The sequence below is a fragment of the Panthera onca genome, chromosome B4 (genome assembly GCF_046562875.1).
Source record: "Panthera onca isolate mPanOnc1 chromosome B4, mPanOnc1 haplotype 2, whole genome shotgun sequence".
Classification (NCBI taxonomy): Eukaryota; Metazoa; Chordata; class Mammalia; order Carnivora; family Felidae; genus Panthera; species Panthera onca.
Window position 1 is genome coordinate 36,831,998 of NC_138345.1, and position 247,921 is coordinate 37,079,918.

Below are 247,921 nucleotides of genomic sequence, written 5' to 3' on the forward strand. Positions count from 1 at the left end.
TTTCAGTGGGTGAAAACAACCAACCTCTATTTCTCAATCATGCCTCATGTTCACTGTGGGTTGTTTGGGAACCCTTACGCATTGTCCTCACTCCAGGACCCAGGCTGATGAAGTAGCCTGAAACAACGAAATCTGAAACGTCGCTGATCACTATAGCAAAAGGAAAAAGAACAAAGCAAATTCTACATTTGGTTCTTAAATCTTCCACCTACAAGTAACACTGTATTCACAATCTATTATAGGCTATACCTAACTTCAAAGCATGTAAGGAAGTACATCCTACCACGTGCATAGTAGGAAAGCCAGAACATTCATGAATAGACACAATGACTATTGTAGTCCCCTATGCTTCTCTCCCCAGCCTTATTTCCTCTCTACTTAGAAGTGGCCACTATCAGGAATTTGGTACATACCTAGAGCCTACTTTGTATTTTTGCTACAAAATAAGCACTTATAAATAATATATATTATATATAGTATTTGTTTATTTTATAAAATATTTGTTAATGAAATTATACCTTTATAATATACATTTTTTAGAGATAGAGAGAGAGAGAGAGGAGAAAGAGTGTGAGTGGGGGAGAGGGGCAGAGGGAGGGAGAGAGAATCTTAAGGAAGCTCCATGCTGAGTGTGGAGCCAGATGTAGGGCTCAATGTGAGGCTTGATCCCACAACCCTGGGATCATGACCTGAGCCAAAATCATGAGTCAGACACTCAACCAACTCAGCCACCCAGGTGCCCCTATAATGTCCTACAATTTTCTTAAATTTTTGTTTCCAAGATTTATCTATGCGAACTATATACACCTGGTTCATTTATCTGAACTGCTGCATAGAGCTCCATACTGTTAAGTATGCTGTTATTTATTTACCATCCCTTTACACATGAACAAGCCATTTCCAATCTTTCATTATTACTGGTAGTGTGGTACTATAAATATGTCTGAGAGATTCCCTGGCAATCTTTCTCAGTTGGATTTAACAAGGCAACTTCCGATGTCATAATGCAACCACTGCATGTAACTATTTACTTCTCTCCTTGCATCCCGAATGATACTACCTACTGTTCTTGGGAGAGTTGATAAAATTGTTACTCAAGTAATTATCTGTGTTCTGTGGTTCAGATGAAGGCTCTCGTTTAAGAAAGGATGGTTGGAGTGTAACCTAGAAGTAGAACGCAAGGTTTTAAAATGTCCACATTTTCAACTTTTCAACTTTTCTAGATATTGCCAGATTATTTTCCAAAACATACCTTGTAATTTCCATCAGGTGTGTATGAGAGTTCTCTTTTTCCTACATCTTTTACTAGCACTTGCTATTGTCAAACATTTTACTTTTGGCCAATCCAGTGTGTGTGAAATAGTATCTCATTTTTGTTTTCAGTTGCATGGTCCTGATTATCATGAAGTGGACTGTTTTTTCCATAGATAGCAACTGACTTTCTTTTTTCTATGCGTCATCTGTTGAAATTCTTTGCCCATTTACTTTCTGGGTTGTTTGCATTCTTCCTGTTGATTTATAGTAGTTCTTTATACCTTTTGAATCTAATGATCTGTATGTTACACATGTAGCCTATCTCCAGGCGATTCTGATATAACTTCCACCTACATATTCCCCTTCCCACCACTAAAGTCATTTCTGTCTCTAACATTTTACATATCCATGTCATGACTCAACACAAATATAAATATATATCCAAGCCCAGGAAATTTTAAACCAAGCTACAAAGAGTTCTACTAAATATATAGATGGATTTTATGTATTTATCCCTAAGTAACCTCCTCCCTGAACAAAGGACATAATTCTGAATTTGTCTAAATTGCAAAGAACTTTTGAAAGGTGAGATCTGGAAAGGCTGTATTTGGGTAAACACAGTTATTGTTATCCAAAGATCAGCCAGTCCAAATAGTTTCCTCATAGAGGCCTTCTTGGACCTAGTGGGCAACAGAACTGTTTAAAATAAGCAGGCCAGTTCTTTCAATGAAACTGATTTGAGGTTACTCTCTGACAGACTATGGCAGAGCAGTCAATGGTGCTCTGTGCTCATGCATTAGCAGCAGTGTCCTGAAAAGGGAACATTAGCTTAAAAGACATTCTAAGTGCAAAAAGAGTGTAGTATTTATACGAGTAAATGGAAAGTCAAAGATGTCCTAAAACATCATCATTATTAAAATAGCCTACATGCAGGAGTGTGTTAAGATCATGAAGTTATTGATGGTATTTCCTCCCTTGTCTCTAGTTTCTAAATACTCTACAATAAAATTATACTGTGTTAATAATTCAAAAATCATATTGAGAACCAAAACTGAAATGTAACCCACTGTGATTACAAGGATTCTCAGTTTCTCAAGTAGGCATTCACCTCAAATAGGGGGAGAAATCAAAAGCAGAAAAGTATAAGGGTCTTTCCTATTTGCAAGCTTTTCAGAGTAAATTTGAAAGTGCTAGAAAACTGCAGGCTTACCTAGGATGGGGGAGGAAGTGGCCAAATGCTTTGACTGAGAAATGTAGAGAAATAGTACTGGTGATGGAGTGGGGAATGGAATGGAGTGAGGAAGGAAAATGGTGGCTCAGCCAAGTTCAGGGGGGCGGCTGCACATGGTCTTCCTCTTAACCACAGTTCACCTGAAACAAAAAAGTGACATGTAGGAGGAAGTGTGGACGGTGATAGCCCTTACTCCTTCCCCAGTTCCTGATCCCAGGGACCACACACCTTTGAAGTTTTCATTGAGGAATCAAGGCCTCCAAAGAAATCTAATTTGCAGTGACCTAAAGTTGGCTCTTGGCTTAGAAATTCCTGGCTCTGAGAAAGACCTACCTATTAGGCCCTTTCCTCATTACACTGTTTGAAGTAGCTCTTGAGCTCCATGTTACAGATGTGGTGACTGAGGCTTAGTGAGATTAAGTAAATTTCCCAGAATATGGAGTGGTATATAAGTAAGGTTGTTAAGATTAAGTTCAGAACTGGCTCTTTTTACGTGTAGCTCAGTGATTGTCAAGGGGGAGAGGGTGAATACACACTCCCTATAGGGATATTTGAGTGTGTGTGTGTGTGTGTGTGTGTGTGAGGTTGTATGTGTCTAAGGGGAAGGCTGAAATTATATTCTATATAATAATATTTGTGCTTGGAAAACAAACTCTATTGTTTTCATTTGGCAAATTGTAGAAAGTAAAATTTGACAACAGTCTTCTTGGCTGTTGGGGATATGCAAAGATATCTTCTTTAAAGTGGAGGACAGTCAGAGCAGAGAAAGTGAGGGGTTTATAGTCTATTTATCAGATGGAAGATATAAGTTAAGTATGGCCACATGTTCCTGCTTTGGCTCAGTAGTGCTTTATATTTAATATAATCTTGCAATGGAATTATTCTCAGCGCTTTGTCATCTGGAACTTCACTATTTCTCACAAATAACCACTATTTTTATTCTATATTTAATAACACAGTCTATGATTTGCATGTTTATGTCCCCCACCAAATTCATATGTTGAAACCCTAATCCCCAAAAGTGATGGTATTAGTAGATGGAGCCTTTGGGAGGTGATTGGTTCATGAGGACGGAGCCCTTATGAATGGCATTAGTGCTCTTATAAAAGCACAAAGGCCCCTAGCCCCTTCTGCCATGTGAGGATACAAAGAGAAGTCTGTGACCCAGAAGAAAGGCCATCACCCAACCCTGATGGCATCCTGATCTCAGACTTCCTGCCTCTAGAACTGTGAGCAATAAATTTCTGTTGTTCATAAGCTACCCAGTCTGTGGTTTTTTCTTATAGCAGCCCAAATAGACTAACATGTAGGGAAAAAAGCACTCATGACATAAAATGGAAAATAATGCAGTATAAGATTTTATATATATTATAATCTCAATGTTATTAAATTTCTTTTATGAATTTATAAGTTCGTATGAGAGCCATGCACTGTAGTTGGAGAAAGCATGGGCTTGTGATCAAAAAGACTAAGGTGTGGGTATGGTCTCTGCTACTTACTAGCTGTATAAACTCAGGAAGTTACTCAACTCTCTGATCCCCAGTTGTCTTACCTACAAAATGGAGGGGGTGGGGAAAGAATTACATTTATTTTAGGCAAGCTGAATTAAATTAGAAGTAATTCAAGTAAAATACCTGATAGAAAGCACTCAATAAATGACTTAATTACTATTTTGAGGAGGGAGTATAAAGAGCCAGCTTCATGGCTATATGACTGTGTAGTCACACAGAGCCTTGGAAGGGCTCTGTACTTGGTTTAATGCTCTGCTGTTGCCACCTTAAAATTTGTAATAATTTTTGAACGAAGGGATCTACATTTTCATTTTGCAACGGGCCCTGCAAATTATGTAGCTGGTTCTGAGAAAACACACACACACACACACACACACACACATGCATGTGCTCACACACACACACACATACACACACACAAGGGATTGAAAATCAATCAGCAAAATGGTAACAAGTGTTTATCTTTGGGTGGTTTTACAGGTTCTTTTTATTTTATCCCTTATTCTTCTGTATATTCTACACGTTTCATAGTGAACATACATTATTTCTTCAATGAGAAAAAAATGAATACATGTTCCTTTATAAAAATTGTTCTCCCCATTTTACAGATGAGGGAAACCAAGCTTACAGATAGGAAATGAGTCACTGAAGATCACAAAACAGTCGATGTCGCATTATGACAAGTGCCCAGGAAATTGCACTTCCAGTTGTGCGCCCCACTGACTTGAGTCTGAGTTACCCACTGTTTTTCTAACAAGAATCTCTTCGGGCATCTGGTTTGGGGAACCCAGCACTACACTATGCAGAAAGGGCCCCCTCAGAAGCCTGGGGTCATGCACTCTGTGCTCACCTGCATGGGCTGACAGCTATGGGAGGTTCAGAAGTACAAGCCATCATCCGTGTTCTCAAAGGGCTTGCAGACTAGTTGTATATGAAATAGTGATACCAATACTGTTGTGCAGACTCCAAATGTAAGCAGTGGGAGGGGGTAGGAACTGGTTGTCAGAGGAGCTACTGAGAGCATTTAGCCCCAGATCTTTTCAGTAAGGCCGTTTGTGTACAAAGAAACAATGAGGGATGCTGGAGTTCTGCTCCTTTTAATTGACCCTGTTACCCTCTGTGGAGGCGTCCAAAGGTAAGCAGTGTGAAGAAAAGGACTTTAATGCACAGGATAATTCAGTTTGCATATTTCAGAGTTCACAGTATTAAAGGTCTCTTTGACAAACACCCACTGAAAAGGTTTCTTTATATCATATTCACAGTAGCTCAAGCGACAGCTTGCCTTACACTTTGATTTTTCCCTTCTGCACTTTCTCTTCCTCTATTGTTTCTCCAAATCAGAACCTTTTTGTTCTGTGGCCCACCTTGAGACTTCTGTGAATATCCATGCATTTAATCCCTGTTTCACCTAACCCTTCCTCCTCTAAGAACCATACTTATAATTTGAGTTCCTCTCAGTGGCACAGAAAATCTTCACAGATGAATACCTTTTACCAACCTCTAGAACTTATCTCTGGCAGAATTATGAAGGCCCAGACTAGAGTCTCTGAGCTGAAAGCACAAGAGAAAGACTTAAAAAGTTTATACATCCAGGCTTTTAATGATATTCAAATGAAATTTAATATTATCTCCATTTTCAAAAGATTTTTATTTTTAAGTAATCGCTACATCCAACATAGGGCTCGAACTCACAACTCCAAGATGAACAGTTACATGCTCTACTGACAGAGCCAGCCAGGCACTCCAATATTAGTTTCATTTAATGAAATCTTCTCACTCTGCCAGGCAGGCAATTTGCTTTACATCTGTAATCTGGTTTAGTTTAATCCTTATAATGATCTTTATAAATTAGATACCATGATCCCCATTTTTACAGGGGAAAAGGAGGCCAAGTGACTTGCTCAAAAACACAGCTCATCAAAACCCATAGAATGTACAACACCAAGGGTGAATTCTAATGTATACTACAGAGTTTGGCTGATCATGATGTATCAATGTGAATTCATTGACTGTAACAAATGTATCATTCTGGGGCTTCAAGTTGATAGTGGGGGAAGCTGTGCATGTGTAGGGCCTGGGGTATATGGGAACTCTCTGTATAGTGTGCTCAATTTTGCTATGAACCTAAAACTCCTCCATAAAATAAAGTCTGTATTTTAAAACATACACAACTAGTATAGCAGGGCTGGGGTGAAATCCAGGTCTCTCTACTTGGGTGATGGTGAGTTACTGTCATCAACCACCTATTCGGCTCTATTGCACTGGCAGCAATAAAGATAAGGTGTGTGTGAGGGGCGCCTGGGTGGCTCAAGTCCGTTAAGCGTCAGATTTCAGCTTAAGTTACCATCTCATGAGTTCAAGCCCTACATCAGGCTTGCTGCTCTCGGCGCAGAGCCTGCTTCAGATCCTCTGTCCCCTTCTCTCTCTGCCCCTCCCCCACTTGCGCTCTCCTTCTCTCTCTCTCTCTCTCAAAAATAAACATTAAAAATGTATTTCAAAAATAAATAAAAGCGTGTGTGTGTGTGACATCTATTGTAGATTGCACTGATGTGTCTGTGTGTGTGGCAGGGGTTGCGGTGTATGTTAAGAAGTAGCATGAGGAGGAAAAAGAAAGAATTGGAAAGAAGAAATCTTGATTTGAGTCTTAGCTCCATCACCTGCATGATCTTGGGCAAGTCACTTTGGTTTTGGTTTCCTCAACTGTAAATTGCAACTGGGTCATTGTGAGGGTTAAATGAAATAAAATATGTACAGAGTACTTTGAAATTATAAGCAACTATTCCCATATTAGTTGTCACACACACATGCACGTACTCACACGTACCCACTGTTGTGATTAAAGGGGTGACCAGGAAACTCAGTTTCTATTTCTCTAGTTTCACCTAAGCTGCTTCTGTCATCTGTAAGCTGAAGTGGTTTGACTGATACCATCTCAGAGGGTTTTTTCCCTCTCTGAGCTCTGATTTTCACACTACTCAGAACCCACCACTGTGCTGTCAGAGCCTCCTGCCCCCACCCCCTCTCCTAGTCTTAAAAGAGATGTGTGTTGTCCTCATGCCCCATCCCCTATGGCACCTTCCAGCTTTCATCCTCCCCACCCACCCTAACCCCAAAGTCCTTCATGCCGTTTGGGAAATGGTGCAGCAGTGACTCTCAGACGTCACTGAGGAAGCTTTGTCCACTGAAAAGGCCCTGTGGCCAGCATCCCATCTGCCAGTGGGACAAGTGGCTGTGATTTTGACTGTGTTTTTTTTAAATCTTTGACCTCCTATTCTTTTATTTTTTTTAACATGTCATTTCAAGACTTGAAAATCTCCACGCAATTTCGTGTGGCTTGTGATCACCTAGCCCTAACACACCCAAACGCCTTTAGAGGCTTATAAACTATGCCACGCGCCCCAGAATACTGGTGGTTCCCAAGAGGTCCCTTAAGGGATAACTTGAGGAACAGCAGGTGGGACAGAAGTGGATTGGACTCCAGGATCCAAGCAGCTTCACTTTAACCTGCTTTATATTAACTTCTGCATAAGAGTTTATTTTAAAAAGGGGTTCCTTTGCTTTAAAAAGTTTGAAAACCACTGATGTCTGTCTCCTACTACTAAGAAGAGATCAGCTGGTACCCTCCCTCAAGCCACCGAGAGAGTGCCAGGCACCTTTTAACTTCATCGCAGAGGTGAGAGGTGGCAAGTGTTCAGATCAACATGAAGAGGCTCTGTTATTAATCATTCATTGGACAGTGAGTCACAGTTAAAATCCCCCTACCCTGAATGCAAAAGAACGAAGGGGAATTTTACTCACCACAACCAAGAGCATCCCCAGGCCTCATGGGGGCATTCCCACGAGAGCTATGTGCCCCGAGTTCCTATTTATGTCAAATTAGGCTTTTACCTAATGAACAGCTAGCAAGAGATGAGTGGCCAGAATAGGAATGTTAAAATATGATGGCCATTGCTAAGCAATGTTCTAAATGTACTGAATTTTGGTCTAGAGCTCCATTGTCCAATACGGTAGCTGCTAGCTATTTAAATGTAAATCTACTAAAATCAAATGAAAATTAAAATTTATTTATTTTTAAGTTTATTTATTTTGAGAGAGACAGAGTCAGCATGAGTGGGGGAGGGACAGTGAGAGAGAGAGAGAGAGAGCGCGAGAATCCCAAGCAGTCTCTGCACTGCCAGCACAGAGCCCAATGCGGGGCTCGAACCCATGAAACCACGACATCATGACCTGAGCCGAAACCGAGTCGGACGCTTAACCAACTGAGCCACCCCAGGCACCCCTAAATGAAAGTTAAAATTTAGATCTTCAGTCACACTACCACATTTTATGTGCTACAGACCTACAAACGGTTAAGCACTGCTATGCTGAACAGTGAAAATGAAAATGTTCTTTAACACTTCCATCATTGCAGAGAGTTCTAGTAGACAAGGCTAAAGTCACCTGATCTAATTCTTAATTACCATTTGGCCAACTTGGGCCCCTCCATAGACGCTCCAAAAGTTTCCCTTTCCATCCATCCTGGCCCTAGGATTCCTGGAGCAGTGAGTCTAGAAGTGTGTAAATGGATGTGTAAATGAGCATAAATGAGTTGGTAAGCCTGTTCTGAAGTGTGCCTTTATTCTCACTTGTGTATCCTGTTTGTTTTGTGTCTGCCCTTCCCCGTCTCACAAGCAGAGGTAACACATAGGGATGATTTTTCCTAAAAATTTTCTAATTACATAAATACTCCATCAGGGATCCTTAGCTTTTACATACTAAAATTCAGACCTGATTCTGAGATGTTATTCTGTTATACACATGAAGTATTTAATATAAACACACATTACCAAACAGACTTTAAGAGCTGAAGTCATCTTAGGAATCTTCTTTTATGACGCTTCACTTTTCACAAAGGAGAATATAAGACCCAGAGAAGTTAAGTGACTTGCCTAAGAACACACAGTGACTCAGCACACACAGAGAAACCTAGGTCACCTGGTTTACACTCTAGGCTTTTCCTTACGATTAACCATTAAGGGATCTTCTTAGGCTGGCACAACTCTTTGTTTCTCCTACCTAGCAAGACATCCCTAGGATCTCATTGTCAGCCACCCATTCCATGTGTACTTTCTGAGTCGCTCTGAGTGTTTATGTATCTATAAGTTCAAGCATATTCTAAAAAGTCTACTTCCCAAGAGGCAATTTCCCTAAAAATGCCCCTTGGGCTTCACACTGCAAAAGTCACCCTAGAGGTAAAGAGAAATAGAAACCTTTCCCATCTAGATTGGATAGCCTCCGTGTAGGTATAGTTTCAGTATCACAGCCAAATGTCAGAGCACACTTCACTAAAGCTTAACTTTCCATCCCTGTGTCTCGCAAGGGCATGTGTTTTGTGATTTTATATCCCCATAGAGTTTAACATATTATTCTTACAGCATCAGTCTAGCTGTTACCTCTCAAGTGGGAATTATGTTTAAAAGATGTGGTCTGGAAGACTGGACATGGTTGTGGTAATTAGAACACCAGATTCTCTTTCTATTTATATTCTAGAACAGAAGTCAGCAGACTATGACCTGTGGGGCCAAATCTGCTCCACTATCTGTTTTTGTAAATAAAGTTTTATTGGAACACAGCCATACTCATTTGTTTATAGACAGTGTCTATGGCTGCTTTCATGCTACAATACCAGAGTTGAGTAATTGCAACAGAAACCATTTGGTCTCCAAGGCTAAAATATATTTGCTCTCTGGCCCTTTACAGAAAAAGTTTACTCACCCCTGGTCCAGAGTCACAGTAGATAAACCACTTTCCAAATGCAAATATACTTCCAAATGATGCTTATGAGGTTGTCCAAATTTGGAAAGGTCTTACCAAACCAAAAGCGTTATTATAGCTAACTATAGCTGTTTCCTTTTAAAATCAATAGGAAATTGGGGGGTGGGGAGTAGGAATATATTCAGGTGCTTTTCTGTTTGGCATTTTCTCATTCTGATTATTTTCTCTATTTAGCCAGATGTATCCATATTATGTAAAGGATGATTAGAATCGTCACACAGGAATGCAAAGAGAAATAGTTGATATTTTGATTTTGACATCCAAAATAAGGTTTTCCAGCAAGATGATCAATTTGTTGTGTTTTGTTGAGAATGAGAATTTTGTTGGGTTTTGCTGAGAATGGGAATTTTCTCACTTTCTTTATTTCCTCTTAGAATTATTATCATTGAGTTCCACATAAGGCACATCCCAACCAAACAGAAAGAGAAAGAGGACAAAGCCAACCTTTTTGGATCCTAGATTATGGGAATTGTGGGAAGAACTGAAGCAGAGAAAGAGAAAGCAGGTATTCGGACATATTTCAATTTCTCTTCCCTGAGCCAAAATCACAGATAAAAACACGGACCCGGAACGCTAATTAGGATTTGAGTCTCGGGTTTGAATCTTGGTTCAACCTTAGGCAAATTCTTTGTGCTTCTGTTTCCTCACCTGTGACACACGGATAATGTGTTACAATTCAACCTTGCGGAATTGTTATTGGAAGTAAGTGAGGGTGTGTTAAAGTGCTCGGAATAGCAGTGGTCACATTGTGTACTTAAGGGGGATGGGAGTGATGGATATCACAGCAGATCTTTGAAGGAATGCTTAGGAGTTGGCTCCATTTCTCACTCCTGGTTTGGAGTCTAGAAAGAGATTACCTTAAAAGCTATTCCAGCACCAGCTGGAACAGCCACATCAAAACAAAGTCTTTACCAGAAGGGGGCTGAGCTTGCCTCTCTCCAGTGACAGACAGCAGCTCTCAGTTCCCATGTACCCAAGGGAGAAGTGGAGTGGTAGCCAAGTGTCTGGTAGGAGGAGCGTTTGGAGATCATCTTGGAGGGGTGGACCACTGAGCTGGTACCACTGGGATGGGAGCACATGTGAGTCATAGCAGGTCTCAGGATGGTCCACGTCACCACGAGAGCTGAGAGAGGGCAAAGTCAACAAGGGAGCCCACTGGGTCTTTAAGAGCAGAGAGAGGATGGACCATGAGTTATCCTCGTCACAGACATTAGCCACCAACACCAGCAGGAGGCCCAGAAATAGGCCGTCTCTCTTCTGTAGTCACCAACTCAGAGGGCAGCCCAGCCCCACCATAGCAGAAAGTAGCAGAGGCTCCAGGGTACGTCGAAGAACCATCACTCTTCTACTTCCAAGTATTTATAAACTGTGCCCCAGGGCGCCTGGATGGCTCAGTTGTGAGTGTCTGACTTCGGCTCAGGTCATTCAGGTCATGATCTCGCAGTTTGTGAGTTCGAGCCCCACATTTGGCTCACTGCTATCAGCGCAGAGCCCACTTGGGACCCTCTGTCTCCCTCTCTCTCTTCCCCTCCCCTGCTTGCACTCTCTCAGAAATAAATAAGGCATCTTATAAAATTAAATAAATAAATAAATAATAAACCATGCCCCTCTCCCACGCACCTAGATGTCATCTCTGGGGGACAGGGGTGGAAATTGGAAAGGCTAAACATTCTATCTAAACTGGACCATTTACCATTTAAATTAAATCCCACTGCATTTATCAGATTAGATGGATATATGATCCTCATCCCATTGACCACTCACCTCATGTCTAGCAGGATGGGGACTTATAAAGACATTACATCATTAATAGAAATAAAGAGGGGCGCCTAGGTGGCTCAGTCGGTTGAGCGTCCAACTTCAGCTCAGGTCATGATGTCACAGTCTGTGAGTTCGAGCCCCGCGTCGGGCTCTGTGCTGACAGCAGCTCAGAGCCTGGAGCCTGCTTCAGACTCTGTCTCCCTCTCTTTCTGCCCCTCCCCCATTCATGCTCTGTCTCTGTCTCAAAAATAAATAAACATTAAAAAAAAATAGAAATAAAGAATTGCCCCCTTCCACCCCTTTGGCAGCACATTTAAGTGTGGTGAGAGTAAATTTCTGACTCTGCTACTCTCCTCACTCCTTTTAAACTTGAACTGGATTACTCCAATTTAACACTGCCCCTACCATGCACACTCACAGACATACCCACACCCACACATACACAAGCTGGTGTCTAAAACTAGCTTCAGGAACAAACCAGAAGAGTTTTAGTCTCTAAGGTAAACAAGAGAAAGAAAGCTTTTCCAAAAAAAGACTCACTCCTGGTAGCTTTATTTTAAAAGTAGGGAAAAAGCAACCACTTGCGTAAACAGAATTTGAAGGTATAACTTTTTCCTGCTCTCTTTCTGTCTAATCAAGGGAGAAAATGAGGACATCAAACAACCTGTCAATAAAAGTTTATTGTTAATCACTTTATAGAGTAAGGCTTATGCTTCGGGGCCTATTAAGTAAACTACATTTTTTTTTTTTTAACTTTTAGCGCTACAGGGAACAAGAGAAAGAAGTCTCTAAGCCTCAGTCTTAGGAATATGCTAGAGTCCACCCACCCTTGATGACTGAGGACCCTATTCAGCTCCACCAATGTGAAGTCAGACAGCACGCTGAGGCTGTTTTTCCATTTCCTTGATAAATCCACAGGGTTTCTATGCCGGTAGAAAAGCTACTAACTCAAAGCAGGCTGAGTTTGACCTCGGATGGCCCCTCTGGTTCTGGAGGGGCACTGGCGCCATGAAAGAAAATGATGCTGTCACTACTAACTCAAAAGGCCACTTATCAATGTGTCACATGCCACCCCCTGGAGTGCACATGCGTGTGCACGCACACACGCACGCACGCAAGTGTATGCATGTGTACACTTCCCCCCGGGGCTGAGCCCAGGACAGGCATCCCACATCAGATGGATGAATAGCAGGTCTGTCCTGCCAGCTGTGTGCTCTCTCCCACCCAAAGAAAGCAGTAGAGACTCAGACAGCAAAGCCTGGAGTTGCCCACGCAGTCTGTTACCAGCACCAGAGTGTGTGAAGGCACTTGAGGGCAGCAAGATGGAATCAGAGAGAGAAATCATCGACCTCCAAGTAAGTTCTCTCCGGGAGAGAGGAAGGAGGGTGGAGATGGGGGGAGCAGAGGTAAAGCTGGGGGAAGGAAGGATTAATATTCTGGTCACTTGATATTCTCCCTCTCACCCCCCTTTCTCTCTTACCCCCTTCTCCAAATGTTCCCTAGGCTTTATCTCTTTTTTTTCTCTTTCTGTTTCCCTGTCTGGTTCTTCGCTTGTTTTGAAATATGTGAGAAAGGGATTGTTTAAATCCCTCTTGGCCTCTGCTTCTTCTTGTCAGTCAAAGAGCTAATTAGATTCGTGTTACCAGAAGATGATTTCACATTCTGCACAGCGCTTTCCTCCAAACCCCAGGACAGTAGAGACTTATTTGAGAGCTGCTGGCAGTTCTCTGGAGGCAAGGAAAGATATGGGTTTTAGAGTTAAGAAGAGAGGCAGCTGGCCAACTTTGCATTTTACAGGTTGGAAAAAACTGGAGCCACTCCGTGGCTTTCTCCACAAAGCTCTCCTGTGGAGGACAGAGTGTCTTATTCGGACAGGGCAAGAAAAGGAAGCCAGTAAAATCTGCTAGCAGGAGGCAGAGACTGGTGTCCCTCCCTACCTGGGACAGGCTTGGAGGGCATCAGAGGCTCTAATCCACCATTGCAAGGAAAGGGAATGGGATGTTCTGGTAAGAGGAGAGCCAGGTCGCTGGAACTGGCACTCTCCAACTTTATTGAATAAAGCCAGCCTTTCTGTAGGGATCACAGAGGTTGGATGATAAATTTTCCTAGAGCTGGACAATTACAGGGTGGAGAAGGACTTTTGAGACCAAGGATTTTTGATCATGGTATCTGTTCTTCAAGCAAATCTTCAACACCCCAGTGTATGCTTCAGATGAAAAAGGAGCTGCTATGTGTGTTGGGCAGCATGATGGGGGCCTGGCAGAACTTCTGCCCTCTGTCCCTCCACCCCTGAGACACAACCAAAGAAGTTGTAGAATCACTTGGGGTAGTGTGTCAAAACCATTGGTCTACTAGAACTGCAAAATAGTGTCGTTTTCCTTGATTGTCATACAGCCCCAAACATGGTCCCAACTCAGGGCTTGATGGTCCTTCTGCCTGGAATATTCTTTCCCTGGGCTTGCTCCTTCTAGTACATTCAGATCTCACCTCAAATGTTACTGACTCAGGGAGACCTTTGCCCTCTGTAGAGGAACCCTCCTTTCATTTTGTCTTCATCATTTGTTTTCTTTCTTCCATAGCACTGCTCACTATTTGAAGTTACATTGTTCATTTGATTACTTATCCAATTTAATCAATCTCATTAGAACATAAACTCCATTAGAGTCTGTTTCTTTCATTGCTCTATCCCTAGTGCCCAGGGCGGTGCTTGATAAACAGTAATTGCATGGAAAATAGTTGTAAGTGAATAACTTAAGGGAGCCATGAATTAAAGGGGATCACTAATAGGCAGAGGGTCACTCTACCAGACCATGGCAGAGTCAGGACTTCTGGACAACCCAGGTCTTCTGACCCTACAGTGTATTTTCTTTTTTTCTTCCTCTAGTTCTTGCCTCCATTGGATATTTAGTAGCTAAGGAAATGGTACTGCTCATTTCCAGTCCCTGAAGAACAAGTTTCTTATGTGCTGATGAGTTAAATAATCCTGACTTATAGGCTAAGGACATTACATTTGGAAGAAAGGTTCAGAAAGAAAGAGGTAGGCAGAACTATGGACTAAAGTGTTAGAGTACCCTTCTCTTCTTTATTAGAGTTATTCTCTCTCTCTCCCAATATAGTCTTTTATTCTGGCATCTTATTCACACTTTCCTTTGGTAGTTTATTTATTTGGTTGGCCAGAAGGTCATCCATTGAGTTTCTACATCTTCCTGTCTAGCCCTCTGGATCCAATGAGGAAATAGTCACTGTGGTCTTCTGAGAAGTCAAGTCTTGGTTCATGACAGGTGGAAATGTCTGTCCCCTAGTAGCATGATTTTACCCTCTCCTCACATGGTGTTGCCACATGAAATCCAGAGGAAAGACATATATAAAGACCCTAGAATATTATGTACTGAATAATATTAGTTCCTCTGTTTCTGAGAATGGTTTTCCAGGGGTGGTAAAGACATATTGACTATAGCTAAGACATTTCATCTCTTCATTTAACAAATATTTACTGATCAATAACTATATATTTCACTCTGTGCTTGCTAGGTATGGAAAAGTTTTCTTATTTCATGAGGTTATTATAGTGTGTTGAATTCCTGCATGAGCTAAATAGTGCTATTCTGTTTTATAGCTCCAAGACTAATTCTTAAACTTGCAAATGTATTATTTACCCCTGGAAAGACAGCTAGATAGTATGTGTATGATGTACTGTGTTCTACCCTGAACACGTTAAAGCCCAAGTCCAAATAATAATGCCACAGTATTCAAACCAGGGCAACTCTCTTTACCATATAAATATTGATCTCCCCTTTATAATCCTGATCTTGGAGACTTCATTTGTGCTAAGTATATAAATTAATTCCTATTCATCACTATCCCATTACCAAAACAAACCAAAGGAAGAACAAATATTTATTGAGCTTCAACACTGTATGAAGCACCAAAAACAAAAACAAAAACAAAAACAAAAACAGAAATATGATACCTGACCTTAGAAAGCTTAAGTGGAAGAAAAGCAGATGACTATAATATAAAGAAAATGTTCAATTAAAATAGTATGTCCCCAAAATGTGGTACAGTTACCACCAATGGTTAGTAAAGGGAATACCAATGGCTAACAGTTTTTTATTGTAATGGCTATCTTTATAGTTATAGTGTGTATTACAAAAAAAGGGTAACTAATCCATCAAATCTGTGATTTCTAAATTTTTATTGCTCAGGATGAGGCTAAAGTAAGTGGCATGATATGTTTTAAGTTCTTATTCAGACTTTATGAGTGTCATGGGCACACCCTGAATATTTTAATAATTGTACCTGTCTTCACTGTTCAGAAGTGTGGCTGGTCTGGATGAAATGAAACACAGGTGTGTGTGTGTCTGTGCATATTGCTTCTTTCTTGTCACTAAAAGATTGAGATAGGGGCGCCTGGGTGGCGCAGTCGGTTAAGCGTCCGACTTCAGCCAGGTCACGATCTCGCGGTCCGTGAGTTCGAGCCCCGCGTCAGGCTCTGGGCTGATGGCTCGGAGCCTGGAGCCTGTTTCCGATTCTGTGTCTCCCTCTCTCTCTGCCCCTCCCCCGTTCATGCTCTGTCTCTCTCTGTCCCAAAAAAAATAAATAAAAAACGTTGAAAAAAAAATTAAAAAAAAAAAAATAATAAAAAAATAAAAAAAAATAAAAGATTGAGATAGCAAACAAGGTACAACTGAAATTTGGGAAACTCCAATCTAAAAAACATTAAGCCTCTATCATCAGTGTTGCAGGTGTGTCCCCAAGGTCAACACCTTGACAGTGGGATGCCTGGTACTGGTGCCTCTCCTTCCACAACCTGAAGCTGTGGCCTCCAAGCTTCTGCCCTTCTCCCAGCCCTTAGTAGCAGCCCTGCCAGACAGCTAAGGTGACTCCTTTTCCAGGCGCTAGACTGGACTAATTTCCCATCTTTTACCCCCTCCTCTGAGATCTGGATGAATAAAGGGTGGAAGACAATCCCTTTTCTTCTCCTTCAACCAGTGTTGCAACCCCACCGCTGAGTATGGAGTTCAAGCCACTCTCCTTGCTCCTTCCTAAAATGGAGCTCTTCTTCTGCTTATAGATTCACCTAAGGAGATTCAGTCCTCTGGCCTCTTTCTTCCACCTGTGCGGGATGTTGAGGGAGATACAAAGGTGGTCAAAGATGGTCTCTTCGTAAGGGAATGAAGACTGGTACACACTGAATGCAAATTCAGTGTAGTAAGGGTTAAGTACAACAAGGGATAGAATGCACTGGGAGTGGAGGTAAAAATTACTTATGAATAGAAGGGGGGACTATAGGTAAAGTATTCTGGAGTATTTTCAAATTGAAATTCCAGACAACAGTTTGGTAGTATATATCAAGAGACTTAAAAATGACCCAGTATGGGGCACCTGGCTGGCTCAGTGGGTGGAGTGTGTGGCTCTTGATTTCCGGGTTGTGAGTTCGAGCCCCACGTTGGGTGTAGAGATTACTTAAAAAAATAAAATCTTAAAAAAAAAAAAATGACCCAGTAATCCCACTTCTAGAATCAGCCTAAGAAAATAATCAGATATGTAAGGATGTTCACTGAAATACTGTTTATAGCAAAAAGGAGTATCCAACAATGAAAGAATGGTTAAATAAATTTTGGTACATCTGTTAGTGGATATCATGAAATAATTTTTTTCAATGTTAGGGAAGAATATTTAAAGGAATACCAAAGTGCTATCATATAAATCAAAAAAGTAGGATACAGAAGAGTATAAACATTTTATCCCAACTTCCTTTAAAAATCATATAGAGTAAATATGTGCAAGAAAACCATTCCCAAGAAATACATCAAAATGTTAATACCGGTTATTTATGGGTTATGAATGACTTACTTTCTTCTTTTACTTTATTTTTACTTTTTATTTCCTTTAAACATTTTTACCGACGCATATATTATATTTAGAATAGAAAAAAAAAAACCCTGTAGTTTAAAAAAGAAAATTAGAGAAGCAGATGTGGCTATATGCAAATGAGTAGATCTGTGAATATGAACCACAGCAGATATATACACACATATATATTTATTCCCGACTCTGATTGCCATAGAAAATAAACAGCTGACTTATCTTTGTGTAAGTAGGCATCTCCTCTTAAGTGGCCGTTCCACTTTTTAAAAGTTCTACATAGTAGCAACTCTGGTTTTTTATATCTCAGTATGCTCCAAGAACAGACTTCAGGAATGTGAAATCCAAGGACACACCCACAGACCTCTGAGTTTCTACACAGACCCTTCGGAGGAAAAACATCAGAGGCAAGTAGGAAGGGGTGAGGTAGTTGCATCCTGATTTAGTCAGATCTTGTACCTGACAACTTCAGTAACTTGTCCTCTATCACCTAAAGAAAAATATAAAATCATTTGTATTAAGTAGAGAGACAGATATATAGATGATAGCTAAAGAGACAGACAGACAGACGGTGGAAGGATTTGGGACAACTTGTTGGAGGAGGTAGTCATTGGGTAAACTTTGAAGGAGGAATAGGACTCTGACCAATGGAGGATATTCTAGTGTGAACAGAAGCTGCAAACAGGATATCACAGGGTGTATCTGGGGAAGGATGAGTAGTCCAATTTGTCTAGGCTATAAAGTGAATAGAAGAATAACAGTGGGGAATATGATTATAAAAGTGGGTTGGAACCAGATCATGATGGACAGTGAAGACCACGTTATTCCCCTCGAGGAGGAACTGACCAGTGACTCTAGTGATCGATGTTCTTTGCAGAAGCACCTGAGCTCTCAAGTGGATGTCCTGGAAAGGGGTGAGCAAGGAAAAGAAACGTGGCTGTGCCTCCCAAGACCTAAGGCCCCTCCCAGAGCTGAACTTCCAAATGGGACTTGGAGGGGCCTTTAGTCTAGCAGACCACAGGCCTTGTTTCATAGAAGAGAAAACGGAGTCACAGAGTTGTGTGATGTTTAAGTAGGTCTTAGAATCCTCACGTATGATCTGCCCAAAGTCAGCCATGACATTGGGCAGAGTATCCAATGGACAACACAATACTCAAAATGTATTTGTTGACTAATTCATAATTCAATTTGCCATCACAGTGAAAGGCCCTTCCAAATGTTCTAATCCTCCCAACCATGCTGTGGTCCTTACTCCACCTTCATTGGGACAGGAAATGAAGCTCAGAAAGGTCAAGTACACCATCACAGAGCACGAAAGTGGCAGGGCTAGGACTCAGACGTAGGTTTTCTTTTTGCTATACTCTAGCTCAGTGGTTTTCAAATGTGGCCGCTGGAGCAACAGTATCCTGTCACTTGGGAACCTTTTAGAAATGCAAATTCTCAGTTCCTACTCCAGACATACTAAATCAGAAACCCTGGGGAGGGGCCCAGCCATCTGTATTTTAACCAGTCCCTTGATAATTTTGATGTACTCTGAAGTTTCAAAACCACTGCCCACTGCCCAGGTACATTGCTGACTGACGTCGGGGGTTGGTATGGAGGCTCCAAGCCTGACCTCCTTTCTCCCACATGATCCTAGAGAAGCCAAGGAGTAGCACTCAAGCTGGACCTGGAGTAAGGCAGGAATGCTGGCAAAGCAAGAGACCCCAGCTGGATCAGATGTCGTGGACGAGGAGCTGCCAGTCACTTTGTGAGAGCACAAAGAACCTAAGTCTCACAAGTCCAAACTTCCTGTTTCAGTACGGGCACCACCAACCACACTGTCACTGCTGCTACTTGCCTGCCACATACCTGTAGGGATTTATACCCACTCTGATGAGAGATGGTTTGGGATTACCCCAGCCTGGGAAAGAGGGTGTTAGACAAGCCTAGGGAGGTTAAGCATAATGAAGGGCACAGGTGAAGATGGATGTCTCCGTCCTGTCACCCAGCCCTGCTTCACGAGAAGAGCAATCGTAGGCAAGGGTGGGACTTTCTCACAGGGCACAGATACCTGGGGTGGGGGGAGGGAGGTACTCTGTGTCTATAGGGGTGGAGGGAAAAGAGCACAGGAATACAGCACTCCTGAATAGTCTGTCCGGGACCTTAGGGATGGGAGTAAGGAGGGCAGGGAGCACCAGCCAGGTGGGAGTTGCATCCTGCAATCCAGAGCATCTCTACACAAAGCCTAACCAGTGTCCTAAAGCAGTGAGCCTCGGAGCTGGAAGTCCACCAGGCTCCACGCCAAGAGAATGGAAAACCCTCGGCCTCTCCAGAGGTGAATTCTGTTTCCAAAGCCCCATCCAGGGAACTGGGACTGTTTACCCCCAGGTCCAAGAATCAGGCTTTGCTCTTTGGTTTTGTGTGCTTGCCTTGTGCCCTAGGCACAGAGTCCAGGGACCCATCTTCTGCCTGAATACACATTTTCAGTCCATATCTGTACACAGTGGGGCCGGTGTCATTCAGGCAGCTGGGACTTTCCCTGCCACACCCCCCCACCTTCACCCGCAGTTTCCTAGAAATGCGACCGCCCAATGTTAGGATTCAAGCATGGCTCAGTCCCCAGGGATAGCTGGGCAGGGTGGGGCTGGCAGTGTTGGATCTTTAATGCCTCGCCCTGTCTCGCCCTGTCTCTATCTCTCCGGTTTTCACAGCAATCTATGTCATTTAATGTTCATCCACCTCCCTTGTTGTGAACTGCCTCTGACAGAGTTTGGGTTGGGAGTGGGGAGCAGAAATCTCACAAGGCCTGGGACTTGTCCTGGTTGCAGCAGAATCTCTGTGAACCAGATCCTGGGCTACTCCCAGCAACCACGGCAAAGCCAGTGCCATCCCAGTCCCGCGGAACCTCCAAACTGCAGAGCTCTGTGCTTTCAGGCCCTTGAGGAGCCAGAATTGGACAGAAGTTCCAAATCCTCTGTCAAAGCTGAGCCATCTCCTCTCCATACCCCGGTGGTTGTGGGGTAGCTTCAAGAGGAGGCAGGGTGGGATGGAGGGGAACCAAGGGGAGACCGCCTTCTGCTCACTGCAATTTCCAGTGGCCTCCCAAACCCCAAGAGTTCAGTATGGCCTGCAGGGTCTCCACATGCTTTTCACAGTAATAGCGGCCAGCAGGGGGCTGCCACTGAGATTGTGAGATAGAATCAGAGAGACAGAGGAGCCCTGTTATTTTGTTTTCCATTCTCCATGTGATCTGCAGTATTTTTCCTCCTTCCCATTAGAAGTACGCCTCCTCCCCTACCATCCTGATGTGACCTACTTATCTACTCCCTTTAAAGGGAGGTACTCTGGAAGGCATCCCAGTCTAGGGCGGTTCTGTCTGTGATTCTCAGAGAGACAAGCTGTCTCTTTAATAAGGGAAATCCAGAAGCTGTAAAATTGGGGGTGGGGTGGCACGAGGGGGTAGGGGGAGGTAGTAAGGAGGTTAGGTAAGGTTGGGGAAGAAGGGAAATGGAGGTTGGTGGAGCCCGAGAAGAGTGTTCAGTGGTGTGGCTTTGGCCAGCATGACAGATTCATGCCATGACTAAGGGAAACAGGTTCTGGACTGGTCAAAGGGCGGTGGAAGCAGCAGATGTTGACTGCTGGAGAGACTGTATGAAACGAGGTAAAAATAAAACAACATTCCAGCTCTAGCACTTTCCCACTTTCTGCCCCTAGTTCACTGAGCTATCTAATCTCTGAACCCCTGTTGCCTTATCTGCAAAATGGGAATAATAAATTCTACCTCAGAAAATGGATGAAAAGATTAAATTATTTACCCCACCCTCTGTTCCCTCCTGAAGAAAACCCAGCGAGGTCTCAGAATAATGGCACATATGTGATAACAGCTACCATTTGTTTATAAGTACCTATCCTGTGGGAGGTACTGTACATGTAGTTTAAATTCCATGAGGAATGAAGTATGCCCAATAAGGAATCTGAGGCTCTGAGAAGTTAAATCACTTATGCAAAGTCACAAAGCTAGCAAGTAGCAGGGCTGAGGTTCCCACTCACAGCTATCTGACTTGAGCGTGTGCTCTTAAACATACCTCCCCTAGACTATAACATCACCAGCCTTAATGAGAAAGGATTTGGCAAAACCCTTGTCCCCACGTCTTAAGTAAATCTGGAATGCTGAGTCAGATAGGGGCTGGAGAAATCAAACAATAATTGGGTTGTATAATGCTATCATTTTACGCTAATCTTGGCACTGAGGAGAGATTGTCTTGCAGACTGGAAGTCTATAAACGCCTATCTGGTCTCCAGCCACTGGGCCTCCAGTCTGGCCTCCCTCCAATCCATTCTCTTCACTGTAGCCACAGAGAACATTTTCCTCCTTCTATCAGAGTGGTTCCCAGCTGCCCTCAGCATTACATCCAAACCCAATGTGGCCAGCGCTCATCTTGTCCCTAGCAGGCCCCAGGCTTGGGAGGCCCTACTCCATTTTTATCAAATGTATTAAAATACACCCGTATCCTTCACTAAACATGACTTTTTTTAATGTAAAAATTTTGAAAGGCTTTTTAATGATTTGAATGTTGAAATGATTAATTTAAGCATTCAGTTTTCGTATGTAGGTGCCAATACGGTTTTTGCGGGTCTCAAACATTTGGGGCCTTTGGAAAGCTCCTAAGTACTATGCACACACACGGTGCCTAATGGGTGACACAGCTGTTGCTGCAGCCCCCGTCCACGTTCCCTGCATGCCAGGCTTTTGTAAAACGGTTTCCTGGGCCTAGAATTGTGTTTCTTCTGTAAGTGCACCTGCTCGTACCATTCCCCCCTCCCTCATTGCCCTGCAGTTTCTTTCTTTGACCTTCATAGGTGCTTAGCCTCTCAGCTTCCTTGTGTGTAAAACAGAAATAGTGATACCTACTTCATAACGCTTTAGAGAGGATAAAATAAGTTAATATACCAAAGCATTTCTATACAAAGTATGATTCATGCACCATCACAGGGGAGCTTGTTAGAAATGCAGAGTTTCAGGCCCCACCCCAGATGACTGATCAGAATCTCCCAGAAATCACATTTGAGTTTTGAGGAGTCCTGCACTACAGCACCCAGAACAATGTCTGCTACATTGTAGTAGTAAATGAAGGCCATCGCTATTGTTATTGTTGTGATTACTAAAAGCCAATTTTTTATAGTTGTCTCCAGTTTCCCTTCTTACCTTTTAACTTCTGAACTCCAGTGCTTTTCTTCCTCTTTTTTTAATGTTTACTTGTTTTTGAAAGAGAGAGAGAGAGAGAGAGAGAGAGACATAGAGACAGAGAGAGACAGAGTGAGAGCAGGGAAGGGACAGAGAGAGAGAGAGAGGGAGACACAGAATCCAAAGCAGGCTCTAAGCTCTGAGCTGTCAGCACAGAGCCAGATGCGGGGCTCGGACTCACAAACTGCGAGATCATGACGGGAGCCCAAGTCTGACGCTTAACCGACTGAGCCACCCAGGCGCCCCTAGTTCAGTGCTTTTCAAATGTTGTTCCCGCAGCACACTTGCATCCTGGGAGCTGGACCATGCATGGCAATTCCAGCTAAATGCTGGGCTTACAGTCAAGACACTCAGGTAGCTTCCCTCCATCTACGGAGAGAGCTAGCTGAGGACATTGCAACAGGTGGTCATAAGGACCACCAAAAGAGGGATAGAGAGGTGCTAGAAGTGGCAGCTGACCCAGGCTTGTGGGGTCGAGGAAGGTGCTCTCCAATCTAAGACCTGAAAGGGGAGTTGGCAGGTCATCTCTACAGCGGACTGACTGCTCCTACAGGGTAAAAGGGCCTGTTAAGGCTTTGCTCTACGGAATATCTACGGCCCTTGCCGTTTGCTCTCCCAAGCAAACAAGGGAACCCAAGGGGGCGTGAGTCTAGACACAAATTGGTGTCCTGGTATGAAGCCCAGTCACTTAGAAAAAAATTTTGGCCTCGTTGCAAACTGGGCCTTCGGTAGTTTTACAATTCTTAATCTCTCAGAAACTTGGGTTTCCTCGTTTCTAGAACCAGGATAACTATACTCCCTCTACAGGGGGTCGGATCGCGAGGCTTAAAGGACAGGACAAGTCAGGTTCCAGGCACCTAGTAGGGGCGGGATCAAGTGTTCCTTTTCTGTGAAAAGGAACTGGGTGGATTTAGGCCCGAGGGCCGGAGCTTCGGAAACGGTAAACACTTCTGAGTACTTGCAAATACTGCCTTCCCTTCCCCTCCTCCCACCTGGGTCGGGACGCTGAAGTACGGGGCGGGTGTGTGCAGTCCGCGAGCAGCTGGAGGGGACGGGGTCGCCTAGGGTCGCAGGTGGGCTGGTTTTGGAGGGAAGAAAAGGCGCACTGTTTTCCCGGCGCCCGGGGCAGCCTTGCTGGATGCTCTGAAAACTCCAGAACAGAGCCGGCACAGTGTGGCCACGGCGAGCCTCGGGCAGCCGGCCTGTCTTTAAGAGGTGCGCTCCCTGGCAGAGGCCGCGCTGGAAATGTGAATATTCCTTTCACAAGGGGCACACCGCGTGCGCGAAGGCCGCCTCGGGAGAGCTCCCCGCCCCGCTGCCCAAACCCTCCGGGGGAGGCCGAGCGGAAGAGGCCGCTGATTGGCTGCGGGGGAGGCTTGTGCCGCGCGGACCCTCACACCCCCAGCCCCGGGCAAGCTGCGCGCGGGGTCGCAGGGGTGCTGGGTCGGCCGGGCTGGGGCGGGGAGGGCGCGCGGCCGCGACCGCAGGTCAGCTGACTCCCGCGGAGCCGGCCGAAGGGCTCACTTCCCCGTCCGGCCCCGGGGCCTACTGGGGGTTGGCCTTGAGCTTTTGTTACGTGGCTGTCCCTCTTCCTTCCCCTGCTGAAGGCCGAGGGCAGTCCTCACCCTTTGCTGAAGCAAAACAACCCCCTCCCCACCTCAGCTCGGCCCAGTCTCCGGCTCTGGTACTGACAGTCCCACTGGCTTCGGGTCCGGGGAGGGCAGGGTGGCCCCTTCCTGCTTCTCCAGCTCTGGCACGGCGCGCTCTGGCTGATCCTGATCGCGGTGGGTGGAGCCGGGTCGGGGCTATTTCGGTTCCTTCTTGGCCTGGAGTGCTTGGTTTCCTGCTGAGTTTCCCCTAGGCTTCCCTTAGGTTATTAATAATAATAGCTACCATTTTTCTGAGCACTTACTTTATATCAAGGAGGCACTTGACATATTTTTATTTTTATATTTCAGAGCAACTGTGTAGATATCAACCCCAGCTTATAGATGAAAACACGTGAAGCTCAGGGGAGTTAATTTGCTGAATGTCACAGCTAGCAAGTAGTTCAACGGGGATTCACATACTAGGCTGTCTGACTACAACGCTGTGCACTCTCCCCCCTGCCATGCTTTCCCGGTGAGGCCTTTGCCAGGGCCATGTTGAAGACTGATGATGGTCAGCTAAATTTTACCCTAAAGCTACACTGTCGTTAAGACTTTTTGGGGGCCAGACTAGGAAATAACCTAGCTCTGGGGCAATATTAGAAAAGATTCCCCTAGAACCTGTTTGTTTGGCACAGAGAGCTAATCAAAGCTAGTATCTGGAATTCTTTCATGACTTCCGTGAGAGGCATCCTGGCTTGAGGCACATTCCTCCTCCCTTGCGCATACCCCTTCCTCTCCCCTTCATCCTCCCAAGAAAGAACAAACCATTGCATTTGTCCAAAACCTCTCCAATTGGAACTAGGCCTGTAAATCAAGCATAAACAAAACCAGTCTTGAGAAGGGGAAAGTGAGGCACGGGGGGGGGGGGGGGGGGGGCGGGGAGGGCAACTCAATTGGATCATTTTCTGGTGCTCAGAGTGCTTGAGAAGGACAATCTCCCAGGTCCTATCCTACTTGTCCCCGCAGAGTAGACATATCCTATGACCTCTTCTCAGTGAGAGGGTAGGACTGTTTGAGAAGGTGGAGGAGGTAGCTGTGAAAACCAGAAAGCATTATGCATAGAAGACAGGATTTTTGTTCTGATGAGACATCAGTAAAGCAATGGCTGGTGTTTATTATTCTAAGATAGTACAAGCAGGGGTGCCTGGGTGGCTCAGTCAATTAAGCATCAGACTTCAGCTAAGGTCATGATCTCCAGGTTCAGGAGTTAAGAGCCCAAGCTTCAGGCTCTGTGCTGATAGCTGGAAGCTGGAGCCTGCTTCCTGTGTCTCCCTCTCTCTCTGCGCCCCTCCCCCACTCATACATTTTCTCTCTCTCTTTCTCTCTCTCCCTGTCTCTCTGTCTCAAAAATAAGTAAAACATTTAAAAGTAATAACAAAAAATTAAAATAAATAGTACAAGCAAATTGTCAAATGATTCCACCTCGTAAACATAATTACATAAGACAGAAGCCTGAAAACCACCTGGAGGGCCTATACCTGAAGATGCCCAGACAAAGGGCATGATAACAATTTATGAAGATCACTTCTTACCCCATTTCCAACCTACAGCCTTCCATTTCTCTGGTAATGAAATTAGAACAAGTCTGCAGCATTGGAATCACAGGGGGATGGGTGAGGATGATTGCTTTTTTTTACATATGAGTAAACATAATACCAACAGGTCATTTAAAAATAAGGAATACCTTTAAAAGGGGAGGATGAGTTAAAGACTGAAGCTGACCACAGAAGATCCTGGAGCCCTTAAAAGGGAGGTCTGAGCAGCCAGCAGTGCTGTTTCCTCTGGGGTGTCGTGTATTAGAAATACACTCTAACTTTTGTCAGGCCAGAAGCCCTTATCTACCCTTTTATAAAGCTTTAGTTTCCACATTTGTAAAATTAGGAGTTTGGATGTGAGGGTTCCCAAGCTGCCCCCCAAGTCTGGAAACTCCTGCTTATGCAATACCCAGATATTTTCATTAAGTGATGCTCAACTCCTCCATCTCCGTAACAGGTTAATCATCTGACTAACTGCTCAGCTTTCCTGCTTTATGAGATCATCACTGCCAGTTCCAAGTGCATTTGGCTGCCAGAGAGCAAACATTCCATGTGTGAACTGGGGATACATATTGCCGTGATAACAAGTCTGGCAAATTTGAAACATGCTGATTTAATCTGAAACAGCACTAAACTCCAACACACTGTTGGGGACCTGGGCCTGGGGCAAAGCCTCCTAATTTGCTTTCAGGTGGCATCAGTTGTAATGCCTCAGGGCTTTGAGAAGGTAAAACATGCCTACCTACATTCCTCAAAAAGTCATCCAGTCCATGCCCCACCTTCCATCAGGTGAGAGTCAGTACACCTGGACCATCGTCAGCCTTGCCTATTAAGCTGAGGTTCCACTTGATATGATCCATAGTTGAGGTTACCACTGCCCTCAGGGGGAAATCTATGTATATCGTGTGACTAAATACAGTCACGGCAAATGGCCATGGTCTCGAAGTAACAACCCACACATAGTTTCCAGAAGGCATCAGTAGCTCCTTATAGGTACCTCAAAACTTCAAATCCATGGATTTGGCCATAGGTTAAGGTGGGGAACGGGATTTTTTTTTTCTTTCCACTTAATTCTCACACAGTGTTATGAGTGCAATCGTTGAGGCATACAAAAAGATGTAGAAACACCAAGAAGGTAGGAAAGGGATGGGGAAAGGGGCACATTTATTAAATAGTGGTTAGCATAGTGGTTAAGAATACAGGCTCTGAAGCTGGACTGCTTTGGTTTGAATCCTGGGTCTTCCATTTCCTTGGTGTGCTGTCTAACGTAGGGCAAATTACTTAACCTCTTTGTGCCTCAGTTTCTTATAGGACTATTAATTTGTGTAGAACACTAAGAACAATGCCTGCTCCATATGAGTGCCACATAAATATGACATTACTGCAGCAAGTCCTATGTTAACTGCCTTATTACTTAACAACAATTTTTTTGAAAAGGAAATTACTGAGTTCTGCTATGCTAGCTATAACAATGTCTGTGACCAGGGGTATATATCAGGAAGGAAATAAACAGATATGTGGACCAAACGCTTGTTTCTTCTACTAGTCTCTTCTAGCATAAAGGATTTCATACTGTACCTGATAGCTTTTTTTTTGACGCATTAATATGAATTGGAAATCTCTCCATGTCAGAATATGTAGATCCACACCATTGTTTTTAACTGCTGTATAGTATTACATAATATGGAAATATAATAGATTATTGGCACATTCTCTTATATTTATTGTGTATCTAACATTTACTGTGTACAGTACAAGATGTGGGGAGGACACATAGCTGGTAAAGTAGCGTCGAACATGGTTCTCCAAGAAGCTGATGGGGAAATTTGGGACTTAAATGAAATAATCATAGACCAGCGCAAGAAGGTATGTAATAAAATATTAAATGGAATTCAAAACTAAGTGTCAGTGCTTGTGATTTAATAGGAAATAGCAATACATTGTGTAAAACCATGGAGCCAAAGGCCTGCCTCCTAGAAGCTCTGGCTGGGCTAGAGAGGAAATTTACCCATTAGTTCTTCCAGCCTCACTGAAAAATTACTCAAGACAAGAAAGACAAGTCTACACTCCCTTAACAAGCTACAACACAGCAGCACACTGGTGTCTTACGTAGAGTTGGAATGCAGCAGGCCTACGTGTTCTCTTGCAACTTGTTGGGCACATGGGCAGTACCTTCCTAAAGCAGTGCAGGGATTTGTTCTCACCTCCAGCCTCTGACAGAGGTTTGTGTTGTTCTCCTTGAATCCCAAGTGGCACAGATAAGTCCTTTAAAAGGCACAGCGAATCTGCTCAAGGACCCCAAATGAGAACTCCCTTTCTTGAGATCTGCGGTCCTTTGTTTGGCTCTGCTTCCTTGGGAAGAATTCGCAGGGTTGTGAGAGCAGTTGCCCCATAGGGCCTATTTAGGGACATTCTGTGCTTAGGTATTCATAAATTTCTGCCAAGACCAGATTTCTTTTACCCCACCCTTATGTGCTAATCGCTACCTAAATCAGTAACACCTGGTTGCCAAAGAATTAGATTGTGTCAAAGCCCACACTTGGTATTCCTTCTGCAAGGCCCTACCCAGCATCGTTCTAATACCTGGGTTAGGATAAACCTTTTGATTCTATCCTTGACCGCATGTATTTTCATGTATGCCTTTCTGTTTGTATTGATGGGAGAGTCAATAGTCAATGAAAAGAAAAATATTATAGGCACTCACTATATATTTAGCTCTGTACAAAGCATGGGGTTGGGGATGCTGGCAGAGGGAGGGTTATAAGAAAAGTGAGACATAGCCCTGCTTTGGGGGCCTTAAAACCCTGACAGACACAAGAGCACAACACATTAGATCCTGAAGCGGTCAAGGTAGACAGCATAGACCATATGTGCTGTGGGAGAGCAGAGAAGTGCCCCTAGAAGGGGATGAAGTCCCTGTAAAGGGCGACTGTTGTAAGGAACATCTATTCTCACCTCCCAAATACTCCATGTCAGCCTCTTCTGGCAACCGCGGGGAGTGAGTTCAGTAAAACAGGATGATCCAATGTGGCAAATAGACCGACATTTTGCTCACAGATTCAGAGAAAGTCAGTGTTTCCCTGATCATTTGGGAACCAAAATGACTAGACTGTATTTTTCCTGGAACATTTTATTTTCCAATAAAGAAAAGTAGAAAGACCACAACAATGAATATTTGTAAACTCTTCCCTACATTCATCAATTTTGCTATATTTACTTTATCTCTTTCTATAGAATGCATCCCCTCCCCCCTTAGAAAGAAAGTACCAGACATCATCGGTGAAGACTTCAGCATATATCTTCCAAGAAGGGTACTCTCCTACCTAACCACAATATAATTATCATTCATATACAGTTTATATTCACTTTTCCCAATTGCCATACAACAATGCCCTCCATAGCTCTTATTTAATATAATCACGGATTAGTCATTGCATTGGGTGTCTTGTCTCTAAATCCCCTTTAATCTGTAACCCTATTCCCTTTTTTTGGCCTGTCATCATCTTGACATTTTTGAAGAGTGCAGCTGAGTTGTTCTGGAGAATGACCCATGATTTGGATTCGCCTGATTATTCCCTCATGGTTGAATTCAGCTGTTATTTCCTTTTAAAGATTATTGTGGTAAAATATCTGTACCACGAAAGTTACCATGCTAACCATGTTTAAGTGTACAATCCAGTGGCATTGTGTACATTCATAATATTGTACAACCATCACTGCTGTTTCCAGAATGTTTTCGTCATCCCAAACAGAAATTCCATACCCATTAAACAATAACTCCCCATCTCCCCTACCCCCGGCTCCTGGCAATCCTCATTCTACTTCCTGTCTCTATGAATTTCCCTATTCTAGGTACCTTATGTAAGTAGAATCATACAATATTTCTCCTTTGGCCACTGGCTTATTTCACTTAATATAATGTCTTCAAGTTCATCCATTTTGTAGCATGTGTCAGAATTTCCTTCCTTATTAGGGCTGTATGATATTCCTTTGTATGGGTATACCACATTTTGTTTATCCATTCATCCATTGACAGACACATGGGTTGTCTCTAACCTTTGGTTATCATGAATATGGTTGCTATGAACATTGGTATACAGTTACTTTTCAAGTCCCTGCTTTCAATTATTTTGGGTATAGGGGTGCCTGAGTGGCTCGGTTAGTTTAGCATCTTATTTCAGCTCAGGTTGGTGAGTTTGAGCACCACATTGGGCTGGCTGCTGTCAGCGTGGAGCTCGCTTCAGATCCTTTGTCCCGCTCTCTCTCTCTGCCCCTCCCCCACTTGCTCACGCACGCTCTCTCTCTCTCTCAAAAATAAATAAACATTAAAAAACATTATTTTGGGTATATACCTATATGCCAGATCATATGGTAACTCTATTTTTAACTTTTTGAAGAACCACCATACTGTTTTCTATAGTGGTTGCATCATTGTATGTTCTTACAAGCCTCCAGTTTTCACAGTTCTCTGTAGTCTCTCCACATCCTCACCAATGTTTTTTTCTTTTTTTTTAATAATAGTCATCCTAATGGGTGAGAAGTAGTATCTCAATGTGATTTTGATTTGCATTTTGTTAATGACTAATAATGTTGAGTATTTATGTGCTTCTTGGCCATTTGTACATCTTATTTGGAGAAATGTCAAGTTGTCTACTTTTTGTTTTTGTTTTTGTTTTTGTTTTTTGCATGCTTTTGGTTTTTTTGTTTTTTTTTTTAAGTTTATTTATTTGTTTTGGGAGAGAGAGTAAGTGCGGGCCCACGCATGTGTGCACACACAAGCAGGGTCAGGGCAGAGAGAGAGAGAGAGGGAAAGAGAGAATCGTAAGCAGGAGCCCGAGGTGTGGATGGAGCTCATGAATGTGAGGTCATCACCTGAGCTGAAATCAAGAGCCCGATACTTAACCAACTGAACCACCCAGGCACCCCCCACTTTAAAAAAAAAATGTCCACTTTTGAATTTTTTGTTGTTGTTGTTCTTCTTCTTTAAGTTACAGAAGTTCTTTTCATATTTTGGACATTAATTTCTTATTAGATGTATGATTTGCAAATAGTTTCTCCCAGTCTGTGGGCTGTTTTTTCACTCTCTTGATAGTGTCCTTTGCACAGAATTTTAATTTTGATGATGTCCAAATTGCATATTTTTCTTTTATTGCCTGTATTTTGTGTGTCATATCCTAGAAGTCACTGCCAAGTTCAATGTCATGAAGATTTTCCCTTATGTTTTCTTCTAAGATGTAAATAGTTTTAGCTCTTAAGTTTAGGTCTTTGATCCATTCTGAGCTAATTAAAAAAAATTTTTTTAATGTTTATTTATTATTGAGAGACAGAGAGACACAGAGCATGAGCAGGGGAGGGGCAGAGACAGGGGGAGACACAGAATCTGAAGTAGGCTTCAGGCCCCAAGCTGTCAGCACAGAGCCCGACGCAGGGCTCGAACTCACCAACGATGAGACCATGACCTGAGCTGGACTCGGTCACCCAATCGATTAAGTCACCCAGGCGCCCCTTTTCTGAGTTAATTTTTGTGTATGATGTAGATAACAGTCCAATTTCATTCTTTTGCATGTGGTAATATCCTATTTTTCTAGCACCATTTGTTGAAAAGACTGGGCATTTCCCATTGAATAGTCTTGGTACCCTTGTCAAAAATCAGTTATTTCTGGCTTATTATTTCTGGCTTTCTAGTCCATTGGTCTGTATATCTGTTCTATTCCATTTTAAGAAGTATATGATTTCTTCCAAAGTCTTTCTCATCCTTGCACCCACTCCCTGAAGGAGGGAATAAGGAGGAAAAGTCTTAAATGCAAAAGAATTAATTAATTAATGTTATGGTGCCCTGGATTTGAATGCTAGGGAGAGTGCAACATTCTGGAGGTGCCCAATTTTCAGACTAGCACTCAAATTGTCAGTGGTGAGCAAGCACTTTATTCTATTTTGAATCCCCTTACTATCTTAGGCACAACCATTCTTTACATGTTTTTCCCTGTGTTACCAAACTTAGAGGACCCAAATGTGCTTGCAAGTTATGCTGTCTTGAAATCCCACGTGATGGAAATGAGACTGATTCCTGTGTGTGTGTTTAGCCTTTAATTCATGGAAGAATTGCTATTAATCAACAGTTATTTACTGACCATGCTTTATGTGTGGCACTGTAACATAAAATTTATATTCATGGTGGCTTCCACTGTAATTGGGGAGGCAAAGTGTATATATAAATGGATAATTGCCTAGAGAAGGGAGAAATGAGAATTGAAATAGTTGGCAAAATCTCCAAATGTGGGGTCTTTTGGGGATTGCTAAAGAGGAAGAATAAACTCGGATTCAGGGTTGAAGGGGAAGAATAGTGGGTATTAAAACAAAGGCAGGAATGAATAAGCTATCTGGGGACAGTGAGAAGGCCAGCCTGAATAGATGGAACGGTGTGTGGGGGAGAACACTAATGGATAGGTGGGGTGGGGCTAAATTATGTAGGCTTTTTAAATAACCAGGCAGAGGGGTGTGCACTTGATTTTTAGTAGGACAGTAGGAAACCCTTAAAAGTTCTTAAGTGGCATGGTAAATAAAGGATGGTGGTACTGGTTTAGGTAGATTTGTTCCGGGAGGAGATATGGGATAGGCTTTCAGAGAAGAGGAATTGATTCAGTTATCAGAGGACTTCCCAGAAAAGGAAAGTAGTAGGTCTTTGCCCCAAGTCCAAGGTCAGATTGAGGTGTGTTTCAGAACCCTTGCTAATTGAAACCCACTGTTAGAAAAATGCACTGGATCTAAAATCTTATAAGATCTTGCCCAAATTCAACCAGACCCACTAATCTTTTGTGTTAATGGCATAAAATTTCCACTCTTGGTTCTGGCTTGGTTTGGCACTCTCCCCAGATTGCCTCACTGTGGTGCCGAGCTTCCAAAGCTACCAAGCTACAGGCAGGGCTGTAAGTTTAGTTTCCTCATTTTTACAAAAGGTCAAGTTTTCTAAATTGGTGGATCAACTTGAATTTGTGTTGAGAAAGTGCACAAAATTCTTGCAGCTGACCTCAGGGGGTCGTTGCAGCTGACCTTCAGAGCTTTCTCCCCATTTCTCCCTGCGTCCTCCCCACCTCCATTCCCCTAGATGCTCAGCCTCATCAGGACCTAACACTTTCTCTTCACTCGGTGCTCTCCCAAAACAGCTGAACATTGCCTAGGATGCACACAAGCCATTCAAGCTGCTCAGTCCCAGACAGGGATGTCGAACCTTGCCAGTTGACATTTTGGGGGTCACAGGAAAAGAGAGGATAAGCAGGAAGTGTTTCGTGGGCTCGAATCAGGGAATATGCAAGGACACCCCATGAACATTCCAGAGCTCAGTGCTAGACAATGGCATGTGCGGAACCATTAGGCTGATTTCCCCTGTGGTTGGAGGTTGGCTGCGTTTTTACCCTCCCTTCTCTGCCTGAACACTCCCGACACTGGAATTTCTTCAGATGGCTACCGTGTTTGGTTTTCAACCAGGACAAACAAAAAAAAAAAAAAGGGAGATTTGTTTTCCCGTCAGCTTTTGCTCAATGGAATCTCTGATTCTACTTACTGGTCGTGCCTTGGACACCCCTGGGGCTGTTTAGGGCTTTAAACCCTGAACACACAGGACTCCTAGCTTTGCTGACCCCCCTTCCACATCCTGAGCCTGAATACAAACTTCGTCTTCCTCACCCCCAGTGTCCCTTCAATCTGAGTAATTCTGCAGCCAATTCTCAGCCAATATTCCACCCACAAATTGCTAATTTCAGCTGAACTTCCTCAAACTAGAGCACCCCTCACTAAGTATTTTGGGCTATCTCACAATCTATCTCAGCTGCACGTCTTGCTGGTATTTCCAAGTGGTGAAAAATCTCCCCTCATCTTAAAGGCTTCATAGTAAGCTCAGCCCCCTAAGGGCTGATGAAGAAATCTGGAGTTCTACCCTATTCATACCTAATTCCAGCCTTCCAGGAGTTTCAATACAGGATCTCTCAAAACCTTTGGTGTTTTGTTTCTCACCTTCTTTTTTCCCCTAACTGAAAATGGGACGAGGGGCAGGAGAAGGCATTGTGAATCAGTGTGATTAAAAAAACAAAACATGTGGACAACCAAGGAGCGTCTTTGCACTTCCCATTTCTAATCTCAGGGATCATCAGGACGTAGAGGCAACTCTCAGGTGAGTAAATTTGCAGATGCCCATGCATGTCCGGAACATTCCTCAAGGGTCATTAGAGACTGTCCAGCGGGGGCGTGGGGGCTAGTCTTCCGTTTTGGTTTTCTTTCAAAACTTCTGTCCAGAGAGCATCCTGTTCTGTTACATACATACCCACTGCCGTCTCCAAATTGCTAGGTTGAGTACAACAAGGCTCAAGTGCCTGGCATTGGGTTATACACAGACAATGAGCTACAAGACCAACCCAATGAGCTGATGCCAACCCTAAGATGGGTTGTTGCTGAGTTCTTCCCGACCAGCCCTCTGTCCATTTGCCTTTCTGTCTTCCCCTCCAGATCCCAAGAGCACAACCTCTTCCTCACTCAGCAGTTGAAGGCACTTTACAATATTTTCTTTAAAAAAAAAAGTGTTTATTTTGAGAGAGAGAGAGCATAGGGGAGGGGCAGAGAGAGAGAGGGAGAGAGGCAACCTCAAGCAGGCTTGGGGCTGTCAGCACAGAGGCTAACTTGGGGCTTGAACTCATGAACTGTGAGATCCCGACCTGAGCCAAAATCAAGAATGGGATGCTTAACTGACTAAGCCACCCAGGTGCTCCCATTTTATAAAGTTTTCAAATACACCCTTGATCCTTGCACATATTTAAGAAAAAGCTGTTCCCCCTCCAGAACATTTGGCAGAAAGCTGACCCTCTTCCTTCTCACTCACTCACTTGGGTCAGTGATATGGTTGCCCTGTCTTCCCTGGGAGGGGATATGGGTGAGCTGGGGCCTCTCAGAAGGGAGCCTGTGGCCCAAGGTGCACACACCAGCCTTTGAGCGAGGAAAGGGAATGGGGCAGGAGGGCCGTGCCCCTTGGGGATCTGCATTTTACAGGCTTTTAATTTTATTTTTAAGTAAACGCTACCCCCACTGTGGGGCTCGAACGCACAACCCTGAGATCAAGAGTCACTTTGCAGGCTATATTTAGAAGCAGTTTTCCTGCTTGTAGAAAGCAGTGGCCAGCTCTGGCTATAAGTATGACTGAAGAGTCACTTTCTTTCAAAAGCTCGATTTATAGGTGTTTACTGTTTTCTGTAAAATGGAAAAAAAAAAAAATGTTGCCTTACAGGCATGTAGCCCCCAGTGCATTCTCAAGTCTCCAGAGGAAGGAGTGGGCAGCAGTTTGGTAAAATTCCACTCTATCTTAGAGTTACCTGAAGATAGGAACCAAGGTGAGGCTTTCAGGACAGCAGAGACTGAAGTTTCCCGTTTTCATCACCTAGACGTTGGTGGACGGATTTAGAAGACAGGATTCTGAGGGTGTGTTCCTCCCTTCCCCTTCAGCAGACCTATCCTACCTCCATCCAGCATAGTGGCCAATGAGGTTCAAATCCCACGTTACTAGTTGTGTGACCTGTTTACTCGTTATGTGAACCTGGGCAAGTTCCTCAATAACACTATTTCCCTCACAGGATTATTGTGAGGATTACATGGGAAGTGTGTAGGATAGGGACTGGCATACATCGAATAAGCATTACTGTGATTATGAGTTTTTTCCTCTCCTTGGCTGTAAAATGAGGAAATGCTCATAACTGCTGTGTTGGTCATTCTGCCCTCTGGACAGGAAGATGTCCACTGTGTGTGAACACTCACCGTAAATGCCGTTATGAGGAGATGTAAAGGAAAGGAAAGACCTGCTCTGGGAGGGGAAGAGACTTCTCAGTCGGTTTCTCAGAGAATGCGTGACAAGGGAAAAAACTTGTACCCTGCTTTCCCTTGTGGAAGATGCCTTCAGCTTGAGGCCTGTCAGAGGCTCGGGGACCGGAGTCATTTCTCCACACAGAGCAGTTTATCAGCTAAGCCTGGGGATGGAAGAAAGCTGTGGAGGGATCGTGCAGGCATCTGACACGCTCAGCTTCGATCTTTGGACTGCAGCTCCCTTAGTGACTGGCCTGTCTCTGTAGACATCTTCACGCCCTGAGTCCTTCTGTCTGGCACAGAGTGTGAAAGAGGCGCCTCAAGGGCAGACAGGACTTGTCTTTTGGCCAGGGTCCCTCGAGCAGTGACGAGCTGCAGCCACTGGGCTCCAAGTCTGCCCTAGCAGATTCTGGCTCCACCTCAGGGCCTAGCCCCACACTCGGGGCCCAGACTCTAGGCACACGGTGCCACTCTTAGCATGCATGTCATGCTAAGGGCCATGCCGTCCAAGTCTTCCCATGCCTCTCTTGAACCCCTGGCCCTTTCTAGGATTTTATAATCAGAGTCATCTTTGCTCTGCTTTGTCCAGCCAAAGCCCACCCCATCTGTGAAGGTCCACTTCAATCTCACCTCCTCCATGAAGCCTTCCCTCACCTCCCAGCTCGCACCAGCAGTCTCACTGTCCTGTTTCCTCGTTACCTATTCCATCCATTTGGAGAGTAGACATGTTAATTATATTCCCCCCAAATGTTTGAGTGCAAGGCACTGGGGTGGGTATTGGGGGAATCTATAAAAGTAAAGGACAGGACCTTCTATCAAGAAGCTTGAGGGTGCCTGGGTGGCTCAGTTGGTTGAGCATCTGACTCTTGATTTCAGCTCAGGTCATGATCCCAGGGTCGTAGGATGGAGCCCTGCTTTGTGCTCTGCACTTGGCATGGAGCCTGCTTGGGATTCTCTCTCTCTCTCTCTCTCTCTCTCTCTCTCTCTCTCTTTCCCCCCGTCTTTCCCCCTCTGCCCCTCCCATATGCATGCCCTCTCTCTCTTAAAAAATTTTTTTTTAATTTAAAAAAATATCAAGAAGTTTAAACTCTAAGAGAATGGCCTGGAAAATCCCCTATTGCCATCTTGCTCTTCAGGTCTGGTATTATTTAACATAATAATAATAAACCATTTTGGGAATACTTGCTATATGCCAATACTGTGCCAAGAAGTTTACACAAACCATTTGAGCCTTAATAGTACTCCTATAAGGTAAATGCTATTGTTATTCCTACATTACAGACAAGGAAACCAAGATGCAGAAAGGTTAAGTAATTGCCCCATGTCAGCTGATAAGAAAGCCAGTATTTCAACCAGGCAGCCTGACTCCATTATTATACTCCTAACTACCGCGTCATATTTTTCCTGTGTTTTACCTTTTCTGCTCAGCTAGAGTGAGACTCTTCGAAGCGAGGCACCTGCCTCATCCTTCCTCACAGCCCTTGCAACACTTAGTGCATTGTTGCCTTTGTGGGTAGGCAGCATACGTGCCCAGGTAGTGAGTACTCAGTCGGGATTCAGGGATGCCTTGGTTAACAGGTCCTATTGCAGAGGGGAGAAGGGGTTGCTCAAGGTTTCTTACTTCTGGGTAAAAAAGCCGGGAAAAGAAAGGGGAGTACAGGGTCCACATACTGTTATGTACTAACTCTTTGCTTGCACTGCCTCCAGGACTGGACCAAGGCTACCAAGGACGCATGCAGCTAGGTACTAGGAGGGCCTTTTTTTTTTTTTCCAATGTTTATTTGTTTTTGAGAGAGAGAGGGAGGGAGACAGAGTGTGAGTTGGGGAGGGACAGAGAGACTGGGGAGACACAGAATCTGAAGCAGGTCTCAGGTTCTGAACTGTCAGCACAGAGCCCAATGCAGGGTTTAAATTCACAAACCACGAGATCATGACCTGAGCTGAAGTCAGACACTTAACTGACTGAGCCACCCAGGCGCCCCTGGGAGAGCTTTTACAGTGTGGGTGTAGGCCCATTAGGAACAGGCCCAGAAAGTTAGTGCTTACCAAGACCAGGGAATCCCACACATTGACTAAAACTAAGAATGTCCTGCCTTGAGAACGGACTCTTCTCATCTTCCAACCTACAAGCCTTCGGCATACCTTAGGATTTCTTACCACATCTGCTGAGTTAGAGTAATCGTATGTCTGAGAGCAGGAGCGCTTGGAGCAAGAAAAATGTCCATCCCCATACAAGAGGACAGATTCTCTGAAGTTTTGTTTTGTTTTTAATATTTATCCATTTTTGAGAGACAGACCACAAGCATGGGAAGGGCAAAGAGAGAGGGAGACACAGAATCTGAAGCAGGCTCCAGGCTCCCAGCTGTCAGTACAGAGCCCGATGCAGGGCTCAAACCCACGAACCGTGAAATCATGACCCAAGCCGAAGTCAGATGCTTAACTGACTGAGCCACCCGGGCGCCCCTATCCTAGTACTTCTTTATGTACATGGAACATCTTTATGTTCCCCCGTATCCTTTATGTCCTAACCTAATTAGAGGTCCGTAAATACTGGATAACTTAATATTTTAAATCAAAGCGTAAAATAATTAAGTGGAGGGATTTGATTGTGTAGAGCCTTGCCCTGCTGATCTTCCTTCAAAGTGCTCATACACTTATATGAGCTGTAAAGACATTTAGACAGCTATAGTCCTAGAACACTGAGATTGAATTGAATCCAGCAGGGTAAGACTATAGAGAACAATGGATCATTTGCATAGTACGTTGTAGAGGGAAAGGACAGGACACAGAGTTCAGGGTGGTGGGTAGAGGAAGGGCTGTAATAGCAATGAATTTCATTCTTTGAAATATTGCCCAACATCCTGGTATTTGGGAAATTTACCTCCCTTGGTTAGTGCAAATTATGGTATCCTAGTCAAGCCTGCCAGCCTAGACTCTCACTGGTGGACCTGTTGCTTTTCCCCTGAGGCCCTCCAGACCTATTGCCCTCTCAGTCAACCCAGAGCAAGTGATGGATGCAAACGAAGTCTAAGGATGGATGTTCTTGGGCCAACTGAGCTTGGACTCAAGTTGGTTAAAAACCACTGGACTTTCGGAATCAGAATGGCATTTTACGTGGGTGGAAAAATCTTCCTTGATTTTGGCTTGTTCGTTTAGGGACTCACAGGACTGCACAGGCTGGGCAGGCTGCCTCAGCAGGAGGATGAGCCTTCAGACGAGGCAGGTGAGGTGTCTGCACACAGAATTTGAAGGTGGAAAGAGAGCCACACGGGGGTGGGGAGTGGGGCAGGAGGAGTAGAAACTGGGAAATCCTTCCCAGAGTTGAGAGCAGCTTTCCGTTTCCAGGACTACAGATCTGCGGGTCCAGAGTTCCTAGGATAGAAACTTGTAAAATGGTAGTGTCAGGAGGGATTCTTGACTCTTAGGTGGTCTCTGTTCCTAAGCCCCTTTTGTGGTTCCATTCACTTTATCCCAGATCCCTAGGGAAGCTAGCATTGAGATGAGGTCTACTTGTGTGATGTGCCTTAGAGCATGCAGCCCTTTTCTGAGCCAGTCTTCCCAAATCCAAGAGAACCTGTAATAGCAGCTGGGAAAGGAAACATGGAGAGGTCCCATTAAAAGTCCTGTGAGACTCTTAGAGCTTAGATCTATAGAAAACTAAGAGAAGGTAAAATTAAACTTATTGAAAGTCACCCACAGAAAAGCAGGATTTCCTAACCTGAAGCCTATAAATCCCCAAGGCGGTCTGTGGTGAATTCAGGGGGTAGTGAACCTGCTGAAATTGTGTGTAAAAATTAGATATGCTTGTGTAGGTGTGGCTACATTTTTTTTCTGGAATGAGGGTCCGTAACCTTTATCAGATTCTTAAAGGGTCTGTGACCTCCTGAAGTTAAACAAAACAAAACAACGCATTTTTCTAGAGGATAAAGGTGGGAACTGGGTGTCAGGGGAATTTGGAGGACATTCCAACTCCTCCCACTTCCCATGTGCTGCAAACATATGTGCAGTGGGAAACAATGACAAATACAGGGAAGTGACAGGTCAGTTTTTTTAAAAAAGACCTTCGAACCGATAGAATTTGATAGAACCAACAGAATAAAATCTGAGGACTTCCCAGATTTTCTTATAAAGGTTGTCTTTCTCTTCTTAAGTGACACGACTTTCTTACCTATCCCTCTTTCTTCCCTTTTGTCTTCACTGCCACAGGAGCACCTGTTCAAGTACCTGCTATTTGTTCCAGAAGGGGATTAAGGCTAGTAGGGGAGGTCTTGTGTGTCAGGCTGGAAAGAAGAGCCACAGTCAGGAGAGGTTCAGTGTGTCCATCTGATCCAGTAGGAGCCAAACTTCTTGACCTTGTACATCTTTAAAACCTCTAAAACACTTTTGGATTACTGCAAGTATTTGTAATTGTACTTTTCGTATCCATAAATGAAAAACTCCATGCTGATAAAAAGCAACCGTGTGGGGCACCTGGGTGGCTCAGTCGGTTGGGCGGCCGACTTCGGCTCAGGTCATGATCTCGCGGTCCGTGAGTTCGAGCCCCGCTTCGGGCTCTGTGCTGACAGCTCAGAGCCTGGAGCCTGTTTCAGATTCTGTGTCTCCCTCTTTCTCTGACCTTCCCCCATTCATGCTCTGTCTCTCTCTGTCTCAAAAGTGAATAAACGTTAAAAAAAAATTTAAAAAGCAACCGTGTATTCACTAATCCTTTAAATACCCATTTTTAAAAATTACAGCAGCATCCCTGTGTGTTTGAAAACCAGCTCCACACCTACGTGTGAGATCAATTATTTATTGTGTCTATATGCAATGACTGTTGTGCCACTGATTCAAGGACCCTTTCCTGTAACTGAGGACCTTCTCCTCTTTCCACAAAGTGGGAATCACTGTCTAATTTAAGCTCTCCACTCTATAGATGAGGAAACTGTGGTCTAGAGAAACCAATCTCCTAGTGAGGTGGTGTTGAGCCCATTCCAGAACCCAGGCCTCCCTACTATCTTCCGGCTTCTTTGCAGGATGCCTGTGTAGCCATAGAATGCTCTTAGAGCATCCCATCTCCCACTGGCCTCCGGAACTGCCTCCCTTCGACAGCCACACTGCCACACCCTCCCCTCATTGAGAGGTCTCCAAAGGGCACTCGAGGGGAGAAAGGACTCTGGATCTTTGACAGGACAGTGTGCTGCCATCCAGCACCCTAGAAAGCTGCAGAATGGGCCAGAGAGGCCTTTTATGCAGTTTGGTTTTAAATCAATAAATCAGATTCCCCCCCACTTACCTTTGGAAAACACTTTGTCCCTTTCATATGACCAGACCTGGGAAACAATCAGACGAGGGTGTGGGCTATGCGGCACCCAGCCTTGGTAACAAACGAACCCAATGGCTGCCGTGGGCTAAGGGTGCTGGCCATGGGTTCAGCCCCGCCTCATTTAGTCCTTACAAAACCCCTGTGAGTTAAGTAGTGTTATTCTCATCTTCATTTTACAGATGAGGAGACTGAAGCTTAGAGAGGTTAGTGGCAATGCCACAGAGTTATTAAAGGCTTCAGAGATGGGATTCAAAGCCAAGCCTGAATCCAGAGCCTGCAGTGACGACCATGATGCAATACTATGTTATGCGAGGCTGACTGGGCTCTGGATCCTTGGGTCCTCCTTGGGACTGAATTATTTTGTTACTCCTTTACTCAAGGAATCATTCTAAACCCAGCCATAGTTAAGCAGTAATGTGGAAGCCCTTCTCTTCCAAGAGACTGGAAACCTCTTTGCCAAATCTTTCAGGGACGCAGATGGACTCCACAAACAATACGCATCCCATGAAGGCAGAGACAGTTATTTTTTGCTATTTATTTATTTATTTATTTATTTAGAGATAGAGACTGTGTGAGTGGGGGAGGGGCAGGGAGAGAGGGAGATGAAGAATTCAAGCATTGACAGTGTAGAGACCGATGTGGGGCTTGAATCCATGCAACTGTGAGATCATGACCTAAGCCAAAACCAAGAGTCTGAGGCTTAACCAACTGAGCCACCCAGGTGCCCCTATTCTTTGCAATTCCGATTCTAGCTCAGAGCTCATGTTCAGAGGAGGTTATTCCTATGCTCATTCCCACGTCTGCCCCCACTGTCCTCCAATCCTAAAATGCTCCCTCCCCAGTCCACTCAGCAGCAAAAGAATATATAGGCTTATGCAAAGGTTTCCCTACTCCAGGAAGTCCTTTAGAACCACATAAACCCACACTGATTTTTTCCTTTCTTCTGGATCATTTTCTCTCTGGCCTAAACACAGCTTCTGCCTTTTGTCTTTTTTGACTCATGTGAGAGCCTTATTCCCCCAGCAGTTTTTTTGTAACGTTTATTTATTTTTGAGAGACAGAACGTGAGCAAGAGAGAGAGAGGGAGGCACAGAGAGAGAGAGGGAGACACAGAATCCGAAGCAGGCTCCAGGCTCCGAGCTGTCAGCACACGGGGCTTGAACTCACATACTGGGAGATCATGACCTGAGCCGAAGTCGGACGCTTAACCAACTGAGCCACCCAGGCACCCTAGCCCAGCAAGCTTCTTGAAAGCAGAGGCCAAATGTATTCTGCATCCCCTAGCCCATGCATCCAGCACACCAAAGACTGCTAAGTGGTACTTACAGGACTGGATTGAGAACAAGGTCCTCCCTCTTGGACCATTCATTCTAGCCAATGCTCCCCTCCAAAGAAATTGTTGGTCCCCCACCCCCTACCTAATTCCCTGAGGTTCATGATCTTTGAAAGTGCTGGGATTTGTTTTTGTTGCCTCGTCAGAAAGAAGCCCGACCTTTCTGAGAATCTTTTGTCTGTGGGGCCCACATGGCTCTGCCTGGAAATCTTGAGACCAATTTTTCTGCACCTGAGCAGGGCTCTCCTAGAGCTCTGAGACGCCATTCACGGCTTTGGCAGCTTTCACTTTTAAAACCACCTGAGTCCAGACAGTGGGTTAAATGCAAGATTTGGAGAAAGGTGTGTGAGTTTTCTTCTCCACTCTTGTGTCTCACTCAAGGGTTCTTCTTAACCAAGTGTGTTTGTCTTTTGCTATTCCAGGAGGCCGAGAGCCTCTTTCTCTCTGCAGACTGAGACAGAATGTCTGGAGCTAGAGGCACTTCAGCTCCTGACCCAACACCACCATCTCCCTGGAGCCCAGTGCTCTGGTGTGGACCTTCACTGGGTCAACCAGGACTGCTCACTGAAGCCTGCTGGGAGTCTTGAGCAAGCTATACACTTCTCTGAACCTCAGTTTTTTCATCTGTAAAATGGAGGGGCTGGGCATTGATCACTAAATTCTTTCCTGCACTAATGTTAAAGAGTTCTAAAATAGCATGGGCTTCTCATCATTTTCACCACGTCTAGCCCCACCTCACCACTGACTTCCCACAGAATTTTATCCACACTGTGGTCAGGGATGAACCTCGGCCTGTCCAGCTAGGAGATCCTATAGGTTAGGATAGTCTTATCGACAAAACAGGAGTGCTACCACCCAGCACCCTAGAAAACTGCAGAAGGGGACAGAAGGGTCTTTTATGCAGTTTGACATTAAATCAATAAACCATATCTTCTCCTACTTTCCTTTGGAAATGCTTTATCCCTTTTGGAATACCAGGATACTTTTTTTCACTGAATGACTTTAATAACAATAATAATATCTGAAATTTGTTCCTGTTCTTTACAGTTTATGAAATGGTTTTACATCGACAATCTCATTTTTTTAAGATTTTATTTTTAAGCAATCTTTACACCCAACGTAGGGCTTGAATTCCCAACCCCGAGATCGAGAGTTTCATGCTCCATGGACTGAGCCAGCCAGGAGCCCCCCTACAATCTCATTGTTAAATCCTCATAACAACCCCATGCAAAAGGCAGGGATTATTCTTCCCTTTTTGCAGACAACGTAAATGGAATGATTTGCATAAATTATCCAACCAGAATGATAAAGCTAAGAATGAATGTACCGTGTCCTAAATAGAAACTGCAGGGACATAGAAGCCAGGAGCAAATGCTTATCTGTTTAAGGATGTTTACCTTACCATGATAGGACTCAGTGTGAACATTTGAAGGAGCGCTCTCTATAATGTATAAATTATATGCAAATAATATGTAAATCTGCCTCTGAAGTTTTTGAACTAAGAGCTTGCTTGGTGTTTTGCAAAAGAACACAACAGCCCACATTCGGTTCCTTTCCACAAGCCAGAGCCAGAGAAAACAGAGCAGAGTGTGAGGGCAGAGGATATTGGGCTATTACCAGCCTGCTTTGTACTTTCTCCTGACAATTTTTGTGGGAGCCAGAGCAGGTGGAGAAGGAGGTAGGGAAAGGAGAAAAGAGCTCCCTGTGGTTCACCCCATTCCCTTCCCTTTTCACACCACTGCTCTTGCTCAGAGCCTCTTGAGACCCAAGCTTCCTTCACGAAGCCTTAGGGCCTACTGCTTGGGAACGGCAGCTATGAAAGACTCAGGCTGTAATCTCTCCCACACGTCCCAGGTCTCTGATTCATGTAGGTCATGCACTGCCATGGTCTGAGGCTCCTCATACAAAGTGGCGGAGTGTAATTCTTCATTCTAGAAAGAAAGACACTTGGCAAATGGTACCAAGTCCAACTGTATAATCACCCTTCCACTGGGCAAAGGAAAACTAGCTAATCTTTGAGGAGGAGAAGGAAGAGGTTCATACCGTACAGCATGGTCCTATCTGGATAGTTTAGTCAGGTGAACCTCAGGCACCACTTCTGTAACTTTATATACTGTCCCCTAGTCCCGGTCAGAAAATGCAGCTACTCTGAGGCAGGAAAGGCAGTGGGTTAGGCAGGAAAAGCCACTCATTTTTGGCTATTCAAGGAAGACTTACAGACCAGAATCCATACCAGACCATAGTCAACATGAAACCACTCTGTCTGTACTTACCAAAGCCGAGGCACTTTATAAATGTTTTTCTTTCTTTCTTTCTTCTTTATTTCTTTCTTTCTCCCTTTCTTTCTTTTTTTTTTTTAATTTTTTTTTTAACGTTTATTTATTTTTGAGACAGAGAGAGACAGAGCATGAACAGGGGAGGGGCAGAGAGAGAGGGAGACAGAATCTGAAACAAGCTCCAGGCTCTGAGCGGTCAGCACAGAGCCCGACGTGGGGCTCGAACTCACGGACCGTGAGATCATGACCTGAGCCGAAGTCAGACGCTTAACCGACCGAGCCACCCAGGCGCCCCACCCTTTCTTTCTTTCTTTTGAGAGAGAGTGAGCAGGGGAGGGGCAGAGAGAGAGGGAGAGAGAGAGAATCCCAAGCAGTCTCTGTGCCATCAGCACAGAGCCCGACGCGGGGCTCAAACCCACAAACTGTGATATCATGACCTGAGCTGAAACCAGGAGTCAGATGCTTCACCAACTGAGCCACCCAGGTGTCCCAAAGCCAAAGTAGTTTAAACAAATTATCTCATTTGATCCTCACAATGTCTCTGTAGGAGAGAAACTATTCTGAACCTCATTCGGGGGGAAATAAAGGTCAAGGCCACACAGCTAGCAGGTGGCCACACAGATAGCAGATTCACGGACAGGGAGGGTGACCCCAGAGACTGCACTCCTGACCAGAGCACAACACTGTCTTTATATGGGAGCTGGAGGTGGACGGGGGTACGTGAGACCTTTGAACAAGGTCTCGTGAGAAAGAGTGACCAGAGTCTCAGAGAAGTGAAGGCCCAGGCTTCAGGGTGACCAAGGCCTCTGGAGAACAGGTGACCCCAGATCAACTTGTGAAGGAGAAGCCTTTTCCTGGGAAGCTGGGCCCTGGCCCGGCTCCCCCACAGTCATTGCCTAACCTCTGTGGCTGAACAAAGAGGGCTGAGGTGAGGAAATCAGAACATCCTGGGGAACGAGCAGAGAACGGAAAACACGCTATTGCCACGGGGCCTGGGGCCCAGAGGCAAGGGCACCCTGTAAGCCTGGCTGAGGGCCCTGATGGGAGCCGCCTCCCTTGGCTATGTGAGCCTCCACTGGCAATAACCACCTCGGAGAGCTCAGGGAACCGTGAGAAAAAGCACAGGGGCCAGACTGGTCCTTTTATCCTAAAGCGCTTGACAGCTTCACAGATACCCCTTAATTACAAGCCCAGGAATAAAGGGAGGTAAACTGTGCTTTGGCCAGGACACTTGCCTCATCAGCTATTGTGAAGACAGGTCTGGGAGCAGAAAGAATGCTGGGGAGAAGGATACAGAGAGGTAGGCATTAGCAGGAGTGTTTCTCAACACAGGGCCAGGGCTTTAATTGTGAGGGAAGAAGCCTGCTCTGGGACACTGTGCCAGAGACACTGTGCTCTGACTGCTACGTGCTCTTCCCCAGTATCTTTCTGCTGAGGTCCTCTTAGTATGTACCAGCCTCCACTACAACAACCTTGCTTGTGTCAGGGCAGGGGACCCAGGACAACAACAGTGGGTGACTCCACTCTTTTTTTTTTTTAGGTTTATCTATTTTGAGAGAGACAGAGACAGCGTGAGCAGAGAGAGAGGGGGAGAGAGAGAGAGAATCCCAAGCAAGCTCTGCACCATCAGCACACAGCCTGATGTGGGGCTCAAACTCATGAAACCCTGAGATCACGATCTGAGCAGAAACTGAGAGTAGGCGCTTAACCGACTGAGCCATCCAGGTGCCCCTAGGCTTTCATTCCTCCACTCTTTTAATGAAATGCGGGCAATTTTAGCATCATATGTGCCAGAGACTTGCAGCGTTAATTTTGGAAGGTAAAGTAAGGGATTTGTAATCTTTTACTGGCATAACTAAGGACTCTAGCCCCAGAATCAGGTCACATAAGGGCTGATGTATGGAAGGGTGTTCCATTTTGGACAAAGCTGAAAGGTATGAGAAATGAGATCACTATGCAGTTTCCTTATACCACTCAGAAGTCTGGCTTCTAATTTAGAAGTTGGTAGATAGCCCCATTTCATAGTCAAGAAATCCCTGTTCTTGGCATCTTGGCCTCCTTCCTATTGGGAGAGGGGGTGGGGTGGGTTTCTTGGTGACACCTGTAACGCTGTCCTTGTCATTGCCCTGTCACTTTCTCCACTGTAATGAAAAGAGCACCACACAGATGATTTTCTGGCATTCCATCCCTTGAACACTTTGTGCTTCTATCACCCAAGGATCCAGACATTTGTCCTCCCAAGATCAAGCCCCTGAGCCCACATACATTCTTTTTCTCCTTAATGCAATCAGTAACCGGCCAGCACAACGCTAAGTCTTGAGGTATAAACCATAGAGAGATTAGTAACTTATAAGCACACAGTCTGATTACTCAGTGCATGTTGACACAGTTAATTCCAATGACCAGGTTATTACATTTCCTTTGTTTCCTTTCTTCTTCACTTCCATTCCTGGTGAAGGCCAGTCTGCTCTTGCAGTCTTTCCGTCTGTAAGACTTTGTCTTCAGTCTAGGCCAGGTAACCAATCAGAATATCAGCGAGGTCCTGGTTTTCCACACTCAGAAATTTCCTTGAAACTGTCCTTCCTGGGAACCTCCTCTGCTCCCAGCAAATTCTCATTAGCTTTTCTAACCAACTGGCCATTAGTTCATTAAAAGTACTCCTTTCTGAAGCCCTTCACAGTAGATAAAATCCCCTGTAATGTACATCCTATCTCCTGGGGACTATTCCTCACTTTTTACTTCCGTCCTTTCTTCCCACACACTTCCTCCATCAACACCACCTCTCTGTCAATCAACAGGATCTTCTTTTGCCTGTCAGTCGACCCTGAAATGGTTACAGGAAGTCATGTGAGACACATTTCCTGTGCTCTGGGAGCAGGCAGCCATGAGGTGACAGTCTCTCACGTAGCCCATGGTACATGCTGTACTAGAGGGATGAACCAAATGCTTTGGGAGAACTGAGAAAGAGGGATAAATTTAGACTATGGGGATGAGCAAGGCTTCCCAGTTGAGTTGGGCTTTAAAGGGTAAGTAGAGGGGCACTTGGGTGGCTCAGTCAGTTAGCCTCCGATTCTTGACAGCTCTGGTCATGATTTCACGGTTCATGGGTTCAAGCCCTGTGTCAGGCTCTGCGCTGAGAGAGTGGAACCTGCTTGAGATTCTCTGTCTCCCTCTCTCTCTGCCCCTCCCCTGCTCACTCTCTGTCTCTCTCAAAAATAAATAAAGATTTAAAAAATGTAAAAAAGAGTAAGTAGAATTTCTCCAAGTAGAGAAAAGAATGGGAAGCAGTACATCTTTTGTATGGGCAGAGTCTGTCCTTTCAAAACATCATGCTCCTTTGGATAAATATAAAATGTTCCCATTTATTCCTCTGGTCCCCGAAATCTGATGAAACTTCCTAGTGGGGCTTGCACTTCTCCTTTGAGAATCACTCATGTCTCAGAAGTGAGAGATAACTATAGACTATTGTTTCTATAACCCACAGTAAATTAGAGTAGGGTTCCCTACACACACCCTTTTATGCATTCACATAACTGCTCACCCTTGATTCTTCAGAGAGATCATGGAAGTGTGGAATCTTCCTGGAGTCCCTGCATGGCTTCTGTGGGTAGTGTCAGGGACGTGAGCTTGTGTGCTAAATGGAAGAGGTCAAGACCTTAGGCGTATGTCTTCCACAGCCTCCCCAAGCCTGGCAGCTTCCTTGTCTTTACATGACAGCTGTTTGTTTTTCATTGGGTGCTGACAATGCATGCAACCCGGCATGTGAAGACATAGCCTGCCCTCAGGCCTCTGGGAACCTGAGCTATATACTCAGCTCTGGGTGCAAACACAGCTTGAAAAGCAGGCAGGCTGAGCTCTAAGGTGTGAGGCCTTTGTTTCCTTCTCTGAGGGAAAAATGAGCTAGCTAGATGAATTCTCTGAAGAAGATAGCAAGTAGGAGTAACCAAGACCTCCTTTGTTGAGAATAGGAGGGAGGTTGGAATCATGTCAGTGCCCAGGCACTGAAGAATGCCTGGGGATGAAGGAGGGAAACACAGCCTGAGGCAAGTGGGAAACAGATGGAGGCCAAAAATGAGGGAGGAGAGGCCCTAGAGGGAAATGAGAGAGCACACTGTGAGAGCAGTACCACCTGCAGAGCCTCCCACGGCCCCCCATGGGCCTCACCTGGCACACTGCCCCTCCCCGACTGGGTCCTGGGGCTCACAGCCCAGCACCAACTGACCGAAATCAAGCCTTGCTGAGCAGGTGCCCATGGAGAAAGCTGGAAAGTTACGGTCAAAAGGATAGAAAACGATGGAACTTCAGGAGGCAGTATGATATCGCGTAAAAGACACAGGGTTTCAAGCCAGATCAGCCAAGCTTCCTTTCCCATTACCATTCCTACTAGCTGTGTGTCATGGGCAACTTGACTGTTCTTTCTCAACCTCACTCTCCTCTCCTGGAAAATGGGTTCTTGTAGGGTTTAAATGAAATAGCAGCTGGAAAGTGCCACCTCGTACACGGTAGAGGTATACTCGTTACTCCTTTCATGGAAGAAAAGTGGTTTATTCCTTAAAATCCACAATGAGATTCAGAATTAGAATGAATGACCCAGAAAAAAGGAGAAAAGGATGATTTCCCATTTTTCCTCTTAGGACCCACAGAAAAAACAGGTTTGACATAGGTGTCCTGAGGAGTTTGGTCATCAGCAGGTGGGAGCTATTCCTGGTGTGTCACACCAGCCTGATGGCCTGGGAGGTGGCCACACTTTGCTTGATGGTTTTGGCCCCTTTTACCCCTAATTCTGTGATTCCATGAGGCCTACATAGCATCCCTTGGAAAATCCATGGATTGACCTGCTAGCCAGTCAACCAGTCAATCAGTCTATCCATCCATTTACTTCACCTTAGATCTTTCTATTGTAATGATGAAAGGATCCAGTGTGCCAGGGGGTGGGCCCAGAGGCATGGGCCCCCTGGCTTGCGAGGATACACAGGTCTTTACAAGATTCAGAAGACACTTACTTTTGGCTAGAGGTAACAGAAATCAGCCTAAAGTATCTAAGACCAAAAGGGAGAATTTATTGTAAGATGCCAGGGACTCTTCTAGGAACCATGGGAAGAATAATCAGGGAGGCCCTACAAAGGCCTGGAATCAGAAACCAGGAAACCAGTATCAATCCAGGCAGCTCTGCCTCTCCAGAGATGACTGGCCTTTCATTTCTTTTTCTCCCTGTGTATCTTGGTTCATGTAATCATTGGTGGTTGGATAGCAATAGTGAATCTCATTTGCAGATTTATGGGAGAGAGAATCTGATTGGCCCTGCTTTGATGGGATACCTACCCCTGGTCCACTCAGCCACAGCCAGATGAGCCACGCATTCATAGACCACCACGATAATCTCTCATAAATAAAACTCACTAGGCTACTCCTAAGTAAATAAAGTTGGGGAATCTCAGCACCCAACGGGGGTTGCACCCCAACGGGGGTTGTGTTAGTTAAAATACAAGTTTGGTAGCTCTGTCAAGACCCAAAGTAATAAGGGCTTAGACAAGAGGGAAGTTTATTTCTGTCCTTTGGGTAACAGTCTGAGTGCATACAGTACAGGCATACTATGGTGGCTCCCCAATATTAGAGGCCCAGGCCCCTCTAGCTTGTTACTATACTCTTAGAATATTTGTTCTATGCACATGGTTAAAGATGGCTCACTGCAGCGTCCACAGTCCAACTAGGGAAAAAGAGAATAGGGAAGGCATGGGCCTTCCTTTTAAGTGCATTATTATTCCTTCTAACTTCTTATTATCCAGAACTTGATCATGTGGACATACTGTAAGAGAGACTGAGAAATATTGACTTTAGTTAGGTGGTCATGTACCCAGTCAAAAATCCTACCACTCTGGGGGTGCCTGGGTGGCTCAGTCAGTTAAGCATCCAATTCTTGATTTTGGCCCAGATCATGATCTCACGGTTCATGGAATCGAGCCCCACATGGGGCTCTGTGCTGACAGCACAGAGCCTACTTGGGATTCTCTCTTTCCCTCACTCTCTGCCCCTCCCCTACCCTCTCTCTCTCTTTCTCTCTGTCTCTCTCTCTCTCTCTCTCTCTCTCTCTCTCACACACACACACACACACACACACACTCACACACACACTCTCTCTATAAGTAAATAAATAAATAAATAAACAAACATTAAAAAAAAAAAAAACAACAACCCTACCACTGTGGTGCCTGGGTGGCTCAGTCGATTAAAGGTCCAACTTGGCTCAGATCACGATTTCATGGTTCATGACTTCAAGCCCCACATTGGGCTCTGTGCTGACAGCTCAGAGCCTGGAGCCTGCTTTGGATTCTGTGTCTCCCTCTCTCTCTGCCCCTCCCCAGTGTGTGCTGTCTCTCTTTCTGTCTCTCAAAAGTAAACAAACATTAAAAAAATAAAACAAAAAAAATCCTACCACTCTGTGAGAAGGTCAAACAGTTATTGGGGGATGACCTCCTATAGCAGTCAATAGGGACATTGGTTGCTGGAAGCTCACAGAAGTTTTCATCTCTCTGACTCTAGCCTTGGGAAGAGGTTATTGTTAAAGAAATGATATGGCAAGCGTGGAAACATGGATGTGGAAATGCTAAGGAAGATGAGACCAGAACAAGTTTAGCCTAAGTAATGTCTAAAGTTCTCTACGCTCTTACACCACTTCGAGAAAGCATGGGGATGATGTGCCTCTTCCCCTATCCTAACTTAGGGGATAGAAAAGGAAGTTCTTGGGACAGATTGCAGAAGTGAATTGTATAACACAGAGTTCTTTAAAGAATACACATCTTCAGAGCTGTGGTTCTCCTGGGCATAACTCAACTCTGCTAAACGAGAGGGAGTTGAAATCATTTCCTTTAGGCACTAGACCCACATATTATGTTCCTGCCTAGCAACCTCATCCTGCAGCTGTGCTGGGTGGAGTAGTTCAGAGCAGCTAATCCACCAAGAAAGCTGTGTTGGGCACCTACTGTTTGAAAGGCACCATTCTGGCTGCTATAGAAGAGCCCATGGCAGTAGAGAACGTGTCTAACAGAAGGTTGTGCTCACTGACCCCTTCCTTTCAGCCACCAGACTGACCTTATCTCTAGCTGAGGACTTCCTGTGCACCCGTAATTACTTGACGGGGCAAGAGGTTTCAGTTCCAAGTCAGCGGATAGGATAATGAGTCACGATGCATATGGTAGCTGTGGCTTTGCTGACTGTGCATTCACCCTCTCAGCACTGCACTTTGGGCTCCAGAAGAGAAAGAAGGGCTGCCAGAGGGGGCTGATGTTTAGCTGCTCAACAGTATTGATCTTGCGTTTTTCAAGGATCCAGCACTGAGTGTGCGTGTGTGTGTGTGTGTGTGTACACTTGTCAGGACGGGGAAGGCAGGAAGGAGGTGCAAAAATGACTGTGGGAAGTTAGGAACTCAAAGTGGACTTTGTAGCTTTTAGTCACAGTGATGTCAAGATGAAGTGGGAGGGTTGGGAGCAGAAAGAGCCCCGAGCTAAGAATCAACCTAGGGTCACATTCTGTCTACAACTGAACTGAGTGTTTAAATATGACTTTCCCCATTTTAATTTTTTTTTAAAGTTTATTTATTTATCTGGAGAGAGAGAGAGCATGCACATGCAAGCAGGGGAGGGGCAGAGAGAGGGAGAGAGGAAATCCCAAGCAGGTTCCACGCTGTCAGTGCAGAGCCCCACGTGGGCCTCGATCCCATGAACCAAGAGATCATGACCTGAACTGAGATCAGGAGTCGGATGCTTAACCCACTGAGCCACCCAGGTGCCCCTCCCCCATTTTAAAAACAGGGGTAATGGCCTTGCTCAACTCCAAAGGATTTATTAAATGAAAGAGAATTGGACCGTGAGCCTTGCAAAGGCCAGGTCTCTACTTCATTCGTCTCTGTGCCTTTCAGCGTCTGGCATAGCGCTTTGTGTGCGTAGTAACTCTTCAGTGAATATTGTCTAGACCGAGTCACTGAAACCACCTGTTCCACCTTACATGTAAGGAAACGCAGTGAGGGACAGTGATGGAAAGAGCAAACACGGAAGGCGCCAGTTACGTGTTGTGTTGTACATTCAATCAACCAAAGTATACTTCCTTTTGAAGTGGCAGCACCGGGAGTAGAATCCAGATCTTTGAACTCTGACACCTCTGCTCTTGCCCCCTACCATATTGCCTCTGAGTTATTTGGCTAAAATCAGAGAGCTTGTTTATGGCTGAGATGGGATTCCTTTGCAGGAGAGCTATTACAGACCCCCTGTGCCTGGAGTTTAAATATAATGAATGGTTAAAAAACAGGGTCTCTGGAGCCAGGATGCCTGGGTTTGAATCCCAATTCTGCTATTGACTATGTGATCTCATTTAATCTCTTTATCCCTCAGCTTTCTCATCTGTACAAAGGGGACTGAAATTGCATTTCACCTCCCAAGGTTGTTGTGAGGATTAAATGAGTTAAAATATGTAAGGAAGGGTGCCTGGGTGGCTCAGTCAGTTAAGCGGTTGACTCTTCATTTCTGCTCAGATAAAGCCCCACTTCGGGCTGGGATCTGTGCTGAGTGTGGAGCCTGCTTGGGATTCTCTCTCTTCCTTTCTCTTTGTCCCTCCCCTGCTCGTGCATGCTCGCTCTCTCTCTCTCTCTCTCTCTCTCAAAATAAATAAGTAGACTTAAAAAAAATACATGAAGAGCTTAGAAAAGTGACTGGCACATAATAAGTACATTATTGTTTGCTGCTCTTCTCAAGTAAGTTAGGCTTTTACTGCTATGGTGGTGGCTACAATCAGCCTTCACAAAGACAGCCATTTGATGATGGTGGAGTTTTTTTCTTCCTGAATAGGTAAGATTCCCATAGATGTTTTAAAGGACTGGAGACTCTACTGTATAAGTTCTTTGAGGGCTGAGGTGCTTCTCTGGTAAAGACTCTCCAGGGCTGAGTTCAGTGCCATACAATTGGTGGGCAATTGGAAAGCGATGACCAATAACTCCTGGGGCAGTCTGGGCCTGGGATAATTATCTCCTATGCACAGCACATTGACAGCTGAGATGGGACACTGGCTTTCTACATGCACATCTCCTTCCCTTAAAATCTTCCAAAGCCCAGCCTTTATTCAGATTTGCTCAGCATTAGAAAGTCACTGGAACCCCCAGCACAAAGATGGTGGCTGAATGCCAAAGGACCAGAGCCAGGAAAACCGTGTGAGAGGCAATCTCGCTCCTGCCAAGAATGGGATGCGATTTCCTACCCCTACCCCCGCAGTGGGCCCCAACCTCCTGTCCTTCCCATTCCCCATCCGCCCCCAGTCCTATGGGCCACGGATTTCTGCCTGAAAAAGCAATTCAGCGCTGTACACTGGGGATGTTTCCTTCTGACCTACTTCAGGCAGAACACTTGCCCTGCTGAGAAAGGGCAGCGGCCGGCCGCTCAGCATTCCCCCACCCCCACCCCCCACCGCAGCCTCCAGATGCTGAGTCGTCTGTCACTCACTCACAGCCAACTGCCACACCTGAGAAGGAGCTTTTCTTCATGGTTTCCCCACATCGACACCTGGACTGACTAACCTGACAGGTTCCTGGGGTAGAGTTGAAACCTGTTTCCTGGTATAAATGTGCTTTGCCTTTTCTGTTATGTGCCTGTTTTTGTAATTTGGTTCAGAACCACCATTTACCATGGACCCGGGAACTCAGATTGCCATTTTCAAGTGTTCCTAGTTCCTCCTTCTTCCTCTTCTCCTTCTCCCTCTTCTTCATAATCAGTACCTTCCAGAGTACCTACTATACATATTCCCTTTAATATACCCAGTAATCAACTTTGCGAGGTAGATATACTAGGACAGTGCTTCTCAGACTTTAATGTGCATAGGGAATCCTGTTCAAAGGCGATTCTGTTGAGTAGGTCTGGGAGATACCTGAGATTCTGCATTTCTCACAAGCTCCCATGCAATATTGATGCTGCTGGTTCTAATTCCTTGAGTGGCAAAGATATCAGGAAGAGTCTTTTGGTTGCAGGTGACTGAAATCCAATGTGAACTAGTTAAGCAAGAGGAATTTATTACAAGGATATTGGTGTCTCACAAAGCCAAGTACAGGATTAAAAACGCACCCCAAGAGGAGTGGGAGCCAAAGAGGACCCTCTTGGGTTCTTGACTCTTCTTTCTCCTTGCATGCATTTCATTGCTCCATTCTTCCTCCACCCTTCCTTCCTTCCTTTCTCCTCCGTTCTGGTTAGGACCAAGGTAACTCTACCCATAGTCCTGTGGATTCCATGTCCTCTACTTCCTTGATTTACTACTTTGGTTTGGTGGAGCATATCTTCCAGTAACTTCCTATGAAAGTGAGCAACAGAAATAAAATTTTAGTTACTAACATAACTGAGGGGAGCCTGGGTGGCTCAGTCGGCTCAGTGTCCAACTTCAGCTCAGGTCATGATCTCATGGTTCATGACTTTGAGCCCCACATCGGACTCTGTGCTGACAGCTCAGAGCCTGGAGCCTGCTTCAGATTCCGTGTCTTCCTCTCTCTCTCTTCCCCTCCCCTCCTCTCACTCTCTCCCTCTCTCTCAAAAATAAACTTTTAAAAAATTTTTTTAAAAAACCTGAAAATGTCTCTATACTCAATAGTATAAAGTATAGAATTGTAGCTTCCAGAGTGGCTGTTATAATATCCAATACCATTTCAATTTTCTATCCTTTGTATCTCATTCTGAAAGTTAAAAATTTTTGTTTATTAAAAATAGTTTTTTTGTTCATTTATTTTTGAGAGAGAGAGAGAGACATGGAGTGCAAGTGGGGGAAGGGCAGAGAGAGAGGGACACACAGAATCCGAAGCAGGATCTGAGCTGACTAGCCTGAGGAGGGGCTCGAACCCACAAGCCATGAGATCATGACCTGAGCTGAAGTCGGATGCTTAACTGACTGAGCCACCCAGAAGCCCCTCATTCTGAAAGGTTTTAGATTCTTCTCTCTGACCCCTAGCATTCTGAAAGTTCACAATGATGTGCCTTGGGATGGTTCTTTCCTCATTCATTATACTGGGCACTTAATGAGTCTTTTTGACCTGGAAACTTACATCCTTCTGTTGTAGAAAAAAAAAATTTCTTCTGGTTATTCACTTAATTATTTCTTCCCCTCTCTTTTTTTGTTGAGTCCATCTGGAGCTCCTGTTATTAGGATGTTGGATCTTCTGACCTGATCTCTTGATCTTCTTATCTTCTGTATCTAATTTTCCGTCTCTTTATCTCTTTGCTTTACTTTCTGTAAGATTTTATAAACTACTTTTTCTAACTTTGCTAGTTGAATTTTAAAGATTTCTATTTTTAATTTCTCAGAGTTCTCTTTTGCTGTTCTCTGAATATTCCTTTTTCTAATAGGCTACTATTCTTATTTCATGGGTGTAGTAGCCTCTCTTCTGTCTCCAGGAACATTATTCTTGTCCTTTTTTGAACTTTTCTTCTCTCTACATTCTTTTCTCTTTTCTCTTTTCTTATTTCTTTATTTTGGTCTCTGTCTTTCATGTCGACTTTCCGTTTCTATTAAAGAGTGAGGCAGGGGCGCCTGGATGGCTCAGTCAGTTGACCCTTGATTTCAATTCAGGTCATGTGTCCGGGATCATGGAAGTGAGCCCTGTGTCAGGCTCCACACTGAGCATGGAGACTGCTTGAGATTCTCTCTCTTCCTCTGCCTCTCTCCCCTGCTCACGCTCTCTCTCTCTCTAAAAAAAAAAAAAAAACAAAAACAAAAACAAACAAACAAACAAAAAAAACTTTAAAGAGGGAGGCACTAAACAGTTTACCGGAAGAGGAACTAAGAAGAAACTAATGAAGACCTCTTCATTGTACCTTTTGAGTCTTTTAAATTCTGAGCCACATTAGTATAAAGCCTATTCAAAAAAACCAAAACAAACCTTTTAGAATTTATTTTAAGCTTTATGTGCACAGGAATGGCTTGTCCATTGAGGAATTTTACTGTAGAGATATTGAGATAAGGTGTCAAGCAGCTTTTTCTCTGAGGGGACTTCTAAATGTCAGTGTTTAAAAGTCTCTCTGGGCCATTAAGTCTTTTCTGATAAGAATCTTCTAGACTCCTGTCTGAGGATAGGTGTTGGGGGAGGGTATAAGCCTAGCTGCCAATTTTGTTGAATGAGTGTGGGAGGAAGGCCGGATATTCCACTGTTGAGAATGTAGCTTTTTAAACAGGTACCTCAACCCTCTCCTAACTATACATACAACTGAGTCTGTCAGCCTCTGGAGTAAGCTTCTCAAGCTGTCTGTGGTGAAGGACCAGTTTTTAAATTTCTTATCTGTCAGGGACCCACATGTAGTTCTAACGCACATGGCTAGTACATATCTCTTACCACACATGACTCACAATAGGAGCTCAAACATCCAAACTGGTCTACATCCTGTTCAGAAAGAAGAATCCACTGAGAACACACTTGAATATTGAGGCAATTTCAAATTTCTATAAAAATTCTAAACACTCTTACTTTCTGTACTTATCATATTAGGGCCAGTAACAAAGTTTATGGGCCTAAACCAGTTCATGAACCAAATTTAACAGCACTGCTCTAGAAAAAAACAGTCTAATCTCTTGCCTTGAGGAGGAGCTGTCACTAGGCTTTGAGAGGGTGTTGGGGAAAATCTGGAGGGCTGGACTACTCTGCAAATAGACTTTCAGCTCATTCCCCATCTCAGCTCTGCCCTTCATTCCCGCATTCCTTGGTACCCTGGGTTTCCAAACCCAGTGCTTTCCTGAATTGCTCATGTCCCATGATTGGTTCCTTTCTGCAGGCATCAGGCCACAGCTTCTACTACTTGGCCAAATCATTTACCCCTCCTTATTCTACTTTCTTATCCCATTCTCTTTGTCCTTGCAGTTTATACTTTAAAAAATCCCTTTCAAAATCCTGACTTCTTCACAGAATTGATTCAAAAAGTATGGAATTTCAAGGCACCCAGAATAGCCAAAACAATCTTGAAAAAGAACAAGTTTAGAGGACTTATATATCCCAATTTTAAAACTTACTGACAAGCTACAGTAACATGTTATCAAGTGTGATTTTGGCATAAGGACAGACATACAGATCAATGAAATAGAATTGAGAGTCCATAAATAAACCTTCTGATGTGTGATCAATTGATCTTTGGTAAGAATGCCAAGACAATTCAGTGGGGGAAAGAATAGTCATTTCAGCAGGTGGTGCCAAGACATGTGGAGATCCACACACAAAGAATGAAGTTAAACCCCTACCTCACATCTCACACACAAATTAACACAAAATGGATCATAGACCTACACGTAAGAGCTAAAAATTTTACACTTTAGAAGAAAATATAAGAGTGAATCTTCATGAGGCAAAGACTTCTTATATATAACATCAAAAGCACAAGTAACAAAGGAAAAAATAAATTGGACTCATGAAAATTAAAAACTTTTGTGTTCCAAATGACACCATCAAGAAAATGCAAAGAAAACCTACATAAGAGAGAAAATATTTTCAAATCATATATCTGATAAGGGACTTATATCCAGAATATACAAAGAACTTTTACAATCTATAGTAATAAAGCAAATAATCCAATTTTGAAATGGGCAAAGGACCTAAATAACATTTTTCCAAAGAAGATTTACAAATGACCAATAAGCACATGAAGAGATTTTCAATATCATTAGCCATCAGGGAAATGCAATTTCAAAACTACAATGAGATACCACTTGATACTCTCTAGGAGGCTATTACCACAAAGACAGATGATAACAAATGTTACTAAGGATGTAGAGAAATTGGAACCTCACGTTGTACTGATGGGAATGTAAAATGGTGCAGCCACTTTGGAAAACAGTTTCTAGTTCCTCAAAAAGTTAAATGTAGGGGAGCCTGGGTGACTCAGTTGATTGGTGATGGACTCTTAATTTTGGCTCAGGTTGTGATCTTGAGGTAAAGGGATTGAGCCCTACATGGGACTTTGCAACTGGACATGGAGCCTGCTTGAGATTCTCTCTGTCTCAATCTCTTTCTCTCCACCTCCCTCCCCTGCTCGCATTACCTCTCTCTCTCAAAAATAAAAAACAAAAATTTTTAATAATTAAAAAAAAATCTAAACATAGACCACATGATCCAGCAATTCCACTCTTAAGTGTATATATTCATATAATGAATGAATGTTCAAAAGCAACATCATTCATGATAGCCAAAAAGCAGAAACAATTCAAATGGTCATCTGCTGAAGATGGATAAATAAAATGTGGTATATCCATACAATGGAATTTTATTTAATGATAAAAATAAATGAAGTACTGATACATGCTACAACATGAATGAATTTTGAAAACGTTATGCTTAGCAAAAGTCACAACGTCACAAAGTCACAAATGCTTCCATTGACATAAAATGTCAAGAATAAGGAAATCTACACAGAGAGAAAATAGATCAGTGGTTGCCTAGGATGGAGCCCAGGGGATAGGGAGGAAATGGGGAAGGAGGTTTTTTTCAGGGTGATAAAACAATTCTAAAATTGATTGTGATGATGGGGCACCTGGGTGGCTCAGTCGGTTAAGCGTCCGACTTCAGCTCAGGTCATGATCTCATGGTCCGTGGATTTGAGCCCCGCGTTGGGCTCTGTGCTGACAGCTCAGAGCCTGGAGCCCATTTCAGATTCTGTGTCTCCCTCTCTCTCTGCCCCTCCCCTGTTCATGCTCTGTCTCTCTCTGTCTCAAAAATAAATGTTAAAAAAAAATTTTTTTTTAATAAAATTGATTGTGATGGGACACCCAGGTGGCTCATTTGGTTAAGCCTATGAGTCTTGATTTCAGCTCAGGTCACGATCCCATGGTCCGTGAGATCTCATGGTTCATGAGATCAAGCCTTGCATTGGGCTCTGTGCTGACAGTGCAGAGCCTGCTTTGGATTCTCTCTTTCCCTCTCTCTCTCTGCCCCTCCCCTGCTTGCATGCACGCATGTGGTCTCTCTGTCTCAAAACAAATAAATAAACATTAAAAAAATAAAATAAAATTGATTATGGTGATGGCTGCACAACTCTGTGAATATACTAAAAGCCCCTGAATTAGACACTTCAGATAGGTGAATTGTATGGTATGTGAGTTATTTCTCAATAAAGCTGTTATAAAGGAATTTCTGGGGTCAACCCACCTGGTCTAACTGCAAGTCCCAGTGCCACCACTCTTGAATGTGGAGGGTCTTCAGCTTATCTTATGCACAGTGCTCCTCAATTATTAACACATGAGCTCAAATCTGAGGTGACACATTTGTTCTCAAAATAATGGTGATTTAAGGGCTTGCTATTGGCTTCCTTAGGGGATGTACCTAAAAATGGTGTTTATTGAGTCAGACAAATTAATCAGCTGTGCTTAACTTGACACTCTTACTCCACAGAAAAGTTTCTTTTATTTTTAAAAAGCTATCTCCTTTTATTAATAGCAAATAATACAAAAAGCTCCTCCCTTTTTGAAAGCCTCAGCATGTGTTCTGAATGAGGATATAAACCCAGTTGGTTCATTTATTCAACAAATATTTCCAGAGTACTCACTACGTGCTACTCTGCCAGATTCTGCAAATGCAATCAATGGTGAACAAATAGCAGAGAGGAGAGAGCTGAATAAACAAGCCTTTAGGTCAGTGTGGACTCAAACTAGTCCGTCCTAAATCTCCAATGACAGAGGAATTGGGGGTGTTTCACTGTTGAGGGATTCAGGGAAATGTCTACGTTATCTTTTTTCTTCTTTGAGCAGTCGCGGTTGGGTTTCTTGAATTACATAAATAGTAGAACAACACTAGCAGAAATGGGGGAAAAAAAAAAAAGACGCCAAACAACAGTGCTGCTGCATCAATCCAATTTCAAACCGTTTCTCCACTCGACCCATTTTTGAAGATTCTAGCTCCATTTCCCCCTAGCTTTGGCGACCTCCATTGCATGTCTCTTAGAGGACCCAGTTCAAAAGGACCTCCCAAGACTCACTCTGAGAAATTCAGATCTGAGGTGTTGGAGCTCGGTGGCAGCCAAGATCCCCACCCCCCTCCCAGCTGCTCAGGAGGTTGGGGGAGCAAAGAAGTGGATGTAAATCCCAGGACCAGTTTGCTTCTGGGCACATTCCCCCAGATTCAGAAGCCAGGCAGAGGAGGACTGCTGAACATCAGAGCAGAAGAGGGAGGCCAATGCCTGAGGTGTGCAAACCTTGGCATTGGAGGTATCCTGTGTTCAGAGACCGGCAATGCAATCACTGTCACCAGCAAGTCAGTGGGGGACATCTAGGGAGGAATGTGAGTCCCCACTCAGGTGTGCTGGGGTGCAAGTCTGACCCTGTTGACCTCGCTGACGAGAGGCAGCAGGCAAGCCCACGGGCAGGGCCATGAGGGCCTCTGAGTTTCCACTCTCTGAGGGTACTGAGCACTCCTAGTGCCCAACCCTGCTGAGGCAAGTCCGGCCCAAATGCCAGCAAAGTGAAGAACATGCTGTAGGATCTTGATGTGTCTCTTCACCTCTCTGAGCCTGTTTATTCATCTGTAAATGGGGCTAATAATCCTCACTTTGTGGAACTGAACCTTGTGAGGGTTAGAGATCTCAAGAAGCCTAGCCCTGCTTCTCAGTGAATAGTTTGCCATTATGTCTGGGACACCTACTTATTCTTGTGGGCTATGAGCCCCCTAAATTTCTAGGATTCAGCTTTGTTATTCTCATCTCTCACTGAATAGAATTGTGTGTGTGTGAGTGTGTGTGTGTGTGTGTGTGTGTGTGTGTGCAAAAAAGGTGATCTTATTACAGCACGGGGACAGGACCTGTGAGCAGGAAGAGCTGCCAGAATTTTTTAAATATTAAAACATTTATTTTACCAGGTGCCCAGGCAGCTCAGTTGGTTAAACTTGCAACTCTTGATTTCAGCTCAGGTCATGATTTCACAATTTGTAAGATCAAGCCCCACATCTCTCTCTTTCTGCCTCTCTCTCTCTCAAAATAAATAAACTTAAAAAAAAAAGTTTTATTTAACAATATGACTACAATGTAATATATGTTTATTATAGCATCTTTGAACATATCATAAAGGCAACACAAAATCAAAATAAGCCTGTAATCTGACCCTTCAGAAATAACCACAGTTAACATTTTCATGTAGAGTCTCCCAGTCTTTTGTTTTATGTATGTAGTTGTCATGGAATATACACATTTAGTTCCTACTTTGTATTCTATTCTAAGTATCTGTCATCATAACACTTTTATAATAGCACTTAAATTAACTAGCATTTATTTTTTATCTTTTGTAAAGTACCTAGTGTTTAAAATATTGGGGTACCTGGCTGGCTCAGTCAGAGGGAGCATGTGACTCTTGATCTCAGGGTCATAAGTTCGAGCACCCCATTGGGTGTAGAGATTACTTAAAAACAAATAAATAAGGGGCACCTAGGCGGCTCAGTCGATTAAACATCCAACTCTTGATTTCAGTTCAGGTCATGATCTCATGGCTTGTGGGATCAAGCCCTGAGTTAAGCTCTTGCACTGACAGTGTAGATCCTGCTTGGGATTCTCTCTTTTCCCCTGTTTGTTCCTCAACTGCTCATGCTCTCTCTCTCTCTCAAAAATAAACATTAAAAAAATTAATTAATTAATTAAACTAAACTAAACTAAAATAACATCCCACAGTATGATTATACCATAAGTCTTCAACCAACCCTCTATTGTTAGTTGTATCTGGTTCTCACTATTATAAATAGTACCGTGGTGAATATTCTTTTTTTATTTTTTAATTATCAAGTGAATATCATCATGAATACTATTTTTTAAGCCAATTCTTTTTTTTTTTTTCAGTTTATTTATTTTGAGAGTGAGAGAAAGAGAGCTTGCATGCGCATGTGAGCAGGGGAGGGGCAGAGAGAGAGAGGAGAGAGACAGTATCCCAAATAGGTTCTGTGCTGTCAGCATGGAGTCCGATTCAGGGCTTGATCCACAAACAGATCATGACCGAGCCCAAATCAAGAGTCAGGCGCTTAATCAATTGAGCCACCTAGGCGCCCCCATGAATATTCTTTTATTTTTAGTGTTTTTATTTTCTTTGAGAGAGAGTACATGAGTAGAGGAGGGGCAAAGAGAGAGGGAGAGAGAGACTCCCAAGCAGGCTCTGTGTGTGTCAGCACAGAGCCTGATGCGGGGCTCAAACTCACAAACTGTGAGATTGTGACCTGAGCTGAAATCAAAAGTTGGTGTCTTAATTGACTGAGCCACCCAGGCACCTCACCCCCATCAATAGTATTAAAGCTAAATCTTTGCACACATTTCTGATTATTTTCCTAAAATAAATTTCTAAAATGGAAACACTACTTCAAATAGTAAGCAAATTTTTAAGGTTTTTGAGACCTGCTGACAAATTACCTAGAAAGGAAATAATCTTTAAATTTGGGTTTTATCTATTTATTTTAATATTTCTCTTTTTCTACTTATAAAAGGAATACATTCTTGTCAAAACAAACATTGTAGAAATATATATTTAAAAAGATTTAAAAAAAAATTTTTTTTACGTTTATTTATTTTTGAGACAGAGAGAGACAAAGCATGAACAGGGGAGGGTCAGAGAGAGGGAGACACAGAATCCGAAACAGGCTCCAGGCTCTGAGCTGTCAGCACAGAGCCCGACGCGGGGCTCAAACTCACGGACCGCGAGATCATGACCTGAGCCGAAGTCGGCTGCCTAACCAACTGAGCCACCCAGGCGCCCCAATATTTAAAAAGATTTTAAATTTCCCTTAATTTTATTGTCCAGAGATAATTGCTAATAACAATTTGGTGTACATTAGGAGTACCTTGAATGTCTCCAATTAGATACTTAGGTTTAGTTGATTACCAGATTTTATTTTTTATTTTTTTTTCAATTTTATTTAAATCCAAGTTACTTAGCATACAGTGTAATAATGGTTTCAGGAATAGAATTTAGTGATTCATCACTTACATATAACACCTAGCAAGTGCCCTCCTAATGCCCATCACCCATTAAGCCCATCCCCCCACCCAATACCCCTCCAGGAATCCTCAGTTTGTTCTCTGTATTGAGTTTCTTATGGTTTTCCTCCCTATCTTTTTTTATCTTATTTTTCTTTCCCTTTCCCTACATTCATCTGTTGAGTTTCTCAAATTCCACATATGAGTGAAATTATGATATCTGTCTTTCTCTGACTGACTTATTTCGCTTAGCATAATACCCTCCAGTTTCATCCATGTTGCTGCAAATGGCAAGATTTCGTTCTTTTACCTTGCCAAGTAGTATTCCATTGTGTATGTAAACCACATCTTCTTTATCCATTCATCAGTTGATGGACATTTGGGCTCTTGCCATAATTTGGCTATTGTCAATAGCACTGCTATAAACATTGGGGTGCATGTGCCCCTTTAAATCAGCATTTTTTTTATCCTTTGGATAAATTCCTAGTAGTGCAATTGCTAGGTCATAGGGTAGTTCTATTTTTAATTTTTTGAGGAACCTCCATACTGTTTTCCAGAGTGGCTATATCATTTTGCATCCCACCATCAATGCAAAAGTGTTCTCCTTTCTCTGATCCTCACCAACATCTGTTAATTTTAGCCATTCTGACAGGTATGAGATAGTATCTCATTGTGGTTTTGAATTTGTATTTCCCTGCTGATGAGTGATATTAAGCATCTTTTCATTTTTTCATGGTTAACACCATCAGGATGTCTTCTTTTGAAAAGTGTCTGTTCATGTCTTCTGCCCATTTCTTCACTGGAGTACTTGTTTTTTGGGTGTTGAGTTTGATAAGTTCTTTATAGATTTTGGATACTAACCCTTTACCTGGTATGTCATTTGCAAATATCTTTTCCCATTCTGTCAGTTGCCTTTTAGATTTGTTAAGATTACCATATTTTAAACATCTTCCTCCCTTTTTCTTCATTTCTTACAAGCCCAGACTGAGTCATTAGTGAGCTCCTTCTTTGAAGGTGGCCTGTGGCCAGGTCTACACCATTCACACTCTCAGTACAGCCTTGTCTGGTTATCACGGGCAAGCTCAGGCAGCCATCTCAGCCTCTCTCTGGAATCCACTACTGGTTTCCTCTCCGTGGAGAGGAAGAGTAGGAAGGGGGCACCAGAATGCAGTTGTAAATGTAGGTTCTGGCACTCACCCCCTGGATGCCTGGGGGAAAATGAGTGAAAGCACTGTAATGTAGCCAAGTCTGGAATCATCCCTGGGCATTCTAGAAACAGGTCATATGTACTACCTGTACATAACTACACACACCCAGAACAAACAGCTATGGGCTCATACATAATGTCAGTGCCTAGATTCTATATGCCAGCAGCTATCTCCACATCCTTTAACAAGCTCAGTTCTCTGTGGAAAGCTTACCTGCAGACGTTTGTGAAATGTGTTTATATGCATAAACACACACACACACACACACACACACGCACACGTATATATATATAATTTGTCTCTGGAGGGGACCTCTCACCTACACAAGAGCCCAGAGTTACAAAGAAAAACCCTATTGGTGATAACAGAAGGTCCCTTATACTAGAAAGGCTCAACGGTATACTAGAGGGGTATAACAAGGCAAAGGCCTTTGGGCACTATGGCCCTTAACAGTCCAACATTCCTCCCAAACTGATGACACCCCAACCCATCCATACCTTCCATTCAGAGTTAGCTCTACTTTCAGAGATACAGGTTCCCATGACATTTCTTAATGCTGTTAATGGTAATTATAACTAATAAATTCTCTTCTATGGCTGCTAAGATCCTATCTCCTCCATGAAATCTTTTGGTCAATGGCAAGAGAAGTAAGAACTTTACTTGGTCTATTTTGTCTCAAGGTACATTCTTTTTGCGACTTCTTCATCACATGTGTGTAATATCTCCTTGGCTTTATGTAATGTGAATAATATGCATTATCTCTATTTAAAAAAAATTTAATTTATTTTTGAGAGAGAGAGAGAGACAGAGTATGAGTGGGGGAGGGGCAGAGAGAGAGGGAGACACAGAATCTGAAGAAAGCTCCAGGCTCTGAGCTGTCAGTACAGAGCCCAACTTGGGACTCAAACCTGTGAACCATGAGATTATGACTTGAGCTGAAGTCAGACGTTTAACCAACCAAGCCACCCTGGTGCCCCTGCATTATCTTTATTCTTTGAGTTGTTGGACCTATTTTCACTTGTCTATTCCTTATAACCTTTAAGTCTGTCAGTGGCAGACAATGTGTTACAATCCTTAACATCCTGGATCAACAAAATGGAAGCTCCAAAAACCCAACTGTATGTAAGAAAGCATATGATAATAAGAGCAATACTAACATTTATTGAGTGCTGGCTGCGCGCCAGTCCCTGTCGTAAGCACTTTGCACGTATCAACTCATTCTGTCCTCACAACAACACTGTCAGGAAGACACTATTGTTATTTCCATTTTACGTGTGAGGGACTTGAGGCACAGAGAGATTAACTGACTTGCCCAAAGTCACACAAGGAGTAGAACCAAACAGGACTCATAAGCTGACAACCTGTAACACTAACATTTTGGTGTTTAGCATTCTGGTTTTTCCCATGTGTATTTAAAGGCATTTTGTTTTACTTTAGAAAACTGAGGTCATAAATATACTTAATAGGCGTTAAGTGTGTGTCTTTGCTCAGGATATAAGTTTGTAATTTCTGTGATGTACCTTTTAATTTTAAGAAGTTTTTCACATGGCTGAAGTTTAACATTGTGATTTCTGTTAATCTTTTCCTTTGTAATTTCTGTCACTGTTTTTATGTTTGGAAAATCCTTCCCCATTACAGGATCACTATCTTGTCTTCTGGCTTTATTGTTTTTTTTTTTATCTTTAATTATTTATGTTATTTGAAATTTATTTGATAAATAATGTTTCCTTTTCCCTGACAAATTTGTGATATTTCCTTAATATTCCTTAACATTACATTCTTAATTATTCTAAGGTCTGTTTCAAAGTTGACTGATCTGTTTATTTAATAGATGTTGTTTTGTAGGGTAAGTCTTCCCAATTTGTTCTTGTTTTATTAGCAATCGTGCCTTAACATTTTGTCAAATAAACGATAGAATTATTGCATCAAGTTGGTTAACCTAACAAGTTAATTCAAGAAGAGTTGATATATTTAAGATGTTCAGATTTCTAATTTTTTCCATTTTAAAAATCTCCTCCCCTGCTACTTTTTGTTTTTTTCTGGATTACATTTACAGAGAGTGGTTTATTATACTTTCCTTTTTAAAAAAATTGGGGCTCCTGATTCTTGATTTCGGCTCGGGTCATGATATGATGGTTCATGAGATCAAACCCAGAGTCAGGCTCTGTGCTGACAGAATGGAACCTGCTTGGGATTCTCTCTCTCCCTCTCTCTCTTCCAGTCCCTTTTTCAATCTCAATCTCTCTCAAAATAAATAAATAAACTTTTTTTTTTAATTTTAAAAATTAAAAAAAAAAATCCCAGAGACTTATTTACTAAGTCTACTGCTATTTGGCTTTGTGACTCACAAATTTCTGGAATCATCTTAATTTTGTTTTTCCTATTTTCCTTAGAAGTGTTTTATTGTTCTTTTCATAACTTTTCTGAGATAAATCTGAGTTTGTTTATTTTCATCATGTTTTATAGTGACAGCATTTACCTTTAACACAGCTTTGACTACCTTCTATAATATGTTTTGATTCCCATCATGAACTATGAAATCTGTAAATGATTTTTTAAAAAACAGCTTTTTTGGAATATATACCTACCATCATATTCACCTGTTTAAAGTGTATAGTTCAATAAGACCTTCTGTAATCCCCAGATATTCATACTTATGGATGCTTGTTTTATGTTCTTAGGAATTTTCTGAAAATAGCCACTTATTAAACCAGAATTCATTATAAGAAGAAAAGAAAGAAAGAAAGAAAGAAAAAGAGAGAAAGGGAGAGAGAGAAAGAGAGAGAAAGGGAGAGAGAAAGAAAGAAAAAAGTGTACAGTTCAGTTAAATTTTAATATATTTAGAGAATTGTACAAGCATCACCACCATCTGACTTCAGAACATTTTCATCACTTTTCGAAGAAACCCTGGGGGCAACTGATTGGCTCAAATGAAAGAGCATGTGACTCTTGATCTCAAGGTCATGATTCCAGCCCCACTTGGGTGTAGAGATTACTTAAATAAACAAACAAACTTAAAAAAAGAGAAAGAAAAAGAAACCCTGTACCTATTAACAGTATGTCTCATTTCTCCCTTCTCCTAGTCCCTGGCAACTACTACTCAACTTTCTACTGCCATAGATTTACTTATTCTAGACACTTCATATAAATGGAATTATATAATAGGTGGCCTTTTGTATCTGGCTTCTTCCACGTAGCAAATGTTTTCAAGGTTCGCCATGTTACCCATGTATCAGTACTCCATTCCTTTTAATGGCTGAATAACATTCCATTGTATGGACATACTACAGTTGATTTATATGTTCCTTGACTGATGGACATTTGGGTTATTTCTGCCATGGTTATTATGAATACAATGCTGCTATGAACATTCATGTACAACTTTTTGTGTGGACATATGTTTTCCTTTCTCTTGGGTAGTATTTGGGAATGGAATTGTTAGATCATATGGTAACTCTATGTATAACCTTTTGAAGAACGGCCAAGCTGTTTTCTAAAGTGGCTGCACCATTTTACATCCCCACCAGCAATGAGAGTTCTAGTTTCTTCATATCCTCATCAATAGTTGCTTTTTTATTTGTTTTTGATGTAGCCATTCTAGCAGATGTGAAATCATATGTCATTTATTTGCAATGATAACTAATGATGACGATTATGTTGAGCGCGTTCTCATGTGTACTTTGGCCATTCATGTAGCTCTTTCAGAAAATGGCCATTTTTAATTGGATTAGTTGGCCTTATTGACTTGTATGAGTCCTTTATATGTTCTAGATACTAACTGCTTATGAGATACATGATTTGCAAATCATGTTCTCCCATTCTGTGAGTTTTGTTTTTCTCACTTTCTTGATGGTGTTATTTGAAACACAAAAGTTTTTTTTTTTCTCTAAATGTTTATTTTTGAGAGAGAGACAGAGCACAAGCAGGAAGGGGCAGAGAGAGAGACACACACACACAGAATCCAAAGCAGACTCCAGGCTCTGAGCTGTTGTCACAGAGCTTGACACGGGGCTCAAACTCATGAACTCAAGATCAAACTCATGAACTTAAGCTCATGACCTAAGACAAAGTCGGATGCTTAACTGACTGAACCACCCAGATATCCTGAAACACAAAAGTTTTTAATGTTGATGAAGTTAATTTATTTTTTCTTTTATCACTTATGTTTTTGGTGTTGTATCTAAAAATCCATTGCCTAACCCAAGGTCATGAAGATTTACTCCTATACTTTCTTCTAAGTGTTTTACAGTTTTAGTTTCTTAGTTTAGGTGTATGATACATTTTGAGGCATTTGTTTGTTTTTGTTTAAATTTATTTATTTATTTAACATTTATTTATTATGTTTTTATTTATTTTAGTAATCTCTATACCAATGTGAGACTCAAACTCATGACCCCAAGATCAAGAGTTGCACACTCTAAAAAAAAAAAAAAATGTGTTGCACACTCTACCTACTGAGCCAGCCAGGATCCCCTTTGTTTCCCATTTTGAGTTAATTTTTGTATATGATGTAAAATCAGGGTCCAACTTCATCCTTTTACATATAAATATCCAGCTGTCCCTGTGTTATTTGCTGAAAAGATTATTCTCTCCTCATTGAATTATCTTGGCATCCTTGTTAAAAATCTATTGATCATACATATGAGCATTTATTTCTGGATTCTCAACTCTTTTCTATTGATATATATGTCTATCCTTATGCAAGTACTATGTAATCTTGATTATTGTATACTTGAATTAAAAAAAATTTTTTTTTACATTTATTTATTTTTGAGAGACAGAAAGAGACAGAACAAAAGCAGGGGAGGGGCAGAGAGAGGAGACATAGAATTTGAAGCAGGTTCCAGGCTCTGAGCTGTCAGCACAGAGCCTGAAGTGGGGCTTGAACTCACAAACCATGAGATCATGACCTGAGCCAAAGTCGGATGCTTAACCAACTGAGCCATCCAGGCACCCCTACTTGAATTTTTAATTTATTCTTTGGAATATAAAAATGTATTTGGGGGGGGGGTACCTGGATGACTCAGTCAGTAGGGTGTCTGACTCTTGATTTCAGCCTAAGTCATGATCTCATGGTTCATGGGATTGAGCCTTGTGTCAGGCTCTGTGCTGGTGGTGCATAGCCTACTTAGGATTCTCTCTTTTCTTCTCCCTGCCCCCCCCCCCCCATGCCTTCTCTCTCTTTTTCTCAAAATAAACTTTTAAAAAAAAAAGTGTATTGAAAGTATATTTTTAAACATTCAAGTTTTTAGACATTTAAGCTTTAATATTCAGTTTTAGGGGTGCCTTGCTGGCTCAATCAGTTAAGCATCTGACTTTGGCTCAGGTCATGATCTCACAGTCCATGTGTTTGAGCCCTGCACTGGCCTCTGTGCTGACAGGTCAGAGCTTGGAGCCTGCTTTGGATTCTGTGTCTTCCTCTCTCCTCTCTCTCTCTCTCTCTCTCTCAAAAGTAAAAAAAAAAAAAAAAAACACAATAAAATTTTAAAAAATTCAGTTTTATTGCACTTTGATTAAAAAATAAAGATAGGGGCGCCTGGGTGGCGCAGTCGGTTAAGCGTCCGACTTCAGCCAGGTCACGATCTCGCGGTCCGTGAGTTCGAGCCCCGCGTCAAGCTCTGGGCTGATGGCTCGGAGCCTGGAGCCTGTTTCCGATTCTGTGTCTCCCTCTCTCTCTGCCCCTCCCCCGTTCATGCTCTGTCTCTCTCTGTCCCAAAAATAAATAAAAAACGTTGAAAAAAAAAATTTAAAAAAAAAATAAAAAATAAAGATAAGAGTTTCATAAGGTACAGAGCTCAGTATGTAATCATTAGGCTTATGAATTATAATATTTAGAACTGCCTTATCTAATATGGTAACCACTAGCCACATGTGACTGTTAAGCAACTCAGAATGTGGCTAATGTAACTGAGGAACTGAATTTTAAAATTTTATTTAACATTTTCATCACCCTCAAGAATTTCCTCATGCCCAATTGCAATCAATTTCCATTCCCACCCATGTCAGGCAATCTTTCTGTCTTAATAGATTTGCCTATTCTGAACATTTCATATAAATAGAATCACACAACCTACAGTCTTTTGTATCTGGTTTCTTTCACTTAACATAACGTTTTTGAGGTTCATTCACGCTGTAGTGTGTCAATACTTCACTCCTTTTTATTTTTGAGTGGTATTTCATTGAAAGGATACACCACATTGTATTTATCCATTTACCAGTTGATGGACAGTGGATTGTTTCAATTTTACATAATTTTTTTTATTTTTTAATTTTTTAAATGTTTTTATTGTATTTTTGAGAAAGAGACAGAGCGCTAGCAGGGGAGGGGCAGAGAGAGAGGACAACACAGAATCTGGAGCCAGCTCCAGGCTCTGAGCTGTCAGCACAGAACACGACGCAGGACTCGAACTCACATACTGTGAGATTATAACCTGAGCCAAAATCGGACGCTCAACCGACTAAGCCACCCAGGCGCCCCTAATTTTACGTGATTTTAATGAATTTAAGTTTAAATACTAAAGCAGGTAGGAGCGCCTGGGTAGCTCAGTTGGTTAAGTGTCTGACTTGGTTTCGGCTCAGGTCATGATCTCACAGTTCGTGTTTCAAGCCCCACATCAGGATCTGTGCTGATGGTGCAGAGCCTGCTTGGGATTCTCTCTCTCTGTCTTTCTCTGCCCCTCCCATACTCTCTCTCTAAAAATAAATAAATAAACTTAAAAAAATTTTAAATACTAAAGCAGGTAAGATAGTTCTCCTTCAAGCACGACTTTATTGCATTGGGGAGACTACATTTCTCTTTAACCTTTGAAAATTTAATACATGAATTGAGATGTGCAGTAAGAGTAAAATATACTCTGAATTCCAAAGACTTAGAATTCTTGATGTGCTTAAAAGATCAAAAGAATGAAAAAGGAACAGAGACTATCAAAGTAAAGTTGAAAGATGAACAAAATAACAAGATAGGGTTTCTAGAAATGTGGAAGGGGGAAACATTAAAAACTCACCTCTGAATACCTCCAGGGGTGATAGTATCCCCTTGTGTTATTTACAGGCACTGCGTTATTTCATATGTATGACCTCTTTTCATCTTCCCAGTGACACAGTGAGGTAAGGACTATCTATTCTGTGCTTGAGGAAACCAAGGCTCAGAGAACTTAGTTTGTCCGAGGTCCCCCGGCTAGCATGTACGAAAACCAGATTTGACCCCTCTCTGATTTCAAAGTCCACATTTGTATCCGTTGCAGATGAATGGAAAGTTCACCAAGAATGTAGACAAGACACATGTTTGACTATGGCCTGGCCTTTAGATTTAAGCAACAGTCGGAGCGATGGCAGAGCAGGAGGGGCAAGGGGAAGACTTGACAAGAAAGAGGGTCTCTTTGCTCTAAATTGACAAGTTATTTCACATACTACACCTGCCGCCAGCCATTTCAGTCTTTTGGAAGGCTCTTCTGTTATCATGAGGCCCAGACCCTGCCCTCTCATCCCAGAGAAATACCTCGGGAGAAATAGCCTTGGCCTCCAGAGGCGGCTCTCACAAAGCCCGGCAGCGCCCCCAGCCCTGCTGCTCGATGATAAGATAAGACGCCCGAGGGACTGGGGAAAGAAGCCAGCCTGGTGACGCCCAGCTGCTCCCTTGGTGACGTCTGTCCACAGCAGACACCATCCCTCCAAGGACTCCAGGCTCAGCCAAGAGGCCTCTGGTTTAAGAAGACCAGCTCTATGGAGCTCCAATAACGCTGCCTTTCCAGAGCCTTCTGCAATCAGAATTGCCCCCAGCCTTCTGACCAAGTGTGGAGGGGGGTCTTCCTCAGCAGTGATGACTGACAGCAAGAAAGGTTCTTGCCTCCCCAGAGTCAGCAGCCCCAGACTGCTGACGCGTGCGGGGCTGGGCACTGTGAGTGTGACAGGACTATTTTTGCCCTAGGACAGTGCTGTCAGCAGGTAGGAGGTGAGGGGTCACGTTGCCGCTGCTGGGGTTGAGAGCTGGGCACAGTGCCGCTGGAGCCTTGCTGAGAACTGGGGTTCCACCAGCCTGCAGAACCTGAAACCACCTTCACTGTTGGGTCACAAAAACCCGGGAAGGTGAAGGACCCTAATGACTGGAGCCCATCACACTATGTTGAAAAGAGGCATCACTCGTGATGACCTTTTTTTCTCACCGCTTCCCTGTAATCTTGATCCTAATGCACTATTCGCCACCTGCTTGGAAGAGGTATTGTCCCGGGTTATGCTCAGCAGTGAGCATCAGTCAGAGAGGACTGTGGCCCCTGACAGGCTTCCAAATGCCCTGTTGCAGTGGCCCCGGTAGACTTTTGTAATGGGCAAATAGATCCGTGTAGCAGATTGCCAATGGTGCCCTCACTTTACACAGGAGTCGGGTTCCTGGAAAGTTGTCCTCAGACTGAATCCTATTGGGGCAGCTCTACTGAGGGCAAGATATTCCACACTATGAATGCACAGGGGTTGCTACTCCACCAAAAACAGAGAATGCCTCCTTTAATTAATTTTATCTTTTTATAACTAAATATTTTTGTGAAATTTTATTTTTAAGTAATCTCTACACCCAACGTGGTGCTCAAACTCACAACCCTGAGTTGTGCACTCTACCAACTGAGCCAGTCAGGTGCCCCTATGTATCTAAATATATTATCTATATTTAATTTTATCTTTAATTATGTTTTTTTATTATGAAAAAATGACATTTTGCTTGCCAAAAATCCAAATTGAGGGGGTTGCCTGGCTGGCTCAGTCGGTAGAGCATCTGACCCTTGATCTTGGGCTTGTGAGTTTGAGCCTCACGTTGGGTGTAGAGACTACTTTAAAAAAGTTTTATTTTTTTTAATTCAAACTGGGAAAATAGATAACTTAGAAAGGAAAAGTCCTTATCATATAAATTCCTTCCATATATTTTTTCCTATGCTTATACAAATGTGTAGTAATCTAAAATAGACCTCTGAATTTTTTTAATTTTTATCAATATAGGATCATAATCATACTCATAATGACTTTTTCCTCCACTAAGTCTTGCCATATCTATGCATAAAGATCTAACTCATTCCTTTTCAAGACATACATAGTATTTCATTGTGTGGATGAAATGTACTCTGGAGAACATTTTCTGTGAGAGAAATCCTCAGAAGTGCACTTATTAGGTAAATGGATGACGATATTTTAACTCTTAATAAATAATTGCCAAATTGTCCTTCAGAAAAGATTGCAGTGATTTTGGTACATTTGGTAGTAACTTACATTTACATTCCTACCAAGTGTATCAAAATGCTTGTTTATCCACATTGTCACCGACATTGGATATTATCAGTCAATCAAATTTTTGGCGCCAGTGTAATAGGGGACGCACACGCACTCTACAGCCTTGCTTCTTCAGTGTCTTGTTTGTTCTTATTCTCTATTTTTCTATTGGGTTCACTTCAAAGACCTCTATGTATATCAGAGAAATCAGTCCTTTGTCCTATGTGTTGCAATCTTTTTTCTCATTTGTCTTCCTCTTCTGACATTTATGGTGTGATGAGAGCACAGGGTTTGAAGGCAGACTCTGGCTTTGTCTCCAATTCACCACCTGAATGACCATAGTTTCATTACTTAGCTTCTGGCTCCCCATCTGTAAACTGAGGAATCAGAACAGTGCTTAGCTCAGGAGAGTGTAATGGGAATGAAATGAGTGGAGGCATATCAAGTACTCGGTGTAGTCCTTGTATGAAATAAGCACTATGGGGTATATGCTATTAATTATTATTATTATTATTATTATTATTATGCATTCAAATAGTTTTAATTTTATACAGTCAAATTTATTGATCATCTATGGCTTCTGGATTTCTTGTCATGCTTAGAAAGGCGTTCTTCCATCTAAGACTAGAAAAATATTCACCAAGGGTGCTATGGAAAGGGGTCTGTGGGAATCCATGTTAATATGAATCCCCCACCCCCTCTCCCCCATAATTTGGCTGTTCGCATACCAGAATTTTTTTTCTTCCAGGAAGATTACTTAATTTAATTTAATTTAAGTTTGCTTAAAATAAGAGAAATTTATTCTCTTACAGTTCTGGAGGCTAAAAGTCCAAAATCAAGGTGTCAGTAGGGCCTGCTCCTGCCCAAGAGCTCTAGAGAAGAATCCTTCCTTATGTCTTCTACCGTCTAGTGGACACCAGCAATCTTTGGCATTTTTGGTCTGTGATGGCATAAGTTCAGTCTCTGCTTCTGTCTTTGCATGGTCATCCTCCCTCTGTGTGTCTAAGCCCCTGTTTTTTCTTCTCCCCCCCCCCCCACCCAGTTTTATTGAGAAATAAACCACTTTTATTGAGACATACACCACTGTATAAGTTTAAGGCGTGCGGCATGACGGTTTGATTTACGTATGTTGTGAGACGATTACCACAATAGGGTCAGCTAACATCCATCCTACTAATGCAGTCTGTCTTGGTCTCTGTGGTATAGCAGGGTGCTTCCGTCTTACCCCATGTTCTAGAATTCTCTCAGTGGTGTCTTGTTCTTGAATAGTTGTTAGCTGTTTTTCTTGTGAGGGGGAGTGAAATCAGGAACAACCTATATCGCCATCTTGGTGACATCACTCCTCAGGAATTATTTTAATTTTTTTTTTTAACGTTTATTTATTTTTGAGACAGAGACAGAACATGAACGGGGGAGGGGCAGAGAGAGAGGGACACACAGAATCAGAAGCAGGCTCCAGGCTCCGAGCTGTCAGCACAGAGCCTGATGCGGGGCTCGAACTCACGGACCGCGAGATCGTGACCTGAGCTGAAGTAGGATGCTTAACCGACTGAGCCACCCAGGTGCCCCTCAGGAATTATTTTAAAGGGGAAACCTACTGCATTTAGAGTGTGTGCAGGGGGCACCCGGGTGGCTCAGTTGGTTAAACGTCTGACTTTTGGTTTCAGCTCAGGTCATGATGTCACAACTCGTGACTTCGAGCCCCGCATCAGGCTCTGTGCTGACAGTGTGAAGCCTGTTTGGCATTCTTTCTCCTTCTCTCTTTTTTCCTCTACCCTGCTCTCTCTCTCACTCTCCCTATTTCAAAATAAATAAATAAACTTTTAAAAATCAATAAAATAGAGTGTGTACAATGAATAGGTCAGGTTGCCTTTATGGTGTCTTGGTTTGGGGAACAGACTGTGTTAGCTTGCAGCTTTATGTCTAAAGAGTGGGCCTGGCAGGTCATACCCTGCCCCCTTCATAAACTAAATAACTTCCACTTGTCAGAAGTGCCAGCTTCATGCCGAGGTCCCTACCCTGGAGGAGTTCACAGTCCAATGAGAGAACAGACTAGTCATCAGATGGAAGGTGTCATTAAAGGCCTCCTGGTAGAAATAACATCCCCGATGGATGTTACTGGGTGGATAGCAAGGAGGGGAACCGAGAACATTCCAAACAGTGGGGACAAGACATTCAGTCACTGCTACAAATATGTACCCATCTCCAATGCATCAGATCGTCTTGCTACCTCTGTACAAAGGCACAGAGGCAGGGAGGACATCCTCTAGCATTGGAAAGAGGTGGTGAGATGGAGAGTAGCCAGAGACTGGATCACAGAGCATCAGACTAAGATTTCCTGTCCCAGTTCTAGAACTTTCCTAATCAGATAGCCTTAAGAAAGTGGCTTTACTCCTCTGGGGCTCATTTTCCTTGTCCTTAATGTACAGCCTCAGCTTATGCCCTTAGGCAGCTATGGAAATTCTATAAGATCACACATGTGTAAACATTCTGTCCTGTACAATGTACATATTTGATACCCTCAGGGTACTTTGTGCTGCTAATTAATAATGGGAGTTGTTCCTGCCTTAGGGGTTTCACTGTGGGTTCAGCCTGTCTGTGTTCCCTGGGGCTCTTGCGCCTGCTTCCTGCAGAGGGGACAGCTTCCAGCTGGATCCCAACCTCCATGTTCACAGCCTGCCCTGGTTTCCTGAGTCTTGATTCCTGCCTCTCCTAGTCTTTGTGTTGACCCAGATCAAGACTCTACTTTAATGCCCTTTAACCCTGGCAAAGATACTCCACAGGCAGGTCTGAGCCTCCTCCCCTGACAGGTTGTTTGTAGCAGGATTAGAATTTGCCCCCTGGGTACCTACTGTGTCCCTTTCGCCTTGTTTTCCCCAGGCATGAGTATAGGCCCCTCTCCATCTCTGGCAATTCTCCCATCTGCCCATGGGTAAGAGTTAATGGCTTAGAGATGGGGCAGGTGAGCATCTTCCAGCCAGACCTCAGCTCCTCTGCACACCACTAGAGCCCATTTGGAAACCACTGGAAACTGTGTCTTCCCCTGGGTGGTAGTGGTTCTCTCAAGACAGCAGGGTCCTGGAAGTCTGAAGACCACTGCAGAGGGCAGCACCCTGCAATCTTACAGTCCTGTGCACAGGGCACTGAAAGGCACCTGTTAGGCAAAGAGCACTTGGTGGGAGTTTTGGAAACCTGCGTTCTGCTTTCAGCACTGTCTCGTTGTGTGGCCTTGGACAGATCCCTGGCCTGCTCCGGTCCTCGGTTTCCCCATTTGTAAAATGAGAGGGCTGGCCATAGGGCTGAACTGATGTCCTGTTGGCAGACAGACATGTACATGGTTTGAAGGTGAAGGCCTTTAGGTGGGGCTGCCACTTCCCAGTGAGAAGCCTTTCCCACCACTTCTACCACTGAAGGCATCTGAATTTGTGTTCTTTGCTGCTCCCCAGTCCTGGCCCTTGGGAAAGGAGCCAACAGTCCTTGGCCTTTTTGGCACCATTATTTAAGAGGCCACCAAAGGGAAGAGGTAAGTACAGAACCAGATCAGGCTAGGTTCTCTCACTTTCTAGAAGCCAACCTTGACCTAAGATGCAAATAGTGAAGAAGTCACTGGGTTTCCCAAGGCCTGTGGTCCTCATGGCAACAAGAAATCTCTCATCCTTTTCTCCTATGCTTACTAGGAGATTGGTCTGGCTTCACAGGACCTGCTCAGAGGACCCAGCACCATGGAGGGTCTCCACTTGACTTAATGCTCTGCTATCGCCATCTTGAAATTCTCAATAATTTTGAACTGGGGACTCCACATGTCCATTCTGTACTGGGTGGGCCCTGCAAATTACTGGAGGTTACATTATACCTGTTTGGAAACCTTTTATCATGTGTTCTAGCAGTCTGTCCCCTTAGAGTACTGGTTCCTAAGACAGGCTCTGTGATTACCAGAGAAAGAACATTCTGAAGGATTCTTCTTGTCCTTCAATGTCCAGATGAGATGACACGGAAGCCATGAAGTCTCCTCTGACCTCCACAATGGATGCTCTCCTATTTTCCCACTTTATCACATGGCACCCATCCCTTTCTATAATTCATCACAAATTCCCTGTCTGAAGGATTCATCTCCACACTATGCCCTCTGTGCTTTGACTTGCCCAAGATAGATAGATGCTCAATAAATGTTTGTTGACTGACTGGAAAGCAAATAGAACTATCTTCTCCGTTCAGAGTACAGGACAGTGCACACAGTGGGTGTTCAATCAATGCTGCTGACTCATTCAGGGAGCAGGCTAGGCAGTTGCACCATATGGGCCTTCCCTTGCCCCAGCTAAGGAGTCACATGGACGATCACAGTCTCCTTTTCCTACTCAGTGAGGGTACAACCATAGAACCAACGAGGTCCAGCATGGTACTGCTCAGTTACAGGGTTTCCTGGCGTGAAGGTGGAAAGGAATTACTCCTTACCCACCATCCTCGCAGTTTCAAATGCCCTCAGGTGCAATTATATTAAGAACCCCTGACACTTGCAAAGCACCTCAAAGTTTGCAAGCCACTTTTACACACATTATTCTCAAACTGTCCTGTAAGTCAGGAAAAATACTTAAATACCAATTATGTATTTGTTTTAACATTTTTCCTTTTACTGTGTTATGTTCATTGAGGAAAAATAAGAAAATACAGATAGAGCAAAAAGGAAAAGAATACCTCAGATTCTAGTACCTAGAGATGATACCGTTAATATTTTAGTCCATAGCCCCTCAGATGTATCTACACGTATAAACATATATTTTTTAAAATAAGATAATTCCAGGGGTGCCTGGGTGGCTCAGTCGGTTGGGCGTCCGACTTCAGCTCAGGTCACGATCTCGTGGTCTGTGAGTTTGTCGGGCTCTGGGCTGATGGCTCAAAGCCTGGAGCCTGCTTCCGATTCTGTGTCTCCCTCTCTCTCTGCCCCTCCCCGTTCATGCTCTGTCTCTCTCTGTCTCAAAAATAAATAAATTAAAAAAAAAATAGGATAATTCCAGCACTGTTTCATAATCATGTGATTCCCATTTTTAATAGGTGGCTAACAGAGGTCCCAGGTCACAGTGGGTAGTGCTAAAGCTTGACTCCAGGTGTCCTCTTAGGCCAGTGTCTATATCTGGAACCAGGCTGCTGCTTAAACTCCTCAGGGGCCAGAGAGATTGGTTGCTTCTATTTGATGGCAGTAGGAATTGTTTGCTCGGATTGGGCTTAGGGGAAAAGACCCCAAAATTCTCCTGGGTGCCCCGTAGTCCAACATGGGTGAGGCCAGGCCGGGTTGGGCCTGGCTGCTGCTCCAGAGCTCCTACCTCTGCAAAATTGGACTTTGCCTTGCAGTAAACAGTCACAGGGATGCCAGGGGTCGGCTGTCAGGCAGGAGGGCCCAGAGGGAGCAGGTGCCAGGTGGTGGGACTGAGCTGTATACGACTGACCCCAGAGAGCAACTAGATATCTGTTGAGTAGCCTTGAAGGGCTGCGTTTTTTGTATTTTTAGAAAGGGAGTGAGGACACAGCAGTGACCCAGCAACTGCCTCGCTGCCCTGGGGCATTGTCCCAGGCTGTAGAAAGGGTCCTTCCAGCCAGGCTCAGGGCAGGACTACCTGGCCTTCCTGCCTTCTTTCCTCCTTCAGTCCCTCCCTCCCTCCTCCCTCTCTCCTTTCTTTCCTGAGCACACACTACTGGTCAGATACTGTGTCAGGCACTAGAAGAAAGATGTCCTCAGAGATCTGGCCTTCAAAAGCTAAACAGAGGCTTACAGAACAACACAGTTGTTAAGAGTTTGAGCTCTGGCCTCAGACAAAGCTGGATTCAAATTTTGACTCACCCATCTCTAGCTGTGTGACCTCACACGTGTTACTTAACCCCTCTGAACCTGTGCTTCTCCTGGAAGGTATCTATAAGAAGTGAGAAAATTCATGAAAACACTTAGAAGAGTGCCCAGAACAGGGCGAGTTCTGAATAAATGCAGCTACTAAAAGAGAAGCTGTACATGTGGAAGAATTTAGAGTTTGGGCTGTTTAACATGTTCAGCACCCACGGTGGATCTAGTTCTAGAGAAAACCTGGGGGCTGGGTGAGAACTGGCCTGCACCCACTGGACATTTTTGCCAACGGTTTGGCAGAGTTTGGCAGACGGTCATCCTTTTCATGTATGTGGCCTGGACCATACACTAGTTCCCCACTGTGAGGGGGAGGGGTGGTACCCTCTCCTTTTACAAAGGAGGAAGCTGAGAAGCAGTGAGGTTGCACGACCTGCCTGAGAGAAGAAATGGCAGCCAGGCTCAGTTCAGATCCCAGCACAATGCCGACCATTCGCTCAACCTTCATCTCCCTAGACCCTGGCCCATGGCATCAGATCTGTTGCTCAGAGTGCAGGAGCTGGCCTGGGAGAATGTGTGATTGTGCACCTTACTTCCACATTTGAATCCTGAAGAAGGAAGAGAGAGCAGGTGTGAGAAGCCAGGCGGGGACTGCTGGGCAGAGAGGGACTCTTAGGGCTCGGCTTGCAGCTATCCTGGCAGGCTGGCTGGCAGAAGGCTGAGACCTCTTTGGATTGGCTGAAGCCACTGGGGCAAGGACTCAGGGCTGGCCGACCCTTGATGGCAGTTTCCACCCTGGCTGTGGTCCCTGAGACTCTGCTCCGGGAACTCCTCTCTATCTCCATTCTACATGCCTCTGGAGCTGCAGTGAGCATAACAGCATTGCTTCCTCACCTGCAGCCTGTTTCATGTATGCCAGGACCCAGACACTGCGACCACAGGGACAATACACACACACACACACACATGTGCACACTAAATCTGTAGGGAGGACTGAGGGGGTCAGAAGTCACATGCCCATGTAAGGAGCTCTATATAAGAGACCTGTGGAGCACAGCTCACCATGGTTCTGCCTCTTAAGCCCCACCCAAATGAATATAGGGTGACAAATGCATCATTAGTTCATTCAGCGTGCCGGGCTAGGTGCCAGGCTCTGGGACACAGCAGTGAACAAGACAGATAAAGTCCTTGTTCCCATGACGTTTATCTGCTGGGGTGGGATTGAAAAAGTCTTTTTATCTCCTGGCTTCCCCCTTGATACACTGTATTCTCTGCTAAGCCTTGTCATTTCAGGGGATTAGGAGAACAGGGCTATGGGGAAGGCAGGGATCTCTGTTGTATCCTAGATGCCTAGCACAGGGTAGGGGCTGAAAACATGTTTGTTGAACTGAATCAAGTAGGAATCTTGGCAGGCTCCCTCCATAGGCCTGGGTGGGGTGGGAAATGCACCAGCTTCCCTTTTCCCACCTCACTGTCAGATATGATCTGCTTCATGAGGTCTTTTCACCTGGACTGTCGCCAGACACTGTGGGCACAGCTCTCACTGCTTCTTAGTCTAATTGCCTGAAATCCCAAGGAAACCATCCCCGCCTTTTGGAAGCGTGCGATCTAGTGGGGACATACAAAACTCATATGCACCGTCATGTGGAATGTTGATATTTTACCTTATGATTAATTGTTCTGAAAGTCATTTTCACCTACCTGTGTGCAGGCCTCCTATCTGGATTTAGTTTCCACCACAAAATCGAAGGTTCTACAAGACCAAGAAAGGCTCAGTAAAGGTTCCTGAGTCAAGCCATAAAGAGAATCTAAGGGTAAATGTATCAGAGCCCTGTAAACAGGCACGTGATCGGTAGCGCGAGGCAGCACTGGACACTGGGCGGGAAGGAACTGGTGGAGTATGCTGGCTGCTGGTGTGAAATACAGATTTTGATTTATTCATATTCAGAGGAAAGATTTAAATGTGCTACTTATACATACTTTAGACTAGTGTCCACTTTTGAGAGGGTTGCAATGCCCTATGCTTCTAGGGACTGTGTGGTGTAGTGGTCAAGGGCACAGGCTCCAGAGCCTGCCTGGGTTCAAATCCCAGCTCTGATATTTAACAGCTGGGTGGTCCTGGGCAAAATTACTGAATTGTCCTGAATCCCAATGTTCTCATCTATAAAACAAGTGTTGTTAAAAGAATTCAGCGACAAAATCAACATGAAAATGTCGGGCCCTGAGCCTAGAAGACAGTAAACACTAGCCGTTGCCATTCGGCAGCATGGTGTAGACCAACGGGCCGCACACTTGAGCTCGCATGAGAATCACTTGAAAACAAAGATCGCTAGTTTCTACCATGCGTTTCTGATTCAGTAGGTGTGGGGTGGACTCTGACAACTTGCATTTCTAACAAGTTTTATTGCTGCTACAGCTTCCTCAGGGACCACCTTTTGAGAACCACCAGTATAGAAGGAAGAATATAGTTTAGGATTCTGACATTGAGACCATCCCGTGGTATCAGGTGGCTTTGGGCAGATGGTCTCTTTGAGCCTCAATGACTTCACTTGTAAAATGAATGTCGGTAGCCACTTCGTGGGGGTTGTGTCTGGCATACAGTATTACCATTAAGTGTTATTGTTCCAATTTTAGCCAAATCTGTTGGCCTTTGCAAGATGAGGAGGATCACAATGAGTGGAGATGGGTGGGATGAGCCTGGGGAATGCTGCTGAGAACCCCAAGGTCAAAGTGGGGCCTGGAGCAAATGCCAGATGGGTCTGGGAGCCTCAGAGCAAAGTGCCCATTTAGAAAGTACTCTTGCTTAGGGTATTGGGAGACAGCAGAAAAATTCTTTGGAAATTTCTATGTAGCCAATCCATGATTAACTTTGGACCTGAGATGACAGTGTTTCCTGAAAGCCATTGACAAGGTGACCTCTTGCAGGGGAGGTGGAAAATGCTTCCTAAGAAAAAGCAAACAGGCCCCATGGGGTTCCTATTGCAACCCCTATATCTTCCTGTCCCTCCCTGCACACTCTCTTCCTTTTTTATATAGCCCCCTTTTGTTAGAAAGCAACCCTGTCACCTCCTGCCTCACAATGGGATCAAAAGCACTTGGGTTCCTGACCCCTGGCAGGTGGAGCTAAGGCGGGCTTGCTTTGCTGTTTCCCGGAGCGGCCCCCTGGTGGAGAACAGTGACATTGCAGACCTTCCCAGGGGGAGGTTTCTCCCCACGTGTCCAGTGTTCCAGCTCTAAAGCCCGGGTCTGCAGCCTGGGCCAAGGGCTGGAGCTTCTCAGCAAGACTGCGCCCAAGGCTTGGAGAAGATTTCTGGGTCAGTTGGGTATTACTATTACCGGAATAGCACGCAAAATACACCCCACCCGAGGTGGTTTAGAGACTGTTGATTTTTAAGAGATCCACTGCTCTTGGCACCGGGGAAGCAGGCAGTCAGAGCGCTAGCCCCAGACCGGGCCTCAGGGGTCTGGGCCTTTGCAGGTTTTGGCCTGAATATCAGTGGCAGTTTCCAATCTGAGTCATTCACTCCCTGAGGCGGGATACCAGTGGGGAAAGGGCTATCCTTGGATAAGGGGCTTTTTTTTTTTTTTTTAAAGTTTATTTATTTTGAGCCAGGCGAGGGGGGGCAGTGCGCAGAGAGATAGGGAGAGAGAATCCCAAGCAGGCTCTGTGCTATCAGCCCAACACAGGGCTCGATCTCACAAACCACAAGATTATGACCTGAGCCAAGATCAAGGGTCGGACCCTTAACCGACTGAGCCACCCAGGTGTCCCCAGGGACTTTTATTTTAAAGGCAGATTCACTGTCCAAACACTACTCCCCTCACCCAGAAGTCATTGTGTATGAATCCCACCCTCAAAGATGCTTTGTTTTGCCTTTTTGGAAAAAAACACAAATAAAAAATTCAATGTTATCATCACTTATTGCGCATGTAACATGGGCAAGTCACCAAGCTAGGCACCCAGGGGACCCAGGTACCGAGGGGACCCAGGTATACTGAAGATGCAATCCTTGCCTTAAAACGGGCAGCTAGAGGAGCCGTCTAGAGAGGTCTAAGCAAAGCCTGAGGCCAGTATGGAGCACAGCAGCCTTTGCACAGAGCCTGGGCAGAGCGTGCCTAGGGACAGGTTCTAGAAGGGATGAAAGGCTTGGGAGGGTGGGGAGGGCATGGGAAAGAAAGGCCTTAAGTCCTGGAGCTGAGCAGAAGCAGGCCGAGAAGGGTGGGGTGTGTTCAGGGAACAGTGAGTAATCTGGTGTGGCCCAGGGCTGCTGAGCATCACTGTGCCTGGCACAGGCCGAGCGGTAATAAGTAAGGGTTAGCTCTCTGCCCCCTCCCAGGGGTGAAAGGAGGAGCAGTGCACCAGGCTAGAGAGAGGGGTACATGCAGGCCAGCTGAGCACCTGTAGCACCGAGGCCTGGCAGAGACCCCAGGCCCGGTGTAGGGGGGCTTGTCTGAGAATTTCCCTTCCTTTCTTTTTTTTTTTTTTTAATGTTTATTTATTTTTGAGAGAGAGAGCAAGAGAGCGTGCGCACAAGTGGAGGAGGGGCAGAGAGAGAGGGAGACACAGAATCCTAAGCAGGCCCCAGGCTCTGAGCTGACAGAGCCACCCAGGTGCCCCAAGAATGTCTCTTCCTGGCAGATGGGCCTGGTGCAGCTGGAAGGTGAGACTCGCAGGGGTGAGAACAGGTGTTGTCGAAATGGACAGAGAAGTATTTCGATGACCACAGGGTTTGCTGGAAAGACTAATGGTGCCTTTGAAATCTGGGCTGGGACAGGCCCTGAGTCACAGCATATTATTTAAAACATGCCCTAGGCCCACAGGTGCCAAGTCTAATCCTGAGTGGGAGAGATGCTTCTCTCATACCTGTTTGAATACTTTATAGTTTTCAAAGCCCATTCACCTGCTTTATCTCATCGATCTGTTTAATAGCAGCTTTGTGCTAACCAGGGCAGGTACTCCTCCCATTCCACAGATGGAGAAGCTAAGGCCTGGGTATGATGAAGTTATATATTCTACTTTGTTTTAGCCATTGGCCTTGTTATAGTGAGTGTTTGCTTTTGTTTTAAATTTAGTATTATTATTATTTAGATAGTTCAAACATTCAAATGGTTCAAAATTCAAAAGGTATGGATAAAAGTCTCTGTCAACCTTATCTTCACAGCCTCCTGGGTCACCTCTTGCCAGTTGGAACCCAAGCCTTTTGACTTTAGGACTAGTGCCCTTTCTGCCACCTGGTGCAGGGGCTCAGGGACACTGTAGATTCAGGAAAGCTTGAGGCAAGTTTCACTGCTACAGGTGTTTTACCTCCTCTTAGCAGTTGTGCATATGTATCCTTGGGGACTAATTGTCTTCTTTAATCTTAGTCCACATACGTTTATCTTTCCATCCTAAACTCCTTGGAGGCAGGGAGTATGCCTTCAATTTCTGGGAGGTGGTAGAGTAGGGATTAACCTTGTAGGCTCAGGCATATAGAAAATTGGGATGGGGCGCCTGGGTGGCTCAGTAGGTTAAGTGTCTGACTTCGGCTCAGGTCATGATCTCACGGTTTGTGGGTTTGAGCCCCACATCGGGCTCCGTGCTAACAGCTCAGAGCCTGGATCCTGCTTCAGATTCTGTGTCTCCTCCTCGCTCTGCCCCTCCCATGCTCATGCTCATGTTCTGTCTTTCAATAATAAATAAACGTTAAAAAAATTTTTTTAATAAAACAGAGAAAGAAAATTGGGATAAAAACCTGTGCTGTGTGAGCTTGTACAAGTTACTTAGGTTCTCTGAGCCTCCACTTTTCCAACTACAATGATCATGCCCTTACCAATTTCACAGGGTTCTTGTGAAGACTCACTGAGATGACTCAGGTCCCATGTTTAACCCTGGGCCAGGCACAAAGTATGAACTCTGTAAGTGGGACCTATGATTCCCAGGGTACTGAGTTTGTGCACAGTAAGTCAGACCCAGGCATCCGTTCAAACTTAATTCTGACGGGATTGGGGATCTCAGGCACCTAATTAAGAGCAAATTGGCATAGTAGGTCACCCAAATCCATATGTTTGAGCAAATCATTCTTCCTGAGCTGGGATCCACCCTTTTTCCCAAAGGAGTCTCCCAACAACCTGGCTCATCCCCATTTTCTTTTTGGGAGAGGCCTGGATTTTCTGGATAGTCAGTCATTTTGAGACCAACAGAAAGGCCAACAAGGCACGGGCCTATTTTGTCTGTAACCTTGAGCCTGAGTTTATACACGGGGAGACTGCCATATGGCTTTTCTCAGGGCTGACAGTAATGACTCACTGCAGGGTCACCAATGCCCTTGAACTGTCTTGGGCAAAGTGGCTCACTGGATCTGCTTCTGGGCCTTGCTCCACAGCTGCCTGACCTCTGCTTCTCTCAGACGAATGTCCTCAACTCCTGAGACTCTCTATTTAGACACAGGGGCTTCCCCACACCTGTATCACTCTGTGTTCAGAGGGACCCAAGAAATCATTTTTTCTAACCCTCCTCATCTCACAGATAAGAAAAGCAGCCCAGTGGTGGCTACAGGCTTGCTCATACCTCTAGAGCTTGTAGCAGACCCAGGATTTGAACCCAGGTCCAGGGTGCCTTCTGTGATCCTGTCCTGGCTGCCACAAACCCCTACCCCTCAGCCTGCTCCCTCTCCACAGGGTACTCCCTGCCTCAGGCTCCAGGTCCTAAACATTCTGAGTGGCAGATTCCATGGCTTTGTGGTAGGACAGTTACTTACCCCTTTGAAATCTGGTTTCCATGAAAGGACAGAATGATCTCTTGGAGCCTTGTGGTCCCCACTGACCATAATATCAATTAGCAACGTAAAAATGTGTTTACTTTTCTGTTAAAAGAGGCATTCCTTTCCTATCCAACTCAAGTTTTGTAAAGAAACAAAAATATACGCCAACAAGGATGAAGGGATACATAATTGCCTGGCAGAACAATGGAGCAATCCATGACTTCCAGGGATGGAATCCACAGAGCCTGGGGAGCTGGGACCTGGCAAGACAAACAGGGTGACAGGGAAGTCTGAGTTGGAACAAGGGGAAAGGACAAGGAAGAGAGAGGAAATTATTGTACTGGGGCAGGCCCAGGAGTGGGGCAAGCTGGGGAAACAAGGAACGGATCTCCAACCCACTGCATCACCCCACCCCAGCCAACACAATCATGTCCCTCTTGTTGTCCAGAACCCCCATGACACCCCATAATGGGACTCTGGATGTATTCCCATCTGCCCTGATGCCCCCCTGCTCCAACTTCATAACAGTCAAATTCCCCTTCTGGGTTTCAGGGGCCATTGGCTGGCATGATTTTGACGGGTTACCTTTCCCATGGGTATATGCATTTTAACAAACTGAGCCACCCAGGCGCTCAGGGTATATGCATTTTAAATAGGGATTCTGGAATCTCTGGTTCGGCTTCCTGCTTTCTTCAAGTAAAAGTGGAGGGGTTGAGGGGGGTAGGATGGAATAAGACAGATGCCACTGGGAGAGAGCGTCACCGAAAGATCTGACTGAGGGGAAACAGGGGAAGAGCTTGGAGTAGTTCTCTTTCTCTGGGGAGAAACAAAGTCTCATTCTGTTTCTCCATAGCCTCCACCCCTCCAGAGATGGGATTTTCCTTCTCTTTCATAGATTTGGAAACTGAGGCCTAAAGTGCCAAGCCCAGAGACAGAGGTGGGCCCAAAGGCTGAGAGTCCTAACCCTGCAGCCCCTGCTCTGAGGAGCCAGATGAAAGGGGCCAGGAGCTGGAGTGAGAGCATGTGGGTTTGAGGAGAGGGGAGGCTCTGGCAGACTGGCCTTGCAGGCTGCAGCAGGGGGGCAGGGGCAGCCCTGGGAGGGGGCTAGTGCCAAGGCCAGCGGAGGGAGCCGACCAGATCCAGTGATTCCCAAGTCCCAAGAAATATAAATGACTCATGCTGGGTGGCTCTGCACGCCAGCCCAGCCCACATTCCCGGGCCTTTGTTCCCAGCCAGCCTGGGCCTGGCCTTAAAGGGCCAGCTCCTAGGGCCTGAGCATGGGCCGCTCCACCCCACCCCCACCCTCCTCTTTAATCCTGGCCCTTCCTTGGGTTGCTCCTAGTCTCTGGGCTGTGGGTAAAAAGGGTGGCATCCTGCGGGATTTAGGGGTCCATCCGATTGAATCTTCAAGCTGTAAGGGAGGGCTCTCAGGTCGTTTCATCCATCCCTCTGCCTCTGCACCTAAACTGTCCAAGAAGGATTAAGAAAATCTTTGCCCTGCTTTTTAAAGATGCTTCCGTGAGGGGACCCCTTTCAAAGCAACTTCTTGCAGAGTCTCAAACCATCTCCCTTCTAACACCATCCCCCAGGCTGCAGGCTGGGCTGGAGGCCCCTCTCCCAGGGCCCCTCCCTCTATTTTCTCCCCACCCCACCCTGGGCCCTGCCAGCATTGTTTCTTTCTTGGCTCTCACTTGACACGTGTTTGGTGGGTTTTAGGTTGGCTTGTGAACCCGGCTCCCTGTGCTGGGCCTCTGAGGGGTCCAGGTTTCAGGCCAGTCCTAATCCTGTCCTGCCCATGGATCCCTCGGGGGAGAAACACCATCCTGGCGCCCGTGCAGCCGGGCTGCCCCAGTCATTTCTTTGGACCTTGTGTGCCACCATGTGGACATTCTGGAGATCTGGAGCCTTCTGGGGCTCAGAGGGGGCACTCTGCAGACATTCCCACAGCCACCAAACCAAACACTGAAAAAACATCCTTAGCTAGAAAGTAGCCCTGAATCAGCACAAACCAAAATAGAAGCAGGCCCTAAATCAAAGAGGGAAAGATAGGACTGTACCCTCTGTGAAACAATGGCTTTTTTCTTCCTTTTTTTGTAAATATATATTTTTTAATGTTTATTTTTGAGAAAGAAAAAGAGAGACAGAGACAGAGCGTGAGCAGGGGAAGGGCAGAGAGAGAAGGAGACACAGAATCTGAAGCAGGCTCCAGGCTCTGAGCTGTCATTACGGAGCCCAGTGTAGGGGCTCAAACCCACGAACTTTGAGATTATGACCAAGACAAAGTCGGACACTTAACCAGCTGAGCCACCCAGGTGCCCCAACAATGACTTTCTTAGAGCCATTGAACAACAGAAGCCAGCTGGCTCTATTAAAACTTATAGATAGCAATATTTTTTGTTAAAGCTTGGGAAGATCTTTGTGTCCCCAAGCAAACAGCCCCTTCTGTCCCCCAGCCCCAGTATTTGGGCAATGCTCTGAACACAACACTAGAGCTTTGGGTTTAAGGTTTTGTCCACTGTTAATATACAAATTTTAAGAGAGGGGTCTCCTTAGATGCTTTCACAGTAATTTCAGGGTTTATCAGATCTTGAACTGAGAGCTGGGTTTGGAGGGAGTAGAAAGTGTCAAGCTATGGGGGAAACTGGAGGGAGGGACAAGGACAGGAGGAGTGGGGATGACCAACAGGAAACTCCATGGGCAGGGAAGCCCTGCTCACAGTTGTTCCCTAGTCAGAGCCCTTCCAACCGTGGAGAGGCCTGGGGGCTGCTCCATAGACTCTGTCATTTAATAAGTGTCCATTGTACCCAGGACAAACCTTTATCAAATGGGCTAGAACCATGGGCTGTTGCTTTGAGGCCTTTGTGGGGCACTGGCCTTGGCATCCCTAGCCCCAACCAACCAGGCCAGCTGGCTCTGGATAAGCCCAACATCCAGAAGGAGCATCCAGAGCCCTCTGAGACCTGCCCCATCCATCCTTCCATCTGCCCACCCACCCACTCAATAGAAAACCTCTGTGGTCATCTGCAGGGTTAGGTCCACCCTCCTTCCAGGCTGTCACATCTTTCAAAGTTCTGCCTTCCTCTCCTTTCTCACTTACTCTCCTACAGTTCCTTGTCACCCTGATCCTAAATCATACCATAGTCTTTCAGTGGATCTCCCTGCTTCTGGACCCGCCTGGGCCCATGCATTCCAAACACCGCTCCTAAATTTATCTCCCTAAAACACACCCAAGTTGTCCTGAGTGATTGCGGACTCTGCCTGCAGCATCCAGTCTGAATTTCTGGGCCCAAACCAGAGGCCTGCTCCCTAAGCCCTATGTTGTCACTCCATCTTTCGGAGTTAGTGACTTCCTGAGAATAAGAGCTTTGTTTTATATTTCAAAATCAAATCAAATGTAAATTATGTCAATAAATCCTAGCCAAAAAACCCAAAACACTAGCATGCATCACTGTGTGCATACAGACATGCATTCTGATGTGCATGGCTGTGGCCTCAGGGCTCTTGGCCACTCTGTTGAGTGGGATCCAAATACAGCTCCTGACCCATTTGCTAAGCTGTGCACCCCGCCTCAGGGCCACATCATTCTGGGAGATGAGGTGCCCTTCCTATTCCCCCCAAGTCTCAGAGCTCCTCCTATTGTGTTCTGAGATGCTTTCCTTTCAGAGGAAAAGAGAGCGGCCCAAGGCCAGGCTGGGCCCAGGCAACACAGAGAATGAAATGAGGTTGGTGCATCTCACAAGGGGCTGAGGCCCTCCCCTCCCCCTGCCGTGTGAGGGAACGTGACCCTGGGGAAACATAAATGACAACATTCCATCATTTCCAAGTTCAAAGGTCCGTAAGGGCTTTCTAGTCCAACTCTTTATTCTTTCAGGCCATAAAACTGAGAAGGGTGCTGCTTGCTCTCGGTTTACCACCAGGTTACAGGAGAGCTTTAAAACCTCTTTCCAGTCTCTCAACTGCTTCCCTTTCGGGAGCCTTCAAGGTAAGCCTGTGCTTTCTCCCTTACAGCCTGGGAACCCCAACCCCAGGGGCAGCCAGCCCATCAACCTGAACCACTACGCCACCAAGAAGAGCGTGGCCGAGAGCATGCTGGACGTGGCCCTCTTCGTGTCCAACGCCACGCGGCTGAAAGCGGTGCTGGAGCAGGGGCCGTCCGCCCACTACTACACCACCCTCGTCACCCTCATCAGCATCTCTCTGCTCCTGCTCGTGGTCATTGGCATCCTGCTTGTGGTCATCGGTGAGGAGCCCAGGCCTGAACTCGGCCTTGGCGCCCCCTAGTGGAAAGAAAAGCCCCACCGGCTTCCCGGTGCCACCCCGCATTTGCACACGCCAGTTTCTCAGCCTTACATGGCGGTAGTCCTCCGCTTGACAACCGCCCAAGTAACAACTCCTCCACAGTGAGAGCAGGCTCCCTATCCTACCTCCTGGTATCACACATAGGGGTCACTCCACAATACCTTCACTTACTTGTAGCAGAGGTCCCTACTGCCTTTTGTGTGAGCACCCATCCCCACTCTTATGACCCAGGATAATTTCCCAAATCCCTATTCCATTAAGTACCGTGTGGATGCCCCATGCACTGGGCAGTGAGGGAGAAGGCAGCTTAATGCAATGACTACCACCTCCCTTGCTTTCTGCCATGCAAGTCTCTGAGGTGCCAGACTTTCTCTGACCTCTAGTGGATGCGGTGAGGGAAGTTTGGGGCTGTGGCCCCACCCTGACCCTCCCTTCCCACTCCCCCCACCCTTGTCCACAGCGCGGCTGAACCTCAATGAAGTAGAAAAGCAATGGCAGCTCAACCAGCTCAACAACGCCGCCACCACTCTGGTCTTCATCACTGTCATCATCAACGTCTTCATTACAGCCTTCGGGGCACAGAAGACAGGCTTCCTGGCCGCCAGGACCTCAAGGAATCCCCTCTGAACACAGCCTGGGACCCAGGTGAGGGAGGATGGAAGGTCGCCAAATGACCCTTTTCTCAGCTCTGGGCGTTTGGGGTAAAGTGACATCTTTGCAAGCAAAAGGGGAAAGAGATCTGAGGCAAGGAGGGGATCTTAGAGAAGAGCTTGGATCTGGGCCCAGAAAGTCCCCACGTGCTGTTAACAGGTGACTCTTCCTCGGCAATTAAGCTTGAGCTTTTCTATAGCCTGGGATGGGTTTTTCTATAGCCAGTGTGGTTAGTGCTTGGCTCTGCCCCTCTGGCAAGAGGGAAGATGCAGTAGGGATTCCTCCTTGGCGCTGCCCAGCAGTCCTTGCTACTCAAACTGTAGTCCCTGGACCAGCAGCAAAAACACCGAAGCTTGCAGGAAATGTAGACTGTCCGGCCCCACTCCAGATCTACTGAATGGGCATCTGCATTTTCAAAAGGCTGCCAGGGGAATTGTGTGTGCATTAAAGTCTGAGGGCCATTGGTCTGGCCTGCCCTCCTCACTGCCTCTTCTCTGCTTCCCCTACAGGTCCTGGGTCTGGAACTGCTTCTGCCTTTCCTCCCTGATCTGTTAGGCTGATGGGCACTTTCCACAGCCTCTGGGAGAGCTTCAAAAAGGGCTGTGTAGATGCCCTGGATCCCTACCCACAGCATCTGAAATAAGATGTACTATTTTACTGGTCTAAGTGAATCCCATCTTGGTCTGGAGTCCTGAACTCAGACTGGGGTACTGCCAGTCTTTCTAGTAGCATCTCCAGAATCTAAGACATGTCTATCTAAGGTCAAGCCCGCCTAGCTTCAGGACTCTGGTTCTTAACTCCACCTCATTCCTTCCCCTCTGCCCCATCCATTTCCTCTGCTCCAGGCCTCAGTTTTCCCTTTCTGTAAAATGGAATGATTTATATCTATAAATTTTTCTGCAAATCCACTATGAGTCAGTCTTTATGCATTGGGCTGGTCTCTGGATGCCCTCTCCAGCATCTGGAAAGAGCTTGAAGGAGCAAACCTAAGTTCGGAGGGAGAAAAATCTTTTAAATCACTCCCTCTTCTCTGGGTTCTGCTGAGTCAAATTTCCTGGCCCCGCCTGCCTTGGGCTAATTACCATCTGCTACATCAGTGGCAGATTAGTCAATTCTGGATTGATCCATGTATGCGCAATCCTTTTTGAGAACTTGTTATAAACCTATCATAGCTTTCAAATTAGCACTTTCTCTTAGGCATGTACTTAAGGCATACAAACTCATTTTGATCTTTGCCTATGCAAAACAGAACTAGAAAGGTAAATTTGCACCCATAAAATGTCAACAGGGCATCCGTAGCTCAAACAGAAATGATTTTTAGATTGTCTGCTACTTTAAAATAAGTCACATCTTGGCTTCTCTCTGCTGCTGACCAAACCATTCTGGCCCTATGTCTAGCCTTCTTCACCCAGGGTGTCCATCAGCGTTTCCCCACTGAAACCACAATCTCCACAAATCTGCTGAGCAGAAAATGCCCAGTCTGCTATCAGACCGTGAACTCTGCAGGCAGGAAGAGTGCTGGCCCCTTCCAGAGTAAACCATGCAGTTCCCCACACAGCAGGCACCCAACTAATGGTAAAGGATGGAGGGTGGTGTGGAGGGTCCTTGGCACATCCATCAGAGGCCTGACTACTAAGGGACAGAGACGTGAACCCCGGGCCTCTTAGCCCACCCCTCTCCCATCTTGATGGGCAAGGGGAAAAACACACGAGCCACTTTGTTTTCTAAGAAGATGCTGTATTTAACAATTTCCTTCCCCCCATCCCACTCCCTCCCCCCACCCGACACATTTCCCTACAGAACAGGGGCCTACCAGGCCCTCCCCCTTAAGGCAGATGGTGTGGAGGTAACAAAGTCAAACACAAGGCACTGGCCAGGGTCAGAGAGGTGTGCGAGCAGGGCCTAGGAGGCTAGGCTCGCTCCCGTCATCAAAAGAATGGAAGTTGGAGAGCTCTTTGGGTTGGCTCAGGCCTTCCAGTGCCATGCCCAGGGTGACCCTGGCCCCAGAGAGAAAGCTGGCACCCCAGCCAGCCAACCATAGCTCTCACTGACTCCCTGAAGTCCTTTCCCAAAGGCAGTAAGCCTGAGCAGACTCTGAGAAAAGCCATAGCCCAGGGGGCAGCTATGGCATCCAACAGCCACAGCCTATTAATTGGAAACTCTTTGTCCTTCCTGATTTCTTAGAGAGGGGCAGGGAATTCTCTTCAACCTCCAGAAGGTTCTCAACGGGCCCCAATCTCCTAGATGCCAAGCATGTGCCCTTGGTGAATGCAAGGCCCACCGGGTAGACCCTGCAACTCCAAATGCTGTGACTTGGATTCTATCACAGCACAGCTCTGTGGGGCTCCGCTGACTGGCATCCTGGGCCCTGTTGCACCAGCTAGGAGTGCTTCCTCCCAGCAGCGGCGAGCTCTGCGTTCCCCTCCCTAAGCAGACGCTGAAGTTCCACAGCAAGTGTCCGACACACCCACACACCGTTCGTCAATTCAGCAGCAGCGGCAGAGGCAGCAGCGGCGGCGGCAAAAAAAAAAAAAAAAAAAAAAAACAAAAAAACAAACCAGCCCCAAAGGCCCCAGGGGATTTTTAGTGCAAGAGAAGTGTGTGATCATCAGGTGCCAGAAAGGGTCGCTTCACTTTTCGGTTCCTCTGGGCCCCACTCCCCTCCAACTCGGGAAGAGATCACAGGGCAATGCCCTTACCTCCCCCAACCCCTTGCCCCTTACTACCCTGATCCCTGTTCCTCTGTCTTGCCCACACCCCTTCCTCTTCTTCCAAGCAAGGCTGGGGCTGGGGATCCCCCTGCAGGAGGGCAAGGCTATGGGGGAGCAGAGCTGTGGGGACTCAGGATTTCCACTTCCTTTTCCTCCCGTCCTGCTGGATGCCCACCTCCTCTTCGCATCTGAGTCCACGGCTTACATTCCCATCCTCTTTCCTCTCTGCTTCATGGTCTCCCCAAGGCTTATGCTTACAGGCGGGTCGGGAAAGGGGCTTCTCTTCCTGCCTTCTCCACCCACCTTGCCCGTCCTGCACGGCCTATATGCCAGATGCTGAGGAATAAAAACCCGCTGTCCACTGGTTCTCAGTCTCCCAACCCCGCTGGGGCACCGCGAGGATGATGCCACTTCTGTGTTCTTGTCAGTCTGAAGTTAGCACCGCCTGGGGGGTAAGGTTAATGCCCTAATCGGTGGCCAGCTGTTCAGTGGCTACCTGGGAGAGATGTGCGTGTCTCTGGAAGGCACGAGCCTGGGGTAGAGCTGAGAACTCCTCTGGTTATAAATCAGCTGCCAGGTCAAGGACCAAGGGACACATCGCTACACAGGAGTGGGTCTGAGGTATGCAAGTGGGGAATGTACCCTAAATGCACGACTCCATCCCTCTCTCACAGTCAGTGCTGGGTCTGGACAGTTAGTTTTGGTTTTCTGTTAGAAAAATAAAAACCCCAATGAAGTATGTCCAAGAGAAGAGTTTCCAGGGCACGGTCACTACTCCCTGGGAGGAGCATGGGTGGATGCTGGAATGCACCTCACAGATAGGTTGGCATTGCTCCAACAGGTCTTTCCTTCCTTAACTGTGCTGCCTTCCCCGGGAGCCGGTCCATCTCTGTCAACTGAGTGCACGGCCCCTCCTGGTCCCTCTCTCAAGGTCCTCCCTTCAGAGGCCCCGAGGGTAGAGAGACAGGCCTCAGCAGCTGTCTGTGTGAGGCGACAGCTCTCGGGGGAGTGAGGGTGTTAGCTCTGAGGCCTCTTGGGGCCCGGCCATGGCTTCCGCTCCCTTTCCCTCTCCTTCTCAACAGTGAGTAGGGGCATTGGGGAGCGAGCACAAGTCAAGGAGCAGGAAGCAGTCAGTCCAGTGGGCCACCCTTCGGGATCATGGCATCTTCATCTGGCGGCGGTTCCACATGCCTCGCTTGGAATGGAAGTGATGGAAGAAATTCCTGAGGGAGAGACGTTCCACTTCCAGGCCTGCTTGGAGGATCCTGAGTAGGGGAGGGGCAGGATGAGCAACAGAAGCGCAAGAGGCAGCTGGGGAGAGGCCCAGGCCCCTGAAGATCCCGCCCTCCCGCATCTATACATCTATGTCAGACCCTGTCTCTGTCTCCCTCTGTTTACTCCCCACAGGGCATGCACACAGCACAGGCTTTGGAGCCAGGCAGCCTGGGTTTGAATTCCAGCTCCTTACTATGGAAAGCCCGTGAACCCGTCACCTTCCAGAGTCCCAGTTTGCCAATCTCTAGAAAGAGGAGGATGATGAGGCACCTGGGTGGCTCAATCCGTTAGTGTCCGACCTTGGCTCAGGTCATGATCTCATGGTTTGTGAGTTCGAGCCCCACGTCGGGCTCTGAGCTGACAACTCAGAGCCTGGAGCCTGCTTTGGATTCTGTCTCCCTCTCTCTCTCTCTCTCTACCCCTCCCCTGCTTGCGCTCTTTCTCTCTCTCAAAAATAAATTAATAAACATTAGAGAAAAAGAGGAGAATATACACTCAACTCTTGAACAACACAATTTCATATTGTGCAAGTTTTTTTCTGATAAATACAATACATATATACACACATACACACACACACACACACACACGCACACATATTGGAGGCTGGTGGTAAAGGCTAGAGCTGATGGGAAGAAGGGCTCAGTACAGCTCCTGGCACATACCCCGTGCCCACCACCAGGAGCTCAGCCTACAGGGGACACATTATGTATGTGATGGAGGCAGAGGGAGCAGATTCCCCCATTGCTTTTCTATATGCTTAGCCCATGGGGTCCCTCTCACAGAGAGACTGGCCTTCCTGCAAGGCTGTACTGAAGTCTGCATCTGCCCAGCCCGGCAGGGAGATCAAGGGTGGAGGTAACCGCTAGACTAGGCTTCCATCCACTTTGGGATCTGCTTTGGCCTAGTTTTGTGAGAGCTGGGTTATCTAATATGAGCTCCCTCAAACTACCTCCTTTGCAACTTCTGTATATACAGCATATGTCCCTTTTCTTCTCTCCCTCGAGGGAAAAAAAACATACACAGACCCAGTTTTAAGCCTCAGACACTCCCTAGCTGTGGGATTTGGGACAGGTACTAACTTCTCCTCAAGCTGTTTTCTTGTTTGGAAAATGGAGATAACCACACCCCCTCACAGAAGCTTGGGGTCAAACAAACAAGGGACTGATGTAAATCACCTGCCAAATACAGGCCTCCAGTGATGGCTGGCTGTCTCTTAGAAGTGTCCCCACCCTTCCAGGGCTCCTGACTTTGTCTGTGACATCCTCTAGACACTGGTCCCTTCTTTCTTTGCTGTCTCCCCTTTACCTCCTCTGCCCCTTCAGCCCAAACCTCAAGGTATCATCCTCTTTTCCTCCCCTTCCCTTGGCAACAAATTTCTTTCCTTCCTTTTTAAACTTTTACTGATTAAATAATCTCTACCCCCAACATGGGGACTGAACTCACAACCCTGAGATCGAGAGCCGCATGCTCTACTAAGCTACTGGGCTAGTAGCCTCTCTTGGCAACAAATTTCTTTCTTTCTTTCTCTTTCTTTCTTTCTTTTTAAAGCAAATTTCTTGACAGAGGAATCTCATACTGATACAGCCTCCACTCCCTCACCACCAGCACGCTCCACGATCCCCTGCAACTTGGGGTCCCCGCCTGCCTGCTCCTGCTTCAGCACCCTCTTCTCGCCCGCTTGCCAAGGCTGCAGCTTGTCTGGGGTTCTTCTTTCTCCTTCTTTCCACTCTTTCCTCCTCCCTGAAACTCCCTTCTCCCAGGGCTTCCAGGGACCAGGACCTCCTGGATATCTTGCTGCCCTTTAATGATCCACACTGCCTCTTTTGTCGGCCCCAAAGTCTTTCCTGCCCCTTCACCTGTTCTCTCTTATCGATTCCCACAGCCTCAGCCTTCCCAGCCAGCCAATGGCAGAGGGGAAGAGAGCTCCAATTCGGGAGAATGCAGCCATATTCTCCCACAGCACCTTGCTGTGCTTTACCCTGACAGCATACCATGTGCTTTAATTTCCATGCCAACCCTGTGACACAGGCAGAGGCGGTATCATCCCCCTTCTAATACATACAGAACTGAGTCTCGGCCAGGCAGGTAATGTGACCCCCAGTAAGTGGTGGGGCTTCCTTTGAGTACAGTGCTCTTTACCTGCATATCAGGAGTCTGCAGCCCAGGGGGCCGGGACACCATCCGTCTAGCCCTATTCCCTCCCCAAAGCACCTGATGGGATGGGATCCAAGCACGTCCCTCAGATGCCCTCCTTTCCCAGTCACCTGTCCAGCAGCTCCCAGTCTTCCCCACCCCAGCGATCTCGGAACTCCTTGGTGTTCATGCCCCCGATTCTGTCCAGGTCTGACTTGTAGATGCCGAGCAGTCCAAACCCATTCACCTCCCAGTAGCCTGTGAACAGACAAGAATCCCCCGGTGAGATGAGCCAGGGGCCAGGAGGAAGCAATGAAGGCCTCTAGGCTGCATTCCCAGAGCCTTCTCTGAAAGACAGAGGATGGGGTGCCTGAGGCTGAAAGCTGTCTCGTTTGAACAAGTCCCTTGCCTGTTCTGGGGGGAAGCCCCCCGACGCTAACGTTCAGGGGCCAATGGAAGCAGCGGTCCTAAAAGGGAAGGACCATGGGCTCTACAACAGGATCTGATAGCAGCAGTCACTAGAGGCACAGCCCAGTGCACCTTCCTTATTTGTTTCCCTCTCCAGAGGCAGGGAGCCTGTCTTTCCATTTTTTTTCCATCTGCACAGGGCATAGAGTCCGGCACACAGTAAACGTCTGGTGAAGGGAGAAAGGAAGATGGGGAGGAAATGTTCATCGTTGCCGCTGCTGTGGCCATGAGCACAGCCCTCAGGCACCTCTCTGGTGGACCATCCAATGGGCAGAAGCAGCAGGCAGGGGGTGGGGATGCTGTCATGGCATGGTTGACATGGTTGTTTCCAGCTCTGGGATGAAGAACCAAGGCCAGAGAGGACTTTCCTACCCTCCCCAGCCCAGGGCAGAGCTCACCCTCAGGCCACTGGGGGGTGGCCCCGCAGTGCAGCCTCATCACCATGGGGGCAAAGGCCATCTTGCCCTCTACACAGTGCTTCCGGATGGTATCGATGATTCCAGCTGGGAAGTGGATGTGGAGGTCACATAGGAAGATGATGCTGTGTGGGTCCTGGGGACAAATTGGGGAGGGTCAGTAGACCCTACGGACCAGGGCTCAGAGGTCAGGCCACTCCCTAAAACGATCCTTGGGTCCTTCCCATTTGAATAATGGACAAATTTCCATAATACAAACTGTTGGGCAGATTTCCATAGTACTGGGTACCAGAGTGCAGTTCTCAGAGTCAGAGAATGAGTTCTGATGCCTTCCCTCCACAATGTACGAACTGCAAGGACTCAGGACAAATGCTCCAGTGTCATTTGTTCAGTCCCACCCTGGCACTGGCCCTGCCCCATAGCAGAGTGGAACGTCCGTGTCCTCATTCCCTCCCGCTGTGAGGAGCTGACTACCGCACGTATCCCAAATGTCTCCTCCTCTTAACCAATCTGTAACCACGTCTCCAGAGCCCCTCCCAGGTTATTACCTTCACCAGGTCTATGCCAGCCTGAAGCCCAGCTGAACGCTCAAAGTTTCCACTTAGCTTCATGTACTGGTAGCTGCAGGGAGAAGAGAGGAGGGAAGGGCAGAGTATCAGGGCTCAGCAGCGATGGTCCCTGGAGGAAGCCAGCAGGCATGGAGGAGGGATGATGCCTGCTCCTGGGATGGGATTATGGGCAGGTGAGTCCTCTGGAGAAAGCCAGAGACTGGGACTCAGGAAAGCCAGGTGGGACTTCGGGCTCTGCCTAGGACCCAGCAGTCCTGAGACTTCAGAAAGCAGGTGGCTAAGGCCGTGTGCTGGCCAGGGAACCTCCTCACCTCCGCAGCTTGGACCTCTTTAGGGCCATCTCAACGTCCATGTCCCCACTGCTATAGTCCGTGATGATGATATTGAAGTGTGGGTCACCGGTGACCTGGAACAGCTTTTCCATGTCTCCAATGAATTGCTGTACCCAACGCGCCTGGTTCTTTACTGCCATGGTGGGCAACAGAGAGAAAGAAGCGATAATGCAAAGAAAGGCATCCCCACTGCCAGCTCCTACATGAGTCAGGACCCTATCAGACCTCCGCTTAGGGGTAATACAACTATGGAACCCACCCGCAATGCAGCAGGGAGGCGGAAGGTGGAGGGAGAGCTCACTGGTGAAAGGGGGCTCTATACCCTGCTGCCTACAGAGCCTCCAGGCAGGGCCCCATGGGAAAGCCTTGGACGGGGCTTGTCCTCAGCTCTCCTAGTCACCCGATCATGCTGTCTCACTGTTATCTGCCCATCCTATTATCACCCTAGCCCACAGTTACACATGTCTGTTACGTGCTCCCCTTTTCCACTATAAAAACCAGGTAACCCCCTCTATGTCTTATTCCCCAGAGTAGTTGCAAACCCCAGTACAACAATCTGGCCATGATTGCACCCAACCCCAAAACCTGTTATAATAGGAGAGCAACTGGCCCGAGAGTCAGCATCTTTTCCAACGCCAACACTCAGTCACGTGATCTTGGGTCCTCAACTGTAAGGTGGCCTCTCCCACAGGTTCTTATGAGATCAAATCAGTGAGCAGAGACCTGGGTGCTCACGGTTACTTTTAGGATCCCCACTCTGCTGATAATGGCCGGGCTCTGCTTGAGGCTGCTTGAGGCTCACCAGGCACAACGAAGTGGACCACGGCTCGGTGATTCCAGGAGAAGCCCTGGGGCCAACACAGCTTGGGCTCTGGGGCCCGGACATTCAAGACATGTCTCCGGCGGTTGTGTGAGCCCCAAACCAGGCCCTGCAGGTTCCGGGCCTCGACCTCTTCCCCACCAGCTGGATCGATGCCCTGCCAGCCTCGTGTAGACACATACTCGGAGAGCCGCACTGGGCGCTGGCCTTGTTCCAGCAGCTCAAGCTCCAGGAGGTAGCGACCTCCACGTAGCTGGTCCTGGCGCTTCTCCACGTTCACAATTCGCTGCAGTTGGTACTTCCTGTGGCAGAAAGGGCGGGCAGCTTGAGTAATTCCTTCCCCTACTGTGGGGGTAACATGGTGTGGTAGAAGCCTGTAAGGCCAGTGGTCAGGAGACCCTGGTTTTTGTCCTGGCGATGCCTTTGGCTAAGATGCTTATACCAGGGGGTGCTAGTAGAGCATGCAACTCGATCTCAGGGTCATGAGTTCAAGGCCCAGGTTGGGTGTAGAACTTAAGAAATAAGTAAAGAAAGAAAGAGAGGGACAGAGAGAAAGAAAGAACAAACTTACACCAGATGCTTAATCTCTAGTGTTCACTGCCTCCATCTTTAAAAATGTACCTAATTGACCTTGGATGATCTCTAAAGTCTGTTATAGCTCTAAGATCCTAAGTATGTAAGGTGAATGTGTGTCCTTCAGAAACTGACCCTCATTAATAAAATACTCTGCTCAGAGTACATAAGACACATGGATTATCAGATAAATGTTGATTGGTTGGCTCAATATCATTAGTCACTAGGGAAATGCAAATCCAAACCATAAAGCGATACCATTTCACACACTTTAGGATGGTTAATGAATTAATTTCTTAATTAAAATGTTTATTTTTGAAAGAGAGTGAGAGAGACAGAGAGCGAGCAGGGGAGGGGCAGAGAGAGACAGAGACACAGAATCCAAATCAGGCTACAGGCTCTGAGCTGTCAGCATAGAGCCTGAGGCGGGGCTCAAACTCACAAGCTGTGAGATTATGACCTGGGCCAAAGTTGGATACTTAACCGACTGAGCCACACAGTCGCCCCTATTTATTTATTTTGAGAGAGACAGAGCACACAAGCAGGGGAGGGACAGAGAGAGAGGGAGAGAGAGAGAGAGAGAGAGAGAGAGAATGGCAAAGCCTAATGCGTGGCTCAATCCCACAAACCGTGAGACCAACACATGAGCCAAGATCAAGAGTCGGTGACTCAACCGACTGAGCTACCCAGGCGCCCCCCACCTCAATGGCTATTTTAAAGAAAGGAAGATAACAAGCGTTGACAAAGATGTAGAGAAATTGAAACCACTGATGGGAATGAAAAATGGTGCAGCTGATTTGGAAAAGAGATTGGCAGTTTCTCAAAATGTTAAACAGAGTTACTGTAAAAGTCAGCAGTTCTACTCCTAGGTATATCCCCAAGAGAACTGAAAACATGCTGACACAAAAATTTGCCCATCAATGTATTCATAATAGTCCCACAGTGGAAGCAACCCAAATGTCAATCAACTGACAAATGGACACACAATCCATGGCATAGTCACGCAGCGGAATCTTATGCAGCTGTACAAAAGAATAAAGTACTCAATACATTCTACAATATGAATAAGCTAAGTGCAAGAAACCAGAAAAAAAAGGCCACATATTACACAGTTCCATTTACATGAAATGACTATTATAGGTAAATCTGTAGCAGAAGAGAGTCGAGTATGGTTGCCAGGGACTGAGAGGAGGGAGAAACGGAAGTCATGCTAACAGGTACAGAGTGTCTTTTACAAGGGATGAAAATGATAGGAATCATAGTGGTGATGGTTGCATAGCATTATGAATATACCTAAAAACCACCAAATTGTACACTCTAAAACTACACTGTAAAACGGTACATTAAATAGTACGTGAATTCTATCTCAATTAAAAGAATGCTGATTGGTTAAATGAACGAATGAACAAACAAAGAAGTAAGGCCATGCTTGCTGCCCTAGCCCTTGTAGCCCATACCTGGGGTCTTGTCTCTTTTAGCCTCAGTTTTGCCTGATGGTGGGACAAAGACCTGACGGGTACACCTCATTCTCAGGGACGGGGGGGTCCCAGGTGCTTGATCTTCCACGGAGCCTGCCGCAGGGGACCGTGCTACAGCCCCCAGGTCCCTGCCCCCAGGCCAGCTGGCTGCGCGAGCCCCAGCCCCGGTCCCAGAAGAGCCCTTTACCTTACCCCCGGCTCCTCTGGTTGAGCTTCTTCAGGAAGACGCGTGTGACCTCGAGAGCCTCCTGCTCTGGAAGCAGCAGGTTGCCAGACGTGTTACAGTTCAGATCGATCCAGTCAGTCCGCAGGGCTTGGAAGTCCAGGTTCCGAGCACTGAAGGTCTGGTCCCAGCTGACCACAGGGTCAAACATGGGCATGTATTCGAACACCTCACTCACATCCTCCTCCTCTTCCTCTTCCTCCCCCTCTTCTTCTCCTTCTGCCTGTCCTTCTTGGCCTGCAGCTACCACCACCTCTCCCTCCCCGGGCCAACCCCTCCGGGGGGCTGGAAGCTCCATCCTGTCCCCCCTTCTCTGCTCTGCAATGTATGTCTCAACTTGATTCAGCCACTGGGATTGCCCTAGCGTCTTCCTGGGGCTGTCACCAGTGGGCCTGGGCCCCTTGACTTGAGGCGGGTTCCCTGCCAGATGCCCCGGAGGCCACTTCTCAGAGGGAGGGGGATCTTGGCTGAGCCCAGGGCTGGGTCTTCTGCCCTGCTTCTCTGGGGGCTGGACTGGGACATCACTGGTCCTCACAGGGAAGGGAGCTGTGGAGTTCCTCTTGGAAAAGGGTACCAGTGGACCCTCCCAGGGCTGAGCCAGGAGTTTCCGCAGGCTTCGGAGGTGGTAGTCAGTGACATCCTGCCCAGGGGTGAAGGTGGGCACTGGTTTTCCCTCTGGCATCCTGGCATTCTGGTCATTGGAGTCAAGGGTCTCCTCCACTGCTTCTCCATATTGGGATTCTTCTAGAAGGCCTTCCTTGAAACCTGTCGTTAATAACAACCATTCCTCACATTGGAGTTGCTAACCTTTCCCAAACGAGATATACAAGATAGCTATTGATCATCTGTATAACACACCAAGGAGTTTCAGATGGGGACAGCATCTGGGCTCTGCTATTCACTCACTTATTTATTGTGTGACCTGGGGTGAGTTACCAACCTCAACTAACTCATTTCTTCCTTCGTGTAAAGGGAATAATAGCCCATCTTCCATAGGGTTGTTGTGAAGATGGAGTGACATAAAATACACAAGGTGCCTAGCAGGTGCCTGACACTTGTAGGACCCAACAAATGGTCCTGGACGTGCCCTAATCCCTCAGGAAGGAGGGCCACAGGGAGACAGTGCTTCTTTATAGCAGACTTCTCCAGTGAGGTGCCAGGGACAGTGATGCCCTCAAGCAGTCCAAGGAATCTCCTCCAGGGCTCTAAATCTCCTCAAGCTGACTGCAGCATGCTGTTAAAAACAGTGTCATTTTCTACTGGTATGGAGAAGGTAGGAGTACCACTCTCTACTCCTTTGGGTTGGAGGAGGGGCTGTGCTGTGTGGTTTGGATTTTAAGCTCCTCAGGGGCAGGGCTGGCATGGTCTGAACTTCCCCTAGAAACAGACCATGGTCACCCCTCCCGGCCTGACCTGGAAGCCTCAGCTGTCACTCTGTACCTGGCTGCTCCAGCTTCTGCTTCTCAGGCTGGTCCATCTTGATGTACTCCTGAAAGCTGAACCTGTAGGAGGAAGGCAGAGGTAGACTGGCCCCCGGTGCCCTGCAGGCTCGTGAGTGAGGCTCTGCCTGAAGCCCCCGCAGCAATATGGAGTCATGCCCGGGACTAGGGTGCAGGAAGGAGGCTGGGCAAGAGAGTGTGTGTGTGTGTGAGTGTGTGGCGCGCCCAGGAAGGCCCAAGTCTCCTTGGCCTGGAAGAACATTTGTGTCCCCTCTGGTCCATGAAGCTCTACTGGCTTTTGCAGAACCCATCCATAAGGTCATTTCCTTACTCCATTCAGTGTCACTCACCTGTCCTGGTAGTATGAGTTTTCCTGGTAGAAGCATTTATTGTGGGTCTCCATGTGGCTCAAGCGGGTGTAGTCATTGGGGTAAACGAAGGACAGATGAACCTGGAGGCAGAGAAAGAAGCAGCAGGAATAAGAGCCCAGGATCCTGGTAAGAAATCAGCTAACCAGGATTAAGCCTGCCCCTGGCCAGGACCACCTAGGGCTCCTAGGGACTGGTGAGGGGAAGAAGGGCTGCTCTGAGCTCTGAATTTGTTATGCAGACCGGGATTCCATTCCACTCTTTAGGCCTCCTCTCCTGGGCTCTCTGGACCAAGCATAAGCCCCGATTCAAGCTTCCTGGTGCATACATACCTCATCTCCTATCTTAGCTCCTTCTCCCCAGCTACAGCCAGGACCATCCTCTTCTCCTTCTGCCATCTTATCCTCTCCTACAACCTCTAACCTTTACCTGCAATGTCCCACAGTCCCCTTTTGTCATTCATTCCATTGCTTTCGACCCTCTTAAATAGCTTAAGGCAATGTCACCCACAAACATCTCAGTTCAACCTCACCCATTCTCTGACCTTGGGGAGGACTTCTAATCATCTCTAGATCTGGATAAGTAGTGTGCATTCTGCCTCTACAGTTTCTACTAGGGCTACAGGCTCTCTAGAGCTAACCTCCCATCCACAGTTCACTTTCCCCCAGTGCCTTGTCTATGAGTTTATTAACTACTGCTGGCTCATAGCCCAGTAGGTCAGACCCGGGCAGGACTGTATGGCCCAAGGAGCAGAGAATATAGGAAGCATCGGGCCACCCCACCTCATGTCATCACTGTTGCCGAGTTGGTGTGGGGGCTTCCCAAGGCAGAGCCTTACAGGGTGGTCCCATGGGTGAGAGAGGCAACCGGGAACGCAAGTGCTCCCAGCCCAGGGACCTGTGAGGACATCCCGTCTGCTGCCATGTGGCATGGGGAGGAGGAAGAGTCAGCCCCGGCACCCCTCCATCTCAGCCACAGGCAGCAAGCCCTCTGGATCCTGCCCCCACTGGCCAGCCCCAAGACTTACAAAGCGGAGTCCCTGGTAGCGCTGCAGGGGGAGCCCATCCACCAGGTAGCTGGGTTTGTAGGGACAATCAGGCAGGACATGGCGGAGATGAGCCTTGGGAATCAGAGGCACTGAGGACAGTAAGGGAAGAGGGGTGAGGGTGGGGACGGGAGCCTGGAATGGGCTGGCTTAGAGCCAGGAAGGCACTCGGCTGAGGAGGAGGGCCAAAGGCCTCTGCTCTGAGAAAACACCTTTTTGTATTTGCTCGTGGCAGCAGTGGGCAGAGACCACGTCCATCAGCTGAGGCTGCCAAACCAAGGCTGGCACCACTTTCTGGGGTGGGTGCATTCAAGGAGCACCTTGGAGGCCAAGGATTCAGACACGGTCCCTGGTTCAAGGTACAGCACAGTACTGGGACTGCTGTACTGGGCTAACCTCAGTAAAGGTTTAGAAACATCCAAGAGGCCACAAAGTCTCACCCTAGTGTAGTGCCAATAACTGAATTTCCTCCCAGTTGTTATGGGACTTGGTCATCTTTAAAAATGTAAATTCTCCCAAGAGTTGACAACTCCAGCACCTCGGTGGGAACAGATTTCTCTCACTGGATTCAAAGAGTTGTGATCCCCTAAGAAACTATGACGTATGGAATTGTGGAGGCATGCACAGGGGATTTCTGGGCTCTAGTTCTATTTCCTGTCCTGGGAGGTGGTTACACAATGTCGGTTCTATAATGATTTGTGTAATTATAAAATTGTACATATATATTTTTTGTTATATTTTACACTACATAAGGGGAAAAAATGACTCTTTGACTTTTGGGATACTGTGCTAGAAGTCACAAGTCTCCCAAGTTGCCTCCCACTAAACCTGGCAGAGTACCGTCCCCAGACTGGATGACAAGAATGCGGCCGAAGCCTTACCTCGATAGAGGGTGTCTCGAGGGTCCGGTCGCAGCATATCTGCAAGGGGCTGCTCATCTCTAGGAAGAGTGTCTGGGGACCCTACATGGCTGGCTGCTGTCTGAGGGATGTGGCCCACGTCATCCATCCTTAGGACTGTCTCGTCTGGGCCCAGGGAGAAAAGAACAGAAAGCAGCTGTGAGTCCTGGGGCAAACCAAAGTCAGGCCCCTGCCCCTCTGAGGGGCTGAGTGCAGGCTTCTGTATCCCCCAGGGGCAGTATGGGGTGTGCGTGATCCCTCTCCCTTGTTAGCCCTGCTCCCTCACAAGTTGTGGCTTCAGCTACTGATCTCCCTTAGAGCCACCCCACCAGCCCCATGGCTAGCACATACCACAGTGTATATGGGAAAAAGACAGCTTTCTGCTGGAAATTTGTCACTGTAAGTATGCCTCATTTATTTAACAAATGCATCTATAGCATTTACTAAATAACAAAACAGGCACCGTTCTAAGCATCTTATAAATATCAAACCATTCAATCTTTATAAGCACCATAAGACTTATGTACTTCGTAATTATTCCTATTTTATAGACAAAGAACTTTGGGAAAGAGAATCTAAAGCATTTGCCAGAGATCACACAACTGATTAAGTGGCAAAGCTGAATTTGAACATAGGCTATGTCGTCCCTGCCGCAGACAGGTCAGCCATGCCCCCACCATGGGCAGGGCACCCCCCCCACCCCTGCCCCCGGCATTCTGCACAGCTCACTCATCATCTCCTGGTATTTTCTCTCTTTTGTTTTAATTTTGAGAGAAAGAGACAGATAGAGAATACACACAGGAGGGGCAGAAAATGAGGGAGAGAGAGACAATCCCAAGGAGGTTCTATGCTGTCAGCACAGAGCCCAACTAGGGGCTTGAACTCACAAAACCATGAGATCATGACCTGAGCTGAAACCAAGAGTCGGACGCTTAAACGACTGAGCCGCCCAGGCGGTCCATCCTCCTGGTATTCTCATCTCCAAGTGGGCCAGGCTTACTCCTTCCCTTTTCTCACTGCCCTAGGGACGGGTTGCTTGTCCTTGCTCCCTGCCTCCTGGATTCATTTGTCTACAGCCCCAGGTAGAGCTCTCCTTCTGTACCCAAGGCTGGGTGCCTCTGGCTCATCTCACTAGTTTCTCCCCTAAACTTTGGTATGGGCCTCTTTCTTCTCATCTCACATTGCATCTATGAATTCTAGCTCTCCCTTCTTCCTCTTGCACCAATTCAGCAGCTCACAACCTGCCCCTCTGCCTTGACCTTGACTTTGTGGCCTCCTGCTTTACTCACCAGCAACCTCCTCCCACCTGCCTTGCCCATTCCATACTGCCTCCCCTCCCCCACCCATCACCGTCTGGGAACCCAGGCCTCCCCGGCCTGTCCCCATCCTGCCCTCCTTCTCTCTCACACACTTCCCACTGCCTTCCCAGTCTCCTCCCAGCACTTGGCTTGTCCTTCTCCCCTTAGGGTTCTGGCCCTGCCTGCTCTTCCTACACCCAGGCCCAGTGATTTCTCAGTGGGGCCTGCAGATAGGAGTCTTGCTGAGGAAATCATGAACAATTCACAGTACAACTGAAGAGTTCATTTACTGTGAATTTAAAGCAGGTGAGAAAGTTTCTTTAGCTCTGGTCATGGCTTTGCAAAGAACCATGGTTCCCTCATCTGTGAAATAGGAAACTGTCTCACTCAGAGGTTTCTCATCTGGAGTGAGCCTCATGGTCTCTGGATGCCCTTGAAATCGTACACAAAATATTGTGCATGGATGGGTAAGGGCATTTTTCTGGGGTGAGGTCGCAGTGAGCTTCCAGCAGGTTCTCAGAGTCCCTGACCCCTGAGACTTAAGGACCTCTGACCTTAGGGTCCCTTTAAGTTCTGTTCCTTGTTCTGAGCCCCCTTCACACCCACATTCCAAGCATCTTGAGCTTTAGCCTGCACCCCTCCCCTGACCGAAGCCCCCTGTGGACTGAGCCCCACGTGTTGGTGCCAGCTCGCCTCTGTGTCCACGCGAGGAGCAGAGCCTACTCACTTGTGAAGAGGGACAGGGAAGGGGAGTCAATAATGCTGAACTTGGCTCCAGGGTCATTCCGTCGCCACTGGAAGAGGAGAGAGGGCAGATGCAGAGGGCTGGAGGTAGCTGGATTTCAAAAAGGGTTCAAGGGACAAGGGGCGAGGAGTGGCTCAGAGCTGAGCTAGGAGGGCAGGAGCAGCAGAGCCCTCACCGCGACTTCCACATGATCGGTGCCCTCGTCATTCTGCTTGTGCAGCACCTCGAAGTAGTACCTCTGGGAGGCTGCCAGGCTGGCAGGAGAGAGCAGAGAAACAAAAGGCTATCTTCTCGGGCCGTGTTGTCACCCCTCTGACCCACTCTTCTGCCATACCAACACCAGCTCCCACCTTGCTCCCGCCCCCGCCCCCCCCATATCTTCTCCTTGTCCTCTCTTTGTTCACAGAATCCCAGGAGCTTTGCTTTTAATGCTGGCCTGGAGTCCCCACGCTACTGCTTACCCACAGTGTGACCTTACTTTTCTCTTCTCTAAGATGGCGGTAATAACAGTACATACTTCATAGGATAATCATGAGAATCAAAGGACATAGACATCTCCCTCAACTTATGATAGGGTTATATCCTAATAAACCCATTGTAAGTTGAAAATATTGGAAGTCAAAAATGAATTTAATACACCTAACCTACCGAACAATATAGCCCACCTTGAACGCACTCAGAACACTTGCATTAGCCTACAGTTGGGCAAGATCATCTGACACAAAGCCTATTTATAATGAAGTGTTGAATATCCCATGTAAGTTACTGAATGGAAGTAAAAAACAGCATGGCTGTAAGGGTTCAGGTTATGCGTGTATTTGTTGTTGACCCTGAGAACACATGGCTGACTGGGAGCTGAGGCTCACGGCCACTGCCCAGCATCACGAGACACTGCTGTGCCCTGTATCACTAGCCCGAATAAAGACCCAAATTCAAAATCTGAAGTACCGTGTCCACTGAACACATATCACTTCTGCAACATCGTAAAGTTGAACAAACATAAGTCTAGCCATCTGTAATAATAGAGTTGATACTGTGTGCTAGACACGTTCTAAGTGTTTCATGTATACTAACTCGCTTAATTCTTGTTTACAGATGAGAACACTGAGGCACAGAAATGTTGGGTAATTGCCAAAAGTCACTGAGGTGGTAAGTGGTGGAGCTGGGATTTGGACCCAGGCAGTCTTGCTTTGGGGTCCATGACTCTAGCTGCTTCACTCAGTTACAGGTAAAGTGCTCACCACAGAGACTGGCGCATAGCAAGCGCTCTTGGCAAGCTAGACTGTCTTACTGTTATCAGCCTCGCTATTATCACCATCAAGCCCATACGTGTTCTCGCCTATGTGTGCAGGCCACCAGGTGGCACTGTGAAGTTGGGCTAAGTCCCCCTGCCAGCATGTTAAAGCAATTCCAGCCACTACTGGCTGGGAAAGGCCTTGTTTCCCTCCAGTCTACCAAGGGATCACTGTGATGAGGAACTTTCTGCAGCACAGGCAGAGCAGCCGGTGTCCAGGCTGTACCGCTGCGGACATTCCCAGGGATGGAGCAAATGGGAAGGTCAAGGACTGGGAGAAGAGAGACCTATTTTGTTTTCTAGTCCTGAGTGTCACTAGATAGCTGTGTGACTTTCATTAAGTGACACCCCTCTCAGAGCTTCAGTTTCCCCATCTGTAAAATGAGGAAGGATGGACCAAATGGCTTCTCAGTCAAAGACTTCATCTATCAGAACGCAGGAGTGCCTGGGCACACTGAACTCTGGAATAAGGAAGGCTGGATAGTGGGAGGGGGTGACTGGGCTCCTTGACTCTGATTTGGCCTCAGCGCTTGAGGTAGGCTGGGTTTTTTTTCTCCTGCTCACAGGAACCTCATGAGACTCCCTACTCACCTCACTGGCTTGGAAATTTGACTCCGAAATTTCCCAAACTCTCCAGGGGCAGTCCACTCTTTTCCAGTCTAGAGGTGTGGGGAGAGTGGAAAGAGAAGGAAGGAAGAAGACAAAAAATATGAAGAAAGGGAGGCAGTGAGTGAAGAGACAAGAAAGGAATGGGGAGAAAGGAGACAGGAGAGGAAAGAAGGGGGGCAAGGGGAGAGAAAACAGGAGAGGTAAGGGAAGTGACAGATGACACAGGCAAAAGCACCTCCACCCTTCCTAGAGGGTTCAGAGCAATCAGGCCCCAGGTGTGCCTCCTTGTCACCATGCTAAGGATGCTGGAACCCAGCAGGGGGTGGCCTAGTCCCTGCCCAGAGATGAATCTTCCTGAAGACTTTCTGTGGCCCCAGACTAACTCCTTACTCCTCCCCAGTTTACACCTCAGTTTATCCCTTTGTAAAATGGGGCAGCGGTGAGAGGGAAGAGGCTTCCTTCCCACACCTTCTTCCCTGGCTGTCACACCAGAAAGACTAATGGTAATGAGGGTTTCCTGATGCAGGCAGGTGTCTCTTCCATGACCTGGCTCCTGGGCCCAATGGGAGAGCTCTGGGGTTGGGCTGACCCTACCTTGCCCACACTGGCCAGCAGCTGAAGGCCTGACACTTGGTCATCACGGCTGAGCCAGAATTCTGCGTTGTCATCTGCAGCAATGGCAAACTGGATCTTCCCTGGGCAGTGGGGGAGAGAGTTCCAGATGAGAGCGAGAAGGGCATTGGCATAAAGGCCTGAAAGCCTATTTTATGTCTTAGCGATTACATTCTCTTCAGGGGACTTGAAGTGGGGTTCCTCATCCTAGGAGACCCCATGAGGATGGAGAAGACTCACAGGGAGAGACAAGCTATTCCAGACTCTGCAAATTAGGGAGACAAGTGGCAACTGGATGATACCTCATGGGGACTAAATTCCCCCCCCCCTCCCCAGTGATAGACTAACAGGGTCCAGGCAGCCTAGTGTGGACTTACTTCTCAGCTACAGGCTTATGTTCTCTGGGTACCATAAAGAACCTGGGGCAGGGAGCAGGAGGAGGGGACTTTGGGGCTGGCCTCACCATCGGTGAAGGGGTGCAGGTAGCCAAAGATGCGAAGGCCATAGTTGGTCCATTTGGGGGACACGGCCAGCTTCCTCAGGGTTGTGCGAATCTATACCAAGAAAGGGGAGGGAAACTGTTACTTAGATGAGAGAAGAGGAAACTGAAGAAATCAGGCCACTCAGGGCTGGTGGGAAGACCAGAAGGGAAGGAGACAGGAGGGACTGGAGTGTGACTTGGTGAGTAGAGTATAGGCAAGATTTCCACTCCTACTTGCTTCTTTGAGCATGTGATCTTGTACAGTGCACAACCAGCCCAACTGTATGCGGTAGCTCTGGCTAAACCACATCACAGCCATTACGAGAGCCTAAAGCTGAAAAGATGCAGAAGATGGCAGAGAGAAATCAAAGGAATCCGTGGGATGAGAGCAAGGGTAATAACTGGACAGGAGAAAAGAGGACCCAAGATATAAAGGAAAGAAAGTGAACCAGAAAAGAAGCCAGGAAGATGGAGACAGAAGATAGGGGGAGATGAGAGACAGAAGCGGGGCAGAGGGAGGGGAGAGGAGGAGGGTGTGGAGGGAGGGAAAAGAGGCACATCCAGCAAACACTCACATGGGGGTACAGTGGGAAGTGAAGGTTCCTCCTGAGCTGCTGAATAGAACTGCCACACCAGTCTTCAAACACATGCAGGTTGGCGCGGCCCTGGAACTGTATGGGGCAGAGAAGCAAGCGGGTGAGTGTGAGCACCCCCAAACCCGTCCGGCTCTGCAGCTTGAGGAGGCACTAGCCACCACAGCCCCAGCCTGTTTTCCTCTCACTACTGAAGGTCACGGTCCACTTCAGTTCCATCCCATCCTTGACCCTGCAGCTTCTTTCTCGAACCTCCATCCCCATTGCCTAGCCCTGAGGCCCGGGTCTGTTTTCCTGGCCATGCTTGTGGCCACACACACATACACACACACACACACACACACACACACACACAGTCCCAGCTCTTTCCATGCAGGAAGGGGGCTGGTTTGCATTCCCCAGGCAAGGGGGAGTAATAGCCATGACAGAAAGGCATAGATGACAGAAAGAACTGGAAGGAGGCGCCAAGCTGGGGTTTCAGCTAAAGACTTGCTCTCTTCCCCTCCCCTTTCCCTTCTGCCTAATAGTAAGCTCCACAGCTGTCTGCCGGTGAAACCTTATCTACCCAGTAGTCTTCACGCTTCTGGCTCCCCTTGTGGGGAAGCAGCTGGGAAAACGCTGCAGGAGGTCTTTGGGGGCCCCATCCGGCAGGACGCCTCTGCCTCCAACTGCTCCCTCAGGAGCTGGAAGCCTCTCGCCCTGCCCAGCCTCTCCTGGCATAACTACCAGGGTGCCCAGACCTGGGCAACCCTGGAATGGTAGGAGCAGAGGATGTATGCTCTCTTCTCCTTGGCAGCGGCATCGGTGGAGGGGCAGAGATTGGGCCTGGAGGCCGGCAGCAGAGGGCCCCCTTCAGAAGAGAGGGACTTAGAGCCAGTGCTCTGAGTGGGTGGAAGAAGGGCTGGGAGTTTGAGTGGGGAGGGGAAGCATGGGGATCATGTCCCAATTTATCCTGACAAAGAGTTTCAGATTACCCCATCTCAGCAATTTTCTCCTCCCCCTCCCCCAGAGCTTAATCTCCAGGTTGTGGGAGGTGGGGCCTCAATTACTCTACACAAACAGGCCCTGCCCTTCCCTCCCCACTGTGGCCCATCAGATATCAAAATCTGAGCTGCCCTTAGGAAAACAGAGGAGGAAGGGACACCCAGACTGGAAGCCAGATAAAAGGAAGTGGCACATGGTCTTCGGCAAGCGATCTGGAGGGAGGGATGGTGGGGGGAGAACTCCTGCATGCCAATGCCAAAGATCTGAGGTGCGGGCTCTGAGGAAACACTACCCCACAGCCAGACCCAGAAGGGACCCAAGAGAGCTCCCTGGCCGGTCAGCAACCTGGCCCTTCCCGGGCACACTGGCCTGGTCAAAGCTAAGAGTGCAGGGCCTTGGGAAGCAGCCATCACTCCAGGGAATAGGAGTGGGGGGCTGGGATGGGTGGGAGAGAGAATGTGGGCTGGGTAGGTGGGGGGCGGGTTAAGGCTTCTTGGAAGGAAAGAATGAGGACATTGTGCTACTTCTGGGGAAATTCCTTAAGTCCAGTTTACAAGACTCAGTTGTCTCCTACCAATGACCTCCTCTCTGCCCCTCCCTGGGAGACTTTCAGGGCAGCGTGCTCAGACCCACAGCAAACTGCAGAGGGAGGGCATGCCACCAGAGTAATCTGTTGTGCTCAGCCAGGGGCCAGAGGCCACAGGGGGATTGGGCAGGGGAAGGAGGGAAGGAGGGGAAAAGGAAGGATTTGGGCTGGCCACCCCCACCCTCCCCCAGGGCCTTGGCTTGCAGTACAGCAAAGTAGCCTGGGATGCTGCAGGCAATGGAAGGTGGGGCAGGTGGGGGTGTAGGAAGAGGACTGGCCCTCTCCTCTGAGGTCTAGGCCCTCATTCGGCATGAAGGCAGCCCTCAAGCCCTGCTTCACCCACTCTCAGGCTGTAGGTGGGGGCCTCTGGGGGACCAGTGGGCACCATCTTTCTCCCCAGGCCCAGCCTGGCAACCCCACCAGGATTTGTGTCTCTCCGAGTTTTGGAGACTTTGTATCTGGCAGGGATGAGGGACTCCAGCTCATCAGCACCGCCCTTTGCCCACTCTCTCCACTGTCCAGCAGGGGCTTAGGCCCAGGGAAGGACACTGGTTACCCTCGATCACCACAGTGTGTCCACAGCTAATGACGGATTCAGAACTTCCAGTTACAAGCAGTTGAAGAAAATATTTGTTGGAACCTTCTCGTTTTAGAGGTGAGAATATTGAGGCCCCACGAGATAAACTGACTCCCCCCAAACACACAGCAATTAGCCCTGTGGAAGCGGGGAGGGCGTCTGGGGGTATGGATGCAGGAGGGTTAAGGCCAGCCTGCTGGCCCTCCCACAGACACGTCTGCTGTCTTCCGTTCCCACAACACTGCCTCTGCCAGGCCTCACTGGGCTTGCCAGGCCTGTAGCAGAGCCTCCTAATGGGATGGAAGCTTCTCTCCCTCTGATTCTGCACACTGCCTGCATGACTGTCTTTCTAGAGCACAGATCTGATCATGTCACTCCACTGCTTCAAACCTCAGAAGGCTCCCAAAAGGCTCCAGAACAGAACCTCACCCTGGCATGAGAGATCTTTCCCACTGACCTATCTTCCCAGCCTCACCTCATGCCACTCCCTGTCACGCACCTACTTCCACCCACACCCAACTCCCCGTCTCTGCCATGCCCCTTCACCTCTCCATGTCTTTACAAATACTATTTCCTGGTTGGAAGGCCTTTTCCTCTCTCCCCCACCTGGCAAACTCTGGCTCATCCTTCTCTGACTTCTTGAGGCAGAGTTAATAGCTTCCCTCCTGAGTGTTCCCAGAACATCTTAATTATTTGAATGAACAACTGCTTGGAGAAGCTAAGCCCAGAACCATATGCTCCCTCATTTATTCTGTAAGCAGTGAATGGCTGCTTTGCAGCAGTTAGAGATGAAAAGAGATGTGGTCCTCCAAGGAGAGAGATGTGTTAACAAATGGTGTCACCTGTGTCAGGGGCTATTACAGAGGTGTCAGAGGCACATGGCACAAAGGCAGGAGTGGTCACCTCTACCGCCAGGTGAGGCGGGAGCTGATCATGGATGTACACTCGAAATGGAGAAATAAAATGTGATACAGACACAATGCAATAATATTCAGCAATAAAAAGAAATGAAGTACTGATACATGCTACAGCACAGATGAGCTTGAAAATGTCACGCCAAGTAAAAGAAGCCAGACATAAATGGTCACATCACATGATTCCATGTATATGAAATGTCCAGAACAGGCAAACATAGAGAGACAGAAAGTAAATTCTTGTTCACCTAGTTCTGGATGGGGTGAGGGTGGTGAGGGGTGATGGTTAACGGGTATGGAGTTTCTGTGGTAATGAAAATGCTCTAAATTGATAGTGAAGGACGATGCATAGTGATGCACTCTATGAATATACTAAAAGCTATTGAATTACACACTTCAAATGGGTGAATTACATGGTATTTAATTTGTATGTCAATAAAACTTACAAAAACAAAAAAAGTAAGCCTGGGAAGAGGATTCTGGGTCTCTGCCCTCTCCTCAAGAGACACCACCTCACCAAAGCCAGCATGGCATGACCCCAGGAAAAACACCGACTTCCTTTGATCTTATTTTGTATTCACCAAATTTCTTTCTTGTAACTATTTTGGTTTACCAGATGGAGCATCCTAAGTATCAGACAGTGTTTTGATCAATGGAACCACCTACTGATGCAAATGAATAAATTGGCATTGAGGTTTGTTCATTAGCGGGGTTTGCTAACTAGTCTTAGGATTCAGGTTGACATGAATAAGTTTTTGAGGGCAGTTACCCCGTGAAGCCCAGCCTCACACTGGCCACTCTGACATTCTCTCTGACACACACCAAATAGAATGTCTAAGGCTGCTTTGCTTTCAAAAGTGATTTCTGGCCTCAGAGACCCTGTGCTGCTGGCTAAAGACTGGGGTGGGGAGACAAAGAGACCACCGTCAGCCTTGTTACACTCTGTCCTTGCTCACCTTCCGAGCAGGGCTGTGTCCTAGCGATGCCACGTTGAGTAAGTGAGTGAGTTAACCCCTCTCTGAGTCATTACTTGCAAAAGGGGGATAATAGTACAACCTGACAGCTCATGACAGCTATGACATATAATATCATTAACCTGAGCATTTCCTGCTGAAACCGTATGTCAAAAGGCAGGTGACAGGAAAGGAGATGGGAACAAAGAAGTCCCTGTGGTGAACTGGAAAAGGGCTGGAACCACCGTGCAGCTGTGTGACTAACTGCAGATGTTAGTTGTTGAACCCTTTCTTTTTTTGAGAGAAAGCAAGAGCAAGTGTGAGCTGGGGGTAGGGGCAGAGGGAGAGTGAGAGGGAATATTAAGCATGCTCCAAGCTCAGCATGGAACCTGATGTGGGGCTCGATCCCACAACTGTAAGATCATGCCCTGAGCAGAAATCAAGAGTTGGATGGCTTAACCCAGGAGTTGGATGATTTACCCAGGTGCCCCAGTTACTTAACCCTTTTTGGTTTTTTTGAGGACTCTTTTTAAAGTTTATTTATTTTGACAGAGAGAGAGAACACACAAGCACGAATGTGAGTGTGAGCGGGGGAGGGGCAGAGAGAGAGGGAGAGAGAGAATCCCCAGCAGGCTCCACACTGCCAGCACAGAGCCCAAAGTGGGGCTCGAACCCATGAACCGTAAGATCATGGCCTAAGTGCAAATCAAGAGTTGGATGCTTAACTAACTGAGCTACCCAGGCGTCCTAGTTGTTTAACCTTTTAACAAAGGCCTTGTTTTCCTCGTTGGTAAAATAAGATGATTGGATCAGTGATTCCCTGAAAATTCATGAAAACTGTAATGAGGATTTTGCAAGGTAATTTTTTGTTTTGGTAAAGCTACTTTTAATATTAAAAAAAAAAAAAAAGTCCATGGACCTCTGGCATTTACCACCAAAAGGCCATACACTTAGTAAAAGATCAACTGTTTCTTTAAAAAGTTAATCCTAGGGGCACCTGGGTGGCTTAGTCAGTTGGGCATCTAGCTTTTGATTTTGGCTCAGGTCATGGTCCCAGGGTCATGGGATCAAGCCCCACATCAGGTTCTGCAGAGTGTGGAGCCTGCTTGAGATTCACTGTCTCTCTCTGTGCCCCTCTTTCCTGCTCATGCTCAATCTCTCTTTAAAATAAGAATAAATAAATAAATTTTAAAAATTAAATAAAAAGTTAATCCTATTTTAATCACTATTTACTATTTGTTCACTGTTTTAATTTCACATATATATATGTGTGTGTGTATATATATATATATACACACACACATATATATATGTATATCTCCATCCTTGATTGGCCAAAAAAACTGGGGACATTAATGATTCATAAATGCAGAATGTGGGGCACCTGGATGGCTCACTTGGTTAAGTGTCCACCTCTTGGTTTCAGTGCAGATCATGATCTCATGGCTTCATGGGTTCAAGCCTGTGTTGAGCTGTGTTGGCAGCAAGGAGCCTGCTTGGGGTTCTCTCTACCTCTCTCTCTACCCCTCCCTACTTTTTTGTTGCTCTCAAAATAAATAAATAAAAAAAAAGAAAGCTTAAAAAAAAAAAGAAAATTAAAAAATATGCAGAATCTATGTTGGGGTGCTTGGTGGCTCAGTTGGTTAAGCCTCTGACTCTCGATTTTGGCTCAGGTCATGGTCTCATGGTTTGTGGGATCAAACCTGAGTCAGGCTCTGCACTGACAGCATGGAGCCTGCTGGGGTTCTCTCTCTCTGCCCCTCCCCCCACTTGCCTGCTCTCTCTCAAAATAAATAAACAAACAAATAAACAAACACGTAAAACAAAATGCAGAATGTTATATAGTCATAATCTTTCAAAATAATTGGTTCATTGGGGTGCCTGGGTGGCTCAGTCAGTTAAGTGTCCAACTTTGGCTCAGGTCATGGTCTCATGGTTCGTCAGGCTCTGTGCTGACAGCTCAGAGCCTGGAGTCTGCTTCAGTTTCTGTGTCTCCTTCTCTCTCTGCTCCTCTCCCACTTGTGCTCTCTCTTTCTCTCTCTCTCAAAAAATAAACACTTTTAAAAAAATTAAAAAAAAATAATTGGTTCATTAAGAAAAATGATCCTAACTGTCCTCAAAGGATTGAAGGCTGGATCATTGGATCAATGCTCTTTAAGGGCCTCTCTTTTCAAAGTACTGTCTTCAAGTGGGGCAGGGCATAATCACCTCATGACGTCACCCAGTATAGGTGTGCCAGTTTTGTAATCCATCCTCTCTCAGGGCTTTAAACAGAGGTGATTTCATGGCATGGAAAACCTAACATCACATTTAGCATGATACTGCCTCCTTCACTCCTGCCCCACAGCAAATAGGTGGATTGTAAATAAAATCATCCAGACTGAAGAGATCAATCTGTGATAGGTATGGATAAAGACAATGGGCTGGCCAATACCACCCAGCCAAGAAAAGTAACCCATGTCCGTGGGTCTCAGGGCTAAAAGGCACTGGGTTATGGGCAAGTTGCAAAATACGAAGCCCCAGAGCACCATGCTACCATGGAATCTTGGCATAAGCACTTTCTTAAGGTAGTCTTGAGCATGTTAATTAACTTCACTGAGCCTCAGTTTATTTACAGAAAAAAAAAAAAACCAACCCTGTCAGATCCTATATAAGTGTAAGGTATCCTGACAACTCATTTACACATTTAACTGCTTCCTAGAAGTTTTCTAGGGGCACCTGGGTGCCTCAGTTGGTTAAGCGTCCAACTCTTGGATTCAGCTCAGCTCATGATCTCAGTGTTAAGATTGAACCCTACCTCCTTAAGATTCTCTCTCTGCCCCTCTCCCTCTCGTGCTTTCTCTCTCTCTCTCCCAATAAAAAAAAAGTTTTCTGAAGCAGAGTTTTCTAGAGTATGATCCTTAGAACACTAGTTTCATAGAATATTAAGACATGCTTCATGGGAAAAAACAAGTCAGGAGACAAATAAGTTTGGTACCTGCTGAGCTAAACCAAGTTAAACAGATCACTGGGAACTTCTCAGAACCTTTCATGTGCTAATGTGTATTTCCAAGAAGTGGATGTAGCATATAGTTTTTGAGCCTTATTTAACAATGGACTCCTTCCTTCCTGGAATATCTAATAGGACTTACTAGTCTAAGAAAGACAGTTTGAGAGCCTATCTTTAAGACTGATGTGGGTGTGAAAGCCATGTAGCTTTCCTGAGGCTTGTTTTTCTCACCTGTAAAGTGAGGATAGTGATACTACTTACAGGGTTATAAAGCTGATGTGCGATGATATGCAAAAACCAGCACGTAGTAGGCTCAAAGAAAATGTTCTTCTCTAAAGGAAGAACACTAAAGAGACTGGAGCTTCCCCCCCCTTTTTTGTCCAAATTAGAGGAAAATTGTTCATAATAACCACTAGAAGAAAATTTTCTATGGTCTCTGCTGGAATTGCCTATTGAAAACTACTTTTTGATCATCTCCAAGAGCAGGAACAGTAAAGAGTCTCTTACCTCTGAGAGCCAGGGGACGGGCTTATTCCACTTCAGGTAGCTGCTGTTAGCGCTCCCACCTTGCTCAGAGTCTTGGTCCTGGCAGAAGAGTGAAGAATGAATTTGGTGGGAATAGTAGGGCAAGAACGGGATTTGGGGCCCCTTGAAAGTGAGTAGGGGGAAACAGAGGGCCAGGAGACACAGTCTCTGTTCCTAGGAAGCTTATCAACATAAGGGACACTCCCATTTATTATTCACACTATATCTCTCAGAAATAGACTTCTTTAGTCTCCTAAGGTTCTTTTATTTTCTTGAACGTTCTGTCTTCCCATATGGAATAAAAAATTTCTAACTAGATCAATCTCTTGAGGGCAGGAACTTACCTCTGTCTTCCTCTCCATACCCCCAGGACTCTGCCCAGGTCTGTCACTCATTTGTCCTAACAAGTAGAAGTCTGTTGGGGGTAACCCAGCCCTTCCCTACCCACTGTGCAGGTGCACGGTTTCAGTCTGGTACTGGTCCAGCCTTGGAGATCCATGTCTTTTCTAGGCTCAGAGGTCTAATCTTAGAATTCCAGACTGAATTAGACCCCAGTTTCCCTAATTCCACCCAGAGCTACTCCTGCCTCCCTAAGGATTACTGCCCTGAGAAACACTATAGAGAAAATGCTCCATTACACATCTGTCCCCTGGCCATTTGCAGCTGTATATGTCTACCTCACCATCTCTGACTCTTAGCAGTGAGTGTCTGGGACCGTCACTAAGGCCCCAGCCTAGTCCTCATGCCAGTGAGTGGCAGGACATGCTGGTTCTGCCTTAAGCCCTCTGCCACTATTGGAGACAAAGGCCACATGCCTGGAGCGGTTCAATTCTGGGTATCTTGAGCCGGGAGAGGAAGGCTCTGAGGAGGGTAGGATGGACATCTCTACCCACCCAGCTAACACGATCCTGTGATGTGAGACTACAATTCCAGGAACTCCTCTCCTTGGCCTCTTATCACCAAAAAGTGGAGGTTTCCCTTAAGGTTATAAGGGCAGGGACAGCTGAGAACTCATGTTAATGTACTAGCGGGGAAAATGGGCTGCCCCACCACATACCTTGACGCCCAGCCTCTGGGGATGATAAAACTGGAGATTTGGATCCACAGCTGGAATGTTCCTGTTGGCCAGAGCCTTGGCCAGTTCTCTCCAGCTGCCGTATCCTATGGAAGGGAAAGAAGAGAGAAGCAAGGTCAACATAACTTGAAGACCTCATAGGTCTGTAAGATTTGGGGGAATAAAAGAGGTAAGCTTCTTCCCTTCTGCTGGTCCTCACACCTCTTCATGTGGTGGGCATGAAGTGGAGGCTGCGGCAGGGGATGGGGGTCAGGGGTCAGGAGATAGTTACAACCTTGGCCAAGGTCAATAGGGCAGAGGGAGAGGAAATGAGCTCCTATTGCATTAAAATTTGCTGTCTTCCATAATCAGAGAAGGAGCCAGGCCAGGTGAAAATGGAACACTGTCCATTTGTCCATGCAGTTTGTCCAGCGCTACAGGTTGCCTCTTCCCCAGTTGCCTCTTGAGGCTGATTTCTCCCAAAGGCCACTGTGGGAAAATGGTTGTGAAAGGTAGTGGAAATAAGCTTGCTGCTGCATGGGTTCCCTTTCTAGCTCAGTCCCTTTCTTTCCTCTAAGCCCAGGGAGACAGCAGTGCTGTCTAGTTGGTGGGGAGGCCCTCCCCCTGGCCCATCATTATCACTGAGCTGCTAGATGGAACCAGAGGTGGGAAGGCAGGAAAGTGTGGGCCAGGATTTGGTACATGTCAAACGAATTTATAAAATGCTGGAGAGAGAAGATTAGAGGCCTCACTACTCCTGTGTTTATCTGGAAGCTGATGTCTACACCCCGAAGAATCTGCAACGGGTTGGCTAACACACATCTGGGAAGGCTAAAAGCCAAACTGGGTGAGAATGAGGGGGAACAGGACACTTTTGGGGGTGCAAGCAAGGAGTCAAGGAGCAAAGAGCTGTGCTGAGGGAGAGGGTGTAGAAGAATCAGGGTTCAATGGATCAGCACTGGGGGGGGTCAGAGCCTCCCCATGTGACACAGAGACCACTTGAGCATGACTATCAGACTCTGAATATGTGAAACCAAATCACTGCTGGTCATGAACCCAAATCATAGACTATTAAGAGCTAGCAGAGGCTTTCAAGATCATCTGGTCATCATTTCAGATGAGGAAAATGGGACCCCAGCTGGTCAAATGACTTCTCTAGGCTCACTCACCAAATAGCAACAAGGCTAAGCCTGGAACTCAAGCGTTCAGATTCCCAGCTACTACTCTCTCTCTAACAGCTCTATCAAGATGCTCCCAGACACTGCAGTGGGTGCTGCACAAAAGAAGTTAGACTTGTGGTCCCTGACCACTGGGAGCCAATAGCTGGCCCAAAGCAGAAGTGTCATAGGAACCCCTATGTGAGCACCAGTAGAGATACAGCAAACCAGACAGAGAGAAAAGAGCAGTCTATGAATGTGGGCCGGCAGAAGGTGGACATCAACATTTTGCATAACTGTTTATGTAATTGACTCTAGCAGGGAGATTGCGGTGGGTGGGGGGATGCTTTTCTTATAGTTATGTTTGGTGTGGCCCTTTGGGATCTTGTGAGATAGGCCAGGTCTGATTACCTCCATTTTACAGATGGGGAAGAGCAGCTCAGAGCTTAAAGTCACAGAGTTAGTTTTTGTTTTTAATTAGTTAATTTTGAAGAAGACAGACACCGAGAGTTGGGAACCGGCAGAGAGAGAGAGAGAGAGAGAGAGAGAGAGAGAGAGAGAGAATCCCAAGCAGACTTTGTACTGTCAGTGCAGAGCCTAATGCAGGGCTCAAACCCACAAAACCATGAGATCATGACATGACCTGAACTAAAGTCAGACGCTTTACCGACTGAGCCACCTGGGAGGCCCCCAGAATTAGTTGTTTTGAAGCCAGGATCAGAACACAGAGCCTCCCTGTCTCAAAAGCCAGCATTTTCTCCTGTGGGCATTTTTGGCACAGACATTGAAAGAGTCCCAGGGGCAGAGGCCTCAGCTGGGGATCTGTGTCTCGGGGTTTCTGCACAGACGTTAAACCTCTGCTCATGTTATGTTTTATGGGGACTTCTGCAGGTTTATCCCTCTGCCATCAAGGTCTCTCCTGTTTCCATGGTTGGCCAGCTTGCAGTCAGGAACAGGTCAGACTAGTTCAGTGCAGGGGGATGTTCTGAGGAAGCAGGATTCTGGGGCCAGTGAAGTGAGGTGAGGCTATGGGAGGGAGGAAGAGAAAGAATGCTCGCAGACTTACACCCTAGATTTCTGGATGAGCTCAGGAGAGAGCTGTTTGTTCATCTGTTAATCCCAACTCAGACACAACTAATCTAAGAGCCCGATCCCTTGCCAAGCCCAAGGAGTGGCTGGCTGGTGGCTGGGGAGCTTCAGTGCCTGGGTGGGGAGTGAGTCACACTGTGGGGAGGGGTGGGCAGTCCTTGCTTCTGCCTTTGAATGATTGGGTCATCTCTTCCTTGACTTTGTTCTTAGAATGAAAAGCCATCTACCTCTGGACAAAGTTGTGAGGAAATACTAATAAAAACAGTACTTCCCCTAGTGATGTGAGTTACAGTATGTCTCAAATGCACATCCTTTCTCAGACTAGTTTTCAGTTCCAGAAAATTCTCTGACTCTTGGAAGTCACACCAAAGGTGAGACAACTTAACCTGAAATCAGTGAACTATCATTGTGGGTCTTCAGAATGCCCTGTCCTGGCATTTGCTGGGAAGCAATGAAGATTCCTTGACCAAATTTTGGACAGGCTCCTCTGAGCCCTCCTTTTGAGTAGGCCTCCTCCTTGGGCCCTGTCCTTGCTGGCCCAGTCCAGTGTTTAGGAAGAATCCTGTGAAGTCTTTTGTTGTTGTTTTTGAGAGAAAGAGAGAAAGAGAGGGTACACAAGAGTGGGGGAGGGGCAGAGAGACAGAGAATCCCAAGCAGGCTCCATGCCCAGCTCAGAGCTGAACTTGGGGCTCACTCTCATGACCGTGAGATCATGACCTGAGCCGAAATCGAGTCAGACGCTTAACCGACTGAGCCACCCAGGCGCCCCAAGAATCCCATTAAGTCTTTTTATCGGGAGTTCCCCCACCTTTGATATCTGATTATCCTTGATAACTGATCAATTCCTCATCTCCGATCCCTGATATATAAGTTCTCAGCCTGCCTTTAGCAAGAACCCCCCTACCCTGATGTCTCCCCCTTAGTAATTTTCCATCTCCTGCCGCCCTCACTCTGCATGCTGGCTATAAACCCCCCGCTGCCTTTGCTGTATTGGGAATTGACTTCAGTTCTCTCCTGAGGTCTCTTTCCTATATCGTGATGTACTGAATAAAATCTGCCGTTATCACCTTTAGTGTCTGGCTCTATGTCTCTGTAAAAGAAGGTAAGAGGTGGTTCTCTCAGTGAGCAAGGACAAATCCACTGTGGGAAAGGGGATGGATCAGTAAGGTTAAACCCAACCAGGCCCTGCCCCTGGTCACAGGTGTTGGGATGGCTTTGAGATACTTAGAGATGGGGCAGTCAACAGCCCAAGCTTTAGTAAGCTCAGGAATAGAAAATTCCCTTTGCTGACTTCAGAGTATAGGAGAAAGAGAAGCAAGTCTTCGGGGTCAGACCCAATTGTCTATCTACTCCTTATAAATGGTGACTGACTGCTTGAGCAAGTAATCTGACACACTGTAAGTACTCAACAAGCATTCCTTCCTCTATGAGTTTGGGGTTTGGGACCTGGAAGTCAGATACAAGTTCAAGGCCCTGGACAATTTTGTAAGAGAACCAAGCAGGCTGTGGGCCAGCAGGAACTCAGTGGCAGTGGAACAACGGATAATACTGCATCTCTGTTTCCTGGGTATTACCTTCTGTTCCCCGCCCACTGCCCATCCATCCCTCCATTAATATCCACCAAGGGCATAGCAGGCATTGGGCTGTGTGCTGGCCATTTGGCAATCCCTTTTCCCCGTGCCTTTGCCTCTGTATTAACCCTGCTAGTGGATACCCAGGCATTGATTTGCCCCCTGGGGGGGAACTTGGATCTAAAGAATGTGCTGATTTAACTATTGACACTTGTCACTTGCCTTCTGATAAGTGAACTCCTCCTGCTCCTGGCCAGACCTCTACTCCCAGAGTGCCAGCTGCCAGGGCCTGTTTCCCCTGCAGCAGGTGTCACATTTGTGCCAGGAGACAGACACCCCAATCTCAGGTGACAGATAAAGCACCACCATGGGCCTCACATTCTGCCCTCACAAAGCTGGGCTATCAAATTCACCATCAGCTGGAATTTTGCCAACATCCCTCTTCTATGCAATGTGAACTCTTCAAAGGCCTGAAGATGATCATGTTGGCTCTTTGAGAAAAATATGGGATACATATATCCCTTGCTGCTTTTTTCAAAGACTGTCACGTATATTATTTCACTGCATCCTCACAGCCTCCCCATGGACTGCTGTCCTCTCCATTTTAGAGATGAAACAACAGAAACAGAGGTGAAGTCATCAGTCCATGGTCACACAGTGAATAAGATAATCCACCTTAAGGACTTAGTACTTGGAACATAATAAGCAATGAACAGGTTGCAGCCTATTATTTTACTACCCATCACGATGTTGCAGATCTGAAACTTGCATTCATTTCTCCTGACCTCTGGCCTCTCTTGGCAATATGTCATATGGTCAACAGGGACATTTATGCCAGGAAGAAAGGAAGTCCCTTGCTGCTCAGGCAGATTTTGGATAGATTTTGAAAGTCTAGCTGACAGGCCTTGCTCACGGATTGGATATGAGGTGAGGAATCAAGAATGACTTGAAGCTTTTGGACCTGGACAGTTAGAAGGCCGGAGTTGCTGTTTACTAAGATGGAGAGTGTCGGCTGGGTGTCAACAGGAGAGGTGGAGCTGAGAGTAAATGTCTAAAAGAGGCAGGGCCAATGGAAATAGGATTTCTGAAGCTCCATTTCCAGCCTTGGGCAGGGCTCCGCCGAAAAGGGCTAGCATGTTTGCTGAACTAAAACACTTTTTTTTTTTGTTTATTTATTTTTGAGAGAGAGACACAGAGTGTGAGTGGAGGAGGGTAGAGACAGAGGGAGACACAGAATCCAAAGCAGGCTCCAGGCTCTGAGCTGTCAGCACAGAGCCTGACGTGGGGTTCGAACCCACAAACCGTGAGACCATGACCCGAGCGAAGTCGGACGCTTAACCGACTGAGCCACTCAGGTGCCCCTAAAACACTTTTTTAAGAGGGGAAGACTGACCCCCCTCTAGGCCAGTGGGAAGGTGGGGCTGAAGGAAGTGCCAGGAGGGCTGGTCCCACAGGCTCCACCAGATGTAAAGGGCCCAAAGGTCCAGGGTGAGTGCAGCAACTTTGCTTACATGCCCGGCGTCTGTGCAGAGAAAAGGTGATGAAATCCAGAGAACAAGAGGTTGCCAAGGGAATAAGAGGTCATGACACCCAGGGCACAGTTCCATAAATGCCAGCAACCAGCACTGAGTCCTAGGACAAAAAAAGCAAGACTGTAGCTCTGACCTTGGAGTGCACTTGAGAGCCAGTCACATGTCCTCAGCAGAACAAAGCTGCTATGGCTAGAAGCCAGCAGGGCCTGGACCCTACCAGAAACTTGCAGTGGCACAATCAGGGATGAAACCAGGGACTGTCACCTGGGAGGGAGTCTCTAAGGCCAACACAAAGCTCCAGTGGCAGAGACAGAGCTTTGAGGCTTAATCTTTCCTTTCCAGCCCATGACACCATGATGCAAGAGAACTTATTATTAATGTAACCTTATCAGTCAACATTTGTGTGGGAGGCATATACACATATATATACTTATATTAAGTGAAATATAGAAAATTGTATTTAATACAAGCCTACAGGAAAACAAGGCTTAGAGGTTAAAAATCTTGCTGAGGGGCGCCTGGGTGGCGCAGTCGGTTAAGCGTCCGACTTCAGCCAGGTCACGATCTCACGGTCCGTGAGTTCGAGCCCCGCGTCAGGCTCTGGGCTGATGGCTCAGAGCCTGGAGCCTGTTTCCAATTCTGTGTCTCCCTCTCTCTCTGTCCCTCCCCCGTTCATGCTCTGTCTCTCTCTGTCCCAAAAATAAATAAACGTTGAAAAAAAAAAAAAAAATCTTGCTGAAAGTCAGAAGTAGTGAAAGAGACCAGTATTTGAACTGAGGACAAAAGGCTGTGTCCTTAATTCCACTAGTCTCTATTGAATACACTTGAGAATTTCCATCCACCTCCACCACCATCATTATCACCTGGTGTCAGACACTCATTTAATCACCAAACTATCCCCTCCCTAATTATCTCTGCCTCACCACCCCCACCTGCCAAGCCCTGCTCCCCAGACTATTTCCTTTCTCTTTCTAACCTGGCCACTAACACCTCTCCATATAAGCCAAAGAAAAGCAAGAGGGAGTGTGGAGACCCAAATATCCCCAAACAGCTGAGAATTGGACATAGATGTATCTGTACATAAGCCTGCTCCCCTCTTCCTGTTTTCTGAGCTTCTTCCTTCCCAACATGAGGAAAAACAATCCAGCTTTGTGTCGGCAAGCAGGGGTTGGCCCAGAGGAAGATTACAAGTGGTTTGCTCAGTCTGTCTCAGTCTCCCTCACAGCACAGGTGTGTGGTGGGGCTGGGGAGGGGCAGGTAATGAGAGGAGGAGAGAAGTGGGGTCCCAGTGTCTCCCTAGCTCCTCTTTGGTGAGCAGATAGATACAGGTAGGGCCTGATGAGCCTCTTCCCCCACTGCCCTGTACCCCCACTGCCAAGCTGCTGCTGCTTAGAGCCGAGCTCAGGAACCAGAACAGCCAGCTGCTCCCAAGCTTCCTGCCAAGCTAGCACCTGAGCTGCTGTAATGGTTTTGGCTGCTGGCAGGTCGAGGCTTGCCAGCAAGATGCAAGGGACTGTACCTACTGCCCTGTTGGGTGCCACCTAAAGTGGGGGGGAGGGGGGGGGGCAAAAGAAGGCATCAGAGCTGTGCCAAATATGTACTTGTATATTTCAGCTCTGCTGCCAGTACTTCCTGTTCACTCAAACATCCAGATTCAAGCATAAAACTCTAAGGGGGTAGATAAGGAGAGGAGATAGAGAGGGCAAATGCCCTTTCTATTATGCTGCCGCTGCTCTGGGAATGTAGAGTCTGTCTGTACACAGCCCAGCCCGTAACTTTCCGTTCCCCAAGCTATGGGTTTGATCAGTAGAGGCCCCAGAAGGTTTGGCCAGGTCCCAAGGCACCTCTAGGATATCGTCACCATCATTATTACAAAACAAAACAAAAACCCCCACAACATTTAAGCCCCTATTTGCTAGTCAGTGTCGACAGGACAATTACAGCCACAAACACATTTCTGTCCAGGAGGAATTTTGACTGAAGACCCTTGATGAAATGGGATGGTTTCAGGAAAACCTAGAGGTAACAGGGTCCAGGACTTCTAAGACTGGCCCAAGCCAACTTAAGAGGTGTTTTCACCCTCTGGTGTACCTACACAAGGGCCACTTAGGTAGTCTTAGGATCCCTCATATCACGACAGAAGCCACTAGGCTTGTCATTTCCAGTCTTTCTGGATGAGGACACAGACAAGCTTCTGAACGTGGAGGAAAATGTGGAACAATCCTTTCCCTTCCTGGATTCTTTCTTTTCTTTTTCTTTCTTTCTTTCTTTCTTTCTTTCTTTCTTTCTTTCTTTCTTTTTAACCTTTCTTTTCAATTTATTTTTTAAAATTTTGATGTTATATTTTTGTTTTTTTAACTTTTTATTTTTTTTCTGATTCTGTACTTTGTTTTTTTTAATTTTATTTTTTATTTTTTAAAATTTACATCGAAATTAGTTAGCATATAGTGCAACAATGATTTCCTTAGTGCCCCTTACCCATTTAGCCCATCCCCCCTCCCACAACCCCTCCAGTAACCCTCAGTTTGTTCTCCATATTTAAGAGTCTCTTCTGTTTTGTCCCCCTCCCTGTTTTTATATTATTTTTGTTTCCCTTCCCTTATGGTCATCTGTTTTGTCTCTTAAAGTCCTCATATAAGTGAAGTCATATGATTTTTGTCTTGCTCTAATTTCATTTAGCATAATACCCTCCAGTTCCATCCACGCAGTTGCAAATGGCAAGATTTCATTCTTTTTGATTGTCGAGTAATACTCCATTGTATATCTATATACCACATCTTCTTTATCCATTCATCCATCGATGGATATTTGGGCTCTTTCCATACTTTGGCTATTGTTGATAGTGCTGCTATGAACATGGGGGTGCATGTGTTCCTTCGAAACAGCACACCTGTATCCCGTGGATAAATGCCTAGTAGTACAATTGCTGGGTCATAGGGTAGTTCTATTCTTAGTTTTTTGAGGAACCTCCATACTGTTTTCCAGAGTGGCTGCACCAGCTTGCATTTCGCAGAAGTTCACAGTGCTCAAGAGTAAGCAATTAGCAGGCTGGCAAAGAGTGAATAAATGAATCAGTAAACAAACAAATCACCAGGCATGTATTGAGCATTTGTTATATACTCAGAGCTCTGCTAACTACTGCAATACATAGAGAGGTACAAACTGAGGGGCACCTGGCTGGCTTGGTTGGTGGAGCATGTGACTCTTGATCTTGGGGTTATAAGTTTCAGCCCCATGATGGGTGTAGAGATTACTTAAAAATAAAATCTATAGGAGCACCTGGGTGGCTCAGTGGGTTAAGCCTCTGATTCTTGATTTCAGCTCAGGTTGTGATCCCAGTTTGTGAGACTGAGCTCGGTGTTGAGCTCCACGATGACAGCACAAACCTGCTTTGGATTCTCTTTCTCTCTACCCCTCCCCTGCTCTCTCTCTAAATAAATAAATAAACTTAAAAAAATTTTTAATAAAATCTTTAGGGGCTGGGGAAAAAATAAATAAAATATTTTTTTAAAAAAGAGAGAGAGAGAAAAAAAAAGAAAGGTACAAACTGAGACATGAGGACCAACATGTCTGTGGACTCAGTCTGTGTCCTGGCGCTCACACCTGTGTGCACAGGCAGGGCGTGCACAAGCCAGTTTTGCTTTATGCAAACAGACCCACACTAGACAGCTAGGCTAACTGGATGTGAATGAGATGACGTTGCTTGATGATTTTCCAGACTTGTAGAAACCTCAGGCGAAACGCTCTGCAAACTATTCTGGGATAAGGGAAATGGCTGTCAGGGTCCCAAATAGTTCAAGAGAAGCAGAACAGGTATAGGAAAACCCCGGTTCTGTAAAAAGACAATGGAGTAGTTTCAGCAGAAATATCCCCACGATGTACCTGAAGATCTGATATTGCCTATGGAAGCCCCAACAGTGAGGACAACAGCCCAGGAGCTAGTCAAAAGGCTGAGCTCTTCCTTCTACTTCTTTTCAGGTGGGAGGGGGGAGCAGTAGAGGCCCAAGATCCCAGATCCCAAGATCTCTTTCCTGAATGGGTGGAGGTGGCCCCATCCCTACTTGAAGGGAGGGGTGGTTTCCGTAGTTAAAGGTCTTGGAGGACCTTCTGGCACACAGAAAGTGTTATAGAAAGAAAAAGTAGAAACCAGAAGGAAAAAAACAAAGCCTGGAAGAAAGATTGGGAGGGAAGAAGAGCTTTGAAAAAGAGAAGAGCAAGCCCTATCCAGCCAGCTAATGAGACAAGAGGGGAGAAGTGGGAATATTTGATAATAATGATGTTAATTATGAAGATTGCTGCATAAATGCCAAAAGGGAGCTGGGAGGGGAATAACACTGTTTACAGAGCCCTCCTCCATGCCTTAACCCACTCAACCCACTAAACAGGTTAGTACACCCTGTGCATTTAACAGAGGATAACCACAATAGCTAACATCCATGCATTTGTTCAGGCCAGTCTGTGTGCTAAGCACTTGAAATGCATTATTTCACCTTCGTAACAATCCTTTGAGGTAGGTATTAATTATTCCCATTTTACAGATAAGAAGGTTGAGGCCGTGGGCAGTTAGGAGGCTCAGTGGGTTAAGCGTCTGACTCTTGGTTTCGGCTCAGGTCATGATATCACAGTTTTCGTGAATTTGAGCCCCGCATCAGGCTCTGTGCTGGCAGCTTGGAGCCTGCTTGGGATTCTCTGTCTCCCTCTCTCTCTGCCCTTCCCCCATTTGCACTGTCTCTGTCTTTCTCAAATAAATAAATAAACCTAAAATAATAATAATAATAATAACACTCTTTTATGTACCTTGTTGAGCCCCTTCTCTTTTCTGCACCAGGCCTGAAAATGCATCAGATACATTATCTGATCTGAAGGGCTGCCAGCTGCTGGATTTGGGAGGGCTGATGAAGGTGACTTACTAAAGCCAAGCTGAGGTTGGTTGTAACCTGTTTGGGGGAAAAAGAGGCAAAGAATAGGACACAGAGGGCATGGGTGACGGTAAGTCTGCTCTCCCAGAAAAGAATGTGGGGACCCTACTTTCCTCCTTTCCACAAAACATCATTGTCAGGGAACCTCACAGGTTAGACCGACCAACGGCAGAGGCCTGAGTTGTGTGTTTGCCCCACCCCTGCGTCAGCTGTTCATTCCCCCCACCCCCACCCCCCACCCCCAACCAACCCATCTAATGTTATATATCAGAGCTCTTTCACACTCTTGGTCTCGTTCTTACTTTTATCCCAACCCCGTGAGGCATCTCCATGTTGCTGAGGGGCCACAGAGACCACAGACAGATTAACAGATTTGTTTAATGTCAAACAGAAGCCAGTGCTAAGGCCAGGCTAGAGCCTAGGCCTCTGATTCTTGTTCAAGGCTGTGCATCACAGCACAGTGCTCATCTGTGGCTGCTTGGCATTCAGTGGCCTACAGGGAGCACTCTGACTGAGCCCAGTTGAGGAAAGGGCTGAAAATTAGCACTGTGCTGGCAGGAACTAGGTCTTTCTTGTTCATTATTATACTCCCTCCGTATAAATCAGTTGAAATTAGCTGTTTCCTGGCTTCAAAGAGGGGTTACACTACCTGGGCCTGATTTTATATTCCCATTGTAGAGATCAGGCACTTGATGCCCGTGGAATGAACGAACGAACGAACGAATGAATGAATGAATGAATGACAAGGAGGGCTACAGGAGGGGCCTGGCCTGTTGATCATCACAGAACTAATTAGGTGTCTTCTGGCCACAACTCTGGACTAGGGCTTGAATGAACTGACAGACACTGGCCCTGATGTTCCAAGAAGCGAACCAGCCGAAGGCTGTCTCAACACCTGTGGGCACTCACAACGTCATATGTGTCAAGAACCCAAAGCTACCTCTAAGAAAGCTCTCTCCTAGGCCCTCTTTCTCTCTTTCAAAAATGTAATTTCCAAATCTCCATGTGTGTATGGTAAAACATAATTAACATAAAATTTACCATCTTAACCATGTTCAAGTGTATAGCTTAGGGGCATTAAGTGCATTCACATTGTTATGCAACCACCACCACCACCACCACCACCATCAACTCCAAAATTTTTTGCTCTTTCCAGACTGAAACTCTGTACCCCTTAAACACTAACTCCCCATTCCTCTCTCCCCCAAGTCTCTGGCAACCATCATTCTACTTTCTGTCTCTGTGAATTTGACTATGCTAGATACCTCATGTAAGTGAATCATATATTTGGCCTTTTGTGTCTGGCTTACTTAGCATAATGTTTTCAAGGTTCATCCATGTTGCAACACGTGACAGAATTTCCGGCCTTTTTACTGGTGAACCATATTCCATTGAATGTACAGACATTTTGTTTTTCCATTCATTTGTCAATGGACATTTGGGTTGTTTCCACCTTTTGGCTATTGTGACTAATACTGCAATGAAAATGGATGTATACGTATCTGAGTCCCTGCTTTCTTTTCTTTTCATATGGCACTCCCTTTTATTTATTTTTTATTTTTTTTAACATTTATTCATTTTTGAGAGACAGAGTGTGAGTGGGGGAGGGGCAGAGAGAGAGAGAGAGAGAGATAGAATCTGAAGCACGCTCTGGGCTGAGCTGTCAGTACAGAGCCTAACGCAGGGCTCAAACCCACCGACCGTGGAATCACGACCTGAGGTGAAGTCAGACGCTTAACTGACTGAGCCACCCAGGCACTCCAGGGCACTCTCTTTTAAACTGCTAAAACCTTTGTCCATTCTTCCAGAGACAGGCCAAGGCGGGGGCCAGGCTGCTATCCTCTCAGTAGAAACATGGTGGCAAACTTCTTGTTTGACAGAGAATACAAGAAGTCTGGGGACAGTGAGTGGAAGGAGGAGGAAGGGTGGGTGGGTGGGTGGGTGGAATCAGGTTGGAGCAATCCCAGCCAACAAGTTAGGGGCAAAAGCAGAACTTCTGAGTGGGCCCACAGTAGGGCATTACCCAGCAACTGTCCTAGTTCACTTGCCTATGTGGAAATGGGCAATTTCAACACCTCCTGGCTTCAGACAGAGGTTAAGTTCCCTGGTCTCCTAGAAACTCCAGTTCAGTACCAATGCTAGTCCTCGATGAGATAGGTACAGAAACTTTGAGTAAGCAGTTAGAACCTTTTAGTGCAATCTGACATTGCTGGAACATCAATATAGGATAGTGGAGTCATCTCACTGAACATGGTATAGATCATTTTTGGGTGTTCTGAATGCTGCAACCTGGCAATATGTAGTATGACCACGTCAGTCAGTGACAGACTGGGAACTAAAAACAAAAACTGGAAAAACTGGTCCTTCACTATACCTTGTTCTAGTTAGCATCATGGACCTGCCTATCTTCCTTCCTTCCCTCTCTTCTTTCCTAACTTAGGCCAAAAGTAATTCTGGAAATGACTGGAGAATAGCTCACAGAATCAAAGAGAGAACTACACCACCAGCCCCCAGAAAGGCCAAGAACCAGGGTAGTGATTGGAATCTCAATCAACCCATGACTCTTCTCCAAACAGTTCTCTGTGTCTCTGCTCAGAATTCAAATTCTCAGGAAAGAGAATCTGAGTGGTTTTAGCTTGGGCAGGGGTGTCGTGGTGGTGGAAGGGTGGGACGAAGGGGGCAGACTTATAATGGGGATTTTCCAAACTTTCCATGTGAAAAGAGCTTAACTCTGAACAATTGCCTATTATTCCTTTAAAAACAAATTTTTTTTAAGTTGGCTCCATGCCCAACGTGGGGCTTGAACTCACTACCCTAAGATCAAGAGCCGCATGCTCTATGGATGGAGCCAGCCAGACACCTCTGTTATTCCTAAAACAAAAATGGAACTTGTCTGAGAGTCATTATATTTTTAAAGGAGGGGCATGTAAAATGCAGATATAGCTGAAAGTATTAGAGACACAGACACATGGAGTTAGTTCCAATACTTAAGAGACTTTACAGAATATGTAAAAGATGGGAGAGTTGATTATTTAGAATATCCTCAGGAAAAGTTCCAGACTCATACAGAGAGACAATGTTGAAAACACATTTCTTGGAATGAGAGGTAAAGCAATACTTTACTTCTATACTTACTAGTATTGCTTTGAAAGCAATACTCCATCAAATTCATTTTAACCTCAGTTTTAAAAAAAAGAGAGAATGTAAGAAGTGTTATAGCGTGGGGAAGCTTAGAAATCATCACTGCGAGCCCCAACACTCTACATTTTTTTAAGTTTATTTATTTTGAGAGAAAGAGAGAGAGTGTGTGGGCTTGCAGGAGGAGGGGAGGGAGGAGCAGAGAGAGAGAGGAAAGACAGAGACGGAGGGGCAGAGAGAGACGGAGAGACAGAATCCCAAGCAGGCTCTGCACTGTCAGCACAGAGCCTGATGAAGGGCTCAAAGCCACAAACTGTGAGATCATGACCTGAGCTGAAATCAAGAATCGGACACTTAGCCTACTGAGCCACCCAGGTGTCCCAACATGCTGCATTTTAGAGCATTGAAGGCTTGAAGACTGGGTTCACTGCCAGAGGTCGCAAACCAAGCTAGAGACAGAACCAGGACTGGAACCCAGGTCTCCTCTCTTCTGGATCAGGAGTCTTCAGTTCAGACCACATAACTAACCTGCTAAAGTGTGAGACTGTCCCCAGGCTATGAACCTGATGAACGGACACACAAGCAGTATGGGGTGGGGGAAGGAGGTGGAATGTAGCATTTTGTCATTTGGAATCCTAGGACTGAGCATAGCCCCTCTTGTGGAAACAGGGTTGTGGTCTAAAGAGACAACCTGGGGAACAAGTTTCTCTGAGTATCTGAGAGCCTGCTAGTTTAGTTTGGGTCCAGGCTGTTCTAAATCTAGAATCTGATTGTATAAAGGAAGGCTTTCTGAGCTCTTCGGAAGCAGAGGCTGTGTCACACCTTTGACCGTCCTGTAGGCACAGGCTTAAACATGGAAGATGTTCAATAAATGACTAATGGATTTCATTGAAATATCTTTTTTTTTTTCCTTGAGAGAGAGAGAGCGAGAGAGCACACAAGTGGGGAAGGGACAGACAGAGAGAGGGAGAGAGAGAGAGACAGAATCCCAAGCAGGTTATCACCACCAGTGCAGAGCCTGATGTGGGGCTCAAACTCATGGACCATGAGATCATGACCTGAGCTAAAGTTGGACGCTTAACCAACTGAGCCACCCAGGCACCCCTTAATGAAATATTTTTTATTGTTTTTATTATATTTTGTTCTCTATGAAAAATACTTAACCTAAATATGTAGATATATCCACAAGCACATTAACTACTACTTTGCCATGCTATCTATTAACACTCTACATAGAAGGAAAAAATGCTCTTTTCTCTAGATTAACAACTACTTTTTAAAATAATGGAGGGGCACCTAGATGGCTCAGTCAGTTGGGTGTCTGACTCTGGCTCAGGTTATGATATTGCAGTTTGTGAGTTTGAGGCCCACATCAGGATCTGTGCTGACAGCTCAGAGCCTGGAGCCTGCTTTGGATTCTAGGTCTCCCTCTCTCTGCCCCTCACCCACTCACACTCTATCTCTGTCTCTCTCTCAAAAGTAAATAAACATTAAAAAAAATTTTTTTTAAATAAATGGACAACGGGAGCCTGGGTGGCTCAGTCAGCTAAGTGTCCTACACTTGGTTTCAGCTCCAGTCATGATCTCATGGTTCATGAGATCGAGCCCCACATTGGGCTCTGTGCACTGACAGCAAGAAGCCTGCTTGGGATTGTCTCTCTCCCGCTTTCTCTGTTTCTCTGCCCCTCCTCCACTTCTGCACTTGTGCACGTTCTCTCTCTCTAAATAAATAAACTTAAAAAATTAAAGTAAATGGACAAGTACAAGTATATTTGGGAACAGAAGGAAATTTAGACTTGGTAAAAAAAAAAAAAAAAAAAACAAAAACGCTAATCAGGAGCACCGATAGCTGAGTTGATATTTGTTTTCTACCTTCAAAATAAGAATCTGCTCCCTGGACTGCAGTGTAATTACTAAAATATATACTTTAGCTTAGACACTATTGGTCATAACACCATATGATCATACCATCAATACCATACAATCTCTACCAGTCTGCTCGTAACTTCACAAATGCAAGAAAACATTGAGTCTTAGGATGGCTGATTAAACTATTCAGTATACGGTTTTTATATCCCATACAATCAAAGCACCAGCTCTATGTCTAAAGGTAAAAGTGTAAAAAATAAGAAAGTGAATAGTTGATTAAGTCGACTGGTTATTTGATGTGTCAGTGACCAAATTTCCTGAACCCCCAATCAGGCTATGTGGTGTAACCAAGGCAACAGAATATTTGAAACAGTTAATCTTTCCTGGAAGCTCAGGCCAAATAGTCACATTGTTTATTCGACACTAAATTATCAGTTTCACAGATCTCTATTGTCCTTAACCTCACCAACTTTGCTACATTCACTAGTGAAATGGCCAAACATGAGTAATCTATACAATGCTATCTAGCCCATTTGTAGCCAGATTAACAAGAGGGCTGGCTAAAGATGCACAGAGGATAAAAATTCATTCCAAGGACCTCTGTCTCACGCCCTGCCTGCCTTCAGCCCCTACCCCCCAACAATTTCTTCCACCACTCATTGCCTGAGCCAGCAGGCCAATCCAGGCCTACCACCACGTCTGGACAGAAGTGACTGCCCAAACCATCCCTAGAAGTGGGGACAGAATCACTGCTAGGCCAAATATTTTGAAATCCCCCCCCCCCCCCCAGAGGACATATGGAGATGCGGGAGGAAGCCAAGAATTTGAAAGTGACCACCCTGGCAAATCAAAGAAAACTCACAGGGTAAACATTCCTAGAATTATCACGAGCACTACTGAAAGTTGAGTGAGCAGCTCAACTTACCCACTTTTTGCTGAGTAGACTGTGCTGAGAAGCAACAGTCACTCAACCTGAATTTGTGTGCCTGATTTGGCTCAAAGTCCCTCGATGAAAAAACAAATCAACAAGGTCTAGTGGGAACCAAAGAGGCACTCAAGGATAGCTAAAGAGACAGCTGATTAAAACTGCCCAGGAATTGGACAGTCTACTCCAATCCTTTACCAAATAAAGGAGAAAGTAACAGAGCACTTTGGAAAAGAAGCCAATGCTATAAGAAAGCTACAAAGATGAAAAGCAAGTGGGAGACTTATTACCACTGAGCCGCGTGCCGCTAACAGTTTAATATTTCAAACTTTCGGATCTGTGTGACTCTCATTTTACCTGTGTGATACCAAATGGTTTTAGGAACTTTCGCTTACTTGGAGTACTGGCCAAGACAAGTGAGACACAGAGAACTTAGATTATTTTTTGGCTTCCTGAGCATAAACTTTGATATTTAATGACCTGTGATAGCAGTCAGTATCCCGGTAATACATAAAACCCTTGGGAATCTATTAACTGGTTAGCATTCCCAGGTCTTAGGGGAATATGTTTTCCATCTTTCAAAGAGTCTGTTGTAGAGTAAGATGCAAATATTCCCTTGAGTGGGCTGAGGCACAGAGCTAGGTTTCCCTGGAGTTCACCACCACACAAAAACAGATACAGGCTTTGCACAAAGACTGCACAGTCTGCTATTTATTTTGAATTGGCTTCTTGGATCAGTTTATCAGAGTTGTGATGGGTGCACTAAATAGCTCATATTGGGAAGGAAGCTTTAAAAGAGACACCTGGGAGGGGCACCTGGGTGGCTCAGTCAGTTAAGCATCTGACTTCGACTCAGGTCACGAACTCCTGGTTCATGAGTTCCAGCCCCGCAACGGGCTGTTGTGCTGACAGCCCACAGCGTGCAGCCTGCTTTGGATTGTGTCTCCCTCTCTCTCTGTTCCTCCCCTGCTCACACTCTTTCTCTCTCTCTCTCTCTCTCACAAATAAAGATTAAAAAAAAAAATTTTTTTTTTTTTTTTTAAAGAGAGACCTGGGAAATGAAAGAGGAAGCTGCATGAGAAGCCAGTTAACTAGATTTACTGAGCAGCTAGTATGCTGACATCGCTGCTTTGCCTGACTCTCGGAGGGTGATCGAGTATTGCATTAATAACCATTTTCAGAGTTGGGGTGCCTGGGTGGCTCAGTTAAGCATCTGACTCTTGATTTCAGCTCAGGTCATGATCCTGTGGTTCATGAGATTTAGCTGGCAGTGTAAAGTCTGCTTGGGATTCTCTCCCTCTCTCTGCACCACCACCCACCCCTTGTGCCCTCTCTAAATAAATTAAAAATAACCATTTTCAGAGTCAGAAAGATCTAGAACTGGATCCCAGCCCTGCCACCTTCTATCTGTGTGACCTTGGGCAAGTTCCTTAATCTCTCAGAGGTTCAGTTGTCTCATCTCCCTGCCCCCCATCATTCAGTTAGAAAGATTACTTCAGTGCATGAATGAATTAAACATTTGCTCCATGTAGATGGGGTAACAGATGGCAACTTTAGTATTTGTGGTACTCAGTAGTTATCGATGGACTAACTACTGACTCTGCCAGGCATTTTATATGGGTTCATTTCCAAGGGACAATAGCCTGTAAGGTATTACGTTCCCTATTCTCCTAATAATAAAACTGATGTTTAAAGAGTACATGAGGGGTGCCTGGGTGGCTCAGTCGGTTGAGTGTCTGACTCCGGCTCAGGTCATAATCTCACAGTTCGGGAGTTCGAGCCTTACATCGGGCTCACTGCTGTCAGCACAGAGCCCACTTAGGATCCTCTGTCCCCCTCTCTCTCTGCCCTTCCCCCACTTGCACTCTCTCTCTCTCTCAAAAATCAATAAAACGTTAAAAAAATTTATTTAATAGTTTACATGATTTGCTCAAGATGCTGTAAATGGCTGGACTGGGATTCAAATTGGTTCTTTTTGGTTCCTTAGTCCACAGTCTTAGTCCCAGTTAATCCTCACTGCAACCCTACAAAAACGAGTGTTTTGGAGACCCATTTACAGTAAGGAAATGGGAACAAAGGAGCGAACCCAGGTCAGGAGCAAGGAGTCCCGGCCAACAGCACTGCCATCGCTGCTAATGCAGGCTGAGCAGGACTTTCACACACCCAGGCCTGTACCCCTCCTGCGCCTTTTCTGTGACACAACTCTGCTTGACACATGCAGGGTGGGTTTAGTAACATGACATGGTCCAAAATGAAGCACCAAATAAGGCTCCCGGAATTTAGAGAAGAGGACCCTGGCAGTCAGGTCCAGAGTAAGTGTTCTGGGAAGTAGGTGGAATTGCTGGGTCTGGGAATGGAAGTAAGTCATTGCCCCTAGGAGACCTCGATTTTACAGGGCAACCTGGATTGTCTCCATTTGCCCTCTCCAAGCCCCACCCGGTTCCCTGACTGGAACCCAGCAGCTTTTTACTGAAATAAAAGTAGCATATGAATACCACCCTCCCCCAGTATCACAGTACAGACATTTATGGAGCAGAGAGTTAGGACCCCCAATGCTCCCCACTCCCCTCCTTACAGGCCACCCCTCCATCTTTTTGCTAGATGCATTCTCATTTGTCCTACATCCGCACAGGGCAGAACTTACCTCAGGGCTCGGTCTGTGGACTACTTCTTTTTTTCTGTCTACATTCCCACCCTTGCTAATCTCCTCAGGTCCTTTTGAATACCATCTAAACTGGACCACACCTTAGCTTTAGCTCCGACCCTCCCTGAACTCCACATTTGTGTATATGATTTACTTCCTCCCGTTCCCCATTTGGAGATCTGAGAGGCATTTCAAATTTAACAGGTCTTGACTTTTTCTGCCAAACCTGCTCATCCCTATCGTTCTCATCTTAGTGAATGGCATCTCCAGCCTTCCAACTGCCCAGGTTGGAAATGTGAACCATTCTCGATTCCTCTCCCCATATCCCAATCAAACAGCAAACCTTCAAAAACAACCACAAATCTGCCTACTTCTGACTCCTCTACTTCTACTGCCCCTGTCCTACCATCAGGTCTCGTCTAGTGTCTGAGCTCACACCCTCATACCCTACAGTCTAGACCAGGAGTGACCCCACTAAAATGTTAAGTCAGGCCATGTCAATTCCCTGCTCAAAATTCTTCAATGTCTTCCCAACTCACTCACATTATAATCCAAGATCCTTTGGATCACCTATGAGTAAAGTTTGCTGGGGACAGACCCAGTTCACACTGGTTGTCCTCGCAGTGTTCTTAACAGCACCCACTTTTCCTATCAAAAGTGTCCCAGTTTGGACAACAAATGACACAGCCACCTGGCTAAGGATGCCTTACAGATTAAATCCTTGCCCTGGTCTCATCTATCTCTTTACCACCATTCTGCTCCAAATGCTTGTTCCACATGCCAGGTACATTGTACCTCAGGGTCTTTGCACTTCCTCTACCTGAAATACACTCCCTCAGGTATTTACATAGCCTGCTAGCTCTCTTCACTCCAGTCTCTGCTCAAATATCAGGCCTTCCTGATCATCCTACCTACAACAGATGCTGTGTACTCCAAGCCCATTAGTCTTTCTCTCTCACCCTGCATTATCTTTCTTAATAGCATTTACTACCACTTGACATATTATGCCTGCATATGTATAAAATCTATCTTCTTCCCACATGTATTTTGTCCATTATGCCAAGCACAGGGTAGACACTTGTAGAATAAATGCTGTCACTGTTAATAGTATCCATATACTTTGACACAAAGGTTAAAAAGTACGAGCTACGAGCTCTACAGGCAGGTGCAATGGTATCTAGCTATGTAACCTTAATCTCTAAACCTTGGTTTCCTTCTCTAAAATAGTGATGTTAATTAGTAGGATTTACCTTATTGGGGTTATTCTGAAGATCAAAGGAGAATAGCATATCTCCTCAATAAATACTGGAGATAATAAATGCTTAATCAATACTGGAGATAACAATACAAAGAGCAAGTATTTAGCACTATGTGTCTATGTTAAACATTTTACAAATATTATCTCTCTTAATAAAAACCCTTTGAGATAGGTACTATTATTATCTCCCTTTTACAGATGAGGAAATTGAAATTCAGAGAGGTTAAGTAATTTGCCCAAGAACACATAGCTGAAAGTGGCAGAGTCAGGATTTGAACCCAAGGTCTCTGGTTCCAGTGTCTGTTACTATTCACTATTCTGCTTTGATTACAAACTCTATTGCATAGTTCCTTTTGTTTCCTACAAATTCCAAGTGTTCACACAAGTGAACTATAGAAGCATATTTTTTAAAAAGTATCTCATCTCCTTCTACCCCTTCCCACCATAACTAATGTTAACAGTTAAGTAAACTTCCATATCTCTCTACTAGCTCACACACTAATTGAATTTATTAGTTTTTTGTTTTAAAAAATAGGTTCTTATTACATACATATTACTCTGGAACTGCTCTTCTCACTGGTACCATGGACATTTCTCTGAGTCAAAACATAATTCTTTTTTTCTTTTTTTCTTTTTAAACAGCTGCAAAAGTATTCCACAGTGTGGCTATAGCACAATTTAGCAAACTAGTTTCCTCCTGCTAGATATCCAATTGTTACCAAACAATGTTTTAAGCATGTATGGCTGCTCTGATTTCTACAGATCAAGTTCCAAAGTGAGATGGCAAAGTAAAGTGCATTTTTTTTACATTTTTTAACATTTATTTATTTTGGGGGGAGGGGCAGAGAGGGAGAGAGAGAGAGAGAGAGAGAGAGAGAGAGAGAGAGAGAGAATCTGAAGCAGGCTGCAGGCTCTGAGCTGTCAGCACAGAGCCCAAAGTGGGGCTCGAACCCATGAACCGTGAGATCGTGATCTGAGCTGAAGCTGGACACTTAACCGACTGAGCCACCCAGGCGCCCCAGTAATGTTCATTTTTAAAATGTCAGTAATTGAGTATTACTTTCTAAAAAGGTTTGAAAACAATTTCACATGGTCACCAACATTATTTAAAACTTTGTTTCCAAGCAACTTCATTAGCAACACAATTAATCTTTTAAAATTTTTGCCAATCTGATGGGCATGTACATTTTTAAATAATTTTTTTATGTTTATTTAGTTTTGAGAGAGAGAGAGCGTGAGCAGGGGAGGGGCAGAGAGAGAGGAAGGCACAGAATCAGAAGCAGGTTCCAGGCTCTGAGCTGTCAGCACAGAGCCGGACGTGGGGCTGGAACTCATAAACCATGATATCATGACCTGAGCCAAAGTCGGGCCCTTAACCAACTTAGCCTCCCAGGCGCCCCTGTCTTTTTAAAACATAGATGGGCTTATACTACAAATCTTATCCTGTAACTTGCTTTTTTCCCCTCAACAATAATATCATGGACATCTCTTCAATAGTTTTAAAAGTATGCTGTTTACGTCTTATAATTCACCTCTGTGACCTGGAGCACATTTCTTTCCTCCCTGGAACAGTTGATCTTTAAATGAAATGGGGATGACAATGCTGACCTTCCTGAATTGGCAAGAGAAGGTAGAAATTATTTCAAAACAAATACAGAATCACTTCATACCCACCAGGAGAGCTATCATCAAAAAGACAGACAATAACAAGTGGCAAGGATGTGAAAGAAACTGGAACCCACTTACACTGATGGTGAGAATGTAAATAGCGTGACCTCTTTGGAAAGCGGTCTCGCAGTTCCTCAAAATGTTAAACATAGACTTAACCATATTTCTACCCCTTGGTATATGCCTAAGAGAAATGAAAATATCATAGCAGCATTATTCATAATAGTCAAAAAGTGGAAACAACCCAAACATCCATCAGTTGATGAATGGATAAACAAAACGTAGTCTATTCACACTATGGAATCCTATTCAGCAATTTTAAAAACTGAAGTTCCAATACATGGGTGAGCCTCGAAAGCACTGTGCTAAGTAAAAGAAGCCAGACACAAACGGTCACATATTGTGTGATCCTATTTCTAGGAAATGTTCACCCTAGGCAAATCCACAGAGCCGGAAAGTAGATTAGAGATTGCCAATGCTAGGGGTGAGGGAAATAGGGAGTGACTGTTAAATGGGTCCTGGGTTCCTTTTGGGAATGATAAAAGTGTTCTAGATTAGAGGATGAGGTCGGTTGCAAAACCACTGAGTTTTATACTTTAATGAACAAATAACACCCTCAAGGCCTCTACTTCTCCTTCTACCCCAACACCTGGGTCTCTCTAGTCTCCCTTTTTCCCCCCAAGCATCTCCACCCCGTTTAATTATCTTGATCCCTAGAGAGCAGGCAACAGGTTTCTTTTTTTTTTTTCTTATTTTTTTTTTTCAACGTTTTTTTATTTATTTTTGGGACAGAGAGAGACAGAGCATGAACGGGGGAGGGGCAGAGAGAGGAGACACAGAATCGGAAAGAGGCTCCAGGCTCCGAGCTGTCAGCCCAGAGCCTGACGCGGGGCTCGAACTCGAACTCACGGACTGCGAGATGCGAGATCGTGACCTGGCTGAAGTCGGACGCTTAACCGACTGCGCCACCCAGGCGCCCCAACAGGTTTCTTTTCAAAGCTGCCTAGGTAGGGTTTGTAGCTAGCACTGCCCCTCCCTCGCAGACCCAACCCCCTGTTCTTTGTACCCAGATCATTTACTTATTAAACCAATTAGATTAAATGACTCACGTTGCACCCTAGGGCAGGAGGCGGGATAAATGGCTCACAAAAGAGTCTGACTTGCACTTGAAAGGGCCTGCTTATCTCTCTTTACCTGTCCCACCCTCTGCCCACCACCTAGGACCAGGTGGCTTTCCTGACTGCTGGAAGAAACCTGAGGAGGATCAGGGGTGGTTGCTACCCCCGCATCTACTGGACTCTCACCTCCCCCAGCCCCCAGAAAGGCCACACCAAGCTCTCAAAGAGCTGACACAATAGTCCTCTCATTTCCATTGCTTACAAGGCCAGCAGGCAACCAGGTCAGCATCTGGGCGAATGTTTGCAGAGCTCCTGGTTCTTCAGAGACTTGCCAGGAGGGTATCTGGAGCCCTGCCCTTTGCTGCCTGCCCTTTGCTGCCTCGTCTCAGCCTCAAACAGTGGCACCCCACTTTGGGCGCTCCATCCCTGCCCAAACTTGCTTGCGTTGAATGCCTTGGAGATGACATACAGCAAACTCCTGAAGTACCCTGGACCCCTCAGTCATCTTGGGTGAAAAGTCAGGGTAAGGGCCTGAAGTACCCTGGACTCCTCAGTCATCTTGGGTGAAAAAATCCGGGTAAGGGCCTAAGCTATTTCCCCCAAGCTCTAAGATGTGTGAATTTTCAGTCCAACAAACAGATGAACTCTTTAGGTCCCTGAGGGAAACACAGGTATGTTCCAACAAGGTGTCTTATCTTCAGAGAAGACTCGGGGACCTAGCAGGTAAGGGAGGACTGACACATAAGTAGTCATTTTGCAGGTATCCTGCAGCAAGGGATGAAATAGGGCCGAGTATGAGGCTCACCAGGAGTGTGGAGGAAAGGTTTCCTGGTGTCCTTTCCTCCCTGCTCTCACCACCCCACCCCCAGCGCCCCCTCTGCCCTGCACCCTCAGGCAATGGCAGGACACCCCAGCTATCCAGCCCGTCAGGGGATTCTCTAGGCCACAGTTAGAACAATCCAGTTCTGCTCTCACACCTCCTTCCAAAACACCACCTCAGAGGCTTCCCTCCTGACAGCCTGGAATCCAGGCAAGAGGTGTGATTTGAGTCAGATCCTGTCCCGGAGTGGAACCACATCCTCTTGCCACCCCCCACCCAGGCATTTCCGCCTTTGTATATTTATAAGACTCTCTTAAAATAGGTCCCAGCAAACAGGAGCAGAGACCTGATTTGGGTCGATGAAATCAGCATTTGGGAGAGTAAAGACGCCCTCCTGAGAGCAAAGTTGCTATTTTTTCTCCTATCCCATATCCGGGTTTCAATATCATCCAAATCCCCCGAGAAGCCTCCCGGTCCTCCCATCCAGCGTGGCTTCCCGAGTTTCTCCTGCCCTGGAAACCTCCATGTCTCCTGTCCTCCAAGTGCAGATGAGTTTCCTAAAAACACTGTGGCCCCAGGCCTCCTTCTAATGCTCACTTATTATTAGGCAATTACATTTTGCAAAGTACTTGTCAGCTGTCAGCCCTTTTGCTCAGCAAGCCCATCCACCTACTCCTAAATGGGCTCTGAGCTCCATTAAGGAGGGGGCAAGAACGGACAGCCGAAGGTCTGCAGGTGCGGGTGTCCCGGACCACCATCGACCTCAGAACAAGTTGTCCATCATCTCTGAGGTGTTGGAAAGGAGGCAGCGACGGAGAAAGCAGGGCCTTTGAAGTGTGTCTCAAATACCTGCTGGGACCTGGCAGAAATTCTGTGCTGGCTGAGAAAAACCAGCCGAGTGTGTGTGTCTACACCTTTCCCAAGTGGAACGACTCCCTTACGAGGCATTCAGAGCCTGGCACCTCTGCCCAAGCTTGGGTCACACACTCTCCTGTCGGCCTCCCCAGGCTGCATGGGAGGAAAGAACTCTGGCTCCCAGGCTCCTTTCTGAGGAAGAATTTATTCTATTTTGCAGTGTGGGAGGCCCGCTGGGGGGCTTTGAGGAACAAGACAAAGGGGAGTGTCTGTTTCTTCCCTTCCTCTGGTTTAAGTCTCAAGTCAGAGAAGGCCAGTCCTAGGAGTGCATTTGTAAGGCTGGGGCAGGGCAGGACAGCCCTGGAGCTCTCCTGTAAACGAGGGGTCAAAATGGAGGAGGCCAGGGCTGAGGTGGAGAGCACAGGGCCTGGGCAGGGATGAATGTTTAAGTCGGAGGGGTCTTTTCTGTTTTTGTTCTTGTTTTGCTTTTTGAGAGAGACAGAGAGACAGACAGGAAGCAGGAGAGGGGCAAAGAGAGGGAGACAGAGGATCCAAAGTGGGCTCTGTGGGGGCAGCACAGAGCCAGATGTGGAGCTCGAGCACACAAACCGCTAGATCGTGACCTGAGCCGAGGTCTGACGCTTAATTGTGAGTTGGAAGGTTTAAGGCAGATCAGAGGATGATGTTCGCAGGGGCGTCTGCAGAAAACTAAACCTGAGGCAAAATGCTAACATAAAAAAAAGTTGTTTCAAAATATATATTAGCCCTTCTGAGGTGACAGAAACAATCTGTGAAGGATCTGTAAGCTCCGTCTTCATCAGCTAATATTAATGGGATGTCCAGCCTGCACTGCAGGGGGAGAGAAAAGGCAGAAACTGCTAGAAATAGCTAGTGACAGGGAATGCTCTGCCCCACTGTTGGTTCACATTGTTAACCAAATTCTTGTTTTGTGCAGGGCCTCCCAGAACAAGACCCTCGTGGGAAAGTGCTTCAACCAGAAGCATCAGCTCTCACACCTGCAGAGACACGTGTGGACACCTGCAGAGAGGCAGAGGTGGGGGAGGAGGGGTGCCAGCAGGACCACAGGGCAGGTAACATGGTTTGTTGTCGAGCTCTGTCAGTCCATTTACACCTGAGGTCTCTGCCTCTGATAGTGTCAGAACTCAGAGACAGCAGAAGGGTCTGTCTAATTCTCTAGACAGCACCTAGGCTCAGTGACACTGTCAGACAGGTGTTCTCTGCCATGGGCAGTGGACAACGATGCGGGGGAGCCATTCCATGACAGTATTAAAAGGTGGGCAAGGCCTCGCTCACTCACCCTGAAACATGTTCAAAAATATAGTTATGGGGAAAAAAGTTGCTATATAATGTTACAAAAGTGAAGTGATCTAAAAAAAAAAAAAAAAAAAAAAAAGGTTTTTAAAACTGCCACAGCCAAGAGCTTAAGGAGACATGACAAGTGAGTATAATGTGGTGATGTGGATCCTGGAACAGGAAAAGGGCATCTGAAAGGGAATCAGAATAAAGTATGTACATTTGTTAATAATAATGCATCAATAGTAGCTTATTAATTGTAACAAATGTACCATACTAATGTAAGGCATTAATAATAGAGGAAACCGGGTATAAGGTAAATAAGAACTCCCCATACTATTTTTGCAACTTTTTGTGAATATAAAGCTATTCTAAAATAAAAGGTTTATTTAAAAATGTACTTATGCCAACAAATACAGGGGTTTATATGTGTACATGTATCATATAGGCATAGAGGAAACTTAGAGGAAGGTATGTTAAATTTTTTATGGTGGTTACCTCTGGGAAGACACTGTTTATATTACATGCTTTTGGATTTTTAAAAAATGTATTTAAATAGTAGAGATAGGAATGAAAATATAGGAGAATCAAAATTGGAAAATTCTGCCCTACTCCATTGTTCCTGTGACAGGAAGAGCACTGGGCTAGGTGTCAGGAGCCCAGGATGTGGGTCCTCATTCTCCTGCTAGCTTTGTGATCCCAGTGACCCTCTCAGGCCCTCCATTTTCTTACCTCTAAAATGATGATATTCAGGGGCACTCCAAATGTTACCTTCTGTGATTTGATGATAAGCACAAATAAGAGCCTCAAGTTGCTAGCAGAGTCATCATGGTTTCTCCTTTAAATAATAAGCCTCCCCTCATGCATTCAAAACATTTCAGCCCCTAAAAAAATCTGAACCACATAGAATTTTTCAGGGATATATCTGTAGGTACGCTGTAGTTTCAGAAGTTAAAAAAAATGAGAGAGACAAATTGGGTTACAGACTGATTTTTAAGAAGAGTATTGGCTGATGCTTAACTGGCTCGAATCTATGCAAATGAAGAAAGACAAAAAAAGATGGATGGAGTTGCAAATGGCAATGCTCCCACTTGTCACCGATCTGGGGCTCATCATGGGAGAGGGTTGAAAATCCTTGGAGGGTTCCACAGAGCTTTGTTTCCAGCTCCCCATTCACCTCCCCCAACTCCTATCACTCCAGATGCAGGACAATGTGAGAGGCAGACCTATTCAGACCCCTCTCTCTCTGAAGATAGCAATCCTGGATCTGGTGATGTGAAACAAGGGTCTTCAGGACACCATCCCCCATGACAAGGAAGTGTGCCAGGGAGACAATATCTCATCCAGTGGGAACATTCTGAAAACGGGACGAGAAAGCATGAGAAAGGCCGGGAATCACAAAAGCCAAACCTAAGGATGGGGGCAAATTTCTCCCCCAGGCAAATTTCAGCAAGAGCCAACTCTTGGTTTGGGGTTTATCCAAAGCATTTCTCCAATCCAAGAAGGATGGGGGTGCAGGGGGCAGTGTGGATGTGCCCTCCTTTCCCTGACTGGACTCTTAGGAGTCCAGGGTTAGAGGCTACCGTGGGAATCAACAGAGAAGAAAGCTACTGTGAGAGCCATTGGCACTGCTGCCGTCTCTTTGGGTGAAGTCAGCATGGTGGTCACCCGTCCCTCTATTCTTTTACTTGGTATTAATTTATTCTACAAAGACAACAAACCGTGCGTTGTCTCAAAGCACAGCTACCAAATGACTAGTGAACTCACTGATGACAAAGTATAGAATATCTGTTCAAACCTATGACGAAGTCTTCGTAAGACCAGTGGGATGTGCATATATGCAAGTGGCAGAGGAGGTGTGGGGTGGGCAGATGCGTAAAGAAAGAAATAGAAGATTTAGGAATTTATCCTAACTTTAAAGAGTTTATCCTCAAATTAGAGAATATTAGACGATTGAAAAGGAAAAAAAAAACCAATTTTTTACAAAAGCACCAACAAATATAAGTTAACATAGTGCAGACTAGTAAGTAAACGTTATGCATGGAATAATGGAGTGATTAGTGTTGAACTGAGTTAGTTTGAGGCGACTTGAAAGTTGTAAATTTTTACAGGCGTCCTCCCTGAGGTCAATGGGAACTCTGGCATTCAAGGCAGACAGAACTTGGAGTCTGTAAATCAGACCTACACTTTCTTCCTGGTTCTGCCAACTCACCCATGCTGCCACCTCTGGTGAGTGGTGGCCCATTTTCTGCTTTGGTTTCATGTCATAAAATAACAACTATTGCCCTTTCCAGGAGGCTACAAGAATCAATAAAACAAACAAAAACACAAAAAAAAAACCCCGACAGCAACCACCATAAAACCCCAAACTATTACATAGAATTTGTGTGGAGGTCCACGGAGGGAAGAAAGTGCTAAGATCAATTCAAACCAGTTCTGCTTATTCGTTTCCAATATAAAGTAAAAGAGATTTCAAGAGCAAACCAAACTGAATGGTGGTCTGTGTTATGCAGCCTATGCTGCACTCTAGCCTGTGCTCACAGCATACACATGTCAGCAAATACAGTAATTATCTATCGGGGCACCTGGGTGGTGCAGTCGGTTAAGCGTCCAACTCTTAATCTCAGCTCAGGTCATGATCTCACTGTTTGTGGGTTCAAGCCCCACATTGGGCTCTGCACTTATGTTGCAGAGCCTGCTTGGGATTCTATCTCTCCTGCTTGTGCTCACTCTCTCTCTCTCTCTCAAAATAAATAAACTTAAAAATAGTGAACTACCAATGACCTACCACTTGGTACAAAGATGGGGAAAGACCAGCTTGGCAAGATACCAGTTCTGCTGTCTCAACTAGCTTCTCCCTTATCTCAACAGAACACCTGAAAACCCTCCCCTCTCCCACTCAACCATTGCCAATAATTTTACAACTGCGTCTGGGTAAAACTTTTAATTGCCTCCTTCCCATAAAACCTATTGCCTTCCGGCAGCTTTTGAATTTCAAAGATATTAGAGTCCTTTGGCTGTAGGAACAGCCCTCTCTGGAAATCCTTTTCTGTATGTACTCCTGATTTTCCTCAGCTTCCTTCTTTCCCTGGGGTGGTATAAGAGACTCCCCCAATTTCTGACTAAAGAGGCCCAAAGGAGAGAAGGAGGGGGAAGAGGACAGTGCTGTAAGCAGCAAAGACATGCTTTTGTCTTCTTATCTTTAGCCGCTGCGCAACAAGTTAATCTTACTGTACCTTTTCTATATGAAGAACTCTGCAGCTTGGTAGGAGGGCAATAAAATCTCCTTGTCTAAGGGCTGCCTGCTTGGCTTTAGGCTAGTAGCACTTGATAATGCAAGGCAGGCTTAGCTTTGGTCACCTTGGCCAAAATCCTGGGGTACAAAGAAATGGGCCACATTCAACGATCCTTGATTAGTGACCCAGTGATGGGCAGATAGACCCTCCAGGCAAAGTGCCAGAGAAAGGGACAGGACTCAGTGAATGGGCTTCAGAGTCATACAGATCTGCATTTGACTCTCGGCTTTGCCACTTACAGGTATACATCCTCAGACAGATTCTTACCTCAAGAAGCTTTCGTTTGCTCAACTGAAAACTGGAGTTAAGATACAGCAGAATGGAACTGAAAGAAAACTTCAAGTGGAATCATTGAACCAGACACTAGTTTTTTAGATATTTCATTTATTTTTGAGAGAGAGTGAGCACACAAGCAGGGGAGGGGCAGAGAGAGAAGGGGACAGAGAATCTGAAGCTGCTCACGCTGACAATAGGGAGCCGAATGCGGGGTTCAAACTCACGAACTGAACCATGAGATCATGACCTGAGCCAAAGTTGGACACTCAACCGAGTGAGCCATCCAGGTGCCCCCAGAAAGTTTTTGTTTTTTTTTAATTGAGGATCACAACCCATCAGTGGTCCACAAAATCAGTTTACTGGGTCGCAAACAGTATCTTTAAAAAATGAAAAACACAGGGCACCTGGGTGGCTCAGTCAGTTAAGTGTCAGACTCTCAATCTCCAGCTCAGGTCTTGATCTCAGGATTGTGAGTTCAAGCCTTGCATTGGGCTCCATGGCTGGGCGTGAAGCCCACTTTTAAAAAAGTAAATAAATAAAAATAAAATGAAAAATGAAAAATATCACGGTATCACCCATAGTTGGAGAAAGTATTATTAAATTTTTGTTCCAGTTATAACTATAATGTGTAAGTGTGTATGTTTGTACTGGCAATGTTAAGTGTACTTTTTCAGTGGATCATGGTAAAAAAGTTTGAGTTCCTGACATGGAAGGATCAGCAGAGATCCGGGCAAGAGGTAGCCGGTGACCTGTCTGAACCTTATAAATCATCCATTCTTCTCCAACTAACGACCCAGCTCCCATCCCCACACATATTCCCAGAAGGTCTCTTCCTGTGTCTTCTTCCCTTTCCCTCCCCAAACACTAGGCCTTTGGCTCCGCAGCGGTACCCGCAGTTCCACTGGGTGGGGCATGGCTCTTCTCATCCTTTCTCAATAGCTGGCAGTACAGGCTCGACACAGTGGGAGTGTTCAATAGCCAGGGGGTGGGCCCAGCTTCACTCAGGGAGAAGGGCAACTGGGGCCCTTCAGAATCTGACTCAACAGGCACTGTGCTGGTGCTATTTCTGACATCATATTTAATTTCAAAAGAACCATGGGGTTATTCCAGTTTTAAGGGTGAAGAAACTGAGGTCCACCCAACAAGGAAACAGCAGAGATTTGAATGCTAGTCCAATTTTCTTATTATTAACTCATTCATTCCTTCATTTATTCTTTCAACAGACACTTAATGAATGCCTACTGTGTGGTAGGCATTGTGCCCAACAATGAAGACATACCGATGAATAGTCACTGACCTCAAGTAAGAGGTAACAGACATTTAACACGTGAATTTGGTAAATGCTTAAAAAGGGGGATGAAGGGGGGCACCTGGGTGGCTCAGTCAGTTCAGCATCTGATTTCAGCTCAGGTTATGATATCATAGTTATGATTCATGAGTTCGAGCCCCGCATCAGGCTTACTGCTATCAGCACACAGACCTCACTTCTGATCTTCGGTCCCCAACTTGCCCCTCCCCCGTTCGCTCTCTCTCAAAAATAAATAAACATTAAAAAAAAAAAAGGAGGGTGGGAATGCAAGCTGGTGCAGCCACTCTGGAAAACTCAGAGTTGGAGGTTCTTCAAAAAACTAAAAATAGAACTACCCTACGACCTAGCAATTGCACTACTAGGCATTTATCCACGGGATACAGGTGTGCTGTTTCGAAGGGACACATGCACCCCCATGTTTATAGCAGCACTATCCACAATAGCCAAAGTATGGAAAGAGCCCAAATGTCCATCAAGGGATGAATGGATAAAGAAGATGTGGTATATACATACAATGGAGTATTACTTGGCAATCAAAAAGAATGAAATCTTGCCATTTGCAACTACGTGGGTGGAACTGGAAGGTATTATGCTAAGTGAAATTAGTCAGAGAAAGACAAATATCATATGACTTCACTCATATGAGGACTTTAAGAGACAAAACAGATGACCATAAGGGAAGGGAAACAAAAATAATATAAAAACAGGGAGGGGGACAAAACAGAAGAGACTCATAAATATGGAGAACAAACTGAGGGTTACTGGAGGGGTTGTGGGAGGGGGGATGGGCTAAATGGGTAAGGGGCACTAAGGAATCTACTCCTGAAATCATTGTTGCACTATACACTAACTAATTTGGACATAAATTTAAAAAAATAAAAAATTAAATTAAAAAAATAAAGTACAGGAAAAAAGGAGGGCATGAAGAGAGGGGGCTGAATTGGAGACACATTTTATGACAATATGGGGCAGGTGAGAGGACTAGGAGTTTTTATATTTTACTCAAATTCAAGTCTGTAAGGGTTGGATTTTCTTTTTCTCTCTTTTTTAAATGACGAGCATGCATTATTTTTGTAATCTTAAAAAAAGGAAGTAGGTGGTCAACAGTGTCAAGTGCTGTGGAGGTGAGTGGGATGAGGTTGGAGAATTGGGGTCTACCAAGGTTCACAGACCTCAGGTGACTTGCTTTGGTAATCAAGAGCTCACCTGCATGGTAAACACTAAGAAAGGGAAGAGCGGATTTGGTTGTCAGGGGGTGCAGGTGGGGTGGGGGAGGGAGAGGAGTAGAAGCTGACTGTAGCATCTTTCATCTGACAAGCTCCAAGCTCCTTAAAGACATTAAGTCACTGCTCCACACAGCAAGGAGGAGTTAGCAGTGAGCCTGAGGCTCATTTCACGGGTCAGAAATCTGAGACACAGACAGGAAGAATGCTGGTGCAAGAGCCTGCAAAGGATTTGACAGCTGATAGAAGAGAAGTCATAGCTCCCAGGAAACTCAAAGTTTCTTGCCTTTTTTTTTTTTTAATGTTTGTTTATTTTTGAGAGAGAGCACGAGCACACAAGTGGGAGAGGGGGAAAAAGGGGGACAGCTTGAACTCATGAACCTTAAGATCATGACCTGAGCCATGGTCATGATCTTGTTTGACCCACTGAGCCACCCAGGTGCCCTGAGTTTCCTGACTTTGCGGGAGACGGCAGCTGGAGGGAAGAGGACAGTGTTGTGAGTGCAGTCATGGCCCTGTTGGTGGAAGAAGCATGGCTGAAGACATCTGAGATAGAGGGGTGTGGCCACTGAGTCGGTGGTGGTAGGTGTGTAGGTGAGAGAGCAGGTAAGCAAAGGCCAAAACAGGGGGCCCTGTGGTCACATGAGTCACGGCACACACTCCCTACAATTGCCAGGATCTCATGCTGGGAAACATTAGTCAGTGGTTGCAAACCCAAAACATGCTACCTATTGCCTCTGCTGTCACTGCATCTATCTAGGTGTTCCTACCTAGGAACTTGTTTAAACAAAAAAAAAAAAAAAAAAAAAAAAAAAAAATAGTGCCTGTGGATGTCACTCCTCCTGAAATAATGGCAACGATTTTCACTCTCCACATGTGTGCTAAGAATACCACTCACCTCTTCACTGGTGAAGGGTTAGCACCACCAACTTTGGAGACCCAATAGGTCACTCTACTTTGCAAATCCCAGATTTTTTTGAGAGAGAGAGAGAGAGAGATCACAAGTGGAGGAGGAACAAAGAGAGAGGGAGAGAGAAAATCCCAAAGAGGCTCTACACTGTGACAGAGCCCGATATGGGCCTCAAACCCAGGAACTGTGAGATCATGACCTGAGCCGAAATCAAGAGTCCACACTTAACTGACTGAGCCACCCAGGTGCCCCCTGGCTTCCCAGATTTTAACCTCTCTTTCCTCAGGTCTTTCTTGGCCTCTCTTCCTGAGATTTTTTTCCCCTGTCACTTCCTCTTTTTCCTGTCTCTGGTTTCTCCTTCTGATCTCATTGCATCTCTCAGCCTTCTATCCCTATGCTGCTTTCCATGTCCTTATCATTTGGAACTAATACAACACTGGGAGCAGAACCCTCAAGGCGGTGCTATAATATTCTACCTCCAAGGAAGGCCCCCCAAGGGTATAATTATGAGGCACTGAGTGCAGCTGCCAGAAGAAGAGGCACTCAACAATGACAGCTGCTACAAGTCAGAGTGACGAAGACAAGGGGGCAGGAGGGTGCTGGAGGCCCAGTTCAGGGCACAGGAAGCCTGTTAACAGGTGGCTTGACCAAGGTCAGCCAACTGGGTCCATGCCCTAAGGGGATGTGATGGAGAAAACACTCATAAACAAGCTAATCTGCCTAGACCGGATCTCCCCTCCTGGGAAGGAAATCCGATCCTCACCCTGTGTGTCTAGTTAGTCTTAAAGCCCAACAAGATGCCTAGGCTTCTTCTCCCCTTGTTCTTTGCTCTCAGCCTTAGGGGGCACCTAAGGACACCTGGGGGATGGGACAAGGTCTATGACAGAGGCAGCAACAAAGGGTGGGGAAAAGGCCTGCAACCCAACTGGTTAAGGAGCACTAGTCAGTTCACATTGGCTCATCAGTCCATCCTGTACACTGAGCACCTGATGCAGGTAGAGTTCTGTGTGAAGATGGAGAGGCAGGAGAAGACACTGTTCCTCACCTAGATGAGAGAATAAGATAATTCCTGGATTTGGCTGTCAATCAGGATCATCTAAGGATACTTGATAAAAATAATGATTCCTGGGCCCCCCCTCCCCCCCCCCGCCCCCCCCCCCCCTGCTTTGCCACCCATACCTACAGAATTAGAATTTCATGAGGGATCCATATTTAACAACCTCCTGGTGATTCATTAGCATCACCAACTTTGGAGACCCAACTGGTCACTCCACTTTGCAAACCCCAGCCCGTCTCTGACCTCTTCTTCTCCAAGTTGTGTGTAAAGATAAGGTTAGAAAGGATGATGTTTCCTGCTTAGAACATGGAAAACAATAATATTAGTAGCTTGATCTCTGTTAATTTTTACAACAATCCTACCAATAGGGCAGTAGTAGTAGTAGTAGCCCCATTTTAAGGATAAAGAAAGTTTAAGCCAAAAGAGGTTAAGTAATTTGTCAAGGAATACTCAGCTAAGTAAGAAGTGGAGCTAGGATTCAAACTCAGGTTTACCCAGGGGTGAGTTCAAAATACTTGACCAGTGCTACAGCACCAGCACTGACTACTGAGAATAGATGTCACCCCTGGCAACAGAGCACAGTACTGAGGACTTAATAATGGCCAGGCACTGCCTCTTTGGCTGCTAGATTGTATGGAGGTCTGGAGGGTTGCAGTGGGGGTTTGGGGGGGAGGGGCACCCAGAAGATTCAGGGCAGCATGTGTTCACCTCCCAATACAGAATTATTTCAATATTTCAGCACAAGTGGATTGGTGTATACCAGCTGTACAGGCTCCAAATCCCAGGCTTCTTCCACTACACCATTCTGCCCAGTTCAGTTATCCTGTCCCCCTCCACCTACCATTGGAGTTTTAGACATGACAGGAATTAAGCCACAAGTACAACTTAGTCAGAATCTTAGATTTGCCTCCTCCCATGAGTCTCCTCATGGAAACTTGCTCTAAGAACCTTGATTCAGCTTGATAGGTGCAAGATAACATTTTAAAGAGTTACTTCTTATAACCTGTGCATTTGCTAGAGATCAAAGCCATAAGTTAGGAGTTGCAAACTGCTTCGGGTTCACTCCTTCCGGTGCTTTAAATAAATTTGAGTCAACACTTAAAACTTGGGAGATTTCACAAAAACTCCACATTTCTAGTTTCTCTTGAAAAGTAGGGTAACTGCCAAAACAGGGCCCATAACCAAATGGAAATAAAGGGTTGGAGCCAAGAAGTGGCCATCCCTTTTTTCATCCATTTAACAAATGAATTTTTGAGTGCCTGCCACAGGCAAGGCCCTATTCTAGGTATTGAGAGCATAGGTTCTCCATTGCACTATGGTGCATATAATTCACACAAAGTGTGTTTATACTTACATATGGCCTGCTTCATTTACTTAAGCCATCTGCTTATACCTTAAGTTTTTGACCCCTGCCCCTCTGAGCTAAACATACAAAGGTCAAAATGCCAAAGCCAGGAAGGCAACTCTCATGATGTTATCCCTGCACCAGCTCAGGCTTCCTGAAGGGAGACTATCAGTCCCTAGAAGCCTCTCCAGTCCCCTAAAAGAGTCCTGTCCTCAGGTTTTACATTGTTGGGGGCTCTGGGCTCTGACCCAGACTGCTACTAGATTTTGGGTCTTCTCTTCACACCAAAGCTCCACTGCTGTGCCCCTAGTTCACCAACTTGCCATTTATCATTGGATTTTCTAATTCCACTATCCAGGTGACACCATCACTAAGATTCTTTTCAGGGCAGGGCAATGCTCTAGCTTGGCTAGGAAGCTTGCTGTCTAGCTTGCTGAGGAAGCCTCTTTAAGGATGGACTTGAGAATATCCAAGAAGACAAAGTTATAAATGCTGCCTTATCAATATAAATTCCTCTATTTTGCCGTTCTGGGTCTTCTAACCTAGCCCCACATATCTGCTTTCCTCAGCTTGTTATTCCAATCTGAAATTTTTCTTTTTCTGTAGCTACTATCCTCCATACCTGCTTCTCTCACCTACCCCAAGCCTATTATCTTATACATGTAAGAATCCTTGCTTCCTGAGAACTGACTGAAATTAACTACATGGGTATATATAAACATACAAGGAACATATAAAGAACAAAATAAAATCAGGAAGTCAACATTAAATGGGGCCATGGATATAGCTATTCAAATTCAACATGGGTCAGAGAGCATCATTCTGATGCGTGGTAGGAAGCAATGGTTTGAAGCATCCAAAACCAGCATAGATTAGCCTTGTAATGACCTGCAGTCTGAAGTGTCTATTCTTCGGGTGGCAGTTGGACCTGGGTGGAAATTGTGGTGTGAGAGCTGGGGAGTTTAGCATCTCATTCAAAACCACTTCTCAGCTCTAAGAAACATAAAGGCTGGCTTCATGATACCCAATCAGAAGCAGCATCAAATAGGAAGAGGGAAAAACAATCTCTCTTCAGGTCAACTGTAGGGCATTGCTAAGGTATTTATTAATAAGCCCAGGAGAAAGCACAGAGGACTTGGCAAATGGCCAGGGCAGTGGGGGTGAGGAGGGCATAAAGCTAGAAGAGTAGAGACAGGTCTGTTTATTGTTTAGCCACTGCACAGGAAATCTAGGGTGGGCATGGAAGAGGAGGAGTGAGGATGGGAAGAGACTAAGAAACCCAGTGTGCATTGTACCCAGGCAAGGATTGAAGGATCACAGTGGCTGGAAACAAGGTAGGAAGCACTTAGGGTAGCAAATCAAAACACTCTGAAGATGGCTGTGCTACTGAACAAGAGGCACAACAAGAAGATGGCAAGAACAGCTTAGGAACGCTGCGTTTGGGGCTGTTGGTGACAAAAACAAGAAAAATAAAATGCCTACATCCTGACTTGAAGATGAGGTGAGGTTTAAGAATGGAGAGGGGGAGAACAAGCATGACAGGGAAGAAGCTACTACCTGGTTCGTGCAACAAGAGTGAATGAAGGCAGTTCCTCAGAAAGCTAAACATAGATTTATCATCTAATCATCCGGACTAGATGTTTGAAAATGGGTATTCAGACAAATATTTGCACATCAATGTTCATAGCAGCACTACTTGCAATAGCCAAGGTGGAAACAACCCAGATGTCCATCAACAGATGGATGGATAAACAAAATGTGATATATCCCAAACAATGGAATATTATTCATCCATAGAAAGGAATGAAGTACTAATAACATGCTATGATATGGATGAATCTTGAAAACATTATGTTAAGTGAAAGAAGCCAGACACAAAAGTCACATATTATACGAACTCATTTATACAAAATATCCAGAATAAGTAAATCCATAGAAACAGAAAGCAGATTAGAGGTTGTCAGGGGCTGGGGATAAAGGAATGCAGAATGACTGCTTCATGGGTACAGAGTCTCCTTTGGGGATGATGAAAATGTGTTGGAACTAAATAGAAGTGACAGCGGGGGAGGGGGAGGGCGCCTGGGTGGCTCAGTCAGTTGAGCCTCCGACTTCGGCTCAGGTCATGATCTCACAGTTTGTGAGTTCTGGCCCTGCATCGGGCTCGGCTCTGTGCTGACAGCTCGGAGCCTGGAGCCTGCTTCACAGTCTGTGTCTTCCTGTCTCTCGGCCCCTCCCCTGCTCATGCTCTGTCTCCCTCTGTCTCTAAATAATAAATAAACGTAAATAAATAAATAAATAAATAGAAGTGACGGTTGCACAAAACTGTCAATGTAATAAATGTCACTGAGTTGTATACTTTCACCTCAATTTTTAAGTGTTTATTTATTTATTTTTGAGAGTGACAGACAGCCTGACAGGGGCAGAGGCAGAGAGAGGGAGACAGAGAATCCCAAGAAGGCTCTGTGCTGTTAGTGCAGAGCCTGATGCACAGCTCCATCCCATGAATGTGAAATCATGATCTGAGCCAAAACCAAGAGTCAACTGCTTAGCCAACTAAGCCACCCAAACAACCCTCACCTAAATTTTTTAAAAATGAATGAACAAATGAGTGGGTGAATGAATGAATGAATGAAGGCAGCAAGGGAGTTCTAGGGAACAAGGTTTAAAGATATAAAAATAGAAAAGTAGGAACCAGAGATGGGGAAGGGACAGAGATACTACCATTTGTTCTCTGGCTCCACAGCTCTCAATCCTTTTCCTGCCATGATCCTTGACAGGTGACATGGCATGACATATCGATGTGCATATTTGGAGTTCTTCCCAACTCTCAAGAACTTAACAAATTCCAACCTTTTCTCTACCCCTCAAGAGAGGGTATTGGAATACATATGAGAGACAAGGATGTAAAACTGCTTTTACATTTATAGATACACATACAAACACAAAATATATACTATTAGCATTTTACTGATGCTAAATAATAAATGCATACTTTTAAATTTTAAATCATTCATGAACATTGATATTCTTGTAATTCTTAAAAACCAGTGGCCCCTGCTTCCATTATTTCATGGGGATAAAATTCTAAGTAAAGATAAGATAGCTATCCAAGGGCAAGACTTAATTCTGAACCACTCTAGCACAGCCAGGGCCACCATTAGCCTGTTTAGTGCCTTTGTGTCTTTCCCCCAAGCATGCAGCTTCGTAAGTGCAGCTCATGCTAGATTTTGGTCCCCACTCACACCCTGGTAGAGGAATACCTATGCAGCATACAACCTGCACAACTGTACACAATAGCCCTGCGCACAGGCCTGGAAATACAGTAGGTACTCCCAAGTGCTGAAAATAGAAAGCAATCTTGGAGGTAATCACTTCTCATCTATGGCATTTTTCAGGTCTATGTGACTCTTTAGCTTCTTATTTCAGATAATGTATCTGGGGAAGGGTGCATTGATCAACTGAATTAAGGTTTACAATGAAAGTCAAAGTGACTAAGGGGAGAGAGAAAGTCCCAAGAATTCAGGATAGAATGAGGAAACTCAAAGGCCTCCAGATGAGTGACCTATGACCTATGAGGACTCAACTGATGTTGAGCCATCAGTTCCAGGATATACAGACAACCTACCACCCTCAATGATTACTGTTACTTTGTATTATTTTTTAAACTATTATTTTTCTAAACTATTATTTGATGATTCATGTTTAAATCAGATGGAAAATATACCCAAGACTAAGTAAAAAGCAAGTGGGTAAAGGCGGGAACTGCTAAGGAAAGTGGCTGAGATACTGAAATAGCTTTTAAAGTCTTACTAGAAATAATGGTGAACTATTGAATGCTTTCCCTGTTTAAGATCAAACAATATAGTGTTTCAACATTGTACTGAAGGTCTTAGCCATCACAATAAGACAAGAAAAATAAAAGGCACAATGGCTGGAAAGGAAAGAATAAAACTCATTTATTCTTGATTTAAAGATTATGTACCTTGAAAACCCAAAGAAATTGAGAAACTATTTGAATTAATGAGTTACTTAGGAGGATTGCAAGATACAGAATCAATACACAAAATTCAATTGTATTTTTTATATGCTACTAATAAACAACTGAAAATGTATTTAAAATAATATAATTTATAGTAGTATCATAAAGCATTAAATATATTGGAATACATTTAGTGGAAGATATATAAAACCTTGATATTGAAAACTATAAACTACTGCTGAGAGAAATTAAAGAAAATCTACATGAGGCACCTGGGTGGCTCAGTGGGTTGCGCATCTGACTTCAGCTCAGGTCATGGTCTCACGTCTCGTGAGTTTGAGTCCCACATCGGGCTCTGTGCTGACAGCCTAGAGTCTGCTTTGGATTCTGTGTCTCCCTCCCTCTCTGCCCCTCCCAAACTCGTGCTCTGTCTCTCTGTCTCTCTCTCTCAAAACTAAATAAACATGAAAAAAAAAGAAAGAAAGAAAACCTACATAAGTAGAGAAATATTCCATTTTTATGGATTGGAAGACTCAGTTTTACTAAGATATTCATTCTCCCCCAATTTCATTTCATTCAAAATCCCAGCAGACTTTTTCTAGAACTTATAAAATGTAATGGAAAGCTAAAGGTCCATAAATAACCCTGACAATCATAAAGAAAAAGAATAAAGTTTGAAGACTTACACTACAAGATATCATAACTTACAATTAAGCAATAGCGATTAAGACAGTGTGATACTGGTGCCAAATCTGGACTGTTTCAATAGCCCAATAGAGAGTCCAAATACACACACACACACACACACACACACACACACACAAATGATTTTCAATAAGAATTTCAATACAATTACCCACAAACACATGGCCAACTAATCTTTGACAAAGCAGGAAAAAATATTCAGTGGAATACAGTCTCTTCAGTAAGTGGTGCTGGGAAAACTGGACAGCGACATGCAGAAAAATGAACCTGGGCCACTTTCTTACACCATACACAAAAATAAACTAAAAATGGATGAAAGACCTAAATGTAAGACAGGAAGCCATCAAAATCCTCAAGAAGAAAACAGGGAAAAATCTCTTTGATCTTGGCCGCAGCAACATCTTATTCAACACATCTCCAGAGGCAAGGGAAACAAAAGCAGAAATGAACTATTGGGACCTCATCAAAATAAAAAGCTTCTGCACAGCGAAGGAAACAATCAGCAAAACTAAGAGGCAACCAATGGAATGGGAGAAGATATTTGCAAACGACATAGCAGATAAAGGGTTAGTGTCCAAAATCTATAAAGAACTTATCAAACACAACACCCAAAAAACAAATAACCCAGTGAAGAAATGGGAAAAAGACATGAATAGACACTTCTCCAAAGAAGACATCCAGATGGCCAACCGACACATGAAAAAATGCTCAACATCACTCATCATCAGGGAAATACAAATCAAAACCACACTGAGATACCACCTCACACCTGTCAGAATGGCTAACATCAACAACTCAGGCAACAACAGATGTTGGCAAGGATGCGGAGAAAGAGGATCTCTTTTGCATTGTTGGAGGCAATGCAAGATGGTACAGCCACTCTGGAAAACAGTATGGAGGTTCCTCAAAAAATTAAAAATACAGCTACCCTACAACCCAGCAACTGCACTACTAGGTATTTATCCAAGGGATACAGGTGTGCTGTTTCAAAGGCACACATGGACCTCAATGTTGATAGTAGTACTATCAACAATAGCCAAAGTACAGAAAGAGCCCAAATGTCCATTGGTGGATGAATGGATAAAGAAGATGTGGTATACATATATACAATGGAGTATTACTTGGCAATCAAAAAGAATGAAATCTTGCCATTTGCAATTACGTGGATGGAACTACAGGGTATTATGCTAAGCGAAATTAGAGAAAGACAAATATCATATGACTTCACTCATATGAGGACTTTAAGATACAAAACAGATGACCATAAGGGAAGGGAAGCAAAAATAATATAAAAACAGGGAGGGGGACAAAACATAAGAGACTCTTAAATATGGAGAACAAACAGAGGGTTACTGGAGGGGTTGTGGGAGGGGGGGATGGGCTAAATGGGTAAGGGGCACTAAGGAACCTACTCCTGAAATCATTGTTGCACTATATGCTAACTAACTTGGATGTAAATTTAAAAAATAAATTAAAAAGAAAGAATTTCAATACAATTAAATGTAAAAAGGAAAATAGGAAAATCTTTCTAACAGAGTTGGAACATCTCAATATTTGTATGGAAAAAATTAACCTTGATCCATACCTCACACCCCACACAAAATTCAATTCAAAATAGATCACAAACCTAAACACAAAAGGTAAAAAAACTATAATGTTTCTCAAAGAAAATATTTCGGGAAGAGAATATCTTAGTAATCTTGGTATAGGTAATGAATATTAGACAGGCTATAAAAGGCACTAATGATAAAAGCAAAAAAAGTAACTGGAGCACATCAAAACTAAAAACTCACTAAAAGACAAAGAAAATGAAAAGGCTTCAAAGTGGGGAAAATGTATAAAACATATCTGATGAAAGAGTTATATCAGAATATAAAAAGAACTCCTACAAATCAATAAGAAGACAATCCAATAAAAAGACATGAGCTAAAGATTTAATACTTCATGAAAGATACAGTAATGGCCAACAAACAAACAAATGGCAAGGTCCTCAAGCTTATTGGCCATTTAGGAAATGCGAAGTAAAACCATAACGAGATACCACTTCACACCCACTTGAATTACTAACATTTTTTTTTTTTAATTTTCCAATGTTTATTTATTCTTGAGAGACAGAGAGAGACAAAGACGTGAAGGACGTGAAGGACGTGAAGACGAGAGGACAGAGTGAAGGACGGGCAGAGAGAAAGGGAGACACAGAAACTTGAAGCAGGGTCTAGGCTCTGAGCTGTTCCCACGCAGGGCTCGAACTCATGAACCTCTAGATCATGATCTGAGCCGAAGTTGGACACTTAACCCACTGAGCCACCCAGGTGCCCTGAATTACTAAATTTAAAAGACTGATAATGCCGAATGTTGCCAAGGATGTGGACCAACTGGAATGCTTATACCTTGGTAGTGAGAGTATAAAATAACATAAATACTGTAAAAAAAAAAAACAAAAAAAAACAGTTTGGCAGTTTCTTACAAAAATTAAACATATACCTACCCTATGACTCAGCAATTCTACTCATCTATCCAAGGGAAATAAAGGCATATGTCTACTAGCAAATACTAAAAATAAATAAATTAAAAAAATAAAGACTGGATAGGTTATAGTACAAAGTTCTCTGTCATCCACTGCTGGCTAAGATTTAAATTGGCACAACTCCTGAGTACAGTTTATAGTATTTATAAAATTTACCAAGCACATACCCATGTGCTCCAACAATTCCACTTTCCTATGTTTAATAGAGAAACTCTTTCACATATGCAACAGGAGACGTGTTAAAAATATGCTCATAGCAGCATTTTATATAATTTTTAAAAACTGGAAACAATAGAATGGATAAACTGGTAGCTTCATACAAGTATATACCACAGAGCACTGAAAATAAACCATAACTAAAGGCATCAACATAAATGAATCTCAAAAGCACAGTATTTAGTCAAAAAAGAAAGCGTACAATATTCCATTATATTAAATTCAAAATCAGGCACAACCAAGCTGTATATATTTTTTAGGAATGCACATATAAATAGTATAACAATACAGAAAGACAAGGGCATCATTGACACAACTAATGATGCCAAGTATCTGTGGGGTCAAGGGAGGAGATACAATCAAAAAAGTGGCCCACAGACAGCTTCTAAAGTCTAATATTGATGTAGTTCTTAACCTGGTTGGTGAATATTTTGGTAATTATCTTATTGTTCTTTACAGTGTACATAAATATTTTATAAATTCTTTGTATGCATGATAAATTTTAATAAATTAAAACCGACTATTTTTCTGTAAGTAATCTTCACACTCAACGTGGGGATCAAACTCACAACCCTGAGACCAAGAGTCACATGCTCCACCAACTGAGCCAGCCAGCCACCCCTAATACAGGCTACTTTAAAAAGCATATGTCTTCGGCTCAGGTCACGATCTCACGGTCCATGAGTTCGAGCCCCACGTCGGGCTCTGTGCTGACGGTCAGAGCCTGGAGCCTGTTTCAGATTCTGTGTCTCCCTGTTTCTCTGACCCTCCCCTGTTCATGCTCTCTCTCTGTCTCACAAATAAATAAATGCTAAAAAAAAATTTAAAAAAAAAACAACAAAGCATATGTCTACACAAACCTTGTATAAGAAAGTTTACAGCAGTTTTATTCATAATAGCCATACTGGAAAAAAACTCAAATTCCTATCAAGAGAACAATGGATAAACAAATTGTGGTTTAGCCAAAATATGGAGTACTATTCATCAATTAAAAAAAAAAAAGAATAGGGGCTCCTGGGTGGCTCAGTCGGTTGAGCATCCGACTTCAGCTCAGGTCATGATCTCAAGGTCTATGAGTTTGAGCCCCACGTCAGGCTCTGTGCTGTCAGCTCGGGGCCTGGAGCCTGCTTCGGATTCTGTGTCTCCTTCTCTCTCTGCCCCTCCCCTACTTGAGCTCTGTCTCTCTCTGTCTCTCAAAAATAAATAAATGTAAAAAAAAAAAAAAATTTAAAAAAAAGAACTACTGATATAAACAACAACATAGATAAATCTCAAAACCACTTCTAGTGAAAGTCCTAGATGAAAAAGTACATACTGTATGACTCCATTCATATATGAAATTCAAAAACAGGCAAAGCAAACCTATTACAAAATCAGAACAGTGTTGCCTCAGGAAGGAATTGATTAAAAAGGGGCTTTGAGGAATATTCTGAGGTGGCTGATAAAACTCTATGATTTGGGTAATGGTAGCATGGGTATATACACTGAACTGTGCATGCAATTAAGATGCAATTTATATGCACATTGCTGCACTTAAATTATTCCTCAATAAAGAAAAAACATAAAATATATACAGGAATAGTCAAGAGACCAAATACAAACGGGTCTTTTGATGGGTAGGAATTTATTGGAAACACAAGATACAAACACACACACAACATTTGTGGAGGCCTTGTGAAGAAAATGAGGCCGTAAGATATACATAAATCAGATCAGGGTACCATGAATCTTCAAATCATGATGGGACTAAATTCCTTACCACTTAATTTGTCTTCTCTTTTTCAGAAAGAGCTACCATATTTAGAGAATAGAATTTAGATGAGGTTAGTCTAAGAATCTGAGAACTCAGGTATGGTGCAGCCTAGGAGACCTATAAGAGAATAAGTTAAGGAGGCTGAGGATAATGGCTCATTAGGTCTGGTCATGAGGAAGCTTCATTTCCAGTTCATTTACACATTTGTAAAATGAGTACACTCGGCCAGATTATCTTTCAGATTCTTTCTGCTCCAAAATTTTTAACCTACAAGTGGAAACCCTGTCTGCAGATAACAATTATCCAGGAAACTTTTGGAAAATGCCAATGCCCGGGGCGCCTGGGTGGCTCAGTCGGTTAAGCGTCCGACTTCAGCTCAGGTCACGATCTCACGGTCTGTGAGCTTGAGCCCCGCGTCGGGCTCTGGGCTGATGGCTCAGAGCCTGGAGCCTGCTTCCGATTCTGTGTCTCCCTCTCTCTCTGCCCCTCCCCCGTTCATGCTCTGTCTCTCTGTCTCAAAAATAAATAAACGTTAAAAAAAAAAAAAAATGCCAATGCCCACGTCCTGCCCAGACTAAATAAATCAAAGTATCTGGAGGATGAGGAGTGGTAAGCATCAATTTTTTGTTTCTTTTTAAAAAAATTTTTTTGGGGCGCCTGGGTGGCTCAGTCGCTTAAGCATCCAACTTCGGCTCAGGTCATGATCTCGCGGTCCGTGAGTTCGAGCCCCGTGTCAGGCTCTGTGCTGACAGCTCACAGCCTGGAGCCTGTTTCAGATTCTGTGTCTCCCTCTCTCTGACCCTCCCCGTTCATGCTCTGTCTCTCTCTGTCTCAAAAATAAATAAACGTTAAAAAAAATTTTTTTTTTTAATTTTTTTAATGTTTATTTATTTTTGAGAGAGAAAGAAAGAGAGAGACAGAGCGCGAGTGGGGAAGGGGCAGAGAGAGAAGGAGACACAGAATCTGAAGCAGGCTCCAGGCTCTGAGCTGTCAGCACAGAGCTCAACTCAGGGCTTGAACTCACAAACCGCGAGATCGTGACCTGAGCCAAAGTTGGACGCTCAACCAACCGAGCCACCCAGGCGCCCCTTTTGTTGTTTGCTCATAACTCTAGACCCAGGGGCACATGCCCCACAGACCCCTCCCACAGTTTTTTAAATTAATAAACTTACTTTTTAAGAGCAATTTTAGGTTCACAGCAAAACTGAGCAAAAAGTACAGAGTTCCTATATACACCCTGTCCAAAAAACCCACCAACTTCCCAACTATCAACCTTCTGATCAGAACGGTACATTAGTTGCAATCAATGAACTTAACATTGACACATCACTGTCACCCAAAGCCCATAGTTTGTTAGCGTTACTAGTGTCACTCTCGGAGTTATACATTCTATGAGTTTTGACAAACATTTAAGCACATGTATCCACTGTAGTATCATACAGAATAGTATTATTGCTCTAAAACTCTTCTTTGCTCTGCCTGTTCATGCAGCCCCACCCCCAACCCCTGGCAATCACTTTTTTTTTTTTTTACATAGTCTTTTACTGTCTCCATAGTTTTACTGTGTCCATTCTCTTCCTGAGAATGTTGTTATCATACAACATGTGGCCTTTTCAGATTGGCTTCTTTCACTTAGTAATGTGCATTTAAGGTTTTTCCATGTCTTTATAGAGCTTGATGGCTCATTTCTTTTTAGTATATTGTCTCAATGTTCCAGTTTATTGAGCCATTCACCTACGGAAGGACATCTTGATTGCTTCCAAGTGTTGGTAACTATGAATAAAGCTGCTATAAACATCTGTGTGCAGGTTTTTGTGAGGGCATAATTCTTAAACTCTTTTGAGTAAATACCAAGGGGCATGATTGCTGGATCATATGGTAAGAGTATGTCTAGGTTTGAAAGGAACAGCCAAACTGTCTTCCAAAGTGACTATACCATTTTGCATTTCCACCAGCAATGAATGAGTTTCTGCTACTCCATATCCTTGTCAGCACTTGGTGTTCTCCACATTTTGGATTTGGGGTATTCTTACAAGTTTGCAATGATATCTCATCGCTGTTTTAACTTGCAATTCCCTAATAGCATATGATATTGAAAATGTTTTTCAGATGCTTACTTGTCATCTGGATATCTTTAGTGAGTTATCTATTCATGACTTTTGTATATTTTTTAATCAGGCCATTCTTTTTCATGTTGAGTTTAAGAGTTCTTGAATATTCTGGGTAACAATCCAGTATCAGATGTGTCTTTTGGGAATATTTTCTTCCAGTCTGTGGCTTGTCTTCCCATTGTCTTGACATTGATTTTTTCAGAGCAGAAGTTTTTAATTGTAATAGAGTCTGTTTTATCAATTGTTTCTTTCATGGATTGTGTCTTTGGTGTAGTATATAAAAAGATGTTCTTTCCTTTACAATCTGTATACCTTTTATTTCCCTTTCTTGTCTTATTGCATTAGCTAGGACTTAGTAGTGGTGAGACATCCTCGCCTTCTTCCTGAACTTGGCAAAAAAAACCCTTTCAGCTTCTCACCATTAAATAGAATGTTAACTACAGATGGGGCAGTGGGTTAAGCATCAGACTTTGGCTCAGGTCATGATCTCATGGTTCATGGGTTTGAGCTCCACATCAGGCTCTGTGCTGACAGTGCAGAGCACTTGGAATTCTCTCTCTCTCTCTCTCTGTCTCCCTTTCTCTACCCCTCCCTCCTTCCCTCTCTCTCTCTCTCTCTCTCTCTCTCTCTCTCTCTCTCTCTCAAAATAAATAGACTAAAAAAAATGTTAGCTATAAGTGTTTGTAGATGTCCTTTATCAAGGTGAGGAAATTCACCACTATTCCTAGTTTGCTGAGTTTTTATCATGAATAGATGTTGGATTTTATCAAATGCTTTTCCTGTATGTATTGATATAATCATGTGATTTTTCTTCATTAGTCAGTTGACACAGTAGATTAAATTAATTGATTTAAAAAAAAATTTTTAATGTTTATTCATTTTTGAGAGACAGGGAGAGACAGAGCATGAGCAGGGAGGGGCAGAGAGAGAGGGAGACACAGAATCTGAAGCAGGCTCCAGGCTCTGGGCTGTCAGCATAGTGCCCGACATGGGGCTCGAACTCACAAACTGCAAGATCATGACCTGAGCCAAAGTCAGATGCTTAACCAACTGAGTCACCCAGGCGCCCCAATTAATTGATTTTTTAATGTTGAACCAGCCTTGCAGACTTGAAGTAAATCCCAATGGCTGTTATGTAATTATTTTTATTCATTGTTGGATTTGATTTGCTAATATTTTGTTAAGGATTTTTGTACCTATGTTCATGAGACAATGATCTGCAGTTTTCTTGTAAATTTTTTTTTGTCTGGTTTTGGTATTAGGGTAATGCTGGCCTTATAGAATGAATTAGAAGTAGTCTCCTTGCTTCTATCCTCTGAAAGAGACTGTTGAAAATTGGTATGCTTTCGTCCTTAAATATTTAGTAGAATTTGCCAGTAAAGCCATCTGGGTCTGGTGCTTTCTGTTTTGGAAGGTTATTAATTATTGATTCAATTTCTTTAATAGATGTAGACTTATTCAGATTGTTCATTTCTTCTTATATAAATTCTATCGGATTGTATCTCTCAAAGAATTGGTCTATTTCACCTAGATTATCAAATTTGCAGGCAGAATTATGCTGTTCCTTAATATCTTCTTAATGTCTATGAAATCTAGTGATTTCATAGTGATATTCCCTTACATTTCTGACAATAGTAATTTGTGTCTTCTGTTTTTTTTTTCTTAGTCTGACTAGAGGCTTATCAACTTTATTGATCTTTCCAAAGATCAACTAGCTTTTGGTTTACTGCATTTTCTCTACTGATTTCTTATTTTCAATGACATTGATTTCTTCTTTTTTAAAATTTTTTTTAATGTTTATTTATTTTGAGAGAGAGAGAGAGACAGTGTGAGCAGGGAAGGGGCAGAGAGAGAGGGAGACACAGAATCCAAAGCGGCTCCAAGCTCTGAACTGTCAGGACAGAGCCCAATGCTGGGCTTGAACTCATGAACCGTGACATTATGACCTGAGCTGAAGTCGGACACTTAACCAACTGAGCCACCCAGGTGCCCCATTCAATGGCATTGATTTCTAATGAAATTTTTATTATTTCTTTTCTTGCTTACTTTGGACTTAATTTGCTCTTTTTCTAGTATACTAAGGTGGAAGCTTAATGATTTCATATCTCTCTTCTTTTCTAATAAATGCACTCAATTAATGCAATAAATTTCCCTCTAAGGACTGCTTTCACTGCATCCCACAAGTTTTGGTAAGTTGTTTTTTCATTTTCATTTAGTTCAAACATTTTTAAATTTCTCTTGAAATTTCTTTCATTCCTGTGTTATTTACAAGTGTGTTGTTTAACCTCTCACATATTTTGAGATTTTCCCAGCTACCTTTGTTATTAATTTGTAGTTCAATTATATTGTGTTCTGAAAACAGACACTGTATGATTTCTACTCTTTTAAATTAGCCAAAGGGTGCTTTATGGCCGAGAATGTGCTCTATCTTGGTGAATGTTCCATGTGAGCTTGAGAAGAATGTGTAATATGCTGTTGTTGGGTGAAATAATCTATAAATGTCAATTACATCCAGTTGATTAATGGTGCTGTTAAGTTTAACTATGTTCTTACTGATTTTCTGCCTGCTGGATCTATTTCTGATAGAGGGGTATTATAGACTTCAACTATCATAGTGGATTCATCTATTTCTTCTTGCAATTCCATCATTTTTTGCCTCAAATATTTGATGCTCTATTACACATTAAGGATTGTTATATCCTCTTAGTGTATTTTATCAGTGCATAATGCCCCCTCTTTATCCCTGATAACTTTCTTTGCTCTGAAATCCACTCTGTCTGAAATTAACAGAGCTACTCCTCCTTTCTTTTGATTAATGTTAGCATGGTATATTTTCCTCCATTCCTTTACTTTTGTTTTGTTTTGTTTTGTTTTGTTTTTTTGAGAGAGAGTATGTGGGCTAGTGGGTGGGAGGTGGGTCAGAAGGAGAGGGAGAGAGAGAATCTTAAGAAGGCTCCATGCCTAGCACAACCATGAGATCATGACCTGAAGCAAAATCAAGAATTGGATGCTTAACTGACTGAGCTACTCAGGCACCCCTACTTTTAATCTATATGTATCTTTATACTTAAAGTGGGTTTTCTATAGACAACATATAGTTGGGTCTTGTTTTTCAGTCCATCTGATAATCTGTCTTCTAACTGATGTACTTAGACCATTGACATACATAGACCATAAAGCATACATAAGAAATAGATAAGCGTACATAATCAAATACATTGCTGCTATTATTTTGAACTGTTGTTAAATTAATGAATATGAAAAATAAGATAAAAGTAATTTTACCTTCACATACTCATTCTTCAGTGCTCTTCCTTTTTTATATAAATCTGAGTTTCTGACCTATATCATTTTCCTTCTCTCTTGAGAACTTTTTTTTTAAAGATTTTATTTTTAAATAATCTCTACACCCAATGTGGGGCTCAAACCTACAACTCCAAGATCAAGAGTCGCATGCTATACCGACTGAGCCAGCTGGGAGCCCCTGTCTGGAGAACTTTTTAAAAACATTTCTTGCAAGGCAGGTCTACTGGCAATAAATTCTCTCAATTTTTGTTTGTCTGAAAAAGTATGTCTCCTTCACTTTTCGAAGGATGATTTCACAGGGTACAGAATTTTAGGTTGGTAGGTTTTTCCCTTAATAATTTAAATACTTCACTCTTTTCTTGCTTGCATAGTTTCCAAGATGACGAAAAATCCAATATAATTTTTATCTTTGCTCCTCTATAGGTGAAACTTCTTTCCTTTCGCTTCTTTCATGGTGTTTTTGTTTTTTTTTTCTTTATCTTTGCTTTTCTGAAGTTTGAGTATGATTCTCTGAGCTTCCTGCATCCGTAGTTTGATTAATTTGGGGAAATTATCACTCATTATTATTTGAAATATCTCTTCTGTTCCTTTCTCTCATTTGTTATGAAGAACATATGGTGAACATTATGCATATGTTGCACCTTCTATAGTTGTCTCACAGTTCTTGATAATCTGTTCTATTTTTTTTTTTCACTCTTTTTGTTTGTTTGCTTTTCAGTTTTGTAAGTTTCTTTTGTCATCATGTCCACAAGCTCAGAGATTCTTTCTTTGGCCATGTCCAGTCAACTAATTGGCCCATCAAAGGCACTCTTCATTTCTGCTATGGTGTTTTTGAGCTCTATAGTTTCTTTTCCATTTTGTCTTAGAATTTCCATCTCTTTGCCTACATTATCCATCTGTTTTTGCATGTTGTCTACTTTTTCCACTAAAGCCCTCAGCATATTAATTATAGATTTTTTATTTATTTAAAAAAATTTCTTTTCAGGTGCCTGGGTTGCTCAGTCATGATCTCATGGTTTGTGGGTTCAAGCCCCACATCGGGCTCTGTGCTGACAGCCACCCAGGTACCCCAAACATAGATTTTTAAAAGTCCTGATCTGATACTTTTGACATCTCCACATATCTGACTCTGGTTTGATGTTTGTTTAATCTCTTCAAACTGTGTTTTTGCCATTTAGTATGCTTTGTTATTTTTAATTGAAAGGTAGACACAATATACTGGGTTAGGGGGACTGCAGTAAATAGGTCTTTGGGGATGTGACAGTAAGGTGTGGGGGAAGTATTCCACAGTCCTATGATTAGGTCTCAATCTTCTGGCGAGCTTGTCTATCTGGTCTATGACCCTCACTGGTGCTTCTTAATTCCCATTCCCTGCCCTTAGGTAGGACAGTATGACTAGAGCTGGCTGGAGTTGGGTATCTTCCTTCCTCCAGGGAGGTTAGGCCCTGGTAAAATAGTTTCTCCTTAGGGCAGGCCTTGTTAAGAAGAATAGACTGCTCTGGAATTTTTCACAGTGGTTCCCTTCTCTTCCCCTCGGTGAAAGCACAAGGGGATTTTCCTCCAGTATTCACTGTGAGGACTTGGTAGAGCTCCTAGAGGTAAAACACAAATGTGGGAGGGCTCCTTTATAAGTGAGTCCCCTGAAGTTTTTGTTTTGTTTTATTGAGATATAATTGACTTACAATATTGTCGATTTGATATATTTATATGCTGCAATCTGATTACCATAGAGTAAGCTAACACCTCTATTATGTCACATAATTATCGTTTTTTGTGTGTGTGTTGATAACAATTAAGATCTAGTCTCCTTAGCAACTTTGAAGTTTATAATACAGTATTGTTAGCTATAATCACTACATCGTGCATTATGTCTCCCGCTGAAGTTTTTAAGTCTCAGACTTGTTCACATTGAACCTCAATTACAGTTTAGGTTATCCTATGCTGGCACTGGTTCCTATGGAAGTTTCTGCTCCAGTATGTTTGTTTTAAAATTAACCATACTTAAGTATAATTCGTATACAACATAATGTACCCATTTTAAGTGAACAGTCCCATGAGTGTTGACAAATATATACACTGGTATAACCTCCACCATTTTGCCTCAGTTATTATTGTTTTGTTTTGTTATGCTTATTTGAGAGAGGGAGAGAGAAAGAGAGAGAGGGAGGGAGAGTGAGAGAGAGAGAGAGAGAGAGAGAGAGAATCTTAAGTAGGCTGCATGCTCAGCACAGAGTGTGACATGGGGCTCAATCTCACAACCACAAGATCATGACCTGAGCCAAAATCAAGAGCTGGACGCTTCACTGACTGAGCCACCCAGACACCCCTTGCCTCAATTAGTTTATTCCATTATTTCTGTGTCATAGTTTCTTCACATCTTTTGTTCCTAAATGGAATACCTGTAAACACCACTCTACCACAGGGGTCTCAATTTGCTGACTGCTCATGTTGTAGAATCAGGCTCAAAATGGAGATAGAAACTTTATTTAATTAATCAAGTAATTTATCTATCCTTCATATATCTATTGAGCCTGTATCATTTCCCATAGCTGGTTCCTCCCTTTCTCTCAACTTTAGCTGCCCTTGGACTGTAAGGACCTCTTTCCTCTCTCTGTAAGGAAGGTAGTAGCCTCTTCTCCTATCAGGCCAGTCTCTTTATCATGCCCTTGGCACATCCGTGTTTGTTCCCTGTCTTCAAGCTCCCTTATCTCCATCTAAAGGCCCTTTGCACCATTTACATCCTAATTCAAATCCTACCTCCACCACAAAGCCTTCCTCCCCTAGCTAGATTTTATTTCTCTTACTTCTACCAGGCACTTGAGGACATAGTCATGCTCCCAATACCCTCAGAGCTCACCTTGCTTTAGTTGTTTTAAATAATCAAATTCACTTAAATATGGAATCAGTTGACAACTTTCTTTGAAGTGGACATAATGCTAGGTTCTGGGCAATAGAGTGGTAACTAAGACACCCAAAACAGATATGTTTCTTGCCCTTATATAACACACTCTAAACAAGTGTAATAAGCTCCACTCAAGGTAGCAGGGCTTCTGGTTGTTGGGGAAAACACTGTCAAGGGAATTAGTTATTTCTGATATACACATCCATCTCTGCAAGAACACCATAGTTTTTGGAATACCAACTGGGGGGGATCACACTTCCGAGTATCTCCTGCAGTTCACATATACCATATGATCAGATATTTACTGGATGAAACGAAACTCATGAGACAGGTACCATTGGGAAGGTATGGGGTCATCATAGGGGGCAATTTAGCATCCTCCAACACCATGCATTTTTTTTCTCCATTTTCTCCTCTTTCCTTTCCACTTCATTGTCTCCTTCCTTCTCTGTTACTTGTCTCATTTCCAGTCTTTGCTGGCCTAACCCTGGACCAGCCTGGGGCCCAGGGTATTCTGGTCATTGCTTTGCTATGTACTCCCTTATCTTTTCATCATCCTTTATTTCTTAGCTCATCCCATCTGGAGAGAAAGTGGAGACCTAAGGGTTTTTACCTTGGCTACCCATGAGAATCACCTGAAAAGCTGATGCTTAGTTCCCCCTCTTCTCATATCTAGTTGATTGACTTGAGGTGAGGTCTTGGTATGACTAGGTCTTAAAGCTCCCCAGGCGATTCAAATGTGCAGCCAGACTGAGAACCACCAGGACAGATTAAGGATTTCAAAGCCTCCACCTTCTCAGATGAGGGTGATGGCCCCCGGATATAACCATGGAACTTGGCATGTGCCAACAGTGGCACTGCTTGCACTAGGGGTGGGGTAAGGACAGATGCTTCATATCTCTAGCATCTCAGCTCCGGAATGACTGCCACTGACAAAGTTAAGCCAGCACCCTGGGGAAGGCAGGGAGAAGAGAGATTTGTTAATAGATGAATGCTCAGAGCAAGGAGGCAGACTGCCCTGTAAAATTGGAATCATGTTGTCTCGATGGGGCCAAGGGAAGAGGAGAAGAGGCAGTACCTGAAAAGTAGCTGGCATAGCATTAACTCTCAATAAATGTCAGTTTTTATGGTGATATAGTGTTTTTATTCAAACTATTTACACAAGAAGGAGCAGTAAAATTAGTTCCATTTTAAAGATGGGAAATAGCAGTTTAGAGAGATTACATAACTTCCCTGCCTTTCCATCCCCTACCCCACCCCCACAGGCCAGCTTTCTGTGCAAGTCAACTCACTGCATCATAGCATGTAATGGCTAAGATGTGAGTGCTCAAACTTGACTGCAAAGATTATTCACCACAAAATCCGCAACAGGGTAGGGAACCTCTGAATTTCAGTTTCCTTATCTGCAAAAAGAGGGTTAGATTCCATGCTTTCTGGGTTTCCTTCCAGTATAAGTCTACAATTAACCCAGGAGATGTGTCCTGGGACTGGGACTTGGCATTCTATAGCACGGTGCTGAAGAATGTCAGCTTCTCAACTGATGTCCCATGGCCCACTAGTGGGCTTCAGATGGGTAACAGATGTGCTGAGTATCAACCTCTTGGGTTCCTGGGGCAATAGAACTCCAGGGCTGGCTGCATTCAACCACAAATACCTTTATCTCTCTATCCCCATATGGGATACAAATATCTTTTCCTGTCATTTTCTACGTGTGTCAATAGGAAAATGGTTGAGAAGCACTAAACCCAATTACTCATTTGGTGTTGAGTGGGAGGCTGGATTTAGTCCCTAAACCCAGGACAGGTTGGGGATACTCTCTTCTCCTTGTTGCCCCCAGCTGCCCCCTTTCAGAAACCACGGACCCACTGGCTTGGTGCTTTCTCAGTAGTTTCTGGCCTACAAAGCCATCTGGAAAGGGATAAAAGATAGAAATATCTTAATGCAACAGGCCTTGGAGAAAGTGGCAGCCTCAAGGCCCCGCCCTCTGTGCAGAGAAAGCCTTGTCCTAGGCCTTCCCAGCAGCTGAGGCAGAGGCAGGAATGTACCAGGGAGCAGACCTGGAGGGCTGTGCCCACGGCTCCCTGCAAGGAGACTTAGAACTCCCCGCAGGCGGCCCGGCCCAGCTGCCTCTGCCCAGCCACAGCTGCTGGCAGGGAGTCTCCAGGTCTAAAATTAGCCTCCAGCTCTCCACCCAGGCAGTTCCACCACTCACTCTGGCAGACGAGGCCCTGCGGTGAGGTAATGACTGGGAGCCTGTCTGCCCCAGGACAACGAGGGGTTAGGGGAAGGCAGCACAGAGCAAAGTCCCGCTTTCCCATCATGGTCAGCCTCTGGCTAGAATTGGGAAAATGGGGGAAGCAAGGGCATCTGGGTATGTGGGACTTGACTTTTTGCTTTGCTTCTGCTTTTCTTCCATGTCTGGACCTAAGGGGTACACTCTTAACTCAAGGCGCACCAAGGAAAGGAAAGCAAACTTCCTGAAGTTTAAGATATGTTAGGTTTTCAATTTGCCACAACCACCTTGTAAGGTCAGGATCATTATTCCCACTTTATGGAACACAAGGATGCTCATCAAATTAGTTGACCTAAGTCAGTGACCCTGTGAGGAAGAATCTAGAAGTATCAGCCCTCTTCTTTTAGAGGGGAAGTCTGCTTCCTAGAGGGGCACCTCCAGGGAGAGCTGCCTCCCTGAGGCAGAGCCTGAGCCCATGACTCACTGACCCCCATCTGTAGTTCCTCAGCTTCTGATGGTCTGGTCAGGAAACCTGTGGTTGGAACTGCCAAAATAAGCAGCCAACCCTTTGGCCAATTCCTGGGCACAAGTTCCTCCCACCCCTGGGCTGAGGTGGGGAGGCAGGGGGTCGGCAGCTCAGAAGTACACAGGAAGAGGGGGTAGGAGGGCTATGGGAAGGATAGGTCAATAGGGCCTGTGGAATTGGTCCATGGTCAATAGGGCCTGTGGAAATGCCCCCCAGAGTCACTAAGCCTCTCCAATCAAAGGCGTCCCTGAGACCCTAACGATCATTATCCCAGAATGATCATTACCCAGGGCTCATACCTCAACCTGCCCTTCACTGTCCCCATTGATGGAACCTGTCCTTCTCAAGTGAGTGGGGGAGGAGAGAATGCTGGAGGGGAAAAGTGGCAGAGGGCAGCAGTCTCTGGGTTAAGAGCTGGGCCCAGGGCCCAACTCCCAGTCCTGTTTGAATGAGAAGGCAAGGTCCCACAGCTAGTAAGAGACTGGAGCCAGGATTTGAATCCAGGCATCTCTCTGAATCTCTTTTTTCCAATCTTTCTCTAGCCAAATCCTCAGTACTGGTGTAAATACCTCTTTTTGGGAATAATGTTGGAGCTGGAGGGGACCTCAAGCACCAAGTGACCAAGACTTCTCATTTACAAATGAGAAAACCATGGCCCAGAGGGCAGAATTGACTTGTTCAAAGTCACAGAACCAGTTCATATCAGAACCAAGATGGAAATCCAGGTCCCCAGACTCCCAGCCCAGGGCTCTTAGCCCTAACCATATGCCTAAAAGAAAAAGACCTCCAAGTTCTCTTCTGGCCCAAATACTCTATGATTCTATAACCTGGCTTCTACTTTCCCCCTTCTGTTATAACAGATCTCAACTGATCATGCAACTCACCAGTGACTCTCCCTGCTCCTTAGCCAAACATGCTGGTTTCCTCTCAGGTTTCATTCTTCTGGACCTTTTATCTACACCTGACACATTTGCTCACCTTTTTCCTTATCAAGACTCCTTAGAAGAAAGAGCCCCTCCTCCACATTTCCCTAATTGTTCATTTTCTCTCCCTCACTCACTAGTTGTAGGCAGCCAACTGTCCCCTCTCCTTGCACTGCTAATGACCAGATTCCCAGGGCTGCTTTCCCTACCCCAGCTTTGGCAGTGCAAGGAACATCAGCTTGCTGGTCCAGGGGAGGGCTCTTGGGCAAGGTAGAACAGTGACACCGGCAAAGCCATAGCCATGAAACAAAATACCCCCTGCAAGAGGTAAGTTACTCAAAGAGAGATTCTAGACTGCATACTGAGGCCTGCTGAGCTTCTGGGCCATCCCGAAGCCGTGACTTAGAACCAAGAGCCCGCACACCTGAGTGAGCTTCCTTCCTCAGTGGCCTTAGTAGGTTTGTGTGTACTTCTTGCCACCTGTTGCCTTTGTTTCTCCCCATACAAAGTAGGTAGCAGGCTCTACCTTCTGTGTTCTGAGTGAACTCGAGGACTCATCATGCTGGGTGCGTGTCAGTTTGCTACCCCCATCGCTCCATATGCATCCTTAGGCTGTGCCAGAGGACACCTTCCCAGACAGTTTGGAAAAAGAGCAATCTTCCTTCAAGGAGAAGCAAACAACCTCTGATCTAAAATGTGGCTGCGACCAAAGTTTCTCCAAGTTCTCAGGCGAAAAGTTCCTTGTGAAAACAAGGTACTATTGTTCTCCCTTCGCCTTCTGCTCCTTCCCTTACATGACTGGATCACGAAAACCCTGCCAGCTGGGGAAAGTGTTCACTACTCTGGAACTTTCCAAACCTTATTAGAGATATAAAGGGGCAGAAAAATATAGAAAAAAACAACCCTTTCTTGAGGACTTTTTTTTTTTTTGGTTTTAAACGAAACTACTTTGGACTTTTTTTCTCCTGCCTCTGAGGCTTTCCAATTTCTAAATATACCAAGCATAATCATTTTGAGCAAACCAAGTTATGGGCAATATATGTTTATCTCATTAAACTTACAGAAAACGACTTCAGATTTGTAAGGGGAACTACAATTTTTTATAGTTGTTTCCCTAAAAATATTACAATATATTGCCATTTCCCAGAAATTGAACCTCCCTGTTTTTTGTATCAAGTCCCTTAGGCACTTTATGCTCATTTCTATCTCTCAAAGTGGTAAATACCGACTTCTACCTTAATACCTCTTATTTTGACAAGTGTTTTCCCATGACAGACAGGTGGTATTTCCTGAGAAATGTAATTAAAGCTTCACTATTGTAGAATGTTCCTTATGCAAATATTTTTCTAACTTTCAGGCATCAGAGCAAAGATGGAATTCTTAAACAACATGTTAAATCAAGCTTGAATATTAATTTTTCACCTCCTCTCTGTAGGCTTCCAAACATGTTCTGAACCCACTTATTACTACCTCTATAATTTTTCTTCAATTTGTCATCCATTTCATCTTTTACCCCCACATAGAATTGCAGTAGTGGACTTCCATCTGCTAACTAAAACTAGGATTATGAAAACATCAGCCCTCATCAGCTTGTATCTTTCTCCAGAGATGAGAATAAAGGAGATGACATTTTTAAAAAATATGTACTTTGCTAACAAAGGATCTCACGATTTATGTGTTTCAAGACTCTTCTGATTCAAAATCAACTTCATCTATTCCTATTCTCCATCCCTTCTCAACTCCAGGGGGTAAGATAGGAAATCATAACTCCACTTGCTTTTTTTAAATTTATTTTAATGTTTATTTACTTTTGAGAAAGAGCATGTGAGCAACAGAGGGGCAGAGAGAGAGGGGGACAGAGGATTTGAAGTGGGTTCTGCACCAACAGCAAAGAGCTGATGTGGGGCTCAAACTCAGGAACCATGAGATCACGACCTGAGCCAGAGTCAGACACTTAACCGACTGAGCCACCCAGGTGCCTCCACCTGCTTTTTTTTTTTTTTTTTTTTTTTTAAAGAGGCTTTCCACTTCTTTACTAGAATGGGCTGATCTGAGGATGAGAGGGTATGGGGAACAAAGGAACCTGCTGGACTAAGAAATGCTGCATCTTGGCCTGCCCTTTGCAATATGAGAATTCAACACCAACAAGAGCTTCTTTGCAGGCTTCGCTCAGGTATCAATCTTGATGCAGGGTGTCACTGGAGAAATTTCAGAAAGCCCACAAGTCACCCCCAACAGCAGCTGAGTTGGGCACATGCTCCACCCCCAGCCAGGTGACAATAACTTCAGCTCATTCACCGGCAAGAAAAGCTAAAGCAGACTTGAGAATGGGTTATATGCCTGCTTTGGACACTGTCAGATCGCTTGGATAGGTAGGAAAAAAGACCTCATGAAACTCAAACATTACAAAAAGCACTTTCCTTAAACAAAAAGGGAATGAGTAATGGCGTGGTGTGCTGTAAAGAGCACTGCTCGGGCATCAGGGGTTCTGGGCCCAGCACTACTCTCCAGGCAGGTTGCTTAAAACTCTCCAGGCCTTAAATTCTGCATCGGTGAAATAAGGAGGTCGGGCAAACAGGTTACACTTTAAGAGGCAACTCAAATCACTTTATAGTGACTGTCTGCTGAGCTGTGTTGAGAAAGATCTTGAGACCTTCTTTTGGCTCAGTGGAAGAATTACCTGCTCTCTTCAAAATGTCTGCCATTGGCCTGGAATAAGAAATGCAGGGGATGCCTGGGTGGCTCAGTGGGTTGAGTGTCTGACTTCAGCTCAGGTCATGATCTCACACTCCGTGAGTTCAAGCCCCGCGTCAGGCTCTGTGCTGACAGTTCAGATCCCAGAGCCTGCTTCAGATTCTATGTCTCCCTCTCTCTCTGCCCCTCCCCTGCTCATGCTCTGTCTCTCTCTGTCTCAAAGATAAATAAAAACATTAAAAAAAAAAAAAAAGAAAGAAAGAAATGCAGGTATTTTTCATCTCAGAATTTAAAAATCTCCAAGATCCATTCCTGTCCTGGAATCCTCTAGGATATGTGAAAGACAGCTCCTAAAAACCAATCAAATGAGAAACAAAGGGGCTTTAAAACTGAAGAAATGATTTAAAAAAATAGTAATTTAAAAAATGACAATAAAAATGATTTAAAAGTAATAATTTAAAAAATAGTGACAATAAAAAATTATTTTAAATTTATGTATGTATTTAGAGAGAGAGAGAGAGAGAGAGAGCATGAGCTGGGGAGGGGCAGAGAGAGAGGAACACAGAGAATCCCATGTAGGCTCCACACTGTCAGCGCAGAGCCCAACACAGGGCTCAAACCCTTGAACTATGAGATCACGACCTGAGCGGAAATCAAGAGTTGGAAGCTTAACAGAGTAAGCCACCCAGGTGCCACTAGAAACTAACATTTATTAAACATTATGTATCCAGAACTGTTCTAAGTACTTTCTATGCATTATTTCACTAAACTGCCACAACAAAATGAGGTAGAACAATTAATATTCCCATTTTACAGATAAGTAACTAGGGCATATTGAGGCTCAGTAACCTGTTTAATAAAGCACATCTTACTGAGAATTGGAGCTAGGATTCAAATTCCAGTAGACTGACTTCAGAGAGTTGCTCTTCACCACTATGCTATGAGGAAGGAAGAAAAGGAGGAATAAAGACGCTGGCAGATGCATGGAAGACACAACAGCAACCTCAAAAGTTAAGGTAGAAAGGATGGCTGTGTCCATATGGAGGAAACATGGGCACAATGAAGCCTGTGCCAAGTCAATCCAAGTTCACTACCTGCCTCTTCCAAGCACTCCACTAATGCTTGCGAGCAGGATGAAGCAGATGGCCATGACCAGATTCTTTGGAGCCATCATTGGCTTCTCTAACAACCCTAGTGGGAGTACATAAGACTAACCCAGATAAAGTAGAAATAAAAGAAAATGTTTAAAAGAACCAAAGAAAATATCAACTTTGAGTTTCAGACAACTTAAGTGCAAGAGAAGTTCCAAAAATGGTTAAGGTCAACTGGCACAGAAGTAAGAAAGCCTTCAGGGAATAGATGGGTTAAAAGCACAGGTAGAGCTTTGAAAAAGCAAGCATAAGGAATATCATGAGACTGGACAGCAGCATTCAAGAGTCTGGAAGAAGACCAGCTCAAGATGGAGGAAACACCAACTCTGGTTCTCCAAGGACAAGAAGTGACAGTGAAGCTATTGCTCTCTGGACGGTTACTTCCAGAGTTTATACACGCTGTTCTCTATCTCTTACCAGTGGGACTGCTTCCTGACTCTCTCTCCCACCTAACTTCCGTCCCCAGTAACTACAGTAAAGGGATTTAATTGGAAGGACATCCCCAAATCAATCAAACTCTGGGAAGTTACCATGTACCAGGTAGTGGACAAAGCACTCAAGCAGAATTCTTGGCTAGGGACCCATGGATAGGTGTCAGGGGCCTGTGTACGTCCCCAAAATAGCATGCAAAACACACGAGGGGGCAGGCAAATTTCTGGGGAGAGGATCCACACTTTCTTCATCAGATTCTACAAGGTATGCGAGCCACAAAAGGTTAAAAAACTCTGCACTAGGGAGACAACGGGGGAAAATGCCCAGGTCCAGCACTCTAGAAATTCACTATCCCGTGGGGGAAGACAAACACAGACATAAATAACTCTGATGCAAGGCAGACTTTGATAAGTGCACTAATGGAGGTAAAAAAAAAAAAAAAAAGCCATGAGGGAAGGGGAACAGGAGGGGAACAGAGGTTGATTCCAATTGCACTGTGGATAGGACATCCTCTCCCAGATCCTGGTTTTGGGATCCAAGTTTGTCCTGAGGAAAACCAACCACTACTACTTCTCCTCAGGCCCAGACAGAGCCTTTGACTAGCCCCTCTTTCTCAGGTACCCCCAGTGGAAAACTGAGTCTAAGGCTGACTCTATTCCTGCCAGGGAGGTGAAAGAAGGACATTGTTTTCAGGACAATGGGAGGCAGTAGGAAGAAGACGCTCAACCTGAGACTGAGCAATGACTCCCTTCTACATTTTTCCCTCTTTAACCCAGTTCCCATTCTCTAAATTCCTGAGGTACTCACTCATTTTGTGCTCAAGCATGTCCTCTACCCCTAGTTGTCTATTTTAGGTAAGTCATTTCTCAGAGCACTCCCTCATTCTCCAAGCTCGTCTTTTCTCTCACCTCTGTGCCCAGAAATTTTGTGCCATTACCATGTTTCATTTTCTTCCAAGAACTAATCACCATCTGAAATTCTTTTGTTGATTTATGTGTTTATTATCTGTCTTTTTTTCATGAAATGTAAGCTCGATGACAGCAAAGGCTTTGAATTTCTGGTTCCCTTCAATATTCTAATACCTAGAACATTGTCTGGCACATTTGAAGGGTGCAATAAATATCTGTGGAATGAATGTCTCCTGTTCCACTGTATTCTCCTGCAGGACCAGCACAATATCATAGCCCCAGAGAGGAGAATGTACGGAGAAATGAAAGTACTTTTTACTCATGGGAACATCTTTTGAGGTGTTGATTGTGCAGAGCCACCCTTAAAATGATCAAGGCAGTGTAGCCAGAGAACCTCATGTGAAACCTACAACCCAACATTCTGTCACCTTCTACATCAATTTTACCACCAAATTCCATTCACTTCTTTGACAGGTCTCAACTATTCTCTGTCACCCTTCTCAACTAGACACTCACTGCCCATACTTTAGGTCGCTGTGATAACTACCTGAGTGGTCCCTCTATTTCTAAGGCATCCTGCAAACTTCCAACAGTTTAATCTACCTATAATCATAGTTCCTAGGACATAAAAGGTATTCAACAAATGTCTGAAGGATCAAAGTAAAATCAGTGGATGAAAATAATAAAACACTGTGTTCATCACATCAAATCCCTGCTTTAAAAAATCTAGGGGCACTTGGGTGGCTCAGTCAGTTGAGCGTCCGACTTCAGCTCAGGTCATGATCTCGCAGTTTGTGAGTTCAAGCCCTGCGTTGTGCCCTGTGCTGACAGCTCAGAGCCTGGAGCCTGCTTCGGATTCTGTATCTCTCTCTCTCTCTCTGCCCTTCCCCTACTCGTGCTCTGTCTCTCAAAATAAACATTAAAAAAATTAAATTAAAAAAATTTATGTTGCTCCCCATCAAGTCCAAACTCAGCAGCCTGGCACATGAGACTCCAGTCATGTCACAACCGCTGTACCCACCTCATCTCCTTTTACCGTGTGAGCCTCTGTGCTACAGGATTACCTTTGCTTGTACATACAACTCCCAATAATTACAGGCCATTGGGGCTGGAAATGGTCTTAAAAATTCAAGCCAAACGACTCCTCTTTGGGAAATACAGTGAAATACTAAGAAATGGTGGACAAAATATGACAAACTTCTTTTTATTTACATAGTGAAGCATCCCATAAAGTAAGAGAAATCTCCAGCGGCCAAAAAATGAAGAACTGAGGGGTGCCTGGCTGGTCCAGTCAGTAGAGCATCTGACTCTTGATCTTGGGGTCGTGAGTTCAAGCCCCATGTTGGGCATAGAGTTTACTTAAAAAAAAAAAAAAAAAAAAATGAACTGAACATCACAGCAGCAAGCAGATACTAACACTCTGGCAGCTTCTTAGTTTGGGGAAACCAACAACTTTAGATAATAGATTATAAAAAATAAATTTGTTTTGGGGCGCCTGGGTGGCTCAGTCAGTTGAGTGTCTGACTTCGGCTCAGGTCATGATCTCGCAGTCTGTGAGTTCGAGCCCCGCGTCGGGCTCTGTGCTGACAGCTCAGAGCCTGGAGCCTGCTTCTGATTCTGTGTCTCCCTCTCTCTCTGCCCCTCCCCCGTTCATGCTCTGCTCTCTCTCTGTCAAAAATAAATAAACATTAAAAAAATTTTTGTTTTAAGTTATTAAAACTGGAAGAATATAGTATTTAAATAGCATTTTAAAAGGAACTTGAAATAGAACCAAATAAAACTTACAGCTTTGAAAAATATAGTCATTGAATCAACTGAGAAAATGGGGTAATGCCTCCCTCTCGATTTCTCTTCCAAATTTTCTACCCTTCATTGGGCCTGTGCGGTTTCCCCTGCCTTCCCCTGGAAGTTGTTCACCTGAGATCTCCCCATCATCCTCTCCCTTTTTCCAGCCCCTCAACTCAGCCAAAACAAAAAAAGACAACCAAGAATTGAGACGCTCCATTAACACTTTGTCCCTGGTTCATGAGGGAATCCTCAATGTCCTCATTCTTCCTGCCAATCTTTGACTCAGAGGTGGTGGTGAGCGGAGTTAGGAGACCAGCTGTTTGGTGAGGGGAGGGTGTGCATGTGCACATGCCTGCATGCATCCATTTGGACCCAGGGTTGGCAGGCAGGGTGGAAAGGAGTGGATCAGAGGATTTGTAAGAAGATCTCAGCAGAGAGGCCTTTAATCTTTGAGGCAACTGCTTGTGTGGAGACCATGTTGTCAGAAATGACCTTGGAGACCAAGTAGCCAGTAGCACTGGGATAGCTGCCACCTCTTAGTTCAGGCAACTGAGTCATGGAAGGTCAGGGCCAGAATGTCCCTTTGACCCCTTGGTGACACCAGAGAGGTTCCAAACCTACTCCTGAAAGAGGCATCTCCTTCCAAAGATTATGAAACTGAAGCCCTCTAAAGAAAAGGCACTTGGCCAAGGACCCTCGATAAGTCAGTTACAGAGCCAGGATTTAAACTATGATAACTGCCCAATGTTCCTGCCTTCCAGTCCTAGAAATCCTGAGTGCTACTCAGGGGCATGCAGCAGAGTGACAGGCTACCACTGCCAACTGCAGAGCTTGTGTGCCCTGACCATCCCCGACAGATCTCTCATTCTCAGCAAAATCCTTGACTTCTAGCCCACCCCTCCCACCCCCTAATGCAAATCTTTGCCAGGGATGGGGATAGAAAGATGGAGGCAGTGCTGAAGAAAAATAAGGGTGACTAAAAAATATGCATTTGCTGGCAGGTGCTGAACATGGATGGCCTGGGGACTGATGAGGACTGGGCACAGCTGGGACACAGACTGAGATGCTGAAGAAACACTGGCAAAGGGCTAGTTGAGGAATGTATCTATCCATTCCTGCCTGCCCAGCCATTTTCTAATTCCTACCTGACTGTAAACACTCAGGGGAAGTGATGGGACCAAACATTCATTGAGCTCTTAATATGTACAAGGCTTATGTTAAATCCAACTGGGCACCTAATATGTGCTGGGCTCACTAAATTCTTATTTAGTCATAAGAAAATCTCTACAGGGAAGGCATTATTGCCCCCGTTGCCCAGATGAAGCATCTGGGGCTTGAAAAGGACTAAGTACCTTATGCAAAGTCCTGCAACTAGTGAGTAACAGAGCTTGGATTTGAGCCCTGCCTCGTCTTCAAAGTCCATAATTTTTTCCAGGAACTATCAATGCTTTCTACCCCACTCAGTCCCCTACAAGAAAGTAAATGCTCCATAAACATTTTAGGTTTTAAAATGAATCACCACTGCAGCCATTCAACATTGGGGAAAAAAATAAAAATTGAAAAATACAAAAAAATTTGAAAAATACACATCACTCGATTTCTGGTTATTTACATATCAAATCCTTGGTCTGTTTGGAATGTCATTTCTCTGTAACCACCCCACCTTTCTGTCTGTTTTTCCCTTCCTTGGGCCCTCTTCCCCGGTCTTGATACCACAAAGCACAATTCAACCTGCTATGGAGTAGGAGGCATGTATAGCCTCTGCTAAGCACCACAAGAACACAGTTTAAAAGAAGAAACTAGGGGCGCCTGGGTGGCTCAGTTGGTTGAGCATCCGACTTTGGCTCAGGTCATGATCTCACAGTTCGTGTTTGAGCCCCATGTCAGGCTTTGCGCTGACAGCACAGAGCCTGGAGCCTGCTTCAAATTCTGTGTCTCCCTCTCTTTCTGCCCCTCCCCTGCTCACGCATGCACGCACTCTCTCTCAAAAATAAACATAAATGAATGAATGAATGAATGAATGAATGAAACTGGTAGAGGAGGCAGATAACATCTCTTCCCTGAGCCTGTTTTCTCATCTGTTAGTAAAGGGTTCTATCTCTGATGGTTGTGACTTTATGCTTCCATAAGCCACCTGTCTGGGCAGTGGCCACAGGTCTTCATGTGTATGGTCTCACCATTGGCCCAGCAGGGTAGGCATACAAGCTTGAGGTTCCTGGCCTTGTTGACCAGTCCCCTCAGTTGCTTTATCAGTAGTGATAGGGTGCCCCAAGCTTTATTGAATTTTCCTTGTATTTCTGTCACTATTTTTCACTGACACTGGCTAAGGCCCCAACATCTGTCAGTATATTCTAAGCTTTTAACGATACTCATAAAGAGGTGAGAATTTATTTCTGAATGTCGTTCAACTTTTCAGCACCTAAATAAGCTAAAGACAAAAATAAAAAAAGATCAGGAAAATTATTTTTTGGCTTTTTTATCTAGAATTCTTGTTTAAGGTATTCCAGAATCCAGCATCTGGTTATCACAGCTTATTACACTTTATTTTTTTCTTTTCAACAATCTCTAGATCAAAGTAGTGGGATTACAGGTGAGTTTTAATTTCTTCTTCATGTTTTTATATATACCACAGCACTTATATTGATTTCTTTTATGCCTTTGCTTCAGAAAAAGTTAAAGTGGTTTACAAGGATCATAGAATATAAGATGACATAAACTAGAAGTCATTGTGGGGTGAAAAGAAAAAATAAAGGTATAGGCATAAAATTGATACTAAAAGGCAGGTCACAAAGCCTTTTACACTTTTTTCAGGCCAACTAAAAATTGAATTCTAAAGTCTTCTAGTAACCAACACAAAGGAAAATACCTGGTGGTTATACAATTTATATGGACAATAAAAAAGTTGCTCAAAAGAAACATAGCTATTTCTCTCTCTCTTTTTTTAAGATTTTATTTTTTGGGCATCTGGGTGGCTCAGTCAGTTCAGCACCTGACTTCAGCTCAGGTCATGATCTGGCCGCGGTTCTCAAGTTTGAGCCCCACGTGGGGCTCTCTATTTTAGTGGCAGAGCCTGCTTCAGACCCTCTGTCTCTGCTCTCTGCCCCTGCCCTACCAGTGCATGCACGCTCTCTCTCTCAAAGATAAATAAACATTAAAAAAAAAAAAAAAAAAGTTGGGGAGACTGAGTGCTCAGTCAGTTAAGCGTCCGACTTTAGCTCAGGTCATAATCTCTTATTTCGTGAGTTCAAGCCCTGCATCAGCCTCTACACTGACAGTGCAGAGCCTGCTTGGGATACTCTCTCTCTCCCTCTCTCTATATCCCTCCCCCACTGACACCCTTTCTCTCGTTCTCAAAATAAATAAATAAATAAACTTAAAAATGTATATTTTTTAAGTAATTTCTCCACCCAACCTGGGGCTCGAACCCACAACCCCTAGATCAAGGGTCACATACTCCACTGACTGAGCCACCCGGCTACCCCCTAATGGACAGTTTCATAGGGCTAGATCGCATAGCATTTAGGCTCTTGGTCTTCATTGGCCACTCCTTAAGTTATTTGTATCAGTTGTACTGGGGTACCTACAGCACAAGAAAGTAATTTTACAGGAGTTAATGTGTTCTAGATACACAGCTGTCATCTGGCATGATGAACATGCATTATTTTTGTAATCATAAATATTAACTTTAAAATAAAGCACATATTTTTCTACACAAAGCATAAAAATAAGCTAAGTTAATCAGTCTGTCCTTGTGATAGTGACTGACAGGGAATTCAAGGAGTGCTTCTGAAGTACTGGTAATATTCCGTTTCTTCATCAGGGTGCTCGTTACACAGGTATGTTCAGTTTGTGAAAATTCAAGCTGTACACTTATATGTGTACTTTCTTTATATGTGCACTTTCCTGAACATATAAGATACTTCAGTGAAAAGTTACAAACAAAACAAAACAAAACACACACACATACACACACCCACACACACACACAGAGCCAGGGACCACAAGGACAATTTGTATCCTTATTGTCTAAAAAAAAATTGGTTTAAGGGCACCTGGGTGGCTCAGTCTGTTAAGCGTCCAACTCTTGATTTCGGCTCAGGTTGTGATCTCGCTGTTCATGAGATTGAGCCCCAAATCAGGCTCTGTGCTGACAGTGTGGACAAAGCCTGCTTGGGATTCTCTCCGTCCCTCTCTCTCTCTGCTCCTGCCCCACCCGCACGTGCTCACATGCATGCTCTCTCTCTCAAACTTAAAAAAATTTTTTTAAGTTGGCTAGTAAAGAAATTTTTTAAAATTTAGCATAAAAAATAAATTACATACAAAAATATCACAAGGATAAAAATAATATTCATTCTTGCTTGTCTCATGGATACTTCTAACATTGAAAGCAGCACTTGTTAGAACCTAAAAGTCTGCAAAAATTTCAAGAGCTATCCATCATGGTTTGCTCAGAATATATAACATGTTCAGCCCAACGCCCTTTATATACACCATCCAAACTGTTCTCACCTCTTCCAGTAGTATTTTTTTTTATATTGGGTAACATATAAATCTATTAATTGTGGATCACACGATTAAAGGGGTCTGAAAGCTCAGCTATACAGTTGGCCTGGTTTAGACCTCACCATCCTTGGATATAAGTAAAAGTGTTCGTGGAAAATAAAAGGGTAGGTTTTGAGACTGGTGGAACTTGGTACAGAACGAGACTCCAAGAACAGCCTCTAGGCCCCCTTCCAAAGCAAATTCTGCTATGGCGGCTGCTCCGCTCTGCTCCATAAAGCTCAGCACTAGAGGGCAAGACCAGGCTCTGTGGCCTGGAAAATTACTGCAGTGCAAGTACCAGCAGCTCCTAAAACCAGCACAGAAGTGGTTGCTTCAGAAGACCTCATGCTACAAAGCAGTTATAACCATGCAGGGCATCTGAACAACTCCCAGGACAGGGAGTGGTAAGTAGCCTTAGCACCCCTGAGCAGGTGAATGGCACCTCAACTTGGACTGAGGGTCCCTGGCTGGCGTGGGCAGGAGAGGTGGCGAGGTGTTTTGCTGCAATTCGCCTGGTCATGTCAGAAGGAGAATGGAAGAGACCAGGGAAAGGAGAGGCCAAGTCTGGGTAAGGTCTCCTACTGCCACATACGGCGTTCCAGGTACAGACCGCACTGGGTCCAAAGAAAACACACTTATGTAAAAAAGCATCGATGGCTTAATTCTTACCTTTTGCATATGTGTTGAAAGGCTATTGTTGTTTATATGTATTATGGTACAAGGAACAAGAATTCCTAGGTTCTATTCTTGGACTGGTCACTGATAAACAAAGTATCTGCCAGTGGAAAATATCAGGTGCTTGGAAATTCGGAGCTTACCATCCATAACCAGGAGGTATTTATTCAAGTGCCTAGTGTGTGCCCAGAATTGGATAGTGATTTCAAGATGCACACAACAGCCAGGTGGCCAGGATGGCAGCATAAAGAGACACAAGTAGGACGCAGGAACAGGAATCAGAGGTGCCACGGGAATGAAGGGCAGTCCAGCCAGCGCAGCATGAAACACAGTCCCAGGCCACCCGGAGGACAGGAAGCAGTTGTGCTTCCCTTCAACACTTACCTCTGCCTGAGCGTCAACCCTCAGCCACACCATCCCTGCTGTGCCCACACATCGGTCTCATTTGCTTCTCCTTCTCTGTCTGCCTGCATCTCAGGTTACTGTTCAGCCCTGAGTTACCTCTGCTACTAGAGGGTCTGTATCCTTTCCAGGTCAGAATGGCTGTGGTAACCCTGACCCCAGGAGCTGACATCTGTGGGTGTGCCTATTTCAGCCCATTCAAAGTCAATCAGAAATCACAAGGGCCAACCAGAGAGATGTGTTGCAGATTTAAGGCAGCAAAAGCCGATTAATTCCTGGGCTTGAGAATACTTTGGGGTTCAGCAGGTAAACCTGGCACTAAAACGGAGACATACCAGACCCGGCCTTGTGAGATCTAGAAAGAGGCTGGTGCATGCTATCATTCTGCCCTGGCTCTGTGCCCAAATGCAATCTCTTGGCTCCAGCAACAAGTTAGTCCCAGCAGTAGGTCAATTATAGAGCAAAGAACCTAGAAACCATTTTAGTCCAGACCTCTGCCCTCAGGCAGGATTTAGCTAATCCAATCTGAACAAATGGGTATAACTTGTTAAAACCTGCCAGAATGGAGAGTCTTTAACTTCCAATAATAGTCTGTTCCCAGGGCTGCTTTTCAGCTGGTACACACCAGTACAGCTGTACCAGTTACTAAAATTCAGAAATACTTTTTTTTAAATTTTTTTTTAACATTTATTCATTATTGAGAGACAGAGCACAAGCATGGGACGGGCAGAGAGAGGGGGAGACACGGAATCCGAAGTAGGCTCCAGGCTCCGAGCTATCAGCACAGACCCCGACGTGGGGCTCAAACCCACGAGCGGTGAGATTATGACCTGAGCTGACATCGGACACCCAACCGACTGAGCCACCCAGGTGCCCCAAAATTCAGAAATACTTATGAACATGTTGGTATACAGTGAGTGCCCCAAGCCCTCTGAATGTCCCACTACCACCCTAACCTGTCCCCAGGAGAGCTTCATGACTCAGCAGCTAAAGGGTTAATGCCAGCCACAGCAAGGGACCTTCAGTACCCTGTTTGTTCACGCATCATCCATACTAAAGTATCATAACACTGTTTTACCCTTGCCGGTTCCATCCTATAATGCTACCTACCCTATTCTAAAACTTTCAACTGCTTTTTCTTATCTACTGAAAAAATACCAGTCTTTGAGGTTGTTATTCAAAGTCTTTCATAATATAGCACCATCCTATATTCTCCCTCCTACTCTCTGCTTCATCAAACCCAGATGCTCAACATTCCCGAACATTAACTTTTCCTTGGTCTTTGTTTACCCTGCTTTCTGCCTGGAATGGCCTTCTCTTTCCATATCCATTAAAATCTTACCAACTCCTCAAGATCTCCTGCAATGTCACCACTTGCATGAAGTATTAGCTGAAAGCACCACATCCCATTTCCAGAAGTGTCACAGCAACATCTAGATTCTATATTTGTAAAACTTAATGATTGTTTCATATTACGATTATTTTTATATATGCACCTGAACTCTCCCTAGAGACAGCTGTTGAGAGGGCAGAAACCATAATCTAGTCATCATTATATCTAAGCGACCTAGCACAATGCCTTGCTCGAGGTATGTGCTAAATAAATATTTGTTTAAATGAGTGAGTGAACAGCTCTAATTCTTTTGTCCAAGGGACCCATTTTCTATCTGTTAAAGATTTGGGTTGTTTTTCTCTAAAGTTACTCCAATTGTGGTTGTATCTCTTTCTACATATGGAGCCCAAATTGCACATCATCCATATCTTAAACTACTGGGTTATTCCGTGAAGATGAAGCAGGAAGCATGCTCCCCTGTCATTACTTTGCCACCCTGGAGTTTGTGACTGCCATTTCTCCATACACTTCTTCCAGCATCAGATCAATGTACCCGTCACACAGGGACAGGCAAATGAAAGGTTCTTGGTAAAGGAGGCTGGCCTTAACAGATGACAGGAAGGCTGATGGTAGAGTGAGTTGGCAGGGACTGCTAGAGAAAGGAGGCAGGGTGGCTTGTTGGGAAGCAGAGCCAAGATGGGACTCTGGTTGCTGTGGTCAAGGCCACGGATGCAGTCCTGGGAGGGAAGTTTTATTGCCCTGGTTGTTGTTGGTATGCCAGGGTGTAAAGGAGGGAATGCTAGCAAGACTTTCCTTACCTCTATTTTTAAATTCCTCCTCCCCTGCTCTCCCTCCAGGGGAAGAGTTCTGAGCTGGGAGTAAGACCTACAGGACAAGAGGGGACTTTGATGAAAGATGTCTGGGCTTCTTTAAAACAAAGAAGGATGGGAAACAAGGAGCCAGAAACCACAGCCACTGTTTAAATCTCATTCCAAAAGGAAATTCAGGAAAAAGTAGAATACAATGGGACAGCCCAGCATGAAAACACCCTGCACAGCAGATAGGTTTCGGGGTTCTAAGAGGCTGAGAAGAGGAAACAAATGACCCATCAGTACCCAGGCTTGGGCTCTCTTTAAAAATGATAGTTGGGGTGGTACCTGGTTGACTCAGTCAGTTGAATGTCTGACTTCAGCTCAGGTCATGATCTCGTGGTGAGTTGGAGCCCCATATCGGGCTCACTGCTGTCAGACTGTCAGTACAGAGCCCGCTTCGGATCCTTTGTCCCCCTGTCTGTGCCCCTCCCCTGCTTGTGCGCTCCCAAAAATAAATAAATATATATATTTTTAAATGATGGTTAGAGAAATAAAGACATTGCTGAATTGGAAGCTAAGAACATTTTTCTGGGGAAGGGTCAGTTTGGGAAAGGAAACAAAGATTAAGGAAACCCAGTTGGGGGGGGAGGGTGCCTGGCTAGCTCAGTCTGTAGAGCACATGACTCTTGCTTTCAGGGTTGTGAGTTTGAGCCCCACACTGGGTGTAGAGCTTACTTAAAAATAAAATTTAAAGAAAAAAAAAAAAAAAGGAAACTCAGTCAGAGAGTTAAGATTCATCTAGAAGGGAAACCAAACAGACCCAAAGAATTGATAGCCAAGGATGAGAAAGACAACAGGAGTTAGAAATCAGGAGGCAGCATGTGAGATTACGATGATGGCAAACTAGTTCTGGTCTCCAAGGAGAAAGCACACTTAAGGTAAGGAAAAAGTGTATTGGGGGGTGGGAGGGAAGGAAGGGACATCATTAACTTCAGGGTCACAAAGCAACTGCTTTCCTCTGTTTTTAATCTGTGCAGAGGATCCCCCTGGTTACCATATTAACAAAATGGTAGCCACATTGAGAAGGGGTGTCCCAAGGAGAGAAGGGAGATCCTTTCCCAGGGCCTCCCACCTGCACACACTACAACTGGGCATGCCCACTTGGGACTGAGTGGCCACAGTATAGAAGAGTAGGCTCACTCTGTGTTTCAGAGGAAAGAACAAGGCTCAGGGGAGGGAAGAACAAGCTATGGGAAAGCAAATTTTGGCCATCAGAAGAACTCTCCAATTTGGAGCTGTGGGGCTAAGGCTAAGCAGAGCTGTCTTCATGATGTGCTGAGCTCTCTTGCACTGGAAAGGCTCAAGCAGGAAAGATCACACGATCTAAGCATCCAGACTCCAAGGGACCCTGGAGATCATTTAGTCTAACTTTCTCCTACCTGAGAAGCTGTCATTTTCCCCGTGATCCTCCAACTAGCTAGTGGCAGAACCAGGATTGGAACCCCAGTCTCTTAACTCACAGCCAGAATTACTTCAACAGAGAGGTTCTGCGGTAAATATATGTCTCTACCCTGAACCAGCTCAATTACTGACCTCAGTAATTCCCTCTCTTTGGCCACTGGAGGAGGCAAAGCACCACACCCAACTCTTGCAGAGCAGTTGACACAAGGACCTGTCCAAGCACCTTCTCACCGCAATGTCATCACCACACCTTCACAACTTCCTGAAAGCGGGAAGTGAAGGTATGGAAGACAATGTGCTAGAACTCCTCAGGCTTGGGCAGGGAACCACCTCATCTGGGAGTTTCTCCACTCCTTTTTCCTGCCATTACTGTCCTTTTACAGTCCCTGACACTTTCAGAGTTTTACTCTGTTAGCTCCATCAACAGTACATTGAAAATAACTTCGGATGGCCAGGCTGTTGAATTAAAACGAGGAAGAGGTCTTTCCCTCCCATTTCCCTAGGAGGAAACTGAGGCACAGAAAAATTAACTGGCTTTGTCTAAGTTAAAAAGAGGAGTAGGAATCTAACTACTGCCTGGTCCACCGTGTCGTGCATTGTCTCCAAGAGCAGGGTCTGGAGAGTTTAGTAGGTTCTGCAGCGTTCCAAGGAGAGCTTCGCATAACTAGTTGGAGGGACTGCCAGAACGAGGAGAGGGGTCGGCTCAGTAAGGAAGAGGAAGGGCCTGGGAGGGGGGCGGCGTAGGGGAAGGGGGAGGTGAGGGGGGCCTCGGAGGTATGGTTAAAATAAAGAACCCCAGAAAGCGCAGCAGGACTGGAAACGGAGCAAGCCACAGAGAAGGCGCTGAGCAAAGTTTGGGCCGCGCTAACCGGAGCGCGCCGCCTCGGCTGACACCGGCCGAGGGCACCCAGGGCACAAATCCCCAGCCCGCGCGTGGACCGCGCGTTTGTCTCGCTGGGGGGCTGCAAGCCGAGCGCTCTGGATGGAGGTGCCCGGCTTCTCGGCCGGCATCCCCGCGGGGCGGGCGGGAGCCTCTCTCCCCGCCGTCCTCCTAGGGGAGCAGCGAGCAGCCCCAAGGATGTCCCCGGCGGGCAGGCCCGGGCTCGGAACTCGGCGACCGGCCCCCCACGCCCCCCTTCCTTCCCGGAGTAGTCAGCCGGGCGGCGCCGGGCACCTGGACACGAAAATGAGTTGGAAACCAGGTCTGAGCATGAGAGGCGGGTCTCCCCAAAGCGGGGGCCACCGTTCGTGTCTCCCCCCACCTCCCCCCCACCTCCGCGCCCTCCCCGTTCCCCCCGGCGCTACTTACTCCGGTTCAGGGGGTTCCCGCCGACCTGGGCCGACGCCACCAGCTCCAGATAGAGAGTCCAGAGCCCCACGGACACCAGGGCGAGCGCCAGCAGCAGCCGGAAGCGCCTCCGCAGCAGCTTGACCGGGCGCAGGAGCAGCAGGAGAAGCGCGGCCCGGGGGCTCCCCATGGCGCGGCGCCCCGGCGGCCGCCGCCAGCGCTGGCTGCTCCGCACCCAGCCCCCGCCCCCCGGCCGGGCCCAGTGCCCCCGGCGCACGGCGGCCCAGCCGCAGCCCCTGCCCAGCGTCTCAGGGCTGCGCGGAGGCCGTGTCCCCCGGCCGCTCTCCAGCCGGGCGCCGGCTCATGCTCCGCGCGCGAGGAGTCCCTCCGGCTGCGCGGGCGCCTCGCGCCGCCTCTCAGGTCTCTCTCGGCGAGCCGAGCCGGCGCCTCCTCCCCCGAGTGTCCTCCGCGCCCGGCTCTCCTCTCCACTCCTCTCCTCGTCGCAGGCTCGCAGCCGCCCGCCCTCCCTCCCTCCCGCCTCCTCGCCCGCTCGCCGGCTCTCACACTCTGCCCACAGGCAGGCTTCCCCTAGGTGCGCGCCGGCCCGCCTCTCCTCCGCTGCCTCCCGCTCCGGCTCTTTCTCCCAGCTCTGGGCGCGACCGCACTCCCACCTGTCCCGCCCCCGCCCAGGCCCCGCCCCCGGGGCACAGGTGGACTCCGCCCCTGAGAAGCCCCAGGAAGAGGGGAGAGCCCCTCTGGGCGGCGAGAGATGCGGCCAGAGATTGGCGCCACCGCCAACTCCGGACGTTTGGGGTGTAGGAGGGGGCCAGTTCTGATCCGAAACTGGTGTGATCGAGGGCAACTGAGGTACCGCCCAGGCATTTGGTGGTGGTGCGCCCCAAGCCGAAGTGAAGTAGAAACTGGGTAGAAGCGGGGTGGGGGAGTGGGGGAGAGGTCATGCTGGGGAAGAGTTGGGGGTACCGCCTGAGGCTTGACTCCAGGACCTTTCGTGGCCCGTGACGACCCTACTTCCTACTTTAGGTATCAAGAGTAGGCATGATATTAGTTGGAAGGCAATGACCACTGAACTCCGTCAGTTTCTTCCTCCAGGTTGGATCTGAACACCCTTCTGTCCCAGACTCAACCACATCAACAAGAGATGCTGGGGAAGTTGTATGTACCCCAGACTGAACTCCAAATGGTTTCTCCCAGACTGGGATGAAAGAGCTGTTAGGGGAGAGTAGATGGAGCGTTCTAAAGAAGAATTAAAAATAAAACAGAAAGGGACTCAGAATTGAAAAGATCATCAAGATATTCTGTGTTCCAGTTCTCTGCCTTCCGGCAGGTAAACTAATTATTATCTGATTTAAGGGAGATAATTGAGGTCCAGGGGAGCAGAGTTGCCTAAGGACAGTCAACAGGTAATAGTGCAGTTTTCTTTTCCACTCTCCTGGGGGAAATGGTCAGGAGACTTTGAAAGAAATGAAGGATCAGAAGCATTCCCGGATATTTTTTTTAAGTTTGTTTGTTTGTTTGTTTGTTTGTTTATTTATTTTGAGAGAGAGAGAGAGAGAGAGGAGGGGGAGGGAGGTGGGATAGGGTAGAGAGAGACAGGGACTCGGACCATGAGATCATGACCTGAGCTGAATTCAAGAGTCAGATGCTTAACCAATGGAGCCACCCAGGTGCCCCTTTTCCCAGATATTTTTAAATCAGACCGACAACATGCAAATAGTGTTCCAAGACAGAAGTTCACAGAATTGAGTACTGTGTTTCCCCTTCTCACTGCTAACACTTTAGTTGGATGCTCAATAGTCCACTAATCTTTAGGGACTGTTGTACTTTTCCCAATTAGCCCCCAACCCCCAACATACTCTCCACTACCACCAGATAGTCTTTATAAAATTCTTTTACATATTCATACCCTTGGTCAAAAATATTTAATGGCTTCTTAGTGCTTACTGATTAAAATGCAAACTGTAAATCTGTAATTCAAGGCTTTCCAAAACCTTTTCCAACTTTATATGACCAATGAAACATGCTTTAGCTAAAATGAATTCATTCACCACGCTCCAATACATTTTGTTTTTTAGTTGGTCAAGTTTGGCCTTTGCTTCAAGGTCCATTTCAGGCTCTATGAAGTTTTCTTGGACCAGCCCAGTCTTGAACAACCCCATCTTGCTTGGAGCTTTAGTAGAACTGACAGCCTGCCCCACCCACTGATACGTACAGACTCCCCAACCTCACTGTGAGGCTCCAAAAGTGGGAAATTTGCCTTCTCAATATGGACCACAAAGTCCATTTTAGCATTCATTAATGTTTGAGGAGCAAACATCCCTCAGAACTTTCGGTATACTTCGTTTAAAAAAGGTGGATCTGAAGAACAATTCTCTCACAGTAGCCCCAAGAAAATGTCTGCAAAGTTCCAAACCATAGATGTGACATTTCCCATGCTCTTTTCTCTCTCCAAAAGACTGAGAGACAGGAGCAGCCAGTGTGGACAAGCTTGGCTGAGGCAGGTGGGAGGTGATCAGGGTCTCGGTAAATAGAGCCTTTCTCTCTCTGTTTCTCTCTCTCTTTTTCTCTCTTATTGGGAGCAACCAGACTGGCTGTTAGGCTGAGTCACTTTCAGGACTTTGTGATGGAAACAGGTGGCAGCCCTGCCACAATCTTCTCTTCAAGACTAGCCCTCCTGGGAGAACACATACAACCACTTCCATCAACCAAACCCTTGAACTATTATGTGGGAACTGGGAGAGATATAACACAGAGAGCATGCCATTTAGTCTAGGAGAAAAGATATTCCATAGAAAAAGAGATCTAACAACATAAAGGCTGATTTTCTGGTCCAAACAGTGAATTCCAAAGAAATTCAGAAAAGGAAAGAGATCACTTTGCGTACCTCAGTTCTTTGCCCTCCTCTTCCCACTCTATGTTCTTATACCTTAAAGAGATCATTTCTGGGGCATCTGGCTGGCTCAGTTGGAAGAGCATGCAGCTCTTGATCTTGGGGTCATGAGTTCAAGACCCACATTAGGTGTAGAGATTACTTACAAAAAAATGAATAGATCATTTCTTTCTCTACTTATGGTGAGAAGGTGCAGGGGTAGGCAGGGATAAGGAGGGTGGGAAACCTTGTGGCTCTCTCTCCCTCTTCTGTCTCTTTCCTGCTGTGGTTACCTCCCCGGCACAGAGATATCCCTCACCCCCAGAGTCTGCTTTCAGACTGCTTGCTCCAAATCCCTTTTGACTCCTAATATCACAGCAAGGCAGCAGCCAGACTTTGAGACCCAAATTCTTTTTTCAATTGAGCTGGCTGTCATTCTCCCTGAGGTCCAGAGCTAAGTATATAGGTTGAGGTATAATTTTAGTGGCACAATATTGCCGCCAATGTCTGTTCATTGTCATGTCAATTTAACTGGATGCTCACTCGTTCTTCTGATGGTTTTCACTGTCCTTTTGCTCTCTCACTTCAGCCCTGGCACCTGTCTAGAATGCCCCAGGGTCACATTGCAAAACCACACCTGAAAAGGAAAATCATTTCCATCATGCCCACCCTCTGATGGGGTGGGCTCTGGTCTCCGGCTTGGCTAGAATGTCAGCATCAGGTCAAGCCCCAAATTTCTTCTCCCAAATTACAGAAGCTTTGTGAGAGAGGTCAGTCTAAGCTTTCTAAAATAGGCCAGGGTTAGCACAGGGACCAGAAAATTCTGGTTTGTAGAGAATTCAAAAGGGAATTGTGTGCAGTGACGAGTAGGTGTGGTGGCAGAACTCTTGTGTCTGAAGCAATTCTTATTCTAGTCATAGGGATGTAGCATATACTGAGTGAATCCCATGATCCTGGGGCCACCCTTTCCATTTCCTCAAACCTGACACCTACAGGATAATGTGAGCTAACTTGAGCTTAGAGAAAAATTTCATGTCTTTATCATATGTGTTTTATTTCTCACAACCACATTAGAGTAGTAGGAAAAGTATTTTCCTCTATTTATGAACTGCACAAGCCTCAGTTTCTTCAAGGTGATCTGCACAAAGTTCACATAAACAGTAAGTGATGGAATCAGAACTAGAACCAGATTGTTAGCCTCTGGTTCTCTCTCCCTTGTATCCAGAGCACTCCTTCTCTGGCCTGACCTTCCATACTTCCTTCTGCCCATACAGACCCTCACTCTTGTTTTTCACTTCCGGAGCTTCTCTGCTATTCAAAAGTATTTCATGGAGATATCTTGGTAGTGGAAATTCTTTTCTTTTTTTAAATGTTTATTTATTTTTGAGACAGAGAGAGACAGAGCATGAACAGGGGAGGGTCAGAGAGAGGGAGACACAGAATTGGAAGCAGGCTCCAGGCTCTGAGCCATCAGCCCAGAGCCCGACGTGGGGCTCGAACCCACGGACCATGAGATCGTGACCTGAGCCGAAGTCGGACGCTTAACCGACTGAGCCACCCAGGCGCCCCTTGGTAGTGGAAATTCTGATGATAAATCAGTGAGGGTTTCTGGACCATCACTAAGTCAATGTCTTAGGCTGTGAAGTGGGGAGGAATGAGTTCCTTCACTTTGAGAGAATTCCTAAGAGAGGACAGTGCTGAAGCTATCTCCCAGTGCCATGGCCCTCTCGGCAAGCATTTATTTATCTCTTTCAACTCACGTAAAACATCTGTGTTTATAGGTTTCACTAGTTCCATTTTACAGATAAGGAAATGGGCTCAGAGATGTTTAATATCTGGTTCAAGGTGATGTAGTGACCTGTGTCTTAAATGGAACTCAAACTCAGGCTTACTAACTTCAGAGCCAATGCCTTTTTTTTTTTTTCCCCTTTGCACATATTTCCCTGGAAGTTCCCCTGGAGCAATATATTCACCCTGGAAACTCTGAGCTCACTCTCAGCACATCCATAACTCACCGAGCCACATGATAATTCTTCTCATTCTCCCCCTTCCCAACCCTCACCAATGCTTCCTGCTCTTCTCTTTACAGAAGAAGTCACTTTTTCCTCTCTCTTCCTTCCATGAGTCCCATCTTTTACAAGACTTTCTGCAGTTTGCTCCTTTGGAGACTAGTCCCGGGAGAAAGTGGAAACCCTCACTGAATGCTTCTTATTGGATATTCCTCTGGATTTCCAGTGCAGTTGGGGCCTTCTCTCTGGATGATAGAAAGAATTGTATGAACTAAGCCCCAAGCCTTAGTTTCTCTACATTTGTGGTCCTAAATAATTTTGCATACTGGATTGGGAAACAGATGAACATTTATACCATCTTTATAGAAGAATATGTACAAGATCGCATCATAGAGAGTCAAATGAACCAGATGAAGAGAGTCAAAGAAAAGATGAACAGAGGGCAGAGATGTTATGCTGAAGTACCAGAACAAAGCTCCTTGGCTTTCAGGAAAGATCCCGGGCGATTCACATACTGAGAGCTATGACTTCATCTCCCTCCCAAGCAAATGAGTTCTTCATTCTATCTGTCGCAAATGCAAGGCATGACCCAGACCAGAACTATATGCTTCAAAGCTTAAATTTGGCATCTATTGCTAGGTTTTGCTTCCCCTTCCAGTGTGCAGTGTAAATGCCTCCAAATTACTACCACTTGTCTTCCTTCCTTCTTCCCCCAGGGAAAAGAATTCTCTAGCAAGTCAACGGACAATTACCCAAGTCAAAAAATTAACTTTGACTTGTTCACGCTTTTCCACAGAGTAGTAGCAATATTCCCCTCCACTCAGATTTGCTTTGTTGGCTGGGAGACCCACAAGGAGAAAGGGTGAACAGTGCTCTTCATTGCTCATTAGTTGGTGCTGAAACAGAGGCTAAATGAGCCTTCCCTGAAGCTCCACCTCCAGTCTCTTTGACAACTAATTCCCACTAGAATGACAGTCTCTCCTGTCTGCATCCTGCAATCTGCTACTACAGATAATGGTCAGGAACTTTGTAGCTGAAGTTAAGGCATAGTGACCCCCAGTTCTGGGTAGCTTCTGCCTCATTCCCACGTCCTGGGAATGTTTGATGTCTAAGAGCTCTGTGGCTCGCCATGGTGCTTGGTGCTTTAGTACCTCTCAGTGAACTCTTGGTGCTTTCTTCTCTTCTCCCAAGACACAACCCACACAGTTGGTCCCCACAAGCATGAACACACACAGGTGTACACACGCTCCCCTTTGGGGGGCTGTACAGATGGTAGACTCAGAGGCAGCTTTCTGGCATGACTTAGCTCTCTGGCACCACCTTCTGCAGCATGGAGGGTGTTCTCAGCATTTTCAGAACACGCTGTAGGTCTCTAAGCCTCTGGGAGAGACTGGATTTCCTACCTCTATTCTTTCATCCTGAAGAAACTCTTCCATATACAGCTATCACTCCAGACTTCCCAGCTTCTCAAATCCCTAACAGGGCTTGTCAGTGACCACATCTGTTCTACGACTCTACAACCTGTACTCCTCCTATAGCATCCCGCCCAGAAGTCATTCAATAAACACTCTGTAACAACGGAAAATGTTCTTACTCCCCTGCCTCCTCTTCAGCCCACTCATTTAAGGATGTCTTCCTCTATTAAAGCAAAAGCAAGAACACAGATGTTCCTTCCCGTGCCTCAAACACAAGTGAATCCACTCACCTGCTGGGAATGCTGCAGGCAACCCAGGCAAGTGCTTGGCACGGTTGGATGAACCTCCCTTATGGCTTTGCTAGGGAAGAACAATGATCCTAATGGCCAGTACATGTGCAGAGTGCTACAAAACAGCTCCAGTGCTCAAACCCCAGACAGACTTTCTGAAAAACTTCTTTGTCTAAGTTCATAGGTCCAGGCTATAAACTCTGGTGAGAGAACCCCAGCCATGCCACTTAACACTCAATCACTGTGGCATCTCAGCAGCATGTCTCCGTTTCCAGACGGCGATGCTGGGCACTGATGAGAGTCAGAACTGTTGGTTTCGGGTTTCTCAGCCATGTTATCTAAGGACCGGCTGCTTGGGATTTGATCAGGGCTGGTTTGGGAGAGAGGCAGACGCCGTCTTTTCCCCAGAACAGACTACCCTTTGAGCTCTGCCGCCACCCGGGCTGGGGATGGAAGAAAGAAAACAAAAATCCTCACTGTATGTGGTTCTCCGGAATTTAACTTGGCTCTGGAGAGGGAAAATTAAAGAGCAACACTGCTCATCCACTCTCAACGCCCTCTGCAGGCAGCAAAGCCCATTAGCACTGAGGCTTGTCAGGACAGGGAAGGCATTGGGGTGAGGACAAGGTCAATTTCTCTCCCATCTCCTCCCTAGGCCAACACTAAGGTGTTGAGTAGGGAAGTCTGATTTAAAGTCCCTTTACAAGAACCAGCCCTTTCACAAAGATGGCACTGAAGACAGAGAAGGAAGCCCCTGACCCTCCCAAAGCTGAAGCCAAAGCAAAGGCTTTGAAGGCCAAGAAAGCAGTGCTAAAAGGGTCCACGGTCACAGGAAAAAAAAGATCCGCATGCCACCTACCTTTTGATGGCTCAAGACACTGTGTCTTCAAAGGCAGCCCAAATAGCCAGGAAAGAGCGCCCCCAGGGGAAACAACCTTGACCATTATGCCATCATCAAGTTCTCGCTGACCACTGAGTCAGCCGTGAAGAAAATAGAAGACAACCACACACTTGTCTTCATTGTGGATGTCAAGGCCAACAAGCACCAGATCCAACAGGCTGTGAGGAACCTCTATGACATTGACGTGGCCAAGGTCAACACCCTGGTCAGGCCCAATGGAGGGAAGAAGACATATGTTCCACTGGCTCCTGACTATGACGCTTTGGATGTTGCCAACAAAATTGGGATCATCTAAACTGAGTCCAGCTGGCTAAATCTAAATATAAATTTTTTCACCATAAAAAAAAAAAAATAATGAAGTCAGTTTCCAAGAATCAATTGAGACAGAACGTTCTCATCAGGCTAAGCTATGAAGAAAGGAAAGAAACCCAGTCTAGTGATTTGGGACAAGGACAGCGCCACTAGTCATGTGATGAGATTTTTTTGTTTTGTTTTCCTGGCCCTTCATATATTCACTGCATACGTGGTGTGGGTGTGGTGTAGTGTAGGGTGGTCAGGGTGGGTGTTGGGTGTAAGAAATCACTTTGGGAGAAAGTGAAATGCTGAGTTCTTCCTAAGTATTTATATTCCCTAGAGCTTCAAAAAAATTCTTCTGCCTTAACAAAGATTCTGCTCTTCAACCTGACATCTTATCCTAAAAAGAGGCCTGTCAATGCAAGTCACTGAGAGATACACATGGAAAACCCCTGCATTCCATTATCCCAGCTCATTTTAGGGGACATTTCATGTTCTGTTTTCCTTTAAGTCATTAGCAAGTGAACTTGGGGACTTTAAATCAGTCTCTGATTTATTTCTCTCATCTGGATTCAGTCACCCTTTGCTGTGCTTTCCCATCCCAGTGCTACCTTTGCTTACTAGGTGGATACTTTGCTTTCAGGTAGGTTTTCCCTTAAATTCCATGCTGTTCCTGGCTGTCAGCAGAGCATACAACTTTTGATCTCAAGGTTGTGCGTTCGGTCCCCATGTTGGGTATATAAAAAATAAATTAATTAATTAAAAATAATAAAAGTTTTTTTTTTTTTTTATTTCATACTATTCTCAAGGGAGATTACTCCTGCTTTTCGATACCTCTAGGCAAAGAAATCCCCTAACATTCTCACCATTAGTTGCTGGAATCATGGAAAAGCAGATCACCTAGGGAGGATCCTGTGGGTGAGAGAGTCCTGGGAATATTGACATTGACATGATAAGCAGAAGGGAGTCAGACAAGGAGTGAGCAAACCCAGCCGACAGAGGAGTCAGAGAGGACAGAGAGATCTATGAAGCAAGAACGTGTGAGGATGGGGTGGCACCCTCAAATGCGAGTGCTCAGGAGGTGAAGCTGGAGGCCAGGCATGACACAAGATGGGGCAGGATGAATTCAAGGTTACGGTCAGACTGAGTAGAGGTGAAATACAGAATCCTGAAGACATTATAGAGGATTTGAACAAAGAACATATAAAGAAGAGTTTAATAAGGTCATTTTTGGGGGGAAGGAATTCATTGCTTTGATATAAAGCAAGAAAGAAAGCATAGCTTTTGGCACATAGAGAGCATAGCTCTTCTGTAGAAGCTTATCAGGTGGTGCCCTGGCCTAGGAAGTGATACAAGAGTGTAGGGCAGAGTGGAGAATCACTCTAGTTAAGTAAAAGAATCCCAGACAGACCAGTCCAATCTTGACCAATTATCGAGCTTGTGGCCAAATGAAATCTTACAGAAATATGCATGACAATACATCAGACTCATTCAGATTTTGGATCCCTCCATTTAATATTTCATTATCCCTTTCTAAATGTCAAGACAGAGAACAGTCAACAAAGTAGTATCAAGATTGTACTAATTTAAAATTAGCACCGATATGGTTAAATACGAAGATGTTTAGTGGATTGGACAATCGTGAGCCAAAAGAGGAAAGAAAATGCCACAAAACCAACAGGAGGTCCATCAGAAACACCGTGGTCCAATTTGGAGTTTGTTGGGATGCAAAAAACAGCAGACTAGCCATGTCAAAATGGAATGGCTGGGAGAAACTGGACAAATAACATCTTACTCTGTATGATTTCTTCCAACCACATGTGAACCCACAATTATCTAAGAAGATAGAGATGGAGGTAAATGAATTAACTTTTCAAGCATATGATTTTATAATAAATATTTAACTAAAACAAATATATATTTACCACACCAATTTGAATTGACTCTCTTACAGTAACCTAAATTCCAATATTTAATTGGGTCTATTTCTCAACTTTGTATTCTATGGCACTTGTTGGTCTGTTAATGTGTCAATACAACACAATTTAAAAAAAAAAAAAAAAAGCATGGCTGGCTCAGTTTTCAGAAAGAAGCCACGCAGCCCAAAAAGCAAAGAAGAGATGCCAAGATCTGCAAACAAAAGCAATAATAGCTTCTATTTGACAGCCAAGCTCCCAGAAAGCTCCTATGGCAAGGGCAGTAGGTTTCTTAGTAACAATCTCACTCCACATACTTATGTACCACTTAAGATGTGAATATTATCATCTGGTAGTTCAGAAAAAAATTACATCGTTTCCAAAAAGAGAGCTATCCCATCCACAATAATATGGGTATACTATGATGCTACCTTAGTCACCAAGTAATCAAGTACGTAACTGTTCCACAAGTTCAGCTTGTGTTCACACTTCTTTTTGTAGGACTGACTTGAAATTAAGCTACCAATCAGTCCAGGAGTAGAATACTTCACAGCTTACACCCATTAACAGATTTACAAACAAACAACAAAACCCAAAAAAAACCTTTTGGAGGAACTTAGCTGGCTCAGTTGGTAGAACATGTAACTCTTTATCTCAGGGTCCTGAGTTCAAGTCCCACCTTGGGCCTAGAGCTTACTTTAAAAACAAACACCACCTTTTGAAACATTTTCTTTGCAGTGCCTCCCTTTGGCCCTTTCTCCTGTCTGCCTATTCTAGATCCATTTGGTTCTCTGCCTTTACCTACTTGGTAAGTTAGGACACATGACGCAGACAGTGATTTGCTGGAATCTTAGACTTTTTTTTCATTGGCAGCCAATTCAACTCACCAAATCCTTCATCAAAACCTACTCCTAATGGTTCTATCCCTTGCCCCTCACCAGTGCCCTCTCCTCTTTCCAAACATTCACTCTTCTCAAGCTCCGCACCACAGCAGTGCCCCATCTCACTCTCAGTGGAAGGACTTGATTTTATTCCCTCTGTGAAAAATGAGGCAATCGGCCCTTAGGATTATCTACTCCTCTGCTCTTGCTGCCTCCATCGAACTGGCTGTCATTCTCCTCCTCCTATTTCACAAACATCTCTTCGTTTATATGTGATAGAACCAAAGGTAGTGGCACTAAAACTTTATCCATTTTTCCATCTACATCCTCTACAAAGCAAATTGTTCTGCATCTGGACCAAAATAATTGCATATGTACCTGGACAGCCTCTGGACAGTCAGTTGATCTTAGCTTAGTATAGCCTCATTCTGATTCATCCAGGACAAAGGAAAGAACTCAGGTTTCCATATTTGTATTAAGAAAATGGTGATTGAACTGCCAGTAGGAGATGCTACTTTCTTCTTTAATATCTATGATAACAGATCAGGTTTTTTTCAACTAACAAGTTCAGCCAGAAATTCCCAGAGGGATTAGTCTTGGACTTTAGAGGGACTTACATATGTGGATGGTTCTTCTTTTTGTTCTAACACTTAAAGAACTACTTTTTCATTACAGTTGCTATTTTGGCACTAGGCAAAACAAAAAGGCTTATTAAATCATAGAATTTCAGAGCAAAACTTTAATACTTGTACAAAACTGCAGAGACTTGGAACAAGTAAAGTCATTAACAAAGTTATAAGTGTGGTTTTTAACAAATTATAGAAGACTAGAATATCCTCAATTACATTTTTATTGAAAAATAGTTAATGTGTAATATACAATATATACATTATTTTTTAAAAAACATGTTATTGGTGAAATGATGAGCTTTCATACAAGGATCACTGAAGTTTCACTCACTCTTAGAAAAGTGGTACTTTTATTTTCCTAGGTGAACATTTTGTTTAAAAATGGAGTCTCTAGAAAGAAAAAGAGAGAAATAAAGGGAGAAAGAAAGGAAGAGGTCTTTAGTGCCCTCTGGTGAAACTTCCTGAGACTGGGTATCCAAAAAAAGTAATTCCGCTCATGAGGGAAGAAAGTTAAATAGCAGAATTACTACCTGTTCACATTTGACAGAATGTGATTTGCTGCCTTGGGCAACCTCAGAGGATGCCTTGATCTCAGGGAAAGTGTTCCAACTACTGACACTCAGCCCAGCTGAGTGAAGAAAATACTTTCTTCCTAAATTTTCATTGTCATTGCCTTCTTAAAAAACAAAAAACTGGGGCGCCTGGGTGGCGCAGTCGGTTAAGCGTCCGACTTCAGCCAGGTCACGATCTCGCGGTCCGTGAGTTCGAGCCCCGCGTCAGGCTCTGGGCTGATGGCTCGGAGCCTGGAGCCTGTTTCCGATTCTGTGTCTCCCTCTCTCTCTGCCCCTCCCCCGTTCATGCTCTGTCTCTCTCTGTCCCAAAAATAAATAAAAAACGTTGAAAAAAAAAAAAAAAAATTTAATAAAAAAAAAAAAAAAAAAAAAAAACTGTCATTATATTTTAAGTGGGAGAAAAAATGTGGGAAAGGTTACAATCCAGACCAAAAAAAAAAAAAAGCTAATAGGACAGCAAAAATTATAGCTAAAACTTAGCAAGAAGAGCTCCTTTAGTGGTCCCTAACTCTTAGCCCGGTCTTCATAATGACGGATATCACTGTCCTAGCCGACTCTATGTGTACAGATTCTGGGAGAAAATGACCTTTTCCTCAGATTTCAGGAAGCAGACCTATTCCAGACGAGGGCCATTTCTAAATGTAAACATCAACAGAGTCTAAGTTCATTCTCCAGACTAAATACTTTGGACTTAAGGTTCTTCAGTTCTCCTTGTAGCTTATGTGCCCGTCTATTGCTGTCACGCACCTCACACAGAATGGCAAGATCCTGGTTTGCCTGGGCATTAAGTGTTGCCTAGAGATTGGGGAAAAAAAAAAAAAAAAAAAGAAGAAATGATTATAGCACACGCCAGGGGAAGAAATCGGTCAGAAAGGTTAGGCTCTCTGGCTCCTTTTTGTGAGACTTGTAGTACATAAGAGAAATCCAGTCCTTAGTTTGCTTAACGACTAACTAAAAGAAGGAAAATGTAGAGTACAATTAAAGCAGAAAAGGCGTGAGACTCTTGGCTTTCCCACATAGCAGTAAAGAAGCCATGGGACAGAGATCATAAATAATAATGAGTAAAAAAAGACACTGATATGAACATTACTGGTAAATTTGCCAAAGAATCAAAGAAAGCATCTCTTCTTTTCCACAATTGACCTTGTTTGGCACATAGCAATCATTGAAGATATGTGGATGACTGGTTAAATCTCCTTAAGAAGGATCCTGAGGCAACCTGAATTCTAAATAAAGCTGTGTTTGATAGGGAGAAATTACTTTACTACTCAATTACTCACTTTCTCCACTGGTAAAATAGACACAGTTCTTGTACTCTACTTCTTGAACGGGGAGGGATGAAGCTTTCTGCTAAGTTTAGCTAAGACAGAAGTACACTGATGCAATCAATGATTTCAATCTACTTAGTCTTCCCTCTGGTGTGTACTCACTAAACTGATTTTAGTGAAGTGTGTCTACACATTTCTCTTCTGAGGAGGCCTCATGGCCACGTCTCCTCACCTGCACCCCTTTTCTCCCTCTTGGTCATTCAGAATCAGTAATTACCTTATAGAGTATTTGCTCCAAGTCTTTCAGCCTCTGCCGGAGAATCTTAATATCTGTCTTAAAGCCTTCTACTTCCAAGATACGCCGCTTCTCCAAGGCCTCATAGCGTTTTGTCATCACCTGTAAGCGCCTCCCCATCTTGTTAGTGCGATCCTAAATATAGGGACAGGGCAAGGCATTTTTGAAGATGAGGGAAGCATTCCCCAAACCATCTGCACTTCCCACTCCATCAGAGGTGGCAGAGAATTTTGTACCTTGAAGATCTCTCTCCTCACTCTCTCTTCCTCACGAATTCGGGCAAGTTCTTCTTCTAGGGAAATGCACTGCTCTTGATACATGTTGGACAATTTTTTCTCTTGTACTAACTTATCTTTTAGGGACTGCAGGTCAGAAGGAGAAAAAAATTACAATTTTGGTAATTCAAATAGCACTTAGGCAAGGAAAGAAAGGATTTCCCTAAGTCTAAAACGAGTTAAGGAACAAGACAGCAAGGAACTTTGGAGAGAATGTGAAAGCCTCTTATTTCTAGAGGACTCTCTCAACCTTTTTCTGAAGTGTACATAGTAGAAATTCTTTAAAATAAAACAAATATCTTGGATCTGAGAAGAATCAGATAATGGAGCTCAGAACTATCTCAAGTAAGACATTACAATATATGTTTTGGGACACATTTCTGAAGTTTTTCTTTATTTTACTTTCATTTTTTTTTTAAGTTTATTTATTTTTGAGAAAGAGTGAAAGCACAAACAGGAGAGGGGCAGAGAGAGAGAATCCCAAGCAGGCTCTGCACTAATAATGCAGAGCCTGATGCGGGCTTGATATCACGAACCGTGAGATCATGACCCGAGCTGAAACCAAGAGTCTCATCAGACAGAGCCACCCAGGCACCCCTGAAGTTTCCCTTAAATAGAAACAACAACAAATATTATATATGTTCCATCAAGCAGCCAGAAGATCTACAAAAACCTAAATCAGATGTTTCTTCCTTACACACAATCCTTCAAAGAGATACAATGTTTACAGCTAAATTATTCTCACCAGGAATGTAAAGGCCCTAGAAGGCATCCTCCACAATTGGCTGCTGCCCCCACCCCCCAAACCATCAACCTCTTTGCTTTCCACTTCCTTCTTGCTTATTCCTCTATGACCACAATGATATTCTCCCTCTTCCCTGAACATACTTTTCTTTTTAAATTAAAATTCTTGTAAAGTAGGGTCCACGCCCAATGTGGGGCTCGAGCTCATGAACTTGCTCTACCGACTGAGCCAGCCAGCTGCCCCTCCCTGAACATACTTTAAATTTGCTTTTCCCTCTGCTTGAAATGCTCATCCCCTAGGTCTGTACAGCAGGCTCTGTACCATTTTAGGTCTCGGCAAAAACATCAGACATTAACAGAGGGTCCCCGTGCTTCCCTACGAAAGTAGACTTTTAGCAACTACATACAATCTTCATATAATCTTTTTAATTCCTTAATACCACTTACTTTTTAATAATCTATCATTTTTAAAAAATGTTTATTTAATTTTGAGAGAGAGAGAGACAGCGAGCAAGAGCTCGGGAGGGGGAGGGGCACAGAGAGAGGGAGACACAGAATCCAAAACAGGCTCCAGGCTCCCAGCTGTCAGCACAGAGCATGACATGGGGCTCAAATTCATGAACTACAAGATCATGACCTGAGCCGAAGTTGGACGCTTAATTGACTGAGCCACCCAGACGCCCCAATCATTTTCTTTGTTAATGTTTCCTTCTTACCCATTAAAGTTTTTTTTATCTATTTAAGTAGTCTCTACATCCATGTGGGGCTCGAATTCATGACCCCAAGATCAAGAGCCACATGCTCTTCCAACTGAGCCAGCCAGATGTCCCCATTCTCACCCATGAAAATGTAAATGCCATGAAGGCAGGCCTGGTCTAACTTATCTACTGTTGTAGCTCCAGAGCCTAGCCCGTAGTAGGAGTGTTATAAGTATTTGTTCAATGAATAAACGAATCAATCAGTAGTTTAATTTTCTAAATATGCAAACACTGTAATGATAACACTACTCTTTGAAAACTATTTCTTAGAGTGCTTGGGTGGCTCAGTCAGTTGAGCGTCCGACTCTTGGTTTCAGCTCAGGTCATCATCTCACAGTTCGTGGGCCCGAGCATCACATCGGGCTCTGTGCTGACAGTGTGGGGCCTGCTTGGGATTCCGTCTCCCTCTCTCTCTGCCCCTCCCCCACTCATGTTCTTTCTCTCTCTCTCTCTCTCTCTCAAATACATAAACTTAAAAAAATATATATTTCTTTTTACTATTATTTTTTAATGTTTACTTATTTTTGAGAGAGAGAGAGTTCACGTACGAACCAGGGAGGGGCAGAGAGAGACGGAGATAGAGGATCCCAAGCGGGTCCACGCCGACAGCAGAGACTCCAATGTGGGGTTCAAACTTGACACCATGAGATCATGACCTGAACTTGGATGTTTAACTGACTGAACCACTCAGGTGTCCCAAAAAACCTATTTCTTAAGGCTGCTGCTATAACAGCTTTGGGAACTGAATGAATCTTGTATGACAATTCTCAGGTTCTTTGACATTCTCTGAATTCTTTCAACTTTTCCAGAAAAATTAACAATTTCTATAAGACATAAGAAAACTACCTTAACATATTCATTTTGGTGATGATGATTCTCATGAATGACTGGCCAAACGTTTCTAATTTTATCTTCTTTCTTCTTACATTGCATGCTGTATTGCTTAATCTTTGACATCAAATGATCCTTTTCAAGCATCCATGACTTCTCTTTATTTTGGTTTTCAAATCTGAGTTGCAAAAAGTCTTTGGTGCTCTCATAGAGAAGTTCTTGGGTGTGATGGAGACTGAAAGAAAATACAAATGTGGACACGAAGAAGCTTACATGGCACCTATGACACATAGTTATTCAGACAAAGGGAAGATATAGGTTCTTTAAAAATTGTGAAATCCGTGAATTCTGTAAAATATCATTAACACTTTTAAAAACACACTTAACCTGGTCACTGGCAATCTTACATGTTTTACAAGACAAAGTGTACTGTACTTACCCTTGCTCACTGGCTAACAGACTGGGCTTTATAGATATTTTCCTAAATTTCAGGTTATATAATTAAAAGACCTATAGAAATATTTGCACATAGCCTGCACAAATGTGGACTATTCCCTGAGGGTGAACACAAGTTCTAAAATGTCAAAGAGTTTTGCTTTTGTTTATGCTGTGCTCCACACGTAAACTGCCTGGTATCAAATCTTATCCTTTTCTCAAGATCAACTTCCTCCATGGAGGCATCGTGGCAACTTTAAGCCCATTTAGTTTCTCTATTCTCCAAAATTCCATGTCAGTTTAAATCTCTATGCCTGTGCTACAATCCGACACTTGCTTATATACGATGCTGTTTTAACTATCAAAAGGCATATTTTCCGTTTTTTTTCTAAGTTTATTTATTTTTAGATCTTTATTTATTTTTAAGGGAGAGAGCATGAGTGGAGGAGGGGCAGAGAGAGATGGGGGGGACAGAGGATCTGTACTGATAGTAGCAAGCCCAATGTGGGGCTAGAACTCAAGAACTGTGAGATCATGACCTGAGCTGAAGTCGGACACTCGACTGAGCCACCCAGGTGTCCTTAAAGTTTATTTTGAGAGAGACAGAGACAGAGAGACACAGAGAGAATCTCAAGCAGGTTCCATGCTATCAGTGCAGAGCCTGACATGGAGCTTGAACTCACTAACCAGGAGATTGTGACCTGAGCCGAAATCAAGAGTTAGACGCTTAACCAACTGAGCCACCCAGATGCCCTATTTTTCTTCTTCTTTTCAAAAGATTTTATTTTTAAGTAATCTCTATACCCAATGTGGGGCCCAAACTCACAACCCCAAGATCAAGCACCACATGCTCCACCAACTAAGCTGGCCAGGTGTCCCACCGTGCGTATTTTCTAACCTGAGTGAAAGCTGATACCTTATTTATCATTTACTTTTGCACTGCTACCACCAGATTTTCAAGGACAGTACCAGCTACTAAACAGACACAAAGTACTGAATAGATTCTCGCCGACTACTGAGATTTTGGAATAGACGAATGATGTTCTATCTTCAAAAAAAAAAAAAAATCTATCTAGAAGTTAGCAGTTCATCAGTTTAACATCAACACCTAGAAAAATACTGTATCAAATGATCAAACTGCTTGCAAAGAATATGAAATACCATGAGGCAATCACTGTAATTTTCCACTGACCAAATAATGTCAGACACACTCAGTTCTTTTCATGAGTAATAGGATATGCAGAGAAGGGGAAATAATAGCATAATGCAGGCACAAAGCAGGATAACTGTCACCAGATGAATGTATATATGTTCAGGTATACATGTATGTGTATAAAGAGATTGATTCAGTTACCACAAGGATCTCTCTTGCTTTCAACGAGTTATTTTATTCTATCTTACATTATGTTCTCAATTACAAACTGGGCGAGTAGGATCTTGTTAATGTGTAAGTGGTTTGAAAGAGACCCAAAGGACAGTCACTAATGGCCTTGGATTTCATGCCATTCAATATTCTTAGGATGATCTATCTAATGTAAGGGATTGATCATGTGCTCAGATATGTAGATGATGTTAAACCAGGATGGTTATTAATATTCTAGAAGACAATTGTAAAATTACAAATTACTATGAAAATTTAAAAACACCGTTCCCTAGGGGCACCTGGGTGGCTCAGTCGGTTGGGTGACCGACTTCGGCTCAGGTCATGATCTCGCGGTCCGTGAGTTCGAGCCCCGCATCGGGCTCTGTGCTGACAGCTTAGAGCCTGGAGCCTGTTTCAGATTCTGTGTCTCCCTCTCTCTCTGACCATCCCCCATTCATGCTCTGTCTCTCTCTGTCTCTAAAATGAATAAACGTTAAAAAAAATTTTTTTTAAATAAATAAATAATGAACACACTGTTCCCTTAAAAACAGTTAAAATCCAATGAAAACTGAAAATGCTATGCGTAAGGCCAAAATACCAAAAATAAAAACGAAGGTGGAGGAGTGCTGGCCAAATGCAAACATACTGCTGTGTTCAAGGAAACAGAGCCGGCAAGAGCCAGAAGGCAGTTCCTACTCTGCAGTGGCCAGAAATCTTAATTTAAGTATCACATCCAATTTTAATCCCCATACTTTCAAGTGGAGGAAGAGGCACTAGAGAAGTTTAAGATGACAATAAAAAAAAAAATAAATAAAGCGATGAAAAACGTAACATGAAAAAAATTTTAAATGTAGAACGTTTAACACAGAAAAGAAGCAGCAAGGTGCAGTTTGATAAGGATCACCAAGTACTCAATGTTTATTGCGGGCCTATTGTGCATACAGGGCAGGACAAGAGTTGGACACTTAACCAACTGAGCCACCCAGACGCCCCAGGACCGTCCACTTTTAAGCCACTCAGAAAAATGCAAAAATCTGTCAGGTACAGCTTTCTTGAACACTCACCTTTTGGTAAGCTCTTTGATTTTGTCCTGATTTCTCTGTTGATGCACTTGTATTTCCTCAATGCGAATCCGTCTGTCCTCTATGAGCCCTTCAACTTGCTCTCGAGAAAGCCTGGTCTGTTCCTCCAGCTGAGCCTGCAGTGCTTCCACCTAGGTAGGCCAAATGGGGTGTGGCGTATCCACTCCTGCTTTGCTTCCACTTATTTATTACCTCTAAAAGCCAGCCTTGCTCCAGAAAAGTGTAAAAAGCCAAACAAAAAACCCACAAACAAAAGCACAGCAGCAAAACAAAGAAAAATCTTAAGTGTTCTCCTTTTTATTTAATGTCTTATAAATGGGGTTAGGCTACAAAAGAGCAAGCTCTGTCCACACTAAACAAAGCATCTACATCACATGCAAAAAGCTAGAAAATACAGTTTCCTCTACCCTAAGATTCTCATCTTTTCACTATCTCCTATTTTGGAATTTTAGGACTGTCTTCCTCTTAAGAACCCCTCGTTGCACAGAAATAGAATGACTCTTCTTCATTTTTCACTTTAAAAGGTGGGGCAAAATCAGTATAATGTAATTTCCTTCTCTGATTCTGGCTGTCATGACTCCAAATGGAGATACTAGCCAAAGGCAGAAACTGTCATTTAAAGCAACAGACTGCTCTGTTGTTACTCCTCCCCAGTAAGGACAGGAACTTGAGTGCAACTAGATGAAAAATCCTGGTTGCAAATGATACACAATTACCAGATGGTAATAGGATGATTCATGACTTTCCTAGGCCAATGTACCTTTTAAAAAAAAATTATTTATTTTTTGTGAGAGAGTGCAAGCAGGCCGAGGGACAGAGGGAGAGAGGGACAGAAGATCTGAAGGTCACAGCACAGAGCTTGATGCAGGGCTCGAACTCATGAGCCATGAGATCATGACCTGAGCCGATGTCAGATGCTCAACCAACTGAGCCACCCAGGCACCCGTAGAATACATGCACTTAAATAAACCGATTTACCCCCCCAGAGGTCAATCTATCAGCACAGATTCCCTAGGCCAATCACAAAGGGAATTCTTACTGTATGATAGTTTTGTTGGGTAAGGCTTTGTATATAAGCTGAAGGAATAGAAGGTTCACAATAGCGCTTCTAGAATGGCTCAAAAGAGAATAATGGTTTTAAAATATAAAATAATTTCCTTGGAAATTAGGAACAACCTATGTTTTCTTTATCACTTGATGAATAGATGTAACATGTACGTAAGAAGGTATTTATATGATAACAACGGTATGCTACACAAAGCTAAAGTTGTGGACAGAAACTGTTCTGGTCTGCCAAAATAAATTCTTTACCTGCAGGGTAAGTGTTTGTATGTCTCCCTGGTATTGCTCAGAACTTTCTTCTTTCTCTCTCATTGCTGGTTTTCTTTTGCTTACTTTAGAATCTAAAACAGAAAACAAAAATTAATCAAGACCCTTACCTAGTTTTTCTTAGCTATTTGAGCATCAACATTAGCTCTGCAGAGGAGTCTGTTTGGGTTTACCTGTAAGAGAAGAAAAGGAAGAAGAATGAAAACATCCAATGGCTATAGTAATAGTTTTTCAAATGGGAATCTCTCTAAAGGAACTATGCCAGGATGTCTTCTGGATAATAATATTCACCTTTCTAAAAAATAAACACTAAATTTTCCTTTGGAGTTGTATCTATTCTCATAAAATCTTATTTAATCAAAAAAGGTAAGGAATAAGGAAAACTAAGTCTAAACATTTGGTTGTGATTTATCACCCAATTTTCTAAAGATGGGGATTTTAAAAATAAGCAATGCTAGGACCCTGCCTGCACCTGCCAGCCAGAGGCCATTTATCGGTGGGGTGGAGCAGCACTTCCCAGGAAGGGGGGTGCACAGAGCAGGACCCTTTAAGGCATCAGGGTTTAAATCCCAGCCTAGCACCAGGGAGGCGTCAGAGTCAGTAGAGCAGGACAATCCACCTCGTTCGGACCCATGTGGCACTGAGAGGAGGCCCTTTGGTGGGGTGCCCAGAGCAGGACCCTTTAAGACATCTGGGTTTGAACCCCAGATGAGCCCAGGCATGGGAGACTGTGGAGCAAGAGAGAGGGGGGAAAAAAATAGCCCCACTCCCACTGTGCAGTACTGTGAGGATGGCCTGAACAGAGTAGTTTGGGACACCGGGGGTCTGGGGAGGAGAGACTGGGATGTCACCATTTTTCTTCCCATCACCAACAAGGTGGGGCCTCAGGGAACCGACAGAGGGCCCACAGTGGAGGCGGAATCCGCCTACACCAAACCACGCCCCTCCGCACCTGGTAACTGGGTGTCTACCTGAGCAAGATTGACACTAACCAGACCAGACAGCCTCTCCTCCAGACCAGTGCTGCCACCAGTTCCAAGGCACCATCAGATATCAGTCCAGCATTTTTGCATTTTCTGATTTAATTCTTGGATCATTCTTATTATATGCATATGTGTGTGTGTGTGTGTGTGTGTGTGTGTGTGTGTGTGTATTTACACCCATACACATGTATACACACACACATATATATATGCGTGTGTGTATATATATGTGTGTGTGTGTGTGTGTGTGTGTATATATATATATATGTGTGTGTATATATATATGTATATATGTTTTCTTCCTTTTCTCCCTCTTATTTCTTCCCTTCTCTAGTCCGGTTATTCTGTATTCTGGTTGTTAGTTTATTTAAGCGACATATTTAATCTATTCTCTTTATACCTGTTCTATATCTCCTTCTTTATTTTCTTCTCTCTCTGGATTAAGCCATATAGTTTCTCTGCCCAGTTAATTTTCTTTTTTCCTTTCTTTTTCCCCGCCCCTGTCATTTCTCTCTTTGTACAGGACAGGGCCTTTTCCACCACCACTGCCCCCCGACCCCCTTTTTTTAAAAATTTTTTTTTCCAGGACTACTTCAATGAACAAATCAAAGCACACCTGGCGGAAGGTCCAAAACATCACTATGAGTAGGGAGATAAAGCAACCAGAGTCACAACAACAGAGAGCACATAACACACTGCAAAAAACACCTCCTAAAGGGCCAGGCCCTGGACAGTATATGACCCCTCTTTAATACAGTAGTGCTCCCAGGTGCAGGACACATAACAAGCTTTTAAAACACGTAAGGGACAGAAAACTAGCCAAAATGACAAAATGGAAGAATTTTCCTCAGAAGAAATTCTGACAGCTGAAGAGTTGATAAAAACAGATATAAACACTATATCTGATCAAGAATTTAGAATAATAGTCATAAGATCAATCGCTGGGCTTGAAAAAAAGCATAAAAGACAGCAGAGAATCGATTGCTGCAAAGACCAAGGAAATAAAAAGTAGTCAGGATGAATTAAGAAATGCTGGAAATGAGGTACAAAATAAACTAGATGCAGTGACAGTGAGGATTGAAGAGGCAGAGCAGAGTGTAAGTGAAATAGAAGATAAAATGATGGAAAAAGACCTAGCCAAGAAAAAAGATAAAAAAATTCTAGACCACGAGGAGGGAATTAGAGAACTGTGATTCAATGAAACAGAATAATATCTGTATCACAGGAGTTCCAGAACAAGAAGAGAGAAAGGGATGGAAGGTTTACTTGAACAAATTATAGCTGAGAACTTCCGCAATCTGGGTAAGGAAACAGACATTGAAATACAGGAGGCACAGAGAACTCTCTTCAGATGTAATGTGAATCAATCTTCTACACGACATATCATGGTGAAATTGGAAAAATACAAAGATAAAGAGAATTCTGAAAGCAGCTAGGGACAAACAGGCCTTAACCTACAAGGGTAGACACATAAGGGTAGTAGCAGACCTATCTACTGAAACTTGGCAGGCCAGAAGGGAGTGGCAGGAAATATTCAATGTACTGAATAGGAAAGACATGCAGCCAAGAATCCTTTATTCAGCAAGCCTGTCATTCAGAATAGGAGAGATAGAGGTTTTCCCAGACAAACAAAAACTGAAGGAATTCATCACTACTAAACCAGCCCTGCAAGAGATTCTAAGGGGAACTCTGTGAGGGGAATGTTGCAAAGACTACAAAGAACCAGAGACATCACAAGCATGAAACCTACAAATAACACAATGACACTAAATCCATATCTTTCAATAATAACACTGAATATAAATGGGACTAAATGCTCCAATCAAAAGATACAGGGTATCAGAATGGATAAAAAAACAAGATCCATCTATTTGCTGTCTACAAGAGACCCATTTTAGACCTGAGGACACCTTCAGACTGAAAGTGAGGGGATGGAGAACCATCTATCATGCTATTGGAAGTCAAAAGAAAGCTGGAGTAGCCATACTTCTATCAGACAAACTAGATTTTAAACTAAAGGCTGTAACAAGAGATGAAGAAGGGCATTATATCATAATTACGGGGTCTATCCATCAAGAAGAGCTAACAATTATAAAGTTTTATGAATCCAGTTTGGTAGCACCCAAATATATAAAACAATGAATCACAAACATAAGTAATCTTACTGATAAGAACATGGTAATTGCAGGGGACTTTAATACTCCACTTACAACAACGGACACATCATCTAGGCAGAAAATCAATACAGAAACAATGGCCCTGAATGATACACTGGACCAGATGGATCTGACACATATATTCAGAATTTTTTATCCAAAAGCAGCAGAATACACATTCTTCTCGAGTGCACATGGAACATTCTCCAAGATAGATCACATACTTGTCACAAAACAGCCCTCAAAAAAATATAAAAGAACTGAGATCATACCATACACATTTTCAGATCACAATGCTATGAAACTTCAAATCAACCATAGGAAAAAGTCTGGAAAACCTCCAAATGCATGGACGTTAAAGGACATCTTACTAAAGAATGAATGGATCAATCAGGCAATTAAAGAAGAAATTAAAAAATATACGGAAACAAATGAAAATGAAAACATGACAGTCCAAACCCTTTGGGATGCATCAAAGGCAGTCCTAAGAGGAAAATACACTGCAATCCAGGCCTATCTCAAGAAACAAGAAAAATCTCAAATACAAAATCTAACAGCACACCTAAAGGATATAGAAGCAGAACAGAAAAGAAACCCCAAGACAGAAGAAGAGAAATAATAAAGATTAGAACAGAAATAAATACAAAATCCAAAAAAAAGTAGATCTATGAAACTAAGAGCTGGTTTTTTTTAAAAAAATAAACAAAATTGATAAAACCCTAGCCAGAATCCTCAAAAAGAGAGGACCCAAACAGATAATACCATGAATGAAAATGGACCTATCACAACCAACCCCTCAGAACTAGAAATAATTATCAGAGAATACTATGAAAAATTATATGCCAACAAACTGGACAACTTGGAAGAAATGCACAAATTCCTAGATACCCACACACTACTAAAACTCAAATGGGAAGAAATAGAAAATTTGAACAGACCCATAACTAGTGAAGAAATTGAATCAGTTATCAAAAATCTCCAACAAATAAGAGTCCTGGACCAGACTTCCCAGGGGAATTCTACCAGGCATTTAAAGCAGAGTTAATACCTATCCTTCTCAAGCTGTTCCAAAAATTAGAAATGGAAAGAAAGCTTCTGGACTCATTCTATGAAGCCAGTATTACCTTGATTCCCAAACCACACAGAGACCCCACAAAGAAAGGAGAATTACAGGCCAATATCCCTGATGAACATGGATGTAAAAATTTTCAACAAGATACTAGCAAATCGAATTCCATAGCATATAAAAAGAATTCTTCACCAGGATCAAGTGGGATTTATTCCTGGGCTGCAGGGCTGGTTCAATATTCGTAAATCAATCAATGTGATACATCACATTAATAAAAGAAAGGATAAGAACCATATGATCCTGTCAATAGATGCAAAACAAAATACAGCATCGTTCCTTAATAAAAACCCTCAAGTAAGTTGGGATAGAAGGAACATACTGAAATATTATAAAAGCCATATATGAAAAGCCCACAGCTAGTATTATCCTCAATGGGGAAAAACAGAGCTTTCCCCTGAGATCAGGAACACAACAGGGATGTCCACTCTCACCACTGTTGTTTAACAGTGTTAGAAGTCCTAGCATCAGTAATCAGACAACAAAATGAAATAAAAGGCATCAAAACTGGCAAAGAAGTCAAACTTTCACTTTTCACAGACATGATACTCTACATGAAAACCCGAAAGACTCCACCAAAAAGCTGCTAGAACTGATACATGAATTTAGCAAAGTCACAGGATACAAAAATCAATGTACAGAAATCAGTTGCATTTCTATACACCAATAATGAAGCCATAGAAAGAGAAATCAAGAAATCGACCCCACTTACAAATGCACCAAGAATCATAAAATACGTAGGAATAAACCTAACCAAAGATGTAAAAGATCCGTATGCTGAAAACTATAGAAAACTTATGAAGGAAACTGAAGAAGACACAAAGAAATGGAAAAACATTCCATGGATTGGAAGAATAAATGTTAAAATGTCAATACTACACAAAGCAATCTACACTTCAATGCAATCCCAATCAAAATTGCACCAGCATTCTTCTCAAAGCTAGAACAAACAATCCTAAAATTTGTATGGAACCACAAAAGACCCCAAATAGCCAAAGTAATGTTGAAAAAGAAAACCAAAGCGGGAAGCATCACAATCCCAGACTTTAGTCTTTACTACAAAGCTATAATCATCAAGACAGTGTGGTATTGGCACAAAAACAGACACATAGACCAATGGAATAGAATAGAGAACCCAGAATTGGACCCACAAGTGTACGGCCAGCTGATCTTTGACAAAGCAGGAAGGGGCATCCAATGGAAAAAAGACAGTCTCTTTATCTTTAGCAAATGGTGCTGGGAAAACTGGACAGCAACATGCAACTAGACCACTTATACCATACACAAAAATAAACTCAAAATGGATGAAAGATCTAAATGTGAGACAGAAAACCATAAAAACCCTGGAGGAGAAAACAGGCAACAACCTCTTTGACCTCAGTTGCAGCAATTTCTTGTTTGACACATCTCCAAAGGCAAGGGAATTAAAAGCAAAAATGAACTATTGGGACCTCATCAAGATAAAAAGCTTCTGCACTACAAAGGAAACAATCAACAAAATTAAAAGGCAACCGACAGAATGGGAAAAGATATTTGCAAATGACATAGCGGATAAAGGGTTAGTATCCAAAATCTATAAAGAGCTTACCAAACTCAACACCTGAAAAACAAATAATCCAGTGAAGAAATGGGCAGAAGACATGAACAGACACTTTTCCAAAGAAGACATCCAGATGGTTAACAGACACATGAAAAGATGCTCAACGTCACTCATCATCAGGGAAATTCAAATCAAAACCACACTGAGATACCACCTCACACCAGTCAGAGTGGCTAAAATTAACAACTCAGGAAACAACAGATGCTGGCGAGTATGTGGAGAAATGGGAACCCTCTTGCACTGTTGGTGGGAATGCAAACTGGCACACCTGCTCTAGAAAAGTGTGGAGGTTCCTCAAAAAATCAAAAATAGAACTACCCTAGGACCCAGCAATAGCACTGCTATGAATTTATCCAAAGGATATAGGAGTGCTGATTCTTAGGGGCACATATACCCCAATGTTTATAGCAGTGTTTTCAACAATAGCCAAATTATGGAAAGAGCCCAAATGTCCATCAACTGATGAATAAAGAAAATTTGATTTATATATACAATGGAATACTACTTGGCAATGAGAAAGAATGAAACCTTGCCATTTGCAGCAATGTAGATGGAACTGGAGGGTATTATGCTAAGTGAAATAAGTCAGTCAGAGAAAAACAGGTATATGTTTTCATTCATATGTGGAACTTGAGAAACTTAACAGAAGACCATGGGGGAAGGGAAGTGGAAAAATAGTTACAAACAGAGAGGGAGGGAGACAAACTGTAAGAGACTCTTAAATACAGAGAACAAACTGAGGGTTGATGGGTCAAGTGGGGTAGAGGGGAAAATGGGTGATGGGCACTGAGGAGAGCACTTGTTGGGATGAGCACTGAGTGTTGTATGTAAGTGATGAATCACAGGAATCTACCCCCAAAACCAAAAGCACCCTGCACACACTGTATGTTAGCCAATTTGACAATAAATTATATTAAAAAAAACAAGCAACACTAAAATTACACTGAAGAAAATTCCTACAATGATTTAAGAACCTCATGCTAAGAGAACAGATCTTAAGAGTTCTCATCACAGGAAAAACAAATGCATGACCATGTGTGGTGATGAATGCTATCCAGACTTACTGTGGTGATCATTTTGCAACGTAGACAAATATTGAATCCTTATGTTGTACATTTAAAACAAGTGTAATATGTCAGTTACATCTTAATTTTCTAAAAAGAGGCAAAGATATAAAACTAAGATTTCCATTTAAAAAAAAAAAAAGAAAGAGAAGAGACTGAGGCTTAGAATCGAATTAATATTCTGTGATCCCAGAAGTTGTCCAAGTCTGTTTTATGATTTATCATCATGTTAATTATGTATTTTTTATTTTACTTTATTAAAACATCAAGGAAGGTTAAAGGAAAGAAAGCTCAGTGAAATCTGAAACCACCAAAGACATCACTATGAATATTCATTATCACTACATAGTAGAAAAAATTTCTAATCATGTGCACTGTTTTTGAACTCTGCATCAATGAGAATTTATAATAATGTGGCTAGTACCTGCTCTGAAAGCTGAGGAAAATTCATTCTGTTCACATATACCTACAAGCTGGATAGTCTTTTGGAAAATGCTGACCTGAAAAGGCAAAAAAAAAAAAAAGTATAGAATTAGCCTCCCTATAAGATGTCATATTTCACTTTTTAGCTTTATTTCTGTAGGTCAAACACTATTCATATATCAAATTTGTCAAAATTGCCATAATCATATAAGGATGTCATGTATGTGAGATACCAAAGTGGACAAAGTAACAAATTGGATAAAACTCAGTGCTGGTAATACAAACTAAAAAAATTAAATTTCAGAGTTATCTAATAATATCTGCTGAAAGAAAGGGGGAGGGGATCCTTGACAAAGGCCTTTAGGAAAATAACGGTAACACAAAAGGATGTATATGTAGATACACATAAAGATGCTCATTGAGGCACTGTTTATACAAGTATAAAAATGGAAATACTATACATACACAAATATTTCTATATGAATGGAAAAAGAGTTTTATCTCTGGGATATAGAATTATGCGACACTGCCACTCTTATATGATCGATTTCTCAAATCTATCTGTTTTTAATAAAGACCATGCATTACTTTTATTATCAGCAGAAACTTCAGATTAAAAAAGAAACCTGAGGGGTGCCTGGGTGGCTCAGTCGGCTGAGTGTCGGACTTCAGCTCAGGTCATGATCTCACAGCTTGTGAGTTCAAGCCCCGTGTCGGGCTCTGTGCTGACAGCTTGGAGCCTGGAGCCTGCTTGGGATTCTGTGTCTCCCTCTTTCTGCCCTTCCCCCACTCATGCTCTGTGTATCTCTTTCTCTCTCAAAAATAAAAAAAAATTAAAAAAAAAAAAAGAAACCTGAGTATTGCAACTTGCTCCCACACTAACTCTGCTCCTGCTTTCCTCTCTAATCTCCCCCCCAAAACATCTACTCCTCTATGCTTTAGATTTCCAAACAATAGGGGCACCTGGGTGGCTCAGCTGGTTAGGCATCTGACTTCAGCTCAGGTCACGATCTCGGGGTTCGTGAGTTTGAGCCCCACATTGGGCTCTGCGGAGCCTGAAGCCTGCTTCAAATTCTGTGTCTCCCCCTCTCTCTGCCCCTCCCCAGCTCGCACTCTGTCTCTACTCTCTTAAATATAAATAAACATTTAAAAAAAATTAGATTTCCAAGCAATAAAATGGGGTAAACAATACTACTTCCCAAGGTTTTTTCGGAGAAAAATAAATCAAATCATTAAAACTGTCTGTAATTATAGCAAGTGCTCTGAAAACTTAGGGGCTATGACATTTAATTCTTCTATCTTCTTTAATAAGTACCAAAATTGCTCTTATTGTGGACCCCATCCTGTATTTTATAAAAGCCATGCTTACCATGCTGTACCAAAGATTACTTACTTTGTTTGGAGGCTCCTTATAAAAATAGGTCACTTCTCCAGTGTCTGTGCCCACAAGGGTCAAGAGGTTCTGAATCTTTTTCTTGTCTTCTAGCTCCCTGCAATTCTCATAGAGTAAGCACATATTGTGTTCAGAGGAAGTAAATTTTCCTATTTAAAAGACCTCCTTTCTGATTTACTTTTAAGACAATGGCAACATCAAATTAAAATTGAGTAAGATATATTTAGACCTTAGCTCTAATTTTTAAAACAACAGGTGTTTATACTAATTCAGAAAGAATGGATCAAAGACCTACATAGAAGAGTTAAAACTATAAAACTCTTACAAGAAAACAAAGTGATATTGGATTTGGCAATGATTTTTTAAACATGACATCAAAAGCAGAAGGAACAAAAAGAAAAATATACCATTGGACCTTACAAAAATAAAAAACTTTTGTGCATCAAAGGACTATCAACAGAATAAAATGGCAACACTCAGAATGGGAGAAAACACTTGGAAATCACTTACCTAATAAGGGATTCAATCTAGAATATACAAAGAACTCTTAACACTAAACAACAGTAAAAATCAAAGAACCCAATTCAAAAATGGGCAAAGGACTTGAATAGACATTTCTCTGAAAAAGATACACAAATGACCAATAAACATGTCAGAAAATGTCAACATCACTAATCATTAGGGCAATGTAAACCAAAACAATGAGATACTACTTCACACCCATTAAGATAGCTAGTATTAAAAAAAATAAAGAACAAATGTTGGTATGCACATTCAGTAAGAGACTGAAACCTATGTGCACTGTGGGTGGGAATATAAAGTGGTACAGTCACTATGGGAAACAGTATGGCAGTTCCTCAAAATTATTAAACATAGAATTAACATTTGATTCAGCAATCACACTTCTAGGTATATATACAAAACAACTGAAAGCAGAGACCTGAACAGGTATGTGTACATCAATGTTCACAGCAGTGTTATTCACAATAGCTAGAAGATGGAAATAATTCCAATGTCCATCAATGGACCAAGGGATAAACACAATGTGGTATATACATACAATGGAATATTATTTGGCCTTAAAAAGGGATGAAAGTTTGATATGTGCTACAACATTGGTGAACCTCGAAAACATTGTGCTAAATGAAATAAGCCAGATGCAAAGGGACAAATACTATCTGATTCTGCTTATATGAAGTCAAATACATAGATAGAAGGTAGAACAGTGGTTACTGGGGGCTAGGAGGAGGGGAGATGGGGAGATATTGTTTAGAGTTTCTATATGGGATGATGAAAAAGTATTCTAGACATGGATAGTGGTATGGCTGCACAATAATGTGAATATACCTAATGCCACTGCACTATGCACTTAAAAATGACTAAAATGGTAAATTTCATGTTAAATATATTTTACCACAATTTAAAAACAATTTAGTAGTGGATGCTTCCACATCGTGGACCACTGCTCAGATGCTACCTTCAGGACCAAGACACTTCTCACCCAAGAGCTTCTCCAGCAACTGTCCTAGGCTGAAGGCAGCAGCCTTTCCCAAGTCTATATCCCCTCCCTGGTGGCAGCCTACATCCAATGAGTGGGGTACAAATGTTCAACCCCTTTGCCTCTGAATGGCTGTCCTGGCCTCAGAGCTCAGCTGAAGCTAACTGTTACCATCGAATCACAGTTCAAATTCTTCCTCTGTCCAAATCTGCTCGTAGATGGTATTCCTGAGAGTCTACCTACTAACCATCCTATGGGCATTCATATCCATCTCAGAGTCTGCTTCCTGGGGAACACAACCTAAGAGAAGGACCATAGAGATATTCATCTTGTTTCATTTAATTTAGAAACAGAACTCCAATATTTCCCTTCTGCTAGTTGGCACCTGATTCTCAGTCGGTCGTTTTCAGAGTAGAGGCGTAAAGCGTGTTCCCGTTCCTGGAAGAGGCAGACCTGCATATCACTTAGGGCTTTCTGCAATTCAGCAATCTCTTCCTCCCTCTGCTGCAAATCCCATTCTAGTTTATGCTGAGGGAAAAAAAAAGGTAGTTGAAAAGATATTTGACTTCATAGGAGTATCTCTCATTGGGTATGGTGGCTCAGTTCAGGTAGATATATCACAAAGTGAATGATTTCACCAACACAGAATTCAAATGACAACAGGTGTGTATAGACTAGGGTTTAAAAGCTACAGGGTGAGTGTGACGTTTGCATATAACATCAAAGCTCTCGTATCTTTTACAGATTACAAAACCCTGTAATGCCAAATGATCTAGTTCTAGTCACACCTTTTTTTTTTTTTTTAATGCTTTCTATGTAATAAGGATTATAAAATTTTGGAAAGACAAAGATAAAAAGGTATGATTTTTGGCTACAGAGCTGAAGAATTTTGTGGGGAAAGAGACACGCCAACAATTAAAATGAAATAATTATTTCATGAAAGAGCATACAGAATAAAACGGTAGAGGGGAAAGCACGGCAGGGGTAAACCTCTAAGGTTTTGGGAAGTCAGGGAATGCAACCAAAAAGTTGGAACTTGAAAGACGAAAACTGTTGGAGACAAGCGGAGGGGGGCGTACTCTCAGGAAAGAGACATAAATACACAGCCATCAAAGAGCCGTAAGTGTCTGGAAAACTCCAAGTACTTCAGTGTTACTGGAGTGGATAGTGAGAGGCAGACTGGGGATTTATGGGGCCGGAGGCTGGATACTGGTAAGGAATAGCTCAGGGAAGGCATAACAAGAGTCTGAACTAGTGTTGTGGCAAGAGCAATTAAGCTGTAAGAATGGATCTAGTGACATTAAGGAAGCAGAAGCAACAGCACTTACCAAATGAAGGAAGTAGGGGCTGGGGAGTGCGGCAGGCAACGATACCATTTACTGGACAGAGAATAAAGACAAGTGAAGAGATAAGGGGAAGTGTCAGTGGCATATATGAATGTGTGGGTAGGGGAGCAAAGGGGAAAGGAGCTTAGACGTGGGCATGTTAGCATGGAGTTCAGGGAGAAAAGGGAGTCCCCATCAGTTACTTGGTGTCATCATCGCAGATGTAGCAGTAGAACGAACAAATACAATGAGACCGTATACAGTGGAATCTAGAACTTAGACAGTTAAGACTAAGGAAAGGGAGTTGTGAATGGAGACTGAGAAGAACTGGGCAGAGAGGTGAAGACAGAACCTAGGAAAGAAAAATGACAGAAATCAAGAAAGGATGAGTTTGCAGAAAAAAGGTCAATGGTGACAAATACTGCAAAGGCTACAAAGAGATCATTTTGACAAGTAGGTTCTAGAGACTACAGGAGGTACAGTTTTCATGGAGCAATGAGGACAGAGACCAAACTGCAGTCAAGAAGTCGCTGAGAGAGTGATAAAGTCAAACTATTCTAGAAGTGTGGTTGAGAAAAGAGGGTCGACAGGGAAAAGCATAACTACAGAACAGCATTTTCTTCCTTTAAGTTGGGAAAGACTTGAGTATGTTTATATACTGAGGAGAAAAAGCCAATGTCATGCAAGAAGTTAAAAACAGAACATGGAGAGAAGAGAGTGGATGAAACAGGGTTTCTTAGGAGGAAGGAGGATTGGGGGGAAAGTTCTGGATCAATTCACCTTGAACAGGCAGAGACATCTTGCCCCTGCAGCGGTAAAGAAGAAGAGAGATGGACAGAGGTGTAGGTATCTGTGTGTGGATGGGCAGGAAGGGAGTGCATGCGAGGTGGCTGGCATTTCCTTTGTGAACTAGGAAGCAAGATTGCCTGAGAGAAGTGGGCTAAGAAGGGGTGGCAGGCTGGAGGAGAGTGAGGGTATGGCACAGGTGAGCACAAGTGAGAAAATTGTTGTACAGTGACTGAGGATACGGATGGATATGTTTACTGTGACTTTATTGTGTAATGATTTGTGACCGTTCTAGGAGAACGGTTCTTAACTGGGGGGTAATTTTGCCTATGCCCCCAGGAGAAATTGGGCAGTGTCTACAGGCATTTTTGATGGTCACAAATGGGGACAGGGAGGATGGGGGCAGAGGTGTGCTACTGGTATCTAGTGAGTAGAGGCCAAGGATCCTGCTAAACATCGTACAATGCACAGGACAGTCTTCACAACAAAGAATTACCCAGCCCCAAATGTCAATAATGCCAAGACTGAGAAATCCTGCTCCAGGAGAGGAGGTAGTGGAGAACCAGATGAAGTTATAGCTAGGATTTGTGCTATGCAAGCAGAGCAGAAGAATAAGCAAGGGGTCATGTGCAGGCAGTACAGCCACTGAAGCGAAGCACAATGGGATCTGGGTTAGAAGGAAGGACATGATGACAGAAAACTGACAGGCAACACTTAGAAAACCTGAAAAGTCGGGACGCCCAGGGGGCTCAGTTGGTTAAGCATCTGACTCTTTATTTCAGCTCAGGTCACGATCTCATGGTTCATGAGATTGAGCCCTGCAATGGGCTCTGTCCTGACAGTGGAAAGACTGCTTGGGATTCCCTCTCTCTCTCTCTCTCTCTCTCTGCTCCTCCCCCACTTGCTCTCACTCCCTCTCAAAATAAATAAACTTAAAAAAAAAAGGGGGGGTGTGAACAGGTGGCTCAGTCAGTTAAGCATCTGACTCTCGATTTCAGCTCAGGTTGTGATCTCACGAGTAAGATCAAGCCCCGAGTCAGCATGGAACCTGCGTGGGATTCTCTCTCCCTCTGCCCCTCCCTGGCTCACATGAGTGCATGTGCTCTCTCTCTCAAAATAAACAAATAAACTTTAAATAAAATATCTGATTATGATACAAGCTGGCACTTGTCTCAGTAACGAATGGACTCCATCAGGGTCCTGAAAGGGCACAATGCGCCATCTCTTTCACCTGTCCTTCACAAGCTTCTTTGTAGAGTTCCAGTTTCTTCAACAGGTCTTCATTTTCTGCCTCACACTCAGACATCTTCTTTTGGTAATATTCCAGAAGCTCCTGAGAAGGGCAGAGGACAGCCAGACGATCTTGTGTGGAAGGCAAGGGAGTTGACTCCACCGAATCCAAGAAAGACTTTCCCTTCCAGTTGGTGGGACCACTGAAGCCACAGGCAACATCATGTTTGGAGGCAGTTGTCAGCCTATGTGACATTACAAAGGGCATGTTCATTAAACTGTGGGGACGTTTATGAGACATTATAATTTCTTAAATAAAAAAGGGGTTTATGTTCTTAAAGTGCTAGAAGTAAGGTGCTCATAAACCTTCAAAGTTTGATGTTTCAGGTTAGTGACAAATCTTGTGAACTGGTTTCCAAGTATTAAAGGCTTAAAGATAGATTCAAAATACATGTTAGAGGGAGATAAAAAGATCATTTAAAAAAATGAAACATCACCCAAGTAAGACCAGGTAGTAACAGAAAATGTAGTGCTCTTAAGATGCATAGCAACGGAACACTATACACTGTAGTAAAATTGCTACTCCTCTTGTCCTAGAGAAACTCATGCACATATATACAAGCTGACATGTAAGAAAATGTTTATGACATTGTAACAATAAAAATGGTAAACCTTCCATCCATTCAATAGGATAATGGATAAATTGTGGTATATTCATATAAATGGAACATTATTCAAAGTTATTAGAAACTGTGAATTAGAGATACTCAAATATTACTGAATCACCCAAACAGTATTAAATGGAAAAATGTATGGAGATGCGTATATAGAAGGTACTGCCATTTGTTTAAGAGTATAATTTGCAAAATGAAACTGTTCTTAGGAACAAGTATATAAGTGGCAAACTTATTAAGAAAGGGAATGATAAATATAAGATTCAGGATTAGAAAATAGGCTAGTTAGTGAGCACACAATCATATTAGCATCAGAGACATCTGAATTACACAGACCAAGACTAGACCAGATCAAAGGTTAATCAAAGGCAAGACAAGAAGTTTAGCAAGTAAGAGCCTTCAGCTAAAAGAATGAAAGTTGGAAAATAAATAGCCCAGAAGTGGAGAAACCCTGTGAAAATTAATCCAGTTTGGCTAAATCTCTACAATTTACAACATAACAAAATACACAGCAGTGTGGAGAAACTTTATACCGGAAGCCCAGAGTTGTAGCTAACGAAGGTCATGGCCAACACCTTTAATAAGTGAGCATGTACAGAAGAGATATTAAAATTTACTTTCAGCTATCAGGAAGGAAAAAAAACTTAGTATTTTCTCAATCACTAAAAGCTCATGACAGAAATACTCTTTTACTTAATGTTTCATGTTTTCAAAGGAAGTTTTATTTATAACAACTCTGGGAAATAGGCTAGTAGATGAACTAAGAGGTACTTCTGAGATTCTGCAGTGGGGAGCGATGGCCACGAGGATGAGATGTATCTATTGTGTAGCAAGTTAATAGCAGAACCGGAATTAAAAGTCCCCTGTTTGTATGCTGATTGTTCCCTGTCGTCCAGCATCCACAGGTGCTATACCAGGCTCACTCAAACTGCCTGCATTCTGGTATGAACATTTAATATGTCCTAGTTTTTAATGTTTATTTATTTATTTTAAGAGAGAGAAAGAGAGAGAGAGAGAGAGAGAGAGAGAGAGAGAGAGAGAGAAAGTGCAAGCGGGGAAGGGGCAGAGAGAGAAGGAGAGAACCCCAAGCAGACATTGTGCTGCCAGCATGGAGCCTGATGTGGGTCGTGAGATCATGCCCTGAGCTAAAATTAAGAGTCAGACGCTTAACCAACTGAGCCAGGCACCCCTAATATGTCCTAGTTTTTAATCTGAAAAATACATAGTAAGAATAGAGAAATGAAGTCTAACATAGTTCAAATCCAGAGTTTGGAAATACACTTCTAAAACCCTTCTAGTTCCCAAGTTAACTTGCACTTAAGGCTACAGAAGTCTTGATTCTTTAACAAGTCAAAAATAAACAAATGGCTTACTTTCTGCAGACAGGGGTTCGTGTTGGGGTAAAGTTCATTCTGTCCTTTTCACACCTGTCAAACACACAAAAATTCAGAATGAGGGGTCAGGAACAGAAAAAAACAGTATAAGATGGGATGCACAGACTCATTCCCTCTCCACCATCATCAGATGCACCTGCTGGTGAGAACGTGCTGTCCTAAAATGTAGGACTCTTGGGGTGTCTGGCTGGCTTAGACAGAAGAGCATGTGACTCTTGATCTCAGGGTTGTGAGTTTGAGCCCCATCTTGGGTGTGGAGATTACTAAAAACAAACAAAACAACAATAACAACAACAAAAACCAGCTTAAAAATAAATAAAAAATAAATAAAATATAGCACTCTTTAAAGTTGTTCCAAATCCTGAAAATCTGACTTTGAATTTTCATAAGGCATTCACTGTTCTTATTTTCAAATAAAATCAGAATGGACAAGCACACACAAAAGAAAAGCCTCCTTTATATGAAGGCTGTCTGCAACAATGCAAAACAAATTTACAATCCTTTTGCTGAAATAGAAGAGAGATTCAGAAAAGTTTTTGACAAGTAAGGGACAGTATGGGAATTAAGGTAGAGGACTAGTTATGCTAAATTTAAAATAAATACAAAGCCACTGACATTTTATCCTTATCTGGTGTTCTTTATCCATTGTTTTATCTTAGGGAAAGAAAAAACTACTTACAAAAGTTCATTTACAATCTCCATTCCCATTGTTAATACAGACCTTGGGTTCCTCTATTTGAACAACCTTATCAAAGAAATTTTCATGAAGATAACCTCACAGTCATGTTCTCTGAAAGAGGGAGGAAAGAAGGAGAAAGGGGGAGAGAAAAAGGGAAAGAGACCGAGAGGAGGAAGGGGAAGAGGGAAGGAGGGAGGGGAGAGGAGAATTTATTTTATTAACTTTAGAGAAAACTGTCTTATTGAGCATGCTTTGTCAACCCATATGATTTTGAGCAAGATGATGTAATATTCTGCTCATGTACTTTTAGGGTGTGGGCAGAGGGAGAGGGAGAAAGAGACTCTTAAGCCCAATGTGGAGCTCCATCCCATGACCCTGAGATCATGACCTGAGCCAAAATCAAGAGTTAGACGCTCTATCAACTGAGCCACCCAGGCGCCCCTGTTCCTGTGCTCTTCAGTTGGCATACATCTGTTTATAATCTTCAGTTCTTTGGAGAAGAATTTTGTGAAAAATTGTGAAAAGAGATAATCACTCTTGTTAATTCTGTGTGCCATTTTCTCGCTCAGAACCCAGAGCGCCCCTGCCTCTCCTCCTTGAAACCTTTCTTCATTTGGCTTCTTGGATACCACATGTTCCTGGTTTTCTTTCTTCCTCACTGGTCATTAATTTTCAGTCACTGCTAGTTCTTCCTCAACTTTCTCTATACTTATTGCCTTGGTGACCACATAAAGTGTCAGTTTTCAAATACCATCTACACATTAATGGTTTTCAAATTTCTCCCTCCAGCACTGGCTCTGCCCTCGACTCCGCTCATGCCTATCTGACTGCCTATTCCATATCTCCATTTAGATGTTGTATAGGTCTCTCAGGCTTAACAGGTCTAAAACCAAGCTCCTGCTAAATAAATACCTACCACCCAAAGCTGCTCTTCTCTCAGAATTCTACCTTCCAGTAATTACTACCTCCATCTTGCCAGTTGCTTATGACAAAAAGTCGGTTGGAGAAACTTTACTCCTCTCCTTGTCTTATATGCTACACTTGATCCCTGTGAGCAAATCCTATTGGCTTTACCATCCAAATATCTAGAATCTGACGATCACTCATGCCAATACTGCCCTGGTCCAATGCACTACAACCTCTTGCTTGGATGACTACAACAGCCTCTTCAACTGGTGTCTTTGCTTCTGCTTTTAGAGCAGCCCCCCACAGTCTATTCTCAACATAGCAGTTAGAGTGATTATTTAAAATATAATTCAAACCACAAAGCTCCTCTTCTCAAAAGCCTCCAAGCTGTTTTGTTTTAGTCAGAGAACCAACGTCTTTAAAATGGTTTACAAAGTCCTACATGGTCCGACTACCCCAGTACTTCTGTGACCCCACCTACTACTCTCCCCCTGCTCACTGCTCCAACAACACCGGGCTCTGCTGTTCCTCAAATGTGCCAAATTTTTACTTCAGACTTCACATTTCTACTGTATTTATGATGTTCTTCTCCCATTCATTTATACGGCTTGTTCCCGCTGCTTGAGGGTCCTGATGTCACCTTCTTGGTGAGTCTCCTCTGACCACTCTGGCATCCCCTTACCGACCTTCTCTGCTTTACTTCATCACCATCTGATATATTTTACTTATTGACTCCCCACACTGGATCGTGGAAACTCACTAAGAGCAGGCATTTTTTATCTCTTGTTTTCACTGCTAAATCCCCAGTCACTAAAAACAGTGCCTGGTTCAGTAGCAGTAGATGCTCAGTAAATTTTTTTAAAAATCCTCAATATGAATTTGAAAGACTCTGTTCAACATCTTCTTCTACTGGTCAGTCTACCCAGTTTAGCTAGAATACTGGTTTCTGTCTGTCATTCCATTAGCTTTCTTCTACCAACCAACCCTTCAAATATACCATCTCTTTTTCTCACTCTCTCCTTTAAAAACATTTTTAAAGTTTATTTATTTATTTTGAGAGAGACAGAGACAGTGTGAGTAGGGGAGGAGCAGAGAAAAGAGAGAATCCCAAGCAGGCTCCGCACTGTCTGCAGAGTCCAATGCAGGGCTCGAACTCAGAAACTGTGAGATCATGACCTGAGCCAAAACCAGGAATCGGAGGCTTAATCGACTGAGCCACCCAGGCACCCCTCTCACTCTCTCCTTTAAAATGACTACTCACCTCCTTCCACAAAACTTCTCCAAGTCGGGCCAATTTGTCTTTTGTAAAAAATAACCTAGAAAATAGAAATGGTAATTGGGTTGGTATAGTAGGATTATGGGTAACATTTTTTTTTTAAAACAGCTTTATTGAGATGAGTAATTCACATTCCATAAAAGTCATTCATTTAAAGTATATAATTCAGGGGTGTCAGGGTTGGTCAGTCAGTTAAGCATCTGACTTCGGCTCGGGTCATGATCTCGCAGTTCGTGAGTTCGAGCCCCACGTCGGGCTCTGTGCTGACAGCTCAAAGCCTGGAGCCTGCTTCAGATTCTGTGTCTCCTTCTCTCTCTGCCCCTCTCCTGCTTGTACTCTCTCTCTCTCAAAAATAAATAGTTAAAAAAAATCTTTAAAGTATATAATTCAATGCTTTCAGTATGTTCAGATATGTGTAACCATCACAATTACAGAACATTTTCATCACTTCAAGAAGTCCTCTACCCTTTAGCCATCACCCCTGTGCCCCCCTCCCCTTAAACTCTAAGCAACCACTGATCTACTTTGTGTTTCTATAGATCTCCCTATTTTGGACTTCCATATGAATGAGATCATATAGTATGTGGTCCTTTGCAGTTGGCTAGTACTGTTCTCTCTCACTTAGCATGATGTTTTCAAGGTTCATCTGTGCTGTAGCGTGTATTAGTACTTCATTCTTTTATATGGCCAAAGAATATCCCATTTTATGAATCCAGGTGACATCTTAAAGATGAATGCCACTGTTCTAAAACTATTTAAGAGTAACTTGGAACGCTTTTTTTTTTAAATAATCTTGAGTCATTTTATTTGTTTTATAAAGTAAAAGTAAAGCCCAACATGGGCTCAAACCCACAACCCCAAGATCAAGAGCTGCACGCTCTACCAAATGAGCCAGCCAGGCCTTGCCGCGCTGCCCCCCCCCCCCCCCCCGCCCCCAAGTAACCTGGAACTTTAAGAGAGTCCTCCCACAACCCGTAACCTCTCTTCCCCCTCCAAGTCAGTGACTGTCCTCACTCCTGTTTCCTATGACTACTGCACATCTACAAAAAGTTACCTATATTCACATCTCATTTAGTTTTATTCTCTCACAATCTGACTTCTACTACAACATCTGAACTGGTTATTCTTCTTGGTCACGAGACATCCAAATGAATAAATTTAACTGCTTTCTTGGTTTCCCACCCTCCATCCAACAAGTCACTTCTCGCTTTGCATACTTAATTTGACAGTGTTGACTACCTTTTCAAAAAATATTGGGAGTTGAGAGCTTGGGCTCTAAAGTTAAACAGACTTGGGTTTAAGTATAAGCTCTGTCCCTTATTAGCTGTGTAACAAGACCTGTTATTTAACCTCACTACATTTCAGTTACTTATTAAAGAGGGGGAAATTAGGGGTGCCTTGGTGGCCCAGTCAGTTGAGCATCCAACTTCAGCTCAGGTCATAATCTCACAGTTCTTGAGTTTGAGCCCCACACTGGGCTCTGAGTTGACAGTGTGCAGCCTGCCTGGGATTCTTTCTCTCCCTCTCTCTGCCTCTACCCCACTTGCTTTTTCTCTCAAAATAAAATAAACTTTAAAAAAAAAAGGGATAATAGGGGAGCCTGGGTGACTCAGTTGGTTGAGGGTCCAACTTCAGCTCAGTTCATGATCTCATGGTTCTTGAGTTTGAGCCCCGTGTCAAGCTCACAACTGTAAGCACAGAGCCTGCTTCAGATCCTCTGTCCCCATTCCTCTCTGCTCCTGCCTCTCTCTCAAAAAATAATAAACACTTAAAAAAGGAAGATGGGGAAAATAGCATATATCATAGGTTGGTGTGAGAATTAAATGAAATAATAAAAAGGATGAACAGTGACACATAAGTGCTCAATAAATGGAGATTATTATTTTTTACTGAAAATTTTCCTTTCTTGGTTCAAAAGGTTCTGTCTTCAACTTTCTTTGCTATTTCCTCTATCCATTTCTGTGGGAACATCATTATCCCCACTGCGTTTATGATTACCTCTATTATTTAAAACACTACCTGGCACAGAGTAACTAACAATTACTTACTGAATGAACAAATGACATCTTTCAATATCCTGGTTTGAATGTCCAATATGTAATGGACATTTTCACCTATATGTCCCACTGGAGTTTGAAATGTCTAACTTAAAAAAGTTTAACTTAAAAAAAAAATCACTCAAGTCACGTATGTTTTAGCACCTCAAAGCGAATTCAGCATCTCATAAGCAACCTGGACTTTAAAATTAACATTCATTATTTCATTACTCCTTCTCTTGACCTTCATCCAACCATATGAAAATCCCATATAGTCTCTCTGGGCAATCACCATGTTTATTTAGGATCTCCATATCTTCTTCCCAGCTCTACTATAATGGCTTAACTGTTCTACCCACCCCTTGTCTCCCTTGGACCATATTCTTTTGTTTTTTAAGTTTATTTATTTTGAGAGAGAAAGAGAACCAGGGAGGGACAGAGAAGGAGGGAGAGAGAGAGCATCCCATGCAGGCTCCATGCTGTCAGCACAGAGCCCAACATGGGGCCGATCTCACGAATGTGAGATCATGACTTGTGAAATCGTGACACAAGCAGAAGTCGACAGTTGGATGCTTAAGTGACTGAGCTAACCAGGCACCCCTTTGCACCATATTCTTAAAAGTCATAACATTCATCAGTGGCTCCTCAAAGCCTAACGCATTAAATCAAACTCAGCCTAGATGTCATGGCTCTCTATCTAAGGACCAAACCTATCTCTCCTAATTTCCCTCTCTTCCCCTAAAATACACCCGTTGCAGATAACTTTCTTGCCTCCATGCCTTTGTTAGTGAGCTTCCCTCCAGCTGGAACATACATCAATCCACCCCCACCCTTCCCCCCTTCACTTAATGAAATCCAGTTAGTACCTGAAAACTAACTACCTCCATCTCTTTCCAGAGTCTCTCGATCCAAATTGATCTATCAAAATGATGTAGCTGCAAAAGAACACCATCTGTAATTCTCTAAAAGTTAACATAATAGAGTTCTTTGTTGCTACAATTTCTCTCATGGCAGGGTATGTTCCTTGCAGATAGAAAATAGGCATTACTCATTATAGTATCTCCCAAAAGATCAATATAGATAAATTAATGGGTTTCAGTTAGCTTCTACTCCTCTCTCTGTGATATCCTCATTTAAGTGGTTTTTTTGTTTTTTAATACAGCCTGTTTACTTAAAATTAAATCTTGATTAGTACTTTGACATTTATTTTATTTACCCCCATAACAACTCGGTTAAGTACTTTTATTATACTTTAATCTACAAATGAGGAAATTGAGGGTTAGACTATTGTGGGATGAGGGAATACCGGAGCGCACTTCCAGGACACCAAATTCTACACTCTTTTTTATATTTCATCCTGCTGTTGACTCCCTCATGTTTATGGCTCCCCAATCCTCCAGCACCCTCAAAATATTTCACTTTGCACATCCTAACTTCCTTCTTCCGGGACCCGCACTTACTTCTCCCTCACCAGATTTTTTCTAGCCCAAGGCCCGTTCCCCCACTCCTGCATCCCAAACCCAAAACTCTGTACTCACGCCACACTAAACCTCCGAGTCAGAAACCCGCAACCGAAAAACAAAACTTAAATCCGGTAGCTTTGCAGCGCCACTGAGCGTGCACGAAATCGGTCCAATCGCCCACAAGTTTACACGGCCCTTTGGATTGTGCGCCAATAGGAAGGCTATTCACACAGAGGCACGCCCCATTCCCGCCCTTCCTCGCTTCGCGTCTAACCGCGCAGAGATAGCCGGGAAATGTAGTTTTACTTCAGCACGCAGCTTCCCTGGTGGAGGATGTTAATGGATTGCAACCCAGTTCATCCCAGTACTGGTAGTGTGGTGTTTGGGGTCAGAACACACTAATTCTGGGCACCCCCAGTTTAAACTTGTTCAACTACTTTGTTTTCATAAAAAATCATGCAGAAACGCGATGCATAATCATGCAATGGATACAGGATTATTATGTGTTGCAATTTACAAGCTTATGTCAAGGTGAAGATTCTAAGAAGATAATTTCTCCTTCAATGACCTGGTGGCCTAGGGTCAAGATAGGACCTGTGGTTCAGTTTCTACCGTCAGAGAGTTATGTATATTAATACTACTGTTTTTATCAGCAGACACTGCTTCCTTTTCCTGAAAGATGTGAGAAACTGGCTTTAATAATGTAAGCTAATTCAAAACTCAATTGCAGTCTCATCTTTCCAGAAGAACAAACGGTAGGAGTAGGGGGAAAGGTACTTCAGCCTCTGAGCTGTCACTACTGCTATGAAAAAGCTGTGACTCTTTGCTGTATAAGACTTAAGGATGTCCAGAAGGAATTTGACATCTCCTAAATTTAGTTTTTTCTGTCTTGTGATTTTTCTCTATTAGTTACCCCCAAAACCAGTATTTTTGTGTCTCTTTTGGCCCTTACATTTTTTTATTATTTTATTTAATTTTAAAGTTTATTTTTTTTATTTAGGGAGAGAGGGAGAGAATCCCAAGTAAGCTCTGCACGGATAACACAGAACTGGATGAGGGGCTCCCACAAACCGTCAGATGATGACCTGAGCCAAAATCAAGAGTTGGGTGCTCAGTTGACTGAGCCATCCAGGTGCCCTCCCTTATATATATATTTTAAGCAAAATCATGGTGATCTTATCTTCAGACTGGTTCTTAAATACATATCATCCTATTAATTGCTACTCTGTCTCGTCACCTTTCACTTGGATTACTACAACTGGTGTTTTTCCCTTCTCCAATCCATTCTACAAAAGGTGATTATTTTTTTTAAAGCACATTTCTGGACATGTCACATTCCTGTTCATAAACTTTTGGTGACTCCCCAAAGAGTAGACAATCAGTCCAGAGAGTGATATGGCATTCAAATACTGACATAACCTGATCCTACTTATCTCATTATATAATAAATAACTTATTTTCTGAATGTAGCATGGACTTCCCAGGTTTGGCTCATACCCTTCCTTTTACGTGGATTGATCTTTTCCATGAATCTTAACCTATAAAATCCCTACCAAGGCCAATACAAATAACATCTCCTTTATTAGAAGTAATCCCTTGTGCTTTGATATTCATTTAGCAATTTGTCATTGTATTTTGATAGCATAGCTTCTGTTCAAATGTCATCAGTCTTGAGCCCTTCTCTGACTACACTATCCCCCCTTACCACCCTTCCGCTCCCTACCTTCTGTACTTTTTAAAAAGATCTTATCAGCACCTAAAATAATATATATTTGCTTGTGCTCATTATTTTGTCTCCCCTTGCCACTAGAATGTAAGCTCTGTCTTTTTATTGTTGTTCATGTTATATATGCAGAATGAATCTAGGAGAGTGCCTGGCACATTGCAAATGCTCAAAAGTTGTTGCCAAATGAATGAATACATATATAATATAACATTCTTTCCCACAGGTGTGTTTCCTCTTTTTATTAGATTGCTCTTCTTCCATTCTATATCAAGGTTGAAGTGTCATCATTCATTCACATGTCAAAGGGTTATTCTCAACCCTCCCTCTCTCACAACCACCCAATGTCAGATTGATTTTTTTAAAAAACACTCTGGTTGCAGAGGAGCAATTAAGGACAATGCTTGAAGATCTAGGAGGCTGCCGTGGTAATTCACGGAAATGCCTAACTAAACAAGGGAGGCAAAAATGGAAATATGAAGAGGAAAATGGGAAATATTTAAAAGTTCCAATTGACTGGGTGGCTCAGTAGGTTAAGCATCTGACTTCAGCTCAGGTCGTGAACTCACAGTTTGTGGGTTCGAGCCCCATGTCAGGCTCTGTGCTAACAGCTCAGAACCTGGAGCCTGCTTCAGATTCTGTGTCTCCCTCTCTCTCTGTTTCTCTCTCTCTCTCTCTCTCAAAAATAAATAAAGATTAAAAAAAAAAGTTCCAGGGCGCCTGGGTGGCTCAGTTGGTTAAGCGTCTGACTTTGGGTCAGGTCATGATCTCCCAGTTTGTGAGTTTGAGCCCTGCGTCAGGCTCTGTGCTGAGAGCTCAGAGCCTAGAGCCTGCTCCTGAGTCTGTCTCCCTCTCTCTTTCTGCCCCTCCCCTGCTCGCACTCTGTCTCTCTCTCTCTCTCTCTCAAGAAAATAAATAAACATTTTTTAAAAAGTTCCAATCAACTGGATCCAGGACAGAGAGATTAGCTGGAGTAGGTGACATTAATCAGAGTGGGAAATACAAGGGACCTAGCTGGCTCAGTCGGTAGACAGTGTGACTCTTGTTCTCGGAGTTGTGAGATTGAGCCCCATGTTGGATGCAGAGATTAGTTAAAAATAAAATCTTAAAAAAGAATGGGAAATACAAGAGGAAGAGTATATATGAATATATATGGAGGCTATGAGAAAGGCAAACCTGAGAAACTCTTACTTGGTATATTCTCCCGCCCTGGGACTTTACTTTCCTACTCAGTTTAATTCTGTGGTGCATAACATTGTTACTGCCGGCAATCTCATCTCTTTGTCTTTCTGTTGTAATGGCACTACACTTTATTTTATTTATTTATTTATTTATTTATTTATTTATTTATGTAGGCTAATGTGGGGCTTGAACTCACTGACACTGAGATCAAGACAGGAGCTGAGACCAAGAGTCAGATGTTTAACCCACCACCAAGTTTCCACCCAGGTGCCCCAATCCCTGTACTTTAGATTATTCTTAGCTTTTGCCTTCTATGTGTGCTCCTGGGGAACAGTCTCCCATTTATGGGAAATGATATCACCATAAAGTTATGGTCTCTAACCTTAGTGAAACCCTCAGAAGTGAAGAACAACACTTCTCAAGAAACATTTGCTCTTTCTCCTTATTTCCACAGGAGCCACTTTGGGTATTCACAATTTGCTTTAAACCCTTAAGGGAGCCCTCCCAGTATCTTTGTCTTTCTTTCCCAAGGTAATCAACTGCCTTAACTTCATGCCTTCTCACCCGCTTACTTACCATCACTGTACTTGTATTTACCTCTTTTCCTCTGTATCAGAGGAACGGGTGTCCCTGCTCTTATCATGTTCATTTCTTTTGCTTCTTTAGGGACTTTGGTTTTTCTCTTACTATCTTCAGCCTCCAATTCTCCATTAGTTCTTCCTTCTCAGCACTGAGGCCCACTCATGTATACTAGCTTGTGAAGATATTCTTTGGTTCTCCTTCAGTAACTTCCATGTTTCCATACCCAACCTTTCCTCCACAGCCAAGGACATTGAGTCCATGCTTGGCTCCTTTTCTTCATCTCCCATTCATTTCCCAACTCACTCGAAACTGGATTTTGACTCCATAACTTTATTGAAATTGCTCTATGATCTATTAACTGCTAAACTGAATGATCACATCTTGTCGTATCTCATTCTTTCTGGCATTTTATACTGTTGCAAATTTTCACCTTTTCTTCAAATTTTACTTTCTTGACAACTATGAAAACCCTCTCAAATCACTCTCACCATTCATTCTTAGCATCACATGCTGGTTTTTCTTTTTATGGTGAAAGAACTATTACCTTCCTGGAAAAATTAACTTTTATTAGCTCAACACAGATAACTGAAAAGTAAACTTCTGGTTTCTCTTATTTGTGTAGGAACCATGGACTTCATAACAATAATACATATCAAAGTAAGAATAAATATAACTGAAGCATGCATTTGGTATGCTTCCCATCCTCATTTAATGCTAAATTTAAGAAATAATAGCTTTTGCCCTCTGAGAAATCACAGAAAAATAGACAATGCACATACAAACACACTAAAGGAAATAGGAGTACTTAAAAACTATGTACCTGTCCAGGGAGCCTACACCAGGAAAACAAATAACTAGTACCCATGTTTTAATTTTGAAAAATCACAGGGCAGAGAGAAGATAGAAAACTGACATTTATCATTTCCTTTCCAGTTTATTATTTGTATTTTTATTGTCATGTGTAGGTTGGTACATAGTAGTGAACAAGGTCTGTGTTATCTGTCCTCTATGGAGGCATCTATGACATAGAAAATTATTGATAAAGTCCTTGACATAAATTTGAGTGAATCCAAACCAAATATGAGAAAATACCTCACCTAGTTTTTTTTGTTTGGTTTGTTTGTTTGTTTGGAATATGGCATTTGACTTTGTTCTTGAATTCACCCAGTTTGTTAAGGTAGAAGCTCTTGATACGTTACTTTACAAATTATGCAAATATTTTGGCAAACACAGATTTAGAGATTCAAATGAGATTCAAATGATTAAAGTTTTTAAAAAAAACTTTAATGTTTGTTTAATTTTGAGAGAGAGAGAGAGAGAGAGAGCGCACAAGTTGGGGAGAGGCAGAGAGAGAGAGGGAGACACAGAATCCGAAGCGGGCTCCAGGCCAGAGCCCGACATGGGACTCGAACTCACGAGCCATGAGATCATGACCTGAGCAGAAGCTGGATGTTTAACCGACTGAGCCACCCAGGGGCCCCTAAAATGTTTCTTCTTCCTTTACCATAACATTAATAAGGAGGTAATCATTTGAAATATTGCATTTAAAAATCTTTTAGATCACTTTGCCTACCAGAGCCATTGAAAGTGATATAAAACAGAGCCTTGTATGTTATTTCCAATTCTTATGAAATACTGCCATGCATTATTGAATTAATCCTTTCCTTTATAACTTCCTTTTATATATCTTAATGTTTAAATGAAATATCTTTTAGTCTCTATGTTCAAAATTCTGATATAAATGTAGCCTCTATTTTATTTTTAAAGGATTTTCTTTTCTTTTTTTAAAATGTTTATTCTTGAAAGAGAGAGAGGCAGAGAGCAAACAGGGGAGGAGCAGAGAGAGGAAGACAGAATCACAAGAAGGTTCCATGCTGTCAGCACGGAGCCCCATGTGGGGCTCAAACTCACAAACTGTGAGATTATGACCTGAGCTGAAACCAAGAGTTGGATGCTTAACTGACTGAGCCACCGATGTGCCCCTGCATGTAGCCTCTTAACCAAAGTTCTTCTATATGTGATTTCTTTTTCTTCTCCTAGAATATAATTTCTTCTCCTAGAATACATACTAATTAAATTTTATTATTGGCTTCACTACTGCCTTAGAGTTCCACAGTTTTTGAAAAAATTTTAAACTTGACGTATTCTTCATATGTAATTGATGATTTTTATTTTATCTCTTCTTCAAGACTAGTGAAAATATGTGCACCTAAAATGCAGGTCTACAGAAATTACTTGTAAATTATCACTATTTTCCTCCCTTAATTAAGGTATCAACAACTACTTTCCAATCAGATTATTTGAACATTCATAGTCTATGTCTATCTTCCCTCAAAGTACTCACAGCTTGTTTGCCCGAGATATTAGCATTATTTATTTGAATATGACTTATATTTATATGACCTTTAATGGATTCTTAATCATCTATTCTTTTGTACTCAGCAGATAATGGATTGTTGTAAGGCAAGGCACAAGATTATCAATAAATTTAGGTGCATTGTAAATTGTTCTGTTCAGCAGTAAAACCATGTATATCCTTCAAAGAACACCTTGTAATTGCTTCTAAAATAATATAATTTGTGGCACCTGACTGACTTAGTTGGTAGAGCACACAACTCTTGATCTCAGGGTTGTGAGTTTGAGCCCCATGTTGGGGGGTACACTCATTCTTCCCCACTTGTCTCTCTCTCTCTCTCTCTCTCTCTCTCTCTCTCTCTCTCTCTCAAAAGCAAATAAACATTTAAAAAAATTTTAAAAGAAACATTTTAAATCATAGCTTTTCAACCTTTAGAGTTCATAAAAATTGAATCTCTTCCTCCTATACTGATTTGTCCCTGTGGACTACTTAGAGTCTGTCTGCTCAAAACCCACATAAAAATGTGTCTTTTTAAAAAATGTTTATTTTTGAGAGACAGACAGAGAGAGAGACAGAGAGAGTGCATGAGCCTGAATGAGGGAGGGGCAGAGAGAGGGAGACACAGAATCTGAAGCAGGCTCCAGGTTCTGAGTTATCAGCACAGAGCTTGATGCCGAGCTCGAACTCATGGACTGTGACATCATCAGTCCCCAAAGTGTGGTCAACAGATCCTTATTTGTCCTCAGGCCAATGTTGGTCCCTGAAGTATCTTCTGAAGGTCTTGAAGTCAAAATTATTTTCATATTAACATTAAAATGCTATTTGCCTTTTTTTATTAAAATTTTTTTAATGTTTTATTTATTTTTGAGAGAGAGAGAGAGAGAGAGAGAGAGAGAGAGAGACAGCATGGGAGGGGGAGAGAGAGAGGGAGAGAAAGAGAATTCCAACCAGACTCCACACTTATCAGCACTGAGCCCGATGCAGGGCCCAAACTCATGAACTGTGAAATCATTACCTGGGCTGAAGTCGGATTCTCAACCGACTGAGCCACCCAGGCACCCTGTTTTTGTTTGTTTTGTTTTGTTTTGTTTTTGCCATTGACATTTGCATTGCAAAAGCAGTGGTGGCTAAAACTACTGGTTCCTCAGCATGAATCATGGCAGTAACACCAAACTGTACTTGTAGTCATTGTTTTCATGACACACACACTAATGGTTTAAGAAGAAAAAAAGCCAGTTTCATTTAAATATGCCCATGATGGGGGTGTGGGGGTGGCTCAGTCGGATGAGTGCCCGACTCTCGATTTTGGCTCAGGTTTATCAGTTCCAGCCCTACATCAGGCTCTGTGCTGACGGCGTGGAGCCTGCTGGGATTCTCTCTCTCCCTCTCTCTCCCTTCCTCTCCCCCATGCTCTCTCTCTCTCTTTTTCTGTCTAAATAAACTTAAAAAAAAAAGAAAGAATGCCCATGATGAAGCAGTAAAAATGATTAGTTTTAGTAAACCGTGACTCTTGAACATGTTTTTTTAATAGTCTATGTGATGAAGTAGGAAGTACACGTAAAGAAAGCAGTTCTACTATGTACAGAAGCAGGAAGGTTTTCTCAAGGAGAAGCACTTATGAGCTTAATTAGTCACATTTTTCATGTAACACCAGAAGGCCAAACAGATAAACCATGGCTATTTAGACCTAGGTAGTTGACAGACATTTTCTTGAAAACGAACAACGTGAGCCCATTTATTCAGTGGAAACAACTGATGGTATTTGTTGACAATGAAAATCTGAGCTATAAGTGAAAATCATTATTTTGGAAAACTTGTTTCTGTTACTCTGAGTTTGACAGCCTCTCAATTTTCTGAGAACATCAATGGTAATGTTGCTATGATTTTTTTATATTATATAATTATGTGCATCAACATTAGGAAGATCTATATAACTCAGTTATAATATTGAAATAATATTATCAAAATGACCAATGCATGATGTTACAAAATCATGACTGAGTAAAAAATCCATTCAAGGACAATGTTGACTACCATTTTAATGTAACAGAGTACAAAAAGTTCATTGATAAAGTTTTAGATTCCATATTGCTAACCTTTAAGAAATTACAATTATCAGGGTGCCTGTGTGGCTCAGTTGGTTGACTCTTGATTTTGGCTCAGGTCATGATCTCACAGTTTGTGGAATTGAGCCCTGCATTGGGTCTGCACTGAGTGTGGACCCTGCTTGGGATTCCCACTCTCTCTCTCCCACCCCCCACCCCCCCGCCCCTCTCCCCTGCTTGCGCGCTCTCTCTAAAATGAAAAAAAAAAAAAAAATGGAAAAAGTAATTACAATTATCTGAAAGGGCTAAATATTGAAAAAATACTATTTCCTTTCCAACTACATATCTGTGTGATGCTGGATTCTTTCCCATATATTTCAACCCAAACAATATATCACAAAAGATTTAATACAGAAACAGGTATGAGAATCCAGCTTGGTCTTACTAAGCCAAACATTAAAAAGTTTTTCAAAAAATGTAAACTCAAGCCACTTTTATCACTAAATTCCTTTTAGAAAAAAAAATATATATATATATTAACATGTGTGATGGTTAATTTTATGTGTCACCTTGGAGGGTTTTTTTTTGGATGAGGTTAACATTGAATCAATAAACTCTGAGTCAAACAGATTTTTCTTCATAGTGGGTGGGTCTCATTTAATCAGCTGAAAGCTTGAATAGAACACAAATCCAGCCTCCCCAAGCTAGATGGAATTCTCCTGCAGAGCGCCTTCAGAATTTATCTGAACCATCTTCTTTCTTAGGTTTCCAGCCTGCTAGTCATTGGAGTGGAACATCAACTTTCCTAAGACTCCAGCCTGCTAGCCCACACTGCATATTTTGGACTTGCCGGCCTCCATAATTGTGTGAGCTAATTCCTCATTTTCTCTCTATCTCTCTCCATTCTATTGGTCTTGTTTCTCTGGAGAAAGCTGATTAATACAACATGTAAGGGGTTTATTATTTATTATTATTATTATTTTTAACAGTCTACTTAGAGAGAGAGTGCTCACATGTGAGATGGGGGAGAGAAGGAGAAAGTGCAGAGCCTGACACAGGGCTCGATTCCACAAACTGCGAGATCATGACCTAACCTGAGATCAAGAGTCAGATGCTTAACTAACTGAGCTACCTAGGTGCCTGGTTCTCAATAATTTTTAAGAGTACAAAATGGTCCCGAGACCAAAAAGTTTGAGAACCACTGGTAGAAAGTATATTTGAAACGAAATAGCCTTTCCTTACAAATTTAGTAATTTTTAATTTTGGCTCTCAGCAACTTGCCTTCCTTCAATTAGTCTGAATTTATGAAGTTTTATTATGTTTTTTAATAAATTCAGAGATCACAGCCTAGCTAGATGATTATCAGAGTTGGATATTCATTTTATCCTATTCTAGCACCAAGGACAGCAAATTTTGTATAAAACATAATTTTTTAATATTATTTAATTTTTTTCTCAAAAGTTTTTAAGAATAGCTTAACTACTGAAAACAGCACCTGTAAACTACAGCTATACTTAACTGTTCTGCCCTGAGACCCAAGCACTATTGACAGTCAATATTAACATACTATGTGCAGAAAGCCCTCATTAGAGCTGATTAACCATGGGCAAAGTAATGTTGAAAAAGAAAACCAAAGATGGAGGCATCACAATTCCAGAATTCAAGCTATATTATAAAGCTGTAATCATCAAGACAGTATGGTACTGGCCCAAAAAGCAGACAAATAGATCAATGCAACAGAATAGAGAACACAGAAATGGATCCACAAACATATGGGCAACTAATCTTTGACAAAGCAGGAAAGAATATCCAATGGAATAAAGACAGTGTCTTCACCAAATGGTGTTGGGAGAACTGGACAGCGACATGCAGAAAAATGAACCTGGACCACTTTGTTACACCATACACAAAAATAAACTCAAAGTGGATGAAAGAGCTAAAACGTAAAACAGGAAGCCATCAAAATCCTATAGGAGAAAACAGGCAACAACCTCTTGCAGCTTGGCCGCAGCAACTTCATGCTTGACATGTCTCCAGAGGCAAGGGAAACAAAAGCAAAAATGAACTTCTGGGACCTCATCAAGAGAAATAGCTTCTGAATAGTGAAGGAAACAATCAGCAAAACTAAAAGGCAACTGAGAGAATGGGAAAAGATATTTGCAAATGAGATCTCAGATAAAGGGTGAGTATCCAAAATCTATAAAGAATTGTCAAACTCAACACCCAGAAAACAAATAGTCCAGTGAAGAAATGGGCAAAAACCATGAATAGACATTTTTTCAAAGAAGACATCCAGATGGCTAACAGACACATGAAAAAATGCTCAACATCTTATCATCAGGGAAATACAAATGAAAACCACAATGAGATACCGCCTCACACCTGTCAGAATGGCTAAAATTAACAACTCAGGAAACAACCGATATTGGTGAGGATGCAGAGAAAGAGGAACCCTTTTGCACTGTTGGTGGGAATGCAAACTGGTGCAGTCACTCTGGAAAGTAGTATGGAGGTTCCTCAAAAAACTAAAAACAGAACTACCCTACGACCCAGCAATTGCACTACTAGGTATTTATCCAAAGAATACAAAAATGCTGATTTGAAGGGACACATGTACTCCAATGTTTATGGCAGCACTATCGACAGTAGCCAAAGTATGGAAAGAGACTTTGTTATGTAACATCGACTGATGAATGGATAAAGAAGACACACACACACACACACACACACACACACACACACGATGGAATATTACTTGATGATCAAAAAGAATGGAATGAAATCTTGACATTTGCAACAATGTGGATGGAACTAGAGTGTATTATGTTAAGCAAAATAAGTCAGAGAAAGACAAATATACAATTTCACTCATGTGGAATTTAAGAAACAAAACAGATGAATATAGGGAAAGGGAAGCAAAAATAAGAAACAGAGAGGGAAACAAACCATAAGAAACTTTTACAATAGTGATTCTCAAAGGGATGGGTATGAGGGGTGAGGGTGGGTGATACTCCTGGAGGGGAGGATTAGAATCTCATGTGGGTAAAACTGGATAAGTTTTTTCCATCCCCAGTAGAGATATTCACTGTGTTTCTCTTATAGACTCACTGCTAAAGTGACTGCTACAGATTTTTCAGGCACATTAAGGCAAATAAATGATTGAGGATAATCACTGAATGAATTTAAATACTAGGGAGACAGTTTAAAGTACTAGGTAAGTATACCTTGAAAGATCAAAAGGAAAGTAAGAGAAACAAAGCTTTTAGGAGTTTGTGTTTATTCTGAGGATCAATCAAGGCTTTGCTGCTCTGTTAGTAATATAAAAGCAAAACAATTATACTTTAATTTACATATTTAATGATTATTTCAGTGTTACTTGGTTTACTTAGAATTTCATTATTTCTG

The 247,921-nt window shown here is 44.1% G+C and overlaps 3 protein-coding genes and 1 pseudogene across 10 annotated transcripts; 2 read left to right on the top strand and 2 right to left on the bottom strand.

The window, feature by feature from the left end:
* The first annotated feature begins 12,349 nt into the window (after positions 1-12,349).
* NINJ2 (ninjurin 2) lies at positions 12,350-92,424 on the top strand. The gene is made up of 4 exons (XM_060658773.3): positions 12,350-12,926; positions 90,575-90,806; positions 91,326-91,510; positions 92,026-92,424. Exons 1-3 carry the CDS (start codon positions 12,753-12,755, stop codon positions 91,490-91,492), a joined length of 573 nt encoding a protein of 190 aa, XP_060514756.2. The 5' UTR covers positions 12,350-12,752; the 3' UTR covers positions 91,493-91,510; positions 92,026-92,424.
* B4GALNT3 (beta-1,4-N-acetyl-galactosaminyltransferase 3) lies at positions 54,690-195,033 on the bottom strand. 2 transcript variants are annotated; one of them, XM_060658771.3, is made up of 20 exons: positions 194,464-195,033; positions 120,486-120,589; positions 119,411-119,488; positions 111,883-111,978; positions 111,290-111,380; positions 110,809-110,909; positions 110,197-110,264; positions 108,487-108,565; positions 108,294-108,360; positions 106,251-106,394; positions 105,352-105,461; positions 104,307-104,407; positions 103,958-104,019; positions 102,487-103,282; positions 100,226-100,545; positions 99,403-99,556; positions 99,071-99,143; positions 98,505-98,658; positions 97,770-97,896; positions 54,690-54,924 (listed from the first exon to the last, which is right to left on the bottom strand). In XM_060658771.3, exons 1-20 carry the CDS (start codon positions 194,630-194,632, stop codon positions 54,690-54,692), a joined length of 3,129 nt encoding a protein of 1,042 aa, XP_060514754.3. In that variant the 5' UTR covers positions 194,633-195,033. The 2 variants fall into 2 exon arrangements, with proteins under 2 accessions (XP_060514754.3, XP_060514755.3); XM_060658772.3 differs by lacking the exon at positions 54,690-54,924 and adding an exon at positions 94,054-95,492 and having other exon boundaries at positions 194,464-195,029.
* Positions 195,034-201,769: 6,736 nt separating this feature from the next.
* LOC132660383 (large ribosomal subunit protein uL23 pseudogene) lies at positions 201,770-202,296 on the top strand (annotated as a pseudogene).
* Positions 202,297-206,733: 4,437 nt separating this feature from the next.
* On the bottom strand, positions 206,734-236,812 carry CCDC77 (coiled-coil domain containing 77). 7 transcript variants are annotated; one of them, XM_060658765.3, is made up of 16 exons: positions 236,704-236,793; positions 236,032-236,100; positions 233,115-233,169; positions 230,990-231,058; positions 230,405-230,531; positions 230,248-230,301; positions 228,202-228,445; positions 225,245-225,387; positions 223,362-223,458; positions 221,970-222,045; positions 214,599-214,690; positions 213,270-213,418; positions 210,423-210,642; positions 208,036-208,161; positions 207,782-207,934; positions 206,734-207,031 (listed from the first exon to the last, which is right to left on the bottom strand). In XM_060658765.3, exons 6-16 carry the CDS (start codon positions 230,283-230,285, stop codon positions 206,885-206,887), a joined length of 1,485 nt encoding a protein of 494 aa, XP_060514748.1. In that variant the 5' UTR covers positions 230,286-230,301; positions 230,405-230,531; positions 230,990-231,058; positions 233,115-233,169; positions 236,032-236,100; positions 236,704-236,793; the 3' UTR covers positions 206,734-206,884. The 7 variants fall into 7 exon arrangements, with proteins under 7 accessions (XP_060514748.1, XP_078306319.1, XP_060514749.1 ...); XM_078450193.2 differs by lacking the exon at positions 236,032-236,100 and having other exon boundaries at positions 236,704-236,812; XM_060658766.3 differs by lacking the exon at positions 230,990-231,058.
* Between the last annotated feature and the right edge of the window lie 11,109 nt (positions 236,813-247,921).

Coding starts and splice junctions, on each gene's coding strand:
- NINJ2 (XM_060658773.3), top strand. CDS start 12,753: ATGAATAGCAGGTCTGTCCTGCCAGCTGTGTGCTCTCTCCCACCCAAA. Junction 12,927..90,574: donor GAGAAATCATCGACCTCCAA/GTAAGTTCTCTC, acceptor TCTCCCTTACAG/CCTGGGAACCCCAACCCCAG. Junction 90,807..91,325: donor CATCCTGCTTGTGGTCATCG/GTGAGGAGCCCA, acceptor CCTTGTCCACAG/CGCGGCTGAACCTCAATGAA.
- CCDC77 (XM_060658763.3), bottom strand. CDS start 230,285: ATGAACTTTACCCCAACACGAACCCCTGTCTGCAGAAA. Junction 225,388..228,201: donor AAGAAGCTTGTGAAGGACAG/GTGAAAGAGATG, acceptor TTTTTCCCTCAG/CATAAACTAGAATGGGATTT. Junction 207,032..207,781: donor TGGAGCAAATACTCTATAAG/GTAATTACTGAT, acceptor CCCAATCTCTAG/GCAACACTTAATGCCCAGGC.
- B4GALNT3 (XM_060658771.3), bottom strand. CDS start 194,632: ATGGGGAGCCCCCGGGCCGCGCTTCTCCTGCTGCTCCTGCGCCCGGTC. Junction 108,566..110,196: donor CAAATTTCCAAGCCAGTGAG/GTGAGTAGGGAG, acceptor CTCTCCTGCCAG/CCTGGCAGCCTCCCAGAGGT. Junction 54,925..97,769: donor GACTGGGAGCTGCTGGACAG/GTGACTGGGAAA, acceptor TCACTTTCATAG/GAAGTTACTGGAAGATATGC.